The 288,358-nt window shown below is 44.3% G+C and overlaps 5 protein-coding genes and 1 pseudogene across 14 annotated transcripts; 5 read left to right on the plus strand and 1 right to left on the minus strand.

Moving 5' to 3' along the window:
- Positions 1-2,784: 2,784 nt before the first annotated feature.
- On the plus strand, positions 2,785-43,867 carry RAP1B (RAP1B, member of RAS oncogene family). The gene is made up of 8 exons (XM_058673369.1): positions 2,785-2,937; positions 32,979-33,062; positions 33,972-34,040; positions 35,485-35,541; positions 36,349-36,489; positions 39,599-39,742; positions 40,414-40,530; positions 42,617-43,867. The coding sequence occupies exons 2-7, from the start codon at positions 33,006-33,008 to the stop codon at positions 40,498-40,500; spliced, it is 555 nt and encodes a 184-aa protein (XP_058529352.1). The 5' UTR covers positions 2,785-2,937; positions 32,979-33,005; the 3' UTR covers positions 40,501-40,530; positions 42,617-43,867.
- An 8,773-nt stretch (positions 43,868-52,640) lies between these two features.
- Positions 52,641-96,258, plus strand: NUP107 (nucleoporin 107). Of its 2 annotated transcripts, XM_058673357.1 has the most exons (28): positions 52,641-52,804; positions 53,581-53,672; positions 54,132-54,218; positions 55,019-55,134; positions 59,393-59,534; positions 61,974-62,077; positions 65,737-65,864; positions 66,513-66,561; positions 68,952-69,023; positions 69,396-69,484; positions 71,002-71,080; positions 72,487-72,600; positions 76,031-76,121; positions 76,247-76,323; positions 78,857-78,916; positions 79,502-79,647; positions 79,743-79,791; positions 81,512-81,581; positions 82,248-82,366; positions 83,098-83,136; positions 84,501-84,651; positions 84,917-85,029; positions 85,921-86,023; positions 86,789-86,949; positions 87,483-87,608; positions 88,998-89,111; positions 94,541-94,708; positions 95,966-96,258. In XM_058673357.1, exons 1-28 carry the CDS (start codon positions 52,797-52,799, stop codon positions 96,071-96,073), a joined length of 2,775 nt encoding a protein of 924 aa, XP_058529340.1. In that variant the 5' UTR covers positions 52,641-52,796; the 3' UTR covers positions 96,074-96,258. The 2 variants fall into 2 exon arrangements, with proteins under 2 accessions (XP_058529340.1, XP_058529341.1); XM_058673358.1 differs by lacking the exons at positions 52,641-52,804; positions 53,581-53,672 and having other exon boundaries at positions 54,147-54,222; positions 54,995-55,134.
- Positions 96,259-99,709: 3,451 nt separating this feature from the next.
- LOC101527129 (protein SGT1 homolog) lies at positions 99,710-100,757 on the plus strand (annotated as a pseudogene).
- Positions 100,758-101,132: 375 nt separating this feature from the next.
- Positions 101,133-113,370, plus strand: SLC35E3 (solute carrier family 35 member E3). Of its 2 annotated transcripts, none has more exons than XM_058673367.1 (5): positions 101,133-101,718; positions 102,461-102,571; positions 106,509-106,667; positions 109,519-109,601; positions 113,123-113,370. In XM_058673367.1, exons 1-5 carry the CDS (start codon positions 101,317-101,319, stop codon positions 113,307-113,309), a joined length of 942 nt encoding a protein of 313 aa, XP_058529350.1. In that variant the 5' UTR covers positions 101,133-101,316; the 3' UTR covers positions 113,310-113,370. The 2 variants fall into 2 exon arrangements, with proteins under 2 accessions (XP_058529350.1, XP_058529351.1); XM_058673368.1 differs by lacking the exon at positions 113,123-113,370 and adding an exon at positions 110,133-110,196.
- Positions 113,371-129,384: 16,014 nt separating this feature from the next.
- Positions 129,385-155,119, plus strand: MDM2 (MDM2 proto-oncogene). Of its 8 annotated transcripts, none has more exons than XM_058673361.1 (11): positions 129,385-129,706; positions 130,350-130,434; positions 133,319-133,393; positions 136,134-136,267; positions 139,567-139,616; positions 143,465-143,532; positions 143,656-143,752; positions 146,952-147,115; positions 151,149-151,304; positions 151,863-151,940; positions 154,475-155,119. In XM_058673361.1, the coding sequence occupies exons 2-11, from the start codon at positions 130,354-130,356 to the stop codon at positions 155,048-155,050; spliced, it is 1,479 nt and encodes a 492-aa protein (XP_058529344.1). In that variant the 5' UTR covers positions 129,385-129,706; positions 130,350-130,353; the 3' UTR covers positions 155,051-155,119. The 8 variants fall into 8 exon arrangements, with proteins under 8 accessions (XP_058529344.1, XP_058529342.1, XP_058529343.1 ...); XM_058673359.1 differs by lacking the exon at positions 129,385-129,706 and adding an exon at positions 129,977-130,211; XM_058673360.1 differs by lacking the exon at positions 129,385-129,706 and adding an exon at positions 129,977-130,211 and having other exon boundaries at positions 146,955-147,115.
- Positions 155,120-165,269: 10,150 nt separating this feature from the next.
- Positions 165,270-241,687, minus strand: CPM (carboxypeptidase M). The gene is made up of 8 exons (XM_004583015.4): positions 241,401-241,687; positions 190,069-190,166; positions 181,067-181,239; positions 178,271-178,455; positions 177,584-177,754; positions 175,326-175,478; positions 168,997-169,145; positions 165,270-166,882 (listed from the first exon to the last, which is right to left on the minus strand). Exons 1-8 carry the CDS (start codon positions 241,582-241,584, stop codon positions 166,640-166,642), a joined length of 1,356 nt encoding a protein of 451 aa, XP_004583072.2. The 5' UTR covers positions 241,585-241,687; the 3' UTR covers positions 165,270-166,639.
- Positions 241,688-288,358: the final 46,671 nt, after the last annotated feature.

Below are 288,358 nucleotides of genomic sequence, written 5' to 3' on the forward strand. Positions count from 1 at the left end.
TTCAGCTTTCCCTGGCTTCTCTGCCCACATTCCACTACTGCTAGGCCTCACCTCTGCTGGAATTCCCAACAGTACACAAATTAGAAACACAAAGCATGTTAGCATTGCTATCTTCACTGTACTGCCCAAGCAATGAACAGAGGGTGAGGAATACAGACACACAGGGGCAATGCTCACAGGATACCTGTCCTGAGAGTCTCTCTGTGGGAAGCCAGACAGCAAGCAGGTACTGGGAAGGCCAAGAGTCAGAGTGCTAGAACCATGGAAGCACTTGACCAAGAGAGTGAGCCCCTCATTATCATGAGCCTTTTCAGGTGCTTGTGAGGGGAATGGTTACACAACGATGCAATACTGCCCCCTCTGAGCTTCTAGGTGATGATAGGTAAGCATCACAGGTGGCCGGGGGGAACACCTAGATGGTGTGGGGGGAGCATCCTGTGATCCTGAACTAGCTGCCTACCTCACCACACTGGCATTGCAGGTAGCAGCTTTACTCACTATCCTGCAATACCAGTTCCTGTAAAGTAGTTTTAACTCAAAGCAAAAGTAAAACACAAAGATTTAATATTATTTTGATAGTTCAGGGGGGTAATTGAAGGCTCTTTGAGGAAAGGAGTGCCTTGCTCAGTGTGCTTTGAGCTAATTCATCTGGCAACAATGTATAGACCGGATCACACCAGAAACAGACCAGAGGCCACCAAGATGAAAAAAAGCTCCAGGAGCTGAGAAACTGTCCCAAACTCAGCCAAGTGTTAGTCAAAGTAGATAACAAGAAACACAGTGAAAGAACTTGCATTGCTATCTCAGAGATATGCTCATAGATGGATTATTTCCAAAAATGCAGAGAGCAGCATTAGTTTGGAAGACCGGGCAATTGTTAAGATGGTAATACAAGTAACAAATGAAAAGAAGAGACTGGTTTGGTGGCAAGGTCTTTGGGTCCAGCTTGTACAATCTGTGCAAGTTGTCAATTGAGCAAATAGTGAAGGCTGCAGGGAAACCCACAGAGCAAGGACGCAGAGGCAAAGGCAGTACTAAGAAGTGCAGAATCCCGTATTCCGTGCATGCAGATTGGGGGTTATCACAGGTGAATAGATTCCCACCTAACAGAGAAGAAATGTATCCTTATTCAATTGAACTGTTTTACACATTCTCTCAAACTTCAAACATGCTAGTTGCAATCTAGTTTCTAGAAAAAAAAAATCAATTGCCCAAAGACCACAGTTACTGGGGGAAAAGAACACACACACACGCACAAAGTGTAAGGGTATTTCAAAAATTTCATGGAAAATAGATTAAAAGGCAAGCTTATTTTGTTCTAAAAAAAAAAAAATCTTGTATCCCATGGCTATGAGTACATAGATAACTGCTTTTGTGTGAGTTCAAAGTTTCAGGTTGTCTTCTCAAATTTTCATGCAACAATTGATATATTAGAGGTTTATTTGTGGGCCCGGTGTGGTAGCCTAGTAGCTAAAGTCCTCCTCTCTCACCTGCCAGGATCCCATATGGGTGCTGGTTCTAATCCCAGCAGCCCCACTTCCCATCCACTTCCCTACTTGTAGCCTGGGAAAGCAGTCGAGGACTCCCCAAAGCACCCATATGGGAGGCCTAGAAGAGGCTCCTGGCTTCACATTGGCTCAGTTCCAGCCATTGGGGCCGCTTGGAGAGTGAATCAACAGATGGAAGATCTTCCTCTCTCTCCTCTCTGCATATCTGACTGTCCAGCTTAAAAAAAATACACCCTGGGAGTTTATTTGTAACGCATTCATTCAGTTTATGTTCCAAAGACCAGAGAAACAGGAATTATCAAAATAGGTAATATGCTCAATTAACCTAAGTTATCAAATATCGAGAAAACACACACATAAAGCTTTTAGGTAATCGTAGGGCATTCGTATCTATTCATTTAACACGAAGGTCAGCCTAGCTTTGGATTACTACATATGCTTAAAACGGAGTGAAATCAATCACAATCTTTACCTTCCAAATTTTGTACCAAACGTGTTTCATCTTTTCTCCGATGAGAAGAAGCTCCCGCCTTTTTTTCTTATCTTTTTACGCAAAGCAATGTGGAATAAAAGTTATTTTCTGGTGCCCTGAAGTCACATAAATTAAAAAAAAAAAGTCTACCTTAGGGGCAATCCCATAAAGTTGTTGAATTGCTCAAGTCATGCATTTAAATAAGCAATTTATTTTACTCATTTAATGTTTCTACTTGGGGAATCATCGACCCGCCAGCTGCCTTGGCAAGGCTAACCTGGAAAGTCACCCAGGCTGCAGGACAGGAGTGAATGAAATTCCTGACAATTCAGGAGAAAGGCGAATTCCAGGATGGAAAGGCTGTGCCTGGCCTACGCTCCTCCACAGGAGCTCGAGGCTCAGTTACTTCCCAGACACTCTGTCCAGCACAAAGGGCCACGCCGACCCCAGCGGCTGGGAGGCGTCCGCAGCGGAGTTCACATTAAAAGGCATCCTATGGGTTCCGGTGGCAGAGGCGGTGCTCAACACGGATCCGCCTTTGCTGCCCGCCGGGGTCGGGCACCGTGGCCGCCCAGGGAGGCCCAGGCAGGCCGACGCGCGCCTCCGCCCCGCCGGACAGCCCGCGGAGGCCAGCCAGCCGCGGCGCCGAGCAGCCACGTGTGCCGGGCCCGCGCCCGGCGCCCCGCCCCCGCCGCCCGGCCACGCCCCACCGGCCACGCCCCTTCCCGGGCCGCGCACCCGCGCGCCCCGCCCGCGGGCGGAAGCCAGAGCGAGGCTGAACGCCTGACGTCAAGGCGACACCGCCAAACCTCGCCCAGAGTCAGGCGTGTAAAGCAGCCGGAGCGGCGGCGGCAGCGGCGGCGGCGGCAGCGGCAGGACCGCCGTGGCGCCGGGAGCAGCGAGGCGGAGGGAGCGCGGGGCGATCCCGGCTGCGAGGGCCCGGTGACAGCGTGAGAGGTTCGCACGGTGCACGCGTGGCCGCCGGAGGGTGGGCGGCCGGGCGCCGGCTGAGGGGAGCTGTCGGGCTGGGGTGCGGCGCGGGCCGGGCGGGGCGGCCAGGGGCCCCGGGGCGGCGCCGGCGACCCCCCTCGGCGCGCGGCAGGTGGCTCGAGGGGGCTTCGCGGCCGGCCGAGCGAGCCCGCTGCGCTGCCCAGGCCGGCGAGGACCGGCCACCGCCGCCGCGGGGAACTGCGTGCTTTGCGGAAGGGGTCAAATGTCTGAAATATGGCGGAGGAAGTGAGAGCCCGAGGACCCCCCCCAGCACACACCACACACACACACACACACCGTCCGCTTCCCTCCCGCCGGTTTCCCCGAAGGCTCGCTCCCCGCTTGGGCTCCCTCTCCCTTGGGTGGGTGGAAGTTAGAACGGAAACCAGAAAGTTGTCGTTTTTGAACCCTCAAGCTTCCCTCCGCAGCCCCGAGCCAGGGCAAGGAGCTTTCGGGGGACGGAGGGGAGGAACCACTCCCCGACGTCCGGCGGGCTCGAGCCTGACAGGGAAAAAGTTTGCCTGAAAACGGGAGCTGGCTCGCTCCATTTGTTGCGGGAAGTGGCAGGAGGAAGGCAACGGAGGCAGCCCCACCTAGTCTGGCAGCGACTGCCGTGGAGAGAGAAAAACTGTTAAAGGGGCCTTTCCCTTCGTCAGCAAGAGGAAATCTCTCTGTAAGCGAGGGGGTGGGGGGAGAGAATCCAGGAAGTTTGTCCTCTTCTCTTTTTCCGCTGTCTCGGTGTGTCTGATCCTAAAGCCGAGCGTGAATTTTATTGGAAACCACCTCGCCCCGCCCCCAGTGAACCCGACCCTCCGGATTTTGGTGGGGGGGATGTGTGGGGAGGGTTGGGGGGTTTGCCTTTTTGGAGAAAAGAACGTCCTTGCGAGTTAGAGCAGATGGTTTGCTTCCCCTGCGCTCGCGTCCCTCCCACCCTCTTGAAGAGTTTAGAAACGTGTTTTGGCCCTGGAACTCCTGGTTAGTATGAATAGAAGTAGTCTGCTATAGTAATGGAAAGTTAGCATTTTTTTTTACAGCAAGTTGACACTAAATGACGATTTTGATGTCTTTGAATTCATTCTAGTTGGATTTTTGTTTTGCTAGAAACAGAATACCTATTGAGTGCGTAGAAGAAAGATTCTAATTCATCAATTCATGGTTAAGCCGGGGGGGGGGGGGAAGCTGTTCAGAATGCTCTTCTGGCTTGCTTAACCAGACCTTATCTAAGCAAGAATTAACTTAAAAAAAAAGATGTTAGCCTAAAGCCTTTTATCATTTTTGACTGACTCCTGAAATAGTCTTCCTTGAGTCATACTAGAGTCATGGGTGGCTTTTCTAGGGGCGGAAGGGAGTGTTTAGATCATCCAGTCTCATCCGGCTGTGAGGAGGAAACTGAGGCCTGTGGTAGATAACAAAATCAGTTAGTGGGTCTGCCAGCGCCTGGTGGACAGCCTGGAGGGGGAGGCAGCCCTTCCCTGCGGAATGGCCTACAGCTGGTGTTATTCCCCAGAAAAGGACCACCTTAGCCACCCTGCGTGAGAGACCCACTTAGGGACTTTCAGCACAAGATGTTGGAGAAATGCATAGTCAAGAGGAAGTAATTGTATTTGGAACCCTGAATGCATTTCATCTCTGTAGTACCCCAAGTGTTCACTCGCATTTTCTGGTTTGATGTCCGCACAAAATTGTAAAGCTCCTTTATCTAGGAAGCCCCAAAAGAAGGTCATTGAATAGCCAGTTTGGTTTGAATGTGCCTGGTGTCAAAACACAGCCCAAGAGCCCAATACCTGCGTGGTTTATTTGTAAAATGTGTGGGACACGGAAGTCACCTCTGTACTTCTGTCATCTCTCGGCCTCTCCCACCTGCTTCCAGCCCCGTGGAAGTCATCTCTTCCTTTCTGTGACACATATCACTTCATGTCTTAGGTTAGCATTGTCTATTTTTGTTATCCTACTAAATAGGAAACTCCAGGGAGATGTGTGTTTGTCCTTTTGTGTGTCCCAGAACGCTGGGTAAGAGTAAGGGGGGGGTGATTGGCTTTGGTTTCCTCCATCCTCTGGCCCTGGTACTTTGCCTGGGTATGTGGAAGTCTTTAGCATTTGAATTTCATTGATAAGGAAGATGCTTGAAGAGAACATAGTTGCACCTTGAAAAGTTACTTCCACATTGCCTTTGGAATCTTACAAATTAATTTTCATTTTTTGTTCACAATGATCTTGTACAATAGAGTTCCAGTAGTTGCTCTATGGTTAAGAGCCACCTTGTCCCCTTGTCAAGGAAATTTAAACAAGTTAGAATGACTTAAAAAAAAACTGGATCCATGTATGTAAAGATATTTTCTTTTGTTGTTTTTTATAAGGATGTTTTCAAGTGTGTCTTATAATTAAAAATTGGTAGAAGTGCTAGGCAGAGATAGATAATGTGGTAATTATATGTTTTAACTGTAAAAGTTTGGGTGGAAATTTCGTGTTCACATTCCTTTCTTTGCCTTTTGTGTAAGTACTTGTTAGATTTTGAGAAGTGAAATTAATATGTGAAATTGTAGCTCATAAAGAGAATTTGGCTGACTTTTTTACAATGGTGTCTTTTGCTGAAAGTGTAAGTAAACAATCTTGTTGAATGTTAAGGAGTTCTTGCTGGTTAGTTTGTGTCAGGATGGAGGGGGAGGTATTGATCTATAGTGTCTGGACTTTCTGGCACTAGCAATAGTTTAGTATTTATGAATTGCATGTTTGGAAGGTGTTACTTCACAACAGTGATATGTTCACTCTGTAGAGAGATTTGATGGTAACCGATTCTAAATTTCCTAAGATTTCATAAAAGTATAGCTAAATATATGTCTTTATTTTATTTTTAACTTTACTACTATTTTTTGAGAGGACTCTAAGCTTTGAGGTCAGGGTGAAGTTTTCACAGTTAGCCTTTTCAAATTTAATTTCTTTTACAACCAGTTTGGAAACAGGCATTTTGACTAGTGCCAGTGATTCATTGTAACATTACATAGACTTAAAATTCAGAGACCTCCATTTGTAGTGAACACTAACTTGCTATATATATTACCTGTTGCACTTTTTCAACCCAGTTGAGCACTGGGTTGTAGTAAGATAAAACTCTGTAGTCGCAGTTTTCATGAGTTTTTAGACTGCTTTCTAAAATCATTACAAACAAAAAGACACCACATTTTTCATACTGATATGCTGATTCTTAATTAAGTTACTCAAGTAAATGATGCCTAACACTCATTACATCAGCGATTTAGAAGGTTTCTTTCTCTTTTATTTTCCCCTTTGCATCATTAGAGGATCAAAATGTTTTTATATAGCTTTCCAAGGAACCAACGTTGCTCTGCTTAACTGTTGTTTGATTATGTATGACACTTGAATACTAGAAATACATTCATTTCTAAAATAAGAAACTTAAATCTCTCTAACCCAAGAGTAATTATGTTCTGAATTTGAATTTTACGTTAAACTGATTCCTGAAGTTTACTTTGGTTATTAATGCTATTTTATACCTCTGCTCTTCTAGTTAACACTACTTTTGATTTGCACTGTGAAACCTGTTAAATTTAAACTGGGTTCTTCTCTCCCTGCAAGGTGGTCCTTTCCAGTGGTAGGGAATTGAATATTTTGAATAAAAATGTTAAGAGAACACCCATTAAAAACATTATAGAACTTCCGTGAGTTTTCTGCAATTGCTCTAAAATGTATACTTTGGATAGATGTTTCTCTTTTACTTAAAACTTATTTAGCATATCATTGAATAGCTTTATTTTGAAAATATGCAGGTATCTGGTTGTGTTAGTAAATTACCATTGCCTTCTGTTTTCTTGTTCTGTCTCTTAGAAAGGGAAAAAAGATAACAGCAAACATTGTTTTGTATATTTAATAGCAGTTTTTGATAGCTCCTGGAAGAAAATCGAAAACATTAGGTAAAATAAAATTCTAGTTATGTCTTCTAAATGTATCCTTGTTGCATTAGGAGTGTTTTTCAGTTACTTTACACTAAATTAGTGGACTTTCTAAGTAGGTTCTCAATTAATGAAACTTATTGAGTGTTGATTTTAAGGCAGGATAATAAACTTTTTGTTTAATCATGTCAAGTTAATGAACTTTTTATATCTTGAATTTTAAAGCTGCAGTGACAATGTGGAATCCTAATACTGCACTGTGTTGCATATTTAAAGCTACTGTTGCTAGGATTTGTAACTTATGTGTAAACATAGTATCAAGTCTGCAACCTTGGAGTCTGTACTATGCAAATGAAAAGGGAGTTAGGGATAAATTATGTTACATAATGTGCATACTATTTCTCTCACCCTTGAAATTATTGAACTGGAGATCTTACTCTGAATCTAGAAGATGGCAATTTTCACTGTTTATGTTTTTAGATTTTTTATTAAAGTGTTATCCAGGCAAATATGTACTTCCCTTTGTGAAGTTTTCCTACCTTTGCTTCTTCATTGAAAATGATGGCCTAGGGCCCAGTGCGGTAGCCTAGTGGATAAAGTCCTTGCCTTGCACACACCAAGTGGCCAGTGCTGAGGTTATCCAGAGCCAGAAGCCAGGAGCTTCTTCCAGGTCTCTCACATGGGTGCCGGGTCCCAAGGCTTTGGGCCATTCTCTGCTACCTTCCCAGACCACAGGCAGGAAGCTGGACGGAGAGTGGAGCAGCTGGGACACAAGCTAGCACCCATATGGGATGCCCAGGCTTGGAAGGTGAGGATTTAACCAATTGAGCCATTGCACTAGGCCCCCCAAAATAAACCTGGAAAGAATGTGCGTTTGTAGTGTTCTCTTTCGTGTGGTAAAGCTCTCATTCCCCTGGAACATCGCTTAAGAGTCCATTACATGAACTATGAGTTATGACAAAAAGAGTAAGTTCTCCCCCTTTTCATTGCACTGATGTTCACACGTGTGGCACGGAAGGAGCAGTAGGGACAAGCTGACGCCGTGGAGAGTGCCTGTGTTCTTCACTGCCATGTACTCAGAATTCAAATTCCACCCAAGGGCCCTTGAAGTAAAACCAATACATAAGCCTTTACCTGTACACAAGGCGGAAAGTAATGCTTTAAAACATGTTGGATACATATTGAAGTATAATGATTGTCTCCAGGAAGAGCTTTTGTGTGGTTGCATTTTCTCCCAAACTACACCAGCCACATGTTTTCATGGCACTCCATTTGTATTGGAAAGGATGCCTGACAAACTACAGTTACTCAGACTTGAGTGTTTGGTTGGCATTTTCTCAGAAACAGTGAGCCTGTTTCTTTAAGGTGAGCGATAGTTCCTAAGCAAAGTAGAAGTTTGGAAAGCTTGTGTCAACCGATGTGCTGTTGATAGTTCCCTGGTATTTTAAAGATGCTTGTGATTGTATTAGTGAACGTTTTTGAGGAGGTGGTGATAATGGATGCCCATGTTTATGTTCCTATTCTGCAAAAGGTGGGAACCCACACCCATAGGTAAATGTAAGTTCCTGTTTTTCATGTTCGTTGAATTTCTTTATTACCATTTTAGGTTTAATTTCCTTGCAGTTTTTTTGTTTGTTTGTTTTGTTTTGTTTTGTTTTTTGGTCACAGTAATCAATAAGATAATTTTTTAAAATGTTGTTTGCTTATTTGAGAGAGAGGCCTCTCATCCACTGACTCACTCCCCAGGTGCCAGCCATAGCCCAGCCAGGACTGGACCAGGCTTAAGTCTGGAGAAGCCTGGGATAGTGTGCAGATCTCCCACAGGGTACTGGATGAAAGGACTTGAACCATGTGATGTGCTGCCTGCCTTAATTAGGTGCTCAGAAACACTTCTGGAATGATCATGTTTTTACCTTTGGGAAGAGTACTTTGTAATGTTTATTTACAAATGATTGTAGCAATCTTTGTTAAATAACGCTATAAAACTTTTGTCATAAGAAAGCTCCAGATGTGAAAGAATTTCTAAGCTAACCTATGTTTGGATCAGGTAGAAATTTAGTACCAGTTATTTTTCAGAGTAATAAAATGGGTGTTTGTGGAGAAAGAATATTGAGTTTAAATATAACTGTTGGCAAGAACCGGGTTGACCTCGGAGGAAGAATGGATGTGGATAGGTTTAGAGAAGGAGTCAATTGAAAATGCTCACTTTGAGGATTAAGCATTGCAGAATTCCTACTTGCGTGAGCTAATTCCACAATAAGGGGGAGTTTAATAGAAGGCTTTAGTGCTCCCTGTATTAAATAATTAACTAGTAAGCTGTTTTAGTGGGTCTGAGCTGGAGAACATACTGAAGTGTGTGTCCAGGACATCCATATTAGTCACAAGGTTGCCCTGGCCATTGCTAATGTAGCTTTGGTTGCTAGTTGCTGGGGAGAGGGGAATGCATGAAATTCCTTCTATTTTAGCTTTTTTTTAATACTTGTGCTTGATTTCTTCCAGGAGCAGGTTATCTTCATCATTCTTCCAGCAAAGAAAAGTAAAACAAGGCTTGCAAACTCTTACAGATAGAAAAGTAGTCATAGCACCTTGTTTATATTAAAGCAGTGATGGTGATGATAGGCAATAAAGAGGTGAAAGACCAGGAAACAGAAAAAATCAGGGAGTGTGCAGGTGGTGAGGAAGAGGTTCTCACTGTAATGAGCAGACTCACCTCTCAGAAACACACCTTGCAGCTGGGGCTAAACACCAATGGTGGGTCTCATCTGACGGAAGGGCCTATGCAGAAGTACTTGTCATTATCTGTTGGCTAGAGATTATGATCTGAATGCTTATCACCAAGAATTTTGAACACTTGTGCATTGTTACTCTCCTGCAGACCCTTTCAGACTTTTGTCTAAACCTGAAGGTCCCTAAAGAGGGCATGATTTCATCATCCTTAAAACTTTCAGTTGATTACTTTGGCCATGACGATGAATCTGAGAAGTTGCGCACCTTCCTGGGGTGGTGACTGACATTTAATTTTGCCCTATTGTCAGACTGCATGTGGCTTAGTAGTGATCCTTGACTTGGGTGAATCAAGTTTCGGTGCTTTGGCTGGTGCTGGCTGTGAAACCATGCACTAGTTAACTCCTCAGAGTCTTAATCATTATCTAGAAAGAGTTGGACTAAATAGCTGTTAAGATCTGCTTGAGCTCTCTAATCTGTATTTGTGTAACACTGCCCTTGTTTAAACCACAGCTGTCTCTGTCTTAACTCCAGCAGGAGCTTTCCAACTTGTTTCAATTTTTTCCTTCATGTCAGTCTTTACCCAGAAGACAGTAACTTTTTTTTAAGATTTTATTTGTTTTTATTGCAAAGTGAGATATACAGAGAGGAGGAGAGACAAAGAGGAAGATCTTCCGTCTGATGATTCACTCCCCAAGTGAGCGCAACGGCCGGTGCTGCGCCGATCCAAAGCCAGGAGCCAGGAGCTTCCCCCGGGACGCCCTCACAGGTGCAGGGTCCCAAGGCTTTGGGCCGTCCTCGACTGCTTTCCTAGGCCACAAGCAGGGAGCTGGATGGGAAGCATGCTGCCAGGCTTAGAACTGGTGCCCATGTGGGATCCCAGTGCGTTCAAGGCAAGGCCTTTAGTCTCTAGGCCACGCACCTGACCCAACAATAACTTTTTAAAAGTATAAATCAGACTGTGTATACCCTCTGGTCCCAGTTCTTCCCCCAGTGGCTGAAAATAAAAACCAGTTCCTTTTCGTGGCCTACAAGATCCAGTATAATCCAGTTCATACTTAGTTAACAGCTTTACCTCCTTTCCATTGTTACTAAGCTCTAAGCACACTGTACTGCTTTCTAATTTTTAAAATATTTTTTTTTTATTCTTTTTTTAAAGATTTACTCATTTTATTACAGCCAGATATACACAGAGGAGGAGAGACAGAGAGGAAGATCTTCCGTCCGATGATTCACTCCCCAAGTGAGCCGCAACGGGCCGATGCACGCCGATCCGAAGCCAGAAACCTGGAACCTCTTCCGGGTCTCCCACGCGGGTGCAGTGTCCCAATGCATTGGGCCATCCTCAACTGTTTTCCCAGGCCACAAGCAGGGAGCTGGATGGGAAGTGGAGCTGCCGGGATTAGAACCGGCGCCCATATGGGATCCCAGGGCTTTCAAGGTGAGGACTTTAGCCGCTAGGCCACGCCGCCGGGCCCAAAATATTTTTAACATTGTTTACATAGTTGAGTACACACCCATGTAGGTCTCTGATTAGGGCAGGGAAGGTTGAGGTATGAGGGAAGGTGGGTGGAACAAACGTTTCAGTTCTTTTATTTTTTTTCTTTCCCCCTGTGTCTGCAGAGGAGAGGAAGAGGTGGGAATCAGGACGGTCATTTAGGACACCTTAGAAGACCCTGATGTGGGGAAGAGAGTTCCAGGGTTGTTGCTTGAGTGGTTTTGATAGTTCTGAGAAGTTGTCAGCTTCATTGAATCAGGGTTGAAAACATCTTTCAAGATCTATTGGTTGACCAAGTCACCTTAGTGCATCCACAGACCCAGGGACTTGCTGCAAAGCTTGGGCAAAATTGTACAACCTTATCTACTTTCCATCCTTTAACAAGGCTGTCCTAGATGAGCTAGCTGTCATGTTCTTTGTGCATCTGAACATGCTGTCCACCACAAAGGCAGGCATCAGCAACTGAGGAGGCCCAGTCCTGGTACGTTCTCTCCAAGGTCAGACTACACATCCTTTGATTTCCTCTGTGGCCAGGGTTTGAGTCGAAGAATCTAGTTCAAGAGCCCTCAAGAAACCTCCCCTGGGGTGACCTCAGACTTAACTCTTGTGTTTTCCAGCCAGTGCATATACTGGTGAATGCAGCTGCCAAATCAGTTCTGCCCCCATCCCCAACTCCTTTGAACCGACCAGTGCCGCAGCCCAGCCCACCACAGATCCTGTCTTCACAGATACCAGCTGGTGCTGCAGCCTAGTCCAGGTGGCCTTCAATAACCCCCACGAGGTCCGCCCCCAGTCCCATGTGCTGTGGCCTAGCCCGGTCTGTCCCATATCCTTTCTGACCCTTGTGCATATCCGTGGGTGCTGTGGCTTAGCTGAGCCTGACCCAGTGCTGGTTTTCATGGTAACCAGTGAGAGGTGCAACCTAGCAGGGGAGTGCCCACAGTTCCTCTGCCATGGCTTGTACTTGCCAGGCGAACAGCAGTCCAGCCTTGCAAGACCCACATCCAGTCCCGGCACTTCCAAGCAGGCATTGCAGCCTAACCCAGCCAGGCATGACCCTCAGCCACGGCTTTTTTTTTTTTTTTTTTTTTTTTTAAGATTTTGTTATTATTGGAAAGCCGGATATACAGAGAGGAGGAGAGACAGGAAGATCTTCCATCCGATGATTCACTCCCTAAGTGAGCCGCAACGGGCCGGTGCACGCCGATCCGAAGCCGGGAACCAGGAAACTCTTCGGGGTTTCCAACGCGGGTGCAGGGTCCCAAAGCCTTGGGCCGTCCTCGACTGCTTTCCCAGGCCACAAGCAGGGAGCTGGATGGGAAGTGGAGCTGCCGGGATTAGAACCGGCACCCATATGGGATCCCAGGGCTTTCAAGGCGAGGACTTTTAGCCGCTAGGCCACGCCGCCGGGCCCAAGCCACGGCTTTTGAGTGGTGATGATGCCACCACATGGGCAGGTGCCTCAGTCTGCCCTCTGGTTCCCTCTTTCTAAACTACCCAGCCTCAGTTACCTCACCTGCCTGTGAGTGTAGTGTCCCAAGTGGTGGAAGCCTTAAAAGTCACTCCTTCCCTTTCAAACATGTCCTCAGTGGCCCCCATTCCAACACTTTCCCAGACCCTCTTTTCTGGGCAATCTGCAGCCCCACCAGTCCCCAGTGGCATACAGCGTGCCTGGGGGACAGGGCGGTATGTCAAAAGGGGAAAAGAAGAAAAAAAGGCAGCTATGTTGGCACACTGGCATAATTAGCATAGATTTGGTGTTAGCCAGGCCCAGGATGCCCCGGCATCTATTAGCCACTTTTCTCCCAGCACCTGCCTGGGTACCAGGCAGCCTAGGCAGCTGTCTACTGGGGTTATACTTCCTGATGTTGACCCAACAAGACCTTTACCAGTGCTTTATCAGTAATTATATTTGTCCATTTGCTTACATCTTTTTCCTACTAGCCAGTTTTTAGGAGGACAGGAATACTGTCATTTGCTACCGCTAACTCAAATGGTTGAGTAATTGACAGAAAAAATTTTAATTGAAAAAAATGTGTAAAGTTTGCAATATGTGTCATTATCTGTTCTCATCATAAGCTACTTCTACGCTAATTTTTGAAATGCTGTATCTACGTTCAACTATAATTCTTCGTTTCTTATTTAGGACATCTGTCCCTTGGGGACTAGTTCAGCTTGACTACATATTATTGAGAGCTAATTATTCTCAGTTACTGTATATTAAGATTAAATTGAGTAATTATGTACAGATTTTCATTGTAGACACACAAAGTTAGTATGAAATGTATATAACATTCAAAATATCCAAATGATAGGTGAGTGTTTTTTTTTTTAATTTATTCATTTTATTACAGCCAGATATACAGAGAGGAGGAGAGACAGAGAGACAAAGATCTTCCGTCCGATGATTCACTCCCCAAGTGAGCCGCAACGGGCCGGTGCTGCGCCAATCCGAAGCCGGGAACCAGGAACCTCCTCCGGGTTTCCCACGTGGGTGCAGTGTGCCAAAGCTTTGGGCCGTCCTTGACTGCTTTCCTAGGCCACAAGCAGGGAGCTGGATGGGAAGTGGAGCTGCCGGGATTAGAACCAGCGCCCATATGGGATCCCAGGGCGTTCAAGGCGAGGACTTTTAGCCGCTAGGCCACGCCACCGGGCCGATTGGTGAGTGTTTAGACAGAGAATGAAATGGAAGGTTTTAGTATCTACTAGTTAGAAAAGACCATCAAAATGAGGTGGAACCTGCATCATATGGAAAATTCTGTCCTCTCTTTGCCTTTCAAATTAAAACAAAAATCATAGAAAATTTTCAGTGTCGAATGCTCATATATGTATTTTAAGGATTTAAAGTCTTTCATGCAGTTTGTCTCCCAGTTGATGAGGTTTCTAAGAACTGAGGCTGTAGAGTGCGTGTAGTAGTAAAGTACACCCCAGCAGCAGGTTAGCAGAGTTAGAGTGTAGGACTAGTGAAGTCCCTACTTAGAAACCCTGAATTATGGCTTGCTAAGAAATACTTATGCTTGGATTCTAAAATTTCTTGTACAAAATTCAGTCTTTTTTATTCCATTTTCTATGAATTTTCTTCACCCTTCACTAGTATCTAAATAGGCTGCTTGGAAACTCAGAATTGATTATAAGAAGTTCCTGTCTGTTTTTCTGTATTCCATGTCCCCCTGTACTGTTTATGTAGCAGCCTAATTAATATAGTCTTTCCATTATTTTTTGGTGTATGTATACTGGTGTTCAAGAATGTAAGCATGTATGCATAAGATGGTTTCTGGATACTGAGTTCTCTGGTAGAGTTGCCAAGACAAATATTCAGAAGCTACCTTTAAAAAACAAAAAGTACTTACTGATCTAGTAATTATGCAAGTAAGTAATTATGTGCTATTCATATGTGAAAGCCATATGTAAGCATTTTAACGGCTTCTAGTGAAGTGTGGCATGCCTTTTGTTTTCTCAAGTGGCCTTATTTTACTGGATACTAATCACATCTTTGAGTAAAGATTTTATATTATAAAATGAAGAACTGTTTGTCAAAAAATAGTATTATATAGCAGTTAGCTACACAAGTTAATATGGCTAGATAAGTTGCTGGTGTTAACTGTTTAGGTCCTTGTTAAAGGGACAAGTATTTGACCTAGTGGTTGATGCTGATTGAGATGCTGGAAACTAAAGGTACATGACAGTTCATCCTTGGGAATATCAGGATGTGATATCTGACTTAGGCTCCTGCTCTGCCTGCCTGCTAAACAGGCTCTAGGAAGCAGAGGTGAGGTCCCTGCCACCCATGGGGAAACCCTGATGGAGTTCCCTTTTTCTGGTTTCAGCCCAGTTCCAGCTGTTGGCAGGCATTTGGGGTGTGAATCAGCAGATGGAAGCACATATCTGCTCAAACCCCCACCGACCTCCTGCTGTGTGTGTGTGTCTTTGTCTTTCAGAACAAATGAACATAAATAAAAATCTCTTAATATTAAAATCACAGCATCCATACAGGTTCAGATACATTTCAGGAAAGTCATATTATGCTAGGCAGTCAATCTTAGTTAAGAGGTTAATTGTAAAATTAAATAAGCATTTGTTCCTCACGTGGAAGCACTAATTTTGTTTCTGAATTCAACCTTATGTTGAAACAGACTGTAAAATTGTGTTTTGAAGAAAACTGGATTTTATAATATATCTCCTAGCACAAAAACACCCCACTTCTGACTTTTTTCTTTTTAAGATTTATTTTGTTTTTATTGCAAAGTCAGATACACAGAGAGGAAGAGAGAGGAAGATCTTCCGTCTGACGATTCACTCCCCAAGTGACTGCATTGGCCAGAGCTGTGCCGATCCGAAGGCAGGAACCTCCTCCATGTCTCCCACACGGGTGCAGTGTCCCAATACATTGGGCCGTCCTCGACAGCTTTCCCAGGCCACAAACAGGGAACTGAATGGGAAGTGGGGCCGCCGAGATTAGAGCTGGTGCCCATATGGGATCCTGGCGCTTTCAAGGTGAGGACTTTAGCTGCTAGGCCACTGCGCTGGGCCCACTTCTGACCTCTTGTACCTCTGCCACAAAAGTTCATAATTTGTACTTAGTTTATTTGCTTGAACCATTTGCAGACAAACCTTTTCCTGACTAATGATGATATATCTTTGATGTGGCTCTTTAGTTCAGCAAACACTTGAATGTCTTTGGTAGCGTTAAGTTCTGGAAATAGAAACCCATCTTGGATAGCCACTTTTTCCCCAGTAAAGACCATCCTTTTGGAGGCCAGTGCTGTGACGTGACAGGATAATCCTCAGCCTGTGGCACCAACATGCTGTTTGGATGTGTCCCAGCTGCTCTGCTTCCAATTCAGCTCCCTGTTTAAAGCTTGGGAAAGCAGTGGAGGGTAGCTCAGGTCCATGTACCCCTGAAGCCACGTGGAAGACATGGAGAAAGCTCCTGGCTCCCAGCTTCAGACCAGCCCTGCGCCAGCCCTTTTAGGTGTTTGGGAGGGATGAACCAGTGGATAGAGTCTCTTCTTGTCTTCTCTCTGTAACTGCCTTTCAAATAAAAATTAAATCTTTAATTAGGAAAAAAAGCATCCTTCTGGAAGTGATATCTCTTTCTGTGACTTGGGGAAGATAAGACATCATTAGCAGTTTACTTTAGTTACTGAAGAGTCTGGTCTAAAGATCTGAGGAGCAGTACAGGCCCTCCTTCTCTGTATTCAATTAGGTGAAGTATGTTTGCAGGCCAAAAGATAGAGATAAATGATCTCTTAGTAGACCTTGGTCTGTCTTTGCTATGGGGTATAGGTCTTGGGATCTTAGGTGGAAAGTGTTAGAATTTTTCAGAGGGCTCAGCGGAGTAGCCTAATGGCTGAAGTCCTTGCCTTGCACATGCCGGTTCATGTCCTGGCTGCTCCACTTCCCATCTAGCTTTCTGCTTGTGACCTAGGAAGGCAGTGGAGGTTGGCCCTAAATCTAAAAATAAATAAACAACATTGAATCTGTTGACTCAGTAATGTTCTTGGTATTTCAGATTTTGAAAGGATATTGTAAAAATGAATGAGACCAACTAGTCGAAAACCAAAATGATTGTTTTTGACAGCCAGTCTGTAGCATTCATTTACTTAGGTCATTCTCAGAAATTCTCGTCATGTCTTTTGGCTTGGTTTCTTGGCATCTGTTTTGTACATATTTTAATTCACCTGTAAAGCTATTAAATAGAAGTGCTAGATATTTGAAGTATTGCATAGCGGAGGTATTCACATGTTCCCAAAGTCAAAACCCTAATTGGAAACTGTACTCTTTCCCTTTGAATATCTGGATCTGAATTGCTGTCCGAGTATTCTCAACGCAGCACTACAAGTAGCAGTTAGTATTATAAGTTGGTATTTGAGCTAAAACTCATTTGCTTTGCAACTAATAGACAAAATCTATCTTTCCTTGTCTCTTCCAGACACCCATCTGTAGAGCAGATGTTGGCAGACTTTTTCTGGACAAGGCCAGAAAAATCATTTTAGGCTTTACTGATGTCCAGTGTTGTAATTTACCACAGTATCTGTCATAACAGTTCTGCTCTGCCATTGCGGCCTGGAGGCAGCCATGGACAGTATGTAATGAAGATAGCTGTGAATAGGCATGGCTGTATTCCAGTAAGATTATTATCATAGCTGTGTTCCAGAAAAACTATTTACCAAAACAAACTAACAAACAAACAAAAAAAACTTGGATCTGCTGGCCTGAATTGTGGTTTGCCAACCCACTGTAGGTTAAGAAACTGACAAATAAGTGTCTCCTGTATTCAAGGACCTTGAGTTAAAAGTGTTGGTTATGTAGCATTGAGTATTATACATAGCTTCTGTTCCATGAGGTATCTAAACTTTAACCTTTTTAGTGAACCTAATGATACCCAAAGCAGTTTCTTGGGAGAAAAGTCTTTGTGTATCTGCTATAATCTGTTCATGTATGTGAGAAGCCTGGTTTGTGGGTTAAAACACAGCTTGTAACACCAGTGCCCGCATGTCCGAGCCCCAGTCTGGGATCTTGTGTTGAGCTACAGATCCAGCTTCCTGCCAGTTCTCACGGAAAGGCACTGGAGGAGTGAACAAGCACATTGAACTCTGTTTTCCCTTCTCTCTCATTTAGCCCTTCAAGTAGATCTTCTAAAAAAAATCGTGAAACTGTAAGCAGACAGGCCTATGTTCAGTTTGAAGTGATGAGTTAGCATCCTTTTAAAAATAGGGAGCCTAAGATGTGTGCATGAGATGTCTTCACTGGCAGTACATAATAATCTCTTAGTGTCCGTGGAGTGGTGTTAGCCAAAGCTGAAATTATCAGTTGGTTTGACTACCCTTATGTCCATTTCAGCAGGGTTTTTTTTTCTTCTATGTGGTATATTGCTTCTAGCCTCTTAATTTTGATTTTCACCATCTTAATGTAGGTTTTTGCTGCAAGCCAAAACCTTAACATTTTCCTTAAAAATGCCCAGTGTTATTTACCAAGTCAAAGCCAGTACTGATATTTTGACTGTAGACTGTCCTGCTGGCTTTAGTTCCTGTTCCGCTTTGCCCTGGGATCCAATCATACTGTGCTTTCTGCCATAGCCTTAATTATGTTCCATGACATAACTGCCTTTTCTGCCCTTGCTCTCACTTTTCTTGTCCTTGGAATGTTTCTTTCTAGTTGGAATACTGTAACATCTTTGATTTGGCAATTTCATAGTCTATTTCTACAAAACTGTAAATGCTAGTGTTTTGTTCATCATTAAAATAATAAAACAAGAAGCAAATTTCTGTCTTTATACATCCTCTCAAAGTGGTTAATCACCCTGCTGTTCCCTGGACTCAGGCTTTCCTGGGAAACCTTTTTCTGTGCTTGAAGTCAGGATTGTTTGCCATCCTGATTCCAATTTATAGTATAGTTACCTCCTTTGTATATTACTGGGTTTGTGAAGATTTGAAAAAGTGTATTGAATGTTGAGTCACTAGGTGTGTGCTTGTTGGGTGGGTGTGTTGAGAGCATGTGGCCTTTTATTTTAAGTTTCTCATACATTCTTAATGTTCAATTGAAAACTTGGGTGTACTCGGGGATTTATTTGTATGATATATCTTGGTGTCTTTAGGAAGCAATACTAAAAACTTTTAACTAACAAATGCATAATATTTTAAATAATTTATGCTTTATTTAAATGTCATTTATTGGCTGTAGTGAAGTCTGAAGAAACCTGAAAATTCTGTCTGAATTATCTTTAGAGTGGGTTAAAGATTGTTTCTAGAATGTCTAGGATAGTCTGTGACTGATCATTCCTGTGGTAGAACTGGCTTTTGTGTGCTTGTCGTATAAATTACAAAACTCATCAGTAGGTTTTTGAGGATAAAGTGGCAACTAAAAATCCTGCGGAATTTCTCTGCAGTTAAGCCTTAGGATGTAAGTTGTTTGGGGACATACACATATACTGTGAAGTGTATATGATTCTGGGTTTTTAGTTTTTTGTGGGTTTTTTTTTGAAACAGAATCAACAATTTAAAATATTAATACATTATACCACTCAATTTTTTAAAAAAAGATTTATTTTATTTTCATTTGAAGGGCAGAGTTGCAGAGAGAAGAGGAGACAGATATTCTGGTTCACTCCCAAAATGGCCACAACGTCTACAGCCATGCCAGTCCAAAACCATGAGTTTCTTTAGGGTCTTTCTTGTGGGTACAGGGTCCTAAGGACTTATGCTTCTCGCTGCTGCTTTCTCAAGCCCCAAGCAGAGGGCTGAATAGGGGCGGCTGGGAAATGAACCAGTTTCTGTATGGATTGCTGACACTGCATACAGAGGTTTAACTTACTACACTACACATTGTGTGGGAGGGAGTAGGGGTGATTCTGTTTCGGCTGAATTTTAACATAACTTTAGAGGAAACCCTAAAAGAATGTGGAGTACACAGTCTTCTGGTCTATTAAGCCCACCAAAGTAGAGTTGTATTTTTTCCTCACATTTGTCAGATTCCTACCTCCATCCTAATTAAAAGGAACATCCCTTATTTGCTCGTTGAAATTTAGGTGTATTATAAATTTATGTTTCCATTTTATGTTTGTTTCCTGTATACTTCTTCCTGACTGAGAAATAAGAAGGACCATTGTAAGATAGTGGAGCGAATGGAGTTGATTCTGAAGATTCTAAGGTAGGGACCTGTGCTGTGGCTTAGCCAGTAAAGCTGATGCCTGTGGCACCTGCGTTCCATATGAGCGCTGTGTCATATCCCTGCTGTTCTGTTTCTGACCCAGCTCCCCACAGATGTGCCTGGGAAAAACAACAAAAAGATGGGCCAAGTCCTGAGCTCTGGATTTCTGGCTTTGGAGTAGCCCAGTTCCAGCCATTCTAGCTTTGGGGGGAATAAGCCAGTGGGTGGAGGATCTCTCTTTTTTTTTTTTCTCTGCTCCCCCTGTAACTCTGTCCTTCAAATAACCAAATCTTTTAAAAATTAAGTCAGAAACTAAAGGATTCCAAGATAGAATGGATCAAACTTGGTAAAGAGGGAGAAAGGAAAAAAAAAATCAATGACAACTCCAAGTTATGATTTCCTACTAAAAAGATGTTTTTGCAGTTCCTTAGATGTTTCAAGTTTTCAGATTCCCAATACAGCTAGATAGATGAGACTAGCAAATCAACCTTCACTGCCTGTCTATTACATACTATTTTACATGTCAAATTACTTTATTTAAATCTAGAAAACAAGCAAAGTAGATACTGTTACTCCCGTTTCCAGATGATGCCATGAAGCACAGAGGCTAAAATGGCCTAACCAAGGTCACTCATGTAACATGGAGTGGAACTGAAACTACAGAAAATACTCTAAACCATTACATTATTTTCCTCTTTTATTTTCTCAATTTAAAATGTAGCAAACTATGGCCTTTTAAAAGTCAGGTTCTAAGATAAATAGCAAATAGTAAAGTTAATGTACATACTCGGTTTATCTCAATTATGTGTGCAAGACAAAAGATTTTTGGACATGTATGCATGCCTATGCAGTTGTTGCTAGATGTGATGAGAGAAAAAAACATGACAGAGAATTCTCAAACAGAGGGAAATTCTGTGCAGATCCGTTATTTGGAAGAAGTTGATGGAAACTAAAAAAGTCATCGAAGCCCACATTATTTCTTTCCTGTTCTTCTTGAAGCATTGTTGGTCTCTGTGCTTTTGGTTACTTAACTCCCTTGCTCATCTGTTGACTCAGTTGAACTGAGAAATCTGTAAAGAAAACTGGTTCTTCTGCATTTGTCAGATTACTGATAAATTATACAAGCTTAGATGGGAAAGATACTAAAGTGAATGTAGCTACAATAATACAGCTGAAAAAGGTGACCTTAAATTGCCAGTCAAAATACACTATTGAATGTTTCAGTGAAGATATGATTTATTGGAATAGTTTTTTTTCTAACCGTGTTAATGTGTGAAAAGAGCAAGGGAGGAATTTTTCTACATGAGGTATTTGAGCCGTTTTCTGTTTGATTTCCAATTCCCTGCTTCTTGTATTGTTTCTTTAAGATGTGTTTATTTAATGGGCAGGTGGCATAGAGATCTTGTATGCACTCTTTCACTCCCCAAGTGGTCACAGCAGCCAAAGCCAGGAGGCAGGGATTCCATCCAGGTCTCCCACTTGGAAGACAGGGACCCAAGTGTTTGGGCCATTGTCCACTGCCTTCCTAGGCGTGAGCAGGGAGCAAGGGCAGAAGCAGACCAGTCCTTCACTCTGGAGTGGACTTCTGGCATCGCACGTGGCAGCCTCACCAACGCTGACCCCACAAGTTGTGAGGTAGTATTTGGGCCTCACCCATTTTTTTTTCCTCCAAGGTATTTATTTTTAATGTACACGTTTTATTGTGTATACTGTATACATTATGAAAAATACACCCAAAAATAAATGCATTCTGTGACACACACATTAACTTGTGGGCCATCATCCTTTTGGTAAAATCTGGTATGTGCCTTCTATTCGTATAAACTGATCCATAAGAATTATTTCATGAGGGGGCCTTAGAAGGGAACATGGAACAACTCACTGCCTGGCCCAACTCTGGTTATTTCAGACATTGATGCATAAAACGTAAAAAGGAAATGTCTCTCTCTTTTATATATATATAATAAATAAATCAGTATTTTAAAAACCTGGATAATATTTTAGTTGGCAAACTAGCTTCATTTTAAATGTATGCTTTTTGGGTTTAACCATAATCTGTGACATAATATTCAGTTACATATCTATATCTATATACCTATAACTATCTATATCTATTGTCATCAGTGAGATTTGTGCAATTTTAACGTCTTTGTTCTGCAAAATATTGTTATATATTAGACTCTTTTACATGCCAAACACTTATCAGCTGCTGATATGAACAAGATGAGAGTCCAGAGTAATTTTTAAGTTTGCACAGGAGTTTTGAATTCTGTCATTTGTTTTGTCCAGCATTAGCACTGGGTCCTACTGACATCTGAATAGGTTTTATTTAGTAGTAGAAAGAGAACACAATAAACTGTGTTAACTATTCGACTTTGGGCATTGGAGGCGGAAAGGAGAACTCAGATATATTCTCTCTCCAGAAAGCATACAGGGAAGGGGGAGAAGTAATGTCATTTGACTTTAGGAACTGGTAGTTAAGTGCTTTTACTTAGCCCTTTATAATTTAAGATCACAGAATTGCAAGAAGGAGGTTGGAGGGTTGTGGCTAAACAACTTGAGTATAGGAGAACTGCTTGTTATCAGTACTCTGGAAAAATTTAACTATAGCCATTTAGAAATACTTGACATTTTAATGGAAAGAAATTTAAAGTTTTAAAATAAAATATCAGGTGTTTCTGGAGCTGCACAATTGTTAGTTTTAGCATTCTTCTCTTCAAGGATGTCCTCTTTTTATTGGGCTATATAATGCCTAAAATATAAGAACTATGGTTTTTTAACTACCCAAACCAAGACTTGGGTAGTTCATTTTCAGTGGAGATGTGTAATATCTGTCAATAAGTGACTGAACTTCCTTGCCAGCTTATCTAGAAAGGGTAATGATCCATTAGAAATCTCAGTAATTCTTTCCTTAGTTAGTCAAGGATTCAAGAAACATTTGTAAACCAGATAGTAGGCACCAAAATTAATAATAAGAGATCACTGTGCATTTGGTCAGTGATGGTAATATTAGAATTTAAGAATTTTATCAGCAATGTACTTTTTTTTGTTTTTGTTTGTTTGGTTTTTTTTTTTTTTTTTTTTTTTTTATTGCCAAGTTAGATATACAGAGAGGAAGATCTTCCATCCAATGACTGGCTCCTCAAGTGACTGAAACGGCCCATGCTGTGCCAATCCAAAGCCCGGAGCCAGGAATCTCCTCCAGGTCTCCCACGCAGGTACAGAGTCCCAAGGCTTTGGGCTGTCCTCAACTGCTTTCCCAGGCAACAAGCAGGGAGCTGGATGGAAAGTTGAGCCACAGGGATTAGAACTGGCTCCCATGTGGGATCCTGGCGCATTCAAGGTGAGGACTTTAGCCTATAGGCCACAGCGCCGTTCCCAACTATCTATCTATATATATCTATAGATATCTATAGAGATATATATCTATATAGATATATATCTATATATATCTATAGATATATATAGATATAGATATTCTTATTGAATCTGTCCATCAACCCTTTGAAATCAGTATTATTGCCCATAAAGATGATCATTCAGTCTTATTTTGTATTTTACAGCCTAGTCTTAGTCTGTGTAACCAATATGAGTAATTTCTTACTCAGCCTGTCTCCTCATTTGGGGTGATGTTTGAAATAAATTTCTTGAAAGAATGTCTCATGTACATGAGCTAATGTTTGATTAATTAGAAAACTTTGTATGATACAACTTGAACTAACATGTCAAAGAGAAGAAGGAAATGTGGAAGGTCTTTGCGTCTTACCATGGTTGAATATGTACTTAGTATTAGGATTTTTACAACTTATGAATGGAGAGATCACCTTATATTGTGTTCTGGGCCCGCTGCAGTGTCCTAGTGGCTAAAGACCTTGCCTTGTATGCACCGCGATCCCATGTGATCACTAGTTTGTATCCCTGCTGCTCCACTTCCCTTCCAGCTCCCTGCCTGTGGCCTAGGAAGGCAGCAGAGGATGGCCCAAGGCCTTGGGACCCTGCACACACATATTGGAGACCCGGAAGAAGCTCCTGGCTCCTGGCTTTGGATCACCTCAGCTCTGGCCATTGTGGCTACTTGGGGAATGAACCAGCAGATGGAAGGTCTTCCTCTCTGTCTCTCCTCTCTGTAAATCTTTCTAGTAAAAATAAATAAATCTTAAAAGAATGTGTTCTACTTGATAGACGATAACTCTGAAATGTCTAGTATAAAATTACTACTGTGAAATAAGGAAAGAGTAGATTATCATTAAAATTTTTTAATTTATTCATTAATTACATTGTATTATGTGTCACAGTTTCATAGGTACTTGGGTTCTCTCCTCCCCTCCCCAAACCATCCCACCATGGTGGATTCCTCCACCTTGTTGCATAACCACAGTTCAAGTTTAGTTGAGATTCCCTTATTGCAAGCATATACCAAGCCTAGAGTCCAGCATCTTGTTGTCCAGCCAAGTTCAATGGCTTTTAGGTATACCCTCTCTGGTTTGAAGACAGAGCCAGCAGAGTATCATGATTATCATTAAATTTTACCACCAAAGCTGACCTTTACATTTTTTACAGTAGTTAAGGAAAGGGAATATGACATTCAAACCCTTTTTTTAATTGGATGTATCACCTCCCTGAAACTTTTTAAAGATTTGTTATTTTTTTTTTTAAGTTTTATTCATTTTATTACAGCCAGATATACAGAGAGGAGGAGAGACAGAGAGGAAGATCTTCTGTCCGATGATTCACTCCCCAAGTGAGCCGCAACGGGCCGGTGCACGCCGATCCGAAGCCGGGAACCTGGAACCTCTTCCAGGTCTCCCACGCGGGTGCAGGGTCCCAATGCATTGGGCCGTCCTCAACTGCTTTCCCAGGCCACAGGCAGGGAGCTGGATGGAAAGTGGAGCTGCCAGGATTAGAACCGGCGCCCATATGGGATCCCGGGGCTTTCAAGGCGAGGACTTTTAGCCACTAGGCCACGCCGCTGGGCCCAGATTTGTTATTTTTTAATTGAAAAAGCCTGATATTACAGAGAAGAGAGACAGAGAGGAAGATCCTCCATCCACTGGTTCACTCTGCAAGTGGCTGCAACAGCCAGAGCTGAGCTGTCCCGAAGCTGGGCACTTTTTCCTGGTCTCTCACGTGGGTGCAGGGTCCCACAGCTCTGGGCCTTCCTTTACTGCCTTCCCAGCCACAAGCTGAGAGCTGGAAGGGAAGTAGAGCAGCTGGGACATGAACTGACACCTATATGGGATTCCGGCAGATGCAAGGCAAGGATTAGCCGTTAGGCTGTTGTGCCAGGCCCCCTGAAGTAAAATTTGAAAACTGACTTACTTAAGAAGTAGAGTTACCCATAGAGAAGAAGTAACAGAAAGATCTTCATCTGCTGATTCACTCCCTCAATGGCTGTGATGGCCAGGAATGATGCAAGCGAAACAGGAACTTTGTGCAGGCCCCACGCTAGAGTGTGGATGCCCAAGTACTTGAGCAACCACCTGTTGGTGTCCCAGGCATTAGCAGGGACAAGAATTAGTAAAGGCTTAGCCTGCTATTCCACAAGGCCTGTCCAGTTCAAACACTTAAGTTTCTATTCAGTTCGGGCCCGGCGGCGTGGTCTAGCGGCTAAAGTCCTCGCCTTGAACGCCCCGGGATCCCATATGGGCGCCGGTTCTAATCCCGGCAGCTCCACTTCCCATCCAGCTCCCTGCTTGTGGCCTGGGAAAGCAGTTGAGGACGGCCCAATGCATTGGAACACTGCACCCGCGTGGGAGACCCGGAAGAAGTTCCAGGTTCCCGGCTTCGGATCGGCGACACTGGCCCATTGCGGCTCACTTGGGGAGTCAATCATCGGACGGAAGATCTTCCTCTCTGTCTCTCCTCCTCTGTGTATATCTGGCTGTAATAAAATGAATAAATCTTTGGAAAAAAAAAATTTCTATTCAGTTCTTTCTTCTTCTTTTTTTTTTTTTTCTAAGATTGATTTTATTTTGAAAGAGCTACACAAAGAAGAAGAGACAACCACAGAGATCTTTGATGTGCGGGTTCACTCCCCACATGGCTGCAGTGGCCAGGGCTGCTGCAAGCCGAAACAGTTTTGCTGCTGTCAGCAAAAGAGGAAGAGGCCTCAAAGGCATTATTGCAGTATAGGCTGAATGAATTTCCAGCCCAAGTCCAAAGTTAACTTCAGCTATGAATTGTTACCAAAGGTGATTGCAAAGCGTGATAGTGGGATCTTTTTTTTTTTTTAAATCAAAAACAGGATTTAATTTAATAGTTGATTAGAGGAATTCTTTTGATACTCAGTTGATATTCACATGGTACTTTGACTTCAGAGTTCTTTATAACTACATATAAAATAATCCATCTAGTCCCATGTTTTTAATCTCTTCTAACTTGTTATATTTTTTTCCCTCATACTATTTACCACGTAATATTGACTTTGTTTTCTACTAGATTATAAATTCTAATGACAGGATTGTTTTAAAGATTTACTTTTTTTGTATTGGAAAGTTAGATAAACAGAGAGGAAGATCTTCCATCTGATGATTCACTCCCCAAGCAGCCACAACGACTGGAGCTGAGCCAATTCGAAGCCAGGAGCCTCTTCCAGGACCCTACACGGGTACAGGGTCCCAAGACTTTGAGCCGTCCTTGACTCTTTCCCAGGCCACAAGCAGGGAGCTGGATGGGAAGTGGAGCCACCAGAATTAGAACCAGCATTCATATGGGATCCCAGTGCATTCAAGACTTTAGCCACTAAGCCATGGCACCAGGCCCTACAGGATTTTTTTATTCATTGTTTTATTCTCATTGCCTAGAACAGCCCTTAACATATAGTAGCTTCTTGATATATACTTACTAATGTTGAGTATTGAACGCTATATTAAAATAACCTTGGTATTACTTAGATTTTATTTTTCTTTGAATACCTGCTCTGTAAATGTCAACACCAAATACTTAACTAAGAGTTTTTAAAAGGGATAATTTAGTCCTTTTTTTTTTTTTTAAGACAAAATTACAGAGAGAGATCTTCTATCTGCTGGTTCAATACCCAAGTGAGCGGAAGTGAGGCTATCGGGATCAGAACCGGCACTCATTTGTGATCCCAGCACATGCGAGGCGAGGACTTTAGCTGCCAGACTACCATACCAACCCTTAATTTCCTCAGATTTTTGAAAAAATAATCTTGTAGTTCAAAATTTAGATCTGTAATGCTTACTTTTGGGGCTCTTACTTAGATTTTTGTCAAGAATGCTATGGGCAATCCTACGTAGTAATTAGAGCATGTGGTTTTTGATAAATATCTTCATGCACTAACTGCATTTAAAGTAAAACTTCACTAGATTTTTTTGACAAAAAATTTAAATAATTATAGCATTCTATGTATTAGTGTAAATACCAGTTGTTAATTTCTGACACACTACAAGAAAAGTTTACCAGATTTAACATAGAATATGATTTTGTCTGTTTTGCTCTATATTCATTTCAAACAATTATGAAGCAGCCACTGGAAACTGACTTTGAAAGGAACCCCTAGGAAGTTTTGTTTTCTTTATTTTCAATTCTTTGCTGGGATTTGTTCTGAGATTGGAATTAAGTAACCTCTTAAATTGGTGAGAAAAAAAATGCAAGAAAAGTTATGTTACATGAAGTAAATGGACACAGTTGTAGAAGTAATATATAAACAACTTTTTTAAAAAAAATTATTTTACTGATGGCAGAGTTGTAGAGGGTGAGAGACAGAGATCTCCAATCCAGTGAGCCACTCCCCACATGGTCGCAACAGCCAGAGCTAGACCAGTATAAAGTAGGAGCCAGGAGCTTCCTGCAGGTCTTCCCTATGGGTGCGGGGATCTGAGGCCTTGGGCTGTCCTCCATTGCTTTCCCAGATCATTAGCAGGAAGTTTGATCAGCCATAGGGCAAGCCAAGACCCCAGATGGCTCCCATGTGGGATGCTAGTACTGCAGGGCAGAGGATTAATGTATGCCACCATACTGGCATAAATTACCAGCCTACAACTTTCAAAGAGTTGAATATACTAGCCTGGTTGTGGTTTGTTTAAGATTTGTTCCTTTATTTGGAAGAGTAAACACACACATGTAATCTTCCAATATTGGCCAGGTCGAAGTAAGGACCTAAGTTTCATCTGTGTTTCCCACAAGAATGACGAAGTCGTAAACACTCAATCCATCTTTCTCTGCTTCTCCCAGGCCATGAGCAGAGACCTGGGTCAGACATAGAGCAGCTGGGACAAAGACCAGAACCCACATGGGATGCTGGAGGCAAGGCAGTAGCTTTATATGCTGCAACACAGTGCCAGACCCAGTACCCAGATATCTTGCAAGAAGTAATAGCAAAGTGTAAGCTGTTAGTTACTTTAATTGATCATGTTGGTTATATAAATTGTAGGTGATCTGCATAAATTACCCATCTTGTGCTAAAAATTAGCCAAACAAATATTTATGTATTTAGTATGTTAGGGTAGGTAGAATTTTTAATGGAATTTTCAGTATTTTGATACTTTTGAGTTTTTTGTTGTTTGCTTGTTTTATTAATTTTCGGGCCCAGTGCAGTAACTTAGTAGCTAAAGTAGTCACCTTGCATGTGCCAGGATCCCACAAGGCTACCTGTTCATATCCCAGCTGCTCCACTTCCCATCCAACTCCCTGCCTATGGCCTGGGAAAGTAGTGGAGAATGGATGGCCCAATGCCTTGGGACCCTGCGTGCAAATGAGAGACCCAGAAGAAGCTCCTGCCTGCCGGCTTCAGATCGGCTCCGCTCTGGTGGTTGTGGCCACTTGGGAAGTAGCAGATTTTTCTGTCTCTCCTTCTCTCTGTATATCTGCCTTTCCAATAAGAAAAAGATAAAATAAATCTTTAAAATTGTAGTTTTCCTCAACTGTAAGCATGCATTTTTAGAAAGGCAACATGACCAGTGTCATATTTGTAATTGTGTGAGTGCCTGGTTAGATGGAGAAGCTACACTTCTTTGCTGATAAAGAAGAGCAAATGATAGTGGTGCTGATAAAACCATTCCAAAATTCATTTTGGATATAAACTACATTGTTTCCTGATGAACCAAGGAAAATAAAGATCTAGTGTCCTTCATTAGATAGTATGAAGCTTAATGTAGGTAATTGTATTTGCTGATTAATTCAAATTCAGGCACTTGAGCCATGTTATGCTGCCCTCCCAGACACATTAATAGGGAGCTGGATCAGGAAAAGGTACAGCCAAGATTCTGACTACGTGGGGCTCGTATGGGATGCCAGCCTTCAGCCTAACCTGATCTACCGCCATGTTTGTTCTCATAAATCGCTTTTAAATTTTTATTTATTTATTTTAAAGATGTATTTATTTTTATTGGAAAGGCAGATATACAGAGGGGGAGAGCTTCCATCCAGTGAGTCACTCCCCAAACAGCCACAGTAGCTGGAGCTGAGCCAATCTGAAGCCGGGAACCAGGAACTTCTTCCAGGTCTCCCACGCGGGTACAGGGTCCCAAGACTTTGGGTTGTCCTCAACTGCTTTCCCAGGCCACAGGCAGGAAGCTGCATGGGAAGTGGAGCTGCCGGGATTAGAAATGGCACCCTTATGGGATCCTGGCACATTCAAGGTGAGAACTTTAGCCACTAGGCTATTACTCCTGGCCCTATTTATTTTATTTGAAGTGCAGAAAGGAACAGACAATAAAATCTCCCACTAGTTCACTCCCCAAATAACAGCGGCAGTGAGGCCTGGGCTAAGCAGAAGCTAGGAACAAAGAACCCAGTGTTGGTCTTGCATGTAAGCCATTTCCTGCTGCCCCCTATGTGTGTGTTAGTGGGAAGATGGAATCTGCTACAGGAGGCCACGTGGCGGTTCTACTCCTGACCAAACACCTCATCTAGATCATTTAAATGCTTTATCTTTGCTGTCCTGCTGGTTTGAACTGTTTTCTATATGTTGGAGGTCTAATAACTCTGAATTTTGCATCAGATTTGTCAGTTTTCCTGAACTTAAATAAGTCCTTAAGTATAACCTTGAAATATATTCTAAATCCGAGTTTAAATACAACTTCTGTGCCTTCTGTGGTAATTTAAAGGAGCTATTATCATGTGATTGTTTCTTTCTTAAGAAATCACCAAGAACAGGGCCCGGAGGCGTGGCCTAGCGGCTGATATCCTTGCCTTGAATGCCCCTGGATCCCATATGGGCGCCGGTTCTAATCCTGGCAGCTCCACTTCCCATCCAGCTCCCTGCTTGTGGCCTGGGAGAGCAGTCAAGGACGGCCCAAAGCCTTGGGACCCTGCACCCACGTGGGAGACCTGGAAGAGGTTCCAGGTTCCCAGCTTTGGATCGGCGCAGCACCGGCTGTTGTGGTCACTTGGGGAGTGAATCATCGGATGGAAGATCTTCCTCTCTGTCTCTCCTCTCTGTATATCTGACTTTGTAATAAAATAAATAAGTTCATTTGCAGGTGAAGAAAAAGAGAATACAATGGTTATTATGGACACTAAGCAAGAGACCTATGTGATTCCTGTAGAGGGTGGAGTTCTAAATGTTTGAAAGGAAGGACTAACAAGGACTATGTAGACTGTTAAAATGAGGCCCTAGAAAGCCATGTGAAGAAGTTGATTGTTGGATGGTATTTTGTCCCGTAGTTTTTTAAATTCCCTTTAAAACATTAATCATGACGTTTCACAGGTTGACCTTAGTTGTTTTTAGTCACAGTTTTTGTCATTTATCAATCTGAAAGCTCAGTTTGTATTGAATGTTCTTAAAAGATGCCAAGTTGTTTTAAGAGGAAGTAGTGTGGCTTTGACCATGTAATCCTATGAGAATGATTGCTGGGGTGGGTGTTGGCGATGTGGATTAAGCCATTGCCTGGGGCACTCATTTAGCACTCAGCTTCCTGCTAATGTACCTGGGAGCCCACAGGCTTGATGCCCGGCCACCTATATGGCTGATCTAGATGGAGTCCCTGGCTCCTAGCTTTAGCCTGCACTAGCCCTGGCTGATGTGGGCATTTGTAGAGGGACTGTGTCTGTCTGCCCCTCTCTATGTCACTCCACCTTTCAAATAAATAAAATCTTCAGGAGAAAAGATCACTACACTCACGAAAAGGAATCTTGGGGGGGATAAATGGTCAGAAAGCAGAACTTTCTCTTGTGTTGAAGTACTAAATCCTTAGGTCTGTGTTGTCGCTTCATTGGGTATTGCCATATGCCAACTGAGTTTTTCTTTATGTTTGTTTTACCTGCGAGGCAGAGGGACAGAGGAGAGAGATCCAGTCTTCATGGTCACGCCCCGAATGCCCACAGCAGCCAGAGTAGGCCAAGTTGAAGCCAGGAGCCCAGGAACTTAGTGCAGACCTCTGTTGTGCATGACAGAGACCCCACAACCTGAGCCATCTTCTGCTGCCTCCTGGACTGGATTTTGGCTTTACTCCTCTTCAGCCTGACATGTTTGGGGGTCAGCTTGGATTGGATTGGATTGGATTGGATTGGATTGGATTGGAGAATTCTCAGATCTGCGTTTCCATCCATTTCTAGAGACCACTCCCTTACTCATGGGACAAAGCAATACACTTTTCAGACAGAACTTTTCAGAAACGCAAAAGCAGAAGTTAAACAAGTAGCTGAAGAACTAAACTGGTGGCAGAAATAACTTACCATATAGTACATGCCAAAATCAAAAATCTTAATTGCTTTATATAAAGACCTACTTAGTTTACAGAACTAAAGATAAAATTAATTCAGTGATATGAGCTTAAGGGACCAAAGTGGAGCTCCCATGATGGCAAGATTGACAAATTGTATTCAAGGAGTCATTCATTGTACTTTTGAGGAATGATGCCAAATGACAATCTTGCATCAGCTGCAAGGATAAGAAATGACATTCAGTATTTGAAACAAAAAAGCACTAAGCTGAAGTTATTGATTATTTAAGATAAAAGCTGTCTGGGTCAGAAAGTACATCCCCTAAGGAGAGGACACTTGTAGGTTTCTTGGAAATCATGAATTTCAGAGACTCATGTACTCTCAAAAGCACAAGTGAATTATGTCGTCTCTAAAGGCACTACAGAGAAGAAAAGTCATTGATGTTCAGTATTCAGAATTGCACATGTTAAAATGAGTCAATTCTTTTTAAAGATTTATTTTTATTGGATATACAGAGGGGAGGAAAGAGAGGAAGATCATCCATTCGTTGAAAAGCCAGGAACCCAGAGCCTCTTCCGGGTCTCCCATGGAGGTGCAGGGTCCCAAGGCTTTGGGCTGTCCTTGACTGTTTTCCCAGGCCACAAACAGGGAGCTGGATGGGAAGCAGGGCTGCCGGGATTAGAACTGACACCCATATGGGATCCCGGCGCGTGCAAGGTGAGAACTTCAGCCCGCTAAGTTACCATACCAGGCTGATGAGTCAGTTCTTGATTAACTTAGAAGTCAGGAGCCATCACTAGTTGGTGAATTTGCAGAGTGGTGTTCACCAAGGCAAATTCAAATTGTTAATGATTGATGAAATTTGCTTTGAGCATCTCGTAGTTACATGATTGAGATTTTGTAAAACCTAGGGCCAGCATTCCAGGTGGGCACTAATTCAAGTCCCAGGTGCTACACTTCCAGTCCAGCTCCCTGCAAATGTTTCTGGGAAAGCAACAGAAGATGGCTGATGTTCTTGGGTCCCTGCTGCTCACATGAGAGACCCACAAGAAGTTCCTGTCTCCCAGCTTCAGACCACCCCAGCTCTGGCTCTTGTGGCCATTTGAGGAGTGAACCAGCAGATGGGAAATCTCTCCTCTCCCTCACTCTGTAACTCTGCCCTACATCTACAAATAAACCAGACAATTTACAAAGGAATGAGTGTGGCTGTGTTTTAATAAAACTTCACGTAGCAAATGAGACATGGATTTGTTTGAAGATCCTGCCAGATCCTGTTCATCTTTCTAGAACGTGAATTTGATGAAGCAGGAATTTTTGTCTGTGTTGTTCATTGAATGAATATTTTGTATCCTTGCACACACTCGGCTTGCCTAGGGATCATTATTGCAGGTGGTTTGTGCCGTGTTTGTCATTGCTTTCCTATTCTTTGGAGTGAATGGCTTCTGCGAAAGGAAAAGTAAGCATATTAAGACCATTTTTATCATTATGTTTTATATTAGTGTTGTAATCATTTTGAAAAAGAGTACTTGCCTAAATGCCTTATAAGAAATACATAAACACAAAGGCTACTTGAAAAAATTAATCTTTTCTCTTTACACCAGGGTACTAAATTTTGACAAGTTTGCATCATGCGTGAATATAAACTGGTTGTTCTTGGCTCAGGAGGTGTTGGAAAGTCTGCTCTGGTAAGTCATTCTCACTGCACCCAAACTTTTTACTCCAGGCTACTTCCTATTAAGTTTTAGGTTTTGATTATTTAATAAAATACCAAAATTTGGCTGTTTAGTTTAACATCCCTGCTTTGGCATCAAGTAATGATATGCCCAGAACAAAGATAAAATTTGTTGATAAAGATTCGTGAACAGGAGAAATTTGGGGAAGATAATTTGATGAATAGTTCAGAGTTTAGCAGAGTTTCACAGAAGGTAGATTGACCTTCTGTTGCTCCCTAGCAAGACAATTCTTTAACCACATAGAATAATCACCTTGCACAGAACATGATTGCTTGGATCAAACTGAGAAGTGTGTACAGTGTGAGATGAGTGTTTTTTCATTTGTTTTCTAAGTGATCAAGAGGAATGTTTAGTGTGTATGTTATGTATCTGTATAATAAATTGCCAGTTTCTAACTACAGTTGAAAGTAAGTCCTTACATGTTAATAAGGAGCATTTTAGGGTGATTTTCTGTTTTCTTCAGTGGTATAACTGTAAAATTAGTACAGTCATCTTCAGCATCTCTGGGAACTTGTAGCCAAGATTGTTTGAGAGTACCAAAATCAACAGGGGCTCAATCCCTTAAGTTAAATGTGATATTTGCATGTAACCTATGTACATCTTCCTGTATATTTTAAGTCATCTGTAAATTACTCAGAATACCAATTCAGTATGATGCCATGTAACTTGTGCTATATTATTTAGAAATAAGTGATAGAAAGTAGCCCCTGTATACTCAATGCAGATACCAATTTTCCACCAATACTTGTGATCTGTGATGGTTTGAATCTGTGGATGCAAGGGGCCTACTGTAGTTTAAAATTTAAAGATTTAAATGTGTTCCTTTTTTTAGACTTATAATATTATGTTAATTTTTTTCAGACTGTACAGTTTGTCCAAGGAATTTTTGTTGAAAAGTATGATCCTACGATAGAAGATTCTTACAGAAAGGTACATATTACTTTAGAAGGCTAATTTTTAAAAATTGATTATAAATACTTGTTTTGACCTTTGTAATTGAATAGACAAAAAATTAGCAAAAAGAGGCATAATTAACTTGTAAAATTAGTGGTAAAATTTTGTGTGTTTGGGGTGTGTGTGTGTGTGTGTTAAATGTTTACTGGTTTGGGGCTCAGCAGCATGGCCTAGTGGCTAAGGTCCTCGCCTTGATCCCATATGGCTGCTGGTTCTAATCCCGGCAGCTCCACTTCCTCTCTGTCTCTCCTCCTCTCAGTATATCTGACTTTGTAATAAAAAATAAATTAAAAAAAAAATGTTTACTGGTTTGGGAGGATCTGACACATTCTTAACAGAACTTTTAAGATTATCCTGACCCCAAAACTTTAATTTGATACCGAAGTTCACAACCAAGCTATCCATTTCAGCTGGTAGCCTAGTTCCTCTAAATCCCTCTGGAATGTTTACTATCAAGCTCCGTTGTTTTTATCCTGTATGTGTAAACACATAGTCTTCTACTTTTAATTCTTTGGGAAAGTACCACTGCTTACAACACAAAGATGAATTCCTGTGTTTACTAATGTGGCATGTGACAGTAAAACAGTGTTTGTGTAGTTGTGACTTAGTAGGGGAGGAGGTTGTCTCCACCTTTGTGTAACAGCCACCCCTAGACCTTACTGTTGTGCAAATGCTGTTAGCGCTTCTCCTGTGTCCAGTGACTACGAGAAATACTAACAGTTCCTTCCTGTAGCCCAGCAGCGAGGCAGCATTGCTCTTTGCTTTCCATGTCTGAGTCTAAGGGTAAGTTGTTTCTTAGGAATGATGATGTCGTAGTGGAAACAAGGATATAGATTGGTTTAATGGCTGTGATGCTGCTTCCTTGGCTATTCAAAGTCTTGTCCAATGTGTGAAGGAGTACAGTGCTTAAAAAATGAAAGTGTAGATATGTTAAGGAAATAATACGGAACTAATTGTCTTGCCCAAAAATAAACAAACAAACAAACAAATAAATAAATAAAATTCTTTAAAAAATGAAAGCGTATCCAAAAAACTATAGGTCACTTAAAAAATCTTCACCTCTGATATCTTTGAACTGTTGCCTCTTTTATATTCAAGCTATTTTAAAATAAATTCTTCTCCAGAATTAACTGCTGAGTGATTCATGTTGAGACCAGATAGGGCTCAGTTTATCTCAGATTATCACAGGTACCCTTGTGTTGACTTCAGAACACATGATTTTTAAAGCAGATGCAATTTTGAGGTCCCTGAACCTTGATTACTGAACTGTTTTTCTCCTGTTTTGTCATTGTTTGGTTAAATTAGCTTGCACAGTTGCCATAATTTGTGTCTCTGTTTTTAAAATATTAGCTTTTGTGTATATTAAGGCAGCTTTACACCCATAAAAAAATGAAGATGCATTTTAAATTTTTTTCCCCAGCAAGTTGAAGTAGATGCACAACAGTGTATGCTTGAAATCTTGGATACTGCAGGAACGGTATGTACAATGAAGTAGTAAATGCACAGTTTATGTCATCTTTGCTTTATAAATGCTTGTCCCTTATAGACAAACAGTTGAGCTCGTTTAAAAGCTCTACTCAAAATTTTAAAGCTTTTTTTATTCCATTAAATTATTTTTATTTACACATGTTATGATTGCACTGGGTCAGTTATTGAAGAATTAATTAGAAAATTGATAAAAATCAAAATTGTTGTCTTTTTTTTTGTCACTAATACTTTTGAAACAGCTTGATCGGTTAACGTGTTTCAAATAGTGTAAATAGCAGTAGGAAAACAGTCAGTTAACAGAGCCATAGGATGTTTGAGGGTTGGTGTCTCTTCCAGTGCATTAATAAACCAGATACGTTTTAGGCATCAGAAGGCAAAGATAAGATTTATTCTGGGTATATGGTATTCATTCAGGCAGTGTTTCAGCGTCTAATATGTATGTACCAAACACTGTATTTTTGCCCTCAAGTGCTGATAGACTAGTGAGGTAGGAGCATAAGGAAAGGGTAAGATCCAAGCACCATGCTCTGGGTGGAGCGCTGGAAAAGGGCAAAGTGAGCTAGCTGTAACTTGGAGATACATTTGGGGCACTCTGTTCTTTATGATTTATTTGAAAACTTTCTAAATAGCTCTTGGGAACAGACCATTGTTAGTACCAAGTTGTATTTTACTGTGGACTATAATCTTAAGAAATGTTACATAGTATTACAGCATTCCTTATTGGACTATAATTGTACACTGTTAAAATTGTCAAAATATTATTATTATTTTAATATTAGTTTTCTTTCCTATTCAGGAACAATTTACAGCAATGAGGGATTTGTACATGAAGAATGGACAAGGCTTTGCATTAGTTTATTCCATCACAGCGCAGTCCACATTTAATGATTTACAAGATCTGAGAGAACAGATTCTTCGAGTTAAAGACACCGATGATGTAAGCTGATTTTCTGTGTTTATTTTTATCTACTTGGAAGGGAGAAGGGCATCTCTTGCATCATCTGATTCACTTCCCAAGTGCCCAAAACGGCTAGGGCCAAGAAAGGCTAAAGAGGCTCAAGCCATCTTTTTCAAAGCTTTATTTGGGCCCAGCGTAATAGTGTAATGGTTAAGGTCCTCACCATGCATGAGCTGGGATCCCATATGGACGCCAGTTCTAATCCCGGCAGCTCCACTTCCCATCCAGCTCCCTGCTTGTGGCCTGGGAAAGCAGTCGAGGACGGCCCAAAGCTTTGGGACACTGCACCCGTGTGGGAGACCCGGAAGAGGTTCCTGATTCTCGGCTTCGGATCGGTGCAGCACCGGCCCGTTGCGGCTCACTTGGGGAGTGAATCATCGGATGGAAGATCTTCCTCTCTGTCTCTCCTCCTCTCTGTATATCCGGCTTTCCAATAACAATAAAATCTTTAAAAAAAAAAAAAATCACTTTCTCCATAGCACAGAAGTCTTGAAGACAGATTGAAAGCCTGCATCACATCATACTAAAGAAAAATAAACAGCCATCTTATATCTAAAAAAAAAAAAATGAATGGGTATTAATTAGATTCTAACATTAAATTTGGATACCTGTACAGTGTGTGCCATAATCAAGTTTTATACTCGAGAAGGATTGAAAATGTTATTTCAGTTCCTGTTCCTGCTGTGCTGTATGTAACAGTGGACCTCAAAGTTAATCTTGGCAGTAGAGTCACATCCGGGCCCTGGAGGCTGTGACTCCTCACAGCCAGAGTAGGACCAGAAACGCAGCAGGTCTAACATGTTCCAGGTGCTATTGATGTTACTTACCTGGACACCACACTTGAAGAAACACTGTACAGTAATTGAAATGTTGAGCACTGGTAGTCGTCATGGTAAATACCACCATATTCTGGACTTCTGAAACAGTTGCATTTTGGTGGAACCCTGCATATTTATAGCAATCTCAATGAGCATTCTTTTGTTTGCTGGTAATTACTGTAGTTTTCTTCTGTCAGTTGTGTTAAATAAGTATTTGTTAAATTCCTAGTAAGGTACTCCATAACTTTTCAGAAATTCTTGTTTCTCTAGCTTTAGTTTTTCTTTCTTTTTTTTTTTTTTAAAGATTTATTCATTTTATTACAGCCAGATGTACAGAGAGGAGGAGAGACAGAGAGGAAGATCTTCCGTCCGATGATTCACTCCCCAAGTGAGCCGCAACGGGCCGGTGCACGCCGATCCGAAGCTGGGAACCTGGAACCTCTTCCAGGTCTCCCACGCGGGTGCAGGGTCCCAATGCATTGGGCCGTCCTCAACTGCTTTCCCAGGCCACAAGCAGGGAGCTGGATGGGAAGTGGAGCTGCCGGGATTAGAACCGGCGCCCATATGGGATCCCGGGGCGTTCAAGGCGAGGACTTTAGCCACTAGGCCACGCCTCCGAGCCCAAGTTGTCTTTACTTTTAGTAAATCAAATTTATTTAGTTCTTTGTTGGTTTTTGTTGTGGTGGTTTTTTGTTTCTTATGTTTTTCTGTTGTTGTTGTTTTTGTTTTTTGGGGGTTTTTTTGTTTTGGTTTTTGATGCAAGACTACATGAGAAGCTGGGGCCAGCATTGTGACACAGCAGGTTAGGCTGGCTGTGACACCAGCGTTCCATGTAAGCCCCATGTGAATTCCAGCTGCTTCCACTCGGATCCAGCTCCTGGCTAATGCACATGAAAGGGCAGAAGATGGTGCAAGTGTGTGGGAGACCCCGATGAAGTCCCGGGTTCCTGGCTTGGACCTGTTCCTGTGCTTGCCATTGCAACCAGGGAGGATAAATGGTCCCTGTATCCTTTTAACTATGCCTCTCAAATGAAAAAAAAAATTTTTTTAAAGATTTATTTACTTTTTAATGGAAAGGAAGATATACAGAGGGGAGATGATACAGAGATCCCCAGTCTGCTGGTTCATTCCCCGCGTGGCCAGAGCTGAGCCAGAGCTGAGCCAATCTAAAGCCAGGAGCCTCTTTTTTTTTTTTTAAAGATTACAAAAACTAAGTTCTGCTTTAAGAGCCCTCCAAATCTCTCCCTTATGGATTTTGCAATTGAGAATTCTTGTTTAATAACTGCTTGTTGGGCCCACGCAATAGTGTAGTGGTTAAAGTCCTCACCTTGCACACCCGGGGTCCCATATGGGCGCCGGTTCTAATCCCAGCAGCCCTGCTTCCCATCCAGCTCCCTGCTTGTGGCCTGGGAAAACAGTCAAGGACAGCCCAAAGCCTTGGGACCCTGTACCTCCATGGGAGACCCAGAGGAAGTTCCTGGCCTCCTGGCTTTGGATTGGCTCAGCACCGGCTGTTGCTGTCACTTGAGGAGTGAATCATCGGATGGAAGATCTTTGTCTCTCCTCCTCTCTGTATATCTAACTTTGTAATAAAAATAAAATCTTTAAAAAAAAATAACTGCTTGTTAGGAAACCGGAGAACTTGAAGTTGATTCACACCCTTGAGAGAAACATTTTAAAATTATAGAATACATGAACCTCTCACAGTAACATCCTTTGGTACTTGCTTTTAAAAACAACTTTGTATTTTCAGACTGGTGCAAAGGCTCAATTGGCTACTCTTCTTCCCTGTGAACACTGGTATCCCAATTGGGTGCCAGTTCATATCTTGGGTGCTCCACTTCCCATTCAGCTCCCTGTTTTATGGCCTTGGAAAGCAGGGGAGGGTGGCCCAAAGCCTTGGGACCCTGCACCCTCGTGGGAGACCCAGAAGAGGCTCCTGGCTGCTGGCTTTGGACCTCAGCTCCAACTCTTATGGAGTGAGCCAGTAGGTGGAAGATCTTTGACTCTCCTTCTCTCTGTAAATTTGCCTTTCCAATAATAAATATTTTAAAAAGAAAAAAAACTTTATGGTTTGCTTACTCATTGTTTAAGTCAAACTAACATGTTAAGACTTTATATTTTTAAGTAAATTTTTTATTACATGTTATTAATTTAGTAGTTTTTTCTGAGGTCATGTGGAAAATAATCCATAAGATTAACTCCTAAAGATCTTTCAAGTTTGTACAGCATAATTACTTAACTATTTTCACTCTCCTAAATGTTTTTAGGTTCCAATGATTCTGGTCGGTAATAAGTGTGATTTGGAAGATGAAAGAGTTGTAGGAAAGGAGCAAGGTCAAAATCTAGCAAGGCAATGGAACAACTGTGCATTCTTAGAATCTTCTGCAAAATCAAAAATAAATGTTAATGAGGTATGATCAGATATGCTTGAAGCTCTTTATTTGGAATACTACGTATAAAATAAATGGGGGAAACGGTGTGTGTATCAATATAGACCCAGGTTAATATGTATTTGATGTGGTACAGTGATCCAGCAGGCAAAATAATCATGTTAAATATGTACATGCATATAAGCCACAGTACTATTCATGGTCCTTTTATGTGCTAGTACAGTGAGAATTGTAATGAAAAGGGACAATAGAAGTGGGAAAGTTTGATTACGTCTGCTGGTATATGAAAGATGTTAAGACTCTGATTTAAAAAAAAAAAAAATTTAAAAGCCTGCAGGATTCTTGAAGTTTTAAGTCCTGCAGATTGAACAAAAGCATGGAAGGTTTTAAAGAAGAATAAGATATTTTTCTTGGTGTGATGATAAATGTTCTAATTGCAGTAAGATAAGATCTGCAGCACCTTCAACAAAGTACTTATTTTAAGGAGAACAGTTTTTAATTCTGCCAAAAGATAAGCCAGAAAAAAGAACTTGGCAATTATAAGAATACCTGGTTTTATACTTATCTCTTAACAGAAGAATTGCACTTGGGGAGTTTATTTAAAATCATGGAAATTCTCATTTGACATTTTCTCTTACTTGTGTCTGTGGCTTTTTATTCTGTAAAATTTAAAAGAAATAATATATTTGCAGATCTTTTATGACCTAGTGCGGCAAATTAACAGAAAAACCCCAGTGCCTGGAAAGGCCCGCAAAAAGTCATCATGTCAGCTGCTTTAATGACCTAAATGTGCTGTAGCTCTGAGCCAGGTATGTTGACTCGTCTCTTCTATTCACTCAACTTCATCAAAGCACTGCCATGCAGAGAGATTGTTTTTGTTCTGCAAAATAAATATTACTTTTTAAAATATCTGAATTAGTAGAATACTTTATTATTTCACCTACCTGTTACCAGAATTAAGGTGTGCCCACATATATGCGTGTTGTAACAGCTTTAGTCAGTACACATTTCTGCTCTTAATGGAACACTAATTAGTATGGGTAGTGCAATAATAAAGATCATCACAACCTTCTGTCCCTTCCTCTTAATGCCGTAAACTAATGGAGGTATAGAAGAGGGAGATAAGCGATAACAAACTGTGATACATTCTGTGATAAAATCCAGCATAGTGCTTACTAATAGTAAAAACCCAGACTCATTTGCCATATGCCAGGCAGTCTTAAGTACTGTCCATATGTTATTTTACTGAATTCTAATGACAGCCCTGTGAGACACCGTTACTGTCCCTTATTACAGGTGAGGGAATGAAGGCATAGATTGCTACCAGTTCAAGCCCTGCTGTTACTAAGTAGCAGAGTTAGAATTTGTGTGAGCAAACTGGATCCTAAGTTTATGCTTAGCCACTGTGCTAATATTGTACTGTAGGAGCATATAATTGGGGTGCCAGATCTGTCAGATATGGACTGAGGATTCACGGAAAATCTGCCAGAGTAAGCGACATCTAAGCTGGAATCTGAGGGATATGTACAAATTACCTCTGTTGGGAATGAAGGGTTCCCAGGCAGGAAAAAAAGAACACAAATTAACAATTCAGAGAAGAGACCGTGCACAGATGATTTGGACATCTATCATTTACATAGGTTTTGAAAACAGTCATTTTAAAAGAAGATAATACTTGTAAAGCAGTTAGGCCAGTCCCTGGCACATCATAAACACTCAACTATTAGGTACAGCTGTTTGCCAGTAATAGTGATTTCCTAGTCATTTTACTACACCCTTAGCCTTGGGAACTTTAGTCATTTGCAGCTTTGCATGCTCCTAAATTAAATGACCCCATTCTACCTTAGTAATTTGTCTTTTTTAAGAGTTTTTACCTGTACCCTCAATTTAGATTTCTGTTTGGTGATACTCCCATTCTGTCATTCTGAGCCGCATGCCCATTCTTAGCGGCACACATGTGCCTGAGCTCACACACTCCCATCTGTCCTTTCCAATTTGCCACATTCAGTCTGGTAGGATCTTAAAAATTAGATTATTTAGAATGAAGACCTGAAGTTCTAGATATTTGTGAAAAAATATTTTGGCAGCCACAGCTACATTAATAACCCTTAAGGAGTTTGCATCAAGTCTGATTCCCAAGTCAAAAAGGAAACTCAGCCCATTGCATGTATGCATAAATCACCCAAAGTAAGTGTTTATTTAACACAGGGAGTTCAGGTTATACTACTTTTACATCACTCAGTTACTACCTTGAAACTAAATTACATGTGATGATAGTGTGATACCAACTTGCTGACATCTGTCTTCACATCGGTGGGACCTGTTTACATGCAGGGTTACAGAGTGCATGCCTGCCTCCTTTAAAGAGCCAATTCAGCCATCAGTGGGGCCTGTTTACATCCAGGGTTACAGAGTGCATGCCTGCCGCCTTTTAAGAGCCAATTCAGCCTGCTTCTCTCAAGGAGCATTTTACCAGCTCACATTGCAAGAGTAAAGAAGAAAGATCTTACATTTTTGATTATACATGGAATCTCTATTTCGGTTCTAATTCTAGAATTATGAATACTTAATAAGTTCGTCCATTTTGATGGTTTTGCTGTCTTTTGATCCTAATTCCAGTAAGGTTGGATTGATCTGATTTTAATAAAGTATTTCTTTTTAATTTCTGGAAGATAATGTACAGAAATTTGCACAAAATACATTGTAGCTAAAATTTTTCATTTGACAGTAGAGCAGGCAACGAGAGTTTGTTTTGAATGAAAAGATGAAAATGTCTACGATAAATTTGATACACTCTTGTTAAAGTAATAGCTAAAATGAGAGCTACTTAAAGAACTTCAATTTTCTTATGATTTCCTTTGGATTCTGTTTTCAATTAAGTTTTCTTTTTAACAGGTCTGAAGAACTGTTGCCCAATTCAACAGTGCCAGCATTCCAACTTTGTTAAACCTACCAACATCTTAAATGGACTTTCCTGTGGTGGTACCCTTTACGAGGAGGATGAAAGCTACTATATCAGTTTGCACATTCTAATCACTTTCCAGTGTCACAAGAGAGATTTTTACTTATATAATAGTCCTACAGTATGCAGCTGGTAAAACCAGAGGCTACATCCAGTATTACTTCTAAGAGACATTCTTCATCCACCAATGTTGTACATGTATGAAAATGGTGTACTGTATACTTTAACACGCCCCATACTTTGTATTGGAGAGTACAATAATGTAAATCCTAAAAGCACCACTATTTTAGCATAATAAAAGAAAGTCCAAAGAGCTCCTATATAGACTACTCCAGATAACTTTGCTTCTTTGATACCTGTAGCTTATTGTAATTTTTTTTTAAGAAATTCAAGGTCATTATCATTGTATTGTACAGAATAAGTGCTTTGATTAACACAGCTATATAGTTTTTTTAATTTCTAAAAAAAACCTGTGGAGACAGTGATCTTGTCTTTAAAATATAATAGTCCTTTCAATATAATGTCTTAGATGAAAGACATTGCCTTTAATATCTGTTGGGAAGGAAATGTCCAGACTTTTCAAATCTCCTTATTATATGTTTCCTTTTTTGTTTACATAGGGAACAATGTTTATAGTTGTGTGTACAGTGGGGGTCTACAACAAGAAGTGTATATTTTCAAACAATTTTTTAATGATTTAACAGTTTTTGTAAATCATTTCCAGGCTTCTGCAGCTGTAGATTCTCACTGTGAATCCCTTGCTTGCTCATGCATAAGTGTATCTGCAATACCAAATATACAGGTTTAGTACTTTTGCCTGTTAGTGATTGTTTCACATGTGTGACGTTTTGGTTGAGATGTTCAATGGTGGACGAGTACTGTGGATGTGAATGTGGGAAGTAATTTTAATCATGTGTAATTGGTCACAAGGCCTAATTTGCAGTAATTATTGCTGTTTTATTTAACAATGCCTTGTTGCTTTGTATGCATTAATGTTTGGATGTAAAGATTGTGTGTCTATCCAACAGGGAGCCACAGTATTTAAATTGACCAACCTGATGTTACAACTACTTTGAGGTGGCCAAATGTAAACTAAAAGCCTTAATTAAAGTGGTGCAATTTTGTATAACTTAGCATCAGTAGTTCAATAAATTTGGATTGCCATGCAAGGGCTTGCATTATAATTACTTGCCATTTGAATGTGTTTTGTGTAATGTTTTAACAGTGCTAGTAAATAAATATGGGTTTACATTCTTTTTCAATGTAATAGGTGCATTTACACATGCGGTTTCATAATTTAACATCTCAGTAAGCCAGTCATGAAGTTTAGGAATGAGTGAATCATGACAGTCAGTTTTGTTTCTGTTTTCGGGTGTTAAACTACTTTTCCTTAAGAAATAATTTTGTAAATGAGGCAATATTACTTACGAATTATGTTTGATAACACTTTGGGATAAAAAAGGAAAGATTTGAAATACTTTTGCAGATGTTATGATGTGGGTTTTAAAATATATATCTTGGGTAAAGTTATACTTAGAATATTGATGGCTGAACAAATCTGAATGACATAAGACTTAAGTGCTACTTTCTAAGGTATGGCTTTGTCGTATGTGCTGTTAATCCGTTTTATGAAGTTTGTAAAGCAGCTCTTAGACTTTTTCAAAAGGTTTGTTTAGAAATTAGCAATTTAAAGATAAGCTTACTTTGGTGCAAAAAAAATTTTTTTTTAATCCATGCTGTTCTTTTGTAAAAGAAAACATTTCCATGAACTCTTTGAAGAGCTTTTGTACAGGCTTTTTCAATGGATACGTAAAGGCTTTCATTTTCAGAAGACAAAGACTTAATCCTTGTTTTTTTTTTAAAAAAGTGTTTTATTTGTTTGTTTTTTTGTTTGTTTTTTATTCCAAAGGCAGAGTTGTAGAAAGAGTAGGAAACAGAGATCTTCCATCCTGTGATTCATTCCCCAAACATTCCTGATGGTCAGGCTGGGCCGTGTGAGCCGGGAACCTCTTCCCACTCTCCTTCATGGGTGCAGGGGCCCACACGCTTGGGCCGTCTGACACTATGATTGGAAGTAGAGTAGCCAGGACTTGAAACATCGCCAATGTGGAATGCCAGTGCTACCAATGACAGCTTTACCTGCTGCACCAGAGTGCTGTACCCCTGTTCCTTAAATATGTAACTGAAGGAGTCCCATATATTGAAAGGCCTAAATTAAAACATTTCTCCAGAATCCCTGCTTAATTAAAAGGCTTGCTTTGGCAAAACCATTTTCATTTATAGATAGTCATTATGGAGAAAAGCTCCAAACAGTAGGACTGCTGAACACTATGTAAATTTACTTTGTTCCATTAGAATCTTTTTATTTTTTATTTGTTTTTATTGGAAAGTCAGATACACAGGAGGGGAGAGAGAGGGGAAGATCTTCCGTCCATTGATTTATTCCCAAGTTGCCACAATGGCCAGAGCTGTGCTGATCCAAAGCCAGAAGCCGGAAGCCTCTTCTGGCTCTCCCAGGCAGGTGCTGGGTCCCAAAGCTTTGGGCTGTCCTCGACTGCTTTCCCAAGCCACAATTAGGGAGCTGGATGGGATGCGAGGATTAGAACCAGTGCCTATATGAGATCCCAGCGAGTGCAAGGTGAGGACTTTAGCCACTGGGCCCCACTAGAATCATTAATATCCAATCATTCGGCTACCTGTCATATTTATTACCTACCAGCTATATGCCAGGCACAAGCATAGGCTCTTCAGCTAACTTCAGGTTCCTAACTGTAAAGAATTATTCCAGATTTAAGGATACAGAAGATCTACTAAAACAAAACCATGTGTTCCTTGAATGTATTATTGGGGTTTTCTGTCTTGGCACTGCTGAAGATTCTGCACTGCCTAATTTCATGTGTTGAAGCTATCTTGTACATTATAGAATTTTCAGTGGCAGACCTGGTCTCTTCCCACTGAATGCCAGTTAATTACGAGTGTTAAGAAGGTGGACTCTAGACCCAGATTTCTTGGGTTTGTAGTCCCAACTCTATGGTTACTTCTAGCATGTGACCTTTTAAGTGGCTTGGGCCCTTCTGTAAAATAATAGCGATAATAGTGTTACTTCATAGGAGTTGAAAGTGAACGAATGACCATGCCATCATCTAGGCCAGTGTGGAATTTTTAGATGATAACATAGGCTCTGGGATTTCCCTGCCCCTCCCCAAGCCTTCCCCCATACTGAATTCCTCCATATTATTATTGTAGTACAGATCATATCCTGTCATGATTCCTTCATTGCAGGCATGGACCATGAGGAAAGTCCAGCTTCTTATTGTCCAGATAAATTCAGCAGTTTTCACTGGGAGACCATCCTCAGTCTGAAAGTAGAGCTGGTAGAATATCATCCCTCCAATGAGATGTCATTACACAACTTCAACAACAGGAAGAAACATTGAAATTAACATAACTAAGTTAATTAACATGGTGTTGAGTGACCAATATGTTAGAAAATGCAAGTTCTTACCCACATCCTGTACCTACTTCCTTGTAGTTGTGTAGTTGTGTTTTGTAGTGGTGTGGCATGCAGTTGTGTTGTTCTGTAGTTGAGTGGTGTGCTGTAGTGAGTGGTGTTCTGTAGTTGAGTTGTGTGATTGTGTTGTGTAGTTCTGTAGTGGTGTAGGTGTCCTTGTTATTGTGTTGTGTAGTTGTATAGTGGTGTAGGTGTCCAATTGTGTTGTTATGCACTAGTGTAACTGTTGTGTAGTTGTGTACAGTGATGTACACAACTACACAGCACAACTCAATGAAACTACACAGCTCAATCAAGCTACACAACTCAATCAAGCCACACTACTCAACCTACATAACTCAACCTACACAACTCAATCACAACTAAAAAATTCAAAACTGCCACACAGCTCAATCACACTGCAAACTCAATCACTGCAACTCAAATCAATTCATCCTCTCCACTCCTCCTCCGACACACTCTCTGTCCATCCCTCCATCCTCTACTCCTCCTCCTCCCCCTCTATCCCTCCATCCATCCTCTCCACTCTTCCTTGACTGCCAGGGATGGAGGAGTAGATTGGACGGAGGGATGGAGAGAGAGCCAGGGATGGAGGAGTAGAGAGGAGGGAGGGAGGAGTATTTGATTGGATTAGATTAGTGCAGATCGGATTATATCTGATCAGATTATATTTGATGGGGTTATATCTGAAGTGGGTCGTGTCTGTTCAGAGCATATTTGATGGGGTTATATCTGATGGGGTTGTATCTAGTGGGATTAGATCCGATGGTTTTGGATCTGCTGGGACCATACCTGACGGGAATATCTGATGGGACTAGATGTGATGGGATTAGATATGGTTGGATTAGAGCCGATTGGGTTGTATCTGATGGGATTATATCTGGCTGGGTCTGATTTGTGCTAGATCTGATGGGATCAGAACCGCTGAGATTGATCTGATGGGATTAGATCTGGTGGGATTATGTCTGGGAAGATGTCTGCTGTGCTTTGTCTGGTGGGTTTGTCTGATGGGATTAGACCTGATGGGCCATGTCTGATGCGGTCATATCTGATGGGATTAGATCTGATGAGTTGTGTCTGATAGAATCAGATCTGATTGGATTAGATCCAGCAGGGTCGGAAATGAAGGGATTAGCTCCGTTGGGATTTGTCTGATGGGGTTAGATCTGGTAGGATTAGCTCTGATGGGGCTGTCTGATGGGATTATGTTTGATGGGGGGGGATCAGATGGGATAATGTCTGGCGGATTAGATCTGATGGGATTAAAACTGGCATAGTTAGGCCTGATGGGAGTGTCTGCTGAAATTGTATCTGATGGGATTAGATCCGATGGAATTATAACTGATGGGGTTGTGTCTGATGGGATTAGGTCTAATGGGGTTGTGTCTAATGGGAGCAGGAGACAAAGTCATTCAGGGTTGTAGCTGTGGTAAAAAGGGAAACCCAAGAAACTTTCCAAAGACGTTAGAGAATTGTAGCTAGCCAGATTTGAACAGTTAGTCCTTGGACTTAGTAACCGGAGGCAACTGAATTATTTTGTGAGGATTAAGCACAAAGGAAAAGTTTGGACAAGAGAAGGCTTGCAGTTCAAGGCCCTATTGTGAATGAGTGTAGAGAGGAAGGAAAGCTGTGCAGCAATTGAGAGCACAGCACCCTGTTGGCAGGGAGCTCTTGTCCTCGCCAGCAGCCGTCTGGGCCTGACATAGTTGTCCAGACATGTCAGCTTATAGCCCTACTTTTTTGGTGGAAAACTGTTACTAGTTAAATTGCTACTAATATGGTAACTAGGTTTGGAAATATACAACTCTGTGTATTTTTAAAGATTTACTTATTTTTGTTTGAAAGTCGATTTATAGAGAAAAGGAGAGACAGATCTTCCATCCACTGGTTCAATCCCCAGATGCCCACAAAGATTGATCAGAAGTCAGAAACTTCATCCAGGTCTCCAATGTGAGTGCAGGGTCCCAAGGACCTGGGCCACCTGTTGCTGCTTTCCCAGGCCTACACTGTGTCAGTAAAATGCAGGCCTCCATCTTCCTGGCTTCTGTGTGTGAGCTTCCTCTTGCTGTCCTTTGTGAGGATGTTTTTGGTGGGATAAGGGCCCAACCGCAAACGCAGGATAACCTCATGATCCTTACCTGAATCACATCAAAGGCAGCATTTACAGATTTGTAAGTGAGTATAATTGTGTCTTTGAGAGCCAGCATCACCCTACAACAAATGTTTTACTAACTTTTCAGGAACAAACAACAGGTATATTCCAAGCTAACCCCAAGACATTCTCAGCTGGACCAGCAGGCTCTGCAGTCTCCAGTAGAACTCATGAGCACTTAGGAAAGCCCCAGAGATAAACCAATATACAGAGAACCTAGGGTGGGGTGAGTCTCCTAAGTTCCACAATTCCAGAACTAATATAATGACCAGTAAATGCCGTTAGCCATTGTCAGTGAAATTATCTTCCACTTGTGTTAGTATACTTCCTTTCTGTCCTGCATGCCCTGTATAGTTTTTAAGATTTATTTTTTTTGAACAAGGCTGAATGACCAAAAGATGTTTCCATGCACTGGTTTACTCCCTAAGTGACAGTAGTATCCAGAAATAGGCCATGCTGAAGTTGGTAGCAGGAGTTCAGAGTTCCATCTGGGTCACATGGGTGGGCCCAAGTATTTGAAAGGTCCTCCACTACCTTCCTAGGCTCATTGCCAGGGACCTGGGTTGGAAAAGGAACAGCCGGGACAGTCAGATCAATTGACACTCCAGTATGAGATGCTGGTTTGGGCAGGCGACACCTTCCAGTCAGCTTTACTTTTTAGGCTTTTTATGTTAAGATGTGTCCAGAGGGCTTTTGTTCCATGGCTTCCTCCACTTGATGAGACTGAATGATTCACGTTAGGACAAAAGGGGGTGGAGTTCTGCAACCAGTTTTTCTGCACTGAGTGTTTTACTTACTGCTTGGCTGTGTTGGGTTTCAAAGAATGGGAGGAATGGACAAGCATAGAACTAAATGGCAGACTCCTGAGATTGGAATGAAGTTCATGGACTATTTGAACATGTTAGGATTACTTCAGCCCAGTGTGTTGGGCTTCTTTACATATATCCAGAGTTAAGAATGGGGCTTCTCCACACTCTGATAAATGTGGGCCATCTCAGATGGTCTGTTTGTACCTGAATTATTTCAAGTAGCAAAGTAAGATTGAAACCATCTGCGTGGTTTGCACGTTTTTGATGATTCAATCATTCTCTATAGAGCTATTGTGGAAAAGGGTCCCAGTTCACTCATTTGAATTTCCTGACTTCAATAAAGCATGACTTGGATCATGCAAGATTTCAGCTGGAGACATTACAGAGTAGGCTTTATTAGACTAAAAGGCTTCCTGAAATAACAGCGATAAACCAATGCAGAAGTAACTGTCTGGTAATGCCTACTTGGCAAAAGACGTAGCAGTTCATGTTTCAGAAACATGATTAGCCTCCGCTGTAGCACAAACTTCCTTCACTGAAGAAGGAAGTGGCACCCACTCACTGTTCCTTCCTTCTACTCCTGAGTGGCTCCTCTCTTTGACAGGATATGGCCAGTGACAGATGCAGAATTAAGGAAGTGATTGTCCTGGGCATCCTGCCAAATGTTGAAGAGACAATGAAGAGGACAGGCTGAGGGTTTCATCCAGAGAGCATGAATGTAGAATGCAAGCAGAGGAGCCCTGGAAGTTAACACATTTTTTCATTGCCTCCTCCACTGTTGGTCATAAGGCAGGCCATTGCCCAATATGTGTCTTCCTGATAATATATTTATTTCACTTTAAAGAAAGCAAAAGAAATGGGCCTGGCACAATAGCCTAGTGGCTGGCTAAAGTCCTCACCTTGAATGTCCAGAATCCCATATAGGCACCGGTTCATGTCCTGGCAGCCCCATTTCCCATCCAGCTTCCTGCTTGTGGCCTAGGAAAGCAGTCAAGGTCGGCCCAAAGCCTTGGGACCCTGCACCCACGTGGGAGACCCGGAAAGAATTTCCTGGCCCCTGGCTTCGGATTGGTGCAGCACCAGCTGTTGCGGTCACTTGGGGAGTGAATCATCGGACAGAAGATCTTCCTGTCTCTCCTCCTCTCTGTATATCTGACTTTGCAATAAAAATAAATAAATCTTTAAAAAATATATACATTGTAAAGAAAAAGACAAAAAAAAGTTACACATTGTGATTCATGATTCATCCAGAAACTAGCATTTGTGTTTGAGTCTTTGGATTTCTGGTTCTATTTAGTTTAATTTCAAGGACAGGAGGAAATTTCATTTCTCTAGTTATAAAGATTATGAAGTTGCAATAGCATGTTTGCAATGTTTTTCCCTCAAAGAGCCCCCCTCATACCAAAATGTGTAAACTCAACCCTCTATGTCTGAGCAAGCCATTAACAACCTGACATTGTCTCACCATGGGTCAACTGTGAAGAGGTTTTCTTGGGAACATCATTTCCCAGAATTATGAACATAAATGCCTGAGGTCAAATGTCAACTGATTTGTTGTAGAGAAGAAAAAGAAGGTTCCTGCTGGCAGAAGTTCTCAAGAAAACCTGAAGGAATTTCACAAAGCTTAAGGTCAAGTGCCCAGTAGTTGGGTCTCTGCTAACTATGCAGGAGACCTGGATGAAGATGAACAATCTCCATCTTTTTCTTTCTGTAACGTTCCAAGAAATGAACAAATTGAATAGGGGCGGTATAAATCGTGCTCAGGGAAAAAACTTGAAAACTAGGATAACGGGCAGATAGAACTGGGAGACAATGGCCAGGCTGGCTAGGACAGCTGGCCTCTATGTGTTCCTGTTGAATGCACACTGCGATTCTCATCTGGATCAGAGGTATCCACGGACCAGTGCAGAGGGAGGAGAGGCGTGCATTTCCTCAGACAGCACCCCTGTGACAGCACCTCCCTGGAACGCCACACAGTGTCCGTGTACTGCAGACAACCGCGCACTGCTAGACTGCCATCAGGAAGTGAGCTGAGCCGGAGACAGGTGTGAGTGTGGCAAAATGGGCTAGTGAACACACACTTAGCCTATGTGGCACCGTCTGACTCAATTTTTAGTCAATAGAAGATCTAGAACTCCTGGTGGCCCTTACAAGAATCCTCTCCTCAGGTGGAACACGTAGCAGGTGCAGATGCAGGGGCTGTCTAGCTGGCTTTAATGTTCTAGCTTCAGGCAACACTCTATTCCATAAATAGGGTTTAACTGCAATGGTAGAAACAAGCCAAAGAAAGGACAAACACAATAAAAAAAGGTCATTGCAAAGTCACTTTCCTTGAAAGGCAGGGACAGCTAGACAACAGAAAATAAGTGGTTAATGTCAGATGACTTTTTAAAAAGATTTATTTTTATTACAAAATCAGATATACAGAGAGGAGGAGAGACAGAGATGATTCCTCAAGTGAGCGCAACTGCCGGTGCTGCACTGATCCAAAGCCAGGAGCCAGGAACCTCCTCCAGGTCTCCCACGTGGGTGCAGGGTCCCAAGGCTTTAAGCTGTCCTCGACTGCTTTCCCAGGCCACAAGCAGGGAGCTGGATGGGAAGCAGGGCTGCTGGGATTAGAACTGGTGCCCATATGTGATCCCGATGTGTTCAAGGCGAGGACTTTCGCTGCTAGGCCACTGCGCCGGGCCCAGATGACATTTTTGGTAAGGATGAAAGCTGGGGAACCCTCATGACCAAGCTGATTGGAACTGGACCATGTGGGAAATCAGCTGGTTGTTTCTCTGGCTGATTCTGTGTGAGGGACTGTTTCGGTAAGCCAGGTTTGTTGGGGGCAGTGCAGTCTAAACCAGGGCCTCTGGTAATTTCTACTTAGCTGCTGCTAAGGACAGATCCCATCAAGGACCTTATTAGATGAACTTAGTTGTAGTCTGGTCAGTTAATAACCAGTCAGAGTTTTCATATAAAAAAAAAGCCAAAGCAAAAATTTCAACTCATTTTCTCAGAGACGATCTTCATCATGAATCGTCGTCATCATTACCTACGCGGCACTTCAAACACCAGCACCTTTCATGCTTGCTTTACGGCGCTTTATGGTCCTTTCCCGCTTAGGAGAAATGCCAAGTAAAAGGCTAACAGCAATTCCCCAAATCTGCAGGGGGTGTCGTGGCAATTCAAACGGGAGTACACCCTGGGAAGCTTGGAGGTGTGCAACACGGCCAGCACGACTGAACCCCAAGACAACATTCTGTGCGGCAGAGAATACCAGGAAATGACCTCACAGGGTCCCGGAGCTCCAGAACACTCGGCGTTTCCGGTGGTTTGCGCAGCGCCCGGCCACGCCCAACACGCCGCTCAGGCGCAGCCGCGCAGGGCTGGCCGCACCGACACCCGCGCCCGGCTCCGGCCCCGCCTCCGGCCCCGTCTCCTCGCGCCTGCGTCCGCCGGCCCTGCAGCTGCAGCGGGAGCTGCGCATGCGCCGGGTGGGACTGGTGTCGCTCCCGCACTGTTTTTTTCAGAACTAGTTCAGCCTGAGTCTACATCCGGGTTGAAGGATTTGCTTCCGGAGAGCGGGAAGGCTGAAACACGGTGGCTGAAGTGAGGCCCGGTTGGCAACGTTCTGGGTGGAGAAGCCGGTAGAGATGGACAGGTGAGTGGTGGTGGTGACTGCGGGGCCCGCGGCTGTTGCTCCTCTTGCTGTTGATGCAGCGAAAAGAGGTGAACCCGGATTCCCGGAGGAAGCCGAAGAGGTCCCGGGCTGGGAGATTCCGGCCAGCTGCGGGAGGAAGGTAGGGTGGGTGCGGGGAGGGCAGCGGGTCGTGGTCGTCGCGGGGCCCGCCGCCGTCCTGCTGGTTCTGCTGGTCCGGACACCGCTGTGGCTGCCCGCGGCCGGGGGTCGTCGGCTCCCCGGGGGAGAGGTAGCCCGGTGTGTGACGCGGTCAGAGCTTGGCAGCGCCCTTCACAGTGAACGCTTGGTGGAGCTGGGTGGGCATCTATGACGAGCTTTATGGGGGTGACAGTTGGGACTGAACATGAGGTTGCCCGAGATCGGATCACCCGCCTCACGCTGAAGGTGGGTGTCTGTGTTCCCAAGACTGTGAAAGATCCCCTAAAGAGACTTATTGCAGTACCGGGCGAAAAGGCTGGGCCTGGATGAAGTGATGATCAGAAGCAGTGTTAGCGCACCGATTTGGAGGAGAAAATCAGAGTCGGCGGTAGACAGAGAAGTTTGTGCAGGAGACCTTTGAGTGGGACTTGGAACCAACAGGCTTCAGGGCCGGGAGGGCATTTGCAGCAAAAAAAGGGTCCGAGATTTGGCTGCCGAGTGCTCCACACCTGGGCTACTTTGTTGCTTTCTCCCTGATAGTGTGTTGGTACATGCTGCATTCTTGTTTCACCTACATGAGCTGACTTCTGTCCCTGTAGGGGTGGCTTTGGGGAGATGGCATCCCCCGTGATCCGCGACCTGGAGGTGACCCGCACTGCCAAGAAGCACAGTGCCCAGAAGAGAGTTTTGAGTATCCTTTGCCACTTGAGCATTGGTTTACAGATTACAGCGTGTTTGGAATCAGTGTGCTAGGATTTTCCCTGTGAGCGATACTCAGTGTTAGCTATCATAAACTATTGCAGAAGTGAGCTTTTTTTTCATTCCATAGATAATGTGATTTAGTCCTGTAATGCTGACATTGAATGAGATTAGGATTTATGTTTTCCTGAAAATAAATTCTCTGTTTTACTGCTGTTTTTTGCTGATATAATTTTCTTTTTTCTTTGAAATCAGCACTTATGTCAATATGTAATTGTCTAATATTGACATCCGAAAATGTAAATGGCAGGAAAAATTATTTGCTTAAATGGTAGCAACAAAACACCTTGTTCTAAAGTGTATTCCTGTATTTTGTGCAGTAAAAATACGGTTAATTCTGACTTCAGTGATCTCCTTTTTGCATGGAAACCTTTCTTAACTCTCTCTATAGTTCGAACATCCCAAGATGAAAATTTTGTTAACACTACACCAAGAAACCAGATTATCCCTCGAACTCCCAGCTCATTTCGACAGCCTTGTAAGATTTTTTTATTACCTGTTTTACTGAAACTGAAAGTCCAACTTCAAGAAGTTAGATGGATAGTATTTATGTAAATAGTGGAACCAAATTCAAATATTGGTGTTTATTCTGAAGCCTAGGCCTGCTACACCGTACTGCCCCATATGCTTGATAAAAGATTTTGTAATTTTTATTGGAAAGACAGATTTACAGAGAAAAAAAAAATAAAGATCTTCTATCCACTGGTTCACTCCCCAAATGGTTACAACAGCCAGAGCTGAGCTTATCAGGAGCCAAGAATCTCTTTGGGGTCTCCCATGCAGGTGCAGGGTCCCAAGGCTTTGGGGCATCTTCCTCTGTTTTCCTGGGAAGTGAAGCAGCTGGAACACGAACCGCTTGAAAGTGTATGATTAGACATTGGATGAAAGATCATCCTCTCTGTCTCTCCTCCTCTCTGTATATCCGGCTTTCCAATAATAATAATAAATCTTTAAAAAAAAAAGAAAGTGTATGATTAGCTAATTGAGCCATCGCACCATCCCCAATACATACAATTAAAAAAAAAAAAACTCATACTCATTTACTTTATAATGAAAACATCTCTATTTGCTGGAAAAATTGTCCTGATGAACTCAGTAATAACAAAAGCTCAAACTTACAAGAAGAAATTAAATCTTCTTGTCATGGGAACGTTCCTATTGAGAACATTTAGACTCTAAATGCCTAAAAACTGAAAAATTGCTTGTTTGCTGGCCTGCTTTGTGTCGGTGCTGAGTGCTCACGCCCCTTGGGTTCTTTTGATGACCTCCTGCCCGTAGTTACGCCCTTGAACCGCAGCTCGCTGAGACAGCCTGATCTGTCCTGCATCCTTGGAACAGGAGGCAGGTCTCCGCAACTGACACAGTCTTCCGGGTTCTTGGGAAATCTGTTCATGGTGAGTAGAAAACGGGGCAGAGAGTAAGTCCGTTTTAATTGAAGTGTATTTGGATTAAAAGTCTCTTAGTGAAAACTGAAGACATACTCATCACGAAATAACTGTGTGGAATGATACACCGAGTTAGGCATTAGAAAAGGTAAAGCTCTCCAGCATCATCTCACAAGGGCGAACTGACAGGTGTGTCATTTAAGTGCAGGTGAAATATTGAAGCTGGAAGTTTGCGAGTCAGAATAAATACATTATAGATGTCGTTGCTGATGGCGGGAAAAGCTATACCCTGTTTTTGAAGTACAGAAAGGTAGAAAGTGATGAATGATAGATCAAGAATATCCTAAGGAAGACACTTTCTCTGCTGGGTTTGACACGCCCTCCCCTCAGCTGGCGCCTGCTGCGCACCTGCTCACTTGCTGCATCTCCTCACAGGTGTGATCTGTGTGGTGAGAGCACACGAGACGAGTATCGAGTTATTTTCCTATATAAGGGGATGAAAGAAAAATATTCGGCAATACAGGCGAGATACATGTAAGGGAGTGGTCGGGAGCAAAAGGATTTCATCTTCTCTGTGAAACTGGAGGGCCACGGTTGTGGCACAGCTGGTTAAGCCTCTGCTTGTGATGCTGGCATCCCTTTTCAGTGCTAGTTTGAGTTCTGCTTGTTCCACCTCTAGTCCAGCTGCCTGCTAACTGCCTCGGACAGCAGCAGATAATGGCCCAAGTGCTTGGGACTCTGCCATGAACAAAGGAGACCCAGTCGGGGTTCCCTGGCTCCTGGTTTTGGTCTAGCCCCAAACTAGCTATTGGGGCCACTTGGAGGATGCCCCAGCAGTTGGAGGATTGTCTCTGTCTAATGCTATCCTTGCTGTACTACCATTTTGTTGGAATATTAGGCAGGATCAAAATAATTTCCCATTTTTGTGTGCTTACTAAAATGATGCTGAGATTTTATATGCAGATATGGGTTTATTTGTTTATTTAAAGCTTTATTTATTTTTATTGTAAAGTTAGATTTACAGAGAGAAGAGGAGACAAAGATCTTCCATCTGCTGATTCACTCCCCAAATAGCTGCAGTGGCTGGAGCTGAGCCGATCCGAAGCCAGGAGCCAGGAGCTTCTTCCAGGTCTTCCACATGGGTGTAGGGTCCCAAGGCTTTGAGCCGTCCTTGACTACTTTCCCAGGCCACAAGCAGGGAGTTGGAAGGTAAGTGGAGCAGCCAAAATATGAACCAGCGCCCATATGGGATCCCAGTGCATAGAAGATGAGGACTTTTAGCCACTAGGCTACCGCACCAGCCCCTATTTGTTATTTGAAAGGCAAAATTAGAGAGAGAGAAAGCCAAAGGGAGAGAGAAAAATCTTTCATACCCTGGCTTACTCCTCAAATGGTCAAAATGGCTGATCCAGCACTGGAGCTGGAAGCTTCCTCAGAGTCTCCAGTGTGGGTGCAGGGGCCCAAGGACTTGGGCCATCCTGTACTGCTTTCTCAGGCACATTAGTAAGGATCAGATGTGGAACAGCCAGGACTCAAACCAGCACCCATGTGGGATACTGACACTATTGGTGGCAACCTAAATAGCAATGCTGCAGTGTCAGCCCTGAACTAGGTAGTTTCTAAAGGATGATTTTATGTGTAAGTTTGAATCCATCTTTAAAATTTATGACAACCATTCGAATTTTGGATTGTTAAAACAGCTGAGCATTTTTAAATAGTTGAATTCGTGGGTGTTTCCCGTAGCACTAGAGATGCCTACACAGTGTGTCAGAGCACCAGAGTGTGAGTTTCGGCCCCACTCCCGCATCCCACTTTCTGCCGATGTGCACCCTGGGAGGTAGGTGATAAGCCTAGTACTTGATTCCTTTCTTCCTGTGTGAGAGAGCTGAATGGAGCTTCTCACTCGTGGCATAGCCCTGGAAGAGTACCAGGAGATAGGTACTTTTTCTGTCATTCTGCCTTTCGAATAAGGAAAATAAGCATTTTGAGGGCTGACATTGTAGTGTAACAAGTTTATCTTACGCTTGTGGCTCCGGCATCCCATATGGGTACTACTTCAAGTCCCTGCTGCTCCACTTCTGATCCAGATTCCTGCTAATGGCCTGGGAGCGCAGCAGAGGTGGCTCAAGTCCTTGGGCCCCTGCACCCAAGTGGAATCTGTCAGAAGCTCCTGTATCCTAGCTTCAGCTAGATGGCCCAGCTCTGGCTGTGAGGCCATTTAGGGAGTGATCCAGCAGACTCTTGAACTCTGGCAGGTAAAGTAAATTTTGATATTTTTTAAAGGATTTTTCAAAAGTAAATAATAAAAAAAATTCATGGAAAAAAAATATATATCAAAGTCAGATATACAGAGAGGAAGATCTTCCATCCGGTGATTCACTCCCCGAGTGACCGCAGTGGCCGGAGCTGAGCTGATCCGAAATCAGGAACCAAGAACTTCTTCCGGGTCTCCCACATGGGTGCAGGGTCCCAAAGCTTTGGGCCATCCTTGACTGCTTTCCCAGTCCACAGGCAGGGAGCTGCAGGAGAAGCGGGGCTGCCGGGGTATTAGAATGGGCTCCCAAATGGGATCCCAGTGCATTTAAGGCAAGGACTTTAGCCACTAGGCCACTGTGCCAGGCCCGGAAAAATATGTTATTAAATATCTGAAGTATTATTAATCCCGTTTTCCATGGACTTTTTAAAAAAGGTCAGTATTTGAAAAGAGGGGTTCGGAGGGCCAGCTAAGCCTCCCTCTGCCACGCCAGCATCTCATTTGGGTGTTGGTGCAGGACCTGGATGCTTCACTGCTGATCCAACATCCTGCTTGTGGCCTGGGAAAACAACGGAGTATGGCCCGAGGTCATGGGACCCTCAGGAATCCACATGGGACACTTGGAAAAAGGTCCTGGCCCCTGGCTTTGCACTGGCCCAGTTCCAGTTGTTGTGTCTATTTGAGGAGTGAACCAGCAGGTGGAAGATCACTCTCTCTGTCCCTGCTTCTTTATATAAAATTGTGGCTTTCATAAATAAATAAATAATTTTTTTAAAGAGCCAGACAGGAAAAAATGTGTATTAATATTTGTGAAGTACTTGGAAATTACTTTGTCATCAAAGATTTTAGATTGCTTCAGAGAGTTCATGGCCAAACAAAATTTTAAAAATTCTGATATAAAAATTTGGTATCTGTTCTGTATGTGGCTTTTCATAATATGCATTTTCACTGATTTTTTAAAAAATTCTTTGTATTTTCCCAATCTGTTTAAATAATTTTTAAAGACTTTATGTATTTGAAAAGTGGAGAGATGAAAGAGAGCCATCTCATTGCTGATTCACTTTCCAAATGCCCTCAACAGCCACGGCCGACCCAGACCAGAGCCAGGAGACAGGAACTCAATCCAGGTCTCCCATATAAATGTCAAAGAACCAAAATGGGTGCACCATTATTTGCTGCCTCCCAGGGTGGACATTAGCAGGAAGCCAAGTGGAAGGTGGAACTGACACTTGATAACCCAGGCACGTAATATGGAGAGCAGACACCCTTAGTTGCAGCTTAACTGCTGAGGCAAAGGCTCACTTAGGTAATTTTACTATTAGCCCTGGGTAGTGGTCTTAGATATAGGTTGCCCAAAAGGAGCTAGAATTATTTGCTTTCTTAATATTTTTACCTTCACTGCTTATCAAGATTTGATATGAACACCATTGTTGTCTAAGAGTTTTCCATTTGATCCTTACACATGTGACAAGGCCAGAGAAGGATATGAGCCAGTCAGCAGCTGCTATAAATCAGCATTGACATCCAGGAACAGGAAGGTAGTGTTACACATAGGAACTCAACCTTTTTTCTTGGGGAGATTGATTTAAAGATAGTATTTTTATTGTTGCTCATGCCTGGATTTGAAAAACATTAAATGGATATTTTTACACATGTCAAAGTAGAATGAGAGTATAAGTACCCATGGGTTTGTTGCCATAGTTTGTTTCAATAGTTGTTAATATATTATGGCAAGGGTTTAAACTTCAGCAGCTGGCAGGGTTGTCCTTAGAAACACCCACTTGACCATGAAAGTCTGAGCCAGAGTTTGATTTTGTATAAATAAAGCGGACGGCTTTATTGCCGTGTCCACTATCATCATGGAATCCTAGTGGTCCGTCTCTTTCTTTCTGCGCCTCATCCACGCACCCTTCCCGAGTTCCGAAACCCAGGCTGGAGCTGGACTCCGGCAATTAATTATGTAATTTGTATCTGTGACAATAAGCTCCGTCACTTTGTGCCTCTGTTTTTAAGATAACCAACCTGGATGACAGTAACTGGGCTGCCTTCTCGGCCCAGCGCTTAGGGCTCTTCACGAACGTGGACGCCCACAACGTGACAGAGGACGTGAATCTCAGCACAGTCATGCTGCGGGAGGATGATCCTGGAGAAGCTGGTGAGTCGGGGCCGGTGCTCTGAGCGGTTCAGCACAGCAGTGTTTCACTTGACTAAGGCAAGGACGCTCTTCCTGTTCCTGAAGGTCAACGCCTTTGTTTGCTTTCATTGAGGGGTGGCTTTTAAAAAACAGAAATTTACTTTCTCAAAATTCTGGAGGCTAGAAACCTAACACAAAGATATTATTAGCAGGGTTTTTTTGTTGTTGTTGTTTTGGTTTTTTTTGTTTTTGTTTTTTGTTTTGGTAAGACTTCTTTTCTTCCATGGGAGGATGATTCGTGTTAGGAGGTCTTCACCTGGTCTTCCATCTGTCTGTAGTATGTTTTTCATTATGTTAATTTCTGTTGTCTTGGGTATCTCTAGAAGGTTGAGAATCGGAGAATCTCCCCTCGGTTCTCAGAGCACCATCTTGCCGTTATATCTGTTAGCATAAATAACAACCTATTAGTTCATTAAACAAGTTTCCTATTTATATTCTTACTTATGCCAACAAAAGAACATCTGTTTTTCCTTAGGCTTGGTTTCGGCCTGGTCTCCAGTACTGTATTTTTTCAGATAGCAGTGTAACCTTGCTAATTTGAAGTTTGTTATTTGCACTCCCTTCTGGAAAAGACCCTTTGCTTTGAGTGCCTGTGTACCTACACATCCTGTTAGGGTCTTCATAATGTTATCATCGTCATAAGCTCTTATGTAGATGCTAATTGTGTGGTTGTAACTCTACGAATGTTAATTCATGGAATGATTACCAAGTTGTATTAAATAGTTAAAAGTAATTATTACTATTTTAGAGAAAAGAAAGCCACTGACTGAGAATATTAACTAACTTGCAGAAGATCATCCAGCTAGTAGTGATGCCGGGATTTGGAACCAAGCCACTGGTGTTCAGAGCCTTGCTGTTAATCCTGTAGTGACCACTACTTTATTATAGTGATATCTGCTAGTAATAGGTGCTCAGATCTTGAGTGCTTCAAAAATACTTTCTACCTCGTCTATAAAATGGAAGAACTCAGTGTTAAGAATGAGATGTTAGTAAAGTGTGCACTTTTTCCCTCACCTGACCCTACCATTTAGTAGGGACTGTTGGGCTACCTTGTTGCAATGTGCTTAAATGTAATTCAGATTTTTTTTTTTAAAGATTTATTTTATTTTTATTACAAAGTCAGATATACGGTGAGGAGGAGAGAGAGGAAGTGGAGCTGCCGGGACCAGAACCAGCGGCCACATGGGATCAAGGCGAGGACCTTAGCCACCAGGCCACGCTGCCGAGCCCACAATTCAGATGTTTTAAAATTCTGCCTACTTTTTGTAATTATTACTGATAAAACAGGGAGGATTAATCACTTGTACATACTTGGATCTTAAAAGACTAAGAGGCTACTCGTGAAAAGCATAGATAGATTGGACTGTGACAAAGTTTTAAGCTCCTGTGCCTCGAATAATTCAGTCAACAGAGTGAAAAAACAGCCTATGGAATAGGGTGAAATATTTGCAAATTATCTGAAAAGGGGTTCATATCCAAACAAAGACAGTTCTGTAACTGCTGTAACTCAGAAAATCAACTCAATTAGAAATTGGGCAAAGAGTTTCACAGCCGGTGAACTGATAACAAGATTAAATTAGTCATTTTTAGAGAAATGCAGATCAAAACTAAAAGGAAATGCTGCCTCAGAGCATCAGGAGGACGACTGTAAACAGAAAGTAGCAGGTGCTGACAGCGATGTGGAGAGACTGAACCCTGTGGACTCTGATGGGATTGTAAAATAGTGCAGCCACTTTGCAAAACAATACAGAAGTTACTCAAGAAGCTGAAAAAGAAATTACCTTTGATAGTTCTGACTGCAGATATATACCCAAAGGACTTGAGATCAAGATCTCAGAGAAGAAAAAAGAATAACAAAGAGATATTAAACGCCTATATTCATAGTGGCCAAAAGGTAGAAGACATTCAATGTCCATTGATAAATAAATAGAGAAATGCCTGCCATGGAGTACTAGTATTTAGCCAGAAAGGATGTTCTGACAGATCTTAGCACAGCTAAACCTTGAGACAATGCTACCTGAAATAGGTCAATCAAAAAAGGGCAAACATTGTGTGATTTCACTTAAATGAGATACTAAAATACACAGTCAGAAAGTGGAGTGCTTGTCATCAGGGAATGAGGATAGCAAGGAACTGGGAGTTGTTGAATTGATAGATCTTCAGTTTTACAAGATGAAAACTTTTCATCTAGGTGGATGTTGGTAGCAGTAGTACAACATTGAAAATGTATTTAATGCTACTCAATTGTGCTCACTTAAAAATAGTTAAAGAGGTAAATTTTTTAATGTCTGTATTTTACCATTAAAAAGAAAGGCTTTTTTGTGGTTTTTCCAGAAAAAAAGTTACCTAGAAGTATGTCACCTAACTTTCATTCTTCCTTTTCTTTTTAATGTGTCTTAGCTTCCATGAGTATGTATTCTGATTTCCTGCAGTCTTTTTTGAAGCACTCTTCAACTACAGTTTTTGACCTTGTAGAAGAGTATGAGAACATTTGTATCAGTCAGGTGAGTTAATTCACTCCATCATTGTTCTCTTAGTACTTTGAGTTTGTCAAATTGCATTAGCCTAGTAATATCCACCATTTGACAAAAGGAGTCGTCCGGGAGTACAAAGGCAGAAATGGAGAGGTCAACAAGATTTTTTGTTTGTTTGTTTGTTTGTTTTTTGATATTTATTCTTATTGGAAAGGCAGATTTACAGAGAGAAGAAGTGGAGAGGATGATTTTCAATCCGCTAACTCCCCAAGTAGCTGTAACGGCTGTTGCCAGGCCAATCTGAAGCCAGGAACCAAGAGTTTCTTTCCAGTCTTCCACTCGGGTGCAGGGTCTCAAGGCTTTTCTAGGCCTCAGGCAGAGAGCTGGATGGGAAGTGGGACAGCCGGGACATGAACTGGCATCCATATGGGATCCTGGGACATGCAAGGCGAATACTTTAGCCACTAGGCTACCACACCAGGAACAACATCTTTTTTTTTTTTTTTTTTTAAAGATTTATTTATTTTTATTACAAAGTCAGATATACAGAGAGGAGAGACAGGAAGATCTTTCGTCCAATGATTCACTCCCCAAGTGAGACAACGGGCGGTGCTGCGCCGATCTGAAGCCAGGAACCTGGAACCTCTTCCAGGTCTCCCACGCGGGTGCAGTGTCCCAAGGCTTTGGGCTGTCCTCGACTGCTTTCCCAGGCCACAAGCAGGGAGCTGGATGGGAAGTGGAGCTGCCGGGATTAGAACCAGTGCCCATATGGGATCCCGGGGCGTTCAAGGCGAGGACTTTAGCTTGTAGGCCACGCCGCCGGGCCCCCACAACATCATTTTTTAAAAAGAATTTGTTTAGAGGCAGAGAGACAGAAAAAGGGAGAGGCAGAGATTTTCCATTTGTGGGTTCATTTCCCTAATGGCTACAGCAGCCAGGACTGGGCCAGGCAGTAGTGAGGAGCCTGAGTCCCATGTGGGTCTCCCACTGGATGTGAGGGGCCTGGGTACTTGGGCTGTCTTCCACCAGCGTCCCAGGCTCCTTGACAGGAAGCTGGAAGGGAAGTAGAATGGCTGGGACTTGAACCATCGTTAAGATAAAGGATGTCAGTGTTGCACGCTGCAGCTTAACTCACTGCCCCAATCACTGGCTCCCTACAAAGGACTCTTAAAGGTAACAATAAGAAAATGAATAATGATGCCAGCGTCCCATGTGGAGTCCCAGCTGCTCCCGTTCTGATCCAGCTCCCTATTGGTGAACCTGGGAAAGCGGTGGACGGTGGCCCAAGCGCTCGTGCTTTTGCTCCCATCGGGGAGGCCCAGAAGTACGTGATCCCTGGCTCTGGTCTGGTCCAGCCCTAGCTGTTGGAGTCTTTTGGGAAGTGGAGGAGAGAATGCATGACATCGCTCTCTGTCTCTCTGTGTCAGTTCTCTGCTGTCTGTGTAACTTGGCCGTTAAATAATAATTTAAAAAATGATTAATCTTTTATTTTCAAGATTTATTTTTATTTTTATTTGGAAGTCAGATATACAGAGAGGAGAGACAAAGAGGAAGATCTTCAGTCTGTTGATTCACTCCCAGAACAGCCTCAACGGCAGGAGCTGAGCCAATCCAAAGCCAGGAGCTTCTTTCAGGTCTCCCATGCGGGTGCAGCGCCCCAAGGCTTTGGGCCGTCCTTGACTATTTCCCAGGCCATAAGCAGGGAGCTGGATGGGAAACGGCTACTGGGATTAGAACTGGTGCCTAGATGGGATCCTGGTGAATGCAAAGTGAGGATTTTAGCTGCTAGGCTACCACGCTGGGCCCAAAAATAGATAAGAGCTTCTGGTTTTTGTTTTTTGTTTTGTTTTGTTTTTTAAGATTTATTTAATTTTATTACAAAGTCAGAAACACAGAGAGGAGGAGAGACAGAGAGGAAGATCTTCCGTCCGATGATTCACTCCCCAAGTGAGCACAACGGCCGGTACTGCACCAGTCTGAAGCCAGGAACCAGGAACCAGGAACCTCTTCCAGGTTTCCAACGCGGGTGCAAGATCCCAAAGCATTGGGCCGTCCTCGACTGCTTTCCTAGGCCACAAGCATGGAACTGGATGGGAAGTGGAGCTGCTGGGATTAGAACCAGTGCCCATATGGGATCCTGGGCGCATTCAAGGCAAGGACTTTAGCAGCTAGGCCACGCCACCCGGCTCAATAAGAGCTGCTTCTAACTACATATGGCTATAGGGCACCAAGGACTTAGGACATCCTTTGCTATTTTCTCAACACATGAGCAGGGAGCTGGAGCAGAAGTGGAGCAGCTAGGACTTGAACCAGCACCCATATGGGATGCAAGCACTGTAGGCAGTAGCCTTACACACCACAGCTCTAACCTCAGTTCTATTTGTTAATAAGAGATACTCGGGACCGCCCCCCGCCCCGTGGTAGCCCAGTGGCTAAACTCCTTACCTTGAATGCGATGGGATCCCATATAGGTGCTGGATCATATCCTGGCAGCTACACTTCCCATCCAGCTCCCTGCTTGTGACCTAGGAAAGCAGTCAAGGTCGGCCCAAAGCCTTGGGACTCTGCATCCATGTGTGAGACCTGGAAGAAGCTCTGGGCTCTTGGCTTCAGGTTGGCTCAGCTATAGCCATTGTGGATGCTTGGACAGTGATTCAGAAGATGGAAGATCTTCCTCTCTGTTTCTGCTCCTCTCCGTACAAGTGACTTTCCAATAAAAATAAAATGAATCTCAAAAAAGAAAATGAGATACTCTTCATTATGTTTGAAAAGCTTCTGAGCCTCCAAGTCAGCATTTTTTTTCATGTTTCAGGGGAGAACACTCATACTTCACATGCTCTTTAGTTCCACAAGGGGTTAAGACTATGATTTTGGGGTCTGGCACAATAACATAGAATGTCCTGACCTTGCACACCTGGGATCCTATATAGGCACAGGATCGTATCCCAGCCACTCCACTTCCCTTCCAGCTCCCTGCATGTGGCCTGGGAAAGCAGGAGTAGACAGCCCAAAGCCTTGGGACCCTGCACCTGTGTGGGAGACCTGGAAGAAGCTCCTGGCTCCTGGCTTGGGATTTGCTAATCACTAATTGCAGCTACCTTGGGAGTGAACCAGCAGAGGAAAAATCTTTGTCTCTCCTTCACTTTATAGATAAGATTTTCCAGTAAAAATAAATCTTAAAAAAAAAAAGCTATGATTTTTGAACAAGAAAAACGTTGGTGTGGTTTTGTGTAGAATTGAAAATATTTTAGTAGCACTCAGGAAAGCATTTTTTTCTGATTTCTTACAACATAAAGCTTTTTGCAGTTGAATTTTAAAATGTTTCTTTTAAAATTGTTTTTTAAATTGCTATTGTGTTGGCTAATGTTTTTGTTTTAGTCAGATAAGGTTTGATTTAACTTATTTTCTACATAGATATCACAGGGGGAAAATGTGTCTAACCTGTTGTTGAATCTGAAATCTAGAGTCTTAAACTTTCATTTATATACTTAACACTTTTGTTCCATTTCCTACTGGGAATGTTGTACTGCATTCAGTTAAAAAAAAAAAATAACAGAATGGACAGGAAAAGTGTTTAGTGTATATATGTTACATAAAACATTGTCGTAACACTGGACTTAAAGAATACAATTACTTGTTCCTCAGAACTATAGGAAATTAATCTCTTCCCACCCGTGTTGCTGTTTCAGGTGAACATTCTGAGTAAAATAGTGAGCCGAGCCACACCTGGACTTCAGAAGTTTTCAAAAACAGCCAGTATGCTCTGGCTTCTGCAGCAGGAGCTGGTCACATGGAGATTGCTGGCTTCGCTGTACAGGTACAGTTGTGTGGTCATCTCATGGGTGAGATGGCCACAAGGGGGGAAGTCAGTCGATGAATTTTAATTAAAAAGTTGGAATGAGATGTATTTGGAAATAGGGTTTTGCTGTTTTTGATGCTTCTCTTTCTAATACCTTAGTTGTCAGTAACTTAGGAGGAAAAGGGGGCTGTGAGGTCATAAACTTGGCAACCCGCAAAAACTGGGTATGTCAAAAGATTTAAGGAAAATATTAAAAATAGAGCAAGACATAGCAGAGGATGGAATAAGAAAAAGAACTGTAACCTTAATGAAATATGAAAATTTGAAAGACATTATCTAAATTGCACTTGTGTTAGATGTGAGTGGTTTCTCATTCTCTTACGTTATTGAGAAAATACTGAGAGAAATTCGTTACTGTTCTCTTTTTTCCATAGATAACGAATGTATGTATTAAGGATAGCCATTAAAGACTAGTTTTGTAGTATGCATTTATGGCAGATACTGTTTGTTCGGGTGTCAGATTCAGCAGTAATCATTTATGTTATTTAAAGTAACATTAATGGAGTGAATATGTTCATTGAAAATGCATTTGTTCTCATATAGCTTAAGAAATGAGTTTATGTCTTTGTGAAATAGGCTTTTTTTTTTTGCTCTGTATTTCTCCAGAGATAGAATACAGTCTTCAATAGAAGATGAAAATATGTTCGCAGCTACTGTAAGTTTTGTATTTTTTATGAATGCTTCCAAGTTAAAATGTAACAATAGGATTTCATTTTTGACCCTTCATCTTGAATTTCTTCATTTAACAATTTTTGTAATTAAATAAAAGGTATAGTTGCATAATAAAGGATTGGTATGTTGGAGGGTAAAACATTGAGGTTGTCACATTGTGTCAGTTTATACTCTTTGAGTGATCTATAGGAGAAAGTTAATCTGATTCTGGGGTTGGGAATAGCCTGGGGGTCAGGCACCTCACTGCTTAGGTATGCACCTCACTGGTGAGGCAGACTCATTTTTCATCTGTTTCCTTTTTCTTTTTTGTTTTAATATTTATTTATTTATTTTTATTATGAAGTCAGATATACAGAAAGAACGAGAGACAGAGAGGACGATCTTCCGTCTGATGATTCACTCCCCAAATGACCACAATAGCCGGTGCTGTGCCAATCCGAAGCCAGGAGCCAGGAACTTCCTCCAGGTCTCTCACGCGGGTGCAGGAACCCAAGGCTGTGGGCCGTCCTCGACTGCTTTCCCAGGCCACAAGCAGGGAGCTGGATGGGAAGTAGAGCTGCCGGGATTAGAACCAGTGCCCATATGAGACCCTGGCACATTCAAGGCGAGGACTTTAGCCACTAGGCTGCCATGCCAGGCCGAATAAATCAATCTTTAAAAAAAGGGCCTGGCATGGCAGCCTAGTGGCTAAAGTCCTCGCCTTGAATGTGCCAGGGTCTCATATGGGCGCCAGTTCTAATCCCAATGGCTCTGCTTCCTATCCAGCTCCCTACTTGTAGCCTGGGAAGGCAGTCGAGGATGGCCCAAAGCCTTGGGATCCAGTACCCGCGTGGGAGTCCCAAAGAAGCTCCTTGCTCCTGGCTTCAGTTCGGCTCAGCTCGGGCTATTCAGCCACTTGCAGTGAATCGACAGAGGATCTTTGTCTCTCTTCCTCTCTGCATATCTGACTTCCAAATAAAAATAAAATCTTAAAAAAAAAAAAAAGCTGATCCGGTGCCAAGAGCTTCCCCCAGGTCTTCCATGTGGCTGCAGGGTCCCATGGTTTTTGGCCATCTCTACTGCCTTCCAGGCCACAGGCAGGGAACAGGGTGGGAAGTGGAGCAGCCAGGATAGGAACCGGTGCCCACATGGGATCCTGATGCATGCAGGGTAAGGACTTTGGCCATTAGGCTCACTAGCCTTGGTGGGCCCCTTATTTTATTTTAATTTTTTAAGATAGATTTATTTTAATTGAATCAGCAAATTCCCAGACAGGAGGAGAGATAGGAAAAGATCTTCCATTTGCTGGTTCATTCCCCAAATGGCCACAAGGGCCAGAGGGAGCTGGTCTGAAACCAGGAGCCAGCTTCTTCCAGGTCTCCCACGTGGGTACAAGGTCCCCAGAATTTGGGCCATCTTTCATCGTTTACTGCACTCCCAGAACTCAGGCAGGGAGCTGGAGGTGGAACAGTGGGATACAGATCAGCACCCATATGGAAACCTGCCAATTGAGCCATCACACAGACCCCTCCGTTGACATTTCTTACATGAATTGTAAACTTGTGTGCTTTGCTCATTTTTCTATTGTTTTCTTGTTTATTCTTTCTCATATGCGTTAGTTTTTTTTTTTTTTCACTTTTTTGCTTAATTGGTCATTTTTTTTTTTATCATGTTTGTCTTGTTTTCCATTAGGATTATGTGTATCTAGTTAAGGGAGGCCTTCCCTACCTGTTTTAAAATTACTTCCCATGTGTGGTAATGTGAATTAAGCCTCAGCCTGCGATACCAGGATCCCATGTGATCACCAATTTGAGACCCACTACTGTTTCAGTCTCGGATTCTGTTAACACACCTGGGAAAGCAGAGAAGACGGTCCAGGTGTTTGGAATCTTCCAACCCGTGTGGCAGCCTGGTCGAAGGTCCTTGCTTCAGCCTGGCCCAGCCCTGGCTGTTGTAGCTATTTGGAGAGCGAACCAGTGGATGGAAGATCTCTCGCGCGCGCCCTTTTTCTCTCGCTTTGCTACTCTGCTTTTCAAATAAACAAGTCTTTTTTTTTTAAAAAGTTTCCCAGTGTTTTCTCCAGCTCTGCTTGACTCTATTCAGTTCTTTGCCTATTAAATTTTTTTGTTTATTTCATTTATTTTTGTTTGTTTCCTAAAACACCCTCTTTGGGTTAATAGAATTTTTAAATTCTAAGAATAATGAACTAAAATACTAGGTAACAGCAGCTGCACATTGGTCCAGGGGTTTGGAATGTGCTCGCAGTTTTTCAAGATGAATGTACAGACTCCGTGCAGGCTGAAATGCTGGTTCGTGGATGACGACGGGCCTTTCTGATTGGGCTTGCCTTTCTGCTGAAATAATGATCTTTTTTCTTAAAATATTTTCTAATAGGCTGTTAATGCCAGTGAGAAAACAGTTGTGGAAGCCTTATTTCAGAGGGATTCACTTGTCCGGCAAAGCCAGGTATTGCTACAATTTTTACCTTTTTGAAAATATGTAGGAAAGATAAAGTAATAGTGAAGGATTTTTTTTTAATTCAAAAACTTCTTAATTCTTTTCTAACTTTATTTTTTTATGTATAAATCAAAGGAATTAGGGAATTTTGTTTCTTTTGCCACAATGTTTATCTTGAAAAAGAAAAATTAGCAGTTGAAAAAAATGCACAGACTAGCAGGGGTCTGGTCGCTGCTACCACTCTCCTTACCTGTAAACCCAATTGTCTGCCTCTTCCTTCCATAGCTGCTTCACGTTTTTGAGATCAGTCGCTGTTTTAATTAAGAGCAGAGTATTACAAGTGAAATACTAACAGGCATCACTCACCTGTTTTTCTCCTAGCTGGTGGTAGATTGGTTGGAGAGTATTGCCAAGGATGAGATTGGAGATTTTTCTGATAATATTGAATTTTATGCAAGATCAGTATACTGGTAAGTCACTTTTTGTTCTCCAGAGTTATGTTACATATGTGTGTATCTCTTTCAAAGACATGGAGAGACGGAGCTCTGCCATCTAGTGGTGCACTCCCCAAGGGGCCACAACAGCTGGGCGGGTCTTCCCCACGGAGTGATAGAGGCCAAGTCCTTGGGCTGCCAGCTGCTGGTCTCCCATGTGCATCAGCAGAAAGCTGGGTCAGAGGCAGCGGGGGTGTGAATCGCACTCTGATGTGGGATGCCCGTGCACGTACCAACAAGCAAACACCTGTGCCGAAACACCAGCCCCAATCTATGATTCTTGAGGTCCTTTAATGTTGGCTTTGTTTATTCATCTTTCAGTAAATCCTTACTCTATTTTTCTTTGTTCAGTCTGTGAGCAAAACAAATAAAAGCTGTATCCTGGAATTTATAAATATTTCAGAGCTAAATATAGACTGTTGGGAAATTTTCTTTGGGAGGGTCCAGCGTCGTAGCCTAGCGGCGAAAGTCCTCATCTTGCTCACGCTGGGATCCCATATGGCCACCCGGTTCTTATCCCAGTGGCCGCACTTCCCATCCAGCTCCCTGCTTGTGGCCTGGGAAAGCAGTCGAGGATGGCCCAAAACCTTGGGCTCCTACACCCACATGGAAGACCCAAAGGAAGCGCCTGGCTTTGGATTGGCCATCTCCAGCCATTGTGGCTACTTGGGCAGCCAACCAGTGGCTGAAATATTTGTCTGTCTCTCCCTTTTTTTTGTAAATCTTCCTTTCAGATAAAAATGAATCTTTTTAAAATGTGTGTGTGTGTGTGTGTGTGTGTGTATGTATATATATATATATATATATGAAGTTAACCAACAATGGAAGATTTTTCTCTTTCGGTTCCTCTCTGTAACTGTTCCTTTCAAATAAATAAATCATTAAAAACTTTTTTTTTTTCTCGAAACTACATCATTAAGAAGCTAAGGTTGGGGTCCAGCATTTTGGTGCAGTGGATTAAGCATACTCAGATCACATGCTGGGCTGCTGGTTCAAGCCCTGGGTATTGTACTTTGACCTAGCATCCTGCTAATGCACATGGGAAAGCAACAGATAATGCCTAAAGAACTTGAGTGTTGGGCCTGGCATGATAGCCTAGTGGCTAAAGTCCTTGCCTTTCATGTGCCAGGATCCCTTATGGGTGCCAGTTTGTTTCCTGGCTGCCCCACTTCCCATCCAGCTCCCTGCCTGTAGCCTGGGAAAACAGTTGAGCAACAGCTCAAAGCCTTGGGACCCTGTACGTGCGTGGGAGACCCCGAAAAGCCCTGGCTTTTGACTTTGGATCAGCTCAGCGTTACAGCCACATAGGGCATCTGTAGATCTGCCTTTCCGATAAAAGAAAATACTTGGGTCTCTGTCTGCCACATGTATAGGGGACGCAGATGAAGTTCCTGACTCCAGCTTTCAGTCTGAGCCAGTGCCTGCTGTTGCTGGGAGCTTTCTCTCCCTCCCTCAGGCGTGAGTAAATGTGTTAACCGCCCCTCTTCTTTCAGGGAGAATACTCTGCGTACCTTAAAGCAGCGGCAGCTGGCCTCTTACACAGGGAGTTCCCGTCCTCTTGTCACTGAGTTGGTAAGTGTTTCCAAGTTAAGTGGTTTTTACTTTGTAAAATCGACAGTTTTTCTTCTTTTGGATCCTTGTTTAGTTTCCTAAACATTTTATTCTAGTACAGATAAGTTGCATTTGAACTTCATGAAGTGAGTTTAAACGTATCCCATGGCCATGTGAATTGTCAAGGAAGATCTGGGAAGTTACCTAATTTAAAGCAAATTAACTTGATTTCTACAGACTGGACCCTTCAGCTAGAGGGTAGTGACCCTTGCAAGTTTTTTTCTGTGAAAAGCAGGAAAAAAAAATAATGCCTGTGAATTAGCTTGAGGTTAGGAAGGTTATTCTAGGATATGAGTAATAGGAATAACAGTGGGTTTGTGGAGAACAAGAGCCAGTTTGTTTCTCACGCAAAGACACAGAGCTTTGTAGCCAGGGGCCGGGGAGGGCTGCTTCTGTGAAATGTCTGTAATGAAGAAAGACAGGAAAAGTAACAATTCAAAAAATCCAAATCACTATTTGGTAGCAAAGGTGCGTTTTGATAAAAAATTGTTCGGATGTAGCTCTGAAAATCATTTACTCTGAACGGCTAGAAGCTAGTGGTTTTCTTTTGCCAGAGACCATGTTCCAAAATTGAAGAATTGTATCTGCACGGTATTTGTGAAAGTAGCCAATTGACTTATTAGGCATTCCATTTTCTAAATTGATACTCATATTACCATACACTCAGCAACACTGGGAATAAAAATGACTTCCTTTCTTAAGTCACATTAAATAGTTTTTCTTTTTAAATTCATGAGGATCCTGTGTATTGTTTGGTGCTAAAGTGAAAGCAGTTTACTCTCCTAAATATTGACAGTCATGTGGAATGTAGTATATCAAATTACTGTTTAAGGAGTTTTAATTTATCAGAAATCTGGTTAAAATTTTTTTCCTTGGCCATTGGACATTAATCTTCAGTTAGTACTTAATACACTGTCTCCCCTTGGTTCTCAAAAAGTACCAAGCAAACACTTTGTAGTTACAGAGTAGATACCTTCAATTTTTGTCTCTGTTCTTCCTTCAATTTGATGTCATTGTTCCAAGTTAACTTTGCCACCCAGCTGCTGTGGCGGAATGAAATGCAGGTAGGGTTTGAATGTTCCGTGAGCTGGGTGGGGCTAGAGGTCCTGTCTGGACTCCTTGCCTAGCCTAGGCATGTGTTGCTGGGGGAGGGCAGTCTGTTGCAACGGAGGGCTGAGGCGGTTGTGTAACAGTCACTCCCTTGTGACAGTCTCATTCCCGTGTTTCTTAACTATGTTGCACATGGACTTATTTCTGTGAACAGGTTTTTGTTTCTTGATATTTGACATATATGTAAGCACGATGAATTTGTAGCCAATGGTGATTTTTAAATTTTTTTTTTTTTTAATTTAAATTTTTCTAAACAGGACCCTGATGCTCCTATAAGACAGAAAATGCCCCTTGATGATCTGGATAGAGAAGATGAAGTTCGATTACTCAAATATCTTTTCACTCTAATCCGTGCTGGAATGACAGATGAGGTAAATCAAGTGCATGCACTCTGTGGGTCCAGTGTCAAAAGGCACAGATTCTTCAAACTGGAAAATATCTTAGCTAGTATGCTCTGTTGCACTGATCCCACTCACTAAATATATATTTTTTTTACTTTTTAATTTTCTTTTTTAATATTGCTTACGTGGTTGAGAGTAATGCACACATGTGTGGGCCTGTGATTACTGTAGGGAGGTTCAGGTATGAAGGGCGGGGTGGGGACTCATGTTTCAGGTTGGTTGGTTTGTTTTCTCTTGAGTCCGCAGTGGAGGGGTGGAGAAGGCCAGGCTGTGCTGTCGAACTACGCGTGAGGGTTCCTGAGGTTCTCCAGGCTCCTGCCTTTGGGCTGGCCCGGTTTCAACTATTGTAATCATATGGGAATGAACTAGTAGATGGAAAACCACTGTCTTTGTTTTTTCTTTTTCTCTGTAATTCTTCCTTTCAAGCAAAATAGATCAATTTGTTTAAAAGAAAAACCAGGGCCTGGCAGCGTGGCCTAGCAGCTGAGGTCCTCGCCTTGAACGCACCCAGGATCCCATATGGGTGCTGGTTCTAGTCCCAGCAGCTCCACTTCCCATCTAGCTCCCTGATTGTGGCCTGGGAAAGCAGTCGAGGACGGCCCAAAGCTTTGGGATCCTGCACCCATGTGGGAGACCTGGAAGAGGATCCTGGTTCCCAGCTCCGGATCGGCACAGTACTGGCCGTTGCGGTCACCTGGGGAGTGAATCATCGGATGGAAAATCTTCCTCTCTGTCTCTCCTCCTCTCTATATATATCATACCTTGTATTAAAATAAAAATAAATCTTTAAATAAATAAATAAAAGAAAAAACAAAGATGACTTGAGAATATCAGGAACTCTTGTCATTAAAGGTGTCTAACAGAGTGCATGGCATGTTTACTGTAGAGGTCATGCAGTCTGGAGCACAGGGAATTTCAGGCTTTAGGTTTTGGTTTTACCTGTTTTGCCACAGCCTGGGTGATACTCTTCAGACAGGCCATGTTTTCAAAGTATAGTTTGGTCTTCTGTTATCAACCATTAGCATATGTATTTCCTGTAATAGTACATCTTGGCTTATTATTAAACATTTCTAATTTTTAAAAAAATATTTATTTTTTTAATTGGAAATGCAATATACAGAGAGGAGGAGAGACAAAGAGGAAGATCTTCCATCTGATGATTTACTCCCCAAGTGACCACAATGGCTGGAGCTAAGCCAGTCCGAAGCCAGTAGCCAGGAGCTCTTCCGAGTCTCCCACGTGGGTGCAGGGTCCCAAGTCTTTGGGCCGTCCTCAGCTGCTTCCCCAGGCCACAGGCAGGGAGCTAGAGGGGAAGCAGGGCCGCCAGGATTACAGCCAGCATATGGGCTCCTGGCGCTTGCAAGGCAAGGACTTTAATCACTACGCTATCACGCTGGGCCGAATATTTCTGACTTTTTAATTAAAAGTTGATTTACTTATTCACTTAATTTACATCCGAACCAGCCCATCAGAAAATGTGAAATAAACTCGGAATTGCAGTGGCAAAAATTAGCTGTTTGACAATCAAAATGAAAATGTAACCATGTAACAACAATTGAGAAGTAGAAACTTTTTTTATTGGGAAGCAGATTTAGAGAGAGGGAGGGAGGGATAGAAGACCTTCCATCTGTACTTTTACTCCCCAGGTGGCCGCAATGGCTGCACCTGAGACAATCTGAAGCCAGGAGCCTCCTCTGGGTCTCCCACACGGGTACAGGGTCCCAAGGCTTTAAGCCATGCTCCACTGCCTTTCCAGGCCACAAGCAGGGAGGTAGGTCCAAAGTGGAGCAGCCTGTATGGAATGCCAGCTTTTGCAGGAAGAGGATTAGCCAGTTGAGCCCTTGTGCCAGCCCCAAAATTTTATTTATTTTTTCTAATATTTATTTATTTGAAAGGCAGAGTTAAAAAGAAAGAAAAAGGGTTTTTTGGTTTTTTGTTAAACACTTTTTAATGGAAAGGCACATATACAAAGAGAAGGAAAGACAAAGAGAAGATTTTCTCTCTGCTGGTTCATTCCCCAAGTGGCCACAACGGCCGGAGCTGAGCCTATCCAAAGACAGGAGTAGGAGCTTCTTCCAGGTCTCCCATGTGTATGCAGGGTCCCAAGGCTTTGGACCATCCTGTTTCCCAGGCAACAAGCAGGGAGTTGGATGAGAAGTAGAGCAGCTGGGGTTAGAACCAGTGTCCATATGGGATGCTGGGAGTGTGCAAGGCAAGGACTTTAGCCGCTAGGCTACTGTGCTGGGCCCGAGAAAAAGATCTTCTATTCCAGTGGTTTATGCCCCGAATGACCACAACAACTAGAGCTGGGCCGGGCTGAAACCAGGAGCCTGAAACTCCATCCAGGTCTCTCATGGATGGCTTGGGCTCAAGCACCTTGACCATCTTGCCAGGTACATTAGCAAGGAGCTGGTTGGGAAGTGGAACAGCCAAGACTGGAACTGGCACCATGTAGAACGCTGGTGTTACAGGAAGTAGCTTTAACTCATGTCATAATGCTGGTCCCAAAAATAGAAACTCTAAGGTCCCATTATCTTTTAATAGCCTCAGATAGTAGATTTTATATTTTCCTTATGGCCCTCTTATCAGCCAGGGCACAAATCAACACCCTTATGGGATCCAGGCACTTGCAAATTGAGGATTTAGCCACTGAACCATTACATTTGACCCATAAAAAGATATTTTTTTTTAAAAAGAGGAAGGAATGATGAAAAAAAGGCAAATATTTATCCTACTGGTTAAGCACATCATGTGTGTTCTCTTGAGCATAAGAAATAACATCAATAGGGCCCGGCGGCGTGGCCTAGCGGCTAAAGTCCTCGCCTTCAACGCCCCGGGATCCCATATGGGCGCCGGTTCTAATCCCGGCAGCTCCACTTCCCATCCAGCTCCCTGCTTGTGCCCTGGGAAAGCAGTCGAGGACGGCCCACTGCACTGGGACCCTGCACCCGCGTGGGAGACCCGGAGGAGGTTCCTGGTTCCCGGCATCGGATCGGCGCGCACCGGCCCGTTGCGGCTCACTTGGGGAGTGAATCATCGGATGGAAGATCTTCCTCTCTGTCTCTCCTCCTCTCTGTATATCTGACTTTGTAATAAAATAAATAAATCTTTAAAAAAAAAAAAAGAAATACCATCAGTAGATTTTTCTAGTACCATTTATGTCTAGTAGAATTTAATCCCTGTGGGCCTCACTGGCACTGATTGTTAAGCCTGAATTCAAACAGACGAAAAGACATGTACATGTTTGTAAAGTGGAATGCCATTACTAATTGTCAACACCACATTTTGTGACATTTGTGCCATGCATTGTGTAATTTTATATATTGGTAAAAGTTCGTAATGCACAGAGACATTACCACACTAATGATTACTAATGGCTCTTCCTGTCTTGCTTCTGAAGGCACAACGGCTTTGTAAACGTTGTGGGCAAGCCTGGAGAGCTGCCACACTGGAAGGCTGGAAGCTGTATCATGACCCTAATGTTAATGGAGGTAATTTTATAGTTTTTATTGGGAGAGTTGGGAACAAATCCTTGTCTTAGAAATGATTGGAATAATTATCTCATTTTGATTTTAAACTGTAGGTTTTATTCATTCATTCATTACTGTTTTTATAGGAATGGAATTAGAAGCTGTTGAAGGGAATCCATACAGACGCATTTGGAAAATCAGTTGTTGGAGAATGGCAGAAGATGTAAGATAAATTAAATGTTCACTGATATTTTTACTCCAATTTAATTAATTTCAAAGTCTGGTGGGGCTATGAAATATTCAGAGTAGCATAAGATTGAAGTTTCTATTTTTAATGTACTTTCAATGAAATAGCAGAATAGGCTTAACTACTTATCAGAATTACTCAGACATTGAGAACTAAGAATTAAATATTGACATACAGCAAAAATATAAAGAAGGTACCAAATTAGATTAAAGAAAAGGCAGCAAGCTAAAACTTAAATGGGAGCAGTCAAGTTGAATTTTTTAAAAAAATTTTTAAGATTTATGTATTATTATTTGAAAGGCAAATTTTTACAGAAAAGGGAAAGTCCCTCATCTACTGGTTCACTTCCCAAATGGCTGCATTGGCCAGAGATGGGCCAGCCTGAAGCCAGTAACCAGGAGCTTCTCCCGGACCTCCTATATAGGTGCAGAGGCCCAAGGACTTGAGGCATCCACCAAGGCCATGAGCAGGAAGCTGGATTGGAAGTGGAACAGCCAGGACGAAAACCAGCACTAACATGGATGCCAGTGCTTACAGGTGGAGGATTAGCTTGCTGTGCCACCATGCCAGCCCCTAATTGAACTTTTATAAGGCAGTAAGATTTCGGTTGTTGAGAATGAAGATGAGGAATTCTAGGTGTTATACCTGGAGTAAAAGCAGTAAATCTCATCTGACTGGAGCAGAATACTCTTCAAAGAAATTAAAGTCAATTGTTATAGCAGCATATATATTCCTAAAAATCACTAGAGCATGCAAAAATTGTACAAACCACGTGGAAGAACTTCAGAGAAAATGGAGTTAAAAGAGTTGTACACAGGGCTAGTACTGTGTGGTACAGTGGGTTAGCTGCTGCCTACAGAGTCACCATCTTGTGTGGGCACCAGTTAAACTCACGGCTGCTTTACTCCCTTTTTTTGTTTTTTAGAAAAAAGTTTTATCTATCTATTGTAAAGTCAGAGAGAGAGAGAGAGAGAGAGGACGATCTTCTGATCTGATAATTCACTCCCCAAGTGACCACAACGGCTGGTGCTGCACCGATCTGAAGCCAGGAGCCAGGAGTTTCTTCCAGGTCTCCCATGCAGGTGCAAGATCCCAAGACATTTGGCCATCTTTGACTGCTTTCCCAGGCCACAAGCAGGGAGCTGGGTGGGAAGCGGAGCTGCCAGGATTAGAACTGGCGCCCATATGGGATCCTGGCATGTTCAAGGCGAGGACTCGCTAGGCCACGCCGCCGGGCCCCTGCTCCACTTCTGACCCAGCTTCCTACTAACATACTTGGAAAACAGCAGAGGATGGCCCAAATGCTTGGGCGCCTGCCATACATGCTGGAGACCCAGTTGAAGTTCTGGACTCCTGGCTTCAGTCCAGCCCTGCCCTGGCACTTGCAGCCACTTGGTGAGTGAACCAGCAGATGTAAGATCTCTCTTAACTCTGCCTTTCAAATAAAGAGATGAATCTTAGAACAATATTAAAAAAACAAAAGTGATCTATAGAAAGATTAAAGAGTTAACAAAACAGCATAATTTTGTATGTATAAATATAGCAATGCATTGCTATATTGTTAGAAGAGTTGAGTCACCAGGCTGCCTTGTCATTATGCAGACACCATAGAGTATACTTACACAGAGATAGATGGGAAAGCCTACTACACAGTGTGAAGTATTTGGGATATATAGGCTGGTGCTGCAGGGCCACAAAGCAATCCATAGAGTAAATCAAACCCAAGAGAACATAATGCAGTGAAGAAGTGTGGTAACTGTACAATGTAAAAAAAAAAAGAAACAACTGCAAGCATAACACAGTGTATTGCGTTACCATAAACTTACTTTCTCTGAGTAGGAGTACACTGTAAGATAATAATAAAACTATAATTTAGTAAATACATAACCCAGTAGCATAGTCACTTATTGTCAAGTATAATGATTCTGTATGAAATTATATTTGTGGTTATTTTATATGGCTGGACACATAGATTTCTTTATACCAGTAACCCCACAAACAGATGAATGCTGCATTGTGCTGCAGCTTGATCACAGCTATCATATCACTGGGCTATAGGGATTTTTCTCCTCCGTTACCTTAAGGACCATTATGGGACACATGTGTCCCATAATGGAGGGCCTATTTGATTATAACTGCCCTGCTTCTGACTCACATTTTCCACTCAGGTATCCTGGAGGTTAGCAAATGACTCTGCCACCTGCTGTTCAAGTAGAGGAAAACAAAAATTTTAAAAACTTGTTTGCACTTTCTTTGAAAAGATCTGAAATTTGTAGAATTCAGTGTTATAAGCTGCAGAACCTTTAGGGCTTATAACAGCAGTGTTTTAAATTAGCATCTGGGGCCAGTGCAGTAGCTCAACTGGCTGATCCTCACCTTTCTCATGCTGGGATCCCATTTGGGCACTGGTTCACGTCCGAGCTGCTTCACTCCCCGTCCACCTCCCTGTTTATGTCCTGGGAAAGCAGTGGATAGTGGTCTTCTAAACTTGCTTGTGTTTATATTTTAGGAACTTTTTAATAAATATGAAAGAGCAATTTATGCAGCCTTAAGTGGAAATCTAAAACAGGTATGCAGCCTATTACTTAATCCTTTATTATGAAATAAAGTTACACAAAATATTCTGATAATTATATGTAACATCTCAGAGCTGAAATTTTTCCTAGAGCTAGTAATGATAAAAGGACTCGTGTTGCAGAATTATCACTTGTACTAAATATTATGCATGCACAGTATTTCCATAAAGTCAGACTTCAGTTTCTAACTAAGAATTGTAAATTTAATTGTAGCACATTTCATGATGATTTATCCAGATATTGTATTCTTAAATATGCTAATGTTGCATCTTACAAATAGTTATAAGGCACAGTGACTTCTCGAAGTGTGTGTGTGTGTGTGTGAAAACTCCCACTACATTGTACATTGTACAGTTGTTTTTAGGGATGCTATAATAATCTATTGAAACTCATATCAGCATGGTGAATTGATGCTATTGTGAACCCAGTATGGAAGAAAAAAATCATAATAAGATTTAAAAATCTGCAGGGTTAAATATTGCTGTAACAGGATGTAATGGTCCACATGATGAGTGTGATAGCTGTGCCTTTCCTTTCTTATGAATGTATTGATATGTCTGCTTTGGAATGGCATCCAGCTTCTGCCTGTCTGTGACACCTGGGAGGACACCGTGTGGGCCTACTTCCGGGTGATGGTGGACAGCCTGGTGGAGCAGGAGATCCGCACGTCTGTCATCCTACTGGAGGACACAGAGGAACTCCCCAGAGAGCACTTAGAAACCAAGTGAGTGCTTGTGTTGGTTTTAGTCAAGGTGATTAATTTTAAAGCCTTTTTCTTTATTAATGTGGGTTTGTCCCTTTTCTGTTTCTCTTTCACAGTTGGACCTTAGAAAAAATTTTTGAGGAACTTCAAGCTACTGATAAGAAGGTAAATGTAGTACCGACGTGTTAAAGAGAGAGAGTAGATGTATTGTTGTGCACTGTTGGTGAAAGGAAAAATGGGCGCATTTACTCTTTCCCTGCTTTGCCTTGTTGCATCAACATAAGAGGCATTGTTTGAAAGGAGACTGACTTACATAAATGATGTAGCCTTTGTGTTTCTTTTGTTTATGGTTTATTGTTTATAGTTTATGGTTTAAAAAGTGTTATATGACTAAACTCATAGCAACTATCCTTGTAATATTGAAATAACTTAAAAATATAAATAAAAACGTTGTAACTTCTTCCCCGTCCCTTTTGAATGTCATTCTCTTTACTCTCAAGTGGTAAAACCTACTGACATGTGTACATATGTCTATATATGTATGTCCTTCCATATCTTTCTCCATGATCTCACATACATATGTGAATAATGCAGGCATTTCAGTATAAGGTCATGGTTTTGTTTTTTGTAGTGGAAGAAAACAATGCTAGATACATACTTCATACCATATAACTGAAATAAATGTTTTTAAAAAAAATACTGAGGACCCGGTGCAGTAATCTAGTGGCTAAAGTCCTCACCTTGCATGCCTGGGACCCCATATGGGTGCTGGTTCATGTCCCGGCTGCTCCACTTCCCATCCAGCTCCCTGCTTGTGGCCTGGGAAAGCAGTTGAGGACGGCCCAAAGCTTTGGGACCCTGCACCCGCGTGGGAGACCCGGAAGAGGTTCCTGGTTCCTGGCTTCAGATCAGCTCAACAACAACCATTATGGCTACTTTAGGGAATGAAACAGGGCACAGAAGATCTTTCTCTGTCTCTCCTTCACTCTGTAAATCTGACTTTCTAATAAAAATAATGAATAAATCTGGAAAAAAATACTGAAAGAAATTTAAATAGGCTTGACCTCCCTCTCACTTCCAAAAACCTAGTTGCTTTAAAAAGAATTTTTTTTTAAATACTTAGTTTTATTGGAAAGGCAGATTTACAGAGAAAAGGCAAGACGGAGAGAAAGATCTTCCGTCTGCTCGTTCACTCCCCAAGTAGCCACAGTGGCAGTAACTGAGCTTATCTGAAGTCAGGAGCCTGGAGCCTCTTCCATGTCTCCCATGTGGGTGCAGGGTCCCAAGGCTTTGGGTCATTCTCTTTGCTTTTCCAGGCCACTGACAGGGAGCTGGATAGGAAGTGGAGCAGCCGGGTTACAAACCGGCACTCATATGGGATCCTGGTGGGTGCAAGACAAGGATTTTAGCCACTAGGCTACCACACCAGGCCCTATTTTTTTTTTTTTTTTTTTTAACTCTGCCTTCAGGATACTTAGAAGTGGTTTGCTCAGCTCTGCCCATGATCACTGCTCTGTTTCATTACCTGTTACACCATGCACAGGGAAAATGCTTTCCACATGGGTTCTTCGTTTCTGTTCTACATGGAGTACATAAATAAGTGAGAATTCAGTGTACAAAGAATGAAAATGTAATAACATTTCGAGAGGTTACATTGTGATGTATACTAGTTCTCTACTTTAAAAGATATTATTTAATCCTGAATTTATAAGCTCTGAGTATATTTCAGAGGCAGCATCCTTTCCATATTTTCCTACACCCCATTATTTCCAACTTTTACTTTGTAGTATTGCTTCAAAAGTGTGACACTTTTAGTTTAATAGTGAGTACATAGCACAAAATGCCATCTGGAAGATTTATGGGAAATATTAATTTTTTTTTTCAGAGAGTTCTGGAAGAAAATCAAGAACATTATCACATAGTTCAGAAATTTCTCATCCTGGGAGACCTTGATGGTAAAAATGTAGTTTTATGTTATTTTATCTTAGTTCTTCATTTTCTTAGTAATTGTTATAAAGTTACCAGCACAGCATCTACCTCTGACTGCATCTTTTTTAGCTTTATAAATATCAACCTGTTTGGACATACTTGCAGTTACTTCATTGTTAGTTAAATTTAAATTTAAAGCTGTTTGTTTTTTAAAAATTTTTATTTCAAAATCAGATATATAGAAAGAGGGGGAGAGAGAGAAACATTTTCCGTCCTATGATTCACTCACTCCCCAAGTGACTGCAACAGCTGATGCCTCACTGAGCAGGAGCCAGGAGCTCTCCCAGGTCTCCCACGTGGGTGCAGGGTCCCAAGTCCTTGGGCCATCCTCGGCTGCTTTCCCAGGCCACAAGCAGGGAGCTGGATGGGAAGTGGGGCTGCCAGGATTTGAACTGGCACCCATATGGGATCCCAGTGTGTTAAGGCGAGGACTTTAGCCGCTAGGCCACGGCACCAGGCCCAAAGCAGTTTGTTTTAAGAGGGTTGACTGTTCTGTAAAGGCTGCTGACAGTGAGTTAGTGACTAAGTACCATTTACATGGATGGGGGCGGTGAATGCTATGGTAATGTTCAATTCTCCTCTTTTGTATTGGTTGTATTTCTCTTGCTGAATCTTTGCTTTATGGCTTGTAGGTTTGATGGATGAGTTTAGCAAATGGCTTTCCAAAAGCAAAAACAATCTGCCTGGACATCTCCTCCGCTTCATGACTCATCTCATTTTGTTTTTCCGCACTCTGGGACTACAGACCAAAGTCAGTAAAAATGAACAGTTGATCCTGCCTTATGAGGTTGCTGGTATATGCCTGTTACGCTGAAAACACACTGCTTTTTTTGGGTGTTCCTTTCATGAAGGTGTTAAGGGGGCTTCCAGATAGTCTCATATGGTCTCCCCATATCTTCCTGCGGTAGCACTGTGAGGGTTCCAGTCTGTGCCTGCAGAATCCTGATGATTTGGTTTTTAATAGACCTGTGACTTCATCCTCATCAGTGCCCAGACTAAACTGTGTGAGATTTTAAATCCCTGTTTACTTTTTACTTTGTTTCCTTTTTTGTATATGTGTGATAATGTTTTGTCAGAGTACATGTAGCTGTTGAATGACACACTAGTTGAAGCTTGGCTTTGGAATTACAATCCTAAGTCCACATCCTTAATCAGTAACTTCTAGCTGTGCAGTTCTGGGGAACTAAAACTTGCAATCTTCATTTCTTCCTCTGTAAAATGTGAGCGTTGGCAGAGGAAGGAATCCCTATTCCTACTAAGCTGTATCGTGGAAAATAATAATTTTTACATGCGAGCATTTAGGGTAAAGTGAGGTCAGGTAGTACATGAACATGCAAGCACCGAGGCTGATGTGTCACCAGTGCTCAGGGGTAAATATTAAAATTCTTAGGTGGTTTAGTTGCACATTTTTAAAGAAATTTTATTTTATAAGCAGTTGTGTTTATAATTTAATTATGTCCTTGTTTTTTCCCCCCTGTGAAGGAAGAAGTTTCCATTGAAGTTTTAAAGACATACATACAGGTAACTTTGAAAATCTAAACTTAATGTCTTTATTAATAATTTAATAAAAGTCAAAATCAGAGCAATACACATTTTAATATCCTCAAAAAAGGAAGTCTAATTCCATGAAATCTTTTAATTATCCTGAAAACATTTTTTAAATAGTTTTTGTGGGGAAAACATTTGCTGTAACAATTAGGACCTGCATTAGGGAGCATATAATGCATGTCAGAATGCTTGGGTTGACGTCCCTACTCTCATCTGGTTCAAGTGCAGTGCTGGTGCAGAGCTGGGAGGCAGCGTCTGGGGAGTCAGCCAGTCGGTGCAAGTGGCCTGTGTCTCTTTGTCTCCATGTCCGCTACCACTCCCCTAAAAAGCTCATAGAGACTAAGATTTAAAAATAAGTTTTAGGGCCTAGCATGGTGGCCTAGCAGCTTAAGTCCTCACCGTGAACTCCCCGGGATCCCATATGGGTGCTGATTCTAATCCTGGCAGCTGCACTTTGCATCCAGCTCCTGCTTGTGGCCTGGGAAAGCAGTCAAGACAGCCCAAAGACTTGGGACCCTTTGAAATTTATATATTTTTATTGCAAGGTATATATAGAGAGAGGAGGAAAAACAGAGGAAGGTCTTCTGTCCAATGATTCACTTCTCAAGTGACCACAACAGCCGGAGCTGAGCCAATCCAAATTCCAGAGCTCCTCCAGGTCTCCCACAAGGGTACAAAGGTCTCAAGTCCTTGGACCGTCCTCGACTGCCTTCCCAGGCCACAAGCAGGGAGCTGGATGGGAAGCAGCACTGCTGGGATTAGAACCAGCGCCCATATGGGATCCTAGCACATTGAAGGCAAGGACTTTAGTTATTAGGCCACTGCGCCAGGCCCAAAAATAAATAAATCTTTTTAAAAAAGAATTAAATAAAAATGAGTTTTAAAAATATGTACATGAATAAGATGGTTCTGATTGATAGCACGTATCCATGCTTATCTATGAATGTCCTAAATTTTTCCTAAATGTATTTGATTAATTTTTTAAGATTTACTTGGTAAGCCAGATTTTACTGAGAAAAGGAGAAACAGAGAAAGATGTCCCATCTATTGGTTCATTCCCAAATGACTGCAGAGTCTGGAGCTGAACCAGTCCAAAGCCAGGAGCTTCTTCTCGCGGCTTTGGCTATCCTGCATGGTTTCCCCGGCTATAGAGTAGGTACTAGAAAAGAAGTAGAGCAACCAGTACACAAACGTGTCCATATGGGATACCAGCACTTGCAGGCATGGGATTAGTATGTTGAGCCATTGCACCGGGTCCCATTTTGAATTTTTTTAAAGCACTGCTTGTATTAAAACTTAAACCATTGCTCTATTTTTTATCTTTTTATATTTTTTAGCTCTTAATAAATGAAAAACATACAACTCTTATTGCGTTTTATACCTGTCACTTGCCTCAAGATCTAGCTGTTGCTCAGTATGCATTATTTCTCGAAGGTGTTACAGAATTTGAACAGCGACGCCAGTGCCTGGAGCTGGCTAAAGAAGCAGGTAAAATAGTTGAGATTGTCTTCTATTGGTCATTCTAAGATTTTCACTCTAGCTAAGTAGTTTTGAGAGGAAGAAGGAAGAGTGAAATTTTCAGTGATGGTCTCTTTTAGGAATGAAATAACATAATAAAACATGTGCATATTTTTTATTGTGATGTCTTTCCTATTATCTCATTTTGTATATTTTTATCCCAAATTTACCAAATCATTGAGAATATTAGTATTAGTGATTAATCTTTGTTTTTTGTCTCCAATAAATTCCTCAGATTTGGATGTTGCAGCAATAACAAAAGCTGTAGTAGAGAATATTCGAAAGAAAGATGACGGTGAATTCAGTCATCACGACCTGGCGCCTGCGCTGGACACTGGCACCACTGAGGTAGTGGCATGTGGGGGTGGGATGGTGTGTAACTCCTGATTACACTTCACACTGGGCCTTGGTAAACTGCTGCCTGAAAGTAAACCAGTGTCTTTCCTTTTAAAGAATGTGTCTTTGTCAGCCCAGACACTTTCAACTAAAAAAAATTGGCAGCAGTTGTAAGGTCTTATATAAGACATTGCTTACAGTAGTATTATGTTAAAGGAAGCTTCTGTAATAGAAAAAAAAATACATAAGTGCTAAGTTCAGGTTATTTGGTTTCTCACTAATGCTTATGAAGATCCTGTTTTCAGAAAGGAATAAAATATCTAAGAAGGAAATTTTTAAGGATCACAAGGCTGTCCATACAATAATATAATTCTACATTTGTAATCCAAGAAACTTTTCTCTATTATTTGAAAACTATTAAATCTGAAAATAACCTAAGCTACATTATTTTGTGATTTTGTATAATTCATTGCAAAGTGATACACAGCAGAAGTACAGATATTAAGTTAGCTAGTTTGCATAATCTTTTGGAAAAAAATTATATTTGGATGAAATGATCATTTTTCCATTCAATTATTATTTATATGCATTGTCTATTCCCATTGAACTAACATGTTTGCTTTTTGCTTGTTAAGCTTAATATTGTGAGGTAGTAAGGTTTTTTCCTGTAATGTGAATTTAAAATGTTACTCAAAGTTGGAAAAAAGAAAAGAAAAAGGTGGCGGGGAGAAGGAAAGAGGTTAGGAGGGTGAGAAGAGGGAAAGGAAGGGGTTATCATTATGTTCCCAAAATTATGTCTTTGAATTACAATGTGTCTGTTCAAAACTAATTAAAACTTAAAAATGTTTTCAAAAGGACCAAGGCCTCCCATGATTTTCTTTTTTTTTTTTTTCACTTGTGCAGAAGGATCGCTTAAAAATTGATGTGATTGACTGGTTGGTGTTTGACCCAGCCCAGAGAGCAGAAGCTCTGAAACAAGGCAATGCAATAATGAGGAAATTTTTGGGTATGGCTTATTTCTATGTTTATAATGCTTTTGCTCGATTCCACATATTCTTGAGATTTTTGTTGGCTTTCTGTTTGTTTTGATCCTTCCAGTTGAAGGGGGGAGTGGAGAAAACGGGTGTTATGAAACACAATGTATTTTAACAGTGAATTTCCATTATCCTCATCAGTTTCGCATGTAATCTCAAGGCTGTCAGGCTTTGGAAAATAGAATAGCTTTCTGTGAGATCCAGAAGGATGTAAAAGCAACTAAATTCAGTGTATTCTTTTCCAATATCATCACATTGAAATAAGGCAGAGGGTCCAGCGGCATGGCCTAGCAGCTAGCGCCGGAATCCCATATGCGCGCCAGTTCTAATCCCCGCAGCCCCACTTCCCACTGCTTGTGGCCTGGGAAAGCAGTTGAGGACAGCCCAAAGCCTTGCGACCCTGTATCCGTGTGGGAGACCTGGAGGAAGTTCCTGGCTCCTGGCTTCAGATCGGCACAGGACTGGCAGTTGTGCTCACTTGGGGAGTGAACCATCAGACGGAAATCTTTCTGACTGTCTCTCCTCCTCTCTGTATATCTGACTTTGCAATAAAAATAAAATAAATCTTTAAAAAAAAAAAAAAGAAATGAGGCAGAAGGTGAAGAGATAACTGATGCTTTGGGACTTTCAAGGCTCACAGCTCACAGTAAACGTTGTCATCCAATAACTCAGCTCCTTTACAACTGTTACACAGCAGTACGTACGTGTTTACGGAAAGTTGTGTGTCTTTCTCACAGCATCGAAAAAGCATGAAGCTGCCAAAGAAGTATTTATGAAAATTCCTCAGGATTCTATAGCAGAAATATATAATCAATGGGAAGAACAAGGAATGGACAGCCCACTTCCTGCTGAAGATGATAATGCCATCAGGGAACACTTGTGTATTAGAGCATATTTGGTAAGATTGTAAAAAAAACTAAAGATGTGCTTGTCTTGTGATAATTTCTCTGATTCACTCCCAAAAGTGGTGATTGGTTCACCTCTCCATTGTGGCTGTGCTCATTGGGCCTGGTGTGGTGGTCTAGCGGCTAAAGTCCTCGCCTTGAATATGCCAGAATCCCATATGGGCGCCGGCTCTAATCCCGGCAGCCCCGTTCCCATCCAGCTCCCTGCTTGTGGCCTGGGAAAGCAGTCAAGGACAGCCCAAGGCCTTGGGACCCTGCAACTTCATGGGAGACCCAGAGGAACTCTAGGCTCCTGGCTTTGGATTGGCCCAGCTCCAGCCATTGCTGCCACTTGGGAAGTAAATTGTCGGGTGGAAGATCTTCCTTTCTGTCTCTCCTCTCTGTATGTATATCTGACTAAATAAGCATTGAAATTTTACTTCTTAATGCTACAGCACTATTTTTTAAGAACCAAAACTTAACTACTCTGTTGAACAATAAAACTGAAAACCTTGTGGGGTTTGTTATGTTGTGTTCTTTCTTTTAGGAAGCCCATGAAACCTTTAATGAATGGTTTAAGCATAAGAATTCAGCTCCACAAAAACCTACATTGATACCACAATCAACTTTTACTGAGAAAGTGGCTCATGAACACAAAGAAAAGAAATATGAAGTAAGTTGAATATGAATCTACAAGGTGTCTATTGCATCTTTTTGGAATTAATTATTTGTTTATTTGAGAAGTAGAAATAGAGTCAGGTAAAGAAAGAGAGTTCCCGTCTGCTGGCTCACTCCTCCAGGTGCCCACCCTGGCCAGTAAGGGCTGGGCTGAGGTTAAACCTGGGAGACAAGAACTCAGTTCAACTCTGCCATGAATGACAGGACTTAATCACTTGAGCCAAAACTCTGTCTCCCAATGTCTACATTAGTAGGACACTGGAGTTACGATCCAGAGTTAGGTCTGGAATCCAAGTAGTTTGATATAGGTTGATATAGGCCTCGAATCCAAGTAGTAAATATAAGTGTTCCAACCAGAGACCCAGGTGTTAGACCAATGCAATGTTAGACCATCTTAGAAATGTTACTGGGGCAATACTATGGCATTGTAGATTAAGCCACCTACCACCTATGGTGTTAGCTTCCCGTATGAGTGCCATTTTGTGTCCCGGTTGTTGTTCTTGTCCAGTGTCCTGGCAATAGCCTGGGAAAAATAGACTGTGGATGAGTGTTTAAGCACCTGTCACCCTCATGGGAAATAAGAATGAAGCCTTCAGCCAGGCCCAGACCCTGCCGTCGCTGCCATTTGGCAAGTAAAGCAGCAGTGGAAGATCTCTCTCCCATCTCTCTGAAACTCTGCTTTTCAAATGAATAAATCAGTCTTATGAAATGTATGTTACTGGGCTTGGCACAACAGTCTAGTGGCAAATTGCTCACCTTGCATCTGCCGGGATCCCATATGACCGCCGGTTCCTATCCTGGCTGTTCCACTTCCCATCCAGCTCCCTGCTGGTAGCCTGGAAAAGCAGTAGAGAATGGCCCAAAGCCTTGGGATCCTTCGCTCAGGTGGGAGACCTAGAAGAAACTCCTGACTTCTGGCTTGGGACTGGCTCAGCTCCAGCAGTTGTGGCCACTTGGGGAGTGCACTAGCAGCAGCAGATCTTTCTTTCTGTATCTTCTCCTCTCTGTATATCTGCCTTTCCAATAAAAATAAATCTTTTTTGAAAATAGCTGTGATCTGACAGGTTTTTTTTTTAATATTTTTAGAATGTGTAACTAATGTAAAGAGATTATTTCTGCATAATAGATAATCTTCCGGTTGATGTTTTACTTTGAAAACAGCTATCTTTATTTTTCTGTAAGTAGTAAAGCAATCTTGAAAATATATTCAGGTATTAACAGTCATGAAATTAACATTTTTAATGTTTTATTTAACTGCAACCTTTTGATACTTACTGTATTTGCCTGACTGAAATGTCAACTTGATTGATGTTCCGTAGGCATATTCCTGTCTTTACTTCTCTGATGTCGTTCATTATATGTCTGCCTTGTGTTTGTTTTGTAGATGGATTATAACATTTGGAAAGGGCATTTGGATGCTCTGACAGCAGATGTGAAGGAGAAGATGTACAACGTCCTGCTGTTTGTGGATGGGGGCTGGATGGTGGATGTCAGAGAGGTAAGCTCTCTGCATTGTTTATCACTGAAAATAAACCAGACGGCCTCTGTGTCTTCCTTCCAGTGGTTCTGTCTCGGAGTGAGATCCGCTGCTGCTTTTATGTAGCCTTTGTAATTATTGTGAATAAGACTATTTGATTTTTGGTTAAACTGTTACGCAGGATACTAAATCTATACTTTTCAAAATTCTAGGCCTAGAATTTTAATTATACATGATTTTAACTATTTAGATAGAAGGAAGCGCTGTGTGTGTGTGTGTGTCTGTCTGTCCATTTCAGTGACTTGAGGAGCTTTTCAAATACATTTATTCAGCAATTCTAGTTTAATTTACCTGATGTAGGGCTGGGATTGTTCTAAATCACTTGAAGTGTTTAAATGTGTAGCCTGCCTTGAGGATCAGTTGGTAAGGCATAAAATACCATAAGGAGAGCATAAATCAAGTATTTTCTATGATGAGGAAAAGAGATTACTGGGTGACTTGAGGGATGTCGCATTTGCCTAGGAGAATTCAGATGAGCTGAACTGGGGAAAGGAATGATTTTACAGCTACTAATCCTGTGAGGCAAAGACAGTGGGGCTTGAGCCTACGCATCACGGACACAGCAAATAGCTCTGTGGCCTCTGCAGATACATGGCCAAGGAAGTGTGGGAACCTTGGATTTTTGGCATGTTTTGTACTGGGACTCCAGCAAGTGCCCTGTGTGGGATACTAGCATCACAGTTCGTGGCTTAACCTGTTGTGCCACAACACCTGCCCCAATAACACAGCATTCTCCAACTGTGTTGAATATGAGGAGTCTTTAAGAAGTCCACAGAAAATGTGTATTATGAAAAAATGAGGTATAGGTTTCAAAATTTTTTGCAGCACAGTAATTCCATTTGAAATATTCTGAGTCATTATCATTTGTTCAAAGAAATATTTTTGGATTAGTTTTGAAGAAAAAAGACTGAGTGATTATTGATTTTTTTTTTTTGAAAGTCTTACTTATGTATTTGAAAAGTAGAGTGACAAAGATAGAGTTCTTCACATGCAGGTTCACTCCCACGAAGACTATAGTGGCCATGGCTGGGAAGGAGCCTGGAACTTCATCCAGGTCTCCTACAAGGGTGGCAGGGACCCCAGTTCCGTGAGCCATCCTTCACTGCTTTCTGAGGTGCACTGGCAAGGAGCTAGATTGGAAGTGGAAACTCACACCAGTGTTCCAATATGGAGTGCAAGTGTCAGAAGCAGTGGCTTAACCTATTGTGTCACACTGCCAGTCTCACTTCTTTAAAAAAAAAAAGACTGGGGCCAGCATCATGGCGCCTTTCTTGTTTCTTTTGTTTGTTTCTTGGTTTTTAAGATTTATTAAATTTTATTGGAAAGGCAGAATTACAGAGAGAAGGAGAGACAGAAAGACCTTCCGTCGCCTGCTTCACTCCCCAATTGGATGCAAAAGTAGGAGCTGGGCTGATCAAAGCCAGGAGCCAGGAACTTCTTTGGATCCCCCACACGGGTATAGGGTCCCAAGGCTTTGGGCTTTCCTATACTGCTTTCTCAGGCCACTAGCAGAGAGCTGGAAGGAAAGTGCAGCAGCCAGGACATGAATCGGAGCCCCTATGGGATCCTGGTACGTGCAAGATGAGGATTAGCCACAAGGCTGTTGTGCCAGGCCCTAAATAAACTGCCTTTCAAATAAAAGAAGGAATAAATATAATAATAAAGGAGGTAGAAACAGCAACTGTCCACAATTCCCCATAGTCACCAGCACTGGCCTAGTGCAAAGCCAGTGACTTGGAACTCCATCCAGGTCTTCCAGGTGGGTCCAAGCACTCAGGCTGTTGCTGCTGCCTTCCAGGGTCCACGTTAACTGGAAATTGGAGTTAGGAACTAACTGATCCCAGGCACTCCGGTCTGACACAGGTGTCTCAACTGCAGGACAACCACCCGCCCTCCTGTAGTTCTGCTGGTAACATGAAGCACTGCACACACAGTTGCCTATGCAGTGTCTCCAGCTTGACTTCGGCTGTTCTCCTTGCCCTGTGCTCCGGCCTTCTGAGCCCCTTAGCTGTTCTCCCTCTGCCCAGCATGCTCCTTCTGGAAGTCTGCACAGGTGGCTAACCTCTTTCAGCACCTATTCATGATACTGTCTCCCTGGAGAGCCTCCCGCAGTACCAGCCACCCTGCCTTCGTATAAGTACACATCTGTTGCTGTCCTGAACTCATTGTCTTCATAGGGTTTAGATAAATACTTGCCTTTTAGATGTCCAGGCATGTTAGAATGTAACCTTCATGAAGGAAGCACCTAATTTTCTTTATTTTTTTTTAATCCTGGCACTTGACATAATGTAAAGATCATAAGAATCTTCCAGTAAAAGTTTAGAAGAATGGTACCTCATTGCTGCAATGAGTGCACTGACTTCAGGTTAGGGATTTCTATAATATCAGTTCAACTGGTTCAACTGCTAAGCATACAAATTGCTTCATGAGCTTCTCAGGCCTAAGGCCTTATGTATCCCTTTACATTTTGTATCTTTACAAGTTGTTCCCCAGCTTTTGTTCATTCAGCTGAGAAGGCTTAGGGTATATGAGAGCAGTTTATTGCCTGCTTCTTGTGACAAATTCCAGGTCCTGTCAAGCATGGTTGTGGGTAGTTGATAGCAGCTAGTCTTCTGGACCGCAAATCCATTGGGATTAGCTTGAGAGGTGGCCTGCAGTACACGCTAAGTCCTGTGACAGCCACAGGACTTAGCAGGAGCAAGGCGAGAGGGAAACAGAGCGAGGTCTTTCTTCCATGGGTGTACACCGTAATTGAAAACAGTAACCAGGGCTTGGGTCAGCTGAAGCCGGGAACTCCATTTGAGTCTCCTTATGGGTAGCAAGAATCCAAGTGCTCAAGCCATTGTCTGCTGCCTCCCAGGGCATCAGCAGGAAGCTGGGTTCAAGCAAAACACCCAGGTCTCAAACCAGCACTCCTTGATACAGGATATGAGCTTAACTTGCTGCACCCCAACACCTTTAGCAGAAATCACTGTTTTCTCTATTAAATTGCATTTGTATTTCTGTGTGTGTGTTGAGTGTCTGAAATCAGAGAGCCAGAGCTCTTCCGTCTGGGTTTGGGCCAAGTGGGAATGTGGAAGGCCAAGCCCTGGGCCTGTGCTCTGCTTCTTGCCCCGGCTGTTAGGCTGGGAGCGGATCGCAGGTGGAGCGCCTGCACTGGATGTCAGCAGCCTAGGCTGCAACAACTGTTTTCCACGATACCGGCCTCTCTGTTCTGTCTTCACTGTAATATTCGATCTACAGATTCTTTCAGTCTCTTCCAGTCTCTGACTTTTTTCTTTCTATGCAGAAAACCATAAATTGTTTCATTCTTCCTTTTTAAAAACACAATTTACAAAACATTTTCTTTCTCCCAGTCTGCTCCACCTCTTTCTAGGCAGTTACAGCTGCCAGCCAGCAGGGCTCTCGCTCTTTCCAATCACTCTGCAGTTACGGCTCTGTTTAGGGAGATGGCGATTACTCTCTGTTCTGATTTTTACTGTGATGACATCTAAGCTCTTTTATCCCTTTTATGCATATTTTATTCTACACACAATAAGCCTATTAGAAACACATTGTTAGAAACGTTTTATTTTTGTGATTGTGCTGTACCCTCTGTAGTGTGCTTTGTTTCAACCTTTTCTGCTGTAAAATCCTGTTCTCTGCATACCACAATTGAAACCCTGCCTCATAAAGCCTGGCTTTATTGTTTTTTTGTTTGTTTGTTTGGTTTTTGGTTTTTGGTTTTTTTCTCTCTCGTCTCTTCTTCTGCTGTGTTCTGGTCGGGGGGTGGGGAGGCTGGCACTCTGCCGTCAAACTACATCAACATCCAAGGATGGGAGACATTTGATGATGCCTAAGTGTGGGAGAGAATGTTCCAAGGATGTTACTTGAGTGGTTTTGATAGTTCTGAGATATTGTCAGCTTCGTTGCACCAGGGTTGAGAAAATCTTTCCAAGATCTGCTGGTTGACCAAGTCAACCTCAGTGCATCACAGGCCCAGGAACACGTTGGAAAGCTTAGGCAGAAGTGTTATACAACCTATTCTGCTTTCCATTCTATGGCGAGGCAGTCGACATAATGTGCTGGCCCAGATAAGCTGGCTGTCATGTCACCCACGTGCATCTGCACAGGCATCAGTAACTGAGGAGGCCCAGTCCCTATATATCCACTCCAAGGTTGGACCACACCCTGTGATTTTCCCTGAGGCCAGCATTTGAGTACAAGGATCTAGTTGGGGAGTCCCCCCAAGAAACCTCACCTGGTGTGAGGTGTGCCAGCTCATGCAGGATCAGGTTCAGTCTGTCACCTGCACCAGCCAGTGCACATTATGGTGAATGCAGCTGCCTGGTCAGTTCCACCCCCAGCTCCATCTTTCACAAAAACTGATGAGTGCTGTGGTCTAGCCCAGCCTGCCACAGGGCCCAATTTTCACATACACCAGCAGGTGCTGCAGCCTAGTTGGGGCAACCCCAATAACTCTCACCTGGCCCACCCCAGTCCCAGTTTTTGCATGTACTGCTGCCTAGCGTGGTCTGTTCCTCATTCTCTCTGGCTGTTGTACATACCCTTACCCACCCCACCACCAGACCCAACCCACACATATGCCAACAGTGCTACCACCTTGGACAGCTCTGGCCTGCCCCCAGCCCTGGCTCTCATGTTCACCAGTAGAAGCTATAGCCCAGCAAGGAAGTACCCACAGTTCTTCTACCAAGCCTGCTTCCAACCCTAGATCTTGTACCTGCCAGGGGGCACTGTGGTCAGCCTGACATGACCTGCACCCAGTTCCAGCACTTGCCAGCTGGTGCAGAGGCCCAGCCCAGCCTGGCCTGCCTTCAGATGCAGCCCAAATACTGGCTGCTGGATATTGCAACCCTGCCCAGATAGGTCCACCTCTTGTCCCAGCTGTCACACCAGTAGAAGCAGCGGCTCGACAGGGCAGTCCCCAAGGTTCCCCTGTCAAGCCTGCTCCCAGGGTTTTTATTCTTAGTACACACGAGAAGCTTTGGAAAAACTGTTCAGCATCTGCCTATTTTGGTTTTGATTAGTATAGTTTCACCCCCTGCAGATACCGAACTCCACAGATGTTCATGTCGCTTATTGAAAAAGATAGACTGTATTTGCATATAATCCCTGTACATCCTCCTATAAACTTTAAATCGTCTCTAAATTCTTATGACACCTAATATAATGTAAATGCTGTGTACCTAATTGTTATACAATTATACCTAGCTGTTATACAAGGAACAATGACAGGGAAAAAATGCTCAGTACAGATGCAGTGTTTTCCCCCGAATGCGTTCAGTGTACACTTGGTTGAATCTGTAGCTTTGGGACCTGTGGGGTTGGAGGGATGACTTTGACTTGGCTCACAATTGCTGAAGTGCTAACGTGGTATCTGTGTTCAGGATGCCGAGGAAGACCATGAAAGAACACATCAGATGGCTTTGCTGAGAAAGCTCTGTTTGCCCATGCTGTGCTTTCTACTGCATACCATCCTGCATAGCACTGGCCAACACCAGGAGTGCCTGCAGTTGGCAGACATGGTGTCGTCTGAGCGCCACAAACTGTATCTGGTAAGTACTAAAGCATCTTGGTCATTAGAGAACTACTCACTTTGTGAAAATGGGTTTACATCTTTTAGTTCCTCTTGGATTTTCTGAAATTGGTAGGCCAGTTTTAAAATTTGTGTCCCCCACCAAAATTTATATATACTCAACAGAAGCCAAGTGTTCTTTGATTTTTTTTTTTAATTTATAATTTTTACTTACTTACTTTGAGGACAGAGTGAGACATCTTCATCTGCTGATTCGCTTCTCCAATGTCTCCAATCCAAGGTTGCCCAGGATTCCCAGATTCCATGTGGGTGTACCATGTTGTAGCAGGGACCCTAGAACTTGGGGTCCATCATCTCCTTCCTCTAAGGCATATTGTCAGGAAGTTAAAATGAAAGCAAAGAAGTCAGGAATCGAACCAGCATCCCCATGTGACATTCTGGTGTTCTAAGCTTTAGCTTAACTGACTGTATCTTAACACCAACCCTAAATGTTTATAGACTGAGAAAAATAGCCTTGAAGTTCCTGAACTCCTCTAATTAACCAGGCTGTGATCCTAAAAGTCTTAAACTTTTAGGAGCCAGTGCCATGGCGTAGAACCTTAAGCACCCGCCTACTGTGCTAGCATCCCATTTGGGCACTGGTTTGAGTCCCAGCTTATCCACTTCCATTCCAGTTCACTGCTTATCCACATGGGAAAACAGCGGAAACTGGTCCAAGACCTTGGGCCCCCGTACACAAGTGAACGATCCAGAAGCTGTAGGCTCCTGGCTTCAGACATGTCCAGCCCCAGCCATTTCAGCCATTCGGCGCTTCTTTCCGTCTGTAAATCTGCCTTTCCAATAAAGAGAAATACATCTTTTTAAATTTATTTATTTATTTATTTATTTATTTTCGGAAATGCAGATTTACAGAGAGAAAGATCTTGCATCCACTGGTTCACTCCCAAAGTGGCCATAATGACTGGAGCAGAGCTGACCTGAAGTTAGGGGTCAGGAGATTCTTCCGGGTCTCTGAGGCGGATGCAGGGTCCCAAGGCTCTGGGCCGTCCTCTACTGCTTTCCCAGGCCACAAGCAGGGAGCTGGATGAGAAATGGAGCATCTGGGACACAAACCAGTACTTTGCAAGGGGAGGATTAGCCAACTTAGCCATTGTACCAGGTCCAGAAATAAATCTTTAAGAAAAAAAAAAAAGAGAGAAACTTGTATTAAGTTAGTAACTGGGTAACTAAGTTTGTGATCTTTTGATCCTTAATTTTTTTTCTTTTTTAAAATCAGGTGTTTTCTAAGGAAGAACTGAAGAAATTGCTGCAGAAGTTGAGGGAATCCTCTCTGATGCTCCTCGACCAAGGATTTGATCCCCTGGGTTATGAAATTCAGCCCTAAGTATTACATTCGATATGTTCCCACTGGTTTCCAGGAGAATGGAGCTCCTACACGTGTATGTATAAAAGATACAAACTTGTAGTTACTGGGTTTTCTTTTGCATCACTCTGGGAGAAGGTGTAAAATTTACACACTTGAATTTTGTACTTTTCAGAATATGATGGTAACACAGAAAATGTAATGTATTATATCAGTATTTCCCTAAGTTTTTTAAATAAAATTCTATAAAAATGTTCTGACATAAATTTGAGAATTGTCTGTTTTATGATTTTTTTTTCCTATGATCGTAAGTACATTCATACCTTAAAATTATAAAGAGAATGGAAAGTAGATTCCAAGCCAGATACATAATTTACCATCATAAAATTTAGTGTTTGTAAACATGAAAATTAAGATAATATAGCAAGGATATTTTCAAAATAATGTTATCCTGTTATGTCAAAGGCATCTACTTGATCGACAGATCTGCTGCAGTCAGTTGGAACCTGTAAGCCTCAGCTCAGTGTCTGGCACACAGTAGGCCTGAACACACTGAGGTACACAAAACGAGTAAGATCTGTTTTATCTATGTCCCCTCCGATATATCAGATAAAAGTAAATTTAAAAGATTCTGTTAAAAACACAAATAATCAAAGCTGAAAGGTCTCTGAGGAACAGCGTTTGGGCTGAGATTTGAGTGACGCACTGAATTAGCCAAGACAGTATGTAAGGCCGCAGGAAGGTGAGCTAGGGATCAGGTAGTGGTACAGGCAAAGACTAGAAACTGAGTGTTAGGCATGTCCATGAACCTGTGTTTCTCAACGTGCTACATGGCTGCAATGGGGGCTTAACAGTGAGAGGTAACAAAGAGGTGAGGTGACTGTCACTGACAGCAGGGTCTGGAACAATAACTCTCAAGGCCAACCCATTATCTGAGTCACCATGGCACGGGTGGAGACTGCATGCTATGGGCGCCTCTGGCCACATGTGGGCCATTCTGGCTTCATTTACACACAGCACTGGCAGTCTTCCTGCAGCCAAAGCAGGGAGCAGTAGTATATCACAACACTTTACCCCAGATAGCAGGCTGGATGGGATGTACAGGCAGAGGACTCGGCCTCAGGTCTTATTTATGTTAGGTAATGTGGTTATTTAACAAAGCATCTCTCATTCTAGTATTTCACAATGCCTTCACTAGTAACATCAGATAAAAACATGAGCTGCAGCAGTATAAACTGACATAGATGTGTCAGTCTAACACATAAACAAAGAGCTATCTACTGAAAACCACAGAATATTGGTGAAACAAGGGGAAGGGAACCGAATAAATAAACATGCCACGTTGGTCAAAGCATTACCAGAGAAAGGATGTTCGTTCTCTCCACACTGATGGCTTTAATATGGTTCCTCTTAGAATTCCAGCAAGAATAGACATTTTGTTTTAAGATTTATTTTTATTTGAAAGGCAGTTGCAGAGACAAAGAGAAAATGATCTTCCATCTCCCCAAATGGCCACAACAGCCAAGGCTGAGCTGATCTAATGCCAGGAGCCAGAATCTCCCTTCAGATCTCCCACACTCATGTGGGAGGCCAGGGACTTGAGCCATCTTCCTTTGCTTTCCCAGGCCCTAAGCAGGGAGCTGGATCAGAAATGGGGAAACCGGGCCCGGCAGTATAGCCTAGTGGCTAAAGTCCTCGCCTTGAACGCACCAGGATCCCATATGGGCGCCAGTTCTAATCCCGGCAGCTCTGCTTCCCATCCAGCTCCCTGCTTGTGGCCTGGGAAAGCAGTTGAGGACAGCCCAAAGCCTTGGGACCCTGCACCCACGTGGGAGACCTGGAAGAGCTCCTGGCTTCCAGCTTCAGATTGGCTCAGCTCCAGCCGTTGCGGCCACTTGGGGAGTGCAGCATCGGACAGAAGATCTTCCTCTCTGTCTCTCCTCCTCTCTGTATATCTGCCTTTCAAATAAATAAATCTTTTTTAAAAAATTCAAATGGAGGAATTGGGAGTTGTTGAGATATAAAATAAGAATGGTAGTGTTGACCAAACAAGGTAGGGGTAGGCTCACTCTATATAAAGTTTGTGTAAGTTTGGAGAAATGTAAGCTGCTGGACAGAGATTTAGCTTTCAGTTTTCCTTTCTTCCCATTTCAAATGCACAATAACATCTCTAAATGTCCATTTTGACATCTGTTACTCAAGTCCCAACTGCTTCACTTCATATCCAACTCCCTGCTAACTTGCCTGGGAAAGCAGTAGATGGTGGTTCAAGCCTTGGGGCCTTGAGCCCACGTAGGAGACCTGAATGAAGTCCCTAGCTTCACCATGACCTAGCACTGTCCGTGGTGGCTATTGCGGGAGTGAGCCTGTAGATGGAAGACCTGGTTCTCTTTTTCTCTCTCTTTGTGCATGTGAGTGTCTTTTCTCTGCCACACTACCTCCCAAATAAATTTCAAAGTCATATCCTTAGGGGCAGGCATTTGACTTAGCAACCAAGACACCCTTGTCACATCAAGATGGAGTTCCTGGATTTATTACCCTGGTCCTACTCCTGACTCCATTTCAAGACAGGAACCGGTGCCCACATGGGACTCAGGTGGCAGCTTACCCATTATGCCACAATGACAGTTTTCATTTGAAAGGTGAAGTTACAGAAAAGGGAAAAAGAGGAAGGGAGGTGGAAAGAGATCTTCCATCCATCTATCCATTCACTCTCCAAGTGGCCTCAAGAGTTAGTACTGAGGCACGAGAGTTGCCAGATTCCTGGGACTCCCATCTCATCTCCTGGGTCTTGGGTCATCTGTTGCTGCTTTCCCAGGTGCGTTAGCAGGGGGCTGGGTAGGAAGTAGAGCAGCCAGGACACAAGCCATGGCTCACACAACTGTCTTACTGGTTGTGGCTTAGTCCACCACATCACAATTGACCCCTTCATCACATTATTAAAGATAGATTTGTTGTGCCCGGATCAGCAGCGACAGCGACAGCTCAGCTGTGCTAAGCTCAGGTCTTGAGTTACCCAATGAATCACCAGGAGTCTGATGTCAATGCAAGCGCACAAGGGCGGTTTATTCAAGCTCGGCATGCCCAAGCTTGGGCCCTGAACAGCACATTCACAGGGTTTTTACAGGGGCAGTCCACAATAACTTGAAAAGGGGGCAATTCACAATAGCCTGCAAGGTGATGGGGAAATACCACACATTCCCTACCGATCTTTACTGGACAGACCATGCCTGGCTCTTCTCTGGTCTAGCAATTAAGGTAACCACCCACTTAACTGCATGCAGCCACCTGTGAGATAACCAGACTTGGACCCCGATTCATGAGAATGGGGCCCATTGGTGCTAAAGGTCACATAGGCCATTTGGCTCACACGGTTTGTTATCAGCAATAAGCCATGAACAAATGTTTGGGATTTTGATTCTCAGGTTCCTCAATTATATTTGGCTTCGGGGATAGTCAAGGTTATTTTGTACCTGCAGCAGCATGCATATCAATTTGCAGCACTTCCGTGGTAACTAATTCGGTAGCATCACATGCCCAAACTTTGAAGCTGCTTCCACCCCTAGAAATTTGAACTTGGATTGGACGTTTGATGCCAGTAAGGTATATTACCAGTGAAAAGGTATTACAGTAATACAAAAAAATGCTCACGAAAGTATGGGGGGGTAGAGATGGGAAGATGTGGCGAAGCAAAAATGCCAAAATGCTGCAAAAAATCTACGGAGGCATTAAGCTTTGTCATACTATTACCTTAAACATTTGTATGTCTGGATTTTAAACTTTTCAAGACTACCAGGGATAGCGGCAGCCGCAGGAGGACCTGCAATAACCCAGTCGTTTCCCCAGACCTTCTCAGATCAGCGCTAGAGGACTCCCAGGCAGCGTCAGAGGAACTGACAAAGGCGTGGGAACAGAAACCGGACGGTGCACAGTATTATTGTCAAAGAGCTTACTGTTACAGTCTTCTTGGGAATTACTGTGATGCTGGAGCTGATGGAAAGAAATCCCTCAAGCTTGATCCCAACAATTCCAGCAGATCATTCTGCTGAGAAAAGGGATATGTGACTGCCACGAGAAAAACTAGGCTGCTGCTTTAGAGACTTTTGCAGGTCAGAAGCTACACAGATGCTGACTTCATGTCTGCATTAGAAGGTGTCAAGAAGCTCAGGATGGATCAGAATCTGAGGTGTCTGCATCCTAGCGCACTCGGTCAAAAATCAATTGTCTGTTTTGGTGTAACTCCCTCCTGGAGAGGATTACAATTTGAAATTGAGGCTTCTTCATTCTACTGTTCCAGAACAGAGTACATTTAAAGTACTTTCAACAAAGATTGAAATTAAAATTAAAAAAAAAAAAAAAGAGGCTGTGAGATGGGAAAAGCTAGAGGGGCAAGGAGATACACCTCAACCAAAACAATTCATGGCCAATGTAAGGAAACTATATCCATCATCATCTCATGGTACAAGAAATTGGGATAAATTGGTTGGTAAGATCAAAAAAGAGGCGAAGAATGAGAAGTTGGAAGGAGATGCAGCTTTAAACAAGTTATTTCAGCGGATTTATTTAGATGGTTCTGATGAAGTGAAACGTGCCATGAACAAATCACTTATAGAGTCGGGTGGTACAGTTTTGAGTACCAATTGGTCTGATGTAGGTAAAAGTTGAAATCAGTCCTCCTGATGATATGGAGTGGAAAAAATGCTAAATAAATGAACTTGACACCACTGTATTGCAAAATAATAATAATAATAATAAAGTTTTCAAAATATGTAAAAACATACGTTCAGTGTCATGCGTGTCCCTAAACTTGGTCAGCACAAGTAAAACTGATCAACTACACAGCCCACTCCAGCAAGTCGGCTCAACTGACACACAAGAAATCATCACATACACAAAAAAGACGAAAAGGCAGGCGCAGTCAGAGGAATTCGGCCACCAGCGAGCCAAGGACCAAGAAAGAAACCAGAGATGCGGCGTTCTGCGCCCAGAGCGCACCGCGCCTGCGCAGGGATAGAGGCGGTCCAGCCTCAGGCTGCGCGGCGGAAACGCGCGCGCCCCGAGTCACGTGGCCCCGCGCGGAGCTGGGCGGGGCGTGGCCCGTGCTGCCGCGTCCTCGCGGGCTGGGAGGGCGGTGGCGGCGCATGTGTGCGCGGCTGGGGCTGCTGGGGTCTCCTCAGGGAGGCCGACGTAGACGAGCCAGCGGCGGGGGAGGCTAAGGGCCGCCGGGGCCAGGCCGGCTGCGCTCCGCCACCGCGGCGGGCAGCATGGCATCGCTGGCCGACAGGGTGCGGGACCACGGGCGCATCGCCGCCGGACTCGTGTTCAACTTGCTGGTGTCCATCTGCATCGTGTTTCTGAACAAATGGATCTATGTGCACCACGGCTTCCCCAACATGAGCTTGACGCTGGTGCACTTCGTGGTCACCTGGCTGGGCTTGTATGTCTGCCAGAAGCTGGACATCTTCGCCCCCAAGAGTCTGCCGCCCTCCAAGCTGCTCCTCCTGGCCCTCAGCTTCTGCGGCTTCGTGGTCTTCACCAACCTCTCGCTGCAGACCAACACCATAGGCACCTATCAGCTGGCCAAGGCCATGACCACGCCGGTGATCATAGCCATCCAGACCTTCTGGTACGGGAAGAGCTTCTCCACGCGAATACAGCTGACGCTGGTGAGTGGCCGCGGGTCGGGCAGAAGGCTGCCCGGGAGGTTTGAATGCTCGTTTGTTCTAACCCTTCCCACAGCTGTGGGTGTGCGCGCTTGAGGCTCCTTTAGGGAGAGCAGGGGGCAAACCAGTTTGACCCCCACTTGGCTCTTTGCTCAGAACTGGGCTTCTGGGTGAGTCTTATTAAGTACCATGAAGACGCCTGTGTTCGGTGGCGAAATCCAGTTATCAGAATTCCCGCCAAACAGCAGGCTGAGAAAAGCACACCGTGTCTGATACAAGTGGAAACGTTCAGCACAAATAAGAATAGTTTGTACCGACAGGCTGCAAAGGTGCCTGCATCTTTAAACAAAGAGAGATGCACTCGTATCGTGTGAACAGCTGGTGGCTTGTAACTTGTAAATCTTGATGCTGTTGTCACATTTAGACTTGCTCAGACTAGGGTTGCTTTGGGGGTTACCTGTTCACCTGTGTGCCTCCAGGTGGCATTTCCTTCAGAAACCCAACGTATCTCCTCATTATTTTATCCCGTTTAAAATTAGAATTAAGTGATGCTAATCAATATAGAATGATCATGGATCACAACTAAGAAATAAGATGCAGAGTTTGCTCTCTCCAGTGAAGAAATGCAGGCATATGGACAGCGTGGTGTGTTTCCCAGTTATGCTTTAGGGTTAGCTTTGTAAGCAGCTTCATTTCATGTCTCTGGAATTGAATCTGAACAGCATCTGCCTCTTTCTCTTTACAGATTCCTATAACTCTAGGTGTAATCCTAAATTCTTATTACGATGTGAAGTTTAATTTCCTTGGAATGGTGTTTGCGGCTCTCGGTGTTTTAGTAACATCTCTTTATCAAGTGGTTGGTAATTTTTTTTCTTTATGTACCTGTTTAGCAGATTTCATAAAACTTGAAGCTGTACCCAAAAGTTTAGAAAATGCAGTGTAAAGACTGTTGGGAGGAAGGTATAAGTGCATGAACTGACTTGAGGTGAAGGGTACAGAGATAGAAGCATGGTTGTAAGATGCTCACCAAATCCCTGTTTGTAAATGCATGATCCCCACGCAGAGCAGTGGGTGTGGGAGGAAATATGCTATTTTTCAGGGGAATGTTTGCAAAGTAATATGATGTTTTACTTGGTGCCTTCATTGGTTATATGTAGCCATTAATCTTCAATTACAACATGGCTAAGAGGAACTGGGTGCACACCCATAAATTTGAATGGGCAAGAAACAGAATTAGAGTTTTTTTTTTTTTAATCTCCAACATTATGTGGTTGCTGTAACTTGCCTATTGGCTACATGTATCAATAGAGTCCTTTAAAGCCAGGGATATTCCACTTCCTGACCCAGCACAATGCCTTGTCTAAAGCAGACATTCATTAAAAACTTACTTGTGGATTGACTTCATTCCCACCAAAGCCCAACAATATGATTTTTGCTTGTTATATAGTGTGTTTGTGTGAGGGTGTGTGTTTATTAGGGTGGGGTGCAATAGCTTGGTTTAGCGGACAGTGAAATAATAACATTATTCTCTCTATGCTTGGTCTGGGACTCGGGGTATGCCCGCGTGGGGAGTCAGAGCCAAAGTGGGCAGCTGGTTTTTCTCTTCTCACAGGCCTATGGCTGTTCTGTTGAGAAGGTTGGGAGCTCAGTAGCACTGCCCTGGTGGTAATCACTTCAGAGGCCTGCTAGGAATCAGTGCTGTAGTAGAGTAGATTGCTGGTGGCCGAGCAGCAGGGTAGGTGAGAGCGCCATGGGTTGGCGCAGTGGAGCAACCACTCCTTGTTGCCACTTAGCTCAGTGATGTTCTGTCCTTACCACAGAAAATGATCAGAGACTGCTCTGCTCTATGTTTTAAAAACAAAACGAAGCAGGACCCAGGGCAGTGTGGCCTAGTGGCTAAAGTCCTCGCCTTGCATGTTTCCGGATCCCATGTGAGTGCCGCTTCTAATCTCAGCTGCTCCACTTCCCATCCAGCTCTCTGCTTGTGGCCTGGGAAAGCAGTCGAGGACGGCCCAAAGCCTTGGGACCCTACACCTGCATGGGAGACCCAGAGGAAGCTCCTGGCTTGGCTCCTGACTTTGGATCCACCTCTGCTCTGGCCTTTGCAGGCACTTGGGGAGTGAATCACCGGACGGAAGATCTTCCTGTCTGTTTCTCCTTCTCTCTGTACATCTGCCTTTTCAATAAGATAAGTAAATAAGTAAATCTTTAAAAAAATAAAAAGCAAGCAAGCAAACAAAATAACCAAAACAAAACCATGTGAGGGCACTTTGGTGAGTTTAAATTTTCTTTTTAAAGATTTATTTATTTTTATTACGAAGTCAGATATACAGAGAGGAGGAGAGACAGAGAGGAAGATCTTCCGTCCAATGATTCACTCCCTAAGTGAGCGCAATGGCCAGGAGCTGAGCCGATCTGAAGCAAAGAGCTCAGAGCCTCCAGGTCTCGCACTCGGGTGCAGGGTCCCAAAGCTTTGGGCCGTCCTCGTCTGCTTTCCCAGGCCACAAGCAGGGAGCTGGATGGGAAGTGGAGCTGCCAGGATACGAACCGGCGCCCATATGGAATCCCGGCGCGTTCAAGGCGAGGACTTTAGCCACCGGGCCCAAGGTTCTTTCATTCTTTAGCAGCTTTTCTGCTTCATTCTCAGCATTGAGGGTACAAAGACAAAAAGGAGCTGTGACATAGCCTGGTAGCATGTAATATGCTTCCTCTGGATCTCTTGCGTCAGTTGCAAGGGCCAAATACTTGAGCCATCACCTTTACAATGTGCATTCGCAGGAAGCTGTGTTGCTGGCATCCCACGTGGCAGCCAAACTGCTGAGCCACAATGCCCACCTCGGGGAAGTGTGTCTCCAGTGTGCAGGCACTAGGAAAGGAGTTTAGATAAGGGAGAGACTTGGTCATTGCGTGAGTTTAAGAATAATGCCCTGGTAGCCATGAAGCGTTTCTAAGAGAGGGGGAGTGGGTGATAGAGAGTTAGGGAGGAAAGGCGGGGAGGCCTGGGCTAGGCTGGCAAGAGCAGACATGGAGAGGTGGGATTGGGCAGAGACGCCGTGGGGGGAGAGTGAAGGGACCCTGGAAATGTGAGCATGTAGAAAGGAAGGGGTCTGCCCCTGCTGGGGCAGGGCTGGCCTTAAGTATTGAGCTCTTCTGTGGGAAGAAGGAAAGAGCTTGATTGTAAGCCAGTTCTATCAGGCAGGCCGGAAGCGGCCCAGTGAGGACAGTCAGAGCTGTGGATGGGAGCAGAGGGAGAAAGGGAAGGCCAGACATCCACCTTAAAAATGGCAGGCGAGGGGCTGCAATCGGGGCCAGCGGGTTAAGCTGTTGCGGGGGATGCCTGCTTCCTTTATGGGGCCCGGCTGCTCCACTTCCAATCTAGCTCCCTGCCTGTGTGCAGCAGAGGACAGCCCAAGTCCTAAAGCCCTGGCATACACACAAGAGACGTGAATAACACTCCTGACTCCTGGCTGCAGCCTCGACCAGTCCTGCCTGTCGTGGCCTTTTGGGGGATGAACCAGCAGAGGGAAGGTGTGTGGGTGTGGGGGTGTGGGGGTGTGCGTGCCCCCCTCTTCCTATCTCCTTCTGCCTTTTACGTAAGTAAAATGTGTATTTTAAAAGTGTATGGGAAGGAGGGTAAGAGGAGGGGCTGGGGGAATCCCAGAGCCCATGAAACTGTGTCATAAAATGATATAAAATAAAAAATATGTTCAAAAAATATATATATAAGGGAAGGGTACAATAAATTCAAATAAATTAATCTTTACAAAACTAAAAAAGAAGAAGGTTCTTGCAAAAGAAGTTGCAACAAGAAATAGGCAGGTTTGTCCTTTAGATGTGGCTGTTGGAGCTGAAGGGTGAGCTTTGGGGGTACAGGGATGAGAGTGGGGGTGGTCCAGAGGCCTGGGCTGCCTGCAGAGGCTGAGGAGGAGGCAAGCGAACTCTCTCTGCCTTGGTTTTCACTCACCTGCCTTGTCCCAGGAGCAGGCAGCGGCACAGTCAAGCCTTCGTCCTTCAGTTCAATCCGGGGGCAGTCAGGTTCAAAGTGCCTGTCTGCTGGGCTGTGTTTGTCTTGAATGTGTTCAGCGGAGAATGGATGTTAAGGAAGAGGGCTACAGGAGGGGTGCCTGGCCCAGGCACACACGCCTACTTCCAGTCATGAGGACTGTGCAACTGCAGCTTTGGCCGTGTTGCCTCTGCGCAATGTTACCATCTTCAAGGGTTTGCGGCTGCGCAGTGCATCGAGGTACACTGATGGGACAACCGCCCAAAAACACATCCACAGAGAAGGGCATTCCTTCTCGCACTGATTGGGTTTTCTCAAGGGACTGAAGAGACCACACCCTTTCCAGGCCAGCTGCCCTGGCATAACCAGTCATAGTCGTCCTCACCAGCTCGCCCATCCCCCAGTCCTGCTTTTAGAAGGAATGGAAGAGTAACGCTGCTTCTCGACCCCTTCCACTGTGTCCCGCATCTATGTTTCCATGCCTGCCTCTTCTCCCAAGATCTTCGAGGCTTGTATCTTTCACTGTTCTGTCAGATCAGAGGCAAGGGAGAGTCCCACTGTGCCCTACTCAGGAATGTAGATGCAAACAGATGACCCAAGAGGGACTGCCCAGAGCTGGAAGGGCATTCATGTAGTTCACTGACCTTGGGCGTTTCACGGGCCACTTTGGTCCCCCTTCGTCCCCTGCAGCCTGCACACAAGTGTCTGCTGTGTCTGGGGCTAGAGTGGTGGCTTGAGTTGAGAGATGCTACTTCTCTGCACCTGACTTGTTTCATCTTGTAATTTGCAGTGGGTCGGAGCCAAGCAGCATGAATTGCAAGTCAACTCCATGCAGCTGCTGTACTACCAGGCCCCCATGTCCTCTGCCATGCTGCTGGTGGCCGTGCCCTTCTTTGAGCCAGTGCTGGGAGAAGGGGGGATATTTGGCCCATGGTCAGTTTCTGCTTTGGTAAGTGTTCTAATTGCCTCAGTATCTGAGAAACTGTAATAATTCCTCTGTGTTGGCTGGGGTCTTTGGTTCTCGTTGCGCCATCTCAGACCCATTCCCGTGTTTGTGTAGTCACCCTCTGAAGAAGTCTGCAAAGACTGAGTTCCGGAGGACAGAGCTGAGGCGCCAGCAGGTGAAGGGACCGCCCCAGATTGGACAGGGAGGCAGTGGCAGGGCCACGGCAGGTCTGCCACGGCCTGCCTGCTGTCCTCATCAAGGCAAGCCAATTTGGACATGTTGATTTTTGTGTTGGTTTTATTTTCATAGAGATGGTGTGTGCTTGTTGTGTAGAATTGGTACATGGACAGGAATAGAAAATAAAGACCCCTGCCAGAAACCTAGCAAGATAATCCCTGTACCATGCTGGGGTGACCATTTCATTTGTTTTTTCAGTACACGCAGACATATGTGGGTGTGTATGTGTGTAATTTTTAAAAAAGATTTATGTATTTTGGGCTCAGCACGGTGGCCTAGCAGCTAAAGTCCTTGCCTTCAGTGTGCCGGGATCCCATATGGGCGCCAGTTCTAATCCAGGCGGATCCAATTCCCTGCTTGTAGCCTGAGAAAGCAGTTGAGGACGATCCAAAGCCTTGGGGGCCCTGCACCTGCTTGGGAGACGTGGAGGAGGCTCTAAGCTCCTGACTTCGGATTGGCTCAGCTCTTGGCCGTTGTGGCTGCTTGAGGAGTGAATCACCAGACAGAAGATTTTCCTCTCTGTCTCTTCTCTCTATATATCTGACTTTGCAATAAAAATAAACAAATCTTTAAAAAAATCAAATTTAAAAATTATCTATGTTTATTGGGAAGGCAGATTTACGGATAAGTGGTAAAGAGATCTTTCATCTGCTGGTTCACTCCGCAAATTACCGCACTGGCCAGAGCTGGGTGGGTCAGAATCCAGGTACTGGGATCTTCTTCTGGGTTGCTCACACAGGTACAGATTTCCAAGGCTTTGCACCATTCTCTGCTGCTTTCCCAGGCCACAAGCAGAGAGCTGGATGGGAAATGGAGCAACCAGGACACAAACTGCACCTTATGGGATGCCTGGATGGCAAGGCAGAGGATTAGCCTGTTTAGCCATGACACTGGCCAAGTGAATAATGTCTTCACACCTACCTCATGAGAGGAGCAAACGGGTTAGTACGAGTAAAAGCCTGAGAAGCGTTCTTCACACGTAGTACACGTTATGCAAATGTAAGCTGCAGTTCCATTCTATCCCCAAGTAGCTTCTACATTCTTGGAGGGCAGGAACTGTGAGCATGCTTTGTTTCTCACAAGGCTTGGTCAGCTTTTGTAGACATCCAATGAATGCTTATATTTTAATTTAAGTAAGAATAAAAATGAGCAATAAGGGAAAACCATAGAAATATAGCCCATGGGGTTAGAGCTAGCAATTGGGGTAGCTGAGAAGTTTCAAAATTCCGGGGAAGGGTGTTTGGCAGGTTAGACACCTGCACAACACATCAGAGTGCATGGGTTCAATACTTGGCTCTAGTGCCTATCCCCAGCTTCCAACCTGAGAGGCAGCAGAGACCAACTGAGGTAAGTGTGATCTGCCACCTGTGTCGGAGACATGTGTGGAGTTCCTGGGTTTCAGCTTTGGCCTTGGCCCGGCCCCAGCCAAAGCAGGCAATTGGGTAGTAGACAAGGTATGGGAGCTCTCTCAAATAGATAAAATCAACATATTAAAAAGAAATTCTTATACATTTTTGCTTATTTTTATTTTGTATTCTTGCTATAGTGTCTGTATTGGTTTTTTTTTTTTTAAGATTTATTTTATTTTTATTACAAAGTCAGATATACAGAGAGGAGGAGAGAGAGAGAGAGGAAGTGGAGCTGCCAGGATTAGAACCGGTGAGCATATGGGATCCTGGTGTATTCAAGGCGAGGACCTTAGCCACTAGGCCACGCCGCCGGGCCCATGTATTGTTTTTATGTTAAGAAGTTACTTGGGGTCCGGCACTATGTCCCCAGTTGCTAAATCCTTGCCTTTCACGCGTTGGGATCATATATAGGCACCAGTTCGTGTCCCACGTGCTCCACTAGGTCATGTCCCACCTGCTTCACTTCCATTCCAACTCCCTGTTTGTGGCCTGGGGGAGCAGTGGAGGACAGCCCAAAGCCTTAGGATGCTGCACCTGTATGAGGGACCAGGAAGAAGCTCCTGGCTTCTGGTTTAGGATTGGCTCAGCTCTGGCTGTTGCAGCCACTTGGGGAATGAACCAGCAGACAAAATATCTTCCTCCCTGTCTCTCTGTCTCTCTCTCTCTCTCTCTCTCTCTCTCTCTAAATCTGCCTTTCCAATAAAAAAACAAGTAAATCTTTATATATATATATAAAAGGAAGAAGACGTTATTAGGGCCAGTGTTGTCACATAATGAGGTAAGCCTCTGCCTGCAATGCTGTCATTCCGCATAGGCCCAGTTCATGCCCCGGCTCCTCCACTTCCATCAGCCTCGCTTCTGGTGGCCCAGAAGAAGCAGCAGATGAATGACCCAAGTGTTTGGACCCCTGCCCCTCACGTGGGAGGACTGGGTAGAGTCTTTGGTACTCCCTTAGCACTGGCCATTGCAACCGTCTAGGGGGTAAACCAGTGGATGTTCATAGATATTTGTGGACAAACTTAATTTCTAGCACTATTCATTCTGCTCTTTTACTCTCAAACTCTTGCTACTTTACAAAATTGGTTCTCTCTTTTTGTCATCTTTTATTTATTGGGTCATGTCTGAATTTTTAAGATGCCAGATGACATGTGTCTTGGTGTGTCATAATTGCAGTGTCTTGCTTTAATGAGTTTTTGGTTTCTTTGTAGCTTATGGTGCTGCTGTCTGGAGTGATCGCTTTCATGGTGAATTTGTCAATTTATTGGATCATTGGGAACACATCACCAGTCACGTATCCTTTTCAGAGTAACTTACAGATGCAGAACCTGCCATATTTTCCAGAACTGTCTCATTTATTACCCTGAGTCTCACACTATTACACAGCTTAAATTGAGTTGGATGAGTTATGTTTAGTCTTTTACTATATCTTTCCACACTAGAATGTTTTTAAAGATTTATTTATTTTTATTGCAAAGTCAGATAGATATAGAGGAGGAGAGAAAGAGAGGAAGATCTTCCACCTGTTGATTCACTCCCCAAGTGAGCGCAATGGCCAGGAGCTGAGCCGATCTGAAACAAAGAGCTCAGAGCCTCCTCCTGGTCTCCCACTCAGGTGCAGGGTCCCAAAACCTTGGGCCGTCCTCGACTGCTTTCCCAGGCCACAAGCAGGGAGCTGGATGGGAATGGGAAGTGGGGCAGCCGGGATATTATTATTTCAGTCAGGCAGTGAGATTTTATAAGTTGGAGGTCAGATTCAACTGCCCATTTTCAGATTTCTGCCAGTCGTTCTGTTTCCCTTCACATCCCTCTGCCTCACTCTCAGGCAAATGCAAAGAATGGCTACCCTGCATCATAGTGCAGTAGTGTTCTAGCCAAGTGCACTGATTTACTGCATATCTGAGTGAATATTGAGAAGTTAAAGTTGACAAATAAATAGCATTGTTACCAACGACCAATAAAGAAAATAATAGTGTTATTTTTTAAAAAGCTGACAAAAAATATTTACTTTTGGCCAGGTATTGTTAGCACATGTAGTGTGTATTGTACTGACTGTCTTCATTTCTCACAGTAGCCTTCCAAGGCCACAAGTAGGGAGCTAGGTAGGAGGTAGAGCAGCCAGGAGATGAATCGGCTCTCATTGGGATGCCTGTGCTTGTGATGGGAGGATTAGCCAATTGAGCTCTTGTAATAGGCCCTAAAATACTCCTTTTAAAAAAGTCCAAAGAAAAATGGTATTATGAAATCCCTTGAATTCCAAAATTTTTTTGCAACAAAATAAATTTCTTTCCATTTTCTTTTTTTAATTTTTTGAATTACTCTTGTAGGCAGTGTTGGACAGTGTTAAAGAGAAAAGACACAGCAGGAGAGAAGTTGTGAACTGTGCCGGAGAGGGTGGAAATGTTCAGTGGAGGGGAGACCCCCCCAAACTAAAGGGGGCAGAGGATGAGGGGACGCTCAGGTCGCCACTGCAGTATGCCAGCTTAGATTCAGGATGGAGGCAACAGGCTTTTCTGAGTAGTTGGCTGCAGACAGCAAGAGAGGAAATGGAGTGGACTCATGTGGCTGGTGGCCGCAGCACCTGGTCAGCTGGACTGGCCATCCCCTGAGATGGGAGAGCTTCCAGGAGACTGGGCGAGAGCAAGATGAGGCGATCCGTTCTGGATGAACATATCCGGATTCAGGGGTGACATCTCAGCTAGAGGTGTGATGGTCAGTAGGCTGCAGAAGTGAGCTAAGCAAGTGAGACTGGGTAAGATTTGGCAGGGAACTGACTCGGATGCTGCCTTTCTGGGACCCACGGAACCAGCACTGCCATGTGGGTAGAACATCCAAAGCAGTGACTTGGTAATAGCTTTTATTATTATTATTTTTAATATGAGAAGCAAAGAGAGAGAGAGCTCCCATCCCTTGATTTACTCCTCAAACTCCAGCGATGACCAGGACTGAGCCAGAACCAGAGCTCAGTCCCTGCCTCGCGTGAGGGTGAAAGGGATCTAGTATCTGAGCCGTCACAGCTACCTCCCAAGGCTCACGATGGCAGGAAGCTGGAGTCAGGCACTGCAGCCAGGAATCCTGCTTAACCACCAGGCTAAGCAACCACTTGCGATAAGTGAATGGGTAAATATGCATATGGGCGTGTGTATGTGCGTTCATGTGTGTTTATTTTAAAAAAAGATTTATCTTTTTCTTTATTGGAAAGGCAGATTTACAGAGAAGAGGAGATGCAGAGAAAGATCTTCTGTCCACTGCTTCACTCCCTAAATGGCCACAATGGCTGCAGCTGAACCGGTCCAAAACCTAGAGCCAGGAGCTTCTTCCTGGCCCCCCACACAGGTGCAGCGTCCCAAGGCTTTGGGCCATCCTCCACTGCTTTCCCAGGCCACAAGCAGGGAGCTGGATGGGAATGGGAAGTGGGGCAACCAGAACATCAGCCAGTGCCCATATGGGATCCTGACTCTTGCAGGGGAGAGGTTTAGCCACTTGAGCCATCTCGCTGGGCCCTGTGGGTGTTTATTTTTAAATGAACATGATTAGTAGAGCCTTTATACAATACTAAGTAACCAGCAGTGTGCTAATTCAGAGCATGGACTTTGGACTTAAATACAGCTATCGTGTTTGGATTCCAGTTCTGCCACTTCATACTGTGGGGCAGGCATTTGGCTGAACGCTTTGTCACCGCTTGCGAGACAGGCATGGTCGCCCAGCAGGCAAAGCCAGCGCTTTGGGCTGTTTCTTCCGCTCCTGTTCCTGGCTGCCAGTTCCACATGGGAGGCCGGGATGCAGTTCTGGGCACCGGCATGTGGCCTGGCCCAGCGCTAGCTGGAAAGGGCATTTGGCGAATGAACAACAAATGAGAGATCTTCTGTCTCTCTGCCCTCTTGTGTCTATAGGTAAATAATTAATTAAAGAATTAAAACTTTGTGACCAAAGGCAAAATTTCTTGCAATTCCTGAGCCCGGGAGGGAGCCTGGAAGTGGTGTTGTAGTGCAGCAGGTTAAGCTGTTGCTGAGAAGCCTTTACAGTTATAACATGGGAAGTGTGAGCCTGCAGTGAGTGGCTGCAATAGGTATGTTTAATAGTGCAGCATGGGACACAGTGCGATAGCCTAGTGCCTAAATCCTCACCCTGCGTGCCCCGGGATCCCATACAGGCACCAGTTGGTGTCCCAGCTGCTTTGCTTCCTATCCATCTCTTTGCTTGTGGCCCAGAAAAGCAGTAGAGGATGGCCCAAAACCTTGGGACCCTGCACCCCATGTGAGACCTGGAGGAAGCTTCTGGCTCCTGGCTTCAGATCAGCTCAGCTCCAGCCTTGGCAGACACTTGCAGGGGTGAACCAGCGGATGAAAGATCTTTCTGTCTGTAAATCTGCCTTTCCAATGCCCCTTCCCCACTTCAACTTGTGCACACCAGGTATGTTGACATTGAGTCAGCACCAGGACACTTTCCCTATCTCGCCTCATTTCCCAAGGGCGGTCTACTGGAAGTGCCACCATAAAACGCAGTTGCAAGTGGCTCTGCAAGGTGTGTCCCCCGTGCCTTGCATGCAACTGCCTTCCTACATTTCCTTGGAGAGGTCAATGGGGAGGTGGAGGCGGTTTCTTGTTGCTGATTGACCACTGTCTTTCCCTGGGGACGCCAAGATTGACTCAGCGTTTGTGTCCCTGTCGTTCCGGTCACATTGTAGATGGGAAGAATATCTTGGAGGCTGTGTGCTTTCCAACTACAGGAAACTGTGTGTGTGTGTGTGTGTGTGTGTGTGTGTGTGCATTTTGTCTAGCTTGTATCCTTTGTATCCTTATCCAAAAACCTCAGCTATAACATGTTTGGACACTTCAAGTTCTGCATTACTTTATTCGGAGGATGCGTTCTATTTAAGGATCCACTGTCCATTAACCAGGGTCTGGGCATTTTATGTACGTTATGTGGCATTCTTGCCTACACTCACTTCAAACTCAGTGAACAGGAAGGAAGTAAGAATAAACTGGCTCAACGTCCTTGAGTGTTGGGGGACAATGAAAGCTGCCCCAAGAGGATTAAAAATGTTCAGTGTGCAAGTTACTTTCAGAGCAGAAAGAATCACCGTGCCAAATCCACTGACCGATTTGCAAGAAGTGATGCAAAGGAAAATTGTGTTCACAAATGGAACTTGTTTTTAAAAGTACTTTTTCCCCCCCAGTGTAATTCTCTAAAGCCAGAAGGATTTATGCTTCTTTGTGAAGACGATGATGTGAAGTCTGTGGGATGGTTGGGTTATACCAAGTAAAGCACATGAAAACTAAAATTCCGTAGTAAGGACCAGGGACTTATGTGGCCGCTGTGTCGTGTCACAGGCCCTAAATGCTGGCTTTCAGGAGTCCCACTCTCCTAAGGAAATAGGGGATTCCACTTGCCAGTAGATGCTTTTCCTTCTCCCAAGTGACATATATTATAACCTGGTCAGAGTGTTCAAGTCAGAATTGAAATCATGTAATTTTTTTTTTGCTTTGTTTTAGTTGACCTTCCTTCCTGATTATTTCATACATAGAAATGAAATATCTATAGAAAGCAAATGGAGAAGATGATCTTTGATAATTCTCAAAGTACTATTTTTCTAGGAGAGAATTGGTGTCAGATATTATTTTCAAAAGCGACAGCTTTAAGTTTACAGGTCTTTGAGCTTTTAGCGAGGTCTGGAAGGAGTTGAACTCCTCACTGAGAACCTGTTAAGAGCCTGTTGCTAGTGCTCTCAGGAGCCACCTGCTGGGGTCTTTGAGCATCTCATGGGGACAGTCATCTCAGCTGCCTCCGCCCAGCATGGGCAGCATCCATGGAAACAACTCAGTGAGGGACATCCATCCTTCCTGTGGTGACCGAGGAAGATCCTTGGGCGGCATGGAGGGCCAGCCCCCTCCAGACACTGAGCAGACATCCAGAGAAGGAAGGAGGAAGAATTTGGAAGTAGCGAGATGGTTAATACTTAACTGGATCTGCAAACTTTTCAAGGGGTGATTGGGGTGCAAGGGAAGTACATGATTTCCATTTGAGGAAATGCGGTGCCACATGTTTAATTGTGACCTGCATCCCTGTCTTGGGCTTCTTGTGATATTCACGCGTGAGAAGCAGTTGTTGATAATTGCGCACTACATTGATGGAAACCAATCATTCCTTTTGTCATGAAGAATTTCTTTCGTAAGTATTATTTATAAACTTGCAGTGAGAAAATAACTTCAAATGACGAGGAGCTCTGTATGGAATACACCTTCAGTATGATGGATCGTTTTGTTATGTGGTGTTAATCACAATAAAAGTACGCCAATGCGTTTATAGAGAGTTTTTTTTTTTTGCCCTGATCTGTTTTGAAGAATTTCAGTTTGTCAGTCTGTTCTGACACTACTTTTTGTGATTTTTCTGTATTTGCTTTACATTTGCTTTGGTCTTCTGTTTACCAAAGAAACATTTGTATCTTACAAAGCAGTTTGTGTTTACCACAGGAAGCTCGTGTATCACCTTTGTGGAAAGAACATTGTTGAGTCAATTAGTAAATTGGTGTGAGGAGGATTTGGTTTCTGTGCACTGGAACTCTGAGGTTCCAGTCAGTATGGGTTGATCATCAATGATTGGTGTGGAGAAAATGCAGTAGGAAGGCTGGAGTAAGACGGGCGCCGGGGACATGTGTGTAAATGAATACAACATGTACTGTTTGAACCAGAGCCTCATAAACATTCTTTGCCCTGGATACAGTCATCTCACTGAAAAGAAAATTCTGGAAGAACATGCACCAGATGACAGGAGCATGCTGAGCCCAGCCTGACGTGTGCTCTGGAAGGGAGCATGCTGCCTGTTCACTCTCACGTCCCCCAGCATATTTTTAACCATTGTACCTCCGTCTTCACCTGTTAAAGGGCGCCTCCCGTGTTTGCTTTTGTGTTGCTGGTGAGAGCCAATAGAAGGAGAGCCTGGGGTGGAGCGCATGCCTGATCGCTCCTGCCTGCACCGTCCAAGACGTGCAACACCCAAGGAAACAACCCCGTCTCCCTCCAGAAGAACAGATGGCAGAAAACGGAATCAAAGCAAGCTTGCTTCTGTTTCATTTTTTTAAAATTCTCATCTAAGCCTGGTTTTTGTGCTCTCTTCATGGTATTTCCAAGCAGTTACATCAATCAAAAACATTGCACATCCACGCTATCAAGAACTAGTTGTGGAAGGAGTAAATCTGTGGAACAGCCAAAGGTGACAGTCACAAGAGTGCAAGGGCCGCCAACAGGTTGCAGTGGGATAAGCCACTGCTTGGTATGCCTGCCTGCTTTTTCCAAGTACCAGTTCAAGTCTCCATGCTCTTCACTTCTGCTCCACCTCTGCTAACCCACCTGGGAAGCAGCAGGTGATGGCTCACATACTAGGAGTTCCTCCCAACCTGTGCGAGACCCAGATGGAAAAATGGAAGGTCTCTCACTCTTTCAAATAAATAAATCTTGTAAAAAAAAAAATGGAGACTGTGTTTATTGATGTTTTTGGTTTTACATTTTTGTTCCCAAATGCAAACTGAGTTAAGCCTGCTAACATCAAAACTGCGGTCATAATTTCATTTACTCAACAAAGCTTTGCTGAACATACGTTAGGTAGGTGCCAGGTACGTGCTGGGTACGGTGGGTATTTTTTTAAAGATTTATTTATTTTTATTGCAAAGTCAGATATGCAGAGAAGAGGAAAGACAGAGAACCAGTGCCCATATGGGATCCCGGCACGTTTGAGGCGAGGACTTTAGCTGCTAGGCCACCGTGCTGGGCCCTATTATAGTATTTTGTTGTGTTAAGACACATGATTTCTTTTTATTCACTCCCCAAGTGGCTACAATAGCCTCAGCTGAGCTGATCCAAAACCAGAGCTTATTCCAGGTCTCCCACGTTGGTTCAGGGTCCCAAGGCTTTGGGCCATCTTCTACTGCTTTCCCAAGCCACAAGGAGGGAACTGGAAGGGAAGCAGCCACGATATGAACTAACACCCAAATGGGATCCTGGCAGATGCAAGGTGAGGATTCAGCCATTAGACTATCACGCCGGGTCCCATCCTCAATCCCAAGAATTCTGGATTTGAGCCCTGGTTTCACTCCCAATTCCAGTTTCCAGCACGCCCTGGAAGACTGGAGGTGATGGCTCAAACACTTGCTTCCTGCCAACCCGTATGGTAAATAGTTATAAAGTTCCAGGCTCTTGACTCTTCCTTGCCCAACCCAAGTTGCACCGGCATGTGGGGAATGAACCAATAAATGGCAAAATCTCCCTGTGTCTTTAATAAAATACTGTACCTGATGCGAAACAGTCAGTTATCCTTCATCAGTTGTTATCCTCTTTTCTTTTTTTAAAGATTTATTTTATTTTTATTGGAAAGTCATACACAGAGGAGAGACAGAGAAAGATTTATGTCCATTGATTTCATTCCCCAAGTGAACAGCTGGAGCTACGCCAGTCCAAAGCCAAGAGCCTGCACCCTCTTCTGGGTCTCCCATGCAGGTGCAGAGTTCTAAGGCTTTAGGTTGTCTTTGCTTTTCCAGGCCGCAAGCAGGGAGCTGGATGGGAATTGGAGCAGCCGGGATTAGAATCTTTGCCCATATGGGATTGTAATAAATTCAAGATGAGGACTTCAGCCGCTAGGCAACAGCGCCAGGCCCGAGTATTACCCTTTTCCAAACATGTCCTAAAATGTTATGAACAATCTGAACCCATAGTCTCTGAAAGTATACTTTTTGTTGAAGAGTAAATGTCTGGATGCTATTCTGAGAGCCTTGCTTCTTTTTGAATTTGAAGACTTCTCCCTCCGCCATACACGAGATAGAAAAAATGGAATTTGCCACCTTACTGCCTATGAAAAGAAGGCCTGTCTTCAGTAGCCCGCTCTTATACAGAAGGTCCATTCAGAGCAGACAGACGTAGACACTGGGCTCCCATACAAGGCACACAGTCACAGGAATGCAGGAAGCATGGTGCCTTGTTCAATCTCTGGTTGTGGTGACTATCTTTGGGGAAGAAAAATACAGGTTGAATGTATTAAAAACATTCCTCTTGAAAGTATAAGACTCATGGCTGTAATACAAGCTTAAATTTCCTTGGGAATGAATAAGCAATCTGTATGAGAGAGTGGGTGACAAATCCATCATCATGCTCATAAAATCAACCACGTGTTTGGAAGTAGGACTGTCCGTTGATAGTGCCATTTGCCAATTTATTCTGAATGTTCTTGTGTTGAAAATTCTCTGGGTAAGCAAGGATTCTCATACACGGAGAAAAACAAGCCTTTATTAGTGTAAGCAGAATGTCATTTTACTGAATAAAACTAGTACAGTTGTAATAAGGTTATTTCTACGTTTTGGCATGTACGTATAAACACTGTGCTTTGCAAAAAATGTTTCTTGGACTAATGTTCCCTTAACTTGTTTCCTTTTAATTTACCTTTCTCTTCCTAGTTCCTAGATTCAAATCCAATATTCAGCAAACTATGATTCTAATCTCTCTTAAAATAAATCATTTCTTTTTATTGCAAAGGCAGATATATGGAGATGAAGAGAGACAGAGAGGAAGATCTTTTATCCACCGTTCACTCCCCAAGCGGGCTGCAATGGCTGGAGCTGAGCCGATCTGAAGCCAGGAGCCTGGAGCTTCTTCTGGGTCTCCCACATGGGTGCAGGGTCCCGAGGCTTCAGACCATCCTCTATTGCTTTCCCAGGCCAGTAGCAGGGAGCTGGATGAGAAGTGGAGCGGCTGTGAACCAGTTGCCTATGTGGGATCCTGGCAGTTGCAAGGTGAGTCATTGTGTAGGGCCCAATTTCTTGGTCTTTAATTCACAAGTCCATACATAGTGACTGGACACTGTTGATGTGCATCTGGCACTCTGTTAGAGGCTAGCAACACAAAGAACCTGACCAAGTGCTACAGTGTTCTGCTGTGATTAATACACACAGAGGAAAATATTAGCCATTACTCCTAGATATTGCAGTTCTCTGAGTAACCAAGTGACCGTTACTCATGGGATGAGTCATGAGCACTCATCAACCTTGCTAAATTCTCACAGTGTACCCAGTTCTTTTTCCTCCGAATGCCTCATCCCAATGATGTCTATTGTATTGCTTTCACTGGACTACAAGCTTGAAAAGGAAAAATGATTATGGATGAGGGTCTGGGGTCTTTTTAAAACATTAATGGGAAGTAAAATTAAAAGATCAGCTTATTTTGGTTCAAATATTTCGGAGATCGCTGACACCAAGGGGTCTTCAAAAGTTTGTGAAAAATGAGTCCTACAGAGAAAAAAGGATCAGCCTGGATTTCAAATCCCTTGCCGTTTTCCACAAATATTTGAAAAGTATCCTTGTGTGTTTTGATCGGGTTGTACTTGAAATGCCTTGCACTGTATCTGAAAGGTTTTTGTTCAGTATTTAAATTAACATCTGACCGAGAAGGCTGTTGTGGATGTTTGACGAACTCATTGATGGGGGGTCCTGATGGGACTGTTAGCACAGGATCTTCCTATGCCCTGAACTCAAAGGCTATTTTCATTTCTAGTAGAGGAAGTTCTGGTGTATTCTTGAGTTTACTTTTGGTTCTTTCTTTCTTCCTTCCTTCCTTCCTTCCTTCCTTTCTTTCTTTCTTCCTTTCTTTCTTTTGTTCATAACCATATTCATTTGTTTATTTTTAGTCGTGGCAAAGTCTCTAAGAACAGTGCAAGTTACTTTTGTCATTATTTTTGTTCACAGTTTTCTGGGGTGTATTTGGATATCTGTTCTTAAGTGAGATGTGATGAGGACACTGTCCAGTAAGGTGATGAAAGATAAACCTTTCAGTTTATCAAGATTTGTAGACAGCCTGGGGGAGAGAACAAAACCACCACCGTTTGTGTCATTTTGTGGTCGTTAGGTGGAGCCACTGCTTTCTAAATCTAAGCCAGTTTTAGAGACAACTTCCTCTAGGACATTTTGTACCCAAAGCTACTTGTCTGATTTGTTAAAAAGAAAAAAAAAAAAAAAAAGCTCCTTAGGTCAGTTAAACTCCATAGAGATTATGTGAGCAAAACAAAACAAAACAAAAAAATGTTTGGAACCCAGCACTTCCGGGAACCAGAACAAGTTCTGAGAACTTGAGCTGACAGTGGGATCAGTGAGCACTTAGAGCAAAGCCGAGGTGAGACACAGAAAACCACTTGTTCACTGGCTGGTGACAGGGTCTCCTTCAGCTAACCAAAGCTGACGTACTGTGTCTCGGTGCGTCTGTTGGCCATGTTTTCTTTGGCAGTGTTTAACATTACTTACCACAGTGAAGTCCTTTAAATAGGAGAGACCTTGAGAAGGCAGCCAGTCAACACGAGGTCAATTCACACACATTTGAACATTCAGACATGTTGCATGCTAACGTCCGAATTCATTTTCAGATGCTGACAGGGCCCCACCCTGGGGGAAACCACAAGGAAGGTTAGAACACTGGACAGAAGAAGGTATTGACTAACATCTGAAGGTCAGGGCAGAGTAACCAAGCAAGTTGCAACACACATGGGCTTTCCCTTTAAAAGAAACAAGCGTGGGACTGAGCTCCCCATGTGGCCCTATGCCTTTATCTGTGCTGGCCCTTTCATTTCCTCCTCTGATGATAAAGGGCACTGCTGAACAAACAGTACAAGCAGCTGGACAAGCTGGGGCAGAGCCCTGGCTGGCAGGGGTCTGGGCCTTCCTGCAGGCCCATCATTCTCCTTTCTCACTTCTGTCCTTTCATCCTCCTTTCTTATATTACACATTTTTTCTTTCCTTTCTGCTACCCCTCCTTCCTTCTCTCACACCTCTAGCTGAAGTCCACAAGTTAAAGCATTGATGAGGCTTTCTGTTTCTTTCTTTCTTTCTAAGATTTACTTATTTTTTACAAAGTCAGATATACAGTGAGGAGGAGAGACAGGAAGATCTTCCGTCTGATGATTTACTCCCTAAGTGACCGCAACAGCCGGTGCTGTGCCGATCTGGAGCCAGGAGCCAGGAAGTTCCTCCAGGTCTCCCACGCGGGTGCAGGATCCCAAAGCCTTCCTGGAAAGCATTTTGGCAAAACCTTCCAAAATACACTTGAGCTTTGGCCCAGGAAATCCATGTACAGGAGTTTGTTTTAAGTAGTGATATGCACAATGATTTTTCTGTGGGGAAGTTTATCAAAGCATTACTGAAAAAAAAAAAAAATGGAAAGTACCAAAATGCCCAGAGGTTCTTGGATAGGTTTATCTGTGTGTTTCCTGATCTTCTGGAAAGGCCTGGAATCTCTCGCTTGTGTTTATTGCCTAAACCTAAGCTGGGTGGTAGGAGCCTGAAGGTCCAGGAACCTGTCCAGTTAATGATTACTAGTCTTCTCGCATTTCCAAGTACAAACAGCTTGGTTTTCCCAACTTTTTCACCATAAATGCTTGGAGTTGGCACTAATATACTTTCCCCTGATTAAACGTTAGCATCGTGATTAATAGGTGCTTAACCTATTTTCATTTTCAATTGAGTGAATCAGTGAGATGTACCTAGAAGAGAAATCATTTACAGAGTAACACTGCAGATGTGAAAATGACTGTAATTTACAGCATTTAGGTTTTTAAGTTTAATGTTTGTAAGTCATAGAGAGAAGGGAGGAGAGAAACAAGCACGAACACTTCTGTTGGGTCACTCTCCAAATGAACATAACAAGAGATAGTCTCATTCATGAAAATTAATTCAGGAGTGAGTGAAGACCCATACGTCAAGCAAACTTAACCGAATAAAGAAACAAAGCCCCTGAATAATATATTTTTAAGTGGTCAAATATCCTCCTGACTTTGGGAAATTGGAATCTATTCCAAACCAAATCCCAAAAACAAAAGATAGAAAGAGCAGTAAGCTTGACTCCACCAAGACTGAAAAATCTGAATACATGTAACAGTTCTATACAATGAAAAGTGTCGTAAAGACAGTTGAAAGATTGTCATATTTGAATAACAGGTATGTGACCTAAGCAAAGTTAAAAGACAAGTAACATATTATGATATAGTATTTGTCACACACATAATGCTAAAGAGAATGGGCAGTAATATTTATAAAACCCTTTTACAAAAAAAGAAAAATTCCAATAAACCAATGGAATCATGGAAATATAATAGTACAGGTTATTTGTATAAAAATAATTGGTCGATCACATAGGAATGAAAGTTGAACCTCAGCACTTAGTAAGAAAAGCTGTCTATATTTCCAACATTTTGATCATTTCAATTATTAACAAAAAATATGAACAATTAATTGTGATGACATGATTGTAGGGAAATAGACTGCTGGGCGAGGACAAAATTAACAGTCTCATAGAAGAGCAATTTGGCAGTGCTGACTAATAGGAAAACATGTGTATGCTATGACAACATTTCCAGCACTGGTGTCTACTTAAGAAGACTAGAAGTCATGCACGAGGGAACATGTTCAAACATGTCCATGACCGAGTTCCTTAGAGGGGAAGCCGGGAGCATTGACACTATCCATAAATAGGAGATTGGCTCATTTAACGACAGCCCCTCAAGTGTTCTGTGGCATACTACAGTCAAAATAAGGGGATGGGTCTGTAGCAACCTAAACAGTTATCTGTGACATCCTGGTGGGGAGAAATACAAGGGTCAGTATGTCAGTAGGAAATCTTTTCCTGTAAAAAGAAAACAAATGATCACTACAGAATGCACTATGGATTGTCCCGAGATGCCAAAGCTTTTGGAAATTCCCGACTGATACGAGTGTGTTTGTTTTTCCTGCATGTTTCTCTTTGGATCACACGTGAGCTTATGCTAATGAGGTGACTTAGGCTAGGGCTCCAAATAAACTCAAAATGCAGCTGGTCACCCATAAGACCATGTGATTAGAGAATTACAGAGTTGAAACTTTTTTTGAAAGAGATTTATTTATTTACTATTGTTAAGGTAGATTTATAGAGAGCAGGAAAGACAGAAAGATCTCCCACCTGCTGGTTCACTCCCCAAGTGGCCGCAGCAGCAGGAGCTTAACTGATCCAAAGCCACAAATCACGAATCGGGAGCCTCTTCTAGGTCTCCCATGTGGGTGCAGGAGCCCAAAGACTTGGGCCATCCTTTTACTACTTTCCTAGACCATAAGCAGAGAGCTGAATCAGAAGTGAAACAGCTGGGACGTGGACCGGTGCTCATATGGGATTCTGGCATTTGCAGGTAGAGGATCTGCCTGTTGAGTCACACGCTGACCCCAAGGGTTGAATCTTTCAGCCTGTAACTAAGTGTATAGGATTTAGCAAGAGGACAGGGGCAAAGCAGAGGAACACCATTGGATTTACGACTTGAGTTTGTTTTTCAGAGGACCTCTTATCTTGCAACCTTGAATTCCAAGGAGAGAGCCAGAGCTCCAGTCAACCCAGAAAAACAACAAGAAGCAGTCTGAGTCAGTTGTTTTTTTTTTCAGGTGAAAAGAATATTTATTCTATTCACGGCAAACACAAGTGTTTAAGTTACCCACAAATGTTAAAAACTCTTGTATTTCCCGAGGGCCACATATGGAGATAGAGTCAAGTAAAAGCTGAAATTTGCAAGGATATTATATACAGGCACAAATCTTTATCTTTTATCTATGGATGGATGAGGAAAATACGTTAAAATATCAAAAAGAAGCTCTGGTTCTCTTCAACAAATAAAACTGCATGACAGTAAGTGTAAAGACACAACATGGAAGGATGTTTTTCAGCTTCTACTGAGTCAGAGTTTTAAACACACAAGGTATTGTTGCAGGGTGCGAGCGAGATCACACCAGACACGTCTAAGGTTTATTAAGGAGTCTATTAATCAAGCTTGAAGACAACAGAGCACAATAGCAAATTACAAGTCCATACAGCAATCCACCTAATCATAAACCAACCAATCATAATCCCAAAAGAAACAAATGGTCATCATCCTTAAGTCCATCCATTAAGCTGAAAACCTATGTCCCAGTTTCCTCAATAATATATGTTATCCTAAGAGACATGCAACAAATAACCTGGACACACAAAGAACCTGGACACACTTAGAAAGCTGCAGACATTCACCTTCCCCTGGCTTCTCTGCCCACATTCTACTGCTAGGCCTCACCCCTCCTGGAACTCCAGATATTACACAGACCAGAAACAACATTATTCTAACCATTGTCCCACCTAAGCAGCACACAGGGACTATGCTTGGGGTCAGCCAAGAGTTGAGGTGCCAGAGTAATGGAAGCACCTGGCCAGAAAAAGAGAGAGAGCCCCTGCTTCATGGGCCTTTTTAAAGGGGCCTGTGAGGGGAGTGGTTACACAACAATGCAATACCATCCCCTCTCTGTTGATAGGTGAGTCACAGGCAGGAGCGACTACCTACCTAAGTGTTGTGGGCTAAAGAGTTCATTAGTGCTTGTTAGGATGGGCAGGAACAGGAACTGGGCTTGTAGCTAAAAACACCTAGACTAATTGGACTTCCAATATCCTGGCTCATTTAGGACGTGGGGGAAGTGGTTGAGGATGCAATTACTATTCCATTGCTGTTAGGACCCACCTTCAGGACAGAGGTTGGGGGACACAGCCAAACTTCATTTGCCCACTGTCAATGGGTGCTGGCTATCACAGGCTGCACCCCATAACAGTATGAAGAAGGCTGTGCTTGAGCAAGAATTGCCCTCCTGTTCCTTTTTTCTACATTCTGGACATTCCCCTAACTCTTGCAATCTGCTTCTTGGTGAGTCAGCTTCCCACTCATTCTTTTAGTGGTCACAAATAAATAAGATTTTCTTTTGAGCAGCACCTGCTTGAAGCTGATCATATGGTGACATCCCAAGGAAATAGACCTTCTGGTTCACTAATAAGCTCCACCCACCAACCAGCAAATGCGAGGGGTTGGAGATCCACTTCTAAGAAACCTTCTGCACCAGGCCATTTGATGAGTTGAGCACCTGGAGATGCTGAGAGTGAGTGGTGGGCCCAGAGAGAACATGGCACTCTGGCCTACCCTGTCATTGCTTCATCTGGATGGTCATCTGTATTCTTTATAGGAAAAACAGTAAGCCTAAATCGTTTTCCAAAGTTCTAGGAACCATCCCAGCAAATTATTGTAGAGAAGTTTTTGGTTTGTTTTTAATGGTTGGTTTGTTCATTTATTTTCTTATTTGAAAGGCAGCTTTACAGAGACAAAGAGAAAGAGATCTTTCCTCCACTGGTTCACTTCCCCAAATGGCCACAATAGGCTGAAACAGCCAATCTGAAGCCAGGAGCCAGGAGCTTCTTCCAGGTCTACCATGTGGGTGCGGAGGCCCAAGGGCTTGAGGCATGCTCCACTGCTTTCCCAGGCCACAAGCAAGGGCCCAGATCAGAAGTAGAGCAGTTGGGACTGCTGGTATGGGAGTCCAATGCCACAGGCAGAGGGTTAACCTGTGGAGAAGTTTTTAATTTACTCTTTTCTCTTTAAGGGTTGCATGATTTTAGTCTGTAATGCAAACTGATAGTAGCTAATAGGTAAAAACAATTTACAGCTTTTATTATATGCCTTAGGCATGCAATGTGATACTTCCTGAGGAGCAGGATGGCCAAGCCTTACCCAGAGGTTTGAGGAACAGGGGTTTAGGGATGGAGAAAGGAAGTGGCTCAAGCTATGGAATATGGGGGAAGTGGGCCACAGCAACCAAGGGCTGTCTTATTATGTAGATAACAGGTGACAGTCACCTGTGGTCATCTGCTGGGACCAGGTTAGCAGCCCCCATTCTCTTCTTGGATTAAGATCTTCTTGGGGGCCTGGCACGGTAGCCTAGTAGTTAAAGTCCTTGCCTTGCATGTGCCAGAATCCCACATGGGCACCGGTTCCTACTCTGGCTGCTCTACTTCCCTTCAGCTCCCTGGTTGTAGCCTGAGAAGGCAGTCAAGGACGGCCGAATCCTTGAGACCCTGTACCTGCTTGGGAGACCCAGAAGAAGCTCCTGGCTCCTGGCTTCAGATAGCCTGAGCTCTGGCTATTGTGGCTACCTGGGGAGTGAACCAGTGGATGAAAGATCTTTCTCTCTGTCTCTCCTTCTCTCTGTACAATCTGACATTAAATCTTTTGAAAAAAATCTTGGGTGGAGAAGAGGGATATCATGTATGAATGTCCTGCCTGCCTCTACTCTGTACTAATATACATGTAAATATTTTATGAACAGGTAACTTTTCAGAACAGAAATCTGCAGTGTTTCCAAATAACCAGCTTGAAATAAGCCGAAGAAACATATTTAGGGTGGGAGAGCGTATTCTCTCCTATGCCCAGACCCCCAAGGAGCTTTGCAGGAGCTCCAGTTTAGGGCTGAGTTGTGTAATTGGTGTCTGAAGTGTGGAAATAGTGCCTTGGGAGTGTGCACTCACCTGCGGAATCTGGCTGTGGCTGCAGATGGGCAGTGGCAGTGCTGCCCTGGGTCAGAGCCCATCCCATTGCTGTCCACTGGAGAACTGCATGGTGTATGCTTAACCCACCCCACCCCCACCGCAGCATACCTGGTCACACAAGTGTTCTGTCTTGTGTATTAGAGAAAACTTTGTTCTTTTATTTCTTACTTCTTGAAAAGGCAGAGTTACAGAAAGAGGAAGAGGGACAGAGAGAGAGAAAAAGAGATGTTTTAGGGTTTTTGATCCTGAGTACGGCAGCAACCTCAAGTTCTTGTCTTGCAGGAAAGAAGAATTTTCATGCGGACACAGTTTAGTTTTTTTTTTTTAAAGATTTTATTGTTATTGGAAAGCCGGATATACAGAGAGGAGGAGAGACAGAGAGGAAGATCTTCCATCTGATGTTTCACTCCCCAAGTGAGCCGCAACGGGCCAGTACGCGCCGATCTGATGCCGGGACCAGGAACCTCTTCCGGGTCTCCCACGTGGGTGCAGGGTCCCAAAGGTTTGGGCTGTCCTCGACTGCTTCCCCAGGCCACAAGCAGGGAGCTGGAAGGGAAGTGGAGCTGCCAGGATTAGAACCGGTGCCCATATGGGATCCCGGGGCTTTCAAGGCGACGACTTTAGCCACTAGGCCACGCCGCCGGGCCCCACAGTTTAGTTTTAAAGTAAGATTTATTAGAAAAGCTAAGAAAGGAGGCTCCCGCCCTAGTGACGGGAGGGGGTTCTGAGATCGAAAAAGACCCGTGCATGGGGGGGTGTTGGGACCCTTTAAAGCTTTAGTTCAAAGAGGGGGTTTTCCAAGGACAAAGGAATTTCCTGGTCTCCAGGTATCTGCCTTTGGGACAAAAAGACCAGAGAGGTGCTAGACAGGACATTCCAAGCCTTAGGCATCTGCATATTACTTCCTGCCCTCCTTTCAATGATAGGCCTGAGACCCTCCCACACATTGGCCAGAGGTAATGGCTGGTGCTTCAGGTGGGGAATTGATATGCTAATAGCACTCTTGTCCCTTGGAAGAGACTGCTCTGGTGAATTTAAAACATAGAGGGAAAATTCCCTTTAATATTTGGGAAGAACTGGACAATAAGATGCTGGACTCTATGTTTGGTATACGCTTGCAATGGGGAATCTCAACTGAACTTGAGCTGTGGTTATGCAACAAGGTGGAGGAATCCACCATGGTGGGAGGGTTTGGGGAGGGGTGGGGAGAACCCAAGTTCCTATGTAACTGTGTCACATAATACAATGTAATTAATGAAGTAAAATAATAAATAATTAAAAGAAAAAAAATATTTGGGAAGAAAAATGACTTGGGGACCCAGAATACCCTAACTGCCTACCACCCAGTCTAACTCCTCACACAGAGACAGAATAGCTTGCAAAAACCAAGGAACAAGATCATTGGTACAGAAATGAAGAAACAGAGGTGGGTGTTTAGCTCAGTGGTTGAGGTGCTGCTTGAACTGCCCAAGTCCCACACTGGAACGCTGGGTTGAGTCTCTGGCTCCCACCCAGGTTCCTGCCCATTTTCTAGGAAGCAGCAGAGGGAGCGCTTGAGTCCCTGTCACCTCCGTGAGAGAACAGGATGGAGTCCCTGGTTCTTGCCTCCAGCCTGGACAAGCCCAGGCTGCTGCAGCCACTGGGGACTGATTCAGCCATCACAGTGGCATCCCCAAAATGAACCTTTAAGTAGGGAATGAATGATAAAGCCTGAAAGGGTGCCGAGGTTGGAGCAGGCGCTTAGGGCAGCTGTTGAGACCCAGCTTGCATGCTCACATCCCATTTGGAATGCCTGGCAAGTCCTGCCTCTGCTCCCGCTCACAGCTCCCCGCCAACCATCAGCCTAGGCAGCAACAGGACAGAGGAAAGACCTGGATCCTTGCTGCCTGTGTGGGAGACTCGGCTTGGATCCCGAGCTTCTGGCTTCAGCCTCACCCAGTTTTGGTCATTTGGAGCATAAATTCATGACTGGGAGCTCTGTATCTGTGGCTCTGTCTTCCAAATGAAATAAATACAACACAAAATAAGGTCAGGGCAGATCTAAAAAATACAGCAATATGTTATGTTCACTCCAATGCAATTCAAATTAAAACGCAGGGGCCAGTGCCGTAGTGTAGCACGTGAAACGGCTGTCTGCACTGTTGGCATCCCTTATGGGCACTGGTTCGATTCCCAGCTGCTCCACTTCTGATTCATGTGTGAGTTCTGGATGAAGCTCTGGGCTCCTGGCTTCTGTCTGGTCCATTGCAGCCATTCTAGGAGAGAACCAGCATATGGATAACTTCCCTGTCTCTCACCCTATCTGCAAGTCTGGCTTTCAAATAAAATAAGTAAGTCCTTTCTTTAAATTGATTGTGAAAGTGATGGCCAAGATAAACCACAGCACTGAAGGAAATAGGAGGGCTTGTCCTGCTGGGTATTGAAACGTCCTCTAAGGCAAGTACCCTGTGGCCCAGCAACTCCTCTAGTGTTTATGGGTTCATAAATAGAAAGTCAACATTTAAAATAGACTTAGTGGATATATGTCTAGTAGATTATAATGATTGCTTCAAGAGAGAAGAGTAGAATGGGGTTTAGAATAATGGGAATTTCAGCTTTTTAGGTAATATTCCAATTTTAAAGGCATTGGAAACAGACATGACAGATCTGAATTCTGGGCCGTGGTAACTGATAGAAAAAATTTTTTTTCAAAGAAAAAGTACTTGCCAAATGATTCAAGCAAGAGCAAAAGTGCTTTTCTGAGCCTTGCAGGTTTCTCCAAGAGGAGAGATTGCCACATTGGCATCTTGGGAACTCAGTTTGCTAGAAGGAACACTTTTCCAGAGCCTAGCGGTATCTCACAAGGATCAAGAAATACCAGTCCGACCTATTTGCCTTCTGAGCTGGACTTTGCAATGCACTTACTCACCCTAAGCCCACCCTGACTCGCCCTGGGCTGGGTTCACTCAGTCTCTTAGCAGTCCCAAGGACTGGCTCAGCAGCACGTAGCCACCTGTGTGAAGCAGGTTCCAGCGGTCCCGGCCCCTTTCTCTATTGTAAATCTACTCTGCACTCAGCTAACACTACCTCACTTTGTTTTCAACCTCATTTATGATTTCTTGGTTTACATTATGTAGGATATACAACTTATCTTGGTATCTGCATTCTTTAAGCTTGTCAAAATCAAAAGCTAGTTTTGTATTTTCAGGATAGAAACCAAAAAGCTTATACTTATATTCACCATTTGCTGACCTTTTGTTATTTATTTAAAAAAAAGAGATTTATTTACTTATTTTTATTGGAAAGTCAGATACATAGAGAGGAGACAGATCTCTAAGTGGCTGCAATGGCCTGGAGCTGAGCTGCTCCGGAACCTGGAGCTTCTTCCGGGTCTCCCACGCGAGTGCAGGGTTTTGGGTCCCAAGGCCTTGGGTCGTCCTCCACTGCTTTCCCAAGCCACAAGCAGGGAGCTGGATGGGAAGTGGGGCGGCCAGGACTAGAACCCTCGTTCGTAACGGACGCTGTGCCATGCGCGACCCCGAGCCAAGCGCAGCGGACGAGCTCCCGCCCCGGCCAGGCCGCGCGCGCCCGCTTCCCGCGTCCCCGCCCACCCCCGGACGTAGGCGGGCGCGCGCGGTCCCGGCCCCAATCGGCGGAGGCGACGTGCGCGCTCAAAAGCCCGGATGAGCCGCTGCTTCCGGCGCGCTCTCCGGCCTGGCGCGAGGCCTGCGAGGCCTGCTAGGACGCCGACTGCGAGTCCGGGAGGCTCAACGTGATTGCCAGGAAAATGAAGTAAGACGCCGAGGCTGAGGGACGGCCTGGACTCCCCCTGCCCGCCTCCAGGTCGGGGTCCTGCCGCTTTCGCCGCTCGGACTCGACGCGTCGGGGCGACCCCGGGGCTTGGCCCCGCCAGTGTAATGGTGGCTGAGGGCCGGGGCGCCGGGCGTCCTCGCGCCCCGTGAAGGACTAGGGAGAAAGACTCGAGGGACGCCGGCTTCCCCACTTCCCTCACACCTCTAGGCGCCGGAGCCCCCGCACGGTAAGGAGCTGGTTCCGGCCGGGAGGAGGGGGGCTCGTGGCGGGGCCGCCCCAAGCTCGCCTCCATCTCCGGGGTGTGCGCGCAGCCTCGTGGCGGTTTGGGCGGGGAGCACGTGACCCGGTGGACGGCTGTGCTGGCGGGAGGCCCGCGGGTGGCCGCCCTGGAGGAGCAGGGGCGGAGCCTGGGCCCCGGCGTGGGGCGGGGGTCTGCCCTGGACCCCGGGCTGCCGGCCACGAGGGCCGGGGGCTCCGCAGGAGGAGGAGGAGGAGGAGAAGGAACAGGTGTCTGAGCGCCGCGTCCATCGGGCGGGATGGGGCTGGCTCCGCCGGCGGGTTGACTCAGCTTTTCCCGATGGGCTGGTCAAGTTCGGACACGTTCCGCTCCTGCATTCGCAGGAGCTAAGCCCTGACTTGCCTCCAGCTGGGGCTATTTAAACCGGCACTTTTTCCCCCCAACCGCTTTCGTCGGCCATGGGGAGAAACACCTGTGTTCTGTACCCATCCAGGTGAGCAGTCAGCTGGCTACCAGGGCGAGCGTAGGTTGGAGGCATTATTTCTCTCCTTGACTTGCCGTGGTTTGTTTTTTTTCGCAGATATTTCCTTGTTCCAAGTTTTTATCGTGTGTGTTTTCTTCCTGCTTGTAGGCAAATGTGCAATACCAACATGTCTGTGTCCACTGACGGTGCTGTAAGCACCTCACAGATCCCAGCTTCGGAGCAGGAGACCCTGGTTGGTATTCTTATCGCAAGTGTAACTTCTGGAAGATATGTTAGGAGGTGACCAGTTGGTGGACTGGCCTTATTGCTTGGATCCCTCTAAGTGCAGTTGTGTGTCGGGAGCTTCGTTTCTGCGATCCCAGGCATAACTGAGCAGGAGTTCGCTGTAAGCCCTTCGACTTTCCAAGGGTTTTGACAGTCCTTTCGGTGTGTTTGAGCGTGCACGCTGGTTATGTTGTGTGTGTGGTAGGTTTCTTCCCATTTTGACCCGTCAGTTTTTTTTTTTTTAAAGTGGTTCCTAAAACTCGCAGAAATAATTCTAGTTTGCTATAAAGGGTATTAGGCAGAAATGTATAAAGGAAAAAGTAAAAGTTCCACTCTCCTCTATCTTATGTGTATCTTATTAAATTTTTTTGTTTACTTGCCTGCATTAACCTGTGAACTTAAATCTGTTCGGGTTTTAAACGCACTTAAAGTTCTTAACAGTCTTCCGTTCTTATGGACAGCTGATTCCCTCGTGGCCAGTCCTCTTTTCACCATTCAGGTCCTTTATTCCCACATGGTAGGAACGGGAGTGGGGGTGGAGGAGAAAACTGGAAGAGACGCATCTCCTGCCATGGGGCAGGATGGGGGACTGCCAGGGCAGGGGAAGGGCTCAAGGTGGAGGACGGGGGAGAGCCAGTTAAGAAGGGAAGAGAGAGGGGGTACACGTGGAGGCTCACTGATACAAAACAGGTAAGGCTGCAAAGTGTGCGTGGGGGGGGGTTGGTTGGGAGGAGGGGCTGTGTGGTGGCCCCTGGGACAGGTGACAGATAAGCTGAGCAGCTGGTAGGTGGTTGGGGGACTATGGTTAGGGGCCCGCGAGGGATTAGGGGGTGGGATTCTCAGGTTACATCTCCTTGATGGATAACAGGAGCTGTGGGAAAGGGGAAACAGTGAGTGTCGCTGGTTCCAAGATGGAATGTTCAAATCCCTCCGCACACTTTTCTAAAACTGGATTAAACTGATGTTATATAGTTTGCAACCTTTTTCCAAAAAAATGTTAGAACTTGAGTCTTGTTGAATACTTCAAAGCACTAAAAAGTCCTAAACTTTACACACCTGGTTGCTACTGGTAAGTTGCTCAGGCAAATTGAATGTTAGCAATCTAAATTCTCTGTATGCTGTCATCATAAGATATTGAGCTGTTACTTAAGTTTGTTTTGTGAGTGTCTGGTGATACTAATCATTTATTTAATGTTAATCCCTGATGTTTGCCTGGTTTTGTCTATTGTTTGCTTTTTGTATTTTTTAAAGATGTTTTCTGTTTCAAATCTTGTTTGTAAATGCTGTGTTTACATGATGCTGTGTTTTCTCTTACTCAGATTTTTAAATTTTGAATTTCCTATACTTTGGAAGAACTCTGCAATTTCTAAGATTATGCACCTGTGTTGCTGTATTTTTTGTATTAACAATTTTTAATATTTAGATTTTTCATCATGGTTTTACTTTTTCTTGAATAAAAGATGAATGGTATTCTTTTATAATAGTTTTAATATTACTGAATATCTTTTAAGTCCCATGCCAATGAATGCCTTTCCATTAGTTTTACTTTAGACTTTATGTAATTTGAAATTAATATGTATGAAGTTTATATGTAATACAAATTCAAGGGGTACTTGAATTTGGCGGCACAAATCCCGCGGTTGGTATGATAGAGAATATTAACATGGTCCCTGATCAAAGAAGACACACAAATCTTTGAAGAAAAAAAAATGACAAAGTCATTTCTTTAATCTCCTGAGATTTTATCCTGTAGCCTGAATGCTAGGGTGTAAATAAGCGCATTTTAAAAAGTGACCAGAAGGTAATGATTAGATTCTGTATTTGTGGTGTATTTTGTCTTTGATTACTGAGTAATTTTTCTCACTAATTAAACAGGAAACAGGCAGTTTTCTTAAGTCTGATTTTGAGAGAGAGAGATCCCTCAAAGTGATGCTGTCAGACCTTAGAGGTAGACCTAGAATGGAGTCCTTGGGAGAAGTGTGGAGGCACCAGGCTGTGGCCTGTTGGTGGGCTCCGAGGGCCGTGAGGTTTGCAGATGTGGTCCATCCGCAGGAAGGGAGACCTACCCAGCTCCCAAACCACTGCTAAACTAGTACATCTGGGTCAGGTTTGACTTGCTGACAGGTTTTGCAAATAAAATTTTGCTGTAATGCAGCCATGCCCATTGGTTTATGAAGTGTATGCTTTTGAATTGAACAGGCCATTTGGCATGGAAAGCTTAAAATAGTTACTGTCTGGTTCTAGTTGGCAGGCTGCTTGAATGCGGGTCATGTCCTGTCCCTGTCTCAACCATAGCACTTTCCAGTGCATAGTAGAACTCAGGAATGTTTGCCAAGTGGGTATCAAAGTTAGTCGCCTAGAAAAAAACGCTGAGTTGTCTCATTTGCTCTTATCTATCCTTGTCACCCTGGATTAGACTTCAAGGCCTAATGTGTAAAAGAGCCATACTAGGATTTATTGTAATTCTCTTGGGCTCTCTGCTCCGTAGTTTACATGAAGCTAATTGGTCTTGTGTAGTTCAGTAAGTTCTCTGTGCTTAACCATTTATGGTTGTGAGACAGTAAGCCTGTGCTAGAACCAGCTGGAGGGAAAAAACTGTTTTCATTGTTGGGATGGGTGCTATTTTATTAGCAACCAAATAATTAGATGCTGCCAGCAGGTTTTTCCAACCCCTCTTGAACATCTGTGGCATTTGGTTCTCCTGGTGTGTTAAATTTAATAAAAACACTAGAACTTCTTCTTACTTGAGTTCTAATCTTGTGGAATTGTTCAGTGTGATGTCTGCTACTTTTCTTTACTGAACTTTATGAACAAGTTTCTGAAATGTAATAGCCCTTTTTTTTTCTTCATAGGTTAGACCAAAGCCATTGCTTTTGAAATTGTTAAAGTCTGTTGGTGCACAAAAAGACACTTATACCATGAAAGAGGTAAGCCGAATTGAGAGATGGAGATAATTGATGTCTTATTAGTTAGGTATGTAGCCATACTTAAAGTTTTTGAGACTATGAGGGAAATTTATCTGAAATAGATTTTTTTTATATACATGGCAAAATATCAAGTTTTGCAGTTATTTCGGCTGTGTTTTGAAACTGAAAGTTCTAATTATACATGTTTCATTTCTCGGCTGGGAACGCAGACATGGGGAACCCTGAGAAGACTTTGGCCATTTTTGTGCTGTAAACCAGTTTGGCTGACTGGCCAAAGTTGCCTCAGCCTAATAGTTTCTTCTCAGGATTCATGAAGTAAAAACCGACATTTGGCAGTCAGACGCTAGGCTAAAATATAGTTATCAAAACAGTAAGCAAGAGTTGTAATGTATGTGCTTTTCTTCCAAAAAAAGGATTCTGAGAGGGAGGGAGCTGCCATCTACTGGTCATTCCCCAGATACCTGCAAGAAGCAGGGAGAGCCAAGATGTCCCACGTGATGGCAGGGCCCAGTTTCTGGATCCTGTCCATGGCTCTTGACTGGGGGAGGGTGGTGCCCAGACAGGCAGATGCAGGGCATGCATGGATGGGATGGGTGCAGGCCTGATAACTTGTGGCTTTAGCACCTGCCGCATATGTGCTTTTAAAATGAACACATGAGATACTCAAGCTTAGCAGCTTACCTGATGAGCACAGTTTCAATGTGATAAGCAATAATAAGCAATAGTTTGAGATGTTGGGCATAAGCATAGTATTTATTTGTCATAAAATCATAGGTACTGTTTAATGCTGTTATGATTTATTGCCTGCATTAATGATTGAAAGAAAAGCTGAATTTCAGAAGGTAATGATAAAGACAGAAATACATATTTTTTCCCCATCCAAATTAATGGCCCCCCTGTCTATCCAAGGACTCCTTGGGCATCCATGGATCCCCAGGTTAAGAACTTCTGCACTAGAGATACGAGTACAATATACTGTACTGATGTTTCTGGGATAGAGGTGAGCTGATTCACGAACATTTGTTCCATTTAATGGATACAACATTTTGATGTATTGTTCTAGTTTTAAAGTGTGCACTGAAATGTGGTTTCCAGTGAGAGATTGGGCCACCTTAGGCATAAATTTCCTTGAGTGAAATGCCTGTTCCATCTCTCCCTCTTGGTTTATGGGGTTCAGATGACTTGTAATGCTAATGGTAATCCCTTGGATCAGTATAGTGTGAAAGGAAGAGATTCCATACCCTTTTCCTTTTCAACTATACTTTTACTCGTTTAAGGGATTTTTTGTTTTACTTTTTTCTTACTAAAAATTATTTGTTTTGTTTGAAAAGACTGATTTATAGAGCAGAGTTAATGGGTGTTTGATGGAAGGGATCTAGGTTTTCCTCTGTCCTACTGCTTATAAGCCGCCTTTTCAGTAAAGCCATGGCAGATTGTTTCCTTCAGTCCTTGCTAGCTGGTTAAGTCTGCAGACAGTGCTTTCAGGGAAGTGCCAGGTTAAATGGTGTTTTAGAATTGCCAACTTGTCCTCTCTGTCTCTCCTCCTCTCTGTATATCTGACCTTGTAATAAAATAAATAAATCTTTAAAAAAAAATTGCCAACTTGGGATGGGCTTTACTATGACAATCAGTTAAGGAAACAAAGATATAATGGCCAGAAATGAGAAAAATCCATCAAGGCCATCATAAGGACTTTACTTATGTTAAACTGTGTAACAGTGGCATGGCATGGCCAGTCTTCCTCAGCATCCACAAGGGACTTAGAAAACCCCTAAGGCCGTGATGCTCAAGCATATTCGCATACAGCCTCTGCCCATCCTCTTGTATATTGTAAATCATCTCTAGATTACTTGTGATAACGCATTGTAAATAGTTATTTACTGTGTTATTTGGAATTGGCAAGAAGTCTGTGTGTGCAGTAGTTTTTTTTAAAGCCATTTTTGATTTGTGGTTGATGGATATTCTCTGATGTAGGTTTCAGGATCTTTGTCCTGTGGCCTGTGGAGCAGTTATAAAGGCTAGGGTAGGTTTGTAGAAAAAGCACTGGACTGGGGGACAGGAAGACCTGGAATCCATTTCCTCATTTCTCAAGTGTCAGTAATGTGTGAAATAACAGAAGTGTGAGGGTATGTTTGTAAAAGTCCATTATAAGCTGTAAAATCCATATGTACTTAAGTGATAATATATTTGCAGTTACATAACTTAAAATGTATACACTATCTTAATGGAATACATAGAATATAGTATTAATGGTACAAGTCATTTTGATTACTATAATAAAGACTATGATATCTGAATGGTTTATTTCATTTTCTGAATTCTCTGAAACTTACATAGATACTTTTAAGCAATTTTTTGTCTTCCCTGTTTTGTGATGAATTCAGAAGCTGTTGAAGTGTGTGACATTTGTAACTATTTACTAAATGGCTGCCAATCACTGCCATTGATATTTTTGATTCTGTAGCTTGCTGCTGCTGTAGGTGGTTTTATGTTTGCTGCATTCCCCCTTCCTAAATATATTATTTCTACATACCTGGGCAGGGTGAAAGGAAGGAAAAAACGGACAGATTTCACTGTTTATTTAATCAGAGAAGCAGTTATTTGAGCACAAGGTGGTGGTGGTTCTGCATGGTTGTCGATGTGGTTGCTGGTAGTTAACCCTCTTTGAATAAATGGATATTCATTAATGTATTCAAAACTAGCATTTCATTGTCTTTAATGCTCTGAACTTCTATTTCAGGTTATATTTTATCTTGGCCAGTACATTATGACTAAACGATTATATGATGAGAAGCAACAACACATTGTATATTGTTCAAATGATCTTCTTGGCGATTTGTTTGGAGTTCCAAGCTTCTCTGTGAAAGAACACAGGTAAATTTTAATTTATATGCTTGTAAAAATGCCAGCTGGGCCAAACATTCCAGTTGCCTCTGTGATCCTTATCCTCTTTTGTCAGAGAAAAGTTGTTGCTTTATGTGTTGTATATAATTGGTGCTGAAATTTCATTTCTCAGCTCTCTAGCACATTGAGTGCCTAAATCATGGAATCTTGAAAACTTGTGAGTTGCTTATTAGACACATGGGTTGGTAAACCTTACTTTCCCTAATTGTAAAGTAGGTGTATTATTGACGTCTTATGTGAAGGTTATAAATAGCTCATGAAGAGACACTGTCTTAAGAAGGCTGTTTGGTGTGTAGAAAGTGTTAAAACATTAGCCACTTCCAAAGACAGTGTTTTTGTTAAAAAAAGATTATTTTTATTGGAAAGTCAGATATACAGAAAGATCTTCTCATCTGCTGACTCACTCCCCCAGTGACTGCAATGGCCAGAGTTGAGCCGGTCCGAAACCAGGAGCTTCTTCCAGGTCTCCCACGTGGGTGCAGGGTCCCAAGGCTTTGGGCCGTCTTCAACTGCTTTCCCAGGCCACAAGCAGGGAGCTGGAAGGGAAGTGGAACAGCTGGGGTTAGAACCGGTGCCCTTATGGGATCCTGGTGTGTGTAAGAAGAATTTTGGCTTTAGGCTACCGTGCTGGGCCCCCTCCTTATAATTTTTTAAAATACACGTATGTATTTTAATTTGAGAGAACATTCATTTGCTCTCACTACTGCTTCAGTGACTGGGGCTTGGTGGAGGTCAAAACCGGAGACAAAAATTCAGTCCTTGTTTCCTACCTCAGTGGCAGAAAACCAGATAGTCGTAACTACCATCTGCCAGGGTTTGCATTGGCAAGAAGCTGGAGTCAGAAATTGGAGTGGGTCAGCCATGATGACCAGGTGGCTCAATCCTTGCCTGGCATGTGCTGGGATCCCATACGGATGCTGGTTCATGTCTTAGTTGCTCCGCTTCCCATCCAGCTCCCTGCTTGTGGCCTGGGAAAGTAGTCGAGGACGGCCCAGAGCTGTGGGACCTGCACCCGCGTGGGAGACACAGATGCTCTTGGCTCCTGGATTGATCAGCTCATCTTTGGCTGTTGCAGCCACTTGGGGAGTGAACCAGCGGACTGAAGATCCTGTCTCTGTCTCCTTCTCTAAATCTGCCTTTCCAATAAAAATAAAAAAAATCTTTTTAAAAATTAAAGCAAAATACTTGTCCTTAAACATCATACTGGCTTTAATTTCATCTTCTGATATAACATTACGTAAGCATCTTTGCCTTGGAGAAGCACTTGTGTTTAATATCCATTTGTGTAATTTATTTTGAAGATTTATTTATTTTTACTTGAAAGACAATTTCAGAGAGGAGAGAGAGTGAGTGAGTGAGGGAGAGATCTTCCATCTGGTGGTTCACTCCCCAAATGACTTCTGTGGCTAGAATTCAGCTGATCCAAAGTTGGGAGCCAGGAGCTGCTCATCTTCCCCTTGGTTGCAGGGTCTCAAGGACCTGGGACATTTCTCCCAAGTGGGTATCAGACCCAAGTATTGGGCCATCTGCCACTGCCTTTCCTGGTGCATTACCAGGTAGCCGCATCAGAAGCAGGACGGCCAGCACTTGAATTGGCCCTCTCCTAGAGCATGCCAGTGTCTTGGGTGTTGGCTTAGCATGCTGCACCCAGACAGCAGTCCTAATCCTGAGATTGTCTTTAGCTTAAGTTCTGATCATTAATAGATTGGAAATGGGAGTTACTGCCTTGAGACAGGATTTGAATTTAAGTATTGATATGGGGAGTGAAAATAGACAGGGTTAATACTTTCTCCTGAACCTTGGGAATTGGGAACAATAACTTGTGATAAATTACTCTTCTCCAAAATCATGTTTTAAGAGTAAATGAAAGGGAAAATGTCCCATGACATCAGTGAACACTGGAATAAATTGTCCTCTGGTAGGCAGTAAGTTCTGTAAAGGCAGAGGTTTTTTTCTGTTTTATTCTGATTTCTCTGTATCTGTGGTTGTGACTGCCTAGTGAGTGAATCTGCTTTGTTGAGCATTGCTTTATCTTTTAGTAAATGTTAAGATTAAGAAAAAAAATCCAGGACCCAGGGCAGTAGCCTAGTGGCTAAAGTCCTCACCTTTCACGCACAGGGATCCCAAATGGGCACCAGTTTGTTTTTTTTTTTTTTTTTAAGATTTATTCATTTTATTACAGCCAGATATACAGAGAGGAGGAGAGACAGAGAGGAAGATCTTCCATCTGATGATTCACTCCCCAAGTGAGCCGCAACGGGCCGATGCGCGCCGATCCAAAGCCGGGAACCTGGAACTTCCTCCGGGCCTCCCACGCGGGTGCAGGGTCCTAATGCATTGGGCTGCCGGGATTAGAACCAGCGCCCATATGGGATCCCAGGGCTTTCAAGGCGGGGACTTTAGCCGCTAGGCCATGCTGCCGGGCCCGGGCACCAGTTCTAATACTGGCAGCTCCATTTCCCATCCAGCTCCCTGCTTGTGGCCTGGGAAAGCAGTTGAGGACGGTCAAAAACTTTGGGACCCTGCACCCACATGGGAGACCTGGAAGAGGTTCCAGGTTCCCAGCTTTGGATCGGCGCAGCACCGGCTGTTGTGGTCACTTGGGGAGTGAATCAACAGGTGGAAGATCTTCCTCTCTCTTTCCTCTGTTTATTTGACTTTCCAGTAAACATAAATAAAATCTTTAAAGAAAAATCTATTCTTGGGGCAAAGGCTGGGGACTCCCAGTCCAGGATTGGAGTGAGCGGGCTTGAGCCCACCTTGTTTCTGACTCGGCGTCCTTCCTATCGGCATCCTGGTGGCGGTGTTTCATGGCTCAGATAGTGATGTCCCTGCTGTGTCTGTGGGAGATCCAGATGGAGTTCCAGGCTCCTGGCTCCAGTTTGGCTCAGTCCTGCCTGATTCAGACTTTTGGGGGAAGGTCTTTGTGTAATTGCTGTAATCACAGAGCTAGAAGATTTCTTTGTGCAAGTGAGTATGCTAACTTTGCTCTTGCTTGCACTTATGCACCATGCACATTTCTGGAAATTGAGAAGTGAAATTTTTCAACTAAGGAGAACTTACTGATTAATAAAAGCTCTTGGAAATGATCATTGTGCTGACGTTGCTTTTTGAGCCTAGGAACTTGCTAGTTGTATAATTTGTATGCAGTGGTTTAAAATGTAAGCTTGAGTACATCCAGTAGTTCTCACTGAATACTCATTTAACCTAAGTCTGGTTAAATTTGTTTAAATTTTGAGATGAACATCTCTTTCTTTTTTCCCTACAAGGAAAATATATACAATGATCTACAGAAACTTGGTAGTAGTCAATCAGCAGGGTAAGTTAATTTTGAACACCATAAACATGTACCATAGATTGCAAAGACATTTTTATATGTGTATGCTTATAATTATGTTTCTCTTTAAAAGTTACAGTAGTGATGTGTTACGTGTTAGGTTTGTTATATCATATGCTTGGGAGCTGGAAGTGTCTTAGTTTTTGGAATCTTGGAGTATTTGCATACACATAGTGAGGTATCTTGGAATGGACCTCAAAGTCCAAATTATAATTCATTCATGTTTCACATACTCCTTATACATGCAGCTGAAAGGTAATGTTATGGTTTTGTTGTTTTCAAGTGTGTCTACAGCATTTTGACTGATACATTGTGTGATATGGGAACTGGAATTTTCTACTTGTGACTTTGTTGGTGCTCTAAAAGTTTGATTATGGAGCATGTTGGGTTTCAGATTTTCATATTATGAGTGTTCAGCCTGTCATGATAAAAGCATGATTAAATAAAATAGGAAAAAAATGCGTATGAACTACAACACAATGCGAAGATTCTGACATGAAATTAAATAGCTTGTTTCATCAGTTTTTTTAAGCTTTGGGGTATCATTCAGGGTTTGTTTTGAAAGTAGGTAATTTTTTTTTTTTTAAGTATTTTGCATTATGTGACAGTTTCATAGGTTCTGGTAATCCCCACACCCCTCTCCCTCCCCTCCCCCCTGCTGGATTCCTCCACCTTGATGCAGTATTACAGTTCAAATTCAATCAAGATTCTTTCCTTGCAAACATATACCAAGCATAGAGTCCAGCTACTTATTATCCAGATGGGTTGAACAGTTTCTTGGGGAGACCATTTCTGGTCTGAAGTTAGAGCTGGTAGAATATCATCCCAGTCAATTAAGAGTCCCAATATAACATCAACAGCAATTTACAATATTATGGAATTGACATGGTTTTGAGTAACCAGTATGTTAAAAAAAAAAAGCGAAAGTAGGTAATTTCAAAAGCTGCTGAGAGGTGTAAACCAGACCTTGGGAAATACATTGAAAGGTTTTGAGGAGTACTGTTACTACCCAGAGGTAGGACTTTTGAAAGGGTACTTTTCCTTCCATTTTGGTGCCAGGAAAGATATTTTCCAGTGTTTGTAGGTAAATGTATGTGCCCTTTACAGGTCACTTTAGACTTGAGTTTATTAACTTGTTGATTTGTATCACATTTTTTATTGTGAAAACAGTAACTTGTTGAAGTAGAAAGATGTATATTTGTATCAGGGTATACCCGAAAGATTGTGTGTATATTTGCATCAGGGGTATATCAAGGTTAGAATCAGAAAGATTGCTTGTGTACAGGGGTGTGCTAATAAGTGTTTAGCACTGCCTTCGGCTGTCTGTGGTGTCTGCCTATAAATGTTGCCATTTGGGTTTGAAGCCTGCAGTGGGAAGAGATACAGTTTGCTTTTGGTGCTGGCAGGTGCTGGCTTCATCTACTAACAGTTCCGGGTATGATTTGACCTGTCCGTTGTGCTACACTGTTCCATATTCAACTTTAGGATTATATTGCTTTTTTACTTTTGTTTCCTCTGTCCTGTTTGGACTTAATCTGTGTCCCACAGTACAGTATTTCATTAATAGCGGTGTTTAGTATAGGTGCAGACTACCTATTAAGGTTAGAAATTAAAAAGACATCATCCCACAATGAAACACAGTTATGAAGCTTGTAACTTTGTTTTGTGTTAAAGCCCTTTATGGAATCAAATGGGAAAATATACAGTCATAATATCTGTAAATACTGCTTTCAGTTTCCTGAAATGTATGTCTCTTGACTGTTTACTCATTCATTCAAATAATCCTTGATAGATGGGAAAATGAGGAGGTAGTAACCTATAGATTACTTTTGCTATTGTTCTTGTCTTAGCTATAAGATTAATTTTACAGTTCATCAGCTTTCCGTCTTGTTCTTAATGTTTCCTTTTTATTGCATCAATTTTGTAACCTATTCTATATATTAAAATTTCTGGATAATTTAATTCATCTGTATGTACAATTTAGAATTGGCATACTGCTTTATTTCTAAGAGGAAAAAAGTGATATGGTAATGTATAATTTCAGTGTTAATTCTCAGTCATGATTTCATTATTAAAATGGGAATGTTTCCGGGGATGAGGTATTGACTATAGTATACTAAACCTGTTTGCCCAGATTACTTTTATTTTTTTTTAACTTGATTGGTCTTACTTTGTGTAAACAAACAACAGACTCTTGCCCACACCCTCGACTCCCCCGTACTCAGGCAGAGGAGAGGGAGAGCTGGGGCAGCCGAGCCTACAGTCCAGACTGCTTTTACTTGAGGTCACTATTGTCCAAATCTGTTCACTTTTCTGAAGATTCTTGTAAATGGAACCATTTTGAAAGTTGAAACCACAATAGAAACTTGGAATTGTCTTAACCTAACAACTTTTTCCCTTACCTTGCGTATCAGACACTGTCTTGCTGGTTTGTACTTTTGTAATTGCTCTGAATTTGGTATTTTTTCTGTGCTGCAATTATGGCTTTAATATTTTTCACGTGCGTTACTGCAGGCTTGTGCAGTATGAATTTCCTTGCTTCCCCCTTTGACTTTGCCGGAGCTGTTTATCATTCTTCTGCTTAAGGTTACCATGTAGGAGTTTATTGCTGTCCTCTGGACTCATTTAATCTTTTCGGACTGAATTTATTTTACGGTGAATGGGCTGCTGTAGTGGAAGATTGTGAAATACTCCCTAGGAGGAATGCGGTGCTGGGGCTGATGTCACGAGTGTGCCTGTTGAGTGCTTGTGCTGTGGGCTGGGCACTCGGGGCACTTTGCAGTCTCTCCCTGTGCCATTAGAGGAAGAGTGAGCTGCCTGTGCTTCCCTACAATAGCGATGCGGGGTTTGTGTCTGCAAGTTTAGTCCTGTGGTTTTGCTGTTCTCTTAAAAGCGTATATTCTGTGTACTATGAAGGCTTTCCTGGTTTTTCACTCCCTGATGATTGATTGTTCCTCTTCTCTACTGACTTAGCTTTAAATAATTTCTTTTTAAAAGATTTATGTATTGGGCCCAGCGGCGTGGCCTAGCAGCTAAAGTCCTTGCTTTGCATGCACCGGGATCCCATATTGGCACCAGTTCTATTCCCGGCAGCCCAGCTTCCCGTCCAGCTGCCTGCTTGTGGCCTGGGAAAGCAGTTGGGGACGGCCTGACACCTTGGGACCCTGCACCTGCGTGGGAGACCTGAAAGAAGCTCCTGGCTTCGGATTGGCACAGTTCTGGCTGTTGCGATCACTTGGGGAGTGAATCAGCAGGTGGAAGATCTTTCTGTCTTTCCTCCTCTCTGTGTATCTGACTTTCCAATAAAAATCAATAAATCTTTTTAAAAATTTTATATATTTTTAAATTTGAAATGTTGCATTACACAGAGTTGCATCTGCTGGTTCACTCCCCAGATAGCCACAATGGCCAGCTGGCTGGTCTGCGGCTGGGAGCCAGGAGCTTTTCTCGGGCCCCCTGTGTGGGATTAGGGGCTCAAGTGGTTGGGCCATCTTTTGCTGCTTTCCCAGACTTAGTAGGGAAAGGATGGGAAGTAGAGCAGCTGGGACTTGAGCAGGTGCCCATGTGAGATGCCAGCACCACAGACATGCTTAGCCTGTTATACCAGGGCGATACCCTGTATGTTTTAAGCTTCCTTATCATTCTTTCAGGTGGCTTCTGTGTCACAATATAATTGCCTTACTTATATCTCTATTTAGTTACGGGGATGGCACCTGGGAAGTGTTAATGTTTGCTCAAATGTTAACTTTTTGTAAGATATTTAGACTCACATGCGTTAAGTAACCCTTTCTTTCCTGGTTGGTGATTTCTTTTTGTTTTTATTTTCTCAGAACCTTCCGATTCAGGCATGTCTATAAGTGAGGACAGATATCACCCTGAAGGTGGGAATGATGAAAAGGTAATCTTCAAAGCCGTTCTTATTCTAGTAGTGTTCATTGAAAATGGGAAACATGTAAGACAAGGAATCTTTATTTTTCCTGGGTTAAGAATTTAGTGTTTTTTCTTTTCCTTGAATGCTAAGGAGCCTGGTCAAGAGCTGCAGGAAGAGAAGCCTTCATCTTCAAGTTTGGTTTCGAGACCATCTACCTCATCTAGAAGGAGAGCAATTAGTGAGACAGGTATGAATGAGTGTGTGCGTAGCGTATTCAGGCAGCTTACCACTTAACTTTCCTTAGTGGAATTAAGGCTTTGCAGCTCAAGTAAATTGTTCTGCTTCTTTGGGTTACATGAATGAATTTCTGAGCTGCTTTTTTGTTTTTATGATTGTATTTGGTTTATAAGTTGCATGCATAACATTTTTCAGATGGGCTGCACTAAACTGCTCTGTGTGCCTCATAGTGCAGACTAATCCTCTGCCTGGAGTGCCAGTATCCCACGTGAGCGCTAGTCTCATCCTGGCTGATTCACTTCCCATCCAACTTCATGCTTAGAGCCTGGGCACGTAGTGGTGATGGCCCAAGGCCTTGGGCCCCTGTACCCGTGTAGGCGGATTTGGAGGAAGCTCCTGGCTCTCAGCTATAGCTCTGGCTGTTGTGGCTCTTTGGGGAGTGAACAAGCAAATGGAAGATGTCTCTGTTTCTCTGTGTAACTGACTTTGAAATAAATAAAATGCGCCCCCCCCAAGTGGAAACAAGAATTAGTTAGTAAGCCCAGGTTACAGTCTTGTGCGTAGGGTTGGGAACAATAAAGGCGGAACATGTCCTACAGAGCATGAATGAGAATAAATGGTTACTTGTGAAAAAGTCAAGTCAAAATAAATTTCAAATGACTTTAAAAGATGAACGAAAAAGATTATAATGTATTTGAATCAGGCATTTGAAATGTAGTCACCTTCAATTTGACAAAGTTGGTACCATATAAAAACGGTTCTTAAAATAAGAAACTAAAAATTCAAACGACAATTATATTAGGGGAAATTTCTCACAGTAAATACATGAGGGAAGGGTGGATTTTGACAGGTTTTAAGATAATACAAAGGATGTCTTTGGTATCAATTAGTAAAGATAAATGTCTTCTCTAACTTTTTTTTAAAGATTTATTTTTATTGGATAGTCAGATTTACAGAGAAGGAGAGACAGAAGGATCTTCTTTCTGCTGATTCACTCCCCAACTGGCTGCAGTTGGAGCCAAGCTGAAACCAGGAGCCAGGAACAACTTCGGGGTTTCTGAGCGGGTGCAGGATCCTAAGGCTTAGGGCCATTTACTGCCTTCCCAGGCCACAAGCAGGGAGCTGGATGGGAAGTGGGGCTTCTGGGACTAGAACCGGCGCCTGTATGGGATCCTGGTGCGTGCAAGGTGAGGACTTTGGGCTGCTAGTCCACCTCGCTGGGCCCAGGGCTCCCTTTTCTTTTTTTTTTTTTAATTCATTACTTGGGAGATTTACATTTTGTACATTGCATATCTTCCAATGTGAAGATTTTTATATTCCATGTTTTGATAACTTAAATAATTTTGTAGCTGCTCAGTTAAACGGACAATTTCCATGTGACTGTTTTCGTTTTGGGAGGGAGGGGAGTTTGTTGGTATATTTTTTGAACAAGAATTTAGAATGATTTTCTTTATGACTGACAGAATGACTGAAAACTTCCTTTAGGTCCCTAAAGATAAGCTTTATTTATTGTAAGCTTATGACTTGGTTCTGGACACTAGTCTAGTAGTGCCTTTAGCGTCTGACTTGGGCCTTGATTTATGTCCCTTATACTCAGTACTAGGCTAAAAGAGCAAGAAAAGAAACCAATAATCAGATGTTTCTTGAGGGATGGCCGCTGACCTAAAGCAAGAGCTTGCACAGTCTCTAGTGGGTATCTTGTGTACCTCTGACCTGCTAGATGCAGTGCTCTGAAGCATCTTATCTGGGTCAAATCCAGGAGCCAGCAACCCCTTCCAGGTGCTTCATGGAGGGCAGGACCTGTTCACTTGAGCCATCATGTGCTACTTCCCAGGAGGGTGTGTGTTGGCAGGGAGCTTGTGTCAGGAGTGAATTTGAGATTCCAGTGTTGGCCTCCTGAGTGATGGCTTAACTACTAGACCAGATGCCTGCCCCATTGGAGCATTTCCACAGTGTTACATTATACTTCCCAGGAAAGGATTGGAAGGACTTGAGTGGCTTGTCCTGTGTGGGTGGCTGTGTGGCCTACTTAAAATTTAATGTCAGAATTCTCATTTGCTGTTCTTGCTTTTTGTTATTGAAATTTTTTTTTAATTTTTATTTTTGATGATGATCACATGGTTGACCAGTGTGGGAAAGACTGATGGTTAGGGAAAAGTAAGTGAAATCATTGTCTCTGGGGGTTGGGGAGAATAAGAAGGGGAAGTCACACCCGCTTCCTAAATGTCCCAGTACCCAGGAATGGGGAACCGTCACTAGGCACCAACCCAGGGTCCTGATGTAGTGCATGTTCTGAGGGATTTGACCAAGTGGTTTGCATGATTCTGAGATGCTGTCAGTTTCACCAATCTAGGGGTGAGGCAACCCTCCCAATGTTCATTGACTGACGTAGTGGAACTCAAGTCTCCATTCATCCAGATTTTTGCTGTCCTTGTTTGCTGGGGTAGTTGACCAGTTTGCTCAGTTCTTTGTTGTGGTGCCAAATGAGGCGACGTGGGCCCCACCAGATCCCCCATCCCTGGGGCTCACAAACCTGGCACCTGCTGCTCAGGCGGGCCAAAGGACCACGGCCAGGGCATGTGAGTCCCACCAGATCCCCCACCCCTGGGGCTCATGAACCCCTGGCATGCACCTCAAGGCAGGCATAGGACCTAGGCCAGGTAACCCAAGTCCCACCAGATCTCCCAACTGCGGGGCTCACAAACCCAGCACCCACGTAACAGGTTAGCCCCAGGACCTGGACCAGGTGACCCGAGCCCCAACGGATACCCCATCCCTGGCGCTCATGAACCCAGCACCCACTGAGCAGGCGGGCCCCAAGACCTGGGCCAGGTGACCCGAGTCCTGCCAGATTTTAAGTCAGATAGTTAGATTTTTTTTTTCTGTAGAACATACAAGATAATTTGTACTAAAAATAATTGCTTTCATAAAAGATGAAGCTTGATTTTCAACAGAAAAATTGGACTGATTGGTTAGTAAGCAGTGGGTTTCGATAAATTAATGTAATTGTGCTTACAAGGTTCTGAAAGGTTAGAAAGCTTTAAAAAAAATAGGCTTTGGCTAAATTTGTCTTTTAACCAGTAATAGTAATTCAGTGTTTTTCTGTTTAACTTTTTGGCCTCAATTTCAGCACAAACAAGTACTCAAACAGACCAGCTTGTTAATCATGGCACAGCAATTTAATGAAGCTTTTTTTTTTTTAATACAAGCAGAAGAAAATTTGGATGAATTACCTGGTGAACGACAAAGAAAACGCCACAAATCTGATAACATTTCCCTCTCCTTTGACGAAAGCCTGGCTCTGTGTGTAATACGGGAGCTATGTTGTGAAAGAAGCAGTAGCAGTGAGTCAACAGAGACACCATCAAATTTGGTAAGTTCTTGTTTTAAGTAAAACTTTTAAATGAAATATAGTCCTGTAAGCATATAAATGGATTGCATGCACATTGTGAAATGGCCTCCAATGCAGTCTGTTACTTTTACATAGAAGTGCTTTGTAGATCTGATCCCTTTGCCGGATTTGAGAAAGGTTGAAGGATGGTGGTAGTAGCAAAGCAGGTAAAATGGGCACCATAGTAGTTGCTCCTGTCACCCTGTATGTGAGAATTCTGTGGTCCACAGCACCTTTAGTCTCTTCAGCTAGACTGGGGTGTTTCACTAGTCTGAGAATGTGGCAGTTACCTTTTTTAAGAAATAAGGAAGCAAAATTGAAAATTTGGTGCAACTACAAGTCATAATTTTAAATCAAATTTGTGTATTTAAAATGGAGGTTTATTTACAGTCATCAGCATTGTCTGTGCTTAGCAATTGATGCCCAAGTCTTGACCTCAGGGCAGCACTGTGAAATACGGGTGTGTGTGGCATAGATAAGGAGAGGATGTCACCGGTGCCTGGTGCCTGCTGTTATTAATAGAGTTCTAGTGTATAAGGAATAGAATTCATAACAGATGCCACTGGAAGAAGTTGAAGGTTTTCTGGCTACCAAGAAAGCAGTTGATGTTTGTCTTTTAAAGTGTTTTTAAAATTGGGATCCTTATAATGTGGGTTTCTCATGGCCATTAATCTGAATGTTAATGACCGTTTTATAGTCCTAGAAGAGGTAGGAGACTTAACCAATTATAATAACCCTATTCTTACCTTTGCTCTATGCTTGTTACTTCCTGTATTTGCACATTTTGCTGTCCCAGAGTAGTGATTATAGGAATACAGAACTATTCTGTATTTGACAGAAGTGATACTCATGGGGGCAACTAGATGGTGCAGAGAGCTCCTGCTCAATTCTGTTTAGTAACATTTTTTTTTAAAGATTTATTCATTTTATTACAGCCAGATATACACAGAGGAGGAGAGACAGAGGAAGATCTTCCATCTGATGATTCACTCCCCAAGTGAGCCGCAACGGGCCGATGCGCGCCGATCCGAAGCCGGGAACCTGGAACCTCTTCTGGGTCTCCCACGCGGGTGCAGGGTCCCAATGCATTGGGCCGTCCTCGACTGCTTTCCCAGGCCACAAGCAGGGAGCTGGATGGGAAGTGGAGCTGCTGGGATTAGAACCGGCACCCATATGGGATCCCGGGGCTTTCAAGGCGAGGACTTTAGCCACTAGGCCACGCCTCTGGGCCTGTAACTTTTTTTTTTAAAGATTTATTTTTATTGCAAATTCAGATATACAGAGAGATGGAGAGACAGCTCCTCTGTCCAATGATTCACTCCGCAAGTGACTGCAGTGGCCGGTACTGCACTTATCCAAAGCCAGGAGCCAGGAGCTCCTCCAGGCCTCCCACATGGACATGGGCACAGGGTCCCAAGGCCTTGGGCTGTCCTCGACTGCTTTTCCAGGCCACAAGCGGGGAGCAGGATGGGAAGCGGGGCTGTCCATATGGGATCCCACGTGGGATCCTGGCGTGTTCAAGGCAAGGACTTTAGCCACCAGGCCATCATGCCTGGCCCTGTTTAGTAACTCTTAAGTTCTGCCCCGTTGTCCCCAATGCAGAGGCAGACTGTCAGCATTTGTATGACAGACAATCCTATAAATCCTGTGTAGGAAAAATACAGGTTCTTTAGTGAATATGTGTGAGTGACAAGCTTCATGTTTCATTAATTTTATTCCTTATAAATGGCTGTGGAAAATGGAAATATGCTCCATCTGACCTAGTCTGTTCTGGCTGTGTCAGAATTCTGGCTGCCTTGACGCTTTAGACACTTCAGAGTCCTGTTCTTGCTCTGTATCTAAGACATTGCTTTGTTATAAAGCAAGGTAGGAAGGCATTTCTTTTTAAAATTCTTTTTTATTTTATTAAAAAGGCAGATTTACAGAGAGGAGAAGAGAAAGAGAGAAAGATCTTTCATCTTCTGCTCCACTCCCCAAGTGGCCACAGCAGCCGGAGCTGAGCTGATCCACAGCCAGGAGCCAGGAGCAGCTTCTGGGTCTCCCACGTGGGTGCAGGGTCCCAAGGCTTTGGGCCGTCCTCTACTGCTTTCCCAGGTCACAAGCAGGGAGCTGGAAGGGAAGTGAAACAGCAAGAACACTAACTGGCACCCATATGGATCCTGGCATATGCAAAGCGAGGATTTAGACCAGTAGGCTATTCTGCCAGGCCTGGGTGTTTGTTTTTGTAAGATTTTACTTATTCTTATTGGAAAGTCATTTACAGAGAGAGGGAGAAACAGAAAGATCTTACATCTGCTGAGTATTCTCCAAGTGGCCACAACAGCCAGAGCTGAGCTCATCCAAAGCCAGGAGCTAGGAGCTTTTTCCAGTCTCCCATACAGGTGCAGGGTCCCAAGGCCATCTTGTACTGCTTTCTCAGGCCACAAGCAGGGAGCTGGAAGAGAATTGAGCAGCCAGGATATAAACTGGGTGTCCGTATGGGATTTTGGCGCTTGCAAGGCTAGGACTGTAATCACTAGGCTACAATGTCAGGCCCCTCTTTTTTCTCTAATTCTGTGCTGCACATCTGAATATCTTGTATATTGAAAATTTGTTGCTTAAAAAGAAATAATTAAATAAAAAATGCCAGCCAAAGTGAAAATGGTAAAAAACAAAAAAAAAAAAAAAAAAGAAAATTTGTTGCTTTTCAGCATAGGTCCTTAGTTGTGAAACTTGAGCCCTGCTTTGCTTTTTACTTCACACATAATGTTAATTAGCGTTTGGCATCTTCATCCTTCAGTTTGAGAAGGAAGTTAAGATTCCTCATATTTTCTTTATTTTGGTTTTAAGGGAACAGTGAGCTAAGTCTGTGTTCTCAGGTTGGTAGTCAGCAGTTGATCACGTTTTGTCATCTGAGCGGCTCAAACCTCATTACTAGTTGGGAAACTCAAACTTGATGGGCTAGGTCGGGTTTCTGCATCCCAGCTTGGCTGTGCCATTGTCCTGCAGAAACAGCCATGGGCAGTAGGTAATGTTGGCTGTGGCTATAGTTAGTGAAACTTGAATGTGAAGCATAGGCGGGTGATGGACTAGTTTGCAGACCCTGCCTTAAAAAAGGCGATGTCTGAGACATAATTTTTCCGTTGAAATGTTGCTTTGTTGGAGATGTTACATATTTCAGCGTATGGTTCTAAACAGATCATAAATAGATCCCTTGTTAGTAATTAAATTTGCAACTTGGTGAATGTTACTTTTATTATTTTCCTAACATCACTTTTGAAAAATCTTTTCACTTCAGAAATTGTGAAGTAATCTGCTCTTTTGATGGATATATTAGAGGTCATTTAATATAAAATGAGTGGAATTTAGAAACTCCCAGATGGGCCCGGAGCGGTGGTCCAACGGCTAACGTCCTTGCCTTGCATGCGCCAGGATCCCATATGGGTGCTCTTTCTAGTCCCGGCAGCTCCACTTCCCATCCAGCTCCCTGTTTGTGGCCTGGGAAGGCAGTCGAGGACGGCCCAAAGCCTTGGGACCCAAGGCTCCTGGTTCCTGGCTTCAGATCAGCTCAGCTCCGGCTGTTGTGGCTGCTTGAGGAGTGAATCATCAGATGGAAGATCTTCCTCTCATTCTCTTCTCCTCTCTGTGTATCTGACTTTCCAATAAAAATAAATAAATCTTTAAAAAAAATAAACTACTCTAGTTTCACTGTTGGCAGGAGAAGTGTGGCTACTGAGATGCATATTGGTTCAGGAAGCAGGTTTGGCAGCATAGTCTGTGTTGGTTCAAGGTGAAGGGAGTGCATTGGAGTTGGGCGGGGATGTTGCTGTAGTCATTGTGTTTACGGGGGCAAAAGGGCTTTGGTGTTGTATGTAATGGGGTTTTGAATATGGAGGATGAAACTGATGTCGAGGTAAGTTTACCTATAGTAGCAGTGTGCAGCGTGGATCTGGGGAGATCAGGACATATAGGTGAATGTGGGAGCTGTTAGAGACTCACATGATTGTTGAGTTGGTTTATTTTTTTCTTATTTTAGGATCTTGATGACCGTGTAAGTGAACACTCAGGTGATTGGCTGGATCAGGACTCAGATTCAGATCAGTTTAGTGTGGAATTTGAAGTTGAATCTCTCGATTCAGAAGATTATAGCCTTAGTGAAGAAGGGCAGGACCTGTCAGATGAAGATGATGAGGTAATTTCTTACCGTTTGATTGTGTCTGGAAATTGTTAGATATTTGCTGTGTTCATTGATTCAGGTGGGATTGCAAAGATCATATATTCAAATTTCACTTGAAATCATTTCTTTTGGGTTGTTCAGATTTACAATCAAGACTTTTCAGTTTCTTGTCTGGTTTATATTCTGAAACTGCTATTGTCAGAACTCAATCTGTAATGAGCATTCTTATTTTCTAAACATTAATTTGCATTTTCATAAATGCAAAATATGCACATGGTCTGATAGTAACCCTGGGCTTATTCTCTGCAAGTGACAGCTCTGACTAGTGTAGCTGCTTGCTTGTTACGCGATAGCTTCATGTTTAGAAACTAGAAATGTTTGTGTTTTTAAACATCCTGTTTGTTGGCTTTCACTACAGCATTTTTGTCTCATGTTTTCTGCCTCTTGCTGCATTTAATCTTGGTCTTAAAATTTTTATGCGTAGTAGTACATGCTCTTTGTTTAGGATGTAGCACTAAGCAGCTTTGTTGGTTGAACAGAAGTGAAGTGGTGCTGATGAGTGTGTCTTACTAGGTTTATCGAGTTACTGTGTACCAAGCAGGGGAGAGTGATACAGATTCATTTGAAGAAGATCCTGAAATCTCCCTAGCTGTAAGTATATGTCTGCTTGTGTAAGACATCAAAAAGGAACACATCAATATTAGAAAAATGTTTCTGCTCTACTTTCTGGAATGAAGTCATTTTTATAAAGTTCGAACTCTTAGAAGTCTGAGTGGGTGTGATTGAGTGGTCTGTCAGAGGGACTGGAGTTGAGCCTTGGCTCAGCCTGGGAGGCAGCATCACGTGGGAACTCGGGTAGTTGGGGTTCTCTGAAGAGCCCGGGACTGAGTTCCCAGCCTCAGCCCAGTCCAGCCTTGCTTTTGCTGTTTCTGGTATTTCAGGAATGAACCATCACATGGGAGCTCTGTCTTGGCCTTTCTCAAGTAAAATTATTGCATAAAAGTCGGAATGATTTAATGTGTTCTTGTGGGATCTTTTGTATTTTTTTAGTTTTATGTATTGGTGTTTGACTTTTTAAACCTTGATTATGGGAAATTTCAGAAATGTGCAGCACAAAGAACAGTAGAAGGTATCTCCAGAAGGTATCATCTGGCTTTAACAATTCCTGTGTTTTGCCAGTTTTACCCCCAAAAAACTAGAAGTATTTCCTTTAAGCATCTATAACGCAAGGCCTTTGTCTGGCTTTTTGAGCTGAGGAATCACTGAGAACTTCGAAGAATCATTGTTGAGGCCTGGCGCAGTAGACTAGTGGCTAAAGTCCTCACCTTGCATGTGCCAGGATCCCATATGGACAGCCCCACTTCCCATCCAGCTCCTTGCCTGTGGCCTGGGAAAGCAGTCGAGGACGGCCCAAAGCCTTGGGATCCAGCACCTGCGTGGAAGACCTGGAAGAAGTTCCTGGTTCCTGGCTTCGGATCAGTGCAGCACCGGCCATTGAGATCACTTGGGTGAATCATTGGATGGAAGATCTTCTCTCTGTACATCTGCCATCGCAATACAAGTAAATAAATCTTTTTTAAAAAAGATTATTTTTATTGGAAAGGCGGATGTATAGAGAGGAGAGACGAGAGGAAGATCTTCCGTCCAGTGGTTCACTCCCCAAGTGGCCACAACGGCTGGAGCTGAGCCAATCCAAAGTCCGATGGGAAGTGGGGCAGCTAGAATTAGAACCAGCGCCCGTATGGGATCCTGGCGTGTTCAAGGCGAGGACTTTAGCTGCTACGCTATTGTGCTGGGCCCACAAGTAAATCTTGGGAAAAAAGAAAATCATTGGGAATAAACAGTGTACCCTTATTATCGTAATTGTTTCATTTCCAAGCAATGCCAAATGATAAAAATCATTTGTAGCACAATAGGAAGGAGTCCTTCACGGCAAGTTTTTCATGGTGTGGTATTCTCAGGCATGGATCTTGCTTCCTTTAAGGCAGGGATATGATACCTGCAGTGAGGAGGCTGGGACTGGAAGGGAGTTACGTCCCCTAAGTCAACGTGGCAGAAAGGTTTGGGAGGGACGTAGAGAGAGAAGAGCACTCCCTGGTTAGTGCAGAGAGCACAGGAAGGGAGGGCCTGTGTCTGGGTGGTAGTCAAGGGCAACGTTGCGCTAGGGTTGCTGAGGAGTGTTTCAGCACTTCCCTAGTGGGTGGTGTGGGAACAGGCAGCTGAGCCCTGGTTGCAGAGCACCTGTTTTTGAAGCTTGATTTTATTGACAAGGCAGACTTTCAGAAAGAAAGATCTTGCGTCGGCCAATTCACCCCCCCAGGTGGCCACAGTGGCCAGAGCTCAGCTGACCCAAATCCAGGAGCTTCCTTCAGGTCTCCCGTGTGGGTGCAGGGTCCCAAGGCTTTCCCAGGCCACAAAAGGAGCTGGATGGGAAATGGAGCAGCTGGGACATGTACTGGTGACCGTATGGGATCCAAGTGCTAGCAGGGGAAGGATTAGCCAAGAGAGCCATCGCACTGGGCCCGGCAGAGCAGTTTTAAGGGAGTCCAGTTGACTGTTTCATTGAGAGCTAATTTTTTGGAAAGCAGGTTTCATCTTGATTGGGTGGACGCCAAGCAGTGTTTGATGTTGGGCCCTCAGGGAGTCGTAGGTACAGATCTCTTTGCAGAGTAAAAAAAACCCATAGTGCTTCCTTAACTACGTAAACCCGCAGTGCTTCCTTAACTACACTGAGCATTGGACAGATGCTTTCGTAGATGCATGATGATGAGCCAGTGTACACATTTGCAGGTTCAGGATTTTTCAGCATGATACAACTGGGAAAAAAATGTATATGAAAATCTCGTACTTACATATAAGATATTTTAAAATTTTAGTTGTATGCATTTGAGGTATATACAGCGTGTTTAGGTATGTATATGCACACTGATGACTAATCACGCAAATTAATGTATTGGTTGTCTCGCATGGGTGTGTGCTGTACCATCTCTGTTAATTCCAGTATGAAATAGGCTATGATTATAGTTGTCAGGCTGTACATGTTGATTTATTATTGTTTGTAAAACATGAAATGCTAGAAATTGAGCTGTGTGGTACATTTTAGCGTGTTGGACTTACGGTGTTGCTGTGGTGCTGTCACTGCTAAGCAGTGTTACAGAAACTAACTCCGCCGCCTTTTGTTGAAGGACTACTGGAAGTGTACTTCTTGCCATGAGATGAATCCTCCGCTCCCATCGCATTGCAACAGATGTTGGGCTCTTCGTGAGAACTGGCTTCCTGAAGATAAGGGGAAGGATAAAGAGGGAATCTCCAAGAAAGCCCCACTGGAAAACCCAACCCACTCGGAACAAGGCTTTGATGTTCCTGATTGTAAAAAGTCCACAGCAGATGATTCTAAAGAGGCAGGCGTTGAGGAAAATGACGATAAAAGCACACAAGCTTCTCAGTCACAAGAGAGTGAGGACTTTTCTCAGCCCTCGACTTCTAACAGCGTTATTTATGGCAGCCAAGAGGACGTGAAGGAGTTTGAAAGGGAAGAAACGCAGGAAAAAGAAGAGAGTACGGAACCCAGTTTCCCCCTGAATGCCATTGAACCGTGTGTGATTTGCCAGGGCCGACCTAAAAATGGTTGCATAGTTCATGGCAAAACCGGACACCTGATGTCCTGCTTCACTTGTGCCAAGAAGCTGAAGAAAAGGAACAAGCCCTGCCCAGTATGTAGACAGCCTATTCAGATGATTGTGCTAACTTATTTCAACTAATTGACCTGTCCATGAGAGTGGAATTATATATTTCTAACTGTAAATATAGCCTTAAAAATTTAGACAACATGGGATCTATTTTTATTTACATATGTCAAAGTAAGGCATTGTCTCAGTTAATGTGGATTTCCCCTTTTTGGTATAATTTACCTTTGGGAGAGAGAAAAGTGAATATTTACTTTTTCAAATGAAAATTTCACTTTGTTCTATTTTTTATTTGGGCTTTAATGTGATTTGAATTGGATTCATAACTAGTTCATTTTTAATCATCCCCTTTGGCTTCAAAGAATTTCCACTTTCTCCTAATAGATAAACATGAAAAGTACCTGATTTAAAAGCACAAAAATAAGTAGGACATTGAAATGTGAAGTTAGTGTCTCTTATGTAAGGGAAGATGTTTGTGAAAGATTTAATATTTTAATTTTGGGTACCCTTAAATCTGAGCCTTAGTTTTTCTGGTTTCAGAGCTTAAAATACCTTTTCTAGATAACTAAGTTGTTAGCTGTATTGGGTGCAGTGTGAGAAAAATGTTGATAGTGTTTTTGATGTTACTCTGTGATAAAGGATAGGTGCTAAGGATGTCAGGTGAGAAGATGGCCATCAGTTAGCACAGACGAAACCTTTCTAACCCTCTTTGGTAAACTGGGGGGAGGGGCTGTTGTGGGTGAATAGGTACACTACGCATTTTTCACACTAATTTCGAGAACTTAATTGAATCTTACATTTCCTGTAAGTTGGAAAGAATTCTGAGATAGTTTGATCATCTTGGGCTCAGTTACATGGTTTCTGGTAGTTGCCTGAGTTTCAGACCTTTGCTTAACACCAGTTTTAGAAATGAGTGAATTCAGAAATTTGGTTAATAGAACTGTTCATTTTTAAAGTAACCAGAAAAGCTATATCTTTAATGCAGATATTATTTGTTACTTTCCTTTTAAAAATGACAGTGTCAGAATATGGGATTCTAAAATCTCTGTCAAGCTGTGTGGATTAAGTTCTCTGTCATTAACTGTAGTGTGCCAAATACAGATTACGCTGCTTTTCTCCCATGTATGTAGCAGTTGTACAGATTCAGATGAGGGATAATTTGTTCCACCAGTTACTAATAGAACATTGTTGGAATAAGCTTTATGAACACAGGTCTTACATGTGTGTATCTAAATTAGGAAGCAAATGACTGGAGTACTTTGGTCTTGAAATACAGCAAAGATTTGTTAATTTGTGATTTGTAATTCAGTTAGAGCTCTCTACAGTCACTCTGAGAATTGGTGGTGCAAATGAGGCGATGGATGGTGTATGTTAGGATATGCAGCAGTTGCTGTTCACACAAGAGTTCACACATGACCCACTCTGCGTGCTTCTGATTGACAGTGTAGTCCTGATTGTCTAAATTTTTAGGTTTAATATGTATTATTTATTGATTTATAAATAAACTTATTAAATATTAACTGTTTCAAGAATGTGATTATTGGATCTTGTACATTTAATTTTCTCATAATTGGTTTTGTTAAAGGGAAATAATGTTTAATATCTGTTTGGGTAAACAGGCACAGATCTGAGTGTTTCCTGTTTGGGAATGGTGGTGTTGGCTTGCTTTGAAAGGATGCGTATCACTGGGCAGCTTGATGTGGTTGGTACCCTTGAAGACATTGAGTAAGAACAACTAGAGAATGGAAATGCAGGCTCATGGGACAGAACTGCTGTTTTTCTTGGGTTACAGCATGGCAGGGTGGGCATATCAAAGTGGTGAGGTTTGAGTCTTCATCAGCATCTGATTCAGCTTCCTCCTAATGCCACCTTGGGAGGGAGTGGATGAGGCTCATGGACTTGGGTCTGGTACCCATGTGGGGGAGCTGGATGAAGTTTCAGCCTCCTGGCCTTGTGGGTGTCTAGAGAATAAACTAGCAGGTAGCAGGTAGAGGATTGTCTGATACTGAAAAGGAAAGCCCCATTTGAGTCACTCATTACTTATGTGCTCAACTTTGAAGTGAAATTTCCATGAAAGCATAAGCTTCTTGAGCTTCCAGAATCTGTTACGTCAGTCAAGACAATGGGGGCCTGGGTTGAAGCTGGGCCCTCAAGACAGGAGGGTTAAACTCCTGGCATCATTTATAATTGAAATTTTAAGAAAATGATTTAAAAGGCAGAGGTCATGGTGTTCTTCCATCTGTTTCACTCCCCAGATGCCAACAACAGCCAGGGATGTGCCAGCCCAAAGCTAAGAGCTGGATATCGCATGCAGGTGTCCCACGTGGCTGACAGAGACCTAACCTGTTGAGCCATCCATCACTTGCTACCTTCCAAGGTCCACATTAGCAGGAGACTGCCATTGGGAGCAGAGCTGGGATTCCAGGCAGGCACTGCCGATACGGGGTGCAGCTGTAGCCAGGGCATGCTAACTACTGCACAAAATGGCCAGATTTTACAAATTTTAGAGGGGAGTTGTGAAGATAGTGTACAGGGCTGTGTGTTAATGTTGGTATCTACAAGTTGGCATGGCATTGCATTGTTTATGGTTGTATGTTCTGGTTGAATAATGAATTTTTTTGTTTATAGGTAGATTTTTTAGAAATTTTTTTAAAAGTTTGAAAGTTCACAATTTTGTGGAAAATTGAATTAAAGCATGTCTATTGCAAAACAGTTTTGGAATCCCCACAGACAGAAGACTTGTGAACAGTTTATAGAACTGCATTGTGAGGGGACTGGCATCCCATACAAGTACCAGTTTAAGTGCTGAATGGTCCAGTTCGATCTGGCTTCCTAATAATGCCTGGAAATGCAGCAGAAGATGGTCTGAGTATTTGGGCCCTTCCACCCACATGGAAGACTAGGATGGAGTTCCTGGTACAGTCCTGGCCGTTGTGACATGACCATTTGGGGAGGGAACCAGCGGATGGAATATCTCCTCTGTAATTCTGCCTTTCAAATACATAAGATCTTTTTTTAAAAAAAAATTGCTTTACACTAAAATTTTAAGCTTTTTTTTAAGTTTACTACTTTGAAAAGCAAAGTTGGAGAGATCTTTCTTCTGCTGGTTCACTCTCCAAGCGACCAGAGGGCTGAAGCCAGGAGCTTCTAACAGGTCTCCACGCAGGTGAAGGGTCCCAGGGACTTGGGCCATCCGTATCTGCTTTGCTGGGTGAATTAGCAAGGAGCTGGATCAGAAGTGGAGTAGGCAGGATTGAACTGGAGTCTATGTGGGTACTGGCACTGTAGGTAGTAGCTTTACATGGTGCCGCCCCCCAAAATGAGTATTAAAATTCTTTGTTTCCACAAGCTGTTCAAAATACTCTTCTACTTCTTCATATACCCAGCTTTCTGTTAAATATGTAGAGACTTTTTTGGCAGATAATGAGTAATACTTTTAAAAGGTAAACATAAGCAGCAGTACAGAGGTGTTAAGAAATGTGTAATATAAAGTAGACTGCCAGCAAAAGGGAATGAGGAAGAGCAACAAATGAGAAAGTGAAGCAGTAAGGCAGATGGAAGATGGCCCAAAGGTACAGTAATTCACTGTAAGTAATGCATCTGAAATGATTGAAAGGCTGGAAGAGAGTTCTTCATCTACTGGTTCACTCCCCAAGTGGTACACAATGATGGGCTGGGGCCAGGGCTAAGCAGAAGTTGGGAACCAGGAACTCATGACTGGGGAAGCTACCTACTGCTTCCCAGGGTCTGCATTAGCAGGAAGCTGGAATGAGCCAGAACTGGAGCTAGAAATGGCTTAACAGATCAAATACCTGTCCCGCAGACCAGTGTGGCAACAAGGGATTAAACCTGCTTGGTGTGTCAGCATTTCCTCTCAGAGCACTGGGTTAAGACCTGGCTATTTCTATCCAGTCTACCTCCTTGCTGGTGCATCTGGGAGAGCAGTGAAGGGGGCTCAAGTACTTGAGTTCCTGCTGCCTATGTAGATGATCCAAATGGAATCCTAGGCTCCTGGCTTGCCCTGTGTCACAGTGGGCAAATTTAGGAGTAACAAGCATATGGAAGATATTTTCTTTGTTCCTAAACTTCCATAAGCACTTGGAAATTCGAATCTATCATTTTGCCTTTGAAGTAAGTTTTGTAAGAGCTGTCTAATACTATTAGATATCTTGTCAATAGGATGGAGTCAATGAAGTGGAGGAATTGGGTTGCCTTGCTACTAATGCATGGTCCTGCAGAGAAGCAAATGTTTGTAATGCAATAAGCAAAGTATGAATGCTACCAGAATGCTTTCCATGTGGTTTGAACACTCCAGGTGATTAGAGACTAAGAAGGCTTTATAGGGAACAATGATTATCTTTTACTTCTCCAACTCTAAAACTTCATCCTTAAGATTTTTTATTACTATCATGTGATGAGTTTTACTTATTTGGTTACGTTTTAGTACCTTTGTGCATATGCTTATTTTTGTTCTGTGCTTTTACTGCCAAGATTATGGTAATGCCTGCTTAAATGGACTTAAATATATTTGGTCTTTGCCAGATTTGTAAGTGGGTAACTTAAAGATACTGTATCATTTCCTTATTTAAATATTGAAGATTAACTGTGCTTGTTGGGTGTAATTTTAGACTGAAAATGTTATGAAATTGGTGCTTTTCACCATTTCCTCAGACTCTGCTGCAACAATATGAGTTTTAGTGAGGAAGATGAACTATAAAATCACTTATACATATAGTCTTCTTCAGAGACCTTGGAGACAGTAGATGTGTAGAACATTGCGTGGGGTGTGGCAGAGTAAGCATTGGAATACATTGCAGTTTAATGTTCTCTTTTTGCATCCATTTATAATCTCTTCCAAGTTCTAACTAGGTAGCCGTGAGTTAACTCTGTTCTACACATTGTCTCAGTTGAGGTACTCTTCACAGTCTTTGTTCCCTAACAGATGGTGACATACTTTCCTGGGTTCTCCCCACAGCTGCCAGATACACAACAGGCTCCCAATGAAGGGTGATGAATGACCATGAAAACAGCCCAGCAGTTTTCTCTGATTGAGGAAAGATGCTTAAAAAGCATTCCATCCGATGATTCACTCCCCAAGTGAGCCGCAACGGGCCGGTGCTGCGCCGATCCGAAGCCGGGAACCTGGAACCCTCTTCCAGGTCTCCCCCACGGGTGAAGGGTCCCAAAGCATTGGGCCGTCCTCAACTGCTTTCCCAGGCCACAAGCAGGGAGCTAGATGGGAAGTGGAGCTTCCGGGATTAGAACCGGCGCCCATATGGGATCCTGGGGCTTTCAAGGCGAGGACTTTAGCCGCCAGGCCACACCGCCGGGCTGGTGTTTTGTTTTTTAAACATTTATTTGAAAAGAGTTCCATCTGCTGGTTCACATTCCACATGGCCACAACAGTTGTGGACAGGTCCAAAGCCAGGAGCTTTCTCCAGTTCCTCCACAATGGGATCAGGGCACAAGCACTTGGGGCACCCCCTACTGCTTTCCCAGCCACTAAAAGATGTTTTTGACTGTGCTGCAGTGCAGTGGTAGGCTACGTGGGAGCAGTGAGTAGGGCTGTGATGTAGGGCGAGGTAGTGGGGATCTTGAAGCTCCAAGGTAATCTTGGGTATCATACGTGCAAGTCTGTTGTCAGCTGACATGTCATGCAGTGCTTGACTCAAAAATTACTTTTTTGTCCTTTTCCTATTTTTAATTTTTAAATATTTAAGTGAGTTTCAGAGAATCTTCTGTCCACTGAATCATTCAAATGGCCACGGTGGAGACGGACCAGGCTGAATCCAGAAGCCTGGAGCCTCTTCTGGGTCTTTCAGGTAAGTGCTGGGGTCCAAGCACTTGGGCCATCCTTGGCTGCTGTCCCAAGCACATTAACGGGGAGTTGGATCAGAAGTTGAACCGCCAGAACTCGAACTGGTGCTCATAATGGATGCTGGCATTGCAGGCAGAGGCTTAAACCCACTATGCCACAGTGCTGGTCCTACATGTATCCGCTGGCGGTGGACTGTTAATGCTGAGAGGGAAGGCCAGAGTGGATTGCTGCCTGGCAGAGTAAAGAAACTGATGGGCATTCTGTTATCACGTGTTGCACATACTTGTCCTGAAACCCTTTACCAATTCCTCCACTTTGTGGTGTTTCTTCAAGATTTATTTTTTATCTGAAAGACAGAATTACAGCGAAAGAGCGAGAGATCTTCCATCTGCAGATTCTTGCCCAGCCAAGGATGACCACACTGGCTGGTGCTGGAGCGGTTAGGACCAGCAGCAGCATTCAGGGTCTCCCATGTGGATGCAGAGGCCATCCTCTACTGCTTTCCCAGGCCATGAATGGGGAGCTGGATGGGAAGTGGAGCAGCTGGCACACAAACCAGTATCCATATAGGATGCCAGCACTTGCAGGTGGAGTATTAGCCAACTGAGACATCACATCAGCCTCAAGATAGTAATTTTTATGTGAATGTTATTTTAATATAAATTCTGCAATGATTTAATTCACAGGAAAGCAAAGCAATTGTGTAAACTGGTCTAAAATTTGTGATTCTAAAATTTGTGATAGTTCATTTTTTAAAAATTATTTTAAAGATTTGAGGGGCAAGGGGCTAGGGCTGTGGTGCAACAGATCCTTTCATCTTGTGAGGCCAGCATTTTTTACTAGTGTGCCTATTTGAGTTCTCTACTATTCTGACCCAGCTTGCCACCCCCCCTTTTTTTTTAAATCTTCTCCCCATTTTTAAAAAAGGATTTTATATTTATTGAAGAGGCAGATCTTCCACCCGCTGGTCTACTCCCCAAGTGGCTGCAAGGACTGGGAGCTGAGCCGATTTGAAGCCGGAGCCAGGTGCTTCTTCTGGGTCTTGCATGTGGATGCAGGGTCCCAAGACCCTGGGCTGTCTTTGACTGCTTTCCCAGGCCCTAAGTAGGGAGCTGGATGGGAAGTGGGGCTGCCAGGACCAGCGCCCATATGGTATCCCAGCAATGTGAGGACTTTAGCCACTAGGCTACTGTACCGGGCCCCCAGGTCCCTTCTCATGCATCTTGGAAAACGGTGGAGAAGGGGCCAAGTACTTGACCCATGCCACCCCGGCTTTGCATTAACAGAATGCTGGAACCTACAACAGAGTCAGGACTGAAACCCAGGTGCTTTTGATATGGGTTGCAGGCCACCTAAGTGCGACACCAAATGCTTGCCCTTGGTTTTTCTGTATAAAAGCAGCAGGGGTGGGTGTTGGAGGCAGTGGTTAAGACACTGTGGGAGGCCTGGATTCCTGTACCAGCACTTCTGATTACAGCTTTGTTCTAACACCCAGCGAGGCAGCAGATGGTTCGAGTAGTTGGGCCTGCATCTCCCATGCTGTAAGACCCAGGAGTTGTGAGCTTTGGCCTGGCCTGACTGCGGTGAGCCTTTGAGGAGTGGGATGGGCGGTTCATTTCGTGTCTGTTTCTCTGTGTCTGCCTTTCAAATAAGTAAAATTGAAAAATTGTAAGGAGCAGTAAATAAATCCTAGAAACGAAGGAAGCCCCACCCCCTACCCCGCAAAAGGAAGCAGGGTTCAGTACACATCAGTTCCCAAGATGATTCATTACTTACAGTTTTATACTGTCACCATCACTGTCCCCTCACCCTGATCTAATATTTTTAAAACCTAATTCATTTTAAATATCCTTGCTTTAGGTGAAGGACATTGCATTGGGTGTGAGCTTGAGCATTGAAGTCTAAAGTATGCTAAAGTCAGGGGATATTTAGGTAATTGTCCTTTGAAAGTAGAAAATACAGATTGAGGCATCTGTCACTTTTAGAAATTGGTGCCTATGACAGCCATTTCCTGCTCATAGCTCATTTCTACTGTTGCTTTTCCTTCATGTTTCTGAGGGTGGTGTGAGGGTGAGCCTGCGCTTATCACTCTCAGGAGTAAGTCTAGCTGGGGTTTGCGTTGAGGGCTCGTAGTGCTGCTAGTTTTCCATTTTCTAACGGAGACTAATGCTGTGTTTAAGCTATGCTGCATGCTTCAAAAGCACTTATGATAGATAAAATTTGCTAAGGACTAAGTGCATCTGTGTCGGCTTTTCCCAAACATGTTTAGAAATGCAGGAATATTAGCACAAAGTGAAGGTCTTAGGCTCAACCAATCAAGAAAATAGCCCCTTGGCTAAATATGTTTGAGAAATCTAGGTTTTTCCTATATGATTACCCATGCCTTTTACTACATTCATGTGAACTTCCTTCCAATTTCTTTTTGACCAGAAAGTATACTTCTCCAATATCTTACCCATGCAATAACCGCTTCATGAAACAAGTTAATTTGGAATATGTCATATTGGAATAATATATACATGTAAGTGTAACAGAAGGAGTACTTGGACTTTGAAATGGTGTGATTTTCCCTGTTTTTATTTGGTGATCAGTTTTTCTCTAGCATGTCGGCTTGGTTATACTCGCGTAAGGATTGGTTTTTAAGGTACCAGGAAGATACAGCATTCGTTATTTGTATGAATGTTCTTTATTGAGGATCAGAAGTATTCTACGTTTACTAAATTCAGAGGTAGTCAAGGCTCCTCCCCATACACTTTACAGTCTTAGACAATGTGTTCATTCTAATGTTCTGAATTACAGTACAAAAGAAAGTCAATGAGAAAGCTATGAAATCGCCTATGAAACATCTATAAAAGGCATGTAGTCGATATGCTAAAGCATGATAAAATGGTCTGTGTGCTATAAATGTAGCACAGTATCTGTTCAGTGACAAAAAATACAAAAGACGATAACAAGCCCAAGCTCCTGTCCTAGGTGTTGTCAGCATTCAGTGCTCCTTTATGCAAATCTGACCATCATCTCTTCCTCCCCCACCGAAAGCCATCAGGACCAGTGATCTCTGATAACATAAACGTTAACTGCAGTGTTCTCTAGAATAAAGCCAGGCTTCTCCATATGCAGCTTATCATAACAAAAGCAAATTTGCCTCTGGGTTTTGACAAGATGCTGGTCCACTGTGTACATCCGGTGCAGCTGCATTCTGAGTGTGAGAGATGAAGCACCAGGATCAACCCTGACTGCAGGAACAGGTGTCTCACTCCCTTCCCTTAGAGGGCTGTTAACAGTCATCAGAACCAGAGTAGGGACGGGAGAGAGCCATTACTTCCTGAAAGTTTAAACATTACATCACCATTTGAGCTGATCAGTGTTTCATTGTTCAGGTTAATTGTCTCTGTAAGTATGTATGTCTAACATTTTTGAGAGGCAGCAAGATGGAGTGGGAAGTGTGAAATGGAAAGACTTGGTCTTTAATGTTATATACTGCCTTTAAAATATCTGTGCACCTGAGTGCTAGTTACCCTTCCTGCGTCTGGACAGGCACCACAGACGGCATCTCCGCCACTGCTCCCAGCGGCTGGGACCTCTTCCGCCCCAGTCTTCTTTCACTGAATTTATCATGTAGATTCCTCTGTAAAAGGAAGCAGGCTGGCCTGAGGATGCCCTCCAGTATAACAGGTCAGAGCCCTGGGAAGGGAGCTGGGAGGGAGCCAGGGGGCGGGTCTGACCACTGTCAGCCTTCTGCCTGTGTGTAAATGATTTTGAGACAGCTTACAAATTTTAAAAAGATCAATTTAGTAAGAAATTTACAGTGAGGCTCATGAGCCAATTGAGATTTTAGTTAATGTCCCTTTAAAATTTGATGTTTTAGAAAGGAAAAGCTACAAGGCCCAGTGGAAAAATTATGTAGGGCTTGATAATTAAGTTTGAGCATTATGATATTTTATATTTAAGTGGTTTTTAATAAGTAAAAATTCTTTTTAATGTATGACTTTATTATACATAATAAGTTTGACATGGAAATGGTTTCCAGTTGCCATGAATCTCAGTTCTTTATGGCTCTCAGGCATTTACCAAATAACAAGGGCAGTGTGGCTTCTCTCAGATCCTGTAGAACTGCATGGAAGCTGAATGGGGAGTGCAGCTGGGATTTGAACCCAGGCAGTCTGCTTTGAGTGTGTTAACTGCTGCACTAACTACCCTTGGTAGAGTTTTCTCTTGATGCATACCTAAAAACACTCCTGACAGTGTTTAGTAGTGAACTGCAGATAATCACCCAATCCCCAGCTTCATAAAATGAACTCAAAGCCCTACACAATCTGTGGATGGGACTACGAGTACCAGGCTGGAACATTTTGTTCATTCACTGCCAACCAGGTGCAGGGCTCTGAAGATATGCAAACGAGTTTTGCAGACAGACTCTTGCCTCAAAGAACTCGTACTCTACTAGGCAAGGCTAATACAGCATTATACATCCAGTAACATAACCAGTTTATTTGTCGGGCCAAAAAGGAACGGCCCTATTCCAGCATGCCTGGCTGGGAGGACTGTTCACAAAAGCTTACTAATAGGATTGAAACCTCCAAGTGTTAGTGGAAGAAGGGAGAATAAAATGCAGTGAGCAGGATGGCCTTGCAGCGCCAGGGACCAAGTAACATGTGGTGCATTCAGGGACTGTGAGCAGTTGACTGTTGTTCTCTGCAGCCCTCTTTCCCGGTGCTGTGGAGGATGGGCTCGAGAAAGCTAGGACCATGAGACCAATACAGCTATTGCGGTGGTACAGGTGAGATGAGAGGCCTACATTTTGCAACAGAAGGTAGAGTTAATATTTCTAATTCATACCAGTCTTTACTGATTGATGGACTATAGGGGAAGAAAACAGTTGCTTTGCAGACTCCTCCAAGATTTCCAGTGCAGTGGTACCAGTAACGGAGATGGAGAACAGAAAGGATCTTAAAGCAGCTCAGGGAAAACACCTAGCATGCTGACACTATACATAGATTTTTTTTTGGCACCAAAAATTGTTTCAGTGAACTTTCTTGTATAGCAGGAAGAGAAGTTGTAGAGGCAAAGATCATGCTAAGTGTTCGGCATGATGAATGTGAGGCACCTATGGGTTATTTCCAGGCGGTTATGTCCAGTGGGCAGTTGGATGTGAGTCTGAAGCTTAGGGCTGAGCTGGATGTTCGGGGTCATCATCCTAACTGCCATGTCCAGATTCAGGAAGGTGAGGACTCTAGCTCTGGTGGGTAAAGTGCTACTTAACTGACCTGTTGCTTGGAGACTCTGTGCAGACTTGTCATCCCATTGCAGACACCTTTTCCCGGGCCTTGGACACATGGTTCTCTGTTTTCTCACACTGTTTCTTAGAACATTTGTAAAACTAGATATTCCCAATCCTATGATCATTTCTCCCTTGGCTGAGAACCAATGACATTCGTATATGGCACTCATGGCAAGGTTTTGCATTTGATAGGTAACTGATCAATGTTTATTTTTGTTGCTTATATTCTCTTTGTTTGCAAATTTGGCTCCTTTAGTTGTCTTTTCCATTGCAGGAATGTTATTTTTGTGTCTCAAATTTGAGTCTTAGAAATTTGTAGAAGTTAAAGATCAATAAGCAATACTTGATAGGCTGGCATCGTTCATTCATTATTGAGACTGAGTCATTCCCTTCATTATTAATATATATTGCTTATTGCATGATTTGGAAATATCCACTTCTCTTTTTTGGGAAGACTGGAGTTGATCCAGTTGAGGTCCCACTAGAGGGAGTTAGAGTTGCAGTAACCTGGAGTGGGTGATCCCTGATTCCAGGTGGTGATGGGGATTGAGTTTCACATTTTACTTTATTTGAAAAATATGTGCACAAGAGTCACTAAAAAGAGGAACAAACTAGGCTTTGTTGCAGCTGAGTGGCTTGGCAAATTTTTGTAAAGAGGAATCATTGGGCATGAAGGATTTGCTGCTTGGATGGAATCCAGTTGCCCTCGGAATGGAAGTTGAAAATCCTTCTTAAGTGCACTGAAGTTACGGGTTTTCTCTGGAATAACCACCTTTGTGAGGTGTGGCTCATGCCCAGGGACTGTAACCTGAGAGGAAACAAGAAACAATCGTCTGAGTGAGTTCAGATGTTTTGTGGTGCCAACACTGGAAACACTGATAGCCACCACTAAAAGACAGCCTTTGTGCAATGCATGTAACAATCTGCCTGGCCTCCTGGGCTAGCAACAGATTCTGCCCTCATGCTGAATGAGCTATCCAATGCCTGTTGATGTAGACCAAAGTGGTTGATGCTGTTGCCAAGAACTACAGAATGAAACGAAGGCAGAGTCAGGTGCCTTATCTGGTGATGTCCGTCAGGAGGAGCAAGCAGTGGGTGTGTTCCACCAGCATCATGTTCAGGGAGCATACCAGTAAGCAGCTGACCGCTCCCTCTTGGCCCACATCTGTACTTTGGAGGAGAATAACTTTCCTGATTTATTCTATCTTCCTTGTAGCTGATCAAAGCAAGCACAATTCTATCGCCTCTTGAACAAGATTTGAAGTGACCTGGTTTCATTGCAGATCTTACCTAGATTTGTGGTTTTTGGTGAAGGAAATGACCAGGAAAATTAAGACAAATGCTAAACTAACTATAGGCTGTGACCACTGAGATATGCTTTAAGTGGTATGGATTTTAGCTGTTCAACTTTCAAAATCATCTTCCAATCTTGCCCTAGAACTAATACCTAAATAACCAATGTGTATTGTGCTAGTCTAATGGGAAATGAAACATTTGGTTGGCTTATTTATGGGATTACATAAAATAACTGAGATTCACTATGAGGGAAGCCTTCACTCCCTTTTCACAGAATGCGACTATTACAGTAGGAAGAAGATAGTTTTTTTAGGAGCAAAAATTCTCTTAGATTCTCATTAACTAACAACCCAGGCCTGCATTATGTCCTAAGCTGAAATGATGCAATGCAAAGCCAGCTTTTACCACAGAAGAGAACTGTTTGCTACAATTCGCTCCAGAGAGGAGGCTGCTGTGGTTGGCATTGGGTCCACTAAGAGCAGGAGAGGAATCTTGGAGTTCGATATGGGAAGTCTTCTCACAGAGGAAGAGGCAGGGTGACTGCCTAGTGGTTGAGGTGGTGGTGGCAACATAACTCTGTAGACCAGTGTAGACTTCGGGAAGCAGCAGTGACTCAAATAACTGGGTGCCTGCTACATGTGGGAAACTGACATTGAGTTCCCCGTTCCCAACCTGACAGGTGTCTTCCAGCCCATTGCAGGCTTTTGGGGAGTGAACTGGGAGGTAGGAGTGCTCACTCTCGGTTCCTTTGTCTGACTCTGCCCTTCAAAGAAGTGCCACAGGCTGGGCAACTAAAAAACGGCTTCATTTAGTTCCTTCCCATAGTCTTACTCAGGCTCATATTCATGCTTGCCTTTTTCTAAAAAGAAATGACTCAAACAAATCCTGTGAGAATTAAAAACTAAAATTGTATCAGTTGCAAATTGTATCAGTGTATTAAGCCATGTCTCTCACATGGCTTAATACACTGGTGAAGATCTGTGGACTCAATTTCACTTAATTTTAGGAACTTGTCCCAATCCATTTTGTAACACCAGAGATTGTGTTTCATGGAAAAGCTGTTAAATGATACTCTATGAAGATTGCAAGTATTTTTGCTACATTTTATTATTCTTATTAATGAAGTGGTATTTTTTTAATTATTACAGATAGGACTTGGATTCCATCTTATAATGCATGTTTTCCCCTGTCATTCCTGTCTTCAACCCCTGCAGCATCCAGGTGAGAAGCCATCTTTTCTATTCTGAGGCATCTTGTTTGGGGTTTTCCAGATTTTAATTTTTTTCTACATGTTTGTCTTTATTTACTAGAGAGAGAGAGACTGGTTTTCCATCTGCTGGTTCACTGCCTAAATATCTACAACAGCCGTGGCTGGGCTAGGCCAGAGTTGGCCCTCTGTCTAGGCTTTCCACATGGTGGCAGTGACCAATACTTGAGCCGTCATTTGCTGCTTTCCTGGATGCAACAGCATGACACTGGAGGTAGAGAAGGAGCTGGAATTCGAACAGGGTGTCTCGAGTGGCAGCTTAACCCACTGCATCATATAGAACGCCTGTCCCCCAACTTGTTTCTAGGCTCCTCATGAGTTCTATGGTATCTTAGTACCACTAGGACTTGGATACTTACGTTTATTGTATAAGACCCAGGCAAGAGAAGTAGATAATATTCTCCAAATTTGTTGGTTCTATATGGGCAGACATGTTTTCGATCTTGGACTTCTACAATTACATTGGGTAATGGATTTCCATCATAATCAAAAACTTGACCTTTTATACCTGCAAAACAAAGTCAAATATATTCATAAATATCAGTTTATGGCATATGTGAAAAACCCTTGTTATTTAAGAAAAAATTTTAACTGTTGAGTTTATCAAGGAATAGGAAAGAATTTTTATGAAAAATTATAGCCGATTTGTAGATTAAATTTGTTGAATATTCCATTTACAGCATATATTATAAGTATCGTGTGCTAACTGATTGTGCAACTGGAGCCACAGTACAGCATGTATTATCAAAACAAGAGAAGACACAGGACAATCTAGGATCTGCTGTGGTTATTTGCAAGTATTTTACCCAGTCACGTAACCGTACTGCAACATATCATAGGTGGGTTCCCCAACATCCTCAACCAAAATGTCACTGTGTTAGTTTGCAAGATGCTGATCCGTGGAAGAAACCTACATGGCAATTATAATCTTAGGGCAACTTAAAGCATGGAATTGATGGATGAGGTCTTATCACCAGTAACAGCAGGAGCGTTTAGCAAGCAGTTCGTATGCCCCAGGCTCTCTGCCAAGTCTGTAAAGTACATTTTCTTATTAACCCTGCATAAGAATTCTATGATGTGGGCAATGCAATTACGATGATTTTATAGACAAGTAAGGCTTTGAATGACTCAATCTGATGATTAGGGGTCACAGCCAAAGGAGTAAATTCAGCAGTCTCCAGATTCCATACTGATAGGTACTAAAATCCCAAAGTTTCAGGAAAATTTTTAGTTAGTTTTTTTTTTTTAAGGGCAGAAAGATCAAAAGGCTGAGCAAACACGTCCTCTGCCACTGGCTGAGCTCCTAATGTCTGCAAAAGCCAGGCCAGGCTGAAGCCGGTAGCCTGGAAACTAATCTAGATTTTCCATGTGGAAAGCAGGAATTCAAATTTTCAGCCATCACCTGCTGGCTCCCAGAATGTGCATTGAGGAAACTAGGTTGGAAGTAGAGGGCTCAGGATTCAACCATGCACTCTGTACGGGACACAGGCATCTCCTTCATGAAACATTTTGAAGAGCCATCTAGATTTTGGGTTTTTCTTTTCTTAGTCTTCGTTTTTTAACTGTAAGTCTCACATTCCAGTTTGGTCACAGCAGTGGTGAATCCTGTTATAAGGTAAAGGCAGCTATGCGGAATGATGGGAGAAAGCAGAGGCCACAGATAACTGTACGGAGACCGTGATGCTCAAACACTGAGGCACTAAACACAAGGCAGATGGCTTCCTCCTCGAGGTAAAAATGAAATTGAAGTTTTGATATTTAACAAGTTACTTTAAAAAAAAGATTTATTTTTATTGCAAAGTCAGATCTACAGAGAGGAGGAGAGGAAGATTTTCCATCCATTGGTTCAGTCCCCAAGTGGTCGCAACAGCCAGAGCTGAGCCGATCCGAAGCTAGGAGCCAGGAGCCTCTTCTAGGTTTCCAATACCGGTGCAGGGTCCCAAGGCTTTGAACTATCCTCCACTGCTTTCCCAGGTCACAAGCAGGGAGCTGGAAGGGAAGTGGGGGCTCCGGGACTAGAACTAGTGTCCATATGGGATCCCGGTGCATTCAGGGTGAGGACTTCAGCCACTAGGCTACTGCTCCAGGCCCTTAACAAGTTATTTATCTGAATCACTAAGCAAATTTCCATCTGATGCAGGTTACACTTTTTTTTTCTTTATTAACTTCATATTTTCTCAATTGTGGTTGAGATATTGGTCAACCATATAAGCCTGTGTTTTCATGTAATCTGTTCTTTTGATTTTAAAATTCTATAAAGCTCCATTTATAGCATTTCTGCTATTTAGTTTTCCTTTGAGTCCTTGGGTAGTACCCAACCATAAACTATGAACAATAATGGGGGAACCTGGGCTTGTCCCCACTGGGTTTCAGAGGCTTTGCTTGCAGCAGAGCTATTCTTGTGTTCTTGGATGGTCCTTTTATATTTGATAAACAATAGCTTAAGACAATCAACTTGGCTGGCTGGGACAGACTCAGCAAGGTCTTAAATTGAATCCCTTGCCTTACCCTCTTTCCTTCCCTTCCATTTCTAGTTATGGAAAAAGTATACAGGAGAAAAGACTGGCTGCATAAAGTATGGAGCTGAGGCAAAGGTAAGTTTCTGGAACCTTAATTCAAACTTATTTCTTGAGATTAAGAATGCTGAAGAGAAGCCCTGCCTATTTTTTTCTTCTGGAGTACTATAGCTATCCTGCATCCTCAGGGCCATTCAGAAAACCCTTGCTGAAGATACCAGGTGGTGGCTGGTGTGATCTATGGGCATGCTTGTTGTCTCACTGCCTTCTCTGAAATCATACTAAACAAGGAAAAACACTGACATATGTGACAGAAAAACTAAGCCATCTTGAAAGAGACATGATCCATCCTTTGGCATCTCAGATCATGCCGAAACAAAATTTAGGGTGATGGTATTGCGTAGTTGGCAGAAGACCAAGAAATGGTGTTGCAGCATCCTAAAAAAATGGTAGAGAGTACCCTCTTGGTTACTCTTTAATAGACTTGTTTTTTGCCAGTTACATGAACAATGATTTTGGGTGAGCACAGGTCCCCACACAGCACCCAAGGATCAGTATGTGCTACCACTTGATGAAGGTCTATAGTCTGCCTACCCTCAAACATGGGGAAGGCAAGAGGGAAATAAAATACATCTGAGGGAATGTCTAAGAGGATTCAGATTCCAAGGACAGGCACTTGGCACAGCAGTTAACACGCCTTGACTTGGAATGCCTGGATCTCATTTGAGAGTGCTTGGTTTGAGTCCTGGGCTCTGTTCTGGAGTTCAGCTTCCTGCTAATGTGTACTTGGGAGGTAGCAGGCACTGGCTACCTCCTTGGGTCCTTGTGCGAGACTCAGATTGAATTCAGGGCTCCTGGCTTCAGCCTGGTCCACTGTGGGCACTTGGGGGATGGACCAGTGCACCTTCTCTCCCTTTGAAATAAAATTTTTAAAAGATTTATTTTTATTGGGAGGCCAGATTTACAGAGAGAAGGAGAGATACTAGTTAACTCTCCAAGTGGCCACAATAGCCAGAGCTGAGCTGATCTGAAGCCAGGAGCCAGAAGCTTCCTCCAGGTCTCACGTGGGTGCAGGGTCCTAAGGCTTTGGGCAATCCTCTACTGCTTTCCCATGCCACAGGCAGGGAGCTGGAAGGGAAGTGGAGCAGCTGGGATATGAACCGGTGCCAATATGGGATCCCGGCAGTTGCAAGGCAAGGATTTTAGCCACTAGGCTACCACGCTGGACCCTGAAATAAATTAAGATCTAAAAATATCCCCATTCTAATTTGACCCTCATTCATTATCCTCTAAAAACCTCGGGACTCATTTCCCTATGCCTCTTACCCAAAGCTAAAGACAGTGCAACTTTCAGAAGCCCGGGTAGCAGCACACCACTGTCACTGAGTAAACAGCATGTTTCAGTATGATTTTTATTCAAGGGAAACCCCCAGCCAGCCAAATGGAAGCTTTGTAAGCTGTCACTGGTCTTCACAGTGTTGTGTCCAAGTACCACTGAACCTTTCCTTAGAGGGAAGTAATTGTTTTACCAGAAGACGTGACTTATTTCTGTAAGCCACAGGTGAGACACTGAACAAAGCCCAGCAGGCCCCATGGGACGCAGAGCGAGGCAATGCTACACTGCCAGTGGAACACAAAATGAAGTTTTCAACAAAGCTCAGACAACAAAGCAGAAGACATAAAACTTGAGACAAATTCCGTGGCCGCCTCAACGGAGAAAGGTAAAGAAAAGATTCACTTCATGATTGAATGGCAAGGCAGTGCTGGCCAGAACAGGGACTCTGGTCTGCAGGGAGATGGTGTCAACAAGCCGCTTCCCAGGTGTCCCAGCTCTGACTCTGAATTGTAGCAGATCAGAGTCCCCGGTCCGGCCTATCACAGTTGCCACTCACATTGCATCTGATGACTGAGCCATGTCTGTGTTCCACAGGCTCCTGGCAGTCAACACATCCCAGGCCTTTGGGGTCAGCTCTGCTTTAGCAAGTCCAGGGGTGACAAAGCAGCAGCACGTGACACGGTGTCCTGTTTGCTCTAGCTACCTTGTCTTTGACAGAGTTTGGCCTGCAGACGCTGGCACCCTCCTGGGCATGACGACATGACACGGCCTCCACACGCCTGAGCTCAGTTAAAGTGCACAGTGAGTTCTGAAAGAACGGCCCTGTTGGAGCCTTGGAACAAGCCCCCCCGGCCTGCGAGATGGGCTGCGTCCGATTCCCAGTAACTGAGCTTTAGACAGGCACTTGCTCAACCAAACACAGCCCCCCAGCCCCCGACCGGCCTCCCATCAAAGCTCAGGCCTCGCCTTCCCACACAAGAGGTGTCTCCTCAGCCCCTCAGAATCACTCTGGCAAGTGGTGATCCCGACCCAGTGACAGATACCATGGGGTCCCCAAAGGCAAAGCAGTAGCAGGATAGGGCTGTCTGCTTTCAGTAGTCAAAGACTTGGTTCCTTGAGTCCTAATTGAGAGAGAACCTTTCAATGAAATAACCACCTTGGATTAGTTTTTTGAAATGTTTCATTAAACTAGAAAACAAAAGCCCCTGTATTAAACCACAAGAGGACAGGGTTGCTGATGTGCCAGTATATAGTTATATGTATTTCTAATATTGATGTCATCACACCTGATTACAAGAATTAGGTAAAACATCCTTTATAGAACCCAGTGCAAGCCATCTTCCGAGTCCTCCAAATTAATAAGTTACATAATATGTGTTATTTACCAGTTTCCAAAAGCTGCTTACTGGCAGTACTGCATGAACATGCTTAAAAGTTTGCAAATGATCATTAGTTAAGTGGGAATTTTGAAAATCAGAGTGTGGTTACACGGAGCATATCTCATGCTCAGTAGCATCCCCATTTTGACCCTGATGAAGAATGGATTCTAGAAAAGAGGCAAGAACAACACTGAGAGACCAGGTTCAGTAGAAACACCATAGATTAAATTAATCCATGCCCCAAGAGGTCCATCTAGTGGGGAATGAAATGCTGAAATACTAGGCAAAAGAAGGCTTGAAAATGTGATGAGTCAGTGAGGAAGGAGAAAAGTCCAATACTAAGTGTTTGAGCTTCACTGAGACGTCGGTAAGATGACATTCTGTAACAGCCTCTCAAACAGGGACTCGCCCTTCACACTTGAGCTAGCCTGTGGTCCCATGCACTTCTGTTCAGTGAGGGAGGATCTTTACTCTCTCTGCCCTGGCTTTTTTGCCCATGCACTCCCTTCTGCATCCCCTTCCTGCTTCAGTGTGAAGCATTTAGCAAGTTCTGGGGATGATTCAGGAGACCCGTGCACATACAGACACACTTTCCACGATGGCTCAGTGTGGCAGTGTAATGGTGCTGCCAATTCTAATCTCTCAGTCTATTCTGAATGAAGAATGGGGAATGTACAAGATTCCACAAATGCTTGGAGAGCCGCTACTGGTACATAAACTTGCCCCGGATATGATTCCAGGATTGTCACGGGTGGCATTTTTCTGCTAATGCATCTTTTCGTAAACACACCTGGACTGGAATTACCAGCCCCACCTGGGGAGATGCCCGCACTTCAAGGAGTCTCGCTCGGCCATCCTGGTGACGGGTCTGCGGTCTCCTGGAGCAACCCTCTGGTGAGTGCCACACATGCTCGTGAGCTACCACTGGTGTACCTCAACTAGTTTGTCCATCTGGGATAGAGGCTAGAGAACTGGGAAGATTCCTGGTGATGGCCATTCAGCATAGATGAGGAGCGGAAGGGGCTGAAGCTAATAGCTAGGTCACTAGCTCAGTTCTGGAAGAAAATGCAAGAAGTGGCAGCTGGGTCTGTGATATTAGGAGGGAAATGACAAGCAAAGCTGGCTTTTGCGTAGCAGGAGATACTGTTAACAGAGAAACCTCCGGTTTTCCTGTTCTTTTGCCAAATTAAGGTCACTGGATGTGTAGAGCTACTGTGGGCTTTTATGTAACACATGAACTTAACCTGCCTCACTCACCCTCTTGTGTGAGCGGATGGGCACTGCATAACTTACACAGTGCAGAAATTCCTGCAGACAGCATTTTGAAATGTTATTCCTGGCACTGAATGAGATTACACCTCAAAAATATCAACAGCAGCTTGCATTTGCTCAGAGCATCCGCCTCAGCAGATGCTACATTTTGAGTTGAAGAATTAACACAGAAAAACCTTACAAACCTAGGTGCACCTGCTTCATGTACTCAATCAAGGAGGCTTTGTTGTCATTCCAGAAGAAGGGCAGTCTGTCCTCAGCAGGGTATTTACAGCATGACAGCTCCAGCGTGATTTCAAAGCACTGGGCCCAGACATAGTTGTAATCTTGCATTCCGCCTGAACACAAGCACAGTTGATTTTCATTAGAATTTGTTGTGGGAGGGGAGCCAAGCATCGGATACCTTGGAGACAAACGAATGAGACAGCCACAGGGAAAGTACTTGTAAACAGGAAAAGAGGCATTTGACATTGACATATCAAGTTAAGGCTTGATATTTTATTAGCCAGGCATGACCAGGCAACCCTAAATGTTCCCATATGGCAACTAGACCAGTGGTGCTTGAAGTTCAGCTGTGCATTAAAGTTAAGTGAGGGGTGGAGGAAGGGTCTTTCTTTTTGAAGTTTTGTATTACAAAAAGATTCTTCAAACTACATTTCTTCCTTAAATCATTTTCAATTCATGTAAACTAGAGTAGGATTTCTTTAAAAATATCTCCATAAACAATCCTGTACATTTAGTACCAAAAGCTAAGTGCACTGGTTTGGGGGAAACAGTGGCTGACACTGACCCAGTATTCACTATTGCTAGGTGTTACTTTGTAGCAATTCATTTACACCCCACAAGTCACCATCCTTGTCTTACAGAGCACTACACGTGACTTCTGCCAGTGGACAGGCCATCGCAGTCCCAGGCCTGGGAGCACGGATGCCAGCTAACTGTAAGAAATGGTTCAAGCAGCTGGGTCCCTGCCACCTCCCTGGGTGACATGGATTGATTTCCTGGCTCCCAGCTTTGGTCAGTCTGGCCCAGCAGTGATTACTGTGGCTGTTTAGGTAGTAAAATCGGTGGGTAGGAATACAGTCTTTACGTTACTCTGCCTCTCAGTATCTTTTTAAAATCTTAGATTGATTTGAAAGAAATAGTAATGAAGAAGGGAAGAGGCAGATCTTCCATCTATCTGTTGATTTACTCCTCAAATGGCTGCAACAGCCAGGGCTGGGCCAGGCCAAATCCCAGAGCCAGGAGCTTCTTCTCAGTCTCCCACATAAGGTGCAGGGATCCAAGAGCTTGGATCATCCTGTGCTGCCTTTTCAGGCCCATCAGCATGGGACTGGTTCAAGTTGGGACTTGAACCAGCTGGCAGTGTATGCAGCAGCTCAACCCAATGTGACACAGTGCTGGCGCTTATTTTTATAAAGTGCAAGATTACCTGAGAGCTACACATCCAAGGAAAGATGCAGAAGGGGGCTGCATGTGGAGATGCAAACCTCATCTTGCTCATGGAAGGGCCAAGCTAATCAGTCTAGAAGGAAACGCCCATGTGCTTCAGCCGTCTGCCTCACTCCTGCCCTTCAGAAGATCTGCTTCACCACCACAGACTAGGAGATGCTCTGTTACCTCGGGCCTCTGTTCATATTATCCTTGGGTTAAGGACATCTCTCCTTCCACACTCCCTACACAGCAGTATCACCGCCTTCATTACCTGGCCATCATGTTTGGAGGACAGACAACTGGAATCTCACTTTGCTACATGAAAAACTTGAATAACCTGCTAAGTGATTGTAAATTCATGGCAATTCATGTCACAGCCAACCTTCACAAACTGGACCATCTGGCGATGTTGGCTCCCTCCTGTGGCATGATACTTAGCTATCACTCCTTCCCTTAGAAGAGTCCTGGACACAACATTTCTGTAGGTCTCTCACTGATTCCCACTCAGTTTTGGCTTGGCATCCCTGTGGTATACTGTGCCTTTTCTAAATCTATTTTATTAATTGTTTTTGGATACAATTTAGTTGGCACTGGGCTCTCCCTTCTTCAAGTTCCGTCCCCTTCTAACTCTATTTTTATTCCAGTTGCACTGCTGCCAGTGATTTGCTTGCATGTCTGTCTCCTCTGTTACACCTGAGATTCAGATCTGCCTCTTGTTCACCTTTTTTGGCACGATTCCTGGCTCTAAGGAGGCAGATGCTTAACAGGCACCTGAATGAGTAAGTGAAGGCAGAGCTTGGCAGTGAAGAACACATCTAAGCATCTCTCAAAAACCAAGTTGCCAAGTTGCTTCTATTGCCCCTGAGGTGTTAGCTGATGGAAACATGATGGAAAGGTCTGCACTGTTCCTCAAGATCTTTTGACAGTTGCTGGGTCAGTCTAGCCTAGCCCAGCAGGTACTTCTGGGTGCAGGCAACAAAGAGGATGCAAGAAATGAAGAGAAACTCACCTTGGAGTGGATACCAAAAATATCCATTGGTGACTCCATTAGGAAAGTTCACTTTGTTCTCACACTGGTCTCCTTTCTTCATGTTAGGGTTCATTGAGGCATAAGTATTTGCAAGATATTGAAAAACATCATCATCAGGTGTTAAGCTTCGGGAGAGCAATGCTCCAGTTGCTGTATTTGGAAGATAAGCCAACACGTATCAGTTGACTTAGGGAGGGAGACAACAGCGCATTAGCAGGTACAAGCCTCACAGCATGCAGAGCTCTGCGTCCTGTCCTCACCCACTTGTGTGTGTGTGCTCTCTGCTCTTTCTGCTTGGTAATGAAGGGAGACAGAACTGTGTCAGTTACACATTCAAACTGTACTTGATTGTCACCCATTTCTGGAGATCAGTAACTTTATTCAGGTATATTATGGGTTAGCTGAAGCCACTATGATTCCTTAAGTTCCTTGGTACATACCTTACCCCATCCAGAAGGGTCAGCCAGTGACTGTTCATTGCAAAGAAAAATCGGGCTTAGCGCTATAGCCTTTTGATTTAGTCTAGTTCTGCCCTTTCACTGAGGAATGTCAGGTGATTGGTGGCATGATGTCAGGGAGAATGGAGGAGCCTAGGGCTGCAGGAGGCCCCGCCCCATTTGGAGCCTGCAGCTTACAAGGCCAGTGCTTGGTTTAACGTCTGCTTACCTTGAACGCCGTTATCAAACGGGTAACTGGCCACAAGGGCACCACCATGGAGGTTCGCTGAGAGGACAAATGTCTCCGTTTTCAGCCACTTCATGACAGCCAAGGTTTCGGGCTGCCTGGTCACGTTATTGTATTCAAAAGCATCGGGGAAATTTCTGTTTAGGTCATACTGGTTATAGTTTTCCCTTAAAAAAAAGATTTGTAAGATTTTAGTCTGGGTGCCAGATGTTTTCCCAAACACAGCTGAATGGCCATGGTGAGTGAGTGCTCTGGTGGTCGGCAGTGTGTCACACCCAGCATTCAGCCTTCACTGTCATGTCACCTGTAGGACTGTAAAGCTGTGATGAAAGCTTTGGTAAGATGTTTGATAAGATGTTGCAACATTCAGTTTTGTTTTTAGGACACACTCTCAGGGCACAGTATTAGCTTGAGGAGAGCCAACACAGAAACAAGCCGTGTGACAGCAGGAACTGGGCTGCCAGACACGTGGCTCCATGTCTGTCTCACACCGCCAGGGCTGGCCGACTTTGATGAGCCATCCTGCTCTGCCTAACTTCCCAACTCGCAGACCATAGATAGGAAGGCTGGTCAAAAATTGGTTTAAATTTTAAGTCAGTCATTTAAGAAATTTAAATTTTGTGTCCAGCAGTGTGGTGTAGTATACTATTGCTTGTTCTGTAGCATATGGGCACTGGTTTGTGGCTCAGATGCTCCACTTTTTTAAAAGATTTTTTTTATTGGAAAGGCATACGTACAGAGAGGAGGAGAGACAGAGAGGAAGATCTTCGTCCGATGTTTCACTCCCCAAGTGGCCACAATGGCTGGAGCTGAGCCAATCTGAAGCTGGAAGCCAGGAGCTTCTTCCGGGTCTCCCACGCGGCTGCAGTGTCCCAATGCATTGGACCGTCCTCAACTGCTTTCCCAGGGCACAAGCAGGGAGCTGGATGGGAAGTGGAGCTGCTGGGATTAGAACCGGTGCCCATACGGGATCCCAGTGCGTGCAAGGCGAGGACTTTAACCACTATGCTATTGCGCCAGGCCCAGATGCTCCACTTTCAATCTAGCTCTCTGCTTAGGGCCTGGGAAAGCAATGGAAGATGGCCCAAGTGCTTGGATCCCTGAGGCCACATCGAAGACCCAGAAGAAGCTCCCAGCTTTGGATTAGTGCAGTTCGGATCAGGCCTGCATTGTGGCCATTTGGAGAGTGAGTCACCAGATGGATGATCTCTGTCTTCTCTAACTCTGCCTTTCAAATAAAAAGTTAAAAAGCCTTCATTTTATTCGAGACAGATCTGTCACTTCCTTTTCACTCCCCAAATATCTGTAACAGTCAGGGCTGGGTCGGGTTAAAGCCAAGAGCCTGGAATCTAATCCTGCTTGGTGGCAGCGGACTAGGTATTTGAGCCTCCCGTTGTGTGTATTAGGGAACTGGGATTGGAAACAGTGGAGAATCGCAAACCAGGGTTCTGGTATGGGATACGAGGGTCCAAATGGCACTTGAATTCTTGTGACAAATGCCATCCTTCAAGGCTGTGGTTTTAAGTCATTGAGGTTTGCAAGATCTGTCACACAGCATTTGACAACAAAATGGGATCAGGTTACTTTGTACAAATGTTTAAAACTGAAGGGGAACTGGAAGTTAAATTATTTCTATGGAGGAGCAAACAGCTTTAAAAATTGCATAAACATCTACATCACACATGTAGGCAAGTCTGAACTCTCCGAGACAGCTTGAAACAAAATAAACTTGAAATCAGAATCATTGCAAGCCCCACTCTTTGTGGTTTGTTCTTTGTTGGCTTCACGGATCAATCACTAACTATCATGACCCTGGGGACCAGGCTGGGCGATGGGGATCTTAAGCAGTGAACACAGCGAGCTTACAGCTTAGTGGAGAGAGATGCAGTGAGACACTGGGCACTAAAAATCCTGCTGTGACCTGAGTGTGTACAGAAAGGGTCTCCTATACAACAGGTGTCTTCGAGGAGATGCCATTTAAGCATCAGGTGGGCATGCAGGGTGGGAAATGGCAGGTGCAGTATACCTGGGAACACAAAGTACCTGGTGGTTCAGGAGCGAAGGGGCCAGTGAGGCCCATGCAGATGATGGAGTGACAAGGGCAGGTGCAGGAGTCAGGCTGCCTTACCCAGGAGGTCACTTCTCATGCTGCAAGCTGCAAGTGCTCATGCTGGAGGACTTGCTCACATCAATGACAAGACTTAGGCGCTGAGGCACTTAACAGTTTTGACCCAATTATTATTGTTTTTTAGGATTATTTGATGGGGCTGGTGCTGTGGCATAGCTGTAGCATAGCAGGTAAAGCCAATGCCAGCATCCCTTACAGATGCTGGTTTGAGTCCCGGCAGCTCCACTTCCAATCCAGTTCCCTGTGATTGACCTGGGAAAGCAGCGTAGGATGGCCCATATACTTGGGCCCCTGGACCAACCTGGGATACCCAAAAGAAACTCCTGGCTCCACCTGACTCAGCCCTGGCTATTGTAGTCATTTGAAGGTATAAATGATCTCTCTCTCTGTCTTCCAAATAAGTAAATAAAAACTTTCTTAAAAGTTTTTATTTATTTGAAGAAGTTAGATTTTCCATCTGCTGGTTCACTCCCTAGATGGTCATAATAGCCAAGGCTGGGCCAAGCTGAAGCCAGGAGCCAGAAGCTTCTTCTAGGTCTCCTATAATGCTGACCCCACCTGGCTGCCTCTCGAAAGGCCCAAGCAGCGTCTCCTGGGAGCCTTTGTGCCCCATTTTGAAATGAAGACAGGTCAGGGCAGCCTGTTCCTACCTTCCGTTGCTGTAATAGCAGTCGGGATTCTTGACAGCTTCAAATCCATCTGGGTTCATAGAAGGCATGATGTGTATCCGGGTGTTGTTGATGAGGTTGGTGATTTCAGGGTCCTTCCCGTGGTTGGTGACGAGATAGTCAATCAGATGGAGCAGCAGCTCCCGCCCCACAGTCTGTGTTAGAGGAAAGAAGGGCATGCTAAAATAAGTTGTTACAATAGGCCCCAAAGCACAGTTTACCTGTGGGGCCTCCAAACATACACTGAACCAGGACTTGCTGGTACAACTCCCGATTCTCAGCCTGCTCATCCTCTGGCTGCTAGCAGTCCATCTTGGGGGGTGCCGGGGGTGCTAAAGGGCTCATCTATCAATTGGGCTTGTTTTCTGGAGAGGTAGGAGCTGGAGTCACAGAGGAAGTGCAGGGCACAATGTTTCTCTGGATGGCCTGCAGGGTACGAGAGCCATCCTGCATTCCTGGGGATCCCAGGCAGAACCCTGCATGGAGCGTCATAGGTTATAACTTGAAGAATTTCAGTTATTTGATAAGGTAGAGTGTGAGAAAGACACACATCTCCCGTGTGTTGTGTTGGTGGACGGTGGCTGGGCCGGGTTGCAGCTGGGAGCCGGGAGCTCCAGCCAGGTCTTCTAAATGGGTGGCAGGGACCAGGTGCTGTCCCCTGCTACCTCCCAGGGGGCATATGAATCAGCAGCTGGAATTGGAGTGGAGCCAGAACTTGCCCTTGGGGTCCCTGATGCAGGATGTAGGCTTCCCAGGGCTGGCTTAACTGCTGCACCACATGCCCTCCCCAAATATCAGATTTTAATAGAGAAATATCCAAGTTTGTACTAAACCCTACTTTAAATAGGGTTTATTTTCCTATTTTAAATAGAGTGTATTTTCCTACTCCCGAATTTCCCGATGTCCAAATTCTGCTGTATTTGTCTAATTATTGCAATATCTATATTTCTGGTTTCTTTTTTTAAGATTTTTTTTTTTAAAAGATTTATTATTATTGGAAAGCCGGATATACAGAGGAGGAGAGACAGAGAGGAAGATCTTCCGTCTGATGTTTCACTCCCCAAGTGAACTGCAACGGGCTGGTGCGCACCAATCCGAAGCTGGGAACCAGGAACCTCTTCCGGGTCTCCCACACGGGTGCAGGGTCCCAAAGCTTTGGGCCGTCCTCAACTGCTTTCCCAGGCCAGAAGCAGGGAGCTGGATGGGAAGTAGAGCTGCTGGGATTAGAACTTGTGTCCTTATGGGATCCCGGCGCGTTCAAGGCGAGGACTTTAGCCACTAGGCCACGCCGCCGGGCCCTAAGATTTATTTTTATTGCAAAGTCAGATACACAGAGAGAAGGAGAGACAGAGAAGATCTTCTGTCCAATGATTCACTCCCCAAGCAACCACAGCAGCTGGTGCTGTGCCGATCCGAAGCCAGGAGCCAGGAACTTCCTCCAGGTTTCCCATGCGGGTGCGTTCAAGGTGAGGACTTTAGCCACTAGACCATCGAGCCAGGCCCTATATTTCTGGTTTCTATAGTCAAGTTACCACAATTTTTGTTAGTTGTTCATGATTTTTAAACCATATCTGCATATGATTTAGATACTATTTTTTTAGTTTGTATTTTCTTTAAATGAAATTTCCATTTAACATTAAAAAAGGGGCCCAGCACAGTGGCCTAGCAGCTAAAGTCCTCACCTTGAATGCCCCGGGATCCCATATGGGCACCGGTTCTAATCCCGGCAGCTCCACTTCCCATCCAGCTCCCTGCTTGTGGCCTGGGAAAGCAGTTGAGGACGGCCCAATGCATTGGGACACTGCACCCGCGTGGGAGACCCGGAAGAAGCTCCTGGCTTCCAGCTTTAGATTGGCTCAGCTCCAGCCATTGTGGCCGCTTGGGGAGTGAATCATCGGATGGAATATCTTCCTCTCTCTCCTCCTCTCTGTATCTGACTTTGCAATAAAAATAAATAAAACTTTAAAAAAAATTAAAAAAGGAAGGTTTGTAACTTTACCCATTTGCTAGTAGTCTTTAAAAAAAGATTTAATTTTATTTGAAAGGCAGAGTTAGGAGGAGAGACAGAGGTCTTCCATCTCCTGGTTCACTCCCCAAATGGCCACAGTGACCACAGCTGGGCTGGTCTGAAGCCAGGAGCTTCCTTGGCTCCTGGGTGTAGGGGCCCAAGCAAGGACTTGGGCCATCCTCTACTGCTTTCTCAGGCCATTTAGGGAACTGGATTGGAAATGGAGCAGCCGGGACATAAAATGGTATCTTTTCTTAAAGAGTTGGAGTTCACATTGTAGAGTGGGTAAACCTGCCAGTGGTATTGTTTCAAACTTCTTTATTTAAAGATAATATATATAGGGGCTGGTTTTGTGGCCCAGTAGATTAAGCCACTGCCTATGACACCAGCATTTCATATCAAACAGTTTAAGTCATGGCTGTTTCATTTCCCAACCAGCTCCCTGCTAACATAGCTGGAAAGGCAGCAAAAGGTGGCCCAAATACTTTGGCCCCTGCAGCCATGTCAAAGACCAGCTAGAGTCCTAACTGCCTGGTCAAGGCTCGGCCTCCCGCTGCCTGCTGTGGCCATGTGGCCAGTGAGAAGCACCTCCCAGTGTCTTTCCCTCTATTGCTCCGCCTTTCAAGTAAATGAAAGTAAAAAGCTAAAATAAGGCAGATGCTGGAGCCGGGTACAATTGTGTAGTGGCTCAGCTGCTGCCTGCAACACCAGCATCCCATATGGGCCCTGGTTTGCATCTCAGCCACTCTACTCTACATCCACCTCCCTGCTAACGTGCCCAGAAAGGCGGCAGAGAATGGCCCAAGCACTCCGGCTTCTGCGCCCATGTGGGAGACCTGCATGAAGCTCTTGGCCTTGGCCTAGCTTCACCCAAGCTGTTGCCACCATTTGGGGAGTGTACCAGCAGATGGAAGACTCCCACCATCTCTCCCTGACTGTGTAACTGCTTTTTACCATGCAAATACACATTTTACTTTTAAAAATAATTTTTTAAAGGCAGAGTAACACCAACAAATCTTCCATCCACTGGTTCACTCCCTAAGTGTTTACAACATTTAGAGGTGGGCCAAGCTGACACCAGAAACTCCATCTGGGTTTCCTCAACAGAAGGAGCAGGTCCTCAAGCTCTTCCCAGGTGGGTTAGCAGGGAGCTGGATGGAAAATGGAATAGCTGGGCTCGGCCAGCACTCCAGCGTAGGATGTGAGCCTTCAGAGCAGCAGCTTAACGAGATGTATCACAAATCCACCCAACCTTGTGTTCTAACTCCTCTTGCTACAGATGTAGGTCTAAGGTGATGATACTAATGCTAGCCATTTCTGGATGATTATGTTCTTCGTGGCTTTTCTTTCCTGTTTCTTTTTAGTTATCTTTAATGAGAGAAAATCAGTGCCACTTGTATAGGAGTAATAAAATCAGTTCTTTCAGGGACACAAATATATAACCAAAGTCTTGTCTGTCTCAACAGTCTACACATTCCTAACTACAGAGGGTGAAATGAAGGCATGGAAACAGAACACAGACCCAACTAAAAGGTCGTTTAAACAGATAAACATGAAATTTCAGAAGGAGTTAAATACAATGCTGGTTTTTGTTTGTTTTGTTGGGCCATGCTTACCGCCTTGGTAAGAGCATTCTCATGCCAAATACTATTCAAATGAATTCCTTGCAGCCTCAATGTAAATGTCTTTAACATTTATGTTTTATGTATAAACTTCCCTTCATTTAAAAGTAAGCCTGTGAAACATGAGACCTTGGAGATTTCAAATTTGGAAGAACAATGTGGTTAAAATGGTGTCCACGAGTGTAGCCAGCCTTTTAGTCAGCAGCTGGCTTGCTTTCTGTGGGCATGGGGACTTCATGAATGAACCTGTCACCAGGGGCCAAGAGTCCCTAGGGAACACCCCTCTTCCAAGCTTGTCATTGATAATCAAGTCATGTCATAATTGCAGGAACCTGACAGCAGAAAGGAAATGCTCTGTCAAGTCAATCAAATTACAATTTATCAGATAGCTAAAAACTTCTTAGAAGTTTCTTTCAGAAACAACAACTGGGGGCCAGTATCGTGGTACAGTGCATTAACCCACTGCTTGTGATATCAACATCCCAAATGGGCACTGGGCTACTTCACTGCCAATCCAGCTGCCTGCTAATGCACCTGAGAAAGCAGCTGAAGAGGGGCAAGTGCTCAGGCCCTGCATGAATGTAGGAGACTCAGTTGGAATTCCTGCTGCTTGGTGGAAGATCTATCACCTGCAAAATAAAACCAATCATTAAAAATATACACTAGGGGGCCCGGCGGCGTGGCCTAGCGGCTAAAGTCCTCGCCTTGAAAGCCCCGGGATCCCATATGGGCGCCGGTTCTAATCCCGGCAGCTCCACTTCCCATCCAGCTCCCTGCTTGTGCCCTGGGAAAGCAGTTGAGGATGGCCCAAAGCTTTGGGACCCTGCACCCGTGTGGGAGACCTGGAAGAGGTTCCTGGTTTCCGGCATCGGATCGGCGCGCACCGGCCGTTGCGGCTCACTTGGGGAGTGAAACATCGGATGGAAGATCTTCCTCTCTGTCTCTCCTCCTCTGTATATCCGGCTTTCCAATAACAGTAAATCTTAAAATATATATATATACACACACACACACACACACACACTAGGGTCTGGTGTGATAGCCTAGTGGATAAATCCTCACCTTGCCACCATCGAGTTCCCATATGGGTGGCCAGGTCATGGCCCCGCTGCTCCACTTCAACCCAGCTCCCTGCTTGTGGTCTGGGAAGGCAGTAGCGGATGACCCAAAGCCTTGGGACCCTGCATCCATGGGGGAGACCCAGAAGAAACTCCTGGCTCCCAGCTTTGGATCAGCTCAGCTCCTACCACAGCAGCTACTTGGGGAGTGAACCAGCAGATAGGAAGGTCTTTCAGTGTCTCTCTCTTTCTTTGTAAATTTGTCTTTCCAATAAAAATAAATAAATCTTTTTTTTTTTTTTTAAGATTTATTTTATTTTTATTGCAAAGTCAGATATACTGAGAGGAGGAAAGATAGAGAGGAAGTGGAGCTGCTGGGATTAGAACCAGCGGCTATATGGGATCAAGGCAAGGACCTTAGCCACGCTGCCGAGCCCAAATCTTTTAAAAAAATACACACCAGCAGGAACAGTGCATTATCCTAACATCAGTGAATTATCCTATATATTGGCTCACACCTGCCCCATCTAACATCACACACTTCATTATAGTCACTGGACTGACCCTTCTACGTTTACCCACCTTCCACGCCAGGGAGCCTAGCTGATTTTTTCCTGGCTCCCTGGTGTAGCTTGTGTAGCTCCTGCATCATATATTCAATAACTTAATTACTGCTGACAAATCACAAGGTCAAGAGTATTCTGAGGAAGAACTTTCTGAGAACACAGGAATTCACGGGGTAGTGAGGGGATGTGCAAAAGACCGTCATTTTCTTTGAAGGCTTTTTCAACACTGAACACCTTTTGTTGGGACAGGGTAACGTGGCATCCAGAGTCCCTGTCTTACAAGAGAAAGAGAGAGAGAGAGAAAAGAGGGTGGGCAGGCAGATAGGGCAAGAGCATCATTTTGATAGGCAGGGAGTTCGAAAAAACGAGCTGGAAAATTCCACACTTCCTACTCCGCATATTGACTGCACCCTCTTACACTGCCGATGTAGTCCACTACTTTCCAATGATCCACCTGAGTTTCCTACACCAGGAAGATGATGCCATGAACACTTGAAAGCTGCAGTTCATAAAGCTCCCCGAAAACCCTCATGTAAGCTAGATCCTGCCCAGGTGCTCCCTCTATGTCCCCACCTGCCCCCGGCCTCAAAGGAGGCTGCTGGTCTTGGGAGCCTACTGACCAGCTCACCCTCACAGGGGCAGCTCTCTGCCCCGCAGGGGGCTGTCCACACTCAAGTCCCATTCCATCCGTAATCCCCTCACTACTCTCATTGATCCAGCTTACCCTTTGGCTTGGAACCTTTGTCTCATGGCAGAGGAACGAGCTTGGAATAAAAGCTGGGAAACATTCCTACCACAATTTGGGGAATTTGGTAGTCACCTAGAAAAGCGATGGGCTCCTGCTCAGGAGCTAAGCAGCATTTAATTACCCAAAGCCACAATGTGCAAGAGGATACTTGACTCTCATCTGAGAGAGTTGTGGAAACACTGGCCTTGAAAATAGCACCTCGAAGAAACAAGACTGGATTTGAACTGTAATACTGCAATAAGGTGGAGCAATCCACCATGGGGGGAGGGCACGGGGAGGGGCTGGGGGAACCTCAGAGCCTATGAAATGATGTCATAAAATGAAATGCAATAAAAAAATCAAAAAAGAAAAGAAAATAGCACCTGGAGGGAGGAGCTTTACTTTAATTTTACTTTCATGAAAGGTTTGGAATCTTCACTGCATGCTGGCTCCGTTCCCCACACCTTGCAGGTAGCCACCTTTTTAGGTTAGGTCCTTTTGACTGCATAAATGATTAAAACATCCTCTACAGACATGTAAACATAGAAAACACATCTCAGAAATGATCTGTTATATCTAGACTGTACATGAAAGTGACCTATCCCTTATCTGTAGGTTGAAAAATATGGTCACTATTACTCAGGGAATATTTTTCCTTTCAAGCTCTGTATCCTGGAATATAGCAATGTGATAGTGGATTTTTTTTCTAGAGTTGATGCCTGAATAAATTATAGTTAAAAAAAAAACATACCTATGTTTAAGAAACAAAAGTTTAAAGAAGTCTGGGGCTGGGGACAGCATGGTGACTCAACAGTTCAATTCTCCATTATAAGTGCCAGCATCCTATGTAAGAGCTGGTTCATATCCTAGATGCTCCACTTCCCATCCAGCTCCCTGCTTATGCCTGGGAAGGCAGCAGAGGATGGCCCAGGGCCTTCGGACCCTGCACTTGCATGGGAAACCTGATAGAGCTCCTGGCTTTGGATCGGCTCAGGCCCAGTCGTTGCAGCCATTTGGGGAGCAAACCAGTGGATGGAAGATCTTTCTGTGTCTCTCCTTCTCTCTGTATATCTGCCTTTCCAATAAAAAAGAAATCTTTACAAAAAATAATCATCTAACAATTAAATATTGTTAATTAAAATATCTAACAATTTAAAAAAATCTATGCTGGCAAGAATGTGGGGAAAAAAGGTATCCTAATTCAGTTTCTGGGATTGTAAACGAGTGCAACCATTATTATGAAGCACCATACAGTGATTCCTCAGATATCTGACAATAAATTTTACCTTAATGACTCAGCCATCTCACTCCTGAGACCTGTACTCCCAAGATTGATAGCAGATCAAATCACAATAGCTAAGAAATGAAGTCAACCCAGATGCCCATGAACGAATGACTGGATAAACCAAATGCAGTATATATACACTGTGGAATACTACTCAGCCATAAAAAAATAAAATCTTGTCCTTTGCAACTCAGGGATGCAATAGGAAAACATGTTTAGTAAAATAAACCAGTCCTAAAAAGCCAAATGTCTTCCCTGATGTGTGTAACTAATACACAGTACAAAAAAAAAAAACATGCATGCTTTAGATAGGAAAGCAACAAACACTCTGGTATTTGATAACAGTGTCCAGCTTTTGTTTATACATCTGAGGAACAGGTTTTCCGATTGCTTTTCTTTTGTTATTTGTTATTATTTTCTGCTTTCCACTTGGAAAGTTAAACATGTTGAAAAACATAAAAAGTAAAGAATATTTTATTTATTTAAAAGGCTGAATTACAGAGAGATGGAGGTTTTGCCCATCCACTGGTTCATTTCCTAAATGATTGTGATGGCCAGGGCTGAGTCAGGCCGAGACCAGGAGCCAGGAACCTCCCCAGGTCTTCCGTATGGGTGCAGGGACCCAAGCAGTTGGGCCATCCCTGTTGCTTTCCTGGGCCATTAGCAGAGCTAGATTGGAAGCAGCGCAGATGGAACTCAGACTGGTGGTCATGTGGGTTGATTGCACTTCAGGCAGCAGCTTATACCCACTATGCCAAAGCACCAGCCCCAGAAAGAAACATCTTCAACTCCTGGTCAGAATGTCAAAGTTGGTCAGGGTATTTTGCAAAGAAAAATGAAAAAATAAAGTTAGATTTCTGTGTTAAGGTAGCAAAGAAGCAAAGACACTGCTAATGGAACTTAGTAGTATTGCTGAATGGTGGATATTAGATCTCTAAGTGTATATAAACTTGGATATTAATACACTGAGTACTAGATTAAGATAGCATGATGACAGGGGCCAGAGCCATGGCATAAGGGGCTAAACATCTGTCAGCAGGGCTGGCATCCCATATGGGTGCTAGTTCATGTCCCAGCTGTTCCACCTCAATTCAGCTTCCCATCTATGGTCTGGGAAAGTAGGGGAGGTTGGCCCAAGTCCTTGGGCCCCTGAGCCCACATGTGAGCCCAGAAAGAGCTCCTGTCTCCTAGCTTTGGCCATTGTAGCCATTTGGAGAGTGAAGAGGCAGGTGGAAGATCTCTGTCTCTTCCTCTCTATGTGTCTCTGCCTTTCATTTAGAGACAATATGATAAAAGCATTAAAAAATCAGAAGGATTTTGGAATCTTGATCATTTTGCATGTCAATACAACAGTTCCTTTTCTGGGTCCTTGACACCGAGTGTGAGGGAGGAAAAGGAGTGAAAAATGAGACCAGCTGAGAGTTCAGGAACTTGGCTGGCTGGGCTCAGAACATGGGCACTCTTGTTCTTCCAGCTCCCAATGAAACAAATCACTTCAAGTTACTTGCCCAGGGCACTACGTACATGACCAATCGACAGGCACAGCAGTTGGTTCTTGGTTCCTGAAACTAATAGGAAACTCCCGGGAAGACCCATGCAGCAGCTCCCCTGCTTGCGTGTCTGAGACCCCTTGCTTCCTCTTGAGCCTGTCTCCAGGGCCCAGGAGCCAGAGGGGCAGCTCTTTGGTGACATTACACAAATTCAAATCACACACATACCTCGTCTCCATGCATGTTGGCCACATATTTGAAGTCTGGAATTCCAATTTTGTGCTCCTTGGGGAAACGGCCCACGACAAGAACCCACAGATTTCTACCTTTATGGGGAAGAAAAAAAAATGTTAAGTTGTCTCTTGAAAGGACAAATGCATTCTGGGAGAACAGGACTGGGCGACGAACATCGCTGGCACCTCCTGCCGTCTTAACATTTCATCTAACCAAAGTTACACCTAAGTGATTTAAGTTCGTCCAACTTAAAAGGCTCTTCGTTTCCTCCTAGAAATTAAGGAAAACCTTGACGTGGAACACACGACTTTTTTTTAAGTTGGTCACTTCCTAGATCACCTAAGTCTGGTTTTTGCAAGATGTTTCTATCCTCATTTCCTCATTTTTCATTCTGACTTCTAGTACCTTGCAGAAATGAGGATCTTGCTACTGCACATGGTTTCTGCAAAGGTAATTAGTTAGCTGGTAGCTGACTGGGAAGGTGAGTACAAGGAAAACTGTAAGACATGGGACATGGAGGGGAGCTTCTTTTTGAAGAAAGATCCCAGAGCCTGCATTCAAATGCTGGTGTGATCCGGCTCCAAGGCAGTGCAGGTGTCCCACAGAGTACCTGGACCACAGCCCTAAGGATGCCCGGCAAGCCCCTTCATAGATTGCAGTTAGGTAAGATTTCACGCCACTGAGGACTGCTCTGTGACCAGCACAGCAGGTGCTGGCTTCATGTCATCCCAAGTAACCGCTTGTCAAGATGGGCCATTTTTTTTGTTTTTTTTGCTTGCTTGTTTTTTTTTAATTTGAAAGGCTCAGTGAGCCAAATATCCTTTCATCTGCTGTCTCACTCCCTAACTGCCTGCATTGGCTTGCGATGGGCCAGGCTGAAGCCAGAGGCTAAATGGGCTACACCTGCCTGGCCTAGAGCACTGCAAACACGCAGGACATTCAGTTTTCATAGTCTGGATGCCAAGGTAAAGGAAATGTAAACAAGGTTTGTTTTCCCTCTATCAATGTTAGGAAGACTACTTGCTTAGAGCTCTAGCTAACACGTGTGCTTAAGAGGCCTCAAATGCTCAGCGTGTCTCTTGACTAAAAAGTAAACATGACTTGGGTTCCAGAAACTTCAGTTGCTTTATTTGGTAGCTCACTCAGGGCATGACACAAAGCCCAGGGCTGGAACAGCCCAGTGCCCAGGTGGGTGTGCTGGAAGGATCAGGAAAGGTTTTATAGCTTAGAAGGCTTTGCTAGGATCTACAGAAAGGAAAGCAGACGACTGGTGCTCCCAAGGCTAGCCAAGGAGTCCAGGAGGAAACAGGAGGTTCTGCAGACAGAAACAGTCACCTGGGACCCGGCTCAAAACACCAACTGCTACATCCCACCCCCACCTGCTCTATCAGGCTTTTAGGCAAGGCCTGAAACTGCACCTAATTAGTCCCCTTGGTGAGTCCAATTGAAAGTCCCTAGGACAGTGGCAGTGAACATCCACACAGATTGGGGGAAGGCAGCTGATCCTAAAACCACCTTGTGTGCCACGTAACCATGAACACTTTTCTAGGCTAAGACGTATACTTCCACTACATCTTCTTTAAATGGCTGCTTACTAGTATATGAGTACTTTACCATTTATTCAATGAAATCTAGTGTAGGTGTCTAACCATAAGTAAGTTCATAAAAATTACAACAGGTCCAATAACATGAGGGTTGGAATTGACAACACTGTAATTACTTTATAGGGGCAGGCCATGGGCCTGACAGGCCAGACAGTTGTGTCCCAGGCTGCGGTCCCTGGGTTTCTGGGAGGTAAGGGCACAGCCCCAGTGATGGAGTTACTAGCAACCATGTGGGAAACCTGAGGTGCAGGAGCTTGGCCAGGCCCTGCCACTGTGGGCATTTGAGAAACGAATCATCACATGGGACATTCATCTTCCCTGGCGCTCAGATAATTTAAAAAACCTGTTGCTCCTTATTTTCTAATGTAAATAATGTTAATGTAAAAAATGTTAAATTATGTCAACTGTAACCATGTAAAACAGAGTTCACTGGAAACATAGCTCCCTAGCATATGAACTCAAATGATGGAAAATTTCTTTACAAGAGCTGAAAATGGCAACCTGTTGGTGACAAGAGGTTGAGTGATAGGGTCACAAAACTCATTTTATTTTTTGTATGTGTATGTGTTTTTACAAAACAAACAACACAATAACATGCCAAAACCCTAAATGCCAGATGTTATCAGGCAGTAAGCCCAGATCCATATGCTGGGCACTATGATTTATGTGTGATGTCTGTCCATAACTTGGAGAGAAAACAGTGTTAAGTGGCAGAGCCACAGTTCAAGCTCAGGTCTGCCTGATGCTATACAAGCTGGGCTCTTCTGGGAGGCCAGGCTGCTGCTGTCTCCCTTGGAGAGAGAGAAGCCGATCCGAGCCCGGCCTGGGGAAGTGGGCTCCAGCTCGCTACCTGATGAGAACTGCTTGGGCCAAGGCAAGGCAGCTGAATGGAAGGTTACCTTCCGGGCCATCCCGTGCCAGATGCTGGTGCAGCCACCCAGTCAGTGGCTCGCTCTCTGCTGTACATGTCAGTGGGATGAGCCCAGGAAGGGGCAGAGACCCCAAGGAGCCCCGTGATGACCGAGCACCCTATCATTCCTTTCCTAAGGCTCCTTATTAGACAGCACTTCAAAAAACTGTAGAAAAATGGAATTAAAAGCTCAATTTACTTTGGTGCAAAAAACGCTCATATCCGAGCATACCAGGGGGTCTTCAAAAATTGATGAAAGATGAATATACCAAAACTATGATGGATTTAAAAAAATTTGCATCAAAATAAACTTTAAAATTCCATCTTGCCCACATATTTCTGAAATCCTCTATTTATGAGAGAGAGAGAATGAATCTTCCATAGCTGGTTCACTCCCTAAATGGTTGCAATGGCCAGAGCTGAGCTGATGCAAAGCTAGGAGCCAGGAATCAGGAGCTAGGAGCTTCATGCAGGTGCGTTCAGGAACCGAAGGACTTAAACTATCCTCCACTACTCTCCCAGATTATAAGCAAAGAGCTGAATTAGAAGTGGAGGAGCTGGGACGCGAATTGGTACCTAAATTGATGCCAGTGCCACAGGCTGAGGCTTAGCATACTATGCTACTGCACCAGCCCCGGGCTGTTTCTTCTTTTTTTTTTTTAATTTATTTATTAGTTTTATTAGAAAGATACATATACAGAAAGAAAGATCTTCCATCCACTGGTTAATTCCCTAAGTGGCCACAATGGCCAAACCTGAGCCAATCCAAAGCCAGGAGTCTGGAGCTTCTTCCAGGTCTCCCATGTGGGTGCAGAGTCCCTATGGGTCTGTTCAGACAGACGAATGTTCACAAAAGCTTAAAAAAATCAGTGTGCAGGCGAGAGGGAGAGAAGATGGCCGACCTGGGAGGACGGGCATAGAAAGGGAGGCGCTGAAGGAGAGACAGGGCGCGGCTGGAGAGAGATCTGCGGACTGAGGAACCACAGGAAGGAGTGCCAGAAGCTCCCTGGACATCGAGCATCCAAGAAGAAACACATGGTTCGGAAGAAATCCAGAGAAGGAACGCAGGAAACACAAAGACCCGGTTAAAACGTGGTGAGTCATCCCGGGAAGGGGGCGCAACAGCGGGAAGCCCAGAGGACCGAGGGCAGCTGGAGACAGCAACACGGGCCCCTGGAGGCACCTAGCTTGGCGACTTTGTGGCGCTGGGACGCACAGGAACCCAGAGAGGTGGAGTGCGCCAGAGGTGGAAAAAAAAAAAAAAAAGATTTTCGGGCTTTTCGCTCCCTGAGAGAACTATACTGAGACTGTCCCTGCTCAGTGCCCCCTGTCCCCCAGAATTCTCCCAGTCTGAGGCTGTGCGAGAATTGAACGTTCCAACTTGTGTGGGAGCCAGGGCGGAGAGCTCCTACAGGTCCCCCAGTGGTAAGGTGCAGGAGACTTGCGCAGCTTAACTCTCTCTACTGGACATAGTTGGGCAGACCACATAGTACAACAACTTCTGGGGTGCGCCAGCACAGCCTCTCACTGCTGAAAGCCCGTGGCCTCACAAAGGCGGGTACCAGCGGCGGGCGCCAGCAGCGAGCGCCTGCAACGGGGAGTGCTGCTTCAGTTCCTCTGAGGGATCTGCCTCGGTAAAACCCCTCAGGGCAGCAGCAACTTCTGGTGTGCGCGCCTGCAGCTTCTCACTGCTGAATGCCTGAGGCCCCACAGAGGAGGCCGCCAGCAGTGCGCGCCTGCAGCAGGGAGTGCTGCTTCGGTTCCTCTGAGGGATCCCCCTAGGAAAACTACCCCAGCACAACAACAGCAACTGGGGTGCAAGCCAGCACAGCTTCTCACTGCTGAATGCCTGTGGCCCCACAGAGGCGGACACCGGCGGCGGGCGCCAGCAGCGAGCACTTGCGGCAGGGAGTGCTGCTTCAGTTCCTCTGAGGGATCTGCCTCGGTAAAACCACTCGGTGCAACAGCAACTTCTGGTGTGCGCGCCTGCAGCTTCTCACTGCTGAACGCCTGAGGCCCCACAGAGGAGGTCGCCAGCAGTGCGCGCCTGTGGCGGGAGTGCTGCTTCGGTTCCTCTGAGGGATCCCCCTAGGAAAACTGCCCCAGCACAACAACAGCAGTCCTCTGAGGAATCCCTCTGGGCAAACCCCTCAGCACACCAGCATCTGAGTTTCACATCAGGCCAGGGTTGGGCAGCTCCACAACTGCAGGCCCTGAAACAGTGGCCCAGATACACATAGCTAGAGCTACCGACGGCCTGACACATACTCCCCCACAGGCCTGAGGGGCGCTAGGGGTCTTCCAAATCCACCCCAAAACTACAGACAAGGAGCCCTGAAGCTACAAAATACTGCTACTAAGCCCTACCCCTGAAAACGCACACAGGACGAAAGGTCTAACCAACAGACCTTACAGAAACCAAGCTGCAGAGGGTTATAGACATTCAGGGGTTGATATAGCTATCCCCCCGCACCAAACATCTCCAATAGAACTCAAAGAAATTCTCCTTCAAAAGTAAACCTAAAGGAAGCAGCAAACTCACACCTACTCCAAACTACTGCACAAAGACCAGAAACTGTAGATAAACAAATCAGAGAATACATCCCTGAAATCAACAAGAAACAATAACGCAATGAGAAGAAACTTCAGAAAAGGCAATGATCCAGACGAGAGAGCCAGTACCTCACCAAAAAAAGACCAAAAGCCAATATCTATTTCGGAGACACGAGAAGAAGACATGGAAACTCTACCAGACAAGGAATTTAAAAAAATAATGTTAAAAGCTGTCAGAGACAATGAGAAGAACTGGGAAGACTTCAAGGAATTCAAGAACCACATAGTCACAGAAATTCAGCAAGTCAAAAACAAAATCCTTGACTTAGAGCACAAACTTGAGAGCCTAACTAACAGAATAAATACAGCAGAAGAGAGGATCTCTGAAACCGAAGACACACAAAATGAACACACCCAGCTCATTAAACAGCTAGAAACAAGCCTGAACAAAGCCAATAAGACCATTCAGGAGATGAAAGACAACCTAAGAAAATCTAATATCAGAATTATGGGACTGCCCGAAGGAGCAGAAAGAGAATCAGGAATGCAAACGGTGCTCAACGAAATTATACAGGAAAACTTCCAAAACACTTGGAACATGAACCCAGCCCAAATCCAGGATGGTCAGAGGACTCCCAGCAGATATGACCCAAAGCGATCTTCACCCAGACATATGGTGCTCAAGTTCCACTCCAACGAAGACAAAGAAAGAATCCTAAGACAAGTACGAAGCAGAGAAAAGATCACATTCCGGGGAAAACCAATCAGGATCACTGCTGACTTCTCTGAAGAGACCCTACAAGCAAGGAGAGAATGGACAAAGATCTTCCAAATCCTGAAACAGAACAACTGTCAACCAAGATTAATGTACCCAGCAAAGATCTCATTTATATTCGAGAACGAAATCAGATACTTCCATAGCAAAGAGAAACTTGAAGAATATGCCAGCACAAAACCAACTCTTCAAAATCTCCTTAGAAATGTGCTAAACACAGAAAAAACAGGGGCAAACCACAAGCAAAGATGGCAAACAGGAAGATCTCCCCACTAAAGCCCACACAAGGAGGGGTAATTACACAGTTACCAACACCCACATAGACACATATGTATGGCAGGGCAAAATCGCAGCATCTCAATATTGACTCTTAACACAAATGGCCTGAACTCACCAATCAAAAGGCACAGATTAACGGAATGGATCATCAAACAAGATCCAACTATCTGTTGCCTACAAGAGACACATCTAACCAGAAAAGCCTCTAAGAAATTTAAAGTGAAGGGATGGAAACAGATATTTCACGCCAATGGACAAGAAAAAAGGGCTGGGGTAGCTGTCCTAATTTCAGATGATATAGACTTCAAGCTTACAGACATCAAAAAGGACAGAGAAGGACATTATATATTGGTGAAAGGATTGATCCATCAGGAAGCAATTACCATCGTGAACATATATGCACCAAATCCCAATGCGCCTAGCTACGTGAAGCAATTACTTACAGACTTAAGGGGAGACATAGATATGCACACAATAGTAGTGGGTGACCTTAACACCCCACTAACAACAATAGACAGATCAACAAAACAAAAACTCAACAAAGAAACAACAGAGCTAATACAAACAATAGAACAACTGGACTTGGTTGACATTTATAGAACTTTTTATCCTAAGGCCACAGATTATACATTTTTTTCAGCAGTACATGGCACCTTCTCCAGGATCGACCACATGATAGGACACAAAGCAAATCTAAGTAACTTCAAAAAGATAGGAATCATACAATGTACCCTCTCAGACCACCACGGAATGAAACTGGAAATCAGCAATTCAAAATGCCCAAGGAAATACAGAAATTCTTGGAGGTTGAACAATATGCTATTGAACGAACAATGGGTCAGAGAAGAAATTAAAGATGAGATCAAAAAATTTATGGAAACCAATGAAAACTCTGACACAACATTCCAAAACTTGTGGGACACAGCCAAAGCAGTGCTACGGGGCAAATTCATCGCAATTGGAGCTCATGTCAAGGTCCAAGCGAGGCGCCAAATACAGGAACTAAACACACACCTCCAGGAATTGGAGAAGCAACAGCAGATGAGCCCCACACACAACAAGAAACAAGAAATCATCAAAACAAGGGAGGAAATCAACCATATAGAAATAAAAAAAACCATACACAAAATCAATGAATCAAAAAGCTGGTTTTTTGAAAAGATAAACAAAATAGACACCCCGTTGGCCCGACTGACAAAGAAAAAACAAGAGAAAGCAAGAATTAACAGCATCAAAGATGACAAAGGCAACATAACAACAGACATTGCAACCATTAAGAACATAATTAGAAATTACTACAAAGCACTGTACTCCAACAAATCAGATGACCATCAAGAAATGGAAAAGTTCTTAGATTTATACAACCTGCCAAAACTTAGCCCAGAGGCAACAAACGACCTGAACAAGCCCATAACTGAAGCAGAGATTAAATCAGTGATTAAAGAACTCCCAACAAAGAAAAGCCCAGGTCCAGACGGCTTCACTACAGAATTCTACAAAACATTCCGAACAGAACTAACCCCAATCCTCTACAAACTCTTCAATATAATAGAAAAGGAAGCGACCCTTCCAAACTCATTCTATGAAGCCAACATTACCTTAATCCCAAAACCAGACAGAGATCCTACAGAGAAAGAAAACTACAGACCTATCTCTCTGATGAACATTGATGCTAAGATACTCAACAAAATCCTAGCCAATAGAATTCAAAAAATCATCCGACAGATCATTCATCCGGATCAAGTAGGATTCATCCCTGGAATGCAGGGATGGTTCAACATAAGGAAATCCATAAATGTGATACACCACATCCAAAAACTGAAAAACAAGAATCACATGATAGTATCGATAGACGCTGAAAAAGCTTTTGACAAAATCCAACACCACTTCCTGCTAAAAACCCTAACCAAAGTAGGCATAGATGGAAAAATCCACAACATAATCAAAGCAATATATGAAAAACCCAACGCCAGCATCATACTGAATGGAGAAAAACTGGAACCCTTCCCACTAAGAACTGGAACAAAACAGGGATGTCCACTTTCTCCACTGCTATTCAACATAGTCCTAGAGGTACTTGCTGAGGCCATAAGACAAGAAAAAGAAATCAAAGGAATCCAAATTGGAAATGAAGAAGTCAAACTTTCACTATACGCAGATGACATGATTCTTTACATAGAAGAGCCAAGAGGCTCAACACAGAGACTCCTAGAACTTATACGAGAGTTTGGTAGTGTGGCAGGGTACAAAATTAATGAACAGAAATCAACAGCCATAGTGTATGCAAACAACCCCAAGTTGGAAAAAGATCTAAGCAGCAAAATACCATTCAAAATAACAGAGAAAAGTATGAAGTATCTGGGAATTAACCTAACCAAAAATGTAGGAGACCTATTTGAGGAAAACTACAAACCACTTAAAAAAGAAATTGAAGAAGACCTCAAAAGATGGAGTAACATCCCATGCTCCTGGATAGGTAAAATCAATATCATTAAAATGTCTATATTGCCAAAGGCGATATATACATTCAACGCAATTCCAATCAAACTGCCCAAAACATTCTTCATGGAACTGGAAACAATGATCCAAAAGTTCATCTGGAAGCACAAAAAACCACGAATAGCCAGAACCATCCTGAAGAACAGGAAGTTAGCAGGGGGAATTACAGTTCCAGACCTCTGGACATACTATAGGGCAGTGGTTATCAAAACAGCGTGGTACTGGCACAAAGATAGAGAGGAAGATCAATGGAGCAGAATAGAATCACCAGACAGTAATCCACATAGATACAGTCAATTAATCTTTGACAAAAAGACAGACAACAATCCAAGCAAATGGGAAGGTCTGTTCAATAAATGCTGTTGGGACAACTGGTTGATAGCCTGCAGAAACAAAAAGATAGACCCACATCTCTCACCATACACTAAGATCAAATCTAAATGGATAAAAGACCTAAACCTACATCCAGAAACCTTGAAACTGTTGGAAGAAAATGTTGGAAACACACTGCAATACTTAGGAGTAGGCCCTCACTTCCTAAAAAAGACTCCAAATGCAGTAGAAATCGAGTCCAAAATAAACAATTGGGACCTCATCAAACTAAGAAGCTTCTGTACAGCTAGAGAAACAATCAACAAAGTAAAAAAGCAACCCACAGAATGGGAGAAGATCTTTGCGCACGACATAGGTGACAGAGGGCTAATTTCCAGAATATACAAAGAACTACAAAACAACCAAAATGTCAAAACAAACAAGCCACTCAAGAAATGGGCACAGGAAATGGGCAGACATTTCACAAAGGAACAAACCCAAATGGCAAACAAGCATATGAAAAAATGCTCAAGCTCCCTGGCAATAAGGGAAATCCAAATGAAGACAACCTTGAGGTACCACCTAACTCCAGTAAGGATGGCACACATACGTAATACCACCAACACTTGTTGGCGAGGATGTGGGGAAAAGGGAACCCTTCTCCACTGCTGGTGGGACTGCAGATTGGTACAGCCTCTATGGGAATCAGTTTGGCGAATACTCAAACAACTGAAAATCAACATGCCATATGATCCAGCAATAGCACTCCTAGGGATATATCCAAAACATCTCCTACTCAAGAAACCAACATGCACGTCAATGTTCATAGCAGCACAATCTACAATCGCAAAAACCTGGAAGCAGCCAAAATGCCCATCAATAGAGGACTGGATAAGGAAGCTATGGTTCATCTACTCTATGGAATACTACTCAGCTATTAAAAAAAACGAAATGCAGTTCTTTGTGGACAAATGGGCCCGACTGGAATCCATCATGCTAAGAGAAATGAACCAATCCCAAAAGGTTAAATACCACATGTTTGCCTTAATCTGAGATGAAAAGATGACAACCTGATAGTACCTGTATATTGTAATATTATTGCAATCTCTAACAACCTGTATCCAATACAATAAGATAATGCGATATAATCTATAAACCAACAATTAATGTCAGAATACTTAAGATATACATCGAAAAACTGTAAAACCTACTATACCCTCAATATGTTATGTTAATCCGTAATGGGGGGGGAGTGCAGGGAAGCCTTTCAGGACCATAAAAAGAGTGAGGAAAAAGTATAATATAGCCTATCATGATCAAATCTGGTAATTCATAGACAACAGACTCAAAGCAGCACTAAACAATAGTAAAACTACTATACCAATGCATGAGGGGGGAATCGGGTGCGATCCTGACAACCTCTTAACAGGAGGTCATGTGCGTGGAGCAGGGGGGCACTCCAGGGTAGAGCAGATGGCAAGGAGAAAGCCTGGATCCCAACCATGAAGACTCCCAGACCTTCACCACAAACTGTTAATACGAGCAACAAGTACTATATCCCAACTGCCAAGGAGGCCACAGGGAATTGGATGCCCTCGGAGGCCGAGTACTCTGAGGTCACCCACCCCTAACCGGAGCTCCCGCAGGGGATGGAAGAAGTCCAAACACTACCGCGCAGAAACCAACGTCATCGGAAAGACAACCAGAAGCCCTGAGCGGTCCGCAGAAACAGAAGAACAATAAACGTCCGTCTGGACCAGGGAGGAGAGCTTTCTCTGGACCGAGCCTGGCTCCACCTCTGGACCCCCACCCTCCCTTGCAATGACCATCAGGATCGCTCCGAAAACCCCTCACAGCAAACAAACAATCATACAAACTAAAAAAAAACCTAAAATAAATAGACAAGCAACAAAAAGTAGAGCTTGAAATCTGACAGGAAAGAGCTGGCATGGATTGGCTAATGCCTCGCTGGGTAGGACACAAAGATTAGTCACTCCTTACCATGGTGTTGGGGACTTTCCTGCACACCCCCCCCCCCCCAAAAAATGTTCTGCACCTTAACTGCTGACAAATGTCTTGTTAGAGTTACAAGCCAGTCTAGATTATCCTAAAATCTGCCAAGATCAGCAAAATTATACTTTAACACAACAAATGGCTAAATACTAAAATGAAATAGACACGAGACAGCTGAATGGTACCTTATAGCCATTTTAAGGTATATAGCAGCTGGTCCTGTGTATGAACTAAAATTGAAATGTCAATGAGCTAATCATAGGTTGTGGTTAAGAACTTGCTTCTTTTTTTTTTTTTTTTTTTTGTTTTGTTTTATTTTGTTTTTTTTTAACATACTGGTTACGCAAAACCTTGTCAATTCCATAATGTTACAAATTGCTGTTAATGTTATATTGAGACTCTTAATTGACTGGGATGATATGCTACCAGCTCTGACTTTGGACCAGAAATGGTCTCCCCAACAAACTGTTCAACCCATCTGGACAATGAGTAGCTGGACTCTATGCTGGGTATATGTTTGCAAGGAAAGAATCTTGATGGAATTTGAACTGTAATACTGCATCAAGGTGGAGGAATCCACCAGGGGGGAGGGGTGTGGGGAGGGGTGTGGGGATTCCCAGAGCATATGAAACTGTCACATAATGCATAATAATTAATAAAAAAAAAATTAAAAAAAAAATCAGTGTGCATTCAGGAAGAGAAAGGGAATAGCTGAGAGAATGCTTTAAGATGGATTGGCACACTTGCACGCACTGGGATCCCATCTGGGCGCCAGTTCTAATCCCGGTGACCCTGCTTCCCCTCCAGCTCCTTGCTTGTGGCCTGGGACAGCAGTTGAGGACGGCACCCGTGTGGGAGACCTGGAAGAGCTCCTGGCTCCTGGCTTCGGATTGACTAAGCTCCAGCTGTTGTGACCACTTGGGGAGTGAACCATCAGACGGAAGTTCTTCCTCTGTTTCTCCTCCTCCTCTATGTATATCCGCCTTTCAAAAAAAAAAAAAAAAAAGATGGATTGGCACAAAAGCTGTCCTAGACATGCATGGCACCAGGCAGCAGGTTAATGTACTTGGCAAGCCAAGGACTGAGTCTCATTCAGAGCTCCCAGGAGGCCATGCCAGAGGACAGGACCACTCGGGCAGCAGCAGGCACGGCTGCCAGGGGGCAGGCAGGAAGCCAGGTGGCCTCCACGAACCATGTGCAATCATTAGCCATAAACACATCTTTCACATTTGCTTCCATGTTTCAAAGTTATTGTTTCCAAAGCAGTGGAGGACACAGCTTTGAACTCTCCTGATGCTAATGAGGCTGGAAACCATACCAAGAATTTCCAGTCCGGCTCTGGCGAGACTCCAACTCATCACTGTGAGAAGGTGACCCAAGACTTTGTAGACAAGGAATTGGTTCATTAGGGATCCGTCAATGACATGAAATTGATTCAACATGGGTCCCTCAATGTTGCATTTTGCAAAGACAGGAGGATCATCCCGAATTACAGATGGAAATGACATATGCTGCCTGCAAGTTTGAGCCTGGATCTGATTCTGTCAGAAAAAATGTTACAAAAGGCCATCTGAGAACTTTAAAAAAAATCTACATGTTGCTTGCTATTCTTGAGTTAGTTACTTTTCATAGTTCAGAAATGGCATGCTGTGATTAAATTAAAAGAGACCCTATTAAGAGATGCATGCTGATGTGTTTCGGAATGCGGTGGCTTGCTGTCACCACTTCCAATGGCTCAGTAAAATCAATAGTTAGAACTCGTGAGAGAGAAAATGTGGCAAAATCTATACAACGAGTGTGCATTTCTTTTACTTTTTTAAAAAAACTTGTTTCTATGGTGTTGACAACTTTCAGAATAAAATAGATGAAGGATCAACAGAAGGAGAAGACAAATCACAGACTGGCATGAAGTACTTAAAAGACGCACCTGGTAAATATTACCTGAAACACAGAAAGCACTCTAACAACAATGGGAAAACAACCAACCCTACCAGAAACGGGCCGAAGTCGACCAGACACCTCCCCAGATGGCATGTAAGTGTGTGACAAGGTGTCCCAAGTCATATATCACTGGCAACGGGGACTGGCCACAGTTGAGAACATGAGCAATACTGAAGCCCAGTGAGGCTGCACAGCGCAGGAGCTCGCGTTGCCTGCAGACTGCAAGAGTGTGTGACCGCTTTGGAAGCTGGCTTGGCAGTTTCTTATAATACTAAACATGTTCCTACCACGTGATTCTGCAGTCATCCTCCTCTTTCATCCAGATGAGCTGAAAGCTTTTTGTCTGCACAGAATCTTGACTGTGGGACACTTAAGGCACCTTTATCATAATTGCTAAAACTTGGAAGCACCCAAGATATCCTTCAGTAGAAACTATATAAGTAAATTGCAATTGGAGCCAGTGCCATGGCACGGTAGGCTAGGCTAATCCCTGCAGTGCTGGCATCCTGAATGGGTACAGGTTGAGTGCTGGCTGCTCCACTTCTGATCCAGCTCCCTACTCTGGGAAAACAGTAGAGCATGGCTCAAGGCCTTTGGGCCCCTGCACCCATGTGAGAGATCTAGAAGAAGCTCCTGGCTCCTGGCTTCAGATTGGCTCAGCTCTGGCCGTTGTGACCACTTGGGGAGTGTACCAGTGGAAGGAAAGATCTTTCTATCTCTCCTTCTCTCTGTAAATCTTCCTTTCCAATGAAAAAGTCAAATAAAATAAATCTTTTAAAAAACAAAACAACAAAAGTTGTGCCTGAAACTGAGATACATTTTATTAAATGAAAGAATCAAATCTGAGAAGGCTACCTAGTGTAGGATTCCACTGACATTTCCAAATGACATTCTGGAAAAGGCCAAACTAGGGGACGGTGAAAGATCAGTGGCTGCCAAGAGGTACAGAGGAGAGAGGGGTGAGAAAATGGAACGCAGGACTATTAGGGCAATGGAACTTCTCTGTCTGGTACTGCAGTGGCGGACAATGCCATTGTGCATTGATTCAAATTAGTAACATACAACATTGAGAGCAACTCTAATGTAAGCTATGGACACTGGGGATAATGATGCCAGAGCAGGTTCACCGGGTACCAGTCTACTGGGGATGCTAACAGTTGGGGAGACAGTGCATGTGTGGCGATGGATCTATGGGAGATCTGTGTACCTTCCTCTCCATTTTGCTGTGAACTGTTCTTTAAAAAAAAAAAAAAAAAAAAAAAGCTTATGGGGATAAAGGACTTAAACTAAAAAGAAATCAGGCCCATGGGACTAGCTTGTGGCATAGTGGGTTAAGCTGTGGCCTTGTAACACTGGCAACCTGTATGAATGCCAGTTCCAGTCCTGGCTGCTCCAGTTTCAATTCAGCACCCTACTAATGTGCCTGGAAAAGCAGTGGAGGATGGCCCAAGTACTTGAGCCCCTGCCACCCACCTGGTAGACCTGGGTAGAATTCCTGGCTCCTGGCTCCAGCTTGACCAAGTCTACACACATTGCAGCCATTTGGGGACTGGGCCCTCTTTCTTGGTTTGTTGCCCTCCCAATATAACTCTGCCTTTCAAATAAATAAACCTTATCCCAGTCCACTAACCTCTATAGCCTGAAGGGGGATACAGGAACAAGAGGGGCCAGGTTGTCCACTGGAACAATGAAGCTGTCCGTGGGGACAGTGGAAGGCTTAAGGAGGGGCACCTCCTTCTGAGGGACACACGGAGATGCCCTACTTCTGCAGCTCTGGTCGGGGTCAAGAAACTGCTGGGTCATCTGTCTAAAGACTTGTTTGGCACATTCACTTCATTCAATCTTCACATTAGGAAAAAAAAATCTTTTCTCTTTAATTTTTAAAAAAGCTGGGGCTCGGCAGCGTGGCCTAGTGGCTAAGGTCCTCGCCTTGATCCCACATGGCTGCTGGTTCTAATCCCGGCAGCTCCACTTCCTCTCTATCTCTTCTCCTCTCAGTATATCTGACTTTGTAATAAAAATAAATCTTTAAAAAAAAAAGCTTCATTCATTTTTATTGAAAGAGTTACAGAGAGAGAGAGAATCTTCCATTTGCAGATTCACTCATCAAATAGCTGCAACAGAGAGTTGGGTTGGTCCAAAGTCGGGAGCCAGGAACTCCCTCCTGCAGGCTTTGGGCCATCTTCTGATGCTTTCCCAGACCATTAGGAGGGAACTGGCAGAAACAGCTGTCACTCCCATGTGCTCCAGTGTGGGTTGCAGTGCTCTTATTAACTGACATCTTAACTACCAGGCCAAATATCCTCTGTGGGTGTTGGGCAGTTTTACTTGGGACCTCCATATTGGCACAGCAAGCTAATCCTCCACCCTGTGGTGCCAACATCCCACATGGGTGCTGGTTCATGTCCTGGCTGCTCCACTTCTGATCCAGCTCCCTGCTGTGGCCTGGGAAAGCAATGGAAGACGGTTCAAATCCTGGGGCCCTTGCACCTGCATGGGAGACTCAGAAGAAGCTGGCTCCTGGCTTCGGATTGGCTCAGCACTAGCCATTGTGGCTATTTGAGGAGTAAGCCAGCAGATAAAAGACTTTCCTTCTCTTCCTGTAAAATCTGCCTTTTAATTGAAAATAAGTAAATCCTTTTAAAAAAATAAACGTATGACCTCCATGTCTTCCTCAACATTGGTATTTGAGCTGGGGATGGAGCTGATTGGACTCATTCTCTATGTCTCAATGTGGTCACCAATCCCCTTTGGTCTTGGGGTAGAATAGAGGACTCTCCTGGGGAGGAGGGAGAGAGAGGAGACAACGGGAGAGTAGCACTGGGCTTGGCATGGACAGGGACTGATCACAAGGGAAGTCTGACAAGGGGCCTGCCCATCCTCCAAGAGAATGGCAGGTTCTGCCTTATTTGTTAGTTGCCATCATGAGCTGCTGCTAATTAATTTCTGTAACAAAGTGGCATGTGAAATTTGCTGTATCAGCTGTTACAAAGTTGAGACAAATACAAATATTTACTAAAAACTAAAACCAAGAACGAATGTCTAAGCAGTCACACACCATGGTCAGTTTACCTTCAGAAGTCATCAACAAACTGACACATTGGGTTCGTGTGACCCTGTGAGGCTAGCATCATGTATGGGCATGGTCGGAGTCCTGGCTGCTCCACTCTTGAACCAGCTCCCTGTTAAAGTCGTGGGAGATAGCTCAAGTGCTTCAACTCCACGAGGGAGCTCCAGATAGCGTAGCAGGCTCCCATCTTTGCTTGGGCCCTGTGCTGGCTATCGCAGCCATCTGGGAAGTGAACCAGCACATAGCAGATGTCTTTTTGTCTCTCTACTCCCCTAATTCTGCCTTTCAAATCAATCAATCTTTTTTTTTAAGATTTATTTATTTATTACAAAGTCTGATATACAGAGAGGAGGAGAGACAGAGAGGAAGATCTTCCATCCAATGATTCACTCCCCAAGTGAGCCACCACGGGCCGGTGCTGCGCCGATCCGAAGCCAGGAACCTGGAACCTCTTCCGGGTCTCCCACGCGGGTGCAGGGTCCCAATGCATTGGGCCATCCTCAACTGCTTTCCCAGGCCACAAGCAGGGAGCTGGATGGGAAGTGGAGCTGCTGGGATTAGAACCGGCGCCCATATGGGATCCCAGGGCGTTGAAGGCGAGGACTTTAGCCGCTAGGCCACGCCTCCGGGCCCCAAATCAATCAATCTTAAAAAAAAAAAATGTCTCCAGATTTGTCCTTTTTTTTCCAAGAACATGGCCAAGATGCTCCGTGCTGCCCCACCCACGACGGTCAACCACCGAAGGGCATTACAGGCTGAGCTCCTTCAGCGAATCCCTGTTGCTTTCAGACTTTCCTAGGGTCTCGCTGAGATTTTGAGTTGTGGGATTACAGAGAGGGCAGATAGGTCCCGCCCCGCGCGTCCAGGCTCAGCAGCGCAGCCGCCGCTCGGGCAGCCCGTCTGCCGCTCTGCTCTCCACCGTGCAGCCGAGGCCGCAGCCCGGACCAGTCTCAGAGCAGGGCGGGGGGTGGGGCTGGGGGCTCCTGGGTAGAGCTGCACTTCAGCTGCTCCCATTGGAGCAGCTCCCCGGCCTCAGCCTCCATCTATGATGGCGACATGGCGCAAATCTGGACGGAGCAGCTCCAACAGGTACCCACGCTCAGCATGAGGAACACCTTGAGGAAGGGGGGCATCTTCTCGGCAGAATTCCTTAAGGTCTTCCGCCCATCCCTGCTGCTGTTTCGCCTTCTGGCCATCGGACTGGGGACCTACATTGGTCGGCGGCTGACCACATCCACCACCACCTTCAGAGGACCTGACTACGTGGCGTTGTGCGCGCTGTGGCATGGCCGACTGGACGCTGACTGGGGCCGGCCGGCCTCACTGCTAATCCTTCACCGGGAGTTGGACAAGAGGCTGCACCGAGCACGCCTGCGGGTGTCAGCCAGTGAGCATGCCTGGCTTGTCTGTGCCGCCTCTTAACAGTTTGGTCACAAGTTTCCTTAGGACATTAGGTAGAAGTATCTAGTATAAAATGGGTTATGGTATTGAGAAGTCTATCTGAAACATCAATCCTATTAACACTAACTTCCGAAGAATCAGTCTTTGATGGGAAAATCACTACAGGAATGGTTTGAACTAGCACTGTGGCCTTACACCCACATTGTTGTGGAAAGTGCGTTTAACTTAAATGGGTTCAGGCTGCCGACTGACGGCTGCTTAATCACGCTGATGGTCTGGGTCATGCTTAGAACCGGGGGACAGGCGGGTGCAGCTGCCTCTGTACCCTGCGGTGTGCCCACTGGCTGCCCGGGCGTATCTGTACACACACTGCTGGACTTGATCTTTCTCTGCTCATCTGTGTACTTGCAAAGCTTGGTTAAGCAAATGCGTGCTTTAAAGAGACTAGAAATAGGAAGAAAATAAACCTTTGCCACCCCCCCAAAAATAATCCAAGAAAAAGCTCTAAGACTGGGAGTTTCACATGCTTTAAAAAAATGGATATTTCATTTAATTCTGTCAAAAGTAGGTGTTCTGCTGCCCCATTTCCATGGGAGGAGACAGGTCAGATGGGCCTGGGCTCTGTGCTCGGTTGTTGTGATGTTTTACTCCAGGGTTAATGTTCTCCCTCCAATGTAAAACAGAACCTCCTTGGTTGCTACTTTGGATGCACCTGACATTTTTCTTTCTCAGGATAAAGAATTTGAGCCCTCCAACTGCCCCAACACAACCAGAACTTCACCACCCACATCCCTCTTCCCCGTCACAAGGTTGAGACTTGGCAATGAGCAGATAATTTCGGGATGGCCGTGTTTTATTTTCCTTTGTGTTCACAGGAGCTTTGAGGCACTGACTACTTGTGATATGAAGTCAGTGTCATCTATGCACACATAGAGAAACTAGGATTTATCCTGGAAAAGCCAATTCGTTTCCTGTTACTTGGGCTGTGCATTTGGAATAGGCTGCCAACACAGCCTTCCCAAGCTGAAGACTGTAGCTTTAATAATGTCATTCTACACCCACAACTACAGCATTTGCTCCATTAGAGGGTGCTTCCAAACGCTTGTGGGGAGTGGAACTAGGAGGTAAGTTTAAATCCATGAGTAGTTTCTCATGATGCATGTCCATGAACTTTCTGAAAATTTCTCACTAGTCTAAGGGAGCCACAGGGCAAGGCAAGGCTCTAAGCACACTCAGTGTTCCTGGGCCACCTCCACCACCAGCTTGAAGGTCAGAAGTCTTCCAGGTCTGCCTGTGAACTTCCTCCAAGGGTGTAATTAGCTTGCCTCACCGATCAACTCCCACTTTCCAGGGTGGGTTGAGGGAGGCCCATTTCAGCGGGTGTGTGAGGAACCACAGACGTTAATAAGTCACTTGAGCTGACTCTCACACAAAAGTGTATCTTATCTGGATCTTAATTAGTATATGATTAACCCACAACTGTGCCCTGCCAGTCTGACAAGAGCCACATGAAGTAGTGTGGTTATGTGGGGTGGTGTGCCTCTTAAGACAGAGTGGACCAGAGGCCGTGTCCAGGGCTGTGGAGTTGACTCTGTGCCCTTAGGTCTGAGTCAGGCCTCCTGAGAGGTGCTGACTTGGCATTGGCTGTGGCGGAAGCTTCAACAGCAAGCCCCAGGAACTGTGCACGAGGAGCTGCCTCAGGCTCCGTTAACTACATTGACTACATTAGACACATTTTCACAGTGGGTTGAGGTAGCCCTGGTTCATTTCAAATCTGCTGGGATGATCACAACTCTTTCCCTCACTTACAAGACATGATGGTTAGTCTTTCTCTTTCCTTTCTTCCCATTTTATTAAAGATTTATTTATTTATTTGAAAGAGGGAGAGATCTTCCATCCTCTGGTTTACTCCTCAGATGACCATAATGGGCCAGGGTTGGACCAGGCTGAAGCCAGGAGTTGGGAACTCCATCCGGGTCTTCAGCATGAGTGGCAGGGACCCCAAGCACACAGGCAATCATCTGCTGTTTACCCAGGTGCATTAACAGGCAACTGAATTAAGAGTAGAGGAGTTATGGGCCCGGCGGCGTGGCCTAGTGGCTAAAGTCCTCGCCTTGAAAGCCCCGGGATCCCATATGGGCGCTGGTTCTAATCCCGGCAGCTCCACTTTCCATCCAGCTCCCTGCTTGTGGCCTGGGAAAGCAGTTGAGGATGGCCCAATGCATTGGGACACTGCACCCGCGTGGGAGACCCGGAAGAGGTTCCTGGTTCCCAGCTGCGGATCGGCGCACATCGGCCCATTGCGGCTCACTTAGGGAGTGAATCATTGGATGGAAGATCTTCTCTGTCTCTCCTCCTCTGTGTATATCTGGCTGTAATAAAATGAATAAATTTTTAAAAAAAAAAAAGAGTAGAGGAGTTGGCATGTTGGCTCAATCACCATCTCCAAGCACTGACATTCCTTATGGGCACGGTTCCTCTCCTGGCTGCTCTACTTCCCATCTAGCTCTCTGCTTGTGACCTGGGAAAGTAGCAGAGAATGGCCTAATGCCTTAAGACTCTGCACTCATGTAGGAGACCCAGAAGAAGATCCTGGGCTCCTGGCTTCAACATGGCTCAGCTCTGGCCCTTGAGCCCATTTGGGGAGTGAACCAGTGGATGGAAGATCTTTCTTTTTGTCTCTCCTCTCTGTAATCTGTCTTTCCAATAAAATAATTATTATAATAATAGTAAAATTTGAAAAAATTTTAGAAGATTTTTCTATAAATCTTTCCTATAAAAATGTATTTTAAAAATAAATAAGTCTTTAAAAAATACACTATAGCAGCTGAGACTCAAACCAGTACTCATCGGGGATTCCAGCATAGCAGGTGCTTGGTTGCTCAATCTGATGAGTCAGGGCAGGCTTTATCCTTTTCTGACATGAGCCTCTGTTAATTTACCCCAGTTCAGTTTCAGACATTTGCAGGCAGGGATCTTGTTCAAGCAACCACCTGTTTTACTTCACTCCATTCCATCAGATGGCTGTGTTGAGAAGAGAAGGGGCTGATAGGCAGGAAGCTTTGCTCAGGTCTTCTCTCTGCTCCACAAGTCAGCAATAGTCCGCAGCGCCATTACTAACAGGGTGCTATATTGAGACACACCCAACCATCACTCGCAGCACAGGAGCTCCTAAAGAGGGGGTGCTGCTCCAGCCACCCTCTGCTTTCCTACTCAGGGAGGTTGGCGTGCCACGGCACGAAAAGGGCCAGGCCGAGAGCTGGGGAGTGGCCTTAATCACAGCTCCTGCCTTTGGGTGGAAAACGAAGAAGAGCGAGTGGGGAATGCAGTTAATGACACAGTCAAATATGGATGACTGCGATCTAGTAGAAATTAACTAGGGTGGGACAGAACCAGGCCTGGCACTTATCCTCATTGCACAAAAATTCTGGAAGGTTTTTTTTTTTTTTCTTCTTTTTCTTCTTTTTTTAATTGCATTTCATTTTTAAAATTAATTACATTGCATTATGTGATACATTTTTTATGCACTGGGATTCCCCCCGCCCCTCCCCAAACCCTCCCCCCACGGCAGATTGCTCCACCTTGTTGCATTTCCATAGTTCAAATTCAGTTGACATTCTTTCATTGGAGGTATTTACCAAGCATAAAGTCCAGCATCTTATTGTCCTGGTAAGTTCAATGGTTTCTTGGTGAGACCATCTCTGGTCTGAAGGTAGAGCCGGCAGAGTATCATCCCAATCAATTAAAAGCCCCAACATAATATTTCCAACCATTTACAACATTGTGGTATTAATTGACATGGTATTGATTAACCAATATGTTAGTAGGAAAATGCAGGTTCTCAACCACAACCTGTCACTTCTTCATAGACATTTCAATTTTGGTTTATATTCAACCGTGTTCTATACACCTTAAAATGGCTTAGATTGCTATTCAGCTGTCTCATGCCTATTTTAATTTTAGTATTTAGCAGTTTATAGCACTGAAGCACGTTTTCGCTGAACCTGGCTGTTTTTCAGGTGGTCTAACTCTATAATTCTAACAGGATATATGTCAACAGTTTAGGTGAGCATGTTTAGGAGGGGTGTGCAGAGAAATCTTCCATACCCCAGTGAGGAGTAACTAATCTTTGTGTCCCACCCAATGAGTTATAAGTGCATCCCTGCTGACCGTTTCCTGTCTGTTTCTAAGCTTTCCTTGTTGTTCTCTGTCTATCCTAGTTTTGTTTGTTTGTTTGTTATGAGGGGTTTCTGGAGCGCTCCTGATGGTTATTACGAGAGTGGGGTGGGGACCCAAAATTGGAAGCAGACAAGGACCAGAGAAAGCTCCTCTCCCTAGTCCTGAATCTGGAAGGTTTTGAAACATCTCTCCTGATAAGCAGGAAAGGAATTCAGAGAAATCTCGCTACAGACATTTTATATAGTGTTACTGCATTTCTGTGCATTCTAAAACAATGGATAGTACACATATGGTATATCTGATAGCATGAGCTTAGCCATTCTGCAACAGTTCTTTTGCTATGTTTATATAGTTCTATTGATGCTCAGAGTTAGGTTGGTAGCATCACTGTGCTTTATACAGACTTATCTCCGGACCACATTCAGTAGAATTATCTGAGGTATTTGTTCAAATGGCAAACCTCAGCAGCAGCTGTTCGAGTTAAGCGAGGTTCCTTCCAGAGTGCAGTGATAACCACAGGGGCATTCTGAGCTTCTGTCCCTGACACAGCTTGGCGGCTCTGCCTCACACAGGCTAACCAGAGTGTACTCCTTGCCTGATCACTGCAGTTGTTGAAATTGCCAATGTGGAGGCGCCATCAGCATAGTGGTCATACTAACCTAGAACCAGAAGGCCTGGATCCAGATTGCAGCTCTGCTAGTTCTTGTGTGACTGTGGGTAGGTACCTTAGGTCTCTGCAGCTCCAGTTTCCACATGGGTAAAATAAGGTTTTTACAATAGTATCTTCCGGGGTAATTACAAGGAGCGAATGAATCAAAACTCAATCACACAGGCAGAAAGGTACTATGATGATCTGAGATAGGTGAGCAGACTTCGATCCCTTTTCAAGAAGGATCTTGGTCATTTGCTGTCCATGTTTCTGTCAATGGACAGAATGTTCTCTTTCTAAAGTCAGGAGAGCAGATGAACACACCTACACATTTGAGTAATCTGCTTGTACTAACCTGGGCCAGCCACATGAATGGAAATGAAGCCAATCAGTAGCCTCAGGCAGGATGATTAACTAAGATCTATCTCAATCCAGAGGATGAAGTGCACATTCTATTGCAAGTAGAAAAACCCATGAGTCCAAGCTCCGATTCACTGCAGCTCATCTCCAGGTTCTGGCCAAGCTGTGACACTCCAGGTGTCAGGAGGTGTGGCGGCTCCCAGGGCAAAGGTCAGTGCGGGCTTTGCTTTCATCTTTGTCTCACCCAACCCCATTATAGCCTGAATCTACATCACAGGCCGAGCCTTCTTCCTTCAACACATTCCCTTTTCTCCTCTGGACTGCCATGCCTTCAGTGTCTTTTCAAAATTTCTACGAATCTCTCTGATGCAAAAAGTCATATACAGATTTGAAATATTATTCAAAAATGGGAGAGGATTTCACAAAGTTCATGGAAGGGGGCTGGTATGTACATCATGTTAAGATACTGCCTACCATGCTGGCATTCCATAGGAATGCTGGTTCGAGCCCCAGCTGCTACACTTCTGATCTAGCTGCCTGCTAATACACAAGAGAAAGCAGAGGATGACTCAACTCCTGGGCCCCCTCCCAGCTACCTGGAGACCCAAATAAAGCTCCTCACTCCTGGCACTGATCTGGCTCATTGCTGGCTCCTGCGACCATGGGCAGAGCAAGCAAATGGATGGAAGATCTCTCTCCCTTCCTTCCTTTTCCCTCTCCCTCTCTTTTTCTTTCTCTCTGATTCTACCTCTCAAAAAAAAAATTCATAGGAAATGAAATTAAAAGTTTATTTTGCTGCAAAATTTTCTGAAGAGCTCATGTGTGCATGAATTTAAAATTATATGCACAAAAATGTAAATGTACTTGTTAATTCCATTTCCATGAACTGTTTGAAGTACCCTGGTATCTACTCTAGGAAACGAAATCTATCCACATAAAACTCCACTCCCCAAAATAGATTCCACATGGATTTAGTCAGCAAATGTAAAAACTAAAACTATAAAAATATTGAAAATGGTGTAGAATCCATTTATAGCCTGGGAGTTAAGAAAATATTTTAAAAATTGAGATATAGGATGTAGAAAGCATAAAGAAAAAGACTAATGAACATGGCCTCCCACAAATTACAAACTGCATGTCAAAAGACATTCCAAACAAAGTTTAAAATGCAAGCCACTGATAGGTGAAAACAGCCACCACATACGTGAGTGTAGCAAAGAATAGCGAGTCTCTACAAAGGCACTCAGAGGGGTAGCCACCCAGGCCAGGGGTGCAGGCAAACAGAAAAAGCCGGTGAACTGGGAGCATTAAATTTCACGGGAGCCAGGAAGATCCTGTGCTGGTCCCCTGCCATCTCAAGCCTCTGGAGTAATATTTTGAGTGTTTATTTGATGTTGAACGAATGTAAAAACATGCCTATTTTGATTTCCAATAACGAAAAACCAGTGAAGAATGAAGATTTTTGTACTCACTGGCTTGGAAAAAATTGCAGCGTTGGCTAGGATGTGGGAAAAGGCACAAACTCACATGGGAGTCGGGCTGCAAATAACATTTCTGCTTGATGGGGCACATCCCCATAGCTGCTAAGTACAAAAAGGCAAGCTCCTGGTGCGGCCGTGCCCACCAGACACAGCTGATGGTGCGGCCGTACCCACCACAGACACAGCTGAGCTCCAGTGCTCATTCTCCAGAAGTTCTAAAGGACATAAACACTCATCCATACAGACATGAGTAGATAATCCAGGATCAAATCATAGCACAGTGTAAGCTGGGAAAACCATGACATATCTCTACACCTGCTGACCTCTAACACACAGAGGGAAAAAATCCGAGTTTTTTTGTGCAAATGTTTTCACAGAATAGAAAGCTGCGAAGGTCACTGACAAAGATAAGGCGCTAAGTGGTTGCTCTTTTTCTAGGAAAATTAAGTTATTAAATATGATTTTAAGCTCTAGAAGAATTGCCAAAGTGAACATAGAAGTGGAAGAAAAAACCCTAAACTCCCATTTCTCTATATTCAATTACACTGGCAATATAAGCTAATTGTAGCCAAGGATGATGGCTACTCAGTGTCTGGGCACAAGCAAATTAGATGCAAATGGAATCTTATCTGCTTTCTGACAACTTATCCAGGGTCTTCCCCCCTCCCCTCCAAACACGGCACAGACAGTTGGACCCTACACAGAGGCAGCTGGCTTCCTGGCAATGCAATTAATCCTAAACCTGGGATTTCCCGTCTAGAAGATAGCAAAGTCTGGCCAGCATTCTGTCACCCCAATGGCCCAGGTTCCAGCCTGTGCTGGCACTGGAACTTCCAGCCCCAGTTTTTGCTGGAGCTAACGTCTATTGACTTGGAACTCCAGCTTTGACTCAGCCAGGCACCTGCTCTGTGCCCTGGGGCAAATGATTGAACCATCGACAAGCCAGTCTCTAAAGCTGTATAAGTCTGCACTCACCCCTGGCATCCTGTGAAGATTCAATGGGGTGAACCAGCAGCTGTCCAGCCTTGCACCCAACACCACAGACACCCGATAGACTTTGAGAGCTTTCAATACCAAAGCGGCCTCCAGGGCCATGCTTCAAAACTGCTGAACCTAACCAAGTGTGGACAGCAGCACCAGCGGCTTCCATACCACAGGTGGTCTGGCCCAATCACATTCTGAGATCCTTTTTGTTTTTTTAAAAGATTTATTTTTATTGGAAAGGCAGGTATTCAGAGGAGGAGAGACAGAGAGGAAGATCTTCCTGTCTGCTGATTTATTCCCTAAGTGGCTGCAACGGCTGGAGCTGAGCCTGATTCACTCCCTAAGTGGCTGCACCGGATAGAGCTAAGCCAATCTGAAGCCAGGAGCCTGGAGCCTCTTCTGGGTCTCCCATGAGGGTGCAGGATCCCAAGGCTTTGAGCTATCATCTACTCCTTTCTCAGGTCAGTAGCAGGGAGCTGGACGAGAAGGGGAACAGAACCGACGCCCGTATGGGATACCAGCGTATGCAAGGTGACGACTTTAGCCACTAGGCTACCACACGTCAGCCCCTCGGAGATCCTTTTCTGTATTAACTTATTCCGCCCTCTCAACAACAGATGAGGTGAATACCATTACTTCCACTTACAAGAGAGGAAATAAAAACACAGGAAAATAAAACAAGAAAACAAAATGAAACAAAAAACTAGTTCAAGATCACAGACCTCAAATAGCGGAACCAGAACTTGAATCCAGGGAGTCTGAGCTTTCAGGCCCATGTTCTTATTCACTATTAAACTGTTAGATTATGATTGATAAATATCTATGTTTTTACAGATATGATGATAAATGTGACTTTTTTTCCTATTTGAGAGCTCCTGGTTGAAGTATCTGATGTTAAGATCTCTTTCTCAACAAGTTTTTAAAAATTAAGATAGCTTTGCCAAGCACTCTACTTACCACCTAATTTAAAATATTATGAAAAAAAATTATTGTTTTTACAGACAGAGTTACCAATGGGGAGAGAGAGAGAGAACCTTCCATTTTCTGGTTCATTTCCATCATGGCCAAGGTGAAGCTGGGAGCCTGAACTCCATTCAGGTCTCCCACGTGGGTGCAGCAGCCCAGGCACTTGGGCCATCTTCTGCTGCCTGAGTTAGTAGGAAGCTGAAGTTGAAAGGAAGTAGCCATGACTTGAACACCCAGAACTCTGATGTGGGATGTGCGAGTCCCAAGCAACGGCTTGACCCACAGGCTTGACCCTGCCCTGTGTAATCTTCTGATTCCATTTTCCGTGCACATTTGGAAGTGCCTTCGTGGGCTCTGAGTCACTAACTGAGCAAGCCTTGGCGTGGGCAGCTGGGATTCTGCTCACTCACTGCATGCGAGAGTTTATTTTGATTTCCTCTCTCCATTCAATTCTGCCTGCTTCTCCCTAGCCCAGGGGACTGCAGCAGTGAAGAGGGACAGAGCTGCTTGTCTGAGCAGATCACGGTGTTCCCAGGAACCCCAGGAGGACTGGCGGCTGCTCAGGCCAGCTCAAGCACCCAGAAAGGGACAGATGGTGGACATGCTTTGACTTACCTCCCAGGGAGATGGTTGTGGGTGGAGCCCCTACGTCTGCCCCCCAAGGCCTTTCCCCAGGGATCCTGCATTCTCTGACTCTGGTGGAGAGTGGAAACGTGTGTGTGGGAGGTGATGGGGGCAGGGAGTGTATCTCAGCCTGCCATGCCTGGAAAACCAACATTCGGTTCCCCTCACATTCGGCCTTGACCCTTAGAGGGGAGCGCATACCGCTGACTCTTGGCCATAGAGATGGAAGGAGACTGTTTCTGGAGATATTTGAAGAGACTGCCTGGATCCTGGTGTGATGGGCAGGGTCAAGAGTGGGATTTTGTCTGAACTAACACACAGCTGATGAGCCAAGATACCCTGCTATTTATACAACCTCCCAGATACCAAGGATTCAGCTTGAAATGTAGAATTTAGTCATTATTTTCTGACAATCTTCTTCTGATGTTGTAGCTTTAATAACAAAAAAAAAAAAATCTCAGAAGACCTAGCACAGTGCCTAGCACATGACAAATACTCGGGTCAACAGGTGGAAATTCTATTTTCCCGTCATTCTTCAACCCGCCACAAAGCACTGCGTGCCTATGCCTCTGCTGGAACCCCGTGTCCGAGTACAGGGTGACAGCCCTTGGCATCCCTCAGAGCTCAGCACATTACTCACACCATCATCAGCTTATTCTTGCCAAAGTGCCCTGGCCAGTGCAGTTTTCAGGCTACTAGCCGCTGCTAGTGGAGCACTGAGTCCTATAAAATCTCACATGGAAACCTAGTGTAAGCAGCCAAAGCCCCAGGGCTGGTGCACTGGGGCTTCACAGGCTAATCCTCTGTCTGTGGCATCGGCATCCCACGTGGGTGCCCGTTAGAGTTTTGGCTGCTCTATTTCTGATCCAGCTCCCTGCAAATGGCCTGGGAAAACAGCAGAGGATGATCCAAGGTTTGGGTGCCTGCATTCGTGTGGGAGACCTGGAAGAGGTTTGCGGCTTCCAGCTTTGGACCATCCCAGCTTTGGCTGTTGTAACCACTTGGGAAGTGAACCTGCGGATAGAAGGTCTGTCTCTCTGTAACTTTGACTTCCAAGTAAAATCAATCAATCAATCTAATATATAGATTTATTAATTTATTTGTATGGCATGGTTCAGTAGCCTAGTGGCTAAATCCTCTCCTTGCATGCCCAGGATCCCATATGGGTGCTGGCTTGTGTCCCTGCTGCTTCACATCCAATGCAGCTCCATGCCTGGGCCCTGGGAAAACAGTAGAAGATGACCCAAAGTTTTGGAACCCTGCAGTCATATGGAAGAGCCAGAAGAAGCTCCTGGCTTAGGATCTGCTTAGCTCTAGCTGTTGCAGCCACTTGGGGAGTGAATCAGTGGATGGAAAATCTTTCTCTTTGTCTCTCCTCTCTGTAAATCTGTCTTTCCAATAAAAATAAATAAGTCTTTAAAAAGCAGCAGCAACAGCAACCAGAGCTGAGCTGCCTTGGTTGAAGGCCTGGGGCCCACATGCTCCTGTGTGTCACCTGCTGAAGGGGCCCAGTATCTTGTCCCTGAAGCCACCAGCTCCCTAGAGACCCTTTTAAACACGCAAGGAACCAGGGCTTTGACTCCCAATAGACTTAGGTTTGGATTCTCAAGTCTGCTCCTTTCTAGCAAGATCCCGTCTAAAATGTTGGTAGCATCACGTAACTCTCATGGCTGCTGTCAGGATTTCAATCAGCACAGAAAGTGGCCAGTACACAGTAAACATTCACTAAAGCACACGACTTTGAGTGCTAACCCTCAAACGTCCCCTGTGCCTTGGGCTTGTAATCTGGTTTCCTGAGGACAGAGAACGAAATGTCCTATGGAAGAACAATTCCTTTGGGATTACAAATATTGCCATTTGAGTGAAAAGTTATGGGAAACAAAATATCTTCCCTGTTTACCACTGTTCTTTGAACAATCTGTTTTTAAAAGCAGGAGCCACAATGACAAATGTCTTCTAAAATTCATATCATCTAGGGGACAAGAATTGCAATGCCTCAGATGCTGGAATACCTTGTAATAAATCAGTACCAAGCTCTTGTCAGAGGCCATTTGTACCAGGGAAGCCCCGTCTCCCAGGCTGGCAAGGCTCCAGAAGCCTCCTGAAGTGTAGCTCCATCACACTCCAGTTGGCATGGGCTGCACCCGCTTCATAAGCTGGTGATACACACTCTCACTTACTTCACCTGTGGTTCCTGTCCTCTCCCCTCACTGCTTGGGAACATTCAACTGCAGGAGTCAGCTTCCCTGATAGGCCTAGGGACTTCGTTCACAATGCCTTTCCCATGATGGCAGTTGACTCTGGTTTCCAAACAGGAAGCGCCTGGTCCTATTCTGTGTACTCAGTTTAGTTCTGGTAGACCGTTGGAGCTCAAAAAGCCAACATTTGTTGACCGAATACTAGATAAAGCACTAAAAAAAGTAGGCATTAATGAACCAAATTATCAGTTACTAAGATCTAATTTGGGGTCATCATCCTTCATCCTTTTATTAAAATCTGCGTGTGGTCACCTGTTAAATGGGAATGTAAATAGTCCAGCTGACATTTTTTTTAATAGAGGAAAACTTTAAAGCACGGTATGTGGCACATAATAAATGTTCAATAGTCAATAGCTGGAAATTCCATTTTTTCATGAATCACATAACCGTGGCTAAGGTGACCATGTCACTGTAAGTGCTGGGCATTCCCCCGAGGAAGGAAGTGGATGGAGCAGAAGGCAAGGCAAGGATCCACGAAAGCTACACAACGTCCCTGGTGTCACAGTGAACAACGGAGACACTGCAAAGATCAGACACAGGGAAGTCTCTCCGACACCCCAGTGGGCACAAGGAGTGATGAAGGGATAGTCAGCCATGGTGAATGACACACTGGCCCGTATGGGTTCCCGGCACGTGCAAGGTGGTGATTTAGCCACTAGGCTATCAGGCTGGGCCCCACACTGAACACTTTAAAAAGACAAACTTCATGGTATATGAATTCATTCTAGGGAAAAAAAAATGGCAAAAAGGCAAAAAGTATAAGTAGTTTCATTTCTGTCCTCTCTGCTGATCTTGAATAGCTCCCATGGGAACTAGGGCAGCGGTCAGCAGCCCTTCAGGGCTGTCAGGTACTAGCTCAAAATATAACTGGCTAAAAGTCACATGTTCCAATATTATTTTTTAAATCTCAGAGACTGCTCCCAGATACATTGGCATTTTTCTATGAATTCTGGGTAATTAATATTTATGAGGTTCTATACAGGTTGGGCACCCCCAAAATTTATCTTCAAAATTATTAACAGAAAACATACCTTTCTGTGTCATCCAACCTCTGTGAGAGCAAAAGGGAGTCAGTATAGCACCCAGCATGATGACTCAGTTGGCTAACCCTCCCCTGGCAGGCAGTAGGATCACATATGGGCACTGATTCATGTCCCAGGGGCTGCACTTCCCATCCAGCCCCCTTCGTGTGGCCTGGGAAGGCAGTGGAGGACAGTCCAAGTCCTTCGGACCCTGCACCTGTGTGTGAGATCAGAGAAAAGTTCCTGGCTCCTAGCTTCAGATGGGCCTAGTTAGTGGGTGGAAGATTTGTCTTCCTTTTTATAAATCTGCCTTTCCAATAAAAATAAATAAATATAAAAAAGATTCATTATAATACACCACTGAGATGTTTCTAAGTTTTATATGTAAAAATAAACTAGCTTTTAAAAAATATTTACTCTTTTCTTGGAAAGTCATATTTACAGAGAGAAGGAGAGACAGAGATCTTCGTCCGCTGGTTCACTCTGCAAGTGGCTGCAATGGCCAGAGCTGAGCACATCCGAAGCCAGGAGCCAGGAGCCAGGAGCTTCTTGCAGGTGTCCCACATGGGTGCAATGTCCCAAGACTTTGGGCCATTCTCCACTGCTTTCCTAGGCCAAAGCAGGAAGCTGGATGGGAAGCAGAGTAGCTGGGATTTGAACAGGTGCCCATATGGTTCTGAGCGGGTGGAAGGCAAGGATTTAGCCACTAGGCTACTGTGCTGGGTCCCAAATGAACTAGCTTTAAGAATCAACTGAATAACTTGACCTGATTATGGTATGAGAGTAATTGTTCTTCACACTGATGATTTGTAGGAGCTGCTACTACTTTCACATGTGAGACTATTTTATTGATGATCTGGTTTGGGTTATTTTTTCCCCTTACTACTTTTGTTGTCATTGTGCCAGGGACTATAGTGCCATCCTATTTCTTAAAAAGCAATCTCTATCATATTACCAAATGAACTGTAAAAATTGACATTAATTTTTCACATCAAGAAAACAAACCTGGAGTAGGATTTTTTCCCCCAGCTTTAGCTGCCGACTCTAGCATCTTGCTAACTAGCACACCCTGGGACCAGCAGGTGACGGCTCAAGATTGGGTTCCGTGTTCCTGGTTAGGCCCTGGTCTGACTGCAGCTAATTCGGGCATTTAGAGAGTGAACAAGTGCTTGGCAGTGTGCTCTGTCTCTCTCTTTTTTTAGGATAGGTTCCTGAGAATGCAATATTTTTAATATGTGTTTTTAAAATTTATTTATTCATTTGAAAGTTAGGAAGTTAAAGGTTTCCACCCACTGGTTCGCTCCCCATATGACTATAATGACCAGGCTGGACCAGGCCAAAGTCAGAAGTGGAGCAGTTGGGACAGGAACCAGAGCTCACACGGGATGCTGGCACTGCAGGCAGCAGCTTTACCCACCTCATCACAAACTTTTTAAAAAGTCAACAACAACAACAACAACAAACACACCAGAAAAGAGATGTCTGTAATTGTCCTAGTCTGATTATAATTCCCTTTGGAATCCATAATCTATTCCTTCATAACACGCATTTCTTGAAAACTCCCTTGTAGACACTGGTTATTAATATTTTTGCAGCAAAATAAATTTATCTTCTAATTCAATTTTCTATGAACTTGGCATTTCCTTCGTATTCCCTCGGGGTTAATAACATCTGCATTTACTGATCTTTCTTCCTGTCTGCAGACCACAGGTCCACCAGGGAAGAAGTTGTACCTAACATCTTTGCCATGATCTGTACATGAGAGCTTCAAAAAGTTCCTGTACATTATCTCTTGATTCTTTCTTCCTTGAGCTTTTTTTTTTTCAGCAGCAAGAAGTTTTTATTTCAGAGAATGTTTGATAAGGTGGGATAGGGAAAAATGAGAACTAGCAAGAATCAATAAAATCTAGAAAGCAATATATTTGGTCATTTTCATCCCAAACTAGAACTCTGTGCCCCTAAGACACAAGCCTAAATCATATTGTTTGTGTTGCATGAAGCTTGAGGTATAATATGGCAAAAGTAGATTATAGGAGATCACAAAAAAAATAGTTACACCATTATCAGCAGCTAGCAGGAATGCTCCGGCAAGCAATCACTCTTACAGATTCAATTATAAACATCAAGATCACAGCCTGAGCCCATGTTTTTGAACTTTTTGAAACCCTGCATATTGGCCATTCTATAAATCCTTGCTAATTAAAATGAAATGATTCAGGAGAGAAATATAATCTCACTAACTATACTTTGGGACATGCTACTTCTTTTCATTTTATTTGAAAGGCGGGCAGAAGGAGAGAGTGCGAGGAGGACAGGGAGATGGAGAAAGAGAGCAGGGAAGGAGGGAGAGGGGGAGAAAGAGGGATCTAGTAGCTCACTTCTCAAATGCCTAAAACAGCCAGGGCTGAGTCAGGCTGAAACTAGGAATCCAGAGTTCTATCCAGGTCTCCCACGCTGCTGCCTGAGCCATCATCTGATGCCTCCCAGCATATGAACTGACAGGAAGTTGAATTGTAAGCTTAGAAGCCGGGACTTGAACTGGGACTCAAACCAGCAACTTGGATATGGAAAGCTGGCATCCCAAGTGGCATCTTAATTGTTGCACTGAACTTCCCACCTAGACTCTTGGTTTTGACTTGCAGCAGTATTCAGCATTAACCTTGAAAGAGTTAACATAGCTAATTAGCTTCCTTTCTCTGAACAACTACATTGCTGGCACTAACCCTGAGCTAAACTTTTGGGGCTGTTATTTTGTATTTCTCAAGGAAAAGGTCAGGAGGTCAGCACTGTATAAAGTAGACGTGGAGATTCACAATGTGACTGACAGCTGGAGCTCAGCTTGGGCTCTGTGTTCCTGCTGGAATTCACTAGAGTGGGCTTCCCCGGGTGGAGGCATTTTACCCTGGCATCTGCATTCATAGCTGGAGAGAAACCTGCATCTTCAAGGAGCATGTGGGATGCTCATGGTAGAAAGGAAAGCCTAGGCTGACCTGTTGAGTTCTGCTTGTGTCTTTCTGATCTGATTGATGCGACCCTGGACTCATGGCTGGAACAGATCTTAGCTTTGCATGTGACTTAATGCTGAGTCACTATGCTTCCAGCAGATAACTGGTGGTGGTGGGGGTTGGTCCCAGAAATATCCTCCAATCCTGAACCATCCCCTCTCCTTGGGGTCTGTGACACTGCTCTTGGTTTTGCACTTTATCCCGTTCTATTTCCGGCTCCTCTGCTGGTTTCCTGAGGCTCCCAGACTCCACAGGGTCAAAAGGCCTTCTAGCCCTGTCCCCGCCTTGTGTGTTTCATCTCCACTCTCTTGTCAGATACTGTCACAAGTCCCTCTCTATGCTGATGACTCCAAGTTTATTTCTACAGCCAAACTTCTGCCATAAGCTCCACCCACATACCCAATCACCTGCTGGATGATCTTGCTGCTTGTCTGCTTACCAAGGGGTCTAAAAAAATTTTTTTTAATTGTTCAGATTAGAGCTCTTGATTTTGGTCTACACCTGTCTTCTTCCAGTTTCACCATCTTAGTAAATATGCCTCACACACTCAGCTGCTCAAGCACAAAACCCGAGTCATTTTTGATTCTTTTTTTCTTCCACTCTCCCCTTCCCCTACAATCCAATCTAATTGGTTCTATCCTCTCTCTCTCTCTTTCTAGATTTATTTATTCATTTTTACGGAAAGGCAGATCAGATTCACAGAAAACAGGAAAGAGAGAGAAGGAAATAGAGAAAGATCCTCCATCTGCTGCTTCACTCCCCAAGCGGCCGCAATGGCCAGAGCTGGGCGGATCTGAAACCAGGAACCAGGAGCTTCCTCCAAGTCTCCCATGCAGATGCAGAGTCCCAAGGCTTTGGGCCGTCCTCTACTGCTTTCCCAGGCCACAAGCAGGGAGCTGGATGGGAAGTGGAGCAGCTGGCACACAAACTGGTACCCATATGGGATCCCAGAGCTTGCAAGTGGAGGATTTTAACCATTGAGCCATTGCCCCAGGCCCGGTTTTACTTCTAAAACAAATTTATACCCACCACCTACTATTCTACACTTCTAATAAAGCATCTCTTACAAAGTCACTGATTTATTTGGAAGGCAGAGAGACAAAGAGATTTTTCTATCTGTTGATTCATTCCCTCCAAAGGCCTATACTGGCCAGGGCTGGGCCATGTGGGTGTCAGGAGCCAGGAACTCCATTCAGATCTCCCAGGGCCCCCGGATACTCGTCAGCAGGAAGCTGGAATCAGAAGCAGAGCCATGACTCAAACCCAGGCCCTCTGATGATGGAACAAGCAGCCAGGACTTGAACTAGCACCCCAATACAGGATGCCAGCATTGTAGGCGGTGGCTTAATCCCCACTGCGACACAACACTGACCCCCAAGTTTATCAATACAACTTCTGGAATTTTCCATTGACCATCTCAGACTATGGTTAGTAGTTGGCTATGGATAACTGAGACTGGTAAAAGTGAAACCAAGGACAGTAAGTGGGTAAGGAGCTACTGCTAAATGATAAGTTTCCTGTTTTTATTGAACTGGTGCCAAGGTAATTGCTATTCTTCACTACATTCAACTGCTTATTTGCTGTACTTGCCTTGTTTTCCGTTTGCCTCCCTCATCGTGTTCACTGCTACACCCCGAACCTAGTACAGTGCCTGGTACACACAGACTGATGCCTGCCTCCAAGCCTGGATTATTTTATCCAAAACCTCCAAGACTGAAAATAATGTTTGAAAGCCTCTAAAGTTGACTTACATGGTATTGTGTTAGAACTGTGTGCCAAGGGTTAAAAATACCTTTTGCTCGTTTGGAAGGACATGTTGTTAAAAACTCAAAAGATGACCAAATCTAACTGGATAGCTTGTATAGGCTAGGATGTGGCATTTCCCCATGTAGCTGTTTTGTTTATAAAGAGAATGAAACTTCCTAGTTACAAAGGATAGATCAACTGGACTCACCACTAGGTAATCCCTGTTATAACAGAATTATTCCCTAAGAGCAACGGAAAGAATAAAATGGCTTCCCTAACTGAGCAATCTTCATCTGAAATTTAACAATGCAAACTGACATTATTGTTAAGGTGTAAATGAATATTTCTAATAAAAAAAGGGAAAATTTCTGCCACATGCTAAAATGATTCCATGTTTCCTTAAATGTCTGCCAGGATCCACATTCTTGCAAGAGTAAATATCAACCAACTAGAAGAATTTTAAAGGTTTATTTTATTTGAAAGACTGAGTTACACAGAGAGAGAGAGAAAAAAAATCATCTGCTGGTTCACTCCCCAAATGACTCAACTGCTGCGGCTGGACCAGGGCAAAGCCAGGAGCCAGAAACTCCATGTGAGTCTCCCATGTGGCTGGCTGTGACCCAGTGGATGGAAGACTGTCTCTACCTTTCAGATCACATATTTCTAAAATCTGTCCTTTTCTGCAATAATGAAGTATCAGCTGCCTTCACCTTAAAATGCACATTTGGGAGCGCAGGGAAGATACGTGTGCTTTACTCTCCAGGGAAGACAGCAGCTCCACACATGCTGGCCCGTGCTCGCTCTCAGTCCCCATGTAGATGCTTGGAGGGAAAATATGGGTGTTCACTAACACTCTCGGAAGCCGAGGGGTTGGTGATGACGGTGCACCTCCCACGTGCGCGTACACCGGCTTCCTCTCTCCGTGTTCAGCATTTTGGGGGACAAGGGCGAGGCAGAGCTGGTTTAGCCTTGTCAGTGAAAATTTCAATTACATCCTTCACTGCTGAAAAACACGCAATTTCCTGAGGCCTCCGCCTACATTCCAGCCACTTATCTTGAGCTGAAGCATAATTGCAGTCCTCCAATTCTACCTCCTTTTTTAAAAAAATACTTACTTGAAAGGCAGAGTATCAGAGAGAAGAGAAAAAGAGATGGAAAGAGATGGAGAGAAAAAGAGAATTTCCCACCTATTGGTTCACTGTCTGGATGGTCACACTAGCCAGAGGAGCTCCATTGTTGGGCCTCTCTGCCTCCTTTTTCTCCCCTTTATAAATTTTTAATTTGTTTCCATATGAGGATGTGGGGAGAGAACATTCTCACCCACTCATTTACTCCCCGAATGTCTGACATGACCAGGCCTGGGCTGGGTTGAAGCTGGGAGCCAGGAATATAACCCAGTCTCCTGTGGGTGCCTGGGACCCAGGTGCTCAGCCACCACTGCAGCCTCCCAGAGTCTGCATGAGCACGAACCTGTGGTGAGGCGCTGGACCAGGCAGTGTGGCACACAGCACCAGGGACAACACACAGGGTCTGGGGATTCTGACTGCCCAAGGAAGAGAAGAGGGCTTCTTGGAGGAAGCCACATCCCGGCCTAAGTTTCGATCAACCAAGCAGGTGATCATGTGCTACAAATGTGTGATGTCATGTACAACATTATCTGACTGTATGCATACATGTGGATACTTTACAAAGTTCATGGGATATGTATACAATGACACGTATGCATGGATTTCAATATATGTTTTTGGCCCCAAATAAACTTTTCATTGAATTTCTCTTTCCATGAACCTGTTGATGCTCACCCTTATCCCCATGTCTGCCTATGCCTTAGGCAGGGAGAGAATCCTAGGCTTCTGAGTAACTGCCAGTTCACGTGACTTGAGCTGTATTCTTTAAATGGTGTTCTAGTTTCAACAGAGAGATTCCTATCAGAAGGGTTGAAAGAGTAGAGAAGCAGTTAATCAGCAGTTGTTTGTTTAAACCAACAGCAGGATGCTCTGGCTGGCTGTTTCCAGCCAGGCTGTGACCTGGTGGTGGCACTGCCCTTCCCCTTCGCCACCATTAGTGGCTTTACATTTCCAGCAGCAGGCTGCTAGCCCCATCTCCAGGGAGATTCCCAACTCCCACCAACAGCCAGGAAGCAACGTGGGGGAAGTTCAGGGCTTTTCTTTCAACGCCATGGAGATGAAGCTCATTAGCTGAGCTTGACAAAGGTATGTATATACGTGAAGGGTCGTGAATGAGAGAACTTTTGCTGTTTAAGCGTCTGAAATGGGTAAACATTTTGAATGTGCCACTTGCTGTTTTATTTGAAAACAAACTCCAATTATAGGACTTCTAACTTCTCAGCAGACTAGTGTATTTCATCTAATAGAGAGCTAGGAAGAATGTCAACTGTTTCAAATCACTAGACAACATCCTTAGATTTGATTCTATTTTCTCCCCCAAATCCCAATGCATGTTAGTGTTAGATACATACGGTATAATTACTCTGTAAGATTCTTTTGACCTTACTTTGTAAATAAGGAAAGAAAGTATGCATATTTATTTACTTGTTTTACTTATTTTGAAAGGGTGGGGGAGAATGGAGAGAGAAAGAGAAAGAGATCTCCGATCCCCTGGGTCATTGTCCAAACGCCCATAGTAGCTGCAGCTGAGCCTGCCTGAGAGCCTGGAACTTCATCTGGGTCTCTCACGTGGTTAACAGGGACCCAAGCACAGGAGCCATCACCCGCTGCCTCCTGGGGTGTATATTAGCTCCAAGCTGGCATTGGAAGTGAGCCCAGGACTTGAATGAACCCAGGCACTCGGATAGGATACAGGTATCCAAAGCAGCACCATGGCTGTGAGGTAAACGTGCCTGCCCCAGCAGCATTTAGCAGATAAACCAAGTTAAAGGAGAAAACTGGGAGAAGGGCAGGCACCACCCAGCTCTACACACTGCTGCCGCAAGTGCTCCTGTCTCTCACACACACACACACACACACACACACACACACACGTGTCCGTGGATGAGCAGAGGCACCGTTTTACATGCTGACTACAAGGGTTTTAAGTGGATCCTTATCTGTCCTCTGTCCAGTTTCACACCAGCAGTTCTTTTTTTTAAATTTTATTTTTGATGATGTTCACATAGTTGATTAGGGTGGGAAGGGTGAAGGATTAGGGGAAGTGGGTGAGGCCATTGTTTCCAAATTTACTTTTGCTTCTTCCTGTGTCTGGGAGAATGGGGGAGATAAGGGGAGAAGCTGCACCCAGTCTCCCAACCACATCAGTACCCAGAGACAGGAATGGCCACCTGATATCTTCCCAGGGTCTCTGACGTGGAGCGTGCTCTGAGGGGCTCAGTGGTTTTGACAGTTCTGAAGTGCTGTCAATCTTGCCAATCCAAGGATGAAAAACTCCTTCCAAGGTCCACTGGCTGACAAAGTCCACCCTAGAGTCTCCATTTGCCCAGATATTTGCTGTCATCACTTCGCTGGGTTAGTTGACCAATTTGTTCTGTCCTCCTGCCTTTGCTATGCTACCAGATCTCCTCTGCAGGCCCCAATAGACTTCCATATCTTCCATGTGCATCTGAGTGTGCCATCCACTGCTCCAAGCCACTGAGGTGGCCCAATCCTGACACATGCACTACACGGTCAGACCACAGATCCTGCTGTTTTCCCCATGGTTGGAGTTCTTAGTCCAGCAGTTCAACTGGGGGGATCCCCAAAGAAATCTCATCTGAGGTGATCCGACTCTTGTGTGTACTTGCCAGTACAGGGTCTAGCTTAGTCTGTCACCTACATCAGCCTATGCACACACTGGTGTGCAGTTGTTGGTTCAGTTCTGTCTCCAACCCCATCTCTTACGTAATTCAATGGATGTTGCAGCCCAACCCAACACCTTCCCACCACACACTCAGCCCTCACACACCAGTGGCAACTGTAGCCTAACTGGAGCAACACCCATTAACCACCACTCCCCCTCAGCCCTGGTTCCTGTGCTTGTCAGTATGTGCAGTGGACTGGATCAGTCTGTCCCATATGCCATTCAGCTCTGGTAAACGTCAATGGGTGTCGAAACCTAGCTCAACCCAACCGACCCCACTATTCAGTCCAAGCTCATGTCTGCAGGCCTGCCCCAGCCCTAGTTCTCATGCTCACCAGTGGGAGTAGTAGCCCATCAGAGAGGTGTCCACAGTTTCCCTACTGGCCCACTCCCAACCCCTGGATCTTGTACTCTCCAGGTGGTTCTTCAATTTAGCTTGACAGGATTCCACCCCCGCCAGGCCCAGCACTTGCCAGCTGATGCTGAGGCAAAGCCCAAGCAGCCTATTCTTATTCTGGCCTATGCATGTACCAGTGCATACAGTCAGTTAGCCCAGCCTGATATCCCGGCCCAGCCCAGCCTAGGCTCCAGTGTCCTGGTTCTTACATCAGCCAGTGGGTGCTATGAATTGGCCCAGCCTAGCCCACCCCCAGACCTGACTCATATGTATGCCAGCAGGTACTGTAACCTGGTCTAGTCTGGGCTGCTCCCAGCCTTGGTTTCTGTGTTCACCTGTAGGAACAGCATCTTGAAAAGGAATTCCCCAAGCTACTCTATCAGGCCTCTTCCCAGTGGCAGATATTGTATACACCAGTGGATTCTTGGTCCAGACTGACTTAGTCTACCTCCTGTCCTGGCAGGAACAGTGGCCTTGCCCAAACAGCTCATACCAATTCTGTTTTATTTTTTTTACTGTTGAGTAAAACACAGCCATACCTGGTCCACCCCTAGACCCAGCTCTCACAAGGTTCAGCAGGTAGTAAGGTCAAGCCTAGCCTGTCCTACACCTTCCTTGGCTCTCCCAGGAATCAATAGGTGCTGGTGCCTCATCCAGTCTGGCTCATCCCAGACCGAGTGCACACCCATGCTGAGGGTCACTGCAATCATGTCCAGCCCAGATCGTCACCTCCATTCTGGCTCTTGCATTCACCAGTGGGAACTGCAACCCAGCCAGGGAATCCTCTTAACTCCCCAAACAGGCCTGTTCCCAGCCACAAATCTTGTGCGTGCCAGTTGCTCTGACCCAGCTCAGTGTAGCCCATTCCCCATCATGGCCTTTGCCATCAGATGCTACAGCCTGACCTGTCTCAGCCTACCCCCATCCCAACTCTTACTGGTGGGTGCTTCAGCCTAGCCCTGCCCAGTCTGCTCCCATCCCTGGCTCATGCAAACTAATAGGTATAATAGCCTAGCCCAGCATGACCCACATGCCATCCTGGCTCCTGCATATGCCAGTGGGTTAAGATTGACCTGGTCCTGCCTGGTCTGCCCACCTCTAGAACCAACCCATATACTTGCTCATGGGTGGAGTTACCTTGCCCAGCCAGACCAACACCCAGGCCAGAATAACATGCTCACCATGGAAGCTACGGTCCACCAGGTGAGCTTCCCAAGTTCCTCCACCGGGCCCACTCCCAGATCCAGATCTCATATGTGCCAGCAGGTGCTAGGCCTTTACTTGGCACAGTCTGTCTCCTCCAAACTGGCCTTTGTAGGAGCCGGTGGATGTTGTGGCCAGGCCTGCCCTGTTCTTGGGTGCACCTGTGGGTGGTGAAGCCTGGACCAGCCTGTCCTATTCCCAACTAAGGCACCAATTAGTATCTAAGAGTTCCATGGTCATGCCCATCATCACCCCCAGCTCTTAAACAAACCAGCGGATATTGTAGTTCCACAGAGGTTGGCCCACATATTCTGCACAGAATCTGCCCCCAGACTTGGTTCTCTCAGGGGTTGGTTATTGTCATGGTCCAGCCTACGTGACCCATTACCTGTTCCAACACTGTGATCTAGCCCTGCCAGGTAGGCCCCCCCCAGCCTTAGCTTTTGTGTGCACCATTGGGTGGTAGTTGGTGGTGGTCAATGCTAACTAGCCCAACTCAGGTCTCCTGCTTGAGTGGGTGCCACAGTCCGACCCCGGAAGGTCCTCCAGCTTTCTCCCTCAAAACCCCTCAGTATCAGCCCCCTCACTTACCTGTAAGTACAAGGGCCTAGTCAGAAGAAATCCCTCAGAAGTCATTCCCCACCCGCAACAAGCTCTCTTAGCAGTTCTCCCTCCTGCACATTCCCTTACCCTCTTCTCTGAGCAACCCACAATTCCTGTGCCCAGGACACATGGCTTCCCCAGCCCGGTCTTCCTAAGCCCAGTTTTCTGGTGGGGTGGCATGCTGGCCTATATCTCAGACTGCCCACCAGAGGCCAAGATCATAGACGGGTTCCCAGACCCAGTCCCCTGGCTACGAAAAGTGCATGCATGAGATCCCAGGCCCGGTCTGCTGGAACACCACAATCCCCTGGAGCCTTTCCCTCTCCGCTTCCCCATCTTCCCTTGGGACTGAAACCTATGTGTGATCTCAGGCCCGCTCTGACAGCCCCCAGCACAAGTCCCCAGACCCAGAGCTCACGGAAGAGAGCGAAGCCGCTGGTGGCTGCATCTCGGGCTCTGCAAAGGCAGAAGGAGGCAAACTAGCAGTTCTTCACTCTATCATACAATACCTCTATTATTTTTTTCATGCCTACTATCTTATAATTCCTACTTTACTGGCATTCAAACTCATAAAAAACAGAATACATTTACATATATAATTTCAATATCAGAATAAAGAGCAAACTAGATGTAAGAGAAAAATAAAGCCAAAGTGATGTATGTAGAATATGATATCAGAAACATGGAAGTTCCGGCACAATTCCTCCAGAAGATCTGAGGACAGCAATGCTTTCTGTACTTATTCTTCATGGTGAATGCTTAGATTAGAGTCCAACTGCTTCACCGCCACAGGGACTTGGCTCAGGATTTTTTTGAATGTGAATATTCCTCAGTCAAGCCGAAAGCAAAACGAAATATGTTTGCCTCTGGAGAGCTCAGTATACAGAAAAGTATTCAGAAATTTTAAAAAATTATTTTTGTTTGAAATGGAGACAAAGAGAAGGAGGAGGAGGAGGAGACGGGATAAAGAGATCTCCTCTCTGCTGGTTTACTCCCCAGATGCCTAAAATAACTGGGGCTGCCCGGAGCTGAAACCAACTCTGGGTCTTCCATTTGGGGTTAGGGACCTACCCAGTTATCACCACCACCTGCCAGCAGGAGTCAGAGTGGCGCCTGAACGCACACAGGGACTGACTGATATGGGATGGAGGCATCCCAAGTAACATCGCTTTTTTTTTTTTTTAAAGATGTATTCATTTATTTGAAAGGCAGTCACACTCCCACAAGGGAGTATGGGAGGTGGAGAGAGAGAGAGAATCCTCCTTTCACTGGTTCACTTCCCAAATGACTACCATGGCTGGGGTTTGGGCCAGCACTGCATTCTGAGACATATTAGCAGGGAGCAGCTGGAACTCAAACCAGTGCCCATGGGAATGCCAGGCTCACAAGTGGCAGTTTTAGCTGCTGCGTATATCACAACACTGGCACCCTAGGTGGCATCTAACCACGGTACCCATCACCTACTCTCGGAGGAAAGTATTCTGTGCTGGTATGTGAACTAGCCTCATCTGAGGCTCAGCTAACCGTAAGCTAGCCTTTGGCCCGTGGGTGATGTCACAACACCATGGGGGACCGCTTTTCACTCTATGTTTCTGTGCACCACTGAGTTGCACTGGGGTCAAGGTCCTTCCCTTCCTCCAGGCCTCCCGGTCACATTGCCAAGGTTCCCCTAGGGGGCGCTACTGTCCTGACTGGGGAGCCTCAAGGTCTGCAACTCAGGACGGCAATTCCAGGATGGGTGGGGGAAGGGTGCCCCTTTAGTGTGCACAACACAAGCTCAGCTTTTTCTTTCATAATCAGAGACTTGGCATAGAGGGGGGTGAAAGTCTATCTCCAGAGGGAATTCAAACTGCTTTGGATAAAATTATGGCTAGGTAAAGAGGCTCAAGGCATTCCACAGGGAATTGCTGGAGGAAACACTGATGTTTCCAAGTCACAAGGGCCAGGGGGCCAGAGGACAAGGACAAAAGCAGAGACAGAAGTCACTCAGCAACTTTTAAACCACCAAGGATTTGCGCAGCGGCTTATGACGAAGTTTCTCATCAGAGATGAGTCAGAATAACAACTTTGAAAGGAAATTTGGTTCTCTATATGTATCAAATGCTTTAACATTTAAAAATTTATTTGTGTTTTATTTGGAAGTCAGAAAGACACAAAGAGTGAGCTCCCGTGTGCTGGTTCACTGCCCACATACTGGCAATAGGCAGGATGGGCCAAGCCAAGAGAAGAGCCTGTCTGGCAGTGGGGTGTCCCACCCGGGAGGCAGGGACACAGCGCTGGAGCCATCACCTGCTGCCTCCCGGGGTGCGCAGTACCAGGAAGCTAGGGTAGAAGCAGAGGAGCCAAGGCTCGGACCAGGCACTCTGATAGGAAGGGCTGGCGTCTCAAGTGGTGACTGGACCACTGTGCCAAATGTGGACCCCAAAATTCTTAAAACTGTGTTAGACTCAGAAGCTTTTCTCTGCAACAAAGAGGTTTCATAATTTAGCCTTTGTCATAAGATCACAAGATAGTCTCTGGTTGCAGTCAAACCTCTGTCACGTTCTTACAAAGGATGATTCACTGACCTCAAATCTGGACATGGAGATTGCAGGGTACCAATGGCATTCCACAGCATTGTTACATGAATTCGGTGAGACACAGGTGTGAAGTTCCAGGCAAACACTCGCATTTACTGAATGTTGGCTATCATTCATGTTTTTAATGGTTTCAAATGTCACGTGCCCCTAGACTGCTGCTATGGAGAGATATTTGGGGTTTGGAATAAAATGATTGCTACAATAAGCAGCAGAGAAAAATTTCTGGTTAACTTTTTGGGCAGTCCCTCCTAAAATATGCTAACATATGGACACAAGGAAATATACGTATTTCCCTTGTAAGAATAAAAGGACAGTGAACGAAACCGTGAATGGTTATAAAACAAGATTCATTTCTGTTAGATGTTTCAGACAGCGACTTTGCACTTCGTGCTGAAGGGGAAAAGCTTGCGTATTACAGCTGAAATTCCTAAATTTTTACCACTTTTCTCATATTAGTCATCAATATTTCAATAAACAATACACATTTCACACAGGATCTCAAACTGGTATTAGGAACATATTTGCAAAATGAGCAGAGTATGACAGTGTGATGCCATTTTTTAAAAAGTTAATTTATTTTTTTTTAATTGGAAAGGTAGATTTACAGAAAGAGACAAAGATCTTCCACTCACTAGTTCACTTCCCAAGTGGCTGTAATAGAGCTAAGTTTATCCGAAGCCAGGAGCCAGTAGATTCTTCTGGGTCTCCCACATGGGTGCAGAGTCCCAAGGCTTTGGGCCACCCTCCACTTTTTTCCCAGGTCATAGGCAGGGAGCTGGATGGAAAGTGGAGAATCCAGGAGACAAACCAGCACCCATATGGGATAATGGTGCTGGAGGCAAAGGATTAGCCAGTTGGGCCATTGCACCAGCCCCTATGCCAAAGTTTTTTTTTATAATTTTTTTTAATTTGAGAGGTAGAGTGCACATGCAAGCTCCCATCCTCTTACTAACTCCCCAGATGAACTGCAATGGCTAGGCTGAGCTAGGTGAAGCTGAAGCCAGCAACCCAGCAGTGTGAACACCTGTTGCCTCTCAGTCCATCAGGAAGCTGGAGCTGAGGGTAGGGCCAGGACCTAGACTCAGGCGCTCTGACATAGGACATGGGCATCTTCAAATGCTTACTCCTGCAAGGTTCATTCTCAAGGGCAAACCATCAGCTAAAACTACACACTCAAGGGTGGGAGATGAAGGGAGAGCCCTCGGTAAACGCAGAATGTGTCTTTTAGAAGAAAGAATCTAAGCCAAGTTCTGAGAGATTTCTGAACATCTAAAATGATAATAAAGACTCCTGATGGAGGAATTGTACAGATATCTGTTGAATGACTACGTGATGGGAAGACTTAGACAAAGAAGCATAAGAAAGAAATGATCTCATATTAAACATAGCAGGGGTCCAGCTCCTTGCTTGTGGCCTGGGAAAGCAGTGGAGGACGACCCAAAGCCTTGGGACCCTGCACCTGCATGGGAGACCCAGAAGAAACTCCTGGCTCCTGGCTTCAGGATCAGCTCAGCGCCAGCTGTTGCAGCCACTTGGGAAGTGAATCATCAGACCAAAGATCTTCTTTGTCTCTCCTCCTCTCTGTATATTTGCCTTTCCAATAAAAATAGCAGGAGGAGGTGTTTGGCTTAGTGGTTATACTCCAGGTTAGAACATTAGTATGCCTTACATCAAAGTACCTGACTCCACTCCTGGCTCTAGTTTCCTGCTAATGCAGGCTGCAGGAGGCTGCAGTGCTGGCCCAAGTGGTGAGGTCCCTGGCACTCATGTGGGAGACTGGGATGAAGTTCCTGACTTCTGGTTTCAGCCTACTACCAGCTGTAAGGGGCATTTGGGGAGTGAACCAGTGGGTGACAGCATCATCTACCTTCTGTTCCCTGTCTTATAAATAAATAAACTAAGTATGTAATTGACTTAAAAATAAACATAACTGAAAAGTATAGAAATCTTAAAAACTACCAACAATTTGTGCATTGGTCTATGATGGTAGGTTTTCCGGAGAAACTAGCAATCAGCACAACTTTTGAAGCGCAATTCTTAAACAATTCTTATTGTTAGAGTCAATAATTTCCTTTCTGGAAATGGACCTATAACAATAGTAATTGTGCGAGCAGCTCTTATGTAACATGTGCCATGTGCCAGTCATTGTTCTGGAGACTCCAGGTCATACAGCTACAAACCTGACGATCTAGAAATTGCACTTGGGTGCTGTGGTTCGCAAGGCTGTGCCCACACAACCGGGGCTGGCTTAGCTGTGAGGGTCTTCCCCAAGGCACTATTTCTAATAGGAAGAGTTTAGAAATAAACTTCCATGCAGCATCTCCATCTGTGACTAGCTCCTTTTATAAAGGGAGACAAGATAGGCTGGCAAGATGGGCAGCCCTGAGTGTGAGCCTTCCCTCCCACACCAGCCTGACCACTGCACTTCACTTAACATCTACTGCAGGTGAAGAGAATGCCTACTTTGCAGTTGGGTAGATTAAATTAAAATACAGGGATGAGCTTGATAATAGAAATTAAACTCATTAAAACACGGGAGTACTTGCTGAAGGGGATTGTAATTATCTACCCTTCCCCTTTGCGACCTTCCCCATGCAGATAAAATAAAGCAAGAGCAAGCTTCCTGAAACACATGGTTAGGACATCTCATTTCAAGCCGTCCCACAAGATTTCTTGTGTAGCAGCTGCAATCCGTTCAGGGTCAGGCTTTGACACAGGGTTCTCTTTTTCCTTAAAGAATAACATGGTTTTAAAAGATTTGGGGGCGGGGAGGGGTAGGGAGAAGCCAAGTACCTATGAAACTGTGTCACATAATACAATGTAATTAATGAATAAAAATAAATAAATAAATAAATAAATAAATAATTTTTAAAAAAGGTTTGGGGGCTAAGCATGGAGAACCTAGCTTGAGAAGTAAGTAGTTATCACTTCTTAGCCTTTTGCCTAAGATCAAGTGAGAAGTATCTTTTAAATGCATTGGATTTTTTTTTTAAATATTCATTTATTCATTAATTACATTGCATTACATGACACAATTTCATAGGTACTGGGATTCCCCCCCCCCTTCACCCCAAACCCTTCCCCCATCATGAATTCCTTCACCTTGATGCATAACCACAGCTCAAGTTCCGTTGAGATTCCCTAATTAAAAGTTTACACCATACAGAGTCCAGCATCCCACTTGTCCAGTTCAAGTTCAACCGCCTCTTAGGGAGGCCCTCTCAGGTTTGTAGGCAGAGCCAGCAGAGCGTCACCTCGATCAATTAGAAGCACCAACATATCATCAGCAACAGTCCAGGTATGATGAGGCTGGTGCAGAGTCCACTGATTGACATAGTCCGTCTTAGGGTTTCCCCTTGTCCAGTTTTCCGCTGCAAGCATAAAGCTGAGGTGGTTGATTCATCTACTCCATTTTCCATCTTTTTTTGATTAATGCTTTGATTCCTCCATTTTGTTCAGGGGAATCCCCCTAAAAAAAACTTTGAGGCATTCCCAGTCCAGGCTCCTACATGTACTACTAGTAAGCACAGTGCCCGCCACCGTCCATCACTCCGATCAGCTGATGGTTTTAACCCCTGGGTTGGTTCTCTTCTGAGCCCCGACCTCTATTGGAACCAATGAGTATCGCATCTCTCCCCGGCTCTGCCCATCACACTCTTGTCCCTCACCTAAACCAGTGGGAGGAGTGCTGGTCGGGTGTTGCATTCCCTGCTAGCACAGGCCATTTCACCTTGGCATTTTGTGTTTTGTACTGTTTTTTTTTTTTTTTTTTTTTTTTTTTTTTTTTTTTATCGCAACCAAACACGGCCAGGCCCCCACACAGTTTCAGCACTTGGGCTTGCCAGTGGATGACGTGAACCGACTCAGCCTGGTCTGCCCCAACCCGAGCCAAGTGTATTCCAGTGGGTCACATTCCAAAGCCTCTTCTGGGTTATTTACCTCCATGCTTCTTGCGTTTAAATGCATTGGATTTTAAAGGGGCTATCTGAGTGGCACAGAAGGAATAGTGTACATCTTTGCTTGCCTCTTAAGGAATTAAAATATACATATATGTTTGCATTCAAAGGGCAGGCAGTCAGTCTCTCTCTCTCTCTCTCTCTCTCTCTCTCTCACTCACACACACACATCGTCTTTCGGCTGATTCACTTTCCAAAGGGCCAAAATGGTTGGGGCTGCGCCATGCTGAAGCCAGAAGGCTGGAACTTCATATGTGTTTCCCACATTGAGGATCAGAGATCCAACGACTGAAATATCTGTTGCTTTCCCAGTACACTGGCAGGGAGCTGTACTGGGAGCAGAGACGCCAGAACTTCACTGTGCACTCCATATGGGATGCAGGCACCACTGGTGGCACTTATTGAATAACAGCACTGACCCCTTTAGGGACTTCTGCTCTGCAGATACATAATGCAGTAACTAGGCACATAGGTTATCGATTATGTGCCAGGCATCCTGCTAGATGAAGGGGTTAGGTGAGAAAAAGGGAAATGGTCTCTTAACTGAATGGAAGAACAAATGAATGAACCAGTGAACATTGTGCCTTTTCTGATTTTTCTTATCTCAGTCATCAGTCTGTTGAGTTGCTTTCCTTCTTCCATGAAAAATCTTCTTCACCAAGTAGTGGAATTTCCTCCACAAGGCTCAGATGAAATACATTAAGACTCCTGTGGCTGAATGTGTACTAGATTTTTCTGGGGCTTTCAAAATATTTCAAAATAAAATATTGAGAAAACCACTTGTTAAAATGGAAGGCAATTATGACAAATAACAAATTGAGAGTATTATCTATCATTGCTTGTGAGAGAGAGAAACTTAGGTTGTGCAGATACTCCAAAGAGGCAAATAAATGAGAAGGTTCACATAATCAAGAAAGCGCATTTGGCTTGGCCAATTGACACAGAGTTAAAATACCCCTTGGGGTGCCAGTATTGCAGCATAGCGGATGAAACTGCTGTTTACAAGGCCAGCAACCCCTGGGGGCTGGTCCATATCCTGGCTGCTCCTCTTCTGAATCCAGCTCCCTAATAGCCTGGGAAAAGCAGTGGAAATGGTTCAAAGGTTTGGGATCCATGCCATGTGTGTGAGAGACCCGACTGATGCTCCTGGCTTCAGCCTGTCCCAGTGCTGGTCCTTGTGATCATCCAGGCGTGGGACCAGTAGAAGGAAGATGTGTGTGTGTGTGTGTGTGTGTGTGTGTGTGTCCCTTTCTCTTTGTTTTTCAAACACATAAGATATTTTCAAAAAAATGTCCCTTGGGGGGCTTGGCGGTGTGGCCTAGTGGCTAAGGTCCTCGCCTTGATCCCATATGGCCGCTGGTTCTAATCCTGGCAGCTCCACTTCCTCTCTATCTCTCCTCCTCTCAGTATATCTGACTTTGTAATAAAAATAAAATAAATCTTTTAAAAAAAAATGTCCCTTGGGATGCCAGCATCGCACACTGGAACTGCTATCTTTTTTTTTTTTTTTTTTGCCACAAACCCAAAATCCAGACACAAGTCACTCAAGGAGGTCTGTATTTCAGCAGCGGAAGCAGCCATGGGGCAGACAGAAAGCAGGAGCAGAGACAGAGGAGAGCAGAGAAAGAGCAGAGAGGTGAGAGAAAGACGGAGAGGCTAATGAAGAGCATAGCAGTGGACGGGAAGAGCAGAGAGAGAGCAGGAGGAAGAGAAGAGAACGCAAACAAAGGCAGAGGTATCTTTATAGCTTCAAGGTGGGTATCGGGAGTGCCAGGCCAGCGACTGGCAGATGTGGCTCGTAGGTGGACACCAGAGATAAGTGCCTCAGGGGATTGGTGGAGCCCATAGTTTGAACCTGAAGGTCACTAAGCTTAGGTGAGTGGGCCTTAAAGGGGCGGAGCCCCAGGAGATTTAAAGTAGTACTGGGTAAACAGGCATTCAGGGTGGCCCTGAGTCCAGGATGGTGGGGTCAGTGTCAGGGTCGCTGTTCCAGTCACTCCTTACAGGACTGCCTGAGTTCCTGTCCCACTCTGGTTTCCGATTCTACCTCATGGTTAATGTACATCCTGGAGGCAGCAGTAATGGCTCGAGTCATTGGGTTCCTGCCAACCACATGGGGAAACCTGGATTGAGTTCCCAGCTTCCAGCTTCAGCCTTGTTCTAACCCTGGCCATTGAGAGCACTGGGGAGTAAACCAGCAGATGGGAGGTCTCTTGGTTTCTCTGTATCTCTCTACCACCTAAAAAAAATACTGTGCAGGAAGTAATTCATAGTTGCTTTTGCCAATTCATGAAAAGAGAGTAAAATGAAGTGAAATGAAAACAAAAGCAAAATATAATCCATAATTACAACAATGGAAAGCTCTGATATGCACCTGCAACAATTAAAAACATATTTGGCTAGGTAAAAGTATTGCATTTCCTTCTAGGTAATGCTCCTCATATTAATAAAAAACAATAAAGAACACACATAGCGAATCTTGTTTGCTGAGCAAACTCCCACCACACCAGGGAGCAGAATGGCGAAGGAAACTCATCCATCTAAGAGGAACACCTGAAAGTGTTCCACTGTCATAATAGGTGGTGCTACTTTGGCCATTAACTCCCAGTCGCTGGCTTGCAGGTTCATCTGCCATTTGCAACCTAATGGTGGATTTGGGATTCTTCTCCATCTCAGTAATTATTAAGAGTAACACAGTCAACACAAATATCTGACCGCTGGTATCAGACTTTATTTCTACACCACAACCCCTCCAGCCTTTAACCACAAGAGTGCATACAAGGTAAAGTAAAATGAATCCTGCTGGCTGTCCCTGTGGTTTTGTTTCATGCAGGCTAAATCCGAATAGTAGGTATTCATTAAGAAAGTCCTCAAGTGTCATTCACCAACATTTTGTGTTGGACAGCATTAACAATTACTAAATCACTTAGCACTGAAAATGAACAACACTCTCATCATCTTGTGGTTTACAGGATGACCAAACAATAACTCAAGCTGCTGCTGTCCTATATTGTCTTTATTAACATAATTAGTATTCTTAGATCTTTTTAAATTGCCCTGTTCTGGCCTTAGGCAAAATAATTTCAAAAGGCATATATGCTGATTCAAAATATTGTTTCTAAACACACAGCCTCTCTAATTTTGGATTATAGAGCAATATAGAGTAATTTTGGCACCAACTCTTTGGCAATGTTGTTTAAAAATGAAGGCACACAACCCACGCTGTTTTTTTTTTTTAACATGGCATGCTAATACTTTTTCTCTCATATAGAAGCCATGATGTTAATTTTTTAAATGATTGCTGACGTGCATGGTAACTAAGCAACTCCTGGTGGACTAGGAGGTGCAGAACTAGAATACAGGTAGAGTTTGACAGCATCTGAAGTGATGATGTGGGTGTCATCTCTGGCTACAGAAGTTAGTACTCAGGTTTGCTGCCTGTAAGAAGCTAGGACAACTTGATATGCCTGTACCTGGCTTCTAAATTAAAACAATGAAACAATTCAGTCATAAATACGAAAATGCTAGCAAGAGGAGCAGCATGCGCGCGCGCGCGTGCACACACACACACACACACACACACAGGTCACAGGTCCCGCGGAATGTCCTCTCGGGATGGATACATTTAAAAGTCAGTCTCTAATCACAGAGCCACTTTTTTTTTTGCCTAACTTTAAACTATAAGGCTAATCATACATGACCCACATCTTAGCCACAGAGCTGCACTCCTTAAGGTGAAAAGAAAACTCACAGAAACGAGAGCTTTGCATCACAATAAGCCATACGGCTAATTACACGTGGTACAGGAATGTCAGTAACAAACTTGCACTATTTTAGCCTAAAAGAGATAGAAAGACATGATGCTAACTGCCCAAGACACATGTCAACGAAACAGAACGCCGGGATGGACGAACCGCCTTTCTAAGGGAGACACGGCTCTTGAAAAGCAACTGACACACCTCCCAGACAACCGAGATCCGCGAGGAGCTTGGACAGGGCTGAGGACTCCTACCTTCTACCACCGCCCTCTCCCCTGACGCACACGCGAAATGGAACACAACCAGTAGAAAAGCAGTCAGCACGCGGCACGGCAGGCACAGGCGGGCTGAGGGATAGAGAGGAGCATGCAGGCGCCGGACCCTACCTCTCACGGATTTCCCGATACTGTGCAAGTGAGTGATGGAACTGTAGTTTTGGGCAACACGCTTCAGAAATGCTTCCATCGCTTCCTGGTGGTGGTAGGTGTAGTCCAGAGCAGCCACCACCGGCAGCAACAGCCCCAGCCAGAGGCACGCCAGGTCCATGCTCTGCAAACGAACAAAAGTCATCCTGAAGCGGGAACAGGCAAGGCACAGCTAGCACGACTTGGCTGCGTGCTTAGCGCCTCCTGGCACCAGCGCTGCCTGTGGCTCAGGAGGTCAAAGTTGCTGGCCAGCACTGGAGGCGGCAGCTGTGCCCCGGGATGGCCGGAACCCACAAATCGCATCCCGCTTGCCTGTCCTTTCGCCTCCTTCCCGCCTCCCTGCACCTCCACCGCAACACCCCAGCCCCGTGCGCGCGCTCAGTGTCTCACCAGGGTCTGGGCGCGCCTCTCCAGCCGCCCGCGTCCGCCCTGCCGGGGCCGCAGTTATAGCTTGGTCGGGGGGCGGGGCGCCCGGGTCCCGCCCCTGGACACCTCGGTGGCCACTCCGGTGCTGCGCAGTGCCCCCGAGGCGGGGCCTTGGCCGCCTTAGCACCTGCGAGAGCCTGCGCCACAGGTAGGAGGTGCGTCCTTGCTGCAGCCCATCCATCCTGCGCCCCGGGACTTGGAAGACTCCACTGAGGTTGGTGGTACCGCAGCCACCTGGAGCCAGGTCTGAGAGTGAAGAGAAAGAGTGAGTTTTAACAGTCCTCATGTACAGACATTTTCTTACACGTTTATATGGTAAATGGGATTTTACTAACTCAGAGTGATATATAAAACTGAAAGCGGAATCAGTGTCACAAATTGTTTCCTTCCTCCGCCTGTATTCCCCGGGCAGATGCCAGTTCTTCCTGCACTTGTCCCTGGGCAAACAGGAACTCCCCCAAACCCTGAGACTGGAGCGCCTCTCCCCCCCCTACTGTAAACTTTCATGTACCGCCCACATGGGCACGCACACACTGACACCCTCCCACTCAGGCACACACAGTCGCATAGATGTACACGCTCTCTGGTGGCTTTTAGGAGTCTCATCCTAAGGCAAAGATTCCCTAATTACAAAAATTCTAACAACAACTATTATGAAATAATCCCCATCTTTAAAAAATGACAATACTGCTGCCAGGGTCCCGGCCCAAACTAAACACAGTTTGTCCTAGTGAGGCTGAAGAGAGGGTAGGTAGCACACAGGAGCAGTGATACCCACCTGATTGCTAAGTTGAGAGCGCTGGAGGGGTTACCTGCCCTTTCTCTGTGACAGGGGCAGATCACATTGTACAGGTGTGACCCCCAGCCTCTGGCTCTTAGGAATCCCTGGGGACTGATGGCTGGTGATTGCCAGGTAACACAGGGGGAACTGAGACTTCACTGTCCAGTGGCTAGTCCTTGCTAGGACCCTCTGGAGCTGGGTTGCCTTGCTGTTCGTTAGTTAGCCGGCCTGTGAAATGGAAAACATAATGAGCTTTTAAACTCTTTTTAAAGAATACACTGAGCTTTTACTAATTTTAAAAAGATGTAATTACTTTTCTTAAAAAGTAGATTTACAGAGAGAAGGAGAGACAGAGGTGTTCCATCTACTGGTTCACTCCCCAAATGGCCGCAATGGCCAGAGCTGAGCCAATATGAAGCCCAGGAGCTTCTGCTAGGTCTCCCATGTGGGTGCAGGGTCCCAAGGCTTTGGGCCATCCTCAACTGCTTTCCCAGGCCCTAAGCAGGGAGCTAGATGGGAAGTGGAGCAACCAAAACATGAACTGACACCCATATGGTAATGTTGGTGCTTGCAAAGGAAGGATTTAGTCAATTGAATCATCACGCTGAGCCCTAATTCGTAAATCCTTAAGAATATTTTGGGAAGATTTATTTATTTGACAGTCACAATTACAGAGAGAGGGCCCGGTGCGATAGTGTAGTGGTTAAAGTCCTCGCCTTTCACACGCCGGGATCCCATATGGTCGCCGGTTCTAATCCCGGGGCCCTGCTTCCCGTCCAGCTCCCTGCTTGTGGCCTGGGAAGTCAGTAGAGGACAGCCCAAAGCCTTGGGACCCTGCACCCTTGTGAGAGACCCGGAAGAGCTCCTAGTTTCTGGCTTCGGATTGGCACAGCACTGGTCGTTGTGGTCACTTGGGGAGTGAAAAATCGGAAGGAAGATCTTCCTCTCTGTCTTTCCTCCTCTCTGTATATCTGCTTTTCCAATAAAAATAAATAAAATCTTAAAAAAAAAAAGAATTACATGGGCTTGGCAGCGTGGCCTAGTGGCTAAGGTCCTCACCTTGATCCCATATGGCCGCTGGTTCTAATCCCGGCAGCTCCACTTCCTTTCTATCTCTCCTCCTCTCAGTATATCTGACTTCGTAATGAAAATAAAATAAATCTTAAAAAAAAAAAAAGAATTACAGAGAGAAAGAGAGAGAGAGAGAGATATCTCCCATCCATTGGTTCATTCCCCTGGTGGCCACAACAGGCAGGCAGGCAGGCAGGCAGGGCTGGACAAGGGCAAAACCAGGAGCCAGGAGCTTCTCCGAGTTTTGACCCATTCACTTGGATCATGTTCCTTCTGCTTTCCCAGACAATTAACAGGGAGCTGGATTGGAAGCAGAACTGGCAGGACATGAACCGGTGCCCATACAGAATGCCAGCATTGCAGGCAACAGGCTTATGCACTACACCACAATGCTGGCTCTGGGAACAGCTTTGTGAGATTCAGAAAATCATGACATGATGGGTTTTGAAGCAAATGCAGTAGTTGACATGCTAAGTCCGGCTCCCACTAGACTACTCCTTTCGTTGTTCATTGACTCAGAGCGGACAGTGTGTACATGAGGCTTAAGATTAGTGCAGTTTAGGAGACGTTCCCCTGAGGAATGGGAGCAGGAATTGACCAGGAACCAGCAGGGCTGGGGAATGTGGCACGCTGAGGCAACTTTTGCTTAAGGAGAAGTTTAAAGACACTGGAATTTTTAGCTGCTATCACTGCAACAAGAGAAAGATGCTGTAATACTATGTTGAAATTGGACACAAGTTCTCCTTTCTTATAGAAAAGACTTTCCCTTATTCTGAACTTGTCCAGTATGGTTTTCATTGGTATTTCCCCGACAGCTAGAGAGCCTGGTTACTCCACTTCTGATTCAGTGCCCTGCTTATGGCCTGGGAAAGCAGTAGAGGACCACCCAAAGCCTTGGAACCCTGAACCTGCATGGGAGACCCAGAAGAAACTCCTGGCTCCTGGCTTCAGGATCAGCTCAGCGCCAGCTGTTGCAGCCACTTGGGAAGTGAAACAAACAAAAACATGGGAGATCTTTCTCTGCCTTTCAAATAAAATCAATCAATCAGTTTTAAAATTCAAAGAAGTGGAACAGACAGGATGTGAAAGGGCACCCATGTGGGATGCCAGCATTGCAGGCAGTGGCTTCACCTACTACACCGCATCACCAGCCCGATTCTCTTTTTAATTTTTCATGGACTCCCCATACTGTTTTCCAAAACAACTGAACCATTTTGCATTTTCACCAACAATGCACAAAGATTCAAAATTTTTCAATGTTCTTGCCAATATGTGTTATTTTTTTCCTTTCTTCTCTTTCAGCCATCCTAATGGTGTGATATCAATCTGTCATCATTTTAATTTGCATTTCCCTCAATGGCTAGTAACCATCTTTTAATATGCTTGTGCAACATTTGTGTATCTTTCTAAACAAATGCCTACTTAAATATTTTGCTCATATTTTAAGATGAGTTATTTGTTTTTCATTTATTGTTGTTGAAGTTAAGTTGCAGCAGTTCCTTATATATTCTGGATATTGACCCCTTATCAGCTATATAGTTTCAAATGCTATTTTTCATGGCATAACTTGCCTTTTCACTCTGCTGAGTATTTCCTGCATAGCATGTAAGTTCTTCAGTGTAATGTACTTGCCTTGTTTTGCTTCTGCTGCTTGTACTTTTTGTGTTATATCCAAGGAATCTTTGCCAAGTATGAAGTCATGAAACTTTCTATGCTTTCTTTTGGTGTTATAGTTTCTGGTCTTATGTTTAGGTTGTCAAACCACTTTGAGAACACATTTGTGCATAGTGTAAGGTAAGACGAATCATACTTCATATTTTCATATGGGAATATCCAATTTCTCCAGCAGTAATTGGTAATGAGATTGTGTTTTCCACACTGTATCCTGAACACCCTTGTCTCAAACCATTTCTCCATACTTGAGGCTTTCTTCCTGGGCTCTCTGTTTCAATAGCCTGTATGTCTGTCTGTATGCCAGTAACATCCTATTTTGAGTACTGTAGTTTTGGGACTTGAACCAGCACACTGATATGAGATGCAGGCATCCCAAGGGGAAGGTTAATAAGCTATACCGCAATGCTGGCCTCATCTATTTTCAAAAATAAGATTTTTGTGGCTGGCTTAGTGGCATAACAGGCTAATCTTCCATGTGCAGGGCTGGCATCTCACATGGGCTTCGCTTCCCACCCAGCTTCATTCTTATAACCTGGGAAAGCAGTGGAGGGTGGTCTAAGTTCTTGAACCCCTAAATCTATGTGGGAGATTCAGAGGAAGCTCCTGGCTTCTAGTTTTGGATCAGCTTAGTTCTCACCTTTGGGACCATTTGGGGAGTGAACCAGCAGGTGGAAGACCCCACTTTCTGTCTCTCCTTTCCTTGTAAAATACCTGCTTTTCCAGTCAAAAGAAATGAATTCTTAAAAAGCAATAGTATTATTATTTCATCCCACAGCAGTTCAGTGATCCATTAAATGTTTAAACAGCACCTACTCCTTCTGGTTACACTAGTTCAACTATAAGTAGAGCAGTTTACATTTGTCACTGACTGTTTGTGCCAGGTGTTGCACCCTATTTTAAGAACCCCAGTTTCCACAATTTTGACAGACGATCTCATGGAAGCCTCACAATAGCTTCATGAGTTAGACACTTTTATCACCCCTGTTTCACAGTGAACGGTGTTAAGAGAAGGAACCAGCCTGGGAACTTTGATACGCTCTTGCTGGGGTGGCAAGGATGCCAGGTCCTGCCAGCCGTTTCTCAGGGATACTTTGGCCAGGAGCATCCTGAGGTGAGATGACATCTTCCTCTAGCAGAGGGCCTGGCTTCTTTCTGCTTACTACAGGAGCAGTGGGTTCCTGAGTCCTGTGTTTCTAGCTGCCATGCAAACCTGAGATGCTGCAGGCATCCACCTGGGCCTCTCCACCTGCCCCTGCAGGAGTTGGGGTGTGAGGGGAGCCAAAAACAGCCTGACGCTCATGCTGCTTGCTGGGCACTGAGTGATAAAAATCCCCCATCTCTGACCCTGAAGTCTCATGGCTCCTACCAGCAGCTGGTGGACTAACTAGCTTGTAAGTAGAGTAAAATCTTGGACCCAGACAGGGAAACAGCCCGCTTCTTGTCTAGTATTCTCACAGACTGTAACTACTGCAGGATCAGGAATCTGTCTTTTCACAATGAGGTGTGGCAGAGTGCCTGATGGACAGTGGACAGTTAATAAATACTTGTTCTTGTTGCATTCAGATTTATTTATTTATAAGAATTATGGGGTGTGGGGAGTGGAGACAGAAAGAAAGAGAGCTTCCATCTGCTAATTTACTCTCCAAATGACTGACAGCCAGAGTTGGGCCAGGCTAAGAACAGGACCCTGGAGCTCTAGCCGGGCCTCCCATGGGAGTGGCAAATGCCGAAGTACTTGATTCCTCTTCTACTGTTTTCCCAGACACATAAGCAGGGAACCAGATTGGAAGTGGAGCAGCTGGGACTCAAACTCATATGGAATGTAGTACTGCAGGTGGTAACTTCACCCACTGTACTATAATACCGGTCGCAGTAAATGCCTGATGAATGACTGCGAGGACACTTCAAAATGTTTGTGAAAATGGAAAGATAACTTTATGTTGGTGCATGATGATTCTGAAATTCGTGCATGGAGGGATCTTCAAAAAAGTCATGGACAATGCCAATCATTGAAAAACTGCATGGATTCTAAAATTTTATTTGGCACCAAAACAGACTTATAAGTTCAAGTTTTCCATGAAGTTTTGAAAACTTCTAAGGCAGATAATATCTTACGTGGTTTACATTTATGTCTCATGCAATCCTTGGAAAGATCCTAGACATTAAAGATTATTTTTTAAGTTACACATGAAGTGAGGTTCAGGGAGCTTGAGTAATTTGCCTATGATCACACAGATAGAAAATGGCATATTCAAGATTGAAATCTAATCTTGTTGAATGTTAAAGACTGTTTCTGAAGAAAAATTCAGCCAGGGCTGAGTCAAGACAGAAGCCAGGAATCTGGGGTTCCACTTGAGTCTCCCATGCAAAGGGCAAGGGCCCAGGCACTTCAGCCAGCACCTGCTGCCTCCCAGGATGCACTAGCAGGAATTCAGATTAGAAGCAGAGTAGCCAGTGCTGAACCCCAGGCACTCCTACATGAGATGTGCCAAGCAAAGGCTTGACTCACTGTGTTACAACACCTGCCCCATATAAGGTGAGCTTTGAGCTCTGTTGAATTTCACATTCAGAATAAAGTAATTCATACTGATGTAATTTAATGACGGACATGCAGGCTTACTGCTTTCCATTTATCTGGGGGAGGGTAATACTGATCTTAGGCTTGATTCTTGGTACTTCCCCCCAGAACTGGGACTACCTTCTCTAAGGTATTTCATCTAGATCAGATCTCTACCTCTACCGAAACAGGATTTGTGAGTCCCTGACTTTACATGTTCTACAATGGAAACATTGCTGTTTTTAGAAAAAATGTGGAAATTAGTGAAAATTTAGATTTAAGATACTACTTTCTGTAAATCGCCCTCGAGTGATACTCAGTGACATCTAGAGATTCAGAAATCACAGATCAACTTAAGTGTCCTCCGTATAAGACAAGAACTCTATCCTGTACTTTGTTTAATTGCTCTTTTTTATTCATAGACTTTGCTTTTTAGAATAGGATGCCTTTTCATAAGCATTCCTCTAGGAATCAGGACTGTGTTTTGTTTGCTGTGCATGTTGTCTGTCAAGATCTAAACAGAGTAGGTCTTGTACTTTTGCATGTGAGACTATGTTAGCATTCCTTTGGGGGATTTATAAAGGTTTTGTGTGCTCATCTGCATCTGCGATGGACTTCTGAATTCTGGAATTGTGGATGGCACCCAGAAAGGAACACAAGGAATGGCTGCTAAGGTACCAAAGAGCACAGTGGCAGGAGGAATGCAACCAACCATGGCAGCGGCTGTGAATCCTGTGGGAGGGACACAGTTCTGCCCTGCCCACTCATCTCTTTGTTACTCATCCCTTCCTTTGTGCCAGGCACTACATCAGCTCCTGCAGAATACACCTGTGAACAAGAGGCCCCATGCCTTGTCCCACGTTCTGGCAGAATTAAGAGTCTAGAGACTCATCTGTTCTAAGAAGCATGGTATGTTTCTTGGGGTACATGACTTTACTTTCTGCCTTAGTGATTTATGCCAGACTTTGTATCGTACTGCATGGTCCTCCTGGTTCAGCTCCCCATCTACCAAAGGGGAGGCAGAATGAACCATATTCACATCGTGATTGATCTGATACTCCATGATGACCTAATGCAGTTGCCGAGGACCACTGTAAATGTAAACAAGTGGAAAATGCAAACTACAGAAGGGCAATCACAGCTATTGGGGCACACAGACAAAAGGTGTTCTGAGAGCCAGGGGGAGTTTAAGCAGAGGTCAGAAGGAGTGTCTTTGTTAGCCGGATCCCAGAGGATGGGGGAACTGGAATGTCCAGGGAGAGTTTTTCATGTTCATGTACTTTTTCTTATGTTTCCTACACATATTAAAGCCAATATTGAAATGACTAATTTAATTTTTATATATGCTAATGTCACACCATCAATCTACTTCTAACCTTGCCACCCTCGCGATAGCTATTCCCCATCCTAAGGCAGTGTCCTAGAGTCCCAGAGACTAACAAACATTTATGACCAAAACCTTCAAGGTTTGGCATTGCTGATGGGCCTTTATCTAACTCATATTGCGAATGATCTTTATAATATGGTATTTCCATTTTACCTTTCTAAAGATAACAAAAACATGGAAAATTTCATGCTATAATTGCCTTCTTCTTGATCTGTCCCTTCAAATTCTCAAGATTTTACTATCTGTGTAGTAAAGACAGATCACAGTGAGGCACCATTCAGTAAGCACCAGGAAGCCGGTGTTGTCCCAGAAGTCAATTCTAGAAGGTCTTTCCCGAATCCTGCATTTTGTGGTTCAGAGACTGTTGACTGTTGTCCACCTCTCACTAAGTGTACCGGTGGATACAGTGGCAGCACCCTGACCTCAGAGCTGCTGGTCAGGAGCTAGTGGCCACTCAGGGGAGCTCAGTCTCCCTCCTTTGGTGCCCCCTCCCCTTAACGGCAAATTCCCTGAAGGACAGGGAATACCCAGATGCGCTCTAACGACCAATTTACATCTGATGAAGTCATCGTCAGCCAAAGATTGTACACTGAAGATGCATTGGAGATCCTTGTTCTGCTGAGCCACACCACTCACGACAGGGGGCCACCTAGTGATGCCAGGGCTACATGAACATGCCCTTTGCCCTGCCCAGCTTTGAGACAGTACTGCTCTGTGTATCGCTGGCCCAGGCAAAGATCAAAATCCAAACTCCTAAGAATGGTTTCTGCTGTATCTGCAATTCTTTTGCACTATTATCACATATTTAAAAGATCAAGCTGCTTCATCCCAACTTCAGGGCAGTGGTTAAGATGCCGGCCTGCCATTTCCAAGAGCCCGAGTTCAAATCCTGGCTCCACTCCCAACCCCAGCTTCCTGTCACTTTGCCCACTGCGAAGCAGCAGGTGAGGGGCTTGTGTTCTCGCTGCCCATGGGGAAAGACCTGGTTTGAATTCTGTGCTCCCAGCTTCAGCCTGGGCCCTCCCTGGCTGTTGTGGGCCATTTGAAGAGTGAGCAAATGGAAGACTCCTGTGACTGGGAGTAGAGATAGTCATTTTAGGGTTAAGTCCTGACAAGTCAAAGTGATTTCTTAAGAGAAAAAAGAGGAAGGGAAGGAAAAACAGGAACCAGACCCCATGAGTTATATAACCAGTGAGGGCCATGCAGGGGAACATGAAAAGGGAGGGAAGTTGGAATCCCGTGGGTTGGTATTTCTGAGTGGGAGCTTTTTTGTCTCCTTTGTGGGAGTGTATAATTGGCATTAGAAGAACATTCGAGGTTGTTTTGGGGAGTAGAAGGAACTCATATCTAACCAATAATGGATGGGGTAGGCAGCTCTTCTTGTTTTTATTGGAAAGTTAGATATACAGACAGAAGGAGAAACAGAAAGATCTTCCATCTGCTGATTCACTCCCCAAGTGGCCACAACGGCCAGAGCTAAGCCAATCTGAAGTCAGGAGCCAGGAACTTCCTCAGGGTCTCCCACATGGGCACATGTTCCCAAGGCTTTAGACCATCCTTGACTGCTTTCCCAGGGCACAAGCAGGGAGCTGAATGGGAAGTGGAGCAACTTGAACATGAACTGGTGCCCACATGAGATCCTGGTGGATGCAAGGTGAGGATTTAGCCACTAGGCTATCACACTGGACTTGTTGATAATTTTTAACAGCCTTAGTCCAATATCCCTTTGTTTATGGTTTCCTACTTAGTTCATGACACAGTCTAAGTCATTTCTTCAATGATCTATGAGACACACTTCGGATTGGATGTTCTCAGCTTTCTCTGTTTTGGATTCACTCATGTGCCTGTGACCGTGGACTTGTGTTCTTGCATGCATCCTACATCTGGGTGTTGAATGATGGTGGGAATCCAGACAGACCAACTCTGCTCCTGGGAGGAGGACAGCTGGAGGTGGATAGCTGTTGGCCTTATGGAAGACAGGCACTTTCAGCGACTCATCTTGACGTCTCCCTCGGCAGCAAGCACAGCCCTTCCTTTACTATGTGCTACGGGAAAGTACTTGTTGAACTCAATGGAAAAGGCTATGATTTCAGGAGGGCTTGGTGACAAGTCAAACAGAAGTCTGTCCCCATGCCAGACAAATATTTAGCTTGCAGTGGGAATTGTTATACTCGGACCGCCTTTGCCACAGAAGTCACTGCCCTGTGTTTACTGCGGCTTGGGGAGCGTGACAACACTGACATGCATAGGGCTCCAGTGAGTCCCAGCCAGGTTTTCTCTTTTTGTTAAGCTTTTTACAGTTGTTTTTATTAGTTATTCCTTCATGCTGTCTTAGACAGTTGTGCCATAAAAGTATTAATGTGGTGGTTTAGAAGATCCTCCATGGCATTTAAGATTGATGAGCTACGTAGGTGGCGATGAAAATTTTACAGCATTTTTGTTGTGGTTGTTGTACTTTCTGTGTTCCACCTCATTTAGAAAATATTAAAAACAAAACAAGCCCTTTGAGGACATCATATGCTCCTACTGCAGCCCAGCGGTGACCCTGTTTGCCCAAGCTGTGTGGTACAGCTGCCCCTCTTGCTCAGTTTCCATTACTCTGAAATTTCCTGTGAAAGGTGCCAGACACCTAGAGCCAAGTTTGTCAGCTTCCATAGGCCTGGACAATTGCCACTCCTGTTCCTGGAAACAATCCCCTCCTTGCTTCTACACACACACACACGCACACAGTTGGTACTGTTTTTTCTTAATTTTTTTTAAAAGGCAGAGAGATAAAGGAGGAGGAAAAAAAACGGGAGGAGAGGGAGGGAGGGAGGGAGGGGGAGGGGGAGAGAGAGAGATAGAGAGAGAGACTGAGAGAGAGAGAGACTGAGAGATTGAGGGAGAAGGTTCCCAAGTACTGGTTCACTCTGTGAATGTCCATCATGGTCACGGCCAGCCTGGACTGGGCTAGGTCAGGCTGAAGCCAGAACTGAGGAGCTAGGTCTCCCACATGGGACCAGTTACTTGAACCATCACCTTTGCTTTCCAGAGGCTGTCTTCTGCTGCCTTCCCAGGCATATTAGCAGGGAGCTGGACTGGAAGGAGAGCAGTCAGTACCCGAGCCAGTATCCATTATGGGATGCTGATGATGCAGGCCCTGGCTTAACCTGTTACACCCAATGTTAGTTAGCCTCAACTGGTGTCTTTAAAAATTTTTTTTAATAATAAAACATTTTATTTTTGATGTTGTTTACATAGTTGAGAGAGATGTATGCCCATGTGAACCAATGATTAGTATGGGGAGAATGAATAGGGAAAAGTGGATGAAACAACTGTTTCCAATTTTCTTTTTCTTTCCTGTATTTGGGGGAAAGTGAGCTGAAGGCCACTTCCAACATCCCAACTGTATTAGTACCCAGGAATTGGGGACGTCCAACCAATGTCATCCCAGGGTCCCTGATGTGGAACATATTCTGAAGGTACTGTTTAAATGACTTTGATAATTCTGAATGCTGCTGTTCCAAGGCTAAGAAAATCTTTCCAAGGTCCATTTGCTGACATAATCCACCTTAGAGTCTCTATTAGCCCAGATACTTGCTAAGTTCTGCCATCTGTGATACTAGAAATCTTCTGCAGGCCTGAATGAACTGAAGAAAGCAGGGAGGGGGGAGGGGGAGGGAGAGAGAGCGAGCGAGCGAGCAAGCAAGAAAGAAATCTATGTTATTTCACTCCAGGGGCCAAAGCCAGCAGCCAGAAACTCCACCTGAGTCTCTCATGTGGGTGGCAGGGACCCAAGTCCTGAGCCACCTGCGCTGCCCCTCAGGGTGCCAGATGGGAAACAGAGTTGGGGCTTGGTCTGGGGTACTCTGATGGGGAACATGAGCATCCCGAGTGGTGTCATATGCCATTGTCAAATGCCCGACCCCAGTCCAGACTTGGATCCTCAGGGATTCCACCTTCTCGGGTTCCCGGGATGTCCTCTCTGCTTATCTCCCCAAGGGGAGGCTTTCTTGACTGCTCCTCCTCCTCTCTACTTGACCCTCTTGCTTAGAACATCTCATCCGATCCCATGCTTCAACATCCATCAATACGTCGTGGATTCCAGATTTAAATCTCAACCCCTGGCCCCTCCTCTGTGCCCCACACATAAAGATCCAAATGCTAAGACCTCGACTCACTCATCTGATTGGCACCTGAAACTCAAACTCTTGACTTCTCCAAACCTGTTCTACTCAATGCCTCCCTCCCCAGCTTCCTCATCTCAGGAAATGACCCCAAAGCTCAGTAGTCACCATTGACTCTTCTCTTTCTGTCCCTCCTCTCAGTGCAGGTGCAGCATTATCAGTAGGTTTTGCTGACTTTGTCTCCCAGATACTTACTTACTCTACCTGCTGTTGACACCTGTATGAGGCCACCCTGACCGAAGCTACCACCACAGCTGTCCTAATCCCTCTCTGGTATTCCTAGTATAGTATCACCCACCTGCCAGAAGGTTGTTATGATTATTAAGAGACATGGCCAATGGTTGCATTGCAGCTAAAGCTGCGAGCTGAAAACTCAATCCAGGTCTCTCTCACACGGGTATCAGGAACCTAAAGCACTTGAGTCATCACTGTTGCCTCCACAAGGCCTGCATTAGCAGGAAGCTGGAATCAGAGAACTGGGATTTGAACCCATGTATTCTGACACGGGACACAGGTTTTTATCCAGCAAGTCAAATGCCTGTCCCAGAGAAGGTTGTTTTAAGATATAAGCAGAGGATTAGCATTGTGGTAAAGTGAGTTAAGCTATTACCCATGTTGCTTACAGCCCACATAGGCACTGGTTCATGTCCTGGCTACTCCATTTTCAATCCAGCTCCTTACTAAAGAGTTGGGAAACCAAGAGAGGGTGGTCCAAATAATTGGGGTGCTGCCACCCACATGGGAGACCTGGGGGAAGCTCCTGGATCCTGGTTTTGGCCTTGTCCAGTCATTGGCCATTGCAACCATCTGGAGAGCAACCACTTGACAGAAGATCTCTCTTTCTGTAACTCTGTTTCAAATAAATCAATCTTTTTTTTTAATTTTTATTACAAAGTCAGATATACTGAGAGGAGGAGAGAGAGAGAGGAAGTGGAGCTGCCGGGATTAGAACCAGCGGCCATAAGGGATCAAGGCGAGGACCTTAGCCACTAGGCCACGCTGCCAAGCCCCAAATAAATCAATCTTAAAACTAAAAAAGATGGCCCCGGCGGTGTGGCCTAGCGGCTAAAGTCCTCACCTTGAAAGCCCCGGGATCCCATACGGGTGCCGGTTCTAATCCCAGCAGCTCCACTTCCCATCCAGCTCCCTGCTTGTGGCCTGGGAAAGCAGTTGAGGACGGCCCAATGCATTGGGACACTGCACCCGCGTGGGAGACCTGGAAGAGGTTCCTGGTTCCTGGCTTTGGATCGGTGCACATCGGCCCGTTGCGGCTCACTTGGGGAGTGAATCATCGGACGGAAGATCTTCCTCTCTGTCTCTCCTCCTCTGTGTATATCTGACTTTGTAATAAAATGAATAAATCTTAAAAAAAAAACCTAAAAAAGACATAAGTAGAATGTACCTTTTCCACGCTAGAGGTTTCCAGTCACATTCTGAATCAAAACCACAGCCTCGGGGGTCCCCCAAGACAGGTTCTTCCCCCACCTCCCCAGCCCAGAATCCTTAATCATATCAAACTCCAGCCACAACAAATCCTGCACACATTGAAGGCCTTTGCACCAGTTCTGCCTGTGCCACACACTTGTTCCAGACCACTCCAGGCCTGTCTCCTTCTTACCATTTAACCATCAACTTCAGAGTCACCTCTTTGTTATAGCTTACTCATGCACTCATGCACAAGAGCATGACTGAGTTTTCCAATTGTTTCCATCCAAAAAATAGGAGTCTATTGTAATGGAGTGTGAAACAAAGAACTGGAAAAGCTAGCTCCAGCAAGACTGAAAGAGTGTAGCATCCCAGGGGAGAAGGGGGTCTTTGCTGAGAGCTTGCCACACCATGGGAAGGGCCCAGGGACAAGAAGCAGGGAACCCGAGCACGGCCCCTCACTGCCTTCTGCAACTCCAGGTTCTGGAGCTACTTCCTGCAGGAATGAGTGTGTTTAGCAAGCACGGCAGGAACATCTCTGCTCCTGTCACTCCCCCACCTTCTAATGTTCACTTATTGCTCTACATGCCAAAGTCACTTAGTTAAATCAAGGTTTACAAAATTCATGGAAACTTCCAAATTTGCAAGTGAATGTGGCTTGGAATGGGCTATGGCCAGGATTCTCAGATTAAAAGCACACATGCTCTGTGTTCGTTTCTAGAAATGGCCTTTTTAATAGGTTTTCTGACCTAGCTAAAATAAGTGAAAGGATGGATTTGTGTTCCTGGTAAGTGCCGGCCTAGCCAAACTGGAACAGAAGGAGTAACATTTACTGTCACACCAGAATGCACAAGGAACTCATTTTCCAGGCTCAGGATGGGAACATTTGCCTTTGGCACCCTGCTCTTTCTGTCTACATTAGCTTCATACATGGTTCTCAGTGAGATGCAAGCATGGGAAAGGATGCATTCACAAGGAAATGCCGAGCTAAAGGAAGCATGCAGGTCCAACTCTTGGACACTTGCAAATGTTGATGACAAGAGGATGGTATCTGTCTTTGAGAGGATGTCTCTCTGACATGTGGATGCCAGCATGACTGCTCTAGTTTCTTTAAAGGGCAGATCCCAGTGAATGGAGTTACTGCATGGCAAAACCATGAAAATCACGTACCAACTGGCTACATTCGATCTTGAAAATAAAGGAGGCCACCATGCTGCTGCCTTAGTCAGAGGCCACTTCCCCAGCTGAGCATGGAACATCATGCTTTGGAGTCCATGACCTAAATGCAGGACCAGCCAGACCACTTGCAGCACCCAGTGAAATGAAAACACAGGCTCCTACTTCTGCTCCTCCTCCAAACTTCACGTTAAAATTCAATCCCTAGTATGAGGTATTAAGAGGTGGGCTATTTCACAGGTGATTAGGGTTCTGCTTGTGGGAACTAATCAACAAATACTAAAAATGAGATAATGTGCCCTACTGAATGGAACAGAAAAAAATTTTAAAAACAAAAAGAAGTGATCTTGGGACTCTTTTGATAGGCATTTCAGAACCACTCCTGAATATAATCACCAACTATTTCCAAATACTGATTAGCCCATGCAAATAGTCTGATGTTCTTGATTTAGTTTGGGTAGATCTTCATAAATACCTGGGGAGCATTTTTAAAAATACAGATTCCTGGGGCCCAGTGCAATAGTGTAGTGGTTAAAGTCCTTGCCTTGAAAGCGCCTGGATCCCATATGGGTGGTGATTCTAATCCTATGTTGGAGACCCAGAAGAAGTTCCAGACTCCTGGCTTCAGATCAGCTTAGCTCTGGCCATTGCGGCCACTTGGGGAGTGAATCATCGGACGGAAGATCTTCCTCTCTGTCTCTCCTCCTCTCTGTGTATCTGAATTTCCAATAAAAAATAAATGAATCTTTAAAAAAATACAGATTCCCAGGCAGACCAGTAAATTCAGAATCTCTTAGTCATACATTCCCCTCAGGAAAGCAGACAAAAACCAAAATAAATAAAAAATTCCTTTCTCCTCCTTATTTATTTAGCTTTTTGCTATTTCTAATCAGGTAAGTAAAAGGTTACAAGACTCAAGAACTCTGCCTGAGACACTGGCATCCCATATGGATGCTGGTTCAAGTTCCAGCTCTTCCACTTCTGATCCAGCTGCCTGCTAATACAAGTGAGAAAACAGCAGAAGATGGCCCAAGTTCATGGGTGCCTAAACCCATGTGGGAGACTGGGATGAAGTTCTGGGCTCCTGGCTTCAGGTTAGTACAGCCTTGGCTGTGGATAGAAGATCTCTCTCTCTCCCCCTTTCTCCCTCTCTTTGTCTCCTTCTAAGTAACTCTCAAAATAAATATGTTTAAAAAAAGACTACCAAACTCAGTATTGACAATTATTATCTTCAGTAAAAATTAAGTTTGCTCAAAAAAAAAATTAAGTTTGCTCACGTCAGCTTACAAGGTGTATGCAACCATTTCCTAAAGCTCAGTTGGTCATAAATGTCAGGATAGGATAGGAAGAGTCAAGAGAAAGAGAGTACACACTCTTTTGTATTGCAGGGGTGGTGCTGTGGTGCAGCAGGTTGCACTGCTGCCTGCAATACTGACGTCCACATAAGTGCCAGTTTGAGTCCTCGTTTCTCCTCTTTTTCATCCAGTTTCCATCTAAGGTCCCTAACACCTATGTGGTGACCAACATGGAGTTGCGGTTCCTGGCTTCAACCTTGTCCAGCCCTAGCTATTGTGGCCATTTGTGGTGTAAGGCAGCATTTGAAAAATTTCTTCCTCTGTCTCCCTGTCTCTCTATGACTCTTTCTTTCTTTCCTTCCTTCTTTCCTTCCTCCCTCCCTCCCTTCCTTCCTTTTTTCCTTTTAAAGATTTACTTATTTTTATTGGAAAGGCAGATTAACAGAGAGGACACACAAAAGATCTTTTGTCTGCTGGCTTAATCTCCAAATGGTCGCAACAGCTGGAACTGAGCCTATCCCAAGCCAAGAGCCAGGAGCTTCTTCTGGGTCTCCCATGTGGATGCAGGGTATCAAGACTTTGAACCATCCTCTGCTGCTTTCCCAGGTCACAAGCAGGGAGCTGGAAGGGAAGTGGAGTAGCTGGGACATGAACCAGGATCCCAGTGCTTGCAGGGGGAGGATTAGCCAATTGAACCATCTCAATGGGCCCTGTAACTCTGCTTTCAAAGAACTCAATAAAAAATCAAACCTTATTACAGGACTAGATCTTTCTCTTCCAGGACATCCTGGGGCACCTGGCCCTCTGTGTCCCACTGAGGGTCAGGAAAGCCCCAGAAGCCTGGAGAGGAGGCTAAGGGAGATGAGCATGGAGGCAGTGGTCGAGCAGGATGCCTCACAGTCACCTGCCGCTCACCTGCATCCTGAATCGGCACTCATCCTAAGGTGCTTCAGATGGAAGAGAAACAGGTTTAGGTTTCTAAGGTTATCTCTAGCAGGCTTTGCTTATTGGGACTGTGGGAGGCTGGGAGCCTTTCCTTAGCTCTCAGGGAGAGAGGATAGAGGCTTCACACATCATGAGACCTCCATGAAGCTTCTGGAAGCAGCCACGCCCACCCCTTCTCCCCCAGCAGGGCATTCTTGCCCCAGTGTCTATTGCTGGGCCAGAAGGTCCAGCAAACCACTTCTGCCTCGTTTCCTGAGCCCTGAAGGCTCAGCGGGAATGACTTTGGCTGGAGTGTGTGGATCTTGGGCTCCTCTTTCTCTTCTGCTCCCCATTTTCCCAACAGCTGCCCAAATAGCCTATATCCCACCTGGAAGACTTTGCATTGGCTCACACTGCACTGGTTGTATGAATCACTTAATACCTAACTTGCAGTATTGTTAATGAATTATGGGAGTGATCGTTATCGGACTGTGATCACATAAATGGAGGGCGGCAAGGCCGTGGTCACACAGCAAGTGGAGCATTAAGTGCTGAAACAGAGAGAAGGAATCCACATTCCTGGCCCTGGAACTCCCTAGGAAAAGACTGCCCTGATAACATGCATGTCCTCACCAACCCAAAACCTACCATCTGAGCTGCCTGCATGCAGCCTTCAAAAATACTTATTGACCCCAGCACAGTAGCCTAGTGGCTAAAGTCCTTGGCCTTGCATTTGCTGGGATCCCATATGGGTGCTGGCTGCCCCCACCATTTCCATTCCAGCTCCCTTGTAGTCTAGGAAAGCAGTAGAGGATGGCCCAAGGCTTTGGGACCCTGCACCCATGTGGGAGACCTGTCAGGAACTCTTGGCTCCTGGGTTCAGATCAGCTCAGCTCAGCTCCAGCTGTTGCGGCGACTTGGAGCGTGAACCAGTGGATGGAACATCTTTCTTTCTGTGATCTTTTTTGTAAAAACAAAACAAAACCAAAAAACCCTGACTTTCCAATAAATTATAAATCATTCAAAAAAATTCTGTTTATTAAAAAATTACTTGTGATTTTAAAAACAATTATATCAGCTAGGATCCCATTATGAGTATACTCAGATAAATACTTTTAAAAAATTGTTTGATTTTCAGATTACAGATCCCCTTCTCACATGCAGATTTCACTTCTATTGGGTATACTCCTAGGCGTGGAATAGATGGGTCACATGGCAGGTTTATTTGCAATTTTCCAAGCACTCTCCATACTAATTTCTGCAGTGGTTGTACTAGCTTACACTCCCACCAGTAGTGAAGGAGGGTGCCTTTCTCCCCTCATCCACGCAGGCAGGTATTGTTAGTTGAGTTCTGAATGTAGGCCAGTCTCACTGGCATTAGGTGGTACCTCAGTGTGGCTTTCATTAGTATTTGCAGTAGCACAATCTACAATAGCAAGGACATGGAAACAATCCAGATGTGCGTCCAAAGAAGAGTGGTTAAAGAAACTGTGGTACATCTACTCCATGGAATATTATTCAGCTATTAAGAAAAATGAAATTATTCTATTTACAACAAGGTGGTCCCAACTAGAGACCATTATGCTCAGTGAAATGAGTCAATCACAAAAGAATACCATATATTCTCTTATATAAGGAAATCAACATGGAAAGTGTAACTTCAATAATGCAATCCATATTTTTGTTTGTTTGCTTTGTTGGCTGTATCCCATGTGTTTTGATGTTTTTATTTCAGTTCGGATTATTCCAAATAATTTCTTTTCTCTTGTCAAATTCGTCATAGACTCATGGATCATACAATGGCGTCATTTTTCCCAAGAGACTTTTGTGTTTCCTTTTTGTCACCCATGTGTTGGTTACTCAGTGGTGCATTTTTTCATGGTGCTGTAATTTGTTGGTGATGTTGTTGTTGCAGTTGTTCTAACTCATACAAGTTGTTGACCTTGTTTCATGGCTTCCCACTTATGGTAATGTATAGTGATGGAGTACTGGGGTCTATCATATACAGACGTAGGGGTATAATGGAACATGCATCTCTGCTTGCAGACAAAAGATGGATCCCAATGAAATTGTTGGACATGTGTAGACAATGATGCTGGACTGTCTGACATTGTCTGTACCAACAATGTCGGGGTACACTTAAATAAGAGACTGACAGAATTATGATTCCTTACGAAGGACTACACTATTGTAACAAAATGGGAATAATCTGATGGGGGTGGGAGTTTAGGGGGGAACCTCAGCCTATACGAAATTGTACCACATAATTCAAAATTCAAAATAAAAATATATTAAAACTGAAAAAAATAAAATTTACGGGTTACAAAATGAAAAAAAAGTTTGATTTTCAATATTTAAAGAATCTCATGATCTTTTAAAAAAATGAGTTGACTTATGATAAAGTCAGAGTTTTATACAGAGAGAATCTTCCATCCACCAGTTCACACCTAAATTGGTTGCAATGGCCAGGGTTGGGCTAAGGTGAAAGCTAGGAGTCTGGCTTTTCGAGTCTCTCACTTGTGTGCAGGGGCCCAAGCACTTGGGTTGTCTTCTGATGTTTTGCTGTGCACATTAGCAGGGAGCTGGATTGGAAGTGGAGCAGCCAGGTTTCAAGTGCCCCTATGGGATTGCTGGCAGCTTAGATGTAGGCTTTACCAATAGTGCTACAATGCTGGCACCTCTCATGGTCTTCATAAATGGATTTTTAAAAAAATTGTGGTGGGCCTAGGGAGATGGCTCAGTGGCTAAATTCTTAACTTGTATGCGTCAAGGATCCCACATGGGCACCAGTTCATGTCCCAGCTGATCCACTTCCCATCCTGCTCCCTGCTTGTGGTCTGGGAAAGCAGTTGAGGACGGCCCAATGCTTTGGGATCTTGCACCCGTGTGGGAGACCTGGAGGAAGTTCCTGGCTCCTGGCTTCAGATCAGCTCAGCTCTAGCTGTTGCAGCCATTTGGGTAGTGAACCAGTAAATGGAATATGTTTGTCTCTCCTTTTCTCTATAAATCTGCCTTTCCAATAAAAATAAATAAATCTTTAAAAATTGTGGGCTGCAACTGCCAAGGAGGCCACAGGGAATTGGATGCCCTCAGAGGCAGAGTACTCTGAGGTCACCCACCCCCAACCGGAGCTTCCGCAGGGGATGGAAGAAGTCCAAACACTACCGCGCAGAAACCGTCGTCGGAAAGACAACCAGAAGCCCTGAGCGGTCCGCAGACACAGAAGAACAATAAATGTCCTTCGGGACCAGGGAGGAGAGCTTTTTCTGGTCCGAGCCTGGCTCCACCTCTGGACCCCCGCCCTCCCTCGCAATGACCATCTGGATTGCTTCGAAAACCCTTCACAGCAAACAATCATACAAACTAAAAAAAAACTAAAATAGACAAACAACAAAAAGTAGAGCTTGAAATCTGACAGGAAAGAGCTGGTGTGGATTAGCTCATGCCTCGCTGGGTGGAACACAAAGATTAGTTACTCCTCACCATGGTGTTGAGGATTTTCCTGCACCCCCCCCCAAAAAAAAATGTTCTGCACCTTAAATGTTGACAAATATCTTGTTAGAGTTACAAGCCAGTCTAGATTATCCCAAAATCTGCCAAGATCAACAAAATTATACTTCAACACAACAAATGGCTAAATACCAAAATGAAATAGACACGATACAGCTGAATGGTACCCTATAGCCATTTTAAGGTATATAGCAGCCAGTCCAGTCCTGTATATAACCTAAAATTGAGATGTCAATGAGCTAATCATAGGTTGTGGTTAGGACTTGCTTTTTTTTTTTTTAACATACTGGTTACTCAAAACCATGTCAATTCCATAATATTGCAAATTGCTGTTGATGTTATATTGGGACTCTTAATTGACTGTGATAATATTCTACCAGCTCTAACTTCGGACCAGAAATGGTCTCCCCAAGAAACTGTTCAACCCATCTGGACAATAAGTAGCTGGACTCCATGCTTGGTATATGTTTGCAATGAAAGAATCTTGATTGAATTTGAACTGTAATGCTGCATCAAGGTGGAGGAATCCACCAGGGGGGAGGGGAGGGGGAGGGGTGGGGGGATTCCCAGAGCCTATGAAACTGTCACATAATGCAAAATAATTAATAAAAATATATATAAAAAATTGTGGGCTGGTGTGGTAGCTCAATAGGCTAATCCTCCATCTGCAGTGCTGGTATCCCATGTGGGCACCTGTTCAAGTACTGGGTTCTTTACTTGTGATCCAGCTCTTTGCTAACGTGCCTGGAAAAGCAGTGGAGGATGGGTGATTGCTTGGGTCCCTGCTTCTTTGGAGATCTCCAGGCTCCTGATTTTGGACTAGCCCAGCTCTGGCCATTGTGGCCATTTGGAGGGTTTACCAGTGGATGGGAGACCTCTCTTTCTCTCTCTCCCTCTGTAACTCTGACTTTAAAATATATAATCTTGGGGAAAACCAAAAGGATCTATTGGTTTTTATGATTTTGTATCCCAAAGACATGGGATCTTTTGTGCCAGCTGAGACTGAATACTTTCACCTGCCAGTAAGTGTTCTCAGCCACACCCTTGGACTTGATGTGGGAGTCTGGCGAAAGGCTTAGACAACCTCACAGTTCACAAGGGACCAGCTCACAGAACCAGGACTGAGAAAAGGCTGAAGCTGAAGCTGTGCACAAACATCCCCATGCGAATTTTCAAGCCTGTGGGTTTTTTTTTTTTTTAGATTTATTATTATTGGAAAGCTGGATATACACAGAGGAGGAGAGACAGAGAGGAAGATCTTCCATCCGATGTTTCACTCCCCAAGTGAGCCGCAACAGGCCAGTGCGCGCCGATCCGAAGCCGGGAACCAGGAACCTCAAACCTCTTCCAGGTCTCCCACGTGGGTGCAGTGTCCCAAAGCTTTGGGCTGTCCTCAACTGCTTTCCCAGGCCACAAGCAGGGAGCTGGATGGGAAGTGGAGCTGCCGGGATAAGAACTGGTGCCCACATGGGATCCTGGGGCGTTCAAGGCGAGGACTTCAGCTGCTAGGCCACGCCGCCGGGCCTAGGTTTTTCTTTTAAATCCTCTGTCTTCCCCAGAGAAGATCTTGAACTCGGGTTATCAGGAGTCCTCAGCTGCCCTGGTCACATTTACAAATATTTTCCCAAACAGACACTTAGAATTTTTTCACATTGCTATCAGACACATAATACTGTAACGTTGATCAAAGTGCTCCAAGAATACTGTACAAACGTAAGATGCCAAACATTTAACCCCAAAGCCGCCTCCTCTTGTAGGGAAAACGGGCTCGGGTTCAGGAGCAGATGAAACGCTTAGCTTAGCATTTCACGACTTGCCACGGGTCTCTTATTTAGTGCACCCCAAAAAGCAAATAAAAAAGAGGACATTATTCACCAATTCAGCTGCAGCCCTCCCTCTTAATGGCACTGTCTTAAGGCAGTGGACTTCCTTGGTTTCACTGGCTCCAGCTTATGTGGCTGGGTGTGTATTAAAACTTTAAGATAGAAACAGAGTTGCAACTGCTTTCCTGCTGAGTCTGAGCCTCAAATGGAAGAAGAGGTGGTTTTCTCCACCTGCTCCCGTGGAAGGCAGGCAGGCAGGCAGGTGAGCAGCTGTGTTTTGACTCTGGGCTCCTAACTTCCCTGTGTTTCAGACCTGTGCTGGTCTCAGTTCCCATATCTGGTGCCACAGCCCCTTCAGGACTGCCGGGCTGTCTTGGAGAAGGTAAAACCAAGGCCTCTGGGCAGGAATGCTCCAGACCTGACTGCAGAAGCGGTGCCCCTGTGGGAAGCAGAGATGTTGGGGCTGCCCTTCCTGCTCCTCCAGGGTGAGAATTTCCACACTGCAATTCTCAGATCTCTCACCACTCCTGTAGTGCTCCTGGAGACCTTCCCAGTGGGCTGGAGACTGGGAGAGTCTTTGGGAAGTTCCTGGCCAGCCTTAGGGGAAACATTTGAAAATAATAATTCAGCAACGGGAGGGAGGAGAGTCTGCTATCAGACCTCCTGTCTCACTCGGAAGGCCCAAAGGAATAAGCCTTGTCTTTGAACTCCCAGGCACTTGTTAGTCCTCTACTTTGAACTAGAGAACTAGGAAGGAATGTGCTGCCTCCCTGAGGGAGGCAAGGGGAGGAGAGTAAGAGAAAACATATACAAATACCCTGCTTTGTGCAACTAATATGCAGAGTACAAAAAAAGTAACACATATGAACAAAGTCAGCATTTTGAAAATTTGGTGATTGCTTATAGCCCTGGCCTCTACTCTTGAGGAACAGTGGTTTTTCTACCTACTAGTTAATTTTTTATTTAGTGGGCGTTTAAGCTTGTGACTATAAAAGTACATTGAAAATATGTCATGGTGTCATTGCAGGGATTGAAAGGAAAATAGAAGATGGGGGAGGGTGAAAGTGAGGGAGAGGACGGTGTGGGAAATATCATTTTGTTCCTAAAAATCTATGAAATTCCCCTTCTAACAAATAATTTTTAAAAAAACCCACATGCATAAATATGTAAATTAAGTGCATGCTCTGTCAGACAGTGATAAATACTTTGAGTAAAAACCAGTGGTGGTGGTGACAGGCTGTTTTCGGAGTGTTGGGTTGGGTTAAGCTTGGGTCAGGGTGGAGACAACAGGCGATTACTCAGCTCACCCTTTCCACCCAGAAGCTTCCTGTGCGAGTGTACTTCCTTCTGAAACTTCCTGCTGGTTGCAGCCCCGGACCTGTGTGCTGTCCCCTGGGACTGTGACCCCAGACTCCCCCTTTACTGTTTGTGTTAACTTCTGTGAGAGATTGAGGCTTGGGGTTTGCTGACGACTAATTGGCTTAGCCTCACCTACTTAAGCTTATTTGCATGAATTATGCAAGGAGGAAAACCTTTAGATGTTTTTCTTGCACCAAGGAAATTCAGTTTTTTTTTTTTTTTTCTAAACACTGGTTGAATTCATTATCACAGTGCGCCTGTGAGGTCACACTGGTTAATTATCACAAGGCTGGTGAGCAAGTTCAACCCAGGATGACGAACACTATACAACCTCAAGGGCAACAAGCACCGATTCTTTGCAACATTCCTCCACTCAGAATGTGGTTTTGCCGTCCAGACAGGTTACAAATCAGCAGCTTTGCAGACCACGAAAACAACCCTCTGAACATTACAGGCACAGCTCCGCCCTTCCCAGCTAACAAAGAGGGAAGCCTCACTCTGGGGACTAGGAGACTCAGAATGAGGGTGGACTCCACTGACATTTAAGGGCAACAGGTGTGCAAACAGTCTCCAACCTGTAAAGTTTGAATTAGAGGGTAATGACTAACCCAGTGAAGTTAGAAGCACTCCTGTCGCCATTCAAAGGTTTGTTTCTTAAAGCACCAATGAAGTGTCAATGGTCTCAACTACATTGTAAAATATGTCCTAAAATGTGGAACTTACTGTGAGTTCATCCTCTCTGTCCCAGTGCAGTCTTCACTCCTCCAGGAAGCCCTCCTGGTCTCCCCAGAAGGAAACTGTAACCTGTGTGTCCCTGTTATACACCCATTCCATTGGAATTGTCTTATTTTTAAAAGCCTATTTTTAAAATCCAGAGAGCAGGAATTGAGTTTGTCTTTTCCTCAGTTCCATTTCCACAGCCAATACAGTGGCCAATACTTAGTGGGCACAAAATATTAGTTGAGTAAATGTTTAAACAAATGTATATAGTATTAAGCATAGGGAATCGAGCAGTTTATGTATTTTTATGTATTTGTTTATTTACTATTTTGAGAGAGAGGGAGAGCCAGCGATCATCCTCAAGTTGCCTGCTGAAATAGCCCCAATAGCCGAGGCTGGGCCAGGCTGAAGCCAGGAGCCAGGAACTCCACCTAGGTCTTCCATGGGAGCCACAGGGACCCAAACACAGGGGTGCCTCCAGGGTGCACCAGAGCAGGGAGCTGGGCAGGGAGCTGACCCAGGCACTGTGCTATGAGATGCACCTGCCCTAACCGACACCTTAGTGACTGGGCCACACACCCACCATAGCGAAGTTGATAGCATAAGTTGATGCAGTTTTTGAAACCTCTGCTGTTGTTAGCTATTATTTATTAAAATGTTCGTTGAAGTTGAAAATGAACTTAAAATGCTAGATTAAGCCATTAAACAATGAACTCTGCTCAAAGGTGACCTTCCCTGCTGTGGCCCCAGTGCCATCCGCCCTCCCTTGGCCCTCCTTTCCCTGCCCTGCCCATCAGCGCCTGTCACGGATGAGCTCACCTGTCTGCTCACTCCATGGCGGCCCCGGGAGAGCAGGAAGCTCATGTCACAGGCCCTGCTGTCTCAGTGCATACAACACAGCCTCACACAGAATGGCAGCATGCGTGTACCCCTCTGTAGCACAATGCCAGGTAGCGAAAGGCTGATGTATGGGAAGTGACTGCTGGGGTGAGGAGAGACTTAGGGTTGAAAACAAAGTTTCATGAGGGGAGCACAGGCTCTGGCTATAGTTCAGTGCTTTTTGAACCTGCTGGATGCCAGGTTGTGCACAGTAGGGATGCATTTTTATATAGCAACCTGAACATGCACGGGGAGCAAGGCTTAGCTCCCACAGTGCGTTATTCCTACTCTTGTTTATTTTTTTCTCCTTTGTTTCCTCTTTAATTCTATCTCATTAAGCAACAGAACAAAACAAAACCCACTCCACTGATTTCATGGCTCATGAATAGGTCATGAATCACTGCTTGAAAGACACAGATTCAAAGCTCTTTAGCCTGATAACAAATCCAGGTCATGAACACAAAGTAATGACTGGCTCCATGATAGCCCCCAAATAGGTTCTGAAATTTTCATGACAGCTGTGTGGATGCCTGAAAATAGATAAGGAATAGTGTATTGGAGTCGGCGCTGTAACTGCAGTGAGTCAAGCTGCCTCCTGCAATGCTGGCATCCCATATGGACAGCCAGTTTGGGTCCTGGCTGCCCCACTTCTGAGTCAGCTCTCTACTCATGCACCTGGAGAGGCAGCAGCAGATGATCCAAGTGCTTGGACCCTTGAACCCACAAAGAATAACCAGATGAAACTCCTGGCTCCTAGTTCAGCCTGGTCCAACCATGGCCATTGAAACCATCTGGGGAGTGAACAGGCAAATGGAAGATTTCTCTCCCCCTCTCTCGCTCTGTAACTCAGTCTTTCAGATAGATACATCAATCCTTAAAAACAAGTAGTTTTTAGGTTTATTGGGCATAATACAATTTTATATTTTCCTAAATGATCTAGTCAAGGTTGCTGTAAAAGAAATTCTCCACTGTATAAATAAAATTTCTTAGCATAACAGCCTATTATTCCAAACTACTTTTCTGGGGCCAGCATGGTGGCACAGCAAAGCAAGCTGCCACCTGTGATACCTGCAGCCCCTATCAGAGTATGGGTTGAGTCCTGGCTATTCTGCTTCCCATCCAGCTTCCTGCTGATGCTCTTGGGAAAGCAGCACATGATGGCCCAAACACTGGGGCCTCTGCCACCAGCACAGGAGACTCAGATGGTGTTGCTGGCTGCTGGCTTTAGCGTGGCCCAGCCCTGGTTGTCACAGCCATTTGGAGGGTGAATCAACAGATAGAAGACCTCTTTCCCCAGCCCCCCGTCCTTCCAGCCCCTGTCCCTCTGCCTTTCAAATAAACAAATCTTTAAGAAATGACTTACATTTGAAGCATCAGTATAAATGATAGCTATCTCTGACTATAACTGATTATCATGTCTGCAGATCTCAGAACTTTTCCTCATTTTATCAAGAAGCATTTTAGATGGGAGAGTTGAGCTTTGGGTTTTAATACAGATTTTTATGAGTATAACAATAGGTTCTCTGCAAATCAAAAAAAACATGTGTCATAGCCATCTTCCTGGTAGTTAATATTCATTATTAAAAGGAAATGGGCTAGGCAAAAGCTATGTGCAACATTATACAAAACAGGAGGAAACACAAGTGACTAAACACAAGAAGTGATTAATTGCATTGCAAATAAAAAATTACATTACAAATGAAAAACAACAGTGTATGATTTTTAACTTATAAAAATAGCAATCAGTTAAAAACATTTTGTATCTATTCTTTTTTAAAAAGAGTTTCTAAAATATAAGTACAAAGAAGTGGCCTTCCTGTGCTGATCAGGTAGAAAATTGCTATCACCCTTTTAAAAAACAATTTTGAATGTAGTATTAAAAATAGTTATTGAGGGTAGGGCCGGTGTAATGGCTCAACTAGCCAATCTCCACCTGCATGCACTGAATCCCATATGGGTGCCAGTTCATGTCCCAGCTGTTCTACTTCCCACCCAGCTCCCTGTTTATAACCTGGGAAAGCAGCAGAGGACGCCCCAAAGCCTTAGGGCCCTGCATCCGAGTGGGACCTGGAAGAAGCTCCAGGTTCCTGGCTTCAGATCAGCTCAGCTTCAACCACTGCGGTCATCTGGATAGTGAGTCAGTAGAGAGGAGATCTTTGTCTCTATCTCTCTCTGTAAATCAGCCTTTCTAATAAAAATAAATACATCTTTTTAAAACAGTAATGATTGGTATGATTCTACTTCACAAACTATCTTGAGGGCATCATCTGAAATTTGGAAATTTGTTTCTCATGAAGTTAGTAATCATGAATAAGTTAAATAACTGGAAATAAGATTTACATAATAATTACATAATCATATTTTTGAATATTAGCCTACTGTTAAAATGAGGTTTATAGTGATTTTTAATTTTTTTTTAAAGTTTGTTTTTGATGCTTACATAGTTGAGAAGGATGCATGCCAATGTGTACCACTGATTATGGTGGGAAGAGTCAAGGATTAGGGGAAAGTGGATGAGGCCATTATTTCCAAATTCGATTTTTCTTCTTCTTATATCTGGGGAAGAGGGGAGAAAAGAGAAGCCACACACCGAACATCCTAACCACCTTGGTACATGGGGAAGGGAATGGCCACCCAGTGTCATTTCAGGGTTCCCGATGTGGAGCATGCTCTGAGGGTTCTGCTCAAGTGGTTTCAATAGTTCTGAAATGCTGTCAATCTTGCCAATCCAAGGATGAAAAACTCCTTCCAAGGTCCACTGGCTGACAAAGTCCACCCTAGAGTCTCCATTTGCCCAGATATTTGCTGTCATCACTTCGCTGGGTTAGTTGACCAATTTGTTCTGTCCTCCTGCCTTTGCTATGCTACCAGATCTCCTCTGCAGGCCCCAATAGACTTCCATATCCTCCATGTGCATCTGAGTGTGCCATCCACTGCTCCAAGCCACTGAGGTGGCCCAATCCTGACACATGCACTACACGGTCAGACCACAGATCCTGCTGTTTTCCCCATGGTTGGAGTTCTGAGTCCAGCAGTTCAATTGGGGGGATCCCCAAAGAAATCTCATCTGAGGTGATCCGACTCTTGTGTGTACTTGCCAGTACAGGGTCTAGCTTAGTCTGTCACCTACATCAGCCTATGCACACACTGGTGTGCAGTTGATGGGTCAGTTCTGTCTCCAACCCCATCTCTCACGTAATTCAATGGATGTTGCAGCCCAACCCAACACTTTTCCACCACACATTCAGCCCTCACACACCAGTGGCAACTGTAGCCTAACTGGAGCAACACCCATTAACCACCACTCCCCCTCAGCCCTGGTTCCTGTGCTTGTCAGTATGTGCAGTGGACTGGATCAGTCTGTCCAAGCCCAACCTTTGCCACCACACACTTGGCCCTCACACACACCAGCGAGAACTGCAGCCTGGCCCCCACTAGGCCCACCTCCAGCCCTAGTTCCTGTGCTGGCCAGTATGTGGAGCAGACTGAACCAGTCTACCACCACATCCCATTTAGCTCTCATATACTCTCATATAGCTCTCATCAATGAGTGCTGAAGCCTAACTCAACCCATCCAACCCCACAATCCAGTCCATGCTCATGCCAGCAGGTGTGACCAGCTATCTAGCCAGGCCTGCCCCCAGCCCTGGTCCTCATGCTCACCAGTGGGAGTAGTAGCCCATCAGAGAGGTGCCCAGTTTCCCTGCTGAGCCCACTCCCAGTCCTGGATCCTGCACTCTCCAGGTGGTTCTGCAGTTTCACTTGACAGGATTTGCCCCCAGTCCCAGCACTTGCCAGCTGATGCTGTAACAAAGCCTGACCAACCTGCACTTACTCTGGCTCATGTATGCACCAGTGGATATAGTTGGCTAGCCCAGAATGGCTCTTCCTCTAACCCAGTACACATGCAGGCCAACATGTGCTGTAGCCCTGCCATGCCTGGGCTGCCCCAGTCCAGGTCTCATGCTCACCAGTGGGAGCAGTGGCCCAGCAGGGAATCCCCTGCAGCCGCCTTCCATACTTGCACATCACACCCACTAACTCACATGTGCTAGTGGGTGCTGTGGCCCAGTTTGGCATGGCCTGCCTCACCTTGGCATTTGCTAGTGGGTGCTGTAGCCTGTCCAGCCCGGTCTACCCCCAATTGGTCCAAACAGCCCCTAGTCCTGGTCCTAATGTGAGCTGACTCGTGTTGCAGCCTGACCTGAGCTGTCCTGCACCCTGTCCTGGTTCTCAGATCTGCCAGTGTGTGTTATGAACTGATCCAGCCTGGCCTACTTCTAGACATGACCCATATGTAGCTGGTAGGTACTATAATGTGGCCTGGTCTGGACTGCTCTTAACCTTGATGCTTGCATTCCCTTGCAGGGACTGCATCCTGACAAAGAATTCTCCAAACTGCTCTATCAGGTCTCCTCCCAGTAGTAGATCTAATGTATACCAGTGGTCCCTTGGCCCAGACTGACTTAGTCCACCTCCTGTCCTGGCAGGAACAGTGGCTTTACCCAGCCAGCCCACAGCCATTTCGATTCTTATTGTTAGGTGTCACAGCAAGCCACACCTGGTCCACACCCAGACATAGCTCTCACAAAGTTCAGCAGAGGCAGAGACCTAACCTAGCCTATCCTACACCCACCCTGGCTCTTATGAACACCAGTAGGTGCTAGAACCTAGTGCAGTCTGGCACACCCCAGACCCAGTGCACATCCCTGCAAAGGGACACCATAACCATGTCCAGCACAGATCACTGTCCCCATTCTTGCTCTTGTGCTCACCAGTGGGATCTAAAACCCCGTCGGGGTTTAGCTCCCAGAACAGGCCTGTTGCCATCCAAGATTTTGTGCATACCAGTGGTTGCTCTGACCCAGCTCGGCATAGTCTATTCCTCATCATGGCCTTTGCTATCAGATGCTACAGCTTGGCCTGTCCCAGTCGACCCCCAGAGCCAATTCTTGCTGGTGGGTGCTTCAGCCTAGACCTGCCCAGTCTGCCCCATCCCTGGCTCATGCATACTGGTAGGTGTGATAGCCTAGCCTGGCATGACCTACATTCCAGCCTCATTCCTGCACATGCCAGTGTGCTATGGTTTGGCCTGTCCCTGCCCAATCAGCCTCCCTCTAGAACCAACCCACACATTTGCTAATGGGTAGAGCTGCCTTGCCCAGCCTTACCAACACCTATTCCTGTATTACATGCTTACCAGCAGGAGCCACTGCCCATTCGGGGAGTTTCCCAAGTTCTTCCACCAGGCCCATTCCCAGACCCAGATTTTAGATATGCCAGTGGGTGCTAGGGCCTCACCCGACATAATATGCTCCCAGTCTCTGCTTTTGCATGAGCTGGTAGATTTGTTATGGTCTGGCCCACCCTACACCCTATTTTTGGGTGTGCTTTTGGTTGCTACAGCCTGGACCTCCCTAGCCTGTTCCCAACCCTGGTATCCACGAGTGTCATGGCTTCCATGGTCATGCCCAGCTTAGCCCTTCACTACCCCTAGTTCTTACACAAACCAGCGGAAACTGCAGTTCCATAGGGGTGAGCCCACATTCTTCCACACAATCTGCACCCAGACTTGGTTCTCACACATACTGGTCAGTGTCATGGCCCATCCTAACATGACCCATCCCCTGTTCTGACTCTCACTGGCAGGTACTTTGATTTGGCCCTGCCAGGTAGGTCCCCAGGCCTAGCTTTAGTGTGTGCCAGTGGGTGGTAGTCAGTGGTGTTTAATTTGAACTAGCCCAACTTAGGTTTCCCACGTGGGCTGGTGCATCAGTTTGGTTCATAAAGGTCTTCCAGCTTTCCCCCTCCAAACTGCTCAGTCTCACCCCCTTGATTGCTTTGCAAGTACAGCAGCCTTGTCAGCAGAATTCCCCAGAAGTCAGTCCTCACCTGCAACATACTCCCTTCAGCAGTCCTCCCTCCCACCCATCTCCTGACCCCATGCCCTGATCAATACATAGTCCCTATGCCCAGAAGCACATGGGTTCCCCAGCATAGGCTTCTGGAGCCCAGATTTCCAGGGGGTAGTGTGCTGGCCTGGAGCTCTGCCCACCAACTAGGGTCCCAAGCTCCTGGCACGTGTGCTGATCTGAGATCTTACCCTTCTGCTCACCCAATATCCAAGCTCATTCAAAGTTCTACAAGCCCAGTCCACCAGCACGACATACCAGCATGCTAACCCGGAACTCTCCCTTTCCCTTCCCCCAACCCTGCTTGGGGTCAAGGACGTGGGGAAATCCCAAGGCTCGCTCTGCTTGCCTGGGTGTGAAGTTCCATGTCCATGCACGCCACCCCTCCCAGCACCATCCCTTAGTTCCTGCAAGTCTATGCTTCCAGGCCCCCTGCAAGCCTGCCATTAATTTTTAATATTATAAAGCATTTATATTTACAAGGGTAAGTGACAAGATAGGCTGCAAAGCACCTGTGTGGAATCAGCTCATCGAAGCCCCATGTGCCAGACAATGAAATGGAAGGTCCCAATTCTGAGCCTGCCTCATCTCATCTCGTTGTTTAAACATTCAGATGTATAAAACATGTTTTTCAGCTGAACCCTGAGACAAGTGAAAGTTATGTGCTCTGAGGTCTAGTACATGATTCAGGAAGCCCATTTAAGGATCACCCAAGAGGCAATCAGTGCTGCCGGCTTGTCATGTAGTGTGTAAAACCACTGCCTGCGACTCTGTCATAGGGGTGTCAATTTGTGTCCCATCTGCTCCAGTTTTGACCCAGCTCCCTGCTAATGGTCTGAGAAAACAATGGAAGCATTGGGTTCCTGTCCTAATGTCTCTTCCCCCCAAGATAAGTGTACAACTTCAGGCTTAATGCAGCCTGCTTGCCATTTCTCTTCTCCCAAGTTGCCTGATACTCTTGTCCTGGGGTAAAACGGTCCTCGTGAGGAACTGCCTTCTTCCTCAGCCTCAGAATGAATAGCTCTTGAGTCCTACCAGCTGTGGTGAGAGTCAGTTCTGAGCCTGGACCACCAGGGGCTCGGTGGCAGGACAAGAGGCCCAGTGTTGCAGACAGCAGCCGGAGCAAGCGGGCTGGAGCTGGCCGACAAAGCTGCAGCTTGCGGCTGGTATTTCCCGTCTAAAGGCAGGGGTGGCCCAGCAGCTGTATTATTCTTAGGGAAGTTTTGTGGTGGGAATTGGAAAAAAGGCTTTCCTCTATTGCAGCTGAAAATATGAGTGTTTTGGTGGAGAATCTGCCTCCTGTTGCAAATGCAGTGGCCAAGAAAATGAGGAATGGCTATTTCATGACACTTTTGTTGAATTGTTTCTTTGAGAGGGGATCATTTGATGAATATCAATCATATTAAAGGACAAAATTTACATTTGGCCTGAAATTAGTCTGAAAACAGGAAACAACAGCATTTGTGTCATGTGACCATCTAAAAAGCTTAAAATGTATATTCTAATTACTAATGCATATTCATTATAGATAAGAGGATTTCACTCACCCATCAATTCAGGCACATGTAAGCTATAATCATTGTGAATATATTGATACTTTTCTATTCATGTTCATTTTTCTGCATATTTAGTGATGTGGTATTTTATTGTTTCATTATGGAATCATTTCAGCAAAGTTTTTATTTACTAACATTGTTAGTATATTTCCATTCCAATAAACAGTTCTATGACATTAATCTAGTAGCTGTGTATATTCTGCATTATGACTAAATTACAATTAATAAAATTGCCCATTTGATATTGCTAAACTAATGTTTTTTTTAATTATTGTTATGAACTTTAGTAATAAAATAATTTGAGGTGAGGTCTTTCACATATTTCAAGTGTACAAATTTTATAACATATCTTATTAATAATCAGGAAGACAAATTCTCCCTTAATCATAATATTCTGACTTTTCTAAGATACTGGTTACTCTTACAATTTCAGTTTTTGGGTGATGCTTAAAACAATCTTGAACAGCTTTCCCTCCAAAAAAGATGCCATGGAAAATTTCACAATAAATGTATGAATTTGTTTTGGAATTGATACCTTTACAATAATGGGTATTTAAGAAATAAAGTATGTCAGTGCTGGTGCTGTGTTATAGTGGGTTAAGACACTACTTGCAATACTGGCCCATGTGTGTGATGATTGAAGTCCTTGCTGTTGCACTCTGGAGCTAGCTCCTTGATAATCTGCCTGGGAAAGCAACAGAAGATGGCTCAAGTGAGTGTCAGAAGCCCAAGCACAGGGGAGATCTGCAGGAGTTCCTGGTTCCTGGCTTTGGCCTGACCCGACCATGGCTATTGTGGACTTTGGGGAGGTGAACTAGTGGATCTCTCTTTGTCTCTCTTTCTCTCAACTCTTTCAAATAAATATTTTTTTAAAATAAGGTATGTCTTTTCATTTAATTGTTTTATGTCTCAGGTAAAGTTGTAGAGGATTTTTCAGATAGGCTTTCAAATTTCTTGTTAAGTTTATCCATCAGTGTTTCATAGTAAGTTTTGGTATTGCAAAAATATTCCTATTTTTTAACCAACTGAACACATATGTAGGAAAGATACCAGTGTGAATACACTTCCATACCACTCAACTCGTTTAGGTCAAGTGTGAATGAGAACTATGAGGTGGATCTGGAAAATATTGCTCCACTCCCTCTTCCTTCCTCCATTACATGTGATTTCAGTCTCATTAAATATAAATAGCTCTTCCATGAAAACAGAAATAAGGGCATTACCTAAAGTCAGCTGTGAGACCAAACCTTCAAGAGAACAAAGCAAATTTCCAAGTAAACATGATCAACTCCGAACATAACAGGACCCACCTGCCAAAGCCCAGCTTCCAGGCGAATGCCAGCAGCTGTACATCCTGAAGCCATGTTCCCTCAGACAGGAAGGGCCTAAAGGGCTGCAGCAAGGCCAACGCTGTTCCTGCACTCGGACACTCGGCACTACCTGTGTAGATGGATGTCACATGTAATTATTATCATTGTGTTACAGAGAGAGCCTGCACAGTCCATCCACTCATTGCCTCTGCACACACTCACTATGTCAACACACAGGCTTTGAGCATTTAGCATGTGCTAATCTCTGCCCTAGGGCTCTGAACTGACCCCACTCATGAAAGTCACATATTTTTACATTCTTTAAGAATTATTTTTATTATTTTCTATGACATTTTTGTAGGTATAGGAATTCCCCCTTTGCCCTCCCCTTTCACCCTCCCACCATTCCCCCCATAATATTACAGTACTATAGTACTTTTGTAACAGTAACAAGTTTAACATTCTGCTATTTAAGTGCATCACAGAACTGTAGGTTTAGACAAAGGTAGATAATCTAATATCGTAGTGTCAAAGCACATGTAACTGTTTCACTGGGAGTCCTCCTCTTATTCAGGAGTAGAGATGCCTACTGTGACATATCTTCACTTCCCAGTATGAAATGAGCCAATCCGAAAAGGACAAATGTCATCTGTTTTCTCCGATATAAGGCAACATTCATACAAAACAGCTATGTAGGTGGATAAGTATATACATATGTTTTCATAGATGAACTCTATAGGGAGGCTAGCATACAGTGAAGATTAGTTGCAGTAGAAAGCCACATTTTAAAAAATATTTTGCCAGGGCCCGGCGGTGTGGCCTGGCGGCTAAGGTCCTCGCCTTGAAAGCCCCGGGATCCCATATGGGCGCCAGTTCTGGTCCCGGCGGCTCCACTTCCCATCCGGCTCCCTGCTTGTGGCCTGGGAAGGCGGTTGAGGACGGCCCAATGCATTGGGACACTGCGCCCGCGTGGGAGACCCGGAAGAGGTTCCAGGTTCCCAGCGTCGGATTGGCGCGCCTCGGCCCGTTGCGGCTCACTTGGGGGGTGAAACATCGGACGGAAGATCTTCCTCTCTGTCTCTCCTCCTCTGTGTATATCTGGCTGTAATAAAATAAATAAATCTTTAAAAAAAATATTTTACCTAAAAAATTATTTGAGAGAAAGAATCTTCTAACCACTGGTTTGCTCCCCAAATTCCCCAGTGTCCAGGCCAAAGGCAGAAGCCAAAAACTATCCTGATCTCCCACATGGACTGTGGGAGTTCAAAGACTTGGGCCATCATTCACTGCCTTTCCAGGCACATAGATAGAGAGCTGGATCAGAAGCGGAGCAGCTAGGGCTCAAAAATGCTCTTTGATGTGGAATTCTGGCATTCTAAGCAGTGATTCACCCACTGTGCCACGGCACTTGCCCTAGTGGGCAGGCATACACAAATGAAAAATATGCCTTGGCCAAGTTCATACAGCTGGGAACTCATGATTAAGAACTGGATGTCATCTGGTTGCAGAGCCCAAGAGTTTGGCCATAGAGAGGAATATTCTGCCACATGGACACAGAAGAGAACACGGGTCTGTTTTCTACCATGTCCTGGAAAGCCTTCCCAGTGGCCTGATCTGGATGAGCTGACTAGAGGTGAGGATGGTCTTTCTGGACCACCTGATTCTGCAGCTTCCACACAGGGAGAGTATCTGTCTCTTACACACCAATATTGTTTTTGTTTTAAACTTATTTTTCTTGGAAAGGCAGTTTTACAGAGAAAAGGAGACAAAGGACATAAAGATATTCCATCTGCTGGTTCATTCCCCAAGAGGCCACAATGGTTGGAGATGAGTTAATCTGAAGCCCGGAGCCAGGAGCTTCTTTCAGGTCTCCCACACAGATGCAGGGTCCCAAGGTTTGGGTTGTCCTCTGCTGCTTTCCCAGGCCAGAAGCAAGGAGCCGGGTGGCAAGTGTAGCAGCCAGGACATGAACCCGTGCCTATATGGCATCCCATTGTGTAAAAGGCAAGAATTTAGCTGCTGGACCATTGTGCTAGGCCCAATATAATTTCCTGGAGTCACCTTTGCTGACTGTGTAGCTCACCTATTTGCCCTGCATCATTTCCTTCTTATTCTTACCAGTTAAGTGTAAATCCAACATCAGGGGTTAGTGTGTGTCAAAAGCATACTTGTTTTAACAGAGCTTCACAATAAGGCTGACAACTAGGGTTCTCACACACACAGTATATCAGTGGAAAGAGTTCAGTGGAGTTAAGGAAACACTTGCACAATTTTCCCTTGAAAAGGGATGGGCGGTTAGGTTTGTAATGACTATGCCAATTGGGGCACTCACATCCCATGTCAGTGTAGCTGGGGTCGAGTCCCAGCTCTGGCTCATGTTGCATGCCTCTTGCCCATGCAGACCCTCGGAGGCAGCATGAGATGTCCTCAACAAGTCGGCTTCCTGCCTCCCATGTGGGAGACTCGGCCTGAGCTCCCAGCTCCTGGCTTCAGACTGGCCAGCCTCCGCCACTGTGGGCCTCTGGGGAGCAACCAGCAGATGGGGTTGCTCTTTCTCCCTCTGCTTTTCAAATAATATGATATATAATGTGCTATAAGATTATACGTATAATATTATAATATATATAGGGGAGTTTGCTATAGGGCTATCACCTGAAGCTATGTTTTGCCCTTCCCCTTAATGACAGAATAAGCAGCACTCGAGTTTTATTAAGACCCAAGTCCTTCCTACCTTACATTCTGCTAGTCAAAATCCAGAGTGAATCTGAGTGTCAGAACGTCTCGAAACTTTAATATATTTTTAAAACTCCTTAACTTGATAAAATGAAATAAAAAAACAACTCCTTTACCATTTGTGGATTTAAACAGACTTTTTAATCTTAGTCTAGTGTTTACTTGGCAGTCTTGCAAACTCTATAGAGGATTTAAGGTGCTTAGGCGAAACACCACGGATAGTTGAAATACAGATAATAAACGACCTGCTGTTAATTCAACTTAACATCTTCTTATATGAGATTGTTAGTCCCCTGGCAATCAGCTTTACATTTTTCAACTTTAATTAAACTCTGAGGGATTTTTGGATCGTAGCAAGCTTGACAGGAAAGAGGAAACTCGGGGGAAAAGCACCCCGACCCTCAGGAGACTGTCTATGAAGACCACACACAAGTGTGGAGCCTCTCTCAATCCTCCATCACTGAGAGGTGCAGGCAAACTTGGCGAGCACCCTCGCTGGGGAAAACTTTGCACGCCTCTCATTACCATCCCTTGCCCCAGTGCATCATGTGAAATCCCTGCAAACACAAGAACCTTGTGTCTACTGACAAAAGGAACAGTGCTTTCAGACAAACAGCCCCCTTGTCCTTCTCAAAAATAAAAAAGAGAATCTGTTGTGTAGTTTGGGGCAGAGGACCCAGAATGAAAACTGCAGTTGGTACATTTTGCCTTTCTGTTCTAAATGCTTTCTAGCAACCAGTGAATATTACTTGTGAAAATTCACCCATGCTTTCTGCCAATGACCCGATAAAAAGGAACTATTCCATCACATGACCAAGCACAATGGAACAATGACTAACATACCTGTCCCGGGGAGGAAATGGAGATAAAAATCAAGAAGCTGGTAGAGCGGTTTTTTCCTCTTTCAAGCTTTCCTGGACAGGCAGTTGTGTAGTCATCCGGCAGCATGAGCTGAGGGCCATCCGAGCGCTGGGCTTTCTGCTAGGCACTGAGAGAATGCAAACATGGAGGAAAACGAAGGTTCCGTCTGAGCACAGCTCCGCCTTATGAAGGAGATGAGCAGGAATAAGTACTTGACAAGGCTGAGAGGCCGAGAGTTACTTGTGTTTAATCAGGAACAGGTGGCAGCCCCCAGAGACTCCCTCATCCAGAGACCCAGAGCCAGAAAGGCAGAGAGTGTCAATCACACCCTGATGATGTGCTGACTTTAAATCATTATTGTTTTCACCTAAGGCAGCCCTCCCAGTGACCACTGATTGCCTGTATGCAGGGGTGGCCAGTGACCCCCAAGCAGCGCCCTTTAGAGGACTTCTATTTTAAAAGAGACCTTCCCAGGGAAGAGCTAGGTTCTGTCATTTCAGAAGTTGAGCTGAGGCTCTGAGTTGAGCCTACCATGTGTGCCTTCAGAGACTATGGAGGAGCCCCATGTGTCTCCAATTAGCCATGGGTTTACTGAGTGTCATCTAAGCGCTCTCTGCTTGCATGTCACCTGCTCTGAGAGTCCCTGACAGAGGTGTACTGATGGTGATGCCAAGAAAGCTCCCCTTTCCGGAGCCCCTCACTGGCCCCGGAACCTTTTCTAAGTCCTGGAGGGTTGGAGTGTGGAAGGGCCCTAAAGATCTAGTCACATGTGTGTGTGTTTGCAAATGTTTCCAAGGTGAAACGGTTGATCTGCAATCAGTTACAACTGAAGGCTATTTTCTTTTTACTCCAATTTTCCCTCCCTCATGTTTCTTCTTTTCCAGGTGGCCTTGAAATGGACATAGGCATTTTTGGTCCCCAGGGAAGTGAAAGTTGATTTAGGATTTTGTTTGAGTGGAGAGGCAATGTTTATGTGCTGTTCAGCCACTTCCTTGTCTGGCCATGGTATTGACAACGGTGCACCTGTGGCCTTCTGGAGTACACTGGTTCCTCACTGCCTGTTGCCTATTGCTGCCACATCAAAGTGCCTCAGCATGAAGACTTCCCATGATACCCAGCACCAAAAGGCAGGATGGTGTGAGAGGGAGGCAAAGGCCAACTGTGTGGGGTCAGAAGCCAACCTGTGGGGCTTTGCAAAGCTGTAGCTTCATGTGAAAAAAAAATTACCTACTCCCAAAGTTGACAATAATCCTAAAGTTGTAGGACTTTACCCAATAACGAGTATCTAAAAGGAAGTTATAATAAAGTATTGGTATCATTTTAGGGAAGGATCAAAATGACTGGTGTCTTAATGAAAAATAAGTTACCAAGCCATTATCATTTAAAGAGGTAATCTAAATACTTATAGGAACTATAGGAAAAGATAGTGTAGGAGCATGTTGGAAACTTAATGAATAGAGCTGTTATGTTGTCCTTTTCTGGGTTTTGTGATGTTTGTGTTATTTGTTAGCTTTAGTTATTTGTAAATTTTGTGGTTTCTCATTTGAAGTAAAACTCCTGTTTGTATTAACTTCAGCTTGCCCCAGCCCAGGCCTTTGTGGCTCTTTAAGAAGTAAAATAGCAAATGGAAGATCTCTCTCTGTAACTCTGACTAAAAATGAGTCGATCGATCTTAACAATAAAAAGCATCTTCCAAATTGTGAGCTCAAGATTCCACAAAGTCTGATTCAAGCCAGTTCCACAGCCACCCAATCTGGAGTGATGACGCAGTTTCTCTCCTGTCCCCAGATTGTCATTCTCTCCCAGGAGGTTCTGCTGTCTGATCGTGCCCCGTATGAACACCTACAGCCTATGCTGTTGACAATGCTGGTACTCCCTTGACCAGCCTGGGAACCCATACCTCTCCTCCTGTGAGTGTTGCAGCTAACTCCTTACACTTGTAACTTTCTGCGCACCTGCCCTTGACTACTTTACCAGGGATGCTGCTACCTGCTGCAACCAATGACTGACAGAGTTAGGGGTGCAAAAGCTCACACTATAACTGGGATTTGCACTCCAGGGATCCCAAGGGAGAAGGTCAAGGCTACAGTTTTCTGGAGCACATCCTTGTCTGACTTCTTCGCCTTCCTATTCCTTCATCCTCGACAGGATCTCCCTAGAAACAACACCACCCCCAGCAAATCACCTGCATTTATTTGATCATTGCCCATTCTCTTCCTCAATAGAATGGAAACTTCAAGAAAGTGGCAACTAGATCTGTCTTGCTTACCATCATACTCCTTTTGCCTGGTGCTTGGCATGTGGTAATTACAATATGAGATAAATAAACTCAATAAATTTAAGGGGATTCCACAAAGTGCATTAAAAATGGAATTGGAAGATAAGCTTACTTGTTTGTAGCAGTTCTTTGAAATCCATGCAGTTTTTCATTATTCACATTTCCACGAGGTTTTAAAAGACCCCCTTGCATGTCAATTCCAGTTACTTTGCACATACTTCCTCAGATCTTTATCACTCTGAGAGGTTGAGACGCATCTTCATACTACAAACAGGGGATTGGGACACAGTGTTTTGGGTAAGTGGTTGGCTCAAAGTAACACACCCAGCGATTGTGTTTGCTGCCACTCAGCTCTGTTGACTTCCACTGCCACTGTCATCTGACCAGCATTTCCTTATAGCACTCTGACCCGAGTAGGAGTGGATCCTTCTATGACCTGGGTGTAAGGCAATCTGATGGATGACGAAAGGACACAAGATGCAGGGAGTGATTCAGACAGTCTGCGGAGCCAGGAACCAGCCTGCAGCTTCTGGCATACGCCCAGTCTCCTGCTCAGGCCACCTCCCTGGGACAAGGAAGCCAACCCCAACTGACAGGAGCTTTCCAGGCAGTTCCATGAGACTGGGACTGTACTGTCTTGGCCAGAACCCGAGAAGAGCAAACATCTCTTCTATCCTACAGAGGCCCCTTCCAGAGGCTCTAGTTCCCTCCTCTCAAACAGAAACCTTCTCGGAGAAACTCCATGATGAGTCTGTGTGTGCCTACCCCTAGCTCCATGCACTGTATTTGGTTCTTCTTAGATGAGTTTTGTAAAATGTAGTAGTGTGCTCTCACTGGTGACCACCTTCTTGCAGAAGGTTAATAAGATTAAGCACCTGAGATAGCCACATGGTTAATACAAAATCAAACTTTAGGGAAGGCATTTGGCATAGCAGTTGTGAAGTTACTGGGATGCCTGCATTTGCATCCTGGCCTCCCTCTTGATTCCAGCTTCCTGCAAATGCACACACTGGCAGGTAGCAGTGATGGCTCAAGTTGCTGTGCCCCTGCCATTCCTATAGAAGACCCCAACTGAGTTTCTTCTTCCTGGATTGGCCTAGTTCAGCCATGGCTCATGGGGACACTGGCGAGTGAACCAGAAGATGGAAGATTTCTGTCTGACTTTGCAATAAAGAAATTAAGATATAAAATTTTAAAAACATTCAACTTTAAACAAAGCAACGTTAAAATCTACAGAAAGAGCTATGATGCCTTTGTCTAAGCCCCTTCCCCCCCAGGAGCGGGTGAGACCAGCTGTTCTCAGCTGGGGCTGCTGGGAAACCACAGAAGAGGCACATTTGCCCTTGGCCGCAGATCCTAAGATGAGCGTGAGGTGCTGGCTCTGCAGCCAGGCGTGCGTGCAACAGGGCGGGTGCCTCGCCCAGCTTCCTGCTGCCGCTGCTTAGCCCTTCCTCCGCGCTGATTCTGCTTCAATCCTTGTCCTGCTGTCCTGCTCTCTCTCTCTCTTTTTCCTCCCCTCTTTGTCCACATGCCTTCTTTTCCTTCCCCTCCCCTTCTGAATTTAAGATTTGGCCATTCTGAGACCTCTATTTTGCTTCTGAGGCTTTGTGACTTAGAGAGGAGATAGGGTCCCAGGTCATATTGACCTCAGGCTGACGCCTTCAGGGCAAGCTACACGACCTCCCAAAGCTCTGTTCTCAGAAGGAATGAAGGCATTAATCTTTCTCATGAAGTTATTTGGGAATAAATCAGATGATCCCTGTATAGTTGCTGCCACATAGATGACTCTCAGTGGATTTTTAAAATCTCTTCCCTAAAATATATATATATCTGCATACTATGCATACAGTGAACACTAAATAGATGCTTACTGAGTGAATGCTTGGAATTAAACTTAGTAGACTGTCAAATACTAAGAATGATTGAGATAGGTAGAGATTTAGTGATGAATTATCCCTGCGTGTGTGTCACGCATCAGGAAACTCGTTGCCATATACAACATACACTCAAATGAAGAAGCAGGCGCTATTTTTATGATCTTTATCACCCAGGGCCCACATTTCATTCTGCAGATTAAGACGCTAAGGCTTGGCAGGGTTCAGCAGTTTACATGAGATCACCAAGCACCAAAGTCAGGTTCTGGTTGTCTCATCCTAACACCTGGAAGGTGCTGTGGTGCAATAGGTTAAGCTGCTATTTGGGATACTCACACTCCATGTTTGAGCTTCTACTAAGTTTAATTCCCACACTTCTGATCCAACTTTCTACTATTGGGCCTGGAAGACAGCAAGGCATTTGAGTTTCTGCCACCCATGTAGGGGAGCTGGATGGAGTTCTGCCTTCTGACTTCAACATGGCCTAGCCCTGGATGCTGTAGGTATTTGGGGGAATGAACTAGTGAACAGAGGAGGGGTGTGTGTGTGTGTGTGTGTGTGTGTGTGTGTGTGACTCTGGTTTTCACATAAATAAATCCAAAAAGCGTATTAAAAATATAAATCCTCACAATGAGGATTAATTTCAACACATGAAGTCTTGGGGAATGCTCAATCCATATCCAAACCATAGCTGTGCACCTCCCTTGGTGTAGCAAAGGTTTGTGAATATGAGCCAGGAGACCAAAACCCTTTCAACATTTTTGATAGCCATAAGATACCTATAAAAAGGCAGGCTGACAGTGGGAACTTTTGCTCTGGATGCCTGCAGCCCCAGATTCACATCTAACCAAACTTTCTGAGCATTACAAAACTATCATTGGGATAATGACTGCCATCCCAAGAAGTGTGAGCAGCCCCAGTTGGTTAGGATGGTGGCATTCTTCCAAGTCTTTCTGTCCCAGAAAGAGGGATTCAGGACTGGAGAGAATACAGCCAGCACGCTAGTCTATTGTGTGGCAGGAAGGGATCTGTATCTGTTTTATATGTGCACGTGCTCATCATTCTCATATAGAGCTTACTACTTCTGTGACCAGCATGGCATGACCAGGGCTGGAGAGGACGCAATGTGCAATTGAGAAAATAAGAAATGAGACAAACTCAAAATAAGAACCATGAAAGTGGATGGCCAGAGGGGAGCCTCCTTCTTTGAGGAAGGAGGTTGACCTAAAAGGCACACTAACTCAATCTTTTATTGATATGCTTTGGGAGTCAAATTATAGGCATAACTGTTGAGAGCTGTGTCTCATATGGATATTAACCAGCCAATGCTTGATGCAGTGTGACCCACGTACAGAAGTCAGTACATGACTGTCTCAAGGATATCTTAAAGCACACAATCCTGTGGCCTTGGACCCTTGCCCAACTGTGGACCCTCACCTATAGGTCTTGGCCTTGGTCTTGGACTTTTGCCCACTTGCAGACCATTGTTTGCAGAGTTTGACCTTGGTCTCTGGCATCAGCAGTTTGTGAACTCAAGATTCCAGACATAGTCTGTCCTTCTCTCTCTTTTTTTTCTATCAAGTCATGCTGTTATTTTTCACAAACTGCCGGTGGCAACTACCACCCAGTCAGGTAGGCACAGGGCCTGTGTTGACTCCTGAGAGCAGAGTGCTCATTTTCAAGAGTTTTGCAAACACTATTAAGCAATGTTGACAACTACACAAACATCAACATCTAAAGCTATAACCAGTACTGTTGAAATTGGTAGTGCTGAAGCTTTAAGTTTAAATTCAGTGAATAAAATTTGTTCCACAGCAGGAAATAGTTTAATAGGAGATGACATTATATTTAATAATAGTATTTTTACTGAGAAAAGAGTAAGCAGGTTGGAATGCAGTTCCATTTGTCAAATCAGCCATGGGTTGACTGCAGAGTTTGGCAAAAATCAGCTCTGTGATCTGTGGGAATCAAGGAGCCATGTGGAATTACAAATAAAGAGTATTGTGTAGTTTATTTCTATCTGGAAACTGTGTACTACTGAATTTGCCATTATTCCTCCTCTTCTGGGGCCAGCTGTTAGACACTTGCCACCACAAAAGGACAGACCATTAGCAAACACACAGATGAGGAAGAAGATGAATTCAGGTGGTGCTGAGTTATGAAAGAGGGCCCACACAATGGCTCATTGGTAAAGCCTCCCCCTTCAAGTGTCATGAGTGCCAGTTCATACTCTGGCTGTTCCACTTCCACCCAGCACCCTACTTGTGGCCTGGGAAAGCAATGGAGGATGGCCCAAAGCACTGGGACCCTGTACCTGTGTGGGAGACCCAGAAGTGACCCCTGGCTCCTGGCTTTGGGTTAGCTAAGCTCCAGTCATTGTGGCCATTTGGGGAGTGAACCAGTGGATGAAACATCTTTCTGCCTCACCTTCTCTTTACAAATCTTCCGTTCCAATAAAAATAAGTAGATTTTTTTTCTTAAAGAGTTATGAAGAAGCCTAAACAGAGCAAGGTAGTGGGGCTGGAGGTACTGGTGTTTGGGCAGCTGTGTGATGAGGATGGCCAGTGATGGCAGGCATGTGCAGAAATGCGTAGGCAGATAAGGGAGGAAAGATGGTGTGCATTGCTATTGCTGCTGTCAGTAGCAGAGCCTGCATCTGGTCCAAGAGGCAAGGAATTCTCTCATTCATTTCCACCTGCACCCAGGTGACTGCTCAAGGCCCCCATCCATCCGGCCCTGAAAAACACTTGTGATGCTTCAGAGCTGTCAGGAATCTGTACGGTTTAGATAATCATTTTTCTATACCTTTCTTACTTGTTTCTGTGCTTTAATGGAATGCAAAGCCAGGCAACTTCTCTCTTCTCTACCTTCCCTCATTCTAAACCAGCTCTCTAACAGAAATGCTAAGCCAGATTCCCTTCAGTGTCTTGGGTCTGCCTCCATTATAGGTTTTCTCACAGTACAAGGTTATGGGAAAAACATTCATGGAAACATGAATCAAAACATACGTTTATCTCTGTTCCCCTTTAAATGGAAACTTGTGCCTAGTTTTTTCATGTTATGCATTTTCCATGAATTTTTGAAGCTGCCAGTGTAGCTGGGAGCTCTGTAAGTGCCTTGCTGTGAGGTTGGCTTCATGAGGATATGTGGTTCCCTTTGAAAAACCTTCATTTCCACACCTGACACTGGAAATCACCCAACGAACCAGGAAACTGTGTGGAGCAGATGTTTTGGTTTCCATCCCTTCAGCAATCACACTTAATTAGTCACTTCTGCTTCCTGAGGTCTGGAGTCTGCCTGGGTCCCAGAGAAAGGCTCAAAGGACACCTCTTGATCCTACAACAGCCCCACCTTCAACTCCTGCACAGTGGGCCTCAGATTCATTCCATAATGATGGTGCCAGGGAACAAAATCCTTCACTTGGATACTTCTCACTGGCCAAACATCATTAAACAAAAGCCATAACAATCCTAGGTCCAACCAGCAGAAAAGAGCGTTGGCTATAGCATCCAATTGTTTAAAAGAGGATGCCTTTCATTGCTTTTCCTTTTGGCTTATGAAACAAGGAAACTCTGGCCCCTGCTGAGGAGCTGGTTCTTCTCACGGGCTCTTTCTTTTCAGGAGAGCGTCCCTCATTCTTGTGTTTAGGAGCAAGCCCAGAGTGTGTGTTTCAGCTCATGAAACCATCAATGGTCCAAGTCAGGGGATGACACAAGAGCCAGCTGCCTGAAGTGTTGGTGCAGCTGCTCCGGGAGAGGAAAATAAAATCTCACTGCGGTTCCCCCATTACAGGGCGCGGTAGGCTTATAACACATTAATTTTCTTTCTCTCTCTCTCTCTTTTTTTTTTTTTTTTTTTTTTTGCCATCAGCTCAGATTTCTATAGAATGAAGCTTAAGTTCAGGAATCTGGAAGCAAATGCAAAACTGAACCCCTGATGGCCTCATGGTTTCGTGATCTGCTGCTGTCTTTCGGTTGTAGAACTCACGAAATTTTTACAGATCCATCCATGAGGGCCCCATTCCCTTAGGGAATAAATTTTTTGTGTGTGAAGAACAACTGGCCCTTCCTCCTGAGTGACTAGGACTTACAAGGCCCCTGCACACCCTGAGCAACCCTGTCCTGCAGCAGTTTCTCACTGTGGTTTAGTCCATCTGAACCCAGAGATTGGGAGACAAAAATACCTAAAGGGTAACAAAAGAAAAAACTGGACCCAGTCCCAGCTGTGTCACTCACCAAGACTAGGGCAGAATGAGGCACAGATAGGACACTGAGTGTGACCCAAAGCTACTTTAATTTCTTGTATCAGCACTCTGACTAGCCTTGGGGTTTGTAACATGCTATGTTGAAGTCCTTGGTACAAACTAGACTGCTTCCAGGCAACAAAGCATTGACATTTGCCAAATGCACGATTCAATTAGAATCATATGTTCTCTCTGATATAAGGCAACCTCTAGGCAAAATACAAAGCAAATAAATATGTAGGTAAACAACTATTACATATATTCTCATAGATAAACTATATAATGGAGATTAGCATACCAGGAAGTAAAGAAGTATTGCAATATGCATCTCTATTCCCAAACAAAAGAAGGCCTTCCAATGAAAGTGGTAAATATACCATGACAGTAGGATGCTAGACCTTCCACCAGTGGCAATACCTACAATGCCATGACACACTTAAATAGAAGAAAATAGAAGAATGTTGGATTTGTGACTGTTGCTGAAGGACCATACTATTGTAATAATATGGAGGAAAATAGTGGTGGTAGGGATAATGGGAGGGAGATGGAAACGTGGGAATCCTTATACCTACAAAACTGTATTATGGAAAATAATAGTAACAATAAAAAATAATAAAAAAAAGAAATAGGTGTGCATGTGAGGGCAGCAATGACCCCCTCCTACCCTCTTTGTTCTCTTCTTCTCTGCTCCTCCTTGATTTCCAAGGATTAAAAAGCCAAAAACTTAAGTTTTGCTCTGAGAGTATGATTTTGCCAACTCACTGATGTTCCAGCTTATCCCTAAACTGTCGATCATAGCAAAACAACAGAAGCTGGCCACAATTCAACAGGAAAAAAATGCCTTATGACACAATTTGACATATGTTGCATAATTTGGAAAGATTGCAGTTCCTGTCTCACTTTTAAAGACTTCCTGAATTCAGTTTTCTTCCCATTTCTCAACATTTTCATTGACATTTTCTTCCTGTGGTCCAAATAT

This window comes from Ochotona princeps, chromosome 15 (genome assembly GCF_030435755.1).
Source record: "Ochotona princeps isolate mOchPri1 chromosome 15, mOchPri1.hap1, whole genome shotgun sequence".
NCBI classification, from domain to species: Eukaryota; Metazoa; Chordata; class Mammalia; order Lagomorpha; family Ochotonidae; genus Ochotona; species Ochotona princeps.

Coding starts and splice junctions, on each gene's coding strand:
- RAP1B (XM_058673369.1), top strand. CDS start 33,006: ATGCGTGAATATAAACTGGTTGTTCTTGGCTCAGGAGGTGTTGGAAAG. Junction 33,063..33,971: donor GTGTTGGAAAGTCTGCTCTG/GTAAGTCATTCT, acceptor AATTTTTTTCAG/ACTGTACAGTTTGTCCAAGG. Junction 36,490..39,598: donor GAGTTAAAGACACCGATGAT/GTAAGCTGATTT, acceptor AAATGTTTTTAG/GTTCCAATGATTCTGGTCGG.
- NUP107 (XM_058673357.1), top strand. Junction 62,078..65,736: donor AGAACATTTGTATCAGTCAG/GTGAGTTAATTC, acceptor TTGCTGTTTCAG/GTGAACATTCTGAGTAAAAT. Junction 69,485..71,001: donor TATGCAAGATCAGTATACTG/GTAAGTCACTTT, acceptor CTCTTCTTTCAG/GGAGAATACTCTGCGTACCT.
- SLC35E3 (XM_058673367.1), top strand. CDS start 101,317: ATGGCATCGCTGGCCGACAGGGTGCGGGACCACGGGCGCATCGCCGCC. Junction 101,719..102,460: donor CGCGAATACAGCTGACGCTG/GTGAGTGGCCGC, acceptor TTCTCTTTACAG/ATTCCTATAACTCTAGGTGT. Junction 109,602..113,122: donor GGGAACACATCACCAGTCAC/GTATCCTTTTCA, acceptor CAAAAACCTCAG/CTATAACATGTTTGGACACT.
- MDM2 (XM_058673359.1), top strand. CDS start 130,177: ATGGGGAGAAACACCTGTGTTCTGTACCCATCCAG. Junction 136,268..139,566: donor TTCTCTGTGAAAGAACACAG/GTAAATTTTAAT, acceptor TTTCCCTACAAG/GAAAATATATACAATGATCT. Junction 151,941..154,474: donor ATCCTGAAATCTCCCTAGCT/GTAAGTATATGT, acceptor CTTTTGTTGAAG/GACTACTGGAAGTGTACTTC.
- CPM (XM_004583015.4), bottom strand. CDS start 241,584: ATGACTTTTGTTCGTTTGCAGAGCATGGACCTGGCGTGCCTCTGGCTG. Junction 177,755..178,270: donor GTTTGATAACGGCGTTCAAG/GTAAGCAGACGT, acceptor TTCCAAATACAG/CAACTGGAGCATTGCTCTCC. Junction 175,479..177,583: donor TTTTTGGTATCCACTCCAAG/GTGAGTTTCTCT, acceptor GCTTGTGTTCAG/GCGGAATGCAAGATTACAAC.